Genomic DNA, 271,884 nt, shown 5'->3' with positions numbered 1-271,884 from the left:
CGTCACGCTTGTTCCCAGTCCCGCAACACTAGCAAGAACACTAATCAAAATCAAATCCTTTCTGCGCAGAAAACGAGAACGCTTTTCCATTAGAGCATCGAGATTTATTTTCCACTTATCAACGTAAAATTCCCAAATAATACATACTTTGCACTATATTTATAGAGCAGGTAAAATTATGCTTCCGTTGCAAATCATGCGCCACAGTCCTGTGATTATCGGGTCGTTCTGAGCGACAGGCTCGGCAAATTAAATTTAAGTGAGTAGCGCCGTTTCCCCGTAAGGTAAATCATACAACGGATGAGTCACCTGTGAATCTAGACTGAAGACGAGAGGAAATGTGACTAAGCTGATGAATTTGCCGTGTATAAAGCCAGAAAAAAACTGAAAGGACCCCAAGGCATTCCAGCCCAGTTCCTAGGCTGGGCAGGACATATTGCGGCATCTATCTCTGTAACTATTTAATGAAACTATTCATTGTAGACGTATGCACTGTAGGCACAAGGCCCTTAGTCACTGCCAAATGTGTCATATTAAATCATGGGGAATAAAAGAATATAAATATAGGGGATTATATTAGGAGTGAAGAAATTGGTCTACTGGTTAGGCCAGTGGCTCACGTAAAAACAAGGGTATTTCACGAGCAAACTTCAATTCGGAATGAGTCGTGAAATACAGAGGGCTGAAGATCATTTAATCACATTCAATAATAAACCGGCTGGCCATGTAATGTAAGGAAGGAGATGAGCATGAGCACGGATGAGCTCTTCGTCACTGCAAACTGTAATTCCTGTTTCGTATTCCTCCTCGGTTCTCATCATATTTACCTGTTTGCAGGACTAGGCTATGAGGGGAAATCAGGAAACACTTCCTTTCACTGTTAAAAATGTCCCGAGTCAAAAAATGGATCTTCCTCCTAAGGCTCTTCAAAAACCTTCAGTAAGACACGGTGACCTTTTATTGGACAGCATGAACACTGTGACCGTTGTACCCATTACTGAGGATAGCTGAGGCACCTGTTCCCCTCTCCTCCCCCTTTCTTTTCTCTCCTCTTCTTTTTTCCCCTCCCCTCTTCCACTTATTTACTTCCTATGTTGGGACCCTCTGGGGTTGGGGGGTGCTAAAGGTTTTGGGAACTAATTCCACCGGTTTTCTTTATTGCAAAAACATGGCTTTGTATATGGTTAAGCTAGTGTGCAAAATTCAATTAGGAATGTCCAGAATCTCCAATGTCTACAATGAAATGGTTTGACGGTCAAATAAGCAAAGTCAAACCTTTAATGTAACCCCCCTGACCATAAAAGCTATTTTTAGAAAGTCATCTGGAATCCATAAATTATCTGACTTTATCATTGATTGGTTAGGAGATGTGAAATCCTAATAACTGAAAATCGTCCGTGTCTACGGACAGAAACGCCCGTTGGGACTTTCCGACACATTCACCCTTTTGTATGATCGCTTATTATTACACACATACATATATTTAATTTTATTTTAATTTAATTAAGATATGAAGGCTTGCTCACACATTGGTTGCCAGTTTATGATGCAAGGATCACAACAACAACCATAAAGAATCAAGTTGATGTAATATACTGCATTCTCTCTATTCTCTCAATCACCTGTACATGTAAAACAGTGACGATAAAAACAGCGAACTAGGTAACTTTTCTTCACCTGCTCCTAGAAAAATGCAATTATGGATGCAACATACTGTGCAGGGAACAGAAAAGACATCCATCCCCGCTCAGTTTGTTTGGAGAAGAAGCTATATTACTTGCTGCAGTGTGGTTATCTAGACTAATGAAAAAAAAAAAAAAAGCAGTCTAACTAAAGGGTGTTTATACACCGTTCAACCGGAAACGCTGCAATGCCTAATTAGCCAATTAGTATGCTAATTAGTATTGTTCTCAAAATTCAGGAGGGTCATTTGTTCTTGGGAAGAGAGAAAAAGAGATAGGGTTGTTATTGTATTGTCGCATATTTAATACAATGTCACTGTCACTGTTGAAACTTACAGACGTTAAAAGTGACATTCTTTTTTGGTCACAGTGCTTTTTGAACGTGTAAGGCTCACCTTGAACTTAAGCTCTTGGCAGGTGACATCTTAACGTCAGCGACGGCGATACGAATCTACGAATCAACGCTAGGCGTTCCAGACAGGTCACGGTGCTGGAAGTTATCATTCTGGCTTTGCGTCCATTTGCCCTCGTAATCATAGATTATTATTCCAGGAATATACACAAACACAAAAAAACACACTGTGAGAGTACCATGCTGACAAGTGACCTCACAGACAGACGGACAGACAGACAGACAGACAGACAGACAGACAGACGGACGGACGGACAGACAAAGGCACTGACCTTTGTGACTTGTGCACAGGCAGGCACCCATGTTGAAGAGGGAGAAAAGTCCAGAGCCGGCTATCTGTTCACCATTCTGTTTCCGAGAGAGAGAGAGAGACACGGAACGAGAGATGTAGAGAGAGGGAGGGAGGGAGGGAGGAAAAGACTGAGAGGGGGGTGAGCGAGACGGAGAAAGAAGGGGGTCGGGAGGGAGTGAGAGAGAGAGAGAGAAGGTTTCAAGGAATTATCTCTGAGACCACAGCAGCTCAGCTTGTCGATTCTGGGACTGATGGGATATGTGAGAGAGAGAGAGAGAGAAAGAGGGAGAGTGACAGAAAAAACTAGCCAACACACATTTGCTGTCATTTTCCAGTCCCTCCCCCTGTTTCTCTCTTCCCCCTCCCTTCATTTTTTCTGTCCCTTCAGCAACCCACCCTTTGCTCACTGAAATTATTTTGAACCCCTTCACCGAATCCAAAAGTCTCTCTCTCTATGCACACACACTCAATCTTCAGTAAATCAGGAAGACAGTGATGTGGTTTGGTAGAGCCAGTTATAGTAACAAGGTTCAATAATTCTTTGCAGTCATATTACAAATGGCCATATTCTAGCAATATACTGTCATAATTTTTCCATCAATGAAGGTCCTTAGCTTTGACTGCGTGAATGACAGACGTAAATGCACCAGTTGATGTTTATCCAGTAAGAAGTTATTGGATGAGTCATTTGAGTCAGAAAGCTGTATTGATGTACTCTGTAGCTCAACTTCAGTCCACACTTACAGATTAAAACGTGTAAAGTAAACACAATAGTCCTACAGTGCCCTCTAGTGTTCAAATGGGGGCACTGTAGACAACAGGTGCATATCCGTTGGGGAAGTGATACTCGCTCCAGCTTAAAAGTGCCATTTTCTTTACTGAAAAGATGTGTTGTTTTCCTTGTGTTCTGGCTGCTCACCAGGAGGCTCAAACTCCAGTCCTGGAGAGCCGCGGCCTCTGCTGGTTTTAGCGATTTCCTTTCAATCAGCAGTTAATTTAGGCCTTGGAAACAAGGTGTTCAGCACTCTTCGGCCAATCAGTGATGGAAAATTAAGCACTTAAGTGCAGGAAGACATGACAACCAGCAGACGCCACAGCCCTCCAGGGATTGAATTCGATATTCTTGTTCTAAACTGTAAGGTGAAAGCAGAGAAGAAAATTATACTTGGCAGAATTTGACGGCAATAATCCAACTTTTAAACATAGATTTTGTTTGTTCTATGCCCGATTGTTGGGAAATAATTACTTAAAATTGGATAGGGTGGTCAAATCTGGCTTGAGCTGAAATAAACAAATCTATCCAAAGAATATCAACAGCAAGTAAAAAACATTGACTGACAGAGATTAAACGGATACAGTAGATAATATTTGATTTAATTGATCATTTAACCGCATTTTCACAGAGTTTGCACCTTGAGTAGTCCTGTCCTTTCTTAGGCATTGCACAATAACAATTTCAACAATATCAGAAATCATTTTTTACTTTTAGTCATTTGTATTCTCATGTGAAATGATGGACAATCAATCAATCACTGAATCACAAGTGTGAGGCGGAGAACTACCGCGTGTTCCAATCGTCCCCGGCAACAACAGGACTGCCATCTCTGGGGTATCCTGTTCCCATGGCAACTTCCCGTCTTGCATTTGCTGCTTTTCTTTTGCTAATATCATTCGTAGGATGGAATGGGGGGGGGGGGAGTTTCAAAAAGGGGGAAACAAAAGGCCCGTTAAATATGACAAAGTGCCGAACTTCGGCTTTCAAAGACAACGGGAAACGTTTCAATAAACGTAACTTATTTACAGTGCCCAGGTTAATTTTAGCACTTTGCATCAGCAAACTCAAATAGAACTCAAAAATCGAGTTTGCCCGATAAATTTCCCACATGGAGCAGCACTTATCAAAAATGCTTCTGGGAGACAGCTGGCACCCTGTGGTATTTTGATAAAACTACCAGATTGTTCGTTATCTGTTCAGCAGGCTGCTGTAGCAGTGTATGCAGGCTGCTCTTTAATGAATCCAAATAAAACTAAAATGATTTGAAATCTTGTGCTCTCTTCTTACTGGATAATATCAAACGGCCAATGGGCACATCACTTTGATGTCACCAGAAAAAACAAAAGAAAAAAAAACAGATCACTTAAGACAGAATCTGTGCTAACACTCCTCAGGCACTCTGCTTTCTATGCTGCACAGGTTTTTGTCTTTCTTACTCAAACTTTACAGTCGTTCTGTGACACAGCCATTCTCAAGTCACATTCTGGAGACAGGAAGTGGACGGACACAGAGGGAACTCCAGTCACACACTGATACTCGGGCATGAGGAACGTGCTCTCAGAAGGGAAAACATCTTTCCTTGCTAGGACATTTGCTTTTAGCTTTGTAATAAGCGTACCTACATGATTGTGTACAAGAATTTGTAGATTTGTTACCTCGTACATGGTTCAGGTATTCTCCCTCCACTGACAGGCATACCAGTCTATAGTCTTACTTAGTCTGGCTGGGTTAACGCAATGCTATAAATCAACAGACTTTTTTTTTTCTTTCTTTTTTTGTTTTTAATAAAAGGATGTTAAATTTGAATATACAATTATTCAAAATTCATTGGTAGTCAAGGATCACTTTAAAGTCTCAATTTATTCCATATCCAGGGTGTCGGCTGCCAGCCAACACAAATATAGTATGACAAAATTAACATTTTAACAAAAAAAAGTTAGAATTCAGCAGGGTGATTTAGAGGCTTACTGAGTGTACTCATGACTGGTCGTGTCAAGCGTGCCTTTGTGACAGAATCCCCCCCCCCCCCATCACACATTAATCACAAAGCACCTCCTCTGAAGCAGAGCTGTAGATCACTCATAGAGACACAGGTCTGCTGGAAACTTCTGGAAACTTGTGAAACTCACGGATGACGCAACACAGCCTCCATCTTGGTGCTCGGGCGCGTAGGCAACACACCGCCGAGTGAGAAGAGTCGGCCGTTGAAAGACCTGAAGACGTGAGTTACGACAGCTTTGACGGCAAAATTTACAATCCCAGAACAAGACGGAACAATCGGCTCTGAAATACACCCCTGACATGGCTCCCATAACTCCTCGAGCACGTTCGATGTCACTGAAGCGCTGAAGCTATAACAAGCAGCGCAAGGGGTGCAGGCGGGACAATTAAGCACAAATGAATCTGCACCGCCAGGCCCACTCCAATTAGCGGTGGACGTGTGGTGAGGCCCAATATTTTAATCACTCAAAACACATTCATTAAACTTATCCAACAGTCACGCTAAACACAGGGGGAATGAATGAATGAATGAATGAATCGTTGCATTTATACAGCACTTTTCTAAACACTCAAAGTGCTTTTACAGTGATGAGTGGGAACTCACCTCACCCACCACCAATGTGTAACACCCACCTGGGTGATGCACGGCAGCCATTTTGCGCCAGAACGCTCACCACACATTAGCTAAGGTGAAGAGGGAGAGAACATTTTTTTGGTCAATTAAATCATTAGGTCATTTATTATTAGGACTGTTTGAGATCATGTAGCGTTACAGTAAGTAGAGCCCTTTACGGAGCACAAAAAGAAATGTCTAAATCCACACATTAATCCTGAAAATAATTGGCTACCGGACCCAAAGACAATAAACCATGACTAACCAATCAGGGGTGCGCGTTTCAAAAAGACTGAATTAAGCAGCACCATTAAGGAACAAAGTGTGCTACAGAGACACAAAGGAGCAACGCAGCTATAGTCCAATCCATGATGAGCCCCCTTTCATGTTATGATACCAACCCTGACAGCCAGTACACAGCAACATAGAAAGTCACCAAAATCCTTAAAAGGCACTTTGACAAGAAAATGAACACATGAAACTGAACACAAAAAATTAATATATATGCTGTTTGGCAAATCAATAAGAAACAACAAAAAAGGGGAGGCCTGTGGAACCCAATATTTTCATTAGAACCACTTAAGTCATTTTTAACTATCTCTCCACCACCAGCAAATGGTAGTCAATTTGTAACAGACCTGGGTCAAATACGTATTTGTTTTGGATTCAAATACTTTTCTACGCTCTACTGATCTTGTCTGGTGTATTGGAACCAATGAAATACTCTCAAAAACCCCTGCCTTCTGGTCATATTAGCAGGCTCAATCACACCAGGCAAGATCAATAAGGCACAGAAAAGTATTTGAATAAAAAACAAATATGTATTTGTAAGTAATCAATACCCTCACTCTGACTTCTTTTTTAAGAGATTCCAGATGATTTGTTTGTTTGTTTGGAATGTACATGTTAGAATGCATGAATGTCATACAACTAACAACTCAAGGCTTTAAAAAAAAAATTGAACAAAGATTTGTCTTCTAAACTGAACCTATAGTAGGCTATAGGCTTGGCCACTAGTCCCCAAATTCCCATGTTGATATTGTACTACATTACAAAACAACTACATATAGTACTGTATGTGGGTTTGGATTTTCTGTCCCCACCCAAAAATGCATTTTGCATTGAATATTTTTGACTTTCTGCCCCTCCTACATTTGTATTGAATGCCAAAATACCATACTTCACATCATGCACGGGTAATATGCAAATGAACACTTTCCCGACATGAAACACTCATATCCCTAAATTTAGAAACCGGTTGACAAAAATACTAGTTAATCTAACAAAAACTAGAGATCACTCGCAGAGGAAGGAGGAATATAATCCACGCAGTTTACTTGGGAGTTTTGGGAACGAGAGTTGTCTGCAACAAGGGTGTTTTGACAGTGCTCCGAAGTGCATTACAGGCCCAGTAAAAATCTCAGACTACTGACTCGGAAGGAATTCCTCCACAGTTCAGACATGAGAATCATCTCTTCTCTCTACTCTCTCTTCCCAGCGACCCTTCGTCCTTAATCAGTGCCACAGAATGTAATGGTGGAACAAAGAATTCCAGCTTTCATAGACCGATTCCAAATTCAAGACACGCATTAAAAAACAATCAGGAGACACACAAAAACATCCGTCTCTCCGCAAAAAAAGAGGGAATTAATTATGTGTCTACAGACCTCCTAGGCAACGGCATCACATCTTCCAAGGAAAGGGCATTATTTCAGAATGAGGACGGGGAAAGTTTCCTTGTGATCAAACGATTCCAACGGCAGAAGACGAGGACGACTTCAGCTGTAACCCATATGATGATAAGTAACAGGCCACGGTAGCCTGGGGGCTCACATAAGCCCTATTTTCTCTCAGCCCCCCCTAATTAGTTTAATTACAGTCATTATCTGCTGAGGTTCACTTTCCAACATGTTAAAGTGGATTCACATGGATCCGTTCCATCTAAAGCGCACGCACGCACGCTCGGGGAATCGAAAAAAGGGCCGTTAAATTAAACTTCCGCGTGCCGCAACAGGGCAGGAAGAAACAGTTGGGAAAATTAATCAACTTTGAAAAGGTACTATGGCAGCTATATTATAAGAATGTGAAGAACATAAAATGATAAGTGACTGGAAATACAACATCCATGAGAATAGAGAGGAAGAACAGCATGCAATACTAAGACAAGAAAAAATCCCTATGAGAAGTGATACATAAATTATGAAAACACCTTAATTGTATGCGTTGTATATTTTTTTAAATAATTGACTTAATTTCAGTGAACTCATTTTAAGTTTCTTGCCTGCTTTGTCTTCCTGTTGTCACCTTGTTAAACCTTAAAGGTAAAAAAAGTTTGTTTTTCTTTCTTTTGTGGGTGTGTCTAGTTGTGTGCGGGTATTTTGTGTCGGGTACTTTGTGTTTGTGGTTTTAAGTATTGTGTATTATGTGTATTAAGTGTATTATGTACATTATGTTACATTATGTATTGGGTATTTTACATACTTGTACATGATGCACATTAGGTCTTTTGCACATTTGGTATTGTATACATTATTTATTAAAATGCTAAAACTACAAATAAAAAAAATAAAAAATAAAGAGTTGAGCACACATTGATTTGAAAACAAAGGCTGCCACCAGACCATGCATCAAAATGTCTGTCCCCGCAAACCCCTTAGACCTCCTCTTCTCGTCTCCAGTTGCAGCCCGTATCCGATTCAAAGCCCCGGTGCTCGCAAACTTGCCCGTGAACCCCGTTGCCTCCACTTAACTGTCTAGTCTTTCCTCGTAAAATAACAAATAATACAAATAAAATACACGTGTGTCTGCAGCCTCGCAAATTACCCGAAGTGCGCGCATGATTTCATGTACACGTTAGAAGTTATGATTGTGGCTTATTCTGGGGATTCTCTGGAATTGCGTTCATTGTAAAGACGGATCCGGTCGGGCAGATCCTGTTAGTATCCTGCAGCCCATGTTCCATTCGTTTATTCGTCATTTATCGCGATTGTGGACTGGTCTATTTCTAACGGTCTTTTAGGCCTTCCTGAATTTCACATGACGGCCTGAAAAAAAACCATTGTCAGATGCTGCACTTTTGTGATGTGAATTACTTTACTATATTGATGAGACATAAGAAATAATTATTAAGAATGTAATAATTTAACCTGATACCACTGTGCTTGCATTCATTCCTACATCCATCTTCAAGTCCTTGAATATGGTAAAACGACATTATTTAAAAATATATATTTTTACAAGAACACAGTAATGGGTAACATGACAACAAACATGAGATTTATTACATGTAAAGACTGTACATAGAAATGTATTGCTGTGTATGGTTTTGGTACACATTGCAAACCTAGTGCTGAAGGTGGATTATTTCACATGTAGAAGCGAGTACCATTTAAACAAAGGTGCCCTACATTCCAGGTTATTCTTTTTTTTTTTTTTTTTACGACCATCTGGATTTAATTCTAGCCGATCTACCGAATATCACTTTTCCCTTTTCTCATAAAAAAACAAATGTGATTCCATCTGACTTCTGAGTCCCAAACAACCTTATGGGTCTGCCATTCACCACAGCCATGTGACAGCTTAGTTAAACCTCACATAAATCTAATATTTCTGCAGAGGGATTAGGTAAGAGACAGACAGACAGCGCTGCAGTGGAAAATGATGGCTGAAAAAAATGAGGGTGTGATATTCACGAATAAAGGACAACAGTCAGTGAGAAAGGGAGTGGGAGCAGGCCAGAGAAAGAGAGAGAGAGACCAATATAGACCCAAATTACAGGATGTGTTTTTTGGTCAGGAATCCATCCCCAAATTTAGTATGAATGTAAATTCCAAAGGTTACTGGCTTTAAACTCCACATGCAGTGGGAAGAAGAAAAAAAAAAAGACTAAACAAAAAAATAAAAACAGAGAACTGAAAGAGGACAGAGGAGAGGTAGCACAGCTGCATTGTCATCTTCACCAATTTAGGCATTTTTCATCCAAAAAATACTTTTAAAAACCCCACAGAACAAAGGAAATTTTAAGAATGTGCCTGTGGCCCTTTCATAACAGGGTACAAAGAGAAAGCACAAGCATGAGCAGAAAAACTGTGTCTGCATGGGCTAGGCTCACAACTTCCTGGTACTGAAGTACGTAAGACACACATACTCTACCCTACACTCTTATCATACACACACACACACACACACTGTACTACACTCATCATACACAGACACACACACACACACACACACACATACTCTACCCTACACTCTTATCATACACACACACACACACACACACACACACACTGTACTACACTCATCATACACAGACACACGCACACACACTCACACACACATACTCTATCCTACACTCCTATCATACACACACACATAAACATACTCTGTCCTACTGTACGGCAAACACACAGGTAAACACATATATACTGTCCTACACTCTTATCATTGACACAAAAACACATACTCTGTCCAACTACCCCGTCATACACACAAACACATGCGCACGTGTGACGTCTCCTGTCAGACATCCACAAACACAAAATTACACACACACACAGTTTACAGTTTCACAGGTAAAGATACAGAAATAGAATCACACTGCGCTACACACCCGCACACATAAACATCTCCTTGTCTTTGGTAAAGAGAATCTGTTTGACAGTTTGTGGTTTCTTTTTCTTTTTTTTTTTAAGGGAGGGTAAAAAGAATGTTTACCAAAGCTCACGCAACACTACACGAAACCCTGAAAGAAAAGTGATTTAATCTTTCCACATAAAGCCCATTTGCCCGTTCCACTCCTCGCACAAAGCAGAGTAAAGTAAAGGCTGCATTTAGCACAGGCTGCTAACTGGCTTGACTGACTGTTAACGTAACTGGTTCCAGACTACAGGAACAAGAAACGGGCAAAGAAGCAGTGTTTGAGCCCCAGTGGGCTGCTGGGATATGAAAACATGTCAAAAGTATTTTAGTTAACACCCTCCCCCCTGCTTTACCTGTTTCTACTGCCTAGGAGCGTTATCGTCGCCTTGTTTGCTGCCTTTGATTAATTCGCTAAGTAAATATTTTCAGGCCTTTTTCATCTTATCTGAAGAATGCATTAGAGGCTTTGTTACCTATATCACTCAACATGTGCTGATATATTCAGATCAGAACAGCTGAAGTCAAACACAATACACCCACACCCCTCGGTCTAAACCACTGTATAACTCTCTCTGTCAAGGTCAGGTTGTTACCATTGCGAAGGCTGGTATTTATAATGACAGAGAAGAGTATAATGCAGGCATTGTACTGACTCTCTTCTTCCTTAGCAACTTCACATCCTGGCCCCTCTGTATATATACTAACTGCAAATAGCTGTTTTAACTGTGTGCATACACTTACATCAACAATAACCACAGTTAAATATTACCACTGCTATTACTACTGCAACTTAAGTGTTCTGGTCACCCAGAGCGATTGGCTATCAGCTTTTACATTTCTACATAAAAACACCCAGGCAGATTCTGAAACTGTGATTTATCACCCAAGTGCTCTTGTCAAGTCCTTAACTGTACATACCCATATCTCACCATTCTAGTAGCAAAGGCACACACACAAGGTCCTGAGGAAGGAAACAAAGCAAGCATTTAAAATATGAGGACTACTAAATAAAGAGTGGCAACTAGCACTGTTCATCTGGTAACATGCAACTCATATTTTCATTCTGTGTGCTTGTATTTCATTTGTCTGAAGAAAAAAAAAATAATTTGAGGGCAACCCTTCCTCTGAAAATACAGGACAAAAAGAAATCAAAATCTTTAAAGAAATATATTCTGAGCCGCAGATAGCATTTAAAAACGTATATATTTCAAAACTTTGCCTTTTTAAAAACAATCATCCTTGGTACTCCGACTACAACATTATTGCAACATTAATTGCTTCCGAAAAGATTGTTCCTGTCTCACACACTTTTTTCCAAGCATAATTAAAGCCCCAACTGGAGTTAGACATGCAAGTGTGTTCAAGTGAAAGCAGACATGACAAAAATGCTAGAAAGGTTTTTTTTATAGAACTAAAAAATAAATTTAATTACAAGCAGAATCCCAAGTCAGTGTTTTTAATACAATAAATAAAAATACATCATAAAAAATCGGCTATTAAATACCATAAAATGGGCCACATTAAGATTTCATTTATTTTCTGTAAGAAACTGCCGATCTGTATGTGTCAGAACTGAGAAAGAAAAACTTAATTTCATAAGCATGCGCTATGATACCCGTACATAACTGATAAAGGTCAGAATATAGTTTTCTTTTATCTTCTGTTCCAAAGGACAATGACAGCTCAGTGGAGTATTTATTTAAGACAACAAAAAAATCATAAACATTTCCAGAAATCTGTAGTTTGAATGAAAAAAAAATGTAAATAGCCAGGAAAAGAAGAATCCCTCCCCACCTCTCCGCAAAATATTTTTTTTTTTTCCATGACAGGATAAGTTCATAATCTCAAATGCTCATGTCAATTTATTACGGATTATCTCCCCTTTCCAAAGCTCATCAGTTAATCTCCTTCAGTATTTTTTGAGTTGAATGCTTGGAGAAGTTTGAGTCTGAGGGCAGATGGCAGTTATCCGCTGTCCGTTATCTGTGCTCTGTTACAGTTATCGCTAACTGTCAATTTAAATAATCTGAATAATCCGACTCCTTTCCTGTTACCATGGTTTCCATTCTGTTTGCACGGTCTCCTTTCAGATATTGGTTTCCTGTGGATATAAGGACGTTAAAACCCAAGTTTTCCCCCTTTGGTTATACCCCGTTGTCAGTCAACTTGTATTCCATATAATACAGACCTTTTAACTGAACTGTGCTCTGAGAATACTTTTGCCATAGGGTGCCATGCTAGATAAAATAGTCCACTGACTGACTGGCCAGTGCTAAGTGCTTCAGCAACATTTTAAGATAGTTTTTTTGTGCCCTCTAGAAAAAAAAAAAAAAATTTTTTTTGAAAAGCTATGCAGGTGTGAGCGGAGGGGGTGGGGGCTGGGGGCTGGGGGCTGGGGGCTGGGTGTGGGGGTTATGTCTCATTTTTCCTCAGTTCTGCTCCTTCACCTTCAAATCTCACCATAAATCAAAACTCAACATATCGAATATATACTTTTCCAAGTGCACACTGAAAAAAAACATCAACATCCCCTTGAAATTGTCAAGCACAACTGAAGATGAATTCACTGCGGGTAGCGCAGCAACCAATCAGATCGCAACGGAATGCAGAGGAGTGGAACCCGATAGTGGCGGTGACGGTGGAGTGGGGGGTGGGGCGAGGGGGTGAGGGCAATGGGGGGGGGGGGCATTCTGCTGTACTCTTAACCGTGACATATAACCGTGTTCATAATGTCCCACAACTTATCCGGTGACCTTTCCCCACAGTGTCAGTGTGGCAGCCCCCCCCCCGGAGCAGAAGCCTGCCTCACTGTCTCGCTGAAATGTCAAACTTCCTGTCCCTTCCTGTCCCTGGAGTACGGGAAAGCTACGTGGCGCGGACGCCGCGAGGCCCTGAGTTAGCCTAGCGTTAGCCTAGCCCTCAGCCGCTCACTGCACTCAGAGTCCACTCCCACAGACGAGCTGGAAGAAGCTCTTCTAAATGGACTGGTAAATGGACTGCATTTATATAGCGCTTTTATCCAAAGCGCTTTACAATTGATGCCTCTCATTCGCCAGAGCAGTTAGGGGTTAGGTGTCTTGCTCAAGGACACTTCGACAGGCCCAGGGCGAGGTTTGAACCGGCAACCCTCCAACTGCCAGCCACTCGGTCTTACCTCCTGAGCTATGTCGCCCCATCTTCTAAACAAAAGAGTTTTATAGCTGTTTTTTTTGTTCCTTATTCTTTGCAAAAAAGAAGCATGCACCGGACATTACACAATAACCAAAGAAAAAAATGCATGAAAATTTTTTGCTGCTACAAAAAGGCATAATAAAAATATACATATTCAATATACAGAATTTACACACATGCACACACACACACATATACACATATATACATGTGTGCGTGTGTGTGTGTGGGGGTATATATATATAAATACATATATGCCCACACATACATACATCCATACACATATATATAGATTTTTAAAACATTTTATCCTCTTAATAAGTACATAAAGTCTTTTTCAAGTGTGCAGTCACTTCAGAGTCTATGTGGGGCTGGCAGGCAGGTCATCTCCATTCAAGCTTGGCCTGATCCGGTCCTGAACAGTTCTGTTCAGCTCCTGTCCTGTCCAGCTCGTAGCTTAATCAGTCATTGGGTCCAGCTGAGCGGCGAAAGCCTGGTTCTGGTCAGTCCGGGTTTGGGCTCACACAACAAACGCTGGTTCTGGTCAGTCCGGGTTTGGGTTCACACAGCAAACACTGGTTCTGGTCAGTCCGGGTTTGGGTTCACACAGCAAACGCTGGTTCTGGTCAGTCCGGGTTTGGGTTCACACAGCAAACACTGGTTCTGGTCAGTTCAGGTCCGGGTTCACACAGCGAACACACTGAGCGTGCTCGTCTGGTCTTTCAGGCCCAGGATGCTGTACGCGATTCTCTTAAGGTGGCCAGGGAGCCGCACACCGATGTTCCGGATGTCCCTGCGAGACACAGTGAGGAGGGAGGGAGGGAGAGAGAGGGAGAGAGAGAGAGGGAGGGAGAGAGGGAGAGAGAGGGAGGGAGGGAGGGAGGGAGAGAGAGAGAGAGAGAGAGACAGAGAGAGAGAGGGTATGAGGGCTTGGAAACAGATAGTCTATAACAACAATCAAAGGCTAATCTCATGGAAACACACACACACATACACGCAGACGCACGCACACATACATACATACACACACGCACGCACGCACGCACACATCGACAGACAGACAGACGGACGCGCGCACACACGCACGCACACATACAAAACTTGCACAAGACACGCCAACTCGTGCAAAAAACCAGCCCCCTTCTCATTACATCTTTAATTAGGGCCCTAATTGCCTAAAGAGGATCCACCAGGACTGCCATGAATCAGTTGCTTGGCGTGCCCGGAGAGTTGGGAGAGACTCGTAAATAGTTTCTGGTTTTCAAACAGAGTGCTACCAGATGACAGCGGACGGTAATAAGCACGGCACAAACATACATCATAAACATTTCGATGACTCCATTTTGTCACATTGTCCGTGTCCCTTTCCGTGAGCTCATCCCGCGTCCAGTGTGGATGTAAATGTGGATTTGGCCTGCTATAAAATCTGTGTGTGCTTTTCTCCCCATAGGTGACTGCGATCCATAACTACACTCTCCTCAATTCCCCTTCACCCCAAACTCCCTCTCTCTCTCCATGACAAGCTCCAGACTGGAAGAGGACTTCCTGGTGGTCACTTCCCACTCTTCCTCCCCCTCATATTTCCCCTGATCTGTTTTCTCTCTCTCCACCTCTAACCTCTGTGTCACCTCCTCTTCACCTCCCCCTTTCTCTTTTCTTCATCCCTTCTTTCCACTCCCTTCCTCTCTCCTCCCCCAGCCCTCCTCCCTGATGTGGCGGAGTTTGGGTGGACTCCCTGGCCCAAACATGGGGACATGTGGTGGTTTGTGGCCACAGAGAAAGTGTAGCTCTGGGCTGGCACTGTGTGAGAGATGGAGGGGGTGCATGGACGAGAGGAGAGAGGAGAGGAGGGGAGAGAGGACGAGAGAGGAGGGACAGAAGAGGAGGAGGAGGAAGGAGAGAGGAGGAGCGAGAAAGAGGAGCGGGACAGACAGGAAGAAGAGAGAGAGAGAGAGAGAGAGAGATGGAGGGAGAGAGCAGAGGAGAAAGAGGGAGAAAGAAGAGGGAGGGAAGGACCGAGAGAGAGTAGCGGGGAGAGACAGAGAGAGAGAGGGAGGGACAGAGAAAGCGGGGGGGAGAGAGAGACAGAGAGAGAGAGAGGGAGGGACAGAGAAAGCAGGGGGGAGAGAGAGAGAGAGAGAGAGAGAGAGGGAGGAACAAAGAAAAAAGAGAGAGGGGGAGGGATAGAAAAAGAGGGGGAGAGAGGGGGAGAGAGAAAAAGAGGGAGGGAGGGAAGGAGGGAGGAAGGCCACGAGCCACCACAGCCAGCCACCACATGTGGCTCTATTCACTCTGTAAGTTTACTTTGCCTTCTCAATGCTGAGACTCAAGAAGGCAAGAGGCAAGAAAAATGCCCAAAATTCCCCCAGACTATGTAATAAAGCAATCACACACACATGTCCCACAACATAATTCATCCGATACAGGGAGTAAAACACATTGTTGTACAATTCAACGTTATTTATTACTATTTACCCTATTAATAATACTGATTTATTAACATATGGTGTCATTAAAGATATTTACTGTAAAACCGTCCATAGAGGTATTATCTTTGAGGTAAATTAAACTCCTTGAGGAACCGCAATCTTATCTCAGCCCAAAACTGCCATGCTCCCCCACGCATTGCACATGTGACACGTGCGTTGATTTACCACTGCAGTCATCGCCCGCATGCACACTCCCCCTCCCGGGGCGTGAAAAAACAGATCCTGGGTCATTTTCTCCACGTATTTAGGAGCGTTCAGCAGGGGGCGCTGGCTATCCTGAGTCTGTACTCACTCGTTCTTCATCTGTAGCACCTGGTCCATGGTCACAATGCCGGCACATGCAAAGTTTTCACTGTACTGGCTCATCTTGATGGACTCCAGCCATTCCGACACCGACCTGAAGGGGGAGCCGTCCGAGCCACTGGTGCTGGGCAGGCGGATGGAAACACTGCAGGAGAAGAAGAAATTACTGGTGTTTACCTCATATTTAACTCATCGAGGGCATCTCTGCCACCGGCAGTTCAATGTTTGCCTTCTGCCTCACACTCACACACACACACAAACACACACGCACAGACACACACATACACATACACAGATACACACACACACATATACATATACATACACACACACACACATTTTAATTCTTTATTTAGGTCCACATTTATAAAATGCATCATAAAGTCTGATGTCCTTCACTTAAGCAGAAAGCATGCCAGTAGGGATAGTAGATTCTACCGCTGCTCAATGCTTGTTTGTACGCAGATTTTATCGCGGAAACAGCGTGCATATTTAGAACGTCTTTTTGCAGCTGACTACATTAACGACGGCAGTTACGACGGGCGCGCGATAGTGTGGAGTTAGATGTTTAGATGTTTAGTTTAGATGTTTAGAGCAAAGGCACGCGTGCTTGCACCTGCAGCTAGGCTCCAGCCGCCATCTTGCATCAGACAGACACACAAGACACACACACACATACATATGCACACACACAAACACACACACACCCCACATTCGTAAAAGCACAAGTTCTCATGGCCTTCGCTAAAGAAATACGACCTGACTACAGGTTTACATTTTTTTAAATCGCTTTTAGTTCTATTTGTGCTCTTTCATCTTCCATAATTACTGACAAGAAGAAAAACCAGAAACCAGAAACCTGTCCGAGCAGTTAGTGAATCTGATAAAGATACGAAACGTGATTTTCACACGGTCACAAACGCATGCAGGCTCACACTCACATACAGGTTTTTGTTGATGAACACTTTCCCTCTGTACCCATCTATAGTGAAAAACACGTCAATATCATTCTCACTTTGCCGAGGGTGCCCAAACCTTTGCAGTGCTAACCCCGTTATATTTATATTCAGTCTTGTCCTTGGCCCCTTATGTTCAGTGGACATTTTCTTTTGAAACTACAGGAATGCACAACACTGAAAATGTGTGTGAAACAGACTGAGGAGCCACAGCCAGTGTTCAAACTGTCTGCTTGCCCTGGCAATGCTATACGCGCCTATTGTCACCTTGGCAAAAAATTAAATATGAGAAAAGCCCGCAGGCTGAGAAGGAGCTTACTCGCCAGCAGCACAAACAAGAAACAGTAGAGAACACAGACAATGCAAACAGAACAGCCTTGGTATCTGCAGGAATAAACAGAGTGGCCGACCATTTTAAGATTTTATCCAGCCATGTGTACATATCTGGCGCTGCCAAGTCAGCTGATAAAGCAGCGATAGAACGCTGAACTTTAACCCGTCAAGAAATTCCCAGCCATTTGCTTTTTCTGATTTTTATCAGCGTGCTGTTGTCCAGAAATCGTCTTGTGAAATCTGACACCTCCCCGCCTCTCCCAACTGGCTGTACCCACAGCAAGCTGGCGTGAGAACTCCGTCCCCATTAACCACCGTCACGTGCCCCCCCCCCCCAAAAACAAAACACCCAACTCGAGAGATTCGCTGGTGTGAGAACTCAAGCCACGGCCCACGCCAACCGTCCCCTTAAACCACCATAACGTGGATCCCAAAAAAACACCCAAACCGACAGATTCGCAGTATCCCCCATTAGCCACAATCACGTGTGACCCAGAAACAAACACCCCACCCGAGAGATTCGCAGACCCCCTCGGTTCCGGCCGGTACCGGTTCTGAGTGGTTCTGACTGGTTCTGAGCGGTTCAGAGAGGCCCCTCGCGACGCTCACCGCGGGTCGAAGTCGGCGATGGTCTTGAGCGAGTCCGGGCTCCTCAGGAACTTGTCCAGCAGGTTGACGATGTCGTTGAAGCACGGCCGCTTGGACCGGTCCTGCAGCCAGCACCGCAGCATTAGCTGGTACAGCGCCGACGGGCAGTCCATGGGCGCCGGGAGCCGGAAGGCCTCGTTGATGGCCTTCATCACCTGGCGGCGGGGAGAGAGGAAGAGCGGGGTCGAGTTTTCAGACGTTTCCATTATCTCTACGGCTTCATCGTTTTTATCGTTCACTTTCTGTAGGCCTTCATGCCATTGAACGGTCACATCTGCAGCTCACAGGAATGTAGTAAAGGAAGACTGGGCTTTCGCTGTATTCTCTAAAGCATGGAAGAGAAGACTAGTATTTAAAATTAGGGTTAATGACCGGGGCTGCTGTGACACAGTTCTTCCCAGTGACGCACCAGGTACCAACATACTACCCATTTTCATCAATGGGTGATACATACACTCCATCCACACTACCTTTCCTGTGCATCTGTAACACAGTCACTGTCTCACACACACGCACCAGAGGAGTGCCTGAACTTTAGAGCCACCGCAGGAAATCAGAACGCAAAACCCCGAGCAAATCTGAATCAGCTGAGGATCAGATCCGCACTGTTTGCCAGACATTCTCAATCGGGATTAAAAGGATTCTGACGGCTATTCACACATTTGTTCCAGGAAGGTGAGAGGAGGTACGCACGTATAACAGCACTGCTCATTTCAGACTCTCTCGTTCTCAGGATCGAGCGGAAGGGGGGGGTGGGGTGGGGTGTGGCCCCCCCCCGCCGCAGAGCAGCCTATGCAAACCAACGCAGACGGCCCCCGGGGGGGGGGGCATTTTACCTCGTGGTTGCTCATGTCCCAGTAGGGCCTCTCCCCGAACGCCATGACCTCCCACATGACGATGCCGAAGCTCCACACGTCGCTGGCCGAGGTGAACTTCCTGTACGCGATCGCCTCCGGTGCGGTCCAGCGATGGGGATCTTCCCTCCCTGGGGGGGGGCAGGAACAGGGGGTGGGTCAATCAGGAGGACAAAAACCAAAAAAAACTACATTTGAGTCGTTCCGTTTTTCGCGTATGTATTGAATAAATGTGTTTGTCGTACGTTGGGGGAAGCTTCTTTTGAACTTTGCTTCGTTATGAGCACAACAGACTTTTGTTGTTGCGTCCAAGCTCTTGTTCTTCGCGTTATATTGTATCATGGGCGAATTTTGGGACGTCATTATAATAATAATAAAGGCATACGCACATCCTGTATAAAGACATAGCAGAGGTACGTTGGCATAGTTCGTCAACCTCCCTTTTAAGTGATTCTGAAAGCACATTACACCAATCCGCATAGCTATAGTCCTGGGAATACAGCAAATTTAGGCGGATACACCGCATTTTGATCACTTCTTTCTGAAGGAAAAAAAGACGGAAGGCGCTATCGCTGGCGTCATCGCAGACTCCGCTGGTGAATACGCCCTTCTGGCGGAACCTCGCATTGTGACAGCTTCGAAAGCGGACACTTACGCAGGCCGTGTTGACCAGGATGTGTGCGCGCCCATCCTGGTGCCGTGCTCATGCTCCGACAGGTACTTGCCAGGCCGCGGCGATTGCCTCCTCAGCATGCCGCACTTCAGCCTGGTGTACTGCCAAGGTCAGTCTCTCCCGTCGTGATCCTGCCAACCGACGCAAAGGGAGAGTTTGTTCAGTCGTGTTCAGTCTCAACACTCCCTTCTCTGCTATCAGTCTTATCCTACCCTTCCCCACAAAAACAGCAGTGTGTGTAGTAGCAGCAGTGTAGTATAATGGGTAAGGAACTGGTTTTGTAACATAAAAGTTCACAGGTTCGATTCCCGGGTAGGACACTGCCGTGGTGCCCTTGAGCTAAAGGTACTAAACCTGCATTGCTTCAGTATATATCCAGCTGTGTAAATGGATGCAATGTAAAAAAAGTTGTCTAAGTATTATCCAGAGCGTCTGCTAAAAATGCTGTAGTGTAAAAACAAAAACACTCTTTGTCCGTGTGCCCATCTATTTCTACGAAACGTTACCATCCTACGCTCCCAATCCAGGTGAGGAAACAGCCACAAACGCACAGTGCACTTACCCTCAGGTACTTGTCCAAAGCCCCATTTTCCATGTACTCCGTCACAATCATGGCGTGCTTATCTGAAATGGGAGAAAAATTACAGTCACGCAAAGTGCACGCGCAAACACACACAAAAAGACATGAACAAGCAGAGGCTGATCCGCTCAGTAGAACAGGAGATGGAGAGACAGGGGCAAAATGCATATAACAAAAAAATAAGTCTGTCTTAAGTATTAAAGCCTTGCAATGAGACTTCAAATCTTTTTTTTCCTCTCAATTACAAAATATTAGCTTGTCTTAGGCTACGTTTTGCTTAACAAGTGGCCAATACTGAAATGTGTCAATCTGTCTCACCTCATTGGCAATATTTTTTGTCTTATTTAGCAAAAAATGTAATAAAAATAAGATTAAGTCTAAATCTAAGACCAAAATACTTGTTAAGGCAGACTTATTTTTTGGTCTCTGCCATGCAGTTGTTCCTCCACACAACAGACAGCAGAGACAGTGACAGTTGAAGCAGGTGGATTTTGGGGAGGGGGGGCAGCGTCAGCGGGCTTGTCACACCGGTCAAGGTGAAAGAGGCGCAAGAAGGCGGGATGAGAGCCGAGGAGGAAGGGGGGTGCGGTGGGGGGGGTAGTTACATTTGGTGACGACGCCCTCCAGGCGGATGATGTTCTGGTGGCAGAACTGGCCCATGATGCTCGCCTCGCTCAAGAAGTCCTGCCGCTGCTTCTCTGTGTAGCCCGGCTTCAGCGTCTTGATGGCCACCGCCACCTCCTTGCGCCCCGGGGCCTTCAGCACCCCGCGGAACACCTCCCCGAACTCGCCTGCGGGACGCGGGGGGGCAGAAGGACAAAGACACACACCAGAGACAATGAGATGAGGGAGGAAACTCTCCTTCCGGCAGGGCTACTTCTGGATTCCCAGAATTCCTGGGAGCTAGCCGCACCTCTCTGCGAGACCGACGAAGCGCGAAGCATCTAACAGAATGGCAACGAGCCATCGCAGTAAAAACCGCACTTCCATCCGGTTAATTAGCTACCGGTGGCGTCTGCTCACCGCAGTAACCTCGCCGCGTGTGCTTTCGGTTAATCAGAAGGGCGTGGCCGTAACAGCAAACGAGCTGGACTTCGGACACACAGGTGGCTGGTGAGCCACATGCTCGAGCACTGATTCAGTAAATGCACATCTAGCAGTATAAAGGGGTAAGACATTAACAAAAATGAAAGCAAGAGTTCAGGAAGTTACTGTGGAAAACAAAATGCCAAGCAAACGAACATGATGGAATACATCAATGGTTATGAAGGAGGTAGCAAATGCCAAAATGGCTGAGATGCAGTGTTTCAGCATGTAAGTGGAGGGACTGAAACAGCACACTGGTCTCTGTAGTTCATTAGGCGGGAGCATGGGGGGGGGGGGGGGTGGCATGACTCTGGGGGCCATGGGAACCAGGTCTCGTAAGAGTGGAAAGGAGAGTGGGCGTCAAAGGGAAAAGTTGACCCCGCTGACCCCCGTGTCTCCTTCTTTCAGTTTCTCCTTCAGATGGGAGTTGCACATCACAATCCAGTTTTTTCCTTCTTCTCCTTCCCATAACCATTGTTGGGTGGTGAGATCACAAATATGTGATTACTGTATAATGTTCTTAACGGAACGTTCTAATGCTGATGTAACGATTACTACTGGTAATGAAGTTCTCCAACTTCACTTCAAGTTCTAGAACACTGACTTAGAATTTTGACAAAAAAAAAAAAAAAACATTCCGAAGAACCTGCTCCTCAAAACGGGGAATATGGAATACCCAAAGTGTAAGTGCAGGGCTGTCTCCTTACTGCAGGATCCGGCTCGGGACAGCAGCACACACAGCCAGCCTAAAACCCTTCCCACAGCACAGATCCCTGCGCGGGCTGATCTGTGCAGTTAATCCCCTGGAGCAGGGGGTTTTCCTTTACCTTCTCTGACCCTGGGAACCCACACTGAGGCTCAAAGACATCCAGGGTACAGAAAAACCCTTCTTTGGTTTTTTTTTTTTTTTTTTGCTTTTTTTTTTTTTAAAGGCTAAATATTTTTTTCCCCCCCAAGTCTATATATAATCACTGCATATCAAGCCTGGCCAGAGACCCCCCCCCTACAGTACCTTCATGGACCCCCTGTTGAAAACCACAGCCCCAGAGGACAGTTTTCATTGACATACTAAAGCTCAGCTCCATTGCACGCATCTGACCTATCAGAATATCTGCTGGTGAGGCAGGGAACACTACACTGACCAATCCAGGGGCGATGCTGTGGCCGATAATAAGGCAACTCATTTTTCTACAATCTTGCTAAATGCATGCTAGTGCCAACTGACCTAAAACTCAAAACAGCAGGGCTTCAAAGGAAGCTTAAAAGCAAATGGAATCCGACAGCCATTTCCACCGTGGGGCTCCTGGTCCATTAACTATTGATGAGCACTGGCACTCTTGTGCTTGTCTACACACGCACACCGAGAAAAACGATCCCCAGATATCGATCTACACCACGGGTGCACAACTCCTGGGGGCGGGGGGGGGGGGCAGTCAAGGTACTTGTTCCAACCAATTACCTTTAGTTTTTAGTTTTCTGACAGCTGTATAAACTACGCTGGTTCACTCCCGCATGCTTGGGAGTTGTGCTTACAGGAGTGAACCAGCGTTTTGCAAATGTCAGATCAAGATACGGATTGAGTAATTAAATAATTAAGAGCAGAAGTAGGCACAAAATCCTGAAATGGATCAGGCCTTCTCGTGCACCCCTGATCTACACTGTCTACAACCATCCCTCCGAGCTCCACATCCGCCTGCCTATGAATAGCAGCTTTATACATTCAAGCTGACAAAATAACGTTTCTCACCTTGCCATAGCCAGGTAATAATTATTATGCTCCACCAATCACAATGGAAAAACACTAATCCGACTCACCTGCTCCGATAACCTTCTGCTTGGCGATGTGGCTGGGGTGAATCTCACTGGCAAATTTGAGGACGGCCATGTTGGGGTCCTCATACGTGTGGGGGTCCACGTAAGTCTTCAGGGGCTTCAGTTGCTCTGCAAAGGCGGCAATTAACAGATCAAAGGGGTGCTAAATCTTTCGGAGACGACGCTGCCGACGGGAAAGACGGTGCGTTCGAGCGTCCTACCCGAGCTGGAGAAGTACGTGTCCTCAGGGCCTTGCCTGGCTGTGGGATTCCTCCTCCTGTACAGAACAACCGCAGTGTTAGCGTGGTATTTGGATTAATTATCGTTACACTCCAAATGTACAATTTATCATCATTGTGATTAATATTTCTTGCATCGCTGCAGTGCATCCCAGGGTATTTCAATTAAACGGAGAAACTCAAAGAGTTCTAGGTAAAATAAAGATAATTTAAAACATCGTAACATGTATAAACAGATTCTGTGTAACCGCAACTAGATTGTGGCAGATTTTTTAAAAATATTTTTGGTTTGAAAGAGGCAGTTTGAATACTGAAGCACCTGTCCGTTCAAGAGCACTTCAGAAAATGAAGTGTGCAACCACACTGAGCATGTGCAGAGGGGGTGTTTGTCACAGGCAGGCATACAATGGGGACCAAACCTGTGAGGACATTACCAAGGGCTGGCTGTTTTCATTACTTATCAAAGCATAATGCAATTGTGATACTCCAGCTGCACTTCTTACTCAAGAATACATTTCATTGAGAACAAGGGGAGCTTATTAGGATGCCATTCCCACCACAGTCACTGGACCTGAACCCGACAGAACATCTGCGGACACACCAAGTACGAGCAATTTTTCATCTTCAATAAATACCGACACTTTTTAAAAACTTATATTATTAAAAAATAATGTATTCTTGAATAAGACGTATAAATGGAGCATCATAATTATTTATTAGCCCTTGATAAATAACAAAAACACAATCAGTTCTTAGTAGCATCCTCAGACTTTTGGTCCCCACAGTATCTTCTGAGGGCAAAGTCTCGCTGCAGTGACAGGGTTCGAATCACAGGGTTCTGTTTCCAGGGCCACCAGGGTCTGGAGACCAGAAGGAGCGGCAGGACCTCGGCTGATTCACTTCCTCTCGGGCGCGCCGAGCGTGAGAGCACAGCCTCGGAAGCAGACGCACTACGCACACGTTTCGTTCCCGCAGCACCACACGCTCGCGAATTCATGTTCACACGGAGAGAGGTGTCGGGAAGTAGGGAGGACTAGGCTGAACAGAGAGAAACTGCGTGTGCGTGTGTGTGTGTGTGTGCGTGCGCGTCTGCGTGCGCCTGTGTGTGTGTGTGTGTGTGTGCCGGTGTACATGTTTGTGTATGTGTGTATGTGTGTGTGTGCCTGTGTGCGCCCCTGTGTTTGTGTGTGTGTGTGACCACTGATTGCTTTCACCTTGGAGTGAGCCAGAACAAAGCACAAGAATGCCTAAGATGTATGTGCATGACAGAGACAGATAGACAAATAAAGAGGGAGACATAGAGAGATAATGATAGTATTTGTTCATAATTCATGCCATTGCACCGTAGTTGTGAAGTGTTTTGTAGAGCTTTGGCACCATATATATTGAAACATGCCATGCCAATAAAGCAGTTTGAATTGAATTGAATAGAGAGCAAGAGAAAGAGACAGGGAGAGCGAGAGAGAAAGAGAGAGAAAGAGAGGTAGAGAAAGAGACAGGGAGAGCGAGAGAGAGAGCGAGAGAGAGAGAGAGAGAGAGAGAGAGAGAGAGAGAGAGAGAGGTAGAGAGAGAGGGAGGAGGAGAGAGAGGTAGAGAGAGAGAGGTAGAGAGAGAGAGAGAGACAGAGAGAAAGAGAGAAAGAGAGAAAGCGAGAGAGAGAGAGAGAGAGAGAGAGATGTAGAAGAAAGGTTCAGCTGTTCTCCTGACCGTTTGCGTATCAGCAGGACCACCACAACCAGGAACAGCATGGCCCCTCCCCCTGCCGCCGCGCCCACGATCACCGCTGTGTTCCCCCGAGGCGTGTCCTCCACTGAAATAAGCACAGCAACACAGTGTCAACACAGTCATACAGCACAGTGTCAACACAGTCACACAGCACAGTGTCAACACAGTCACACAGCACAGTGTCAACACAGTCACACAGCACAGTTGTATACCACAATCACACAACACAGTCATACAGCACAGTTATACACCACAATCACACAACACAGTCATACAGCACAGTCTCACAACACAGACACACATCACAGTCATATAGCACAGTCATACAGCACAACACCAAAATATAATGCACCACAACAAAGCAACAACACAAGTGAGTGTGACTCCATTTTACCAATCTAAGAGCAAAATGTGTCTGGCTGTGAATGAAGGTGATGTCACGGCTCAGTTGGTTCTCATATATAAGGGTTAGCTTTAATAATACAGCACATTATACACCATAATACTATAAAATAACAAGCTGGGCACATCCGCTGTGCCCCTGAGCAAAGCTTTTCATTCTAATTCCTTCAGAAAACCACTGGCTGTGAACACTAAGCTATGTAAAGTCCCTCTAGGTGTAAGTACGGGAAGCTTCTAACCAAAATGTATTACAATATTATGCAGAGACAGAGAAACCTTCCAATAAAGCGAGGTTTACTCATGCAGTAGTCTGCATCACACAGATCACGGTCACAGTTTCCACATGACCGTTTCCACGCGGTCACAACGAAACGCCGTTCTTCTCGAGCGAAGACGGAGACGGCCGGCGAAGTGCCGTTTCGTTCCCCTCACCTTCCAGAGTCTCGAACCTGAACTCCTCGCTGTACGTGCCCCCCCCTCCCCCGGGGTTCAGGGCCTGAACCCGGAACAGGTAGGCGGTGGCCGGCACCAGGTCCATGATCTGGACCGAGTTCTTGTCCAGGACCAGCACCGTGTACGTGGTGATTTCCTTCTCGCTGTCCTTCTCCTGGAGGAGAAGGTCACAAGCACAACCTCGCGATCACAGAACAGCCAGAGGCAGGCCATCCGCGTTCTCAAACCGGTTTCCTCGTATAATTCCACATATGACCCTCCCTGGTTTCATCCAAAAGCCCGTACGACTCCAATAACAACAGAGACTGATATAATACTGTAATTATGACTAGGACTCCCGGGGCCTGTATCACAGCGTAGGATTATTGAGTAAGCTGGATAGCCGCGCTGAGTAAAACCACGGAGTTCTCACCTTCTTGCGATACATGAGCTCGTAGCGCGTGTTTCGTGGCAAAGCCCTCTGGGATACGGTCCAGGACAGCGCCAGGCTGGTGGATCCCCGCTTGTCCACATGCATGGACGTCACCTTGGGGGGATCTGGGGGATTTAGGAAGAACAGAGCATTGGATTTCATGAAAACACGTACGACGGAAACGTTCCTCCGAGATCAAACAAACAGGACTCAAAATGAATTCTCACCTGTGTAGTGTAATGAACTCTCACCTGTGTGGAGTAATGAACTCTCACCTGTGCAGTGTAATGGACTCACCCAAGTAGTGTAATGGACTCTCACCTGAGTAGTGTAATGGACTCTCGTCTGCATAGTGTAATTCACTCTCACCTGTTTAGTGTAACACACACTCACCTGTGTAGTGTTAATGCATCTCACCTGTGCAGTGTTAATGCATCTCACCTGTGCAGTGTTAAGGCACACTCACCTGTGCAGTGTTAAGGCACACTCACCTGTGCAGTGTTAAGGCACACTCACCTGTGCAGTGTTAAGGCACATTCACCTGTGCAGTGTTAAGGCACACTCACCTGTGTAGTGTAAGGCTGTGGTGACGCTGGTGGCGGCCCTCCGCGCGCTGAACTGAGACACCCCGTTGTGCGCCTCCACGGTGAAGGTGTAGTTGAGGAGCGGCTCCAGCTCGCTCACCCCCACCCTGGGGTGCAGCAGGCCGGACGGCCCGGGCTCGAAGCGCACCTTGTCCCCGCAGGGCAGGCAGACCGCCCACTCGCAGCGCTCGCACGCCACGCTGTACGTGATGTCGCCGCGCCCGCCCGCGTCCGAGGGCGGGCTCCACGACAGCTGCAGCCGTCCGGCAGACGCCTGGGTCGTTATGGCGACGAGGTTGAGCGGGGCCGAGGGCGGAGCTGACAGATGAAAACAAACTGGTGTTTTAGTTATATATACTGCCATCTGGGGAAAGGGGAAACCATCCCCACACCCACACAAACACACACACACACTCGCACACGCATGCACACACACGTACACACACATTCCCTCCCTACACACACACACACACACACGCACACACGCACGCACAAGCACACACGTACATACAAACACACGCACAATACACACATGCAAACACACACACACAGGCACATACACACACACACACCCTCTCCACACACACACACACACACACATACACCCTCCCCACACACATGCACACACACACACACACACACAAGCACACACACTCCTTCAATCTGAGTGAGCTGCATTTGCGGTTTGGTCATAAGAGAGTAAGAGAGAGACCACGGCTTACACACATCTTGGTCAATAAGTTAATGTACCCTACATCCCACACCCACACACACACACCCACACAGATCCCCCTCACACACACACACAACCCCAACACTTTGCAAACCTTGTCAGGGTACAACATAAGAGAGGGGGTCCTCACCCGAGCACGCTGCAGTTTGGGGGTCCTCAGGGGCCCGATAGAACCCCGTTTCGCACTGGCAGGACAGGGCCCCAGGCGCAGACTGCTCTGTGTTCTCCGGGCAAGGCTGGCACGGCTCGGTGGACACGGACTCCTTGAAGAATCCGGGCTGGCATTCTGCGGCACACAGAACAGCAGAGGATAAGCAGGGAGACAGGAATGCCATACGCAGAACACACGGAGATGTGCTATAATGCACCCACACTAAACAACCACACCAAACTCAAAACAGGCCTACATATATCTACACAATTATTTTATTTGCATTAAGTTATGTTTTATATTCAGTTACTATTCATATTTGAATATGTCCTTTACGATATTTCTGGACCGTGTGTCCACATTAATTTGCGGCTGGAACCCATTTTCTTGTTGTGCAGCTAAGCCCGAGGAAGGCATTATTATGATAATCCGCTGGCTTTTGAATTTCAAAACCGCTGATGCACACTCCTGCTTCTTGTTTTTCTACAAACAAGACCCGTCGTCCCACATTCCAGCAGAAGAGCACTACCATCAACACGTTGCAGAGCAGAGAAGGATTCGAGTCACACCAAGAAGACAAACACGCTCACGATGAGTAAAACACAAACCAAGAGGAGCACTACCCATCAACACGGTGCAGAGCAGAGAAGGATTCGAGTCACACCAAGAAGACAAACACGCTCACGACGAGTAGAACACAAACCAAGACGTGCACGAGAAAATGCAGAACGTCATCAAACATCTCGGATAAATTCAGCTGCTTCCCAGCTCCAGTTTCGACACATTACACTTTCCACACAGGCCCTCCTGGGCCTGAGAAAGGTTCAGCGCTCCTCTTTAAGAACTGTGAGAGAGGGGCTCTGTCCCGCGGCAGACGGACGGGGTTCGATCTGCCGTGAAATCTTAAGCCCGGCGTCAATAGGGGGATTAGAAGTTGGGTAAACAACGCGGGACAATGGGCCCGAAAGAGCAAAGGGAAAAGGAGAGATAAGACGCCCCCCTTCTCCGGCCTCCAAAAAAGCCCCCACGCGCACCCAGTCACCTCCTCCCACCCCTTCATCCCTTCATACCTCCATCCCTCCCCCTCCTCCTCCCCCTTTCATTGAGCCTTTTGATTCCAGACCACCAGTCTCTTCTCCCGCAGCTTGTCCTGACTTACACCCCTCTTTCGCCTCCTGGATCACACTCACCCTCTTCCCATCTTCCCCTCACCCTCTTCCCATCTTCCTCTCACCCTCTTCCCATCTTCCCCTCACCCTCATCCCTTCTTCCTCTCACCCGCTTCCCATCTTCCCCTCACCCTCTTCCCATCTTCCCCTCACCCTCTTCCCATCTTCCCCTCACCCTCTTCCCATCTTCCCCTCACCCTCTTCCCATCTTCCCCTCACCCTCATCCCTTCTTCCTCTCACCCGCTTCCCATCTTCCACTCACCCTCTTCCCATCTTCCTCTCACCCTCTTCCCATCTTCCCCTCCCTCCTCTCCCATCTTCCTCTCCTCCTCTCCTCTCCTCTTTCTCCTCACCCTCTTCCCATCTTCCTCTCACCCTCTTCCCATCTTCCACTCACCCTCTTCCCTATCTTCCTCTCACCCTCTTCCCATCTTCCTCTCACCCTCTTCCCATCTTCCTCTCACCCTCTTCCCATCTTCCACTCACCCTCTTCCCTATCTTCCACTCACCCTCTTCCCTATCTTCCTCTCACCCTCTTCCCATCTTCCTCTCACCCTCTTCCCATCTTCTGTTCACCCACTTCCTATCTTCTGTTCACCCACTTCCCATCTTCTGTTCACCCACTTCCCATCTTCCTCTCACCCTCTTCCCTTCTTCCCATCTTCCTCTCACCCTCATCCCATCTTCCTCTCACCCTCATCCCATCTTCCTCTCACCCTCTTCCCATCTTCCTCCCACCCTCTTCCCCTCAAAGCGTCTTGCTCGAGGGCCGTCAAGTTAACCAGCTCCTCGGTCTCGGCCTCCCTCTTCCCCTCTCCTCTCCTCTCCTCTCTTCCCCTCTCCTCTCCTCTCCTCTCCTCTTTTCTCCTCTCCTCTCCTCTCTTCCCCTCTCCTCTCCTCTCCTCTCTTCCCCTCTCCTCCCTCTCCTCTCTTCTCCTCCCTCCCTCTCCTCTCCCTCCTCTCCCTCCCTCCCCTCCCCTCCCCTCCTCTCCTCTCCTCTCCTCTCCCCCCCCTCCCCTCCCCTCCTCTCCTCTTTTCTCCTCTCCTCTCCTCCCCATTTTCTATTCCAGCGCTTCGCTTCGTTCCGGGAGAGAGAACAAAATCAGGCGAGTCGCACGCTGAATTGCGCAAGAGCGCAACCGCTCCGTGTGAATCAGACCCGTTGAGCCCGGGGGGCAAAATTAAAAGCGGCAGAACCGTGGGAGGACGACAATAAAAGAAAGAGATTAAGAATGCGAAGAATTTTGAAATCTAGAGGGGGGGGGGGGGGGGATTCGTGCAGGTGCGTCAAATTCACCCCCGAACTGCCGTCGGCCGCGATGAAGGGCATACTGTTCCTCCTCTGAGGAAATCCGTCTGTCTGGCGCGTACGAAACGGAGGAAGAACGGGAGCTGCTAGACATGACCGGCCATGCCCCACCGTAAAAAGGGGCGCTTTCTCAAACAAACGCGTCCGTCACTACTTTCACAACTGCATCAATACTGTTTTTGTTCATGCATCTATAGAGATTTAAAAAAAGATGAGGCTTTAATTGCTTATATTCCTGGTGTTTAGCAAGTATACTGGGTGCTTACAACCTTTTTATTTTTCTTTCTTTTTTTAATGCATACCACATATTGTGAGGATACCACAATGGCATGTAATGCACGTCTACCTATTCTTCTCCACGTTGGACCACAATGTCAGCCAAGGCCTTTGAGCCACCCTTGGTCATGCCTTTCAAGCAATATTTATCCTGTGTGTAACTATGGATGTATTAGTGTTTGTATATCGTATTGTTGAAAGACATTTTCAAATAAGAAAACAAACACAGCTCCTCCGCATTGTGCCGTGTGAATCGAGGTTAGTGTTCCATCAGCTTATGTAGGCTCAGGATGTGCAAAACAGAACCTACGCCTTGCAATTTACCCACCAGGTTCAGAAACCGCAATGAATGCAAACGTGCTAGGACCGCTCTGTCGCTAATACCGCCTATGTGCGGTTCAGACGAACCCTTCAGACGTCTTTTTGGTAGGAAGAAAATCGAGTGGGGGGTTTGGGATCATTTGACATGAAAGGGTTTCAGGTTCAAAGTCTAAGCCCCCCCCGCCCCCTCCCTCCGCAGAAAGGCTTATTTTTCTGACTGCGCCCCTGCAGAGTGCGCAGTCCCCCCCTCTCCCCACCAGCTGTTTCGGGCGCCTTTTTAAGGACGCCCCATAAACACCCCCGCGGAGGACGTGACTGAAAGGAGGGCGAGATGGTGACAGAATGTCCGAAAGGGACCGCTTGGCACCCCCCCGGGAGAGAACTGCCCCCTTCGCTGAGAAAGGGTGGACAGCTGCTGCCCCGTGCCAACCCCTCACACAACCCCACCCCCGCAACACCCCCCCCCCCCCAAATTATTATTGCGCCTGCCCTTGCCCTTCGCGTTCACCAAATTCCAAATCTCCCCGATACCCCCACCCCTCTCCCCAAGTCTCCTGCTGCTAGCACAGGTGAGGGTCTGGGCTCTTTTCATAAGCAGCTACCCACCCACCACCCCCCCCCACACACACACACACACACATGCTCACACACACACACACACAAACACAAATGTTCACACACACACGCACGCACACATGCACACAGAACAGCAGTGCGTAGAACACAGTTCCATTCAGCTTCGGGGGGGAAAAGAGGCAACAAAAAAAAAAAAAACGAAAAAACAAAACACTTGTCGCAAATAGCGGAGATGCCGCACACCACACACCACACAAACACACACGCCACACACACACACACACACACGCCACACACACGCACACACACACACACACACACACACACACACACACACACACACACACACACACACACACACACACGCCACACACACGCACACACACACACACACGCCACACAAACACACACGCACACACACACACACACACCACACAAACACACACGCCACACACACGCACACACACACACAAACACACACGCCACACAAACACACACGCCACACACACGCGCACGCACACACACACACACACCACACGAATACACACACGCGCTGGGTTGCACCAGGAGACGCAGCGGATTGCATCAGCCTGTGTATAAGGGCTACCGCGCGCGGCAGCCGTGTCCTCCAGGCAAATACAGCCCAAGTAAACACGACCGCTGAGCGTCCGCATGAGACCGCCAGGCTTACACTGCGCCCCAAATATTTAAAAACTACAGTCAGAACGCAAACATCTGACACACACATATAAAAACATAGAGCTGGCGCGTCTGAATAAAATGGAAACTGAAACCCTGAAGTGCTGAAAGTCAGACTTTGAGATTAATAAGGGTTTCGGGGATTTTCTTTGTGTGCTGAATTCCAGTCGTGATAAAATACAGAAAATCGTTTATAAAAAAAAAATCATGTGAGCCCAACAACAGACTGCTCTTTAGCAAAGAGGGGGCTGGGTCCATCTTTTCGGACACAACAGGAAGCAGGAACAGCGCGGCCGACACTTCACTTCCTTCCTCGAGCAGCCAATCAGCGCGGGCGGGCAGAAAGAACGGAACAGGAGGCCAAGACGCAGGAGGAGGAGAGGGAGAAGAGAACAGAGAATGCGACCCGAAAACAAAAAAAAACACACACACAAGTACCCAGGGAGAGCTACATAAAAAGTTTTTTTTTTTTCTTCCCTCTTTTCTTAAAGGTCATTAAATGGGTCAGGAAAATAAGTCTGTCCAGACCTTTTATTGGGGCTGAGAAACAAGGGGGAGCAATTGACCCAAACATGCGTGAGAAAAAAGGATTGTTTCTCCCAGTCCCCCCTTTCAGACCTCTCCCTTGGGGTTTGCCTTTCACCCTTTTATTAGCCAATGGCTGGAGGACCGAATGGGGGGTTTCCAGGGGGGTGGGGGGTTGGGGGCGGGGGTGCTGACGTGTGTGCTGCAGTGGGAAGGGGGGAGTGGTGGGGGCTGTTGGGAGAACATTGCTGGGATAGACTGAATGGATGGATGGATGGATGGATGGATGGATGGATGGGTGGGTGGGTGGGTGGATGATGGATGGGTGGATGAATGGATGGATGGATGGACAGATGAATGGATGAGTGGGTGGGTGGAGGAAAGACAGTAGGAATCTCTCCGTAGCTCAGGGTGGAGGTCACTGTTTACATAAGAAAAGAAACGACACAAGCCTACACACTGAGCAAAAACAGCAGGCCTGTATCCCCCACAGGGCCAGCACAGAGTTAAATCTGTCCCCGTCTGTGGGGATGCAGTGGAGTGGTGGCCAAGTAAAATAAACAGAGGAGAGGGAGAGGAAGAGAGAGAGAAAGACTGAGTGAGTGAGAGACAGAGAGAGAGAGGGAGAGAGAGAGAGAGAGAGTGAGACACAGGGAAAGACAGAGAGAGCAAGAGAGAGACAGAGAGAGAGTGAGTGAGTGAGACACAGAGAAAGAGAGAGCAAGAGAGAGAGAGAGAGAGAGAGAGAGAGAGAGGACAGCAGCCAGTGACTCATTTCCAGGGGGAGGAGGCTGAATTCAGAAGCTTGGCTCTAATAAGAAAATACTTGAGAGAGAAAAATTAAACAAGATAAAACAAAGATCTTTATGTAACAGTACAGAATCATTAATCAAGTGACTCAGAAAATCCCACAGGATAAGGGGGGGCGGGAGGTAATTAACGCACAGGGCTAAGCCTCAGCTTGACGCTGGTTTCGGTGTACTACTTCACTTGTTTCGGTTTTTGTTTTATTTTTTTGGGAAGGTGGGTGAGGGGGATATTTCCCTTTACATATAAAGGTACTTTTTTTCATAGGCAGCTGTTGGGACTGCAGAGGAAGCCAGTACATTGTTGCCCAATATGCTGTTCTGAAGTTATGGGTAAAATATAAGGTTGCCTACGTCATCCAGAAATGTATGTAGCGTAGATACAGTTATGAACAAGACACTGGCAGTCTTTTTTTAACGTTTAATTTAAATTCTTGACTGCTGTCTATCCCCCCCCCCCTCCTCGATCTCAGCATTTAATGGGATCCTTTTCATTTGTGTTTTTTTTAAATCCATTTTTTAATTGCTGATGTTTAACTGGGAATACGCCTGGTTTCATTCAGCGCTGGAGGACTTCACCATGTTTGCTTCCCCTCGCGCAACGCGAGCGGTCAGGGGAACGCTGTCAATATTGACCGAGTTCCCCCAGCCCTGCTAGCACCTGCCGCGCCGCGGTATGCGCACCACCTGCACATTCGCTGCAACACGCATCCCTCGTCCTGCGAGCGCGTTTCAATGCGACAGGATCCCGACGGACCAGCTGAGCTGGATCACACGTGTGTGTGTGTGTGTGTGTGTCTTCATTAAGCCGGGATCTAACTGGTAGATGCTTATATTTTACGATCTTAATGTTTATTTTCTCTTACGCAAGTCTCTCGTGTGCTCTTTGTGCGTTTCCTATTCTTTGTACCCTTTTGTGAATATATATATCCAGTGGTGCTGCATGGGGGGCGAGGTGGGGGGGGGGGGGTGTGTTAGGACAATTCCAGGGTTTTTGTCTGACAGGAGCCCTCAAAAAAACTGTGCAGTAATTGTGATGGGATGGGGGGGGGGGTCTGGGGTGGTAGAGCCCAGTGTGAGATCTTTTCATGGGCCCAAAATCCCAGGCAACGCCCCTGAATACACTCATGCGTACGGCTCTGTCTTAGACGGTAAAGGGGGGGGGGGGGGGCACATGTTAAACTCTGTGTGGAGGGAGTGCAGGGGCAGAGAGGGCCAGACAAGAAATCAGGGGGTCGGTATTGAGAGGGTAAAGGTGTGCGGGCAGTCAAAAGGACCATCAAATCAAAAAGGTCAAATCAAAAAGACAATTACACCCCTGCTTTGCATGTCTCCTACCAGCAGGGTGCTGGCCTCACAGGTAGCCCAAGCTACAGGTGAACTCCCCTACTGGACAACACAGTGCCACCCAGGTAGCTTGTAAAACTGCACAGCCAAGTCATCTGAAGGAATGTAGGAGAACATGTGTAGCCTTACTTTGGAATAATGGCTAGTTTTAGTTTACGTGAAAACATATCAGATGAAAACTGTATCTTAAGTATGCAGGCAGGAACTTAAATATGCAGGCAGGAAATAAAGGCATATCTCCCTCATTCTCTATCTAAAAATCAGACCGTAAGCAACTAGAACAGGTACAAAATCATTTTCGCAGGTTGACAATAAATGGCATAACACAAACTTTTATTTTCTATCGGTTAACAATTTGCGTTCAAATTCTGGGTTGAAACATTTTAAATTAAGGTAGAAGGTACACTGCTTGTGTATAATTCTGTCATTGACCCGGTTTGATTGTCCACAGCTGTTAACTGGGCGCAGTTTTGTAGATAACTGTGCCGTGCGGGTTATAGTCCGCTGACTCTGTTTGGCACACCACGGCAACAATCTCATCCGTGCCTCCACTGCACTCAAGCTGAAAAAGTAGGTTGTCACAACTGATGCATTAAATCAAGGCGGCAAGCACGCCAGGGCTGTACGCATTCAAATACTTTCCAGCGAAGAAATGTAATCTAACCTTCACCGTGTCAACGTGCTAGAAACAAACGCCCTCTTGTTCCCCATGTTACACAGTACTATGCCCTGGCTTTATGACATCACAACCAAGTTTTTCTGATATCAAGCCACCAAGAGAGTCTACTGAAGAGCAGGTTTTCTTAGAATGTTTCTTAGAATGTTTTTTTTTCTTCAACATTCCAAGTCAGTGTTCTAGAACTCCGTTGCTTTCAGTCACCAGCAGTGATTGTGACTTCAGCATCAGAATGTTCAGATAAGAACACTCTAATCGCTTGCACCAGCGCAGTACAGCGTGTATCTGATGTTTGTTCACGCTGTCGAGATTTCCTCTTTGTCAGACTCCATTTACTGCCATTGTGAAGAGAGCAAACGGGCCCCAAACCCCAAGGTATTATGGGGAAAAATACAAATGGGCGAGTTAGCGGGAGGGCGGCAGAGGAACGAAGCACAGCGACAATGGAAAAGCCCTGAGCTGGCGGGATGGACCGCAGCGGATTAGCCAGCCCGCGCTTCCGCTGGGGGCCCATCCTGTTTGGGGGGGGGGGGTGTCGCTGTGCTGACCTGTGGGGGGGGGGGGGGGGGGGGAGCTCCTGCACATCAAGGGCAACAAATTCTCTGGCTATTCAAAGCCCCTACACAACACCATCACAAGCATGCCCCATAAAGGAAGCAATATGGGCACAAAAAGTAAACATGAAAGGTGGCTGCAAGCATAAGCAACTGGGGAAGCAAGCAGCTCAAATGTAACAATGCACCACAGCACTGAAGAATACAAACCCAGCATTAAACTGGGAATATTTAATTAAACGGTCACTTGATTTTGATTTTGCACGGTAGAAACACAGCTAATATATTTTTACACTTGACTTCAGTGTGTGAAGTCAAACCACGCCAAAGTCAGACCATTTCCATGTAAATGGGAACTCTTTTTCTGTCATGCCATACTTCTATCAGGACCAAAACAACCACCAAACTACATGCCCAATGACAAATCACTGGTAGACAATACAGAATAATAAGACATTGCAGCTATTAAGCCACTACTAAACAATACCAATAACTAAAACTTTACTATTATGCCAAGACGAAATGACTGTTTTTCGTAATAATTATTATAAATTCTCAACAGCCCAGGGGAAACTTAGTATATTTCTATCGAGAATTTAGCTAAAGGTCTAGACAGTGACACTATACAAGGCTCCTCAAAACTGCCTCACATTAACAGGTTGCTGAGGGGTGCAATTCAAATCTTTTACACAACCTGCAATGAAGGCACCAGATCATGTGACTGGAAACATTTTCGACAATCACGAAATTGCTCCCAGCGGTGAACAAAATGCAAATATTTGGAATTGGGTCTACACACACGAGGACCACGAAACGCCTGAAATCATACCGGTGGTGTAGCAAAGACACGCCTAAACTGGGACAGGCATGCAAAGTTTCTTTTGATCCTTCAAAAGATTGTGCAAGTTCAAAAAACATTGTTTAAAAAAAATGTGTTGAAAGGTGAGCAGGGGGGGGGACACATCCTGAAAAGACCTGATTTGATTGGCTTTCCCCCCCACAGAAAAAAGGAATCTAAAAATGAAGTCTCCTCTAGACATTTACAGATAGTTTGTTCTGTTGTATTCTAAAAGTCATAGAGAAACGGAACGAAGATCGAAGGACTTCTGCTGGAATGTCCAAACGAAACGAAGAATCTGAGACAAATCTCCGCCACTGAAATTCATTACGAGAAAAATTCTGCAGTAAGACGCTGCGAATGAAAGTTTTAAAATATATATATATTTTTTACCCGTTTTATTTCCAATGAAGTTTTTGAAGAAAAGAAAAAAAACATTTCATTCCTTTCTGACGGACAATGGTGTCTCAGGAGGTTGCAGATTACAGCAGCATTTCTCGGGCATGACGGCAGTGGAATCTTCCGGATCCGCGAGTGCCAGGCGGCTTCCGCTTCAGGTGCAGCATTCCTTCGCGCTGCCGCGGGTCAGGGACCTCGCTCCTGCATCCTCGGCACGTCCTGCCACCGCCGCTCAGATCTAAGGCCACCTTTCCTCATTTCCTCACTGTGGCCCAGTGGCCCCGGGGGGAAAAACAAGATGGCCGACCCGAAATCACAACCCTGCAGGCTTCTCTTCTCTTTAACAAGACTATGGACAGACCTCTGGTGTTTGCCATGATTAAAAAACTAAGAATCACCCGTGATGAGAAACAAGAGCATAAGTTAACATTATTCACTGATAACAGCATACTATAGCTGATCTAGATTTGCTCCCAATTTAAGCTTTAACATTAGAGCTTTAACATTTTTTCCATGTTAAATTAGTAACTTTAATGTTATTTTTTACTACAAGGTCTTAAACGTCTCACGTTTTGAACCATGTTAAAATTCACAAAGATGCAGAATAAAACTTTTATAAGATAAGCAATGTAAACAGTGGATATATCAAAGCTACTGTATCATCCACTGAAACATTCCTTTAATTCTAATATCTCAGACCTCATTAAGTAAATGACTATTTTACTGACACTGACACTGAGGGAAAGAGTAAGTCCAGATAAACTGAGAGGTATTTGAATATGTTACAAGCCAATGCTGTATAGGTCAGCCTGAAAGCATTTATCATTTTGTTCACGGGTGTGATCTCTAATGAAAAACTGCTCAAATCAAATTTTGAAGCAAACGCAAACTTGGAGGGGCACACCCAAAAATCAGTAAATCCCCCCCCACCCCCCCGCTCATTCTCTACCTTAGTTTTTATCTCTACTCCACTTTTGCCCTTTCTGAATTACCTCCTGACACTCCCTTCTTCACCCTAGTATCCACCCACAGAATTCCTGAGCCCTGAGAAGGAATTTGGCGGTAGGTACGAAGGTGACACATTTCAGCGCCTGTGTACTTAGCCTCGCTCGCTCAAACACGACGCCGCTACACGACCCATCTTTCAAACTGCCCCCCCCCCCCTCCACCGCCCAGCCCCACCTCCCCCAAATGCACTGGAATCATTGCATTACATTTGTTTGGCAGAGGCTTTCATCCAAAGCGACGTACAATAAGTGCATAACAAAAAGGTCATTGGAACAACTACAAATCACATCCAAAATCCAGGAATCAAGGAAAATTCTTCCTGATGATCTGATGGCTAAGCCCTCCACATGTTTAAAGAATCCGTCCGTTTACACACATCATCCTCTCCTGTTCCTGTGCTCCAGAATTCATAAATACACACCTGCAAGCCCCAATTCGCCAAACGAAATTAAACAAAAGACTTGCTATGAAACTGACATTATTTCAAGTACTACTATTTAAAGTCTCGGTTTTTCCATCGAGTCAATGCCCTCCGGACAGCACAGTGGTGCGGTTCAGCCATCAAGCTAGCTAGCGGTAGTTTGTGTCATTAGTGCAGTGCAGTTTCCACTCCAGCTGCATTTAAGGCCAAAGCTCGCAGAAAACCCCGGAGGGAAGTTACGCGAAAATTAGAGTAAAAGATTTACCTTTTTAGCGCGCAAAGCTCGTTATTATTACGTCAGGCATTTTTCCAGCCTCTTAGTCAGGAATTCTCGGTAAATGAGAACCTGGAGTAAAAGGAAGAGTGAGTCACGAAACAATAAAGAAATCTGATCACTTACAAATGCCATATTCATTAATTCCTCCTACTCTACACTCCACAAGGAAAAAAAAAAATTGGTTCCAAAAGGCTCCTCCGAGACTCCATAGACTAGGAACCCTAGCTAGCTCAAGCGTTCTTTGTCGGGCAAAACGGTTGGTCTGGGAGCTCTCAAACTTTTCACACTGACCATACAGGGTTCCATAATGAACTGAACATAAAGTTTCCCTATGAAGGCAAGAACCTTGTTTTTTCTTTCTTTTTTTTTTGAGTGTACTATAAATTTTCTTGTGGCCCCCATACCTTTGACCCTCCATTCGTTCTACCGTTCCTTGCCTCATTCCCCCTGTCTGTCTCACTCAATCTCATGCCTGTAGTAACTTTATCCAGGGGCCAGCGCATACAGACATCTTACAGAGTATGGCTCAAATGCAATCTAACCACAGAGTGCCTTTCCTTCAACCTTCAGTGGCAAAGTCAAGCAAGGGGGGGGGGCCGTTCTATTCCTGTTGACTTATTAGATTGGAAGTCACGGTAACTCACGGCAAATATTTAGTAATACTTGTTTAAATACTAATAAAAGAGGCAGAACGTGTTTTTTTCTGTTCTCGTGATCTTAAGAGGACTTCGAGAAAACATACGTGAGGAAATATCTGACATCACGAAATGTTTCTAGCATACAGGCCCCTCGTTGTCCATTCCATCCTTACACTAAAACATGCCCTCACTGGTATAGTACAGTCTTCCGTAGGTCTAATCCTGTCATATTTAGGCTATGACACCTCGCTCACAGCTGACAGACGTCAGACGCGTTTAAAGGCAGTGTCTCCCTCAGATTTTCTTGTACAAGTAACAATTTCCCTTCCTTCCCACTTCCTGCAATTTCATATTTTAACCGTAACTATGACCCTCCCATTCAAGCGGAATTTAGAGTTTTTAAGTGTTCTTCTAGACCTCCCAGCATCGAGTCACCTTCCAGAGACAAACGCCGGGTTGAACGAATCCATGTTAATTTACACGGTAATGAACGCAGTTTCTATGCAGAACAGTTTCCTAAATAGTTCCACTAGGCCTGTGTGAAAAGGGACGGTTGATGTTTTACTAGAAGCGCAAAAATCCAGACCCCACCGAAGCGGCCAAAAAGCAAAATGTAGACGTCGAATAACGGTGCCAACACAGCAGCTGATTTCTGGGAGTTTGTTTTTTTTTTTTTTTTCCCCAGATGTGAGAATTGTGGTATCAGAACATAGCAGAGGATAGAGAGAGAGACTATCTCAGAGCTAAAAAGAGAGGAGCGATTGAGGGGGGGGGAGGAGAAGGAGGAGAAGAGAGAGAGAGAGAGGGGTAAATGGAGAAAAGCCAGCACTTATATGCCTCATAAACGCACGCCCAAGTCCATTACCGCCCGGCTACTCACTCACCACCCACCACACCAGCACAGCCGTCAAGTCACTGAGTCACCCATAGCACTGACCCACAGGCTCGCAACAGGCCATTAGCGCATAGCAAGACCCCTGTCTCCTAACTGAACAGAGTAACCCTTCAAAGGAAACACCAATGCCCAAATCTATCTTTAACCCCTCTCTCTCTCGCTCAATTCAATTCAATTCAAAATGCTCTCTCTCTCTCACCCTCTCTCTCCCTCTCCCTCCCTCTCCCTCTCTCTCTCTCTCACTCCTCTCTCCCAACCTATCTCTCTCCCTCCCTCCCTCAATACACATTCTCACTCTACCCACTCGCTCTAATCTCCCGGGCCTTGTGGGGCCACGTTCTCGACTTTGTCCCCCCAGTCCGGCTGTAAAACATTAAAGGAAAGCCGTCGCCTCGGCGACGGTCAGGATACGACCACACCTGTCACCCGGAGTCACACCGGGGCAGTTTGAGGACTGCACCCTCAACCGTCCCGCTGGCTCGGTTCCTCACTAACGGCGTGGTATCAGTTCTAACCCCAACCCGAACCCGAACCCAGGGGGAGGACACAGCAGACCCAGTGCTGAAGCCGTCGGGCTTAACTCACAAGCCACAGGATGTTGCCCTCACTGGTAGTCAATATGCAAAAGCACACTGGCCTGGTTACACCAAGATTAGTAATGAGTCAAACAACTATGTCCTGGGAGTGTTGTTTTTTTCGCTACAACAATTGGGCTTATTTGCACACACAGATAAGGTTTATATTGATAGATTACAGTGTTATTATATATGACATTAAATTTTGGCATTTAGCAAACAATCTTAGCCAAAGCGACTTACACAGATCACACTTCTACAAACATATAATGCATTTGTAGAGCTGGGTATTATCTCAAGCCAAGTCACAAAGCTACACACATTCATAAAAAAAATAAAAAAAACTGGAATATTCAAGTCGCCAACTGAATTTTTTTGGTATGTGCCTGTGGCTGTGGTTTCGAACCGTAGCGACGGGGCATGTGCCGCTAGCTGTGTGTGAGGGAGCGAGGCGCAGAAAATGGCCGTCGGCGCGGTCGCCCGTAAGCATAAGCGTTTCTTTGGCGCGCGTCACGTGCCGCCAGCTCCTTACGCGTAGCGTCGCGCGCGGTTGTGTAACTCCGAAAGCGCCCGCAAGGAAGGGTGTTGCACGGCAACGCTTAAATGTGTCAGCGCTGGCGGTGAGTCACCAGAAGCGGGGGCTACACATCTGTACCTGCGTTACCTCACTGCACCAAAAAAAAAGACAAAAAAAAAACCTGTCGTGACAAGTGTTTCAGTCTTGTAATGAGAACTTAAAACCGTTTTTTCTCTTAAGTCTTAAGTTTATGCTTGTCAAGTGAAACTGTCTTACCCCACTGGCAAATCTTTTAGTCTTATTTAGAAAAAAAAATGTAACAGAAATAAGATTTTAAGTTTAAATATAAGACTAAACTCCCAAGGGTTTTTTGTTTTTTTTGCAGCGCTGTGCCCGTTTATTACATTACAGGCATTTAGCAGACGCTCTTATCCAGAGCGACTTGCACAACTTTTACATAGCATTTACATTGTATATTTCCTTTTTCATATCATTCCTCCACTGACTCCAGGACTGTCTGAACTCTCTCTCTGTCTCTGTCTGTGTCTGTGTCTGTCTCTCTCTCTCTCTCTCTCCTTCCTGAGCCCCTCTGAGCTGTAGTAGTGCTGGTGTTACACTGGGCTGCTCCCTATGGAACCCCTTAGCCCTGTATAAGCTCTGAGGCTCCCCAATAAAGCCAGCTGGAATGCACAAGGGCAAAGAACACACCAGTAACCCCCGGCATAAAGCCACTGCTCCTCACTCTCTGCATAGCCCAGCTGTCTCTCACTCTCTCACTCACACTCTCTCCACTTCACTCACTCTCTCACTCTCTCACTGAAAGGTAATATTGCGCATGGCATGGTGAGGGGGGTTGGGGTGCTACTCATTCTATGAGTGTCTGAGAGGCTTTCACACGAAACTCAAGCATTAGCGTAGAGTGGATCGCTAGCATGTGTGTGTTTACATCTGCCTGTGCGTGCGTTTGTGTGTGTGGGTGTGAGAGGGGGGGAGAGTGTGCGTGTGTGTGTGTGAGAGAGGGAGAGAGTTTGCGAAAGAGAGACAGTGTGTGTGTGTGTGTGTGTGTGTGTGTGTGAGAAAGAGTGAGACAGTGTGTGTGTGTATTCGCATGAGCATGCATGCTTTCTGCTACTCGTCTCAGCAGGACAAGCCAGCTGCAGGTAAACGCTGCTGCACTCAGACGCAGCTCCAGCTGCAGCGGGAACAGCTCCTGACGGGCCTCAACACGCCCCAGCACTAGAATCACGCGCAGCGCACCGATGTCGAGCCCTGAGCTCTCATGTACCACGAGAGCGAGGCGAGGCGAGGCAGAGGACATGTCGGGGGCATGCCCAAAAAAAGCCTTAACAGTGCAAGGAAAGCTAATGAGGAACAGCACTGGGTATGGTTTCCCTCAGGGGCGGTGGCGCAGCATAATGGCTGAGGACACTGGCCTCGTAACATAAAGGTTGCAGGTTCGATTCCACTTTAACCACCTTCACAGCTTGTCGACGGCACGCGAACGCAGCACTGTCACGCTCAGAAGAACACAATGTCACATTACACATTACTCAAATGCGGCTACTTTGTCAGGAAAATAAGATCGGGTCTCCTCCATTTCCCCCCAAAACTTCGGGGAATTCTTTTAACCGTCTACAAAACGTAAGCCTTAGTCATCACCCTTTCCGAATCAATTTTCATACAGCACAATATTTTCATACGCCACTTTAAGATTTGCAGGATCAAGTCAGGCAGCCCCCCCCCCTTACAGCCTGTATCGATGACGCTAGAACAGACAGACAAGCTCACGACTGACACAGCCTGGCGGCCGACTGCAACATGGACCCAAGATTCACCAACGGCCTCGAACCCCAGTCTGCACTGGCACTGACCCACGGGCACCGCCCCAACTCCCCCATCCACCGCGCAGTAAACAAGGACCCAAGACCCTCTCCTACCTTGGCAAGCATCGCCGATGGCCTCGAACCCGGGTTTGCACTGGCACTGGCCCACGGGCACCACCCACTCGCCGTCCACGGTGCAGTAGATGCGCGGCCTGTCCTGGCTGACGGCGTTCTCCACGCACGCCCCGGCGACCTCGCGCAGGGCCTGGCTCTCCACGCCGCCCGCGCCGCCGCCGCCGCCGCCCACTCCGCCCACTCCGGCCCCGCCCCCGGCCGCGGTCTCGGGGAAGGCGGCCAGGCTCTGCACGGTGGCGGGGCACACCTTGTAGTACACGCGCACGGACAGGAGCGCCACGCAGGCGCCGATGTCCTGGAAGGCCAGGTAGAAGCCCTTCTGCGACAGCGGGCCCACCGTCCGCGTCTCGGCGTTGACCCGCAGCTCTGCGTCGGCCGTCACCTCGTCGGGCGCGATGGTGGCCACCTTGCGGAACTGCGTCTTGTGGAAGCTGGTGCCCACGTCGGCGTCGGCCTCGGCGTAGTGCAGGTTGAAGGTCTCCTTGCAGGTGAGCGAGGCGCCGTCGAAGGAGCCGCAGTCGCGCACCACGAAGCCCATCTCCACGGAGACGCGCGCCGCCGCCGCCGGCCGCTGGATGAAGGTGGTGCGCAGCCAGTTGTCCTGCTCGCCCCCCTCCACCTTGCACACCGAGTAGGTGTAGAGCTGGGAGCCGTTCACCACCCGCTGGGTGATCTCCCACTGCGGGCACAGGGAGGGAGAGAGAGTGATAGAGAGAGAGAGAGAGAGGGGGAGAGGGAGAGAGAGAGAGTGAGAGGGAGAGGGAGAGAGGGAGTGAGAGGGAGAGGGAGAGAGGGAGAGAGAGAGACCGCCATGTTACCACCTGGTCTATGGTCAGACCGTAACAGAGTGAATGAAAAGGGGTTCTAACACTCCATTAGAGAAAAGGAAGGCAAGCAAGAGCAGCCATTTTGCAGTTAAGGAAGCGGAGGGCCGAAGATGTTGCGTACGGAACGCAGACAGAGGGCTATCGTTCGTTTTTTAATGCCTCTCTGAACGCAGACATTACAGGTCTTCGTAGGCCGCAGGCATCTGCCACCTGCTGCTCTCATTGTGGTTCCAGTATTTCGCAGCCGTATGGAAACCGCGTCAGTGCCGACTGTAATTCACAGCCTTATGCAAACCGCGTCAGAGCTAGCGCTGCTGCTGCTGCTGCCGCCGCTGCTCCAGTTCCCGCTCCTACAGAAGCACGTCCGGTGAAGCCCCTAGCGCACGCGTATGTGTGTGTGTGTGTGTGTGTGTGTGTGTGCGAGCATTAGTGCGCTGAAAAAGCACTCCCGAGTTACAGTGCGGAATGGGGGTTCAGTGGGTGGGCCTCCCAACGCGCGCCGGCACACGTGGGGGGGGGGGGGGAACAGACGCTAGCCGTCGCGCGCACGCAACCAGGAGCGAATGGCGGCGTAAAACACACACACGGCGCTTAAAATCCTCACACTGGCTTTTAAAAGGGTTTAATAAGAGCACTTTAAAAGCAGGGCAGTAAAAACAGCAACAAGTAAAGCTAGCATGAAAGGAACACATGAAGACCTCCCATCCCCCGACCCCACAACCCCCCACCCAAATTTCAGCAGCAAGGAACGAGACTTGTGCGCTCAACTGTTTGCAAAATGAATCTCAATATCTGTCATAACAAATTATAAGAATGTCCCCATTCTTATTACTTTATGCACATTTAAAAAAAACTATGTGGCAAAGAGGCAAATGTGATTGTGTCAGATAGGAAGCGTGAAACATGTGTGGACATCTGTTAAGTGTAAAATGTCAAGGTGCATCAAGGTCACAGGTGTCAAACTCCAGCCCTGGGGGGGGGGGGTCACGGTCCGGGAGGGCCAGCTGGTTTTTGGGATGTTCTCAGCACAAGTGTGTCATTTAAAGTTATTGATTGGCTGAGGAGCACACCTTGTTCTCAAGGCCTTAAGTGGCAGCTGATTGAAAGGAACACACAAAAATCCGCAGACACAGCGGCCCCCTTGGGATTAAGTTTGACACCCCTGATCTGGGTGGACCAGGCATTAGGTCAATTTCACTACTGCTTAAAAGAAGAAAAAACACTGTTGTGACACTAATACTGCAGAGAAATCCTCAACTTTCAAATGAACCAATAAGTCCACATGGTTTGATTTTTTTTTTTTTTCTCAAAATTTTCCTCATACCATCACATCAGAGATAACCCCGTTTTGAGTAAAAGCAAGTCTAAAAGGTGAACAAAACAGAAACCACTGATAAAACTTGAAATTTAAGACCGATCTCTCTGCTGAGCTTCTGTACAACTCTCACAACTCTCTTCCTGGGTACTAGCACACAGCTTAAGAGCCTGTTTCCTTCTGTTCCGCAGAGCACTTCGGTACGTGCTCGCAACTCCAGTCAATATTGACAGTGCTGAGAGTTCCCAGAGGGCCGTCTTTTCAAAAAGTTTCAAGCGGGCCACTGCTCTCAACCTTCGACCAGGACAAATGGAAGCAGCCACGGAAGAACGGCAGTTAAGAATAAACAGAGATCATACTCAATAAAATTACAGTGTACTTTCACAATAATCCCAACTGGCTGCTACTTATCCAAGTTTCCAAAACCAAATGATAGAGAGGTCAGCGAGAAGAAGAAAAATTTAAATAGCGCCGCTGATTGTAATGATATGGTTCTTCTGCTAATACATAAATAAATGTGAATATCATGCATACGGCCAGAGAACAAACTAAAGGGACGTTTATTTAAATAATATGACAATAAATCTTTACGTCTTTAAATATTTACCCTTCTCTACGAAACCGGCCGTACGAGGTACATCATTAAAATAACATCTCGCAAGATGCAGCATTTACTCCTAACTTTAAATGTTAATTACACCCTTGGCTGTGCCGTTTTAAAGACAGAGCTTCAACCACATGAAACCACAAGTATTCCAAACTCAGCAAGCTGCAATTTGCCCCAGTCTTCCCATACAGCGGTCCAGTCATGCCCTGCGATGAAACCCAGCACCTGAACAACTGCCATTATTTTCCGTTAAAGTACACCCACGAGAGCCATCAGATCGCCCATTTCAAAATATGAACATCTGTATTTCTACAATGTCCACTTCACCAATGAAAAACGCATATTAATAATGTTTGGAGTAACACTTTTAGATAACAGATAACCACATTGAAGATACATGGAGCCAAGCAGAGATCGTTGTATTTATCTACAAAGCAATTACCATCAGACTGACAACAGTAAAAGCGAGAAGGGGTGTTTGATAACTGAATCCAATGGAAAGTGTGTGGTTGGACTCGTCAGGCGCTCAGCAAATATATTGGTCTCACAATAGTATGAAGTAAAAAAAATTTGCCTACACTCAGCCCAACATTTTACCCGAGTTTATGTTTTTTTTTTACAGAACTTACAGCGAGCAGCAAATACAGGACAAATAAAACATGGCAAGGTAAATGAGACCGGTCCCACGTCATCACATTTAATCAACTCAGACAACTTTTATGAGTCCAGCAGGCGCCAGATGTATACTCTATTAGAGTGAAAAGCACTGTATCGGAGTCGGATTCGCTGTGTGTGACACTTACCCCGTCGTTATAAGGGGATGTAAGCCACCCCAGCTCCCCTCGTGCGGCCCTCATGTCTAGCAGGACCTCTGTGAGCAAAAGAAAAGATAATTTTGTTTATCTGAATTCTGGACATAGAAATCCTCAGCATCAAGTTACGTCGTACCCTATCGTCCATGCTAGGTCATACAGAAACCACATCAAAACAGTCAACAAAATGTTGCAATCATCACATTTCCTCGAAAAGACACGATGATTGTAATAATACTAGTTACACGTTTAAAGCCATGGCTTTGGCGTTAAAGCCGTAGCATATGGTTTTGGCTACTTGAAAACTCAAAGTAAAAATGCAAGCTGCCAGTGTAAACCAAGTCGGTAAGCTCAACCTTTTGTGCTTTGTAAACCACCAGCAAAAAAGATCCTTTAAAAACGTAGCCTATTCATTACATGCTATGGCATAATATTGTTGTGCTGCAGACATTTATTTGGATCACGTAATACAAGATGATTAAAGGAGAGAGAACTAAATCCATTTTCACGCTAAATATATAGGGGCCCTTTCGTCCGCCTGCAAAAAATAAGGACCTCCACCAGAATTAAAGCCCTTGCTTGCTCGACTAATAAACCGCTCAGCAAGTAAAACAGATTCTCCGATTTCATCTGTAATTACTGCGTATCGCTATCATTTTAACATAAGCAACGATCGAATCCCTCTTTCCTACAATGTCGCTAATGTGTTTAATGTATTTATTACACTCCGCGAGAGACGGCGGAACGGTTCTGTGAAATGCTTTGAAAGGAGACACGCGTTGGGTGCGCGCGACAGATCAATGCAATGTAATGAACCATAGTCGGTCGTTAGCCGACTGAGCTAACACGTGAAATTGGGTTCATTTTTTATTGTGTCAAAGCTGAGACTGGTGCGGCAATGATATGGCCCATGTAAAGTTGTTGCTCTTAAAAATAGTACATTTAAATGTTTTTAAGTGTTTGCGCGCGCGTGCCTGCGCTGTGAGTGGAAATAGGCTACTGACGAAACTTGGGCATGTTTTATCATGACTCTATGAGCGTCCGTTTGTTGAAATGAAGTTTTACCACTATCCATGGCTCAAAGCTGCAATCCTGGGAGAGTAGCCCGTCTGTATGCATTTGTTACAATGTTGTCGGTACAGCAATAACCGATTCGCCTACAAATATATGTTATAATTTGCCTTTTGCCTTTTCTTTCGTATTCAGTAGTAGCCTGCTGTGGGAATTTTTGAATAGTTCAATAAGAACTACTCATTTTAAAAAGCAACACCTGCTAAACGTTAAATACCTGATTATTTTCCCGAGTAGCCATCTTTTGTGTCCATAACCAGATTATTTACGAACATTTTAACTTCTAATGTTTTTTTACCCGATCTTCAGTAATACGAGTGAAATATAGAGGGGTGCGAATTGTGTTCATCCCCGCACATGCATTCGATAATGCACTAAACTAGACGAGATTCATGTTGTCTTACAATTTGAATTTAGTAAGTAAAGAAAATAGGGAAAAATAAAGATTTTGTCATGTCTACAAAGTTCAATTTTCAGTTTTCATTTAGTAATGGATTTACATATACAGAGCATACTACGCAACCATTTTAGTCCTTCCTCCGTATATTTCTACGAACATGTGAGGTAGCAAGAACGTGGATATAAGTTCCAAAAGGCACTTTTTTGTAATTAAACAACGATTGTACTTACCCTCTTTGGTCTGTTCGCTAATAAATACACTGTTAATAAATACGAATAAAAAGAAATAGCATTTAATCCCAAGAAAATCCATTTTCGAAACTTTTGCTGGTACTTTTGGTATACCGAGAACTCCCACTGTAAAGTGCACTTGGGGCACTAAACATTGGTGCTCCTGGAGTCCCATTCAGGAATAGGCGGCGTCACCAGCCCCGCCTATTGGAATGCAATTGAAATGGGCAGTAGGCGGCGTTTTGGTGAAACAACGACTGCGCTGATCCCCCCCCCAATAACCCCTCTATTCATATGACTGACATAATCGATCGTGTCGATAACGTGAGCGCGATCACGTCCCTAAGAGACAACTATAACTATTATCAAAAGTTATACTCCGGTGCTTCTGTACAATGCTGTACAGGTTAATACAATAAGTTTATTCACACAACCTATCCATGCAACTATGCATAGAAGCTTGGTATATATTCTATGTATATATCCAATACATACCTGTATATAGCCTACACATACACCCCCCCCCCCCCAACACACACACACACACACACACACATACAGTCCACTTAAATAGATGTGTCAAAAAGAGTCACCTTCAAAATGTAGTAGAACTTACAAGTACCGATGCATGTCTCAGTGAGTCCTATAATCGAATCTTCAGCACAGTAAATAGTTCAGTGTTAAATTAACTCTTACAGAGTACATGTGGTCCCTATTGGAGTTAGAGTTCAGTTAACACTGGACATTTTACAGTGCAGATACAGGAGCTGAACATTGTGTTCAAATATAATTTCTTTTTTTATTTGCTTCCTAGTGGTCTGTGAATAAGTTTGATCCCTTTTCAGTAGAATTTAGCACCCAAACACCCTTTAAATATTTTACATCAGAAGCCCCAGACCAACAGAGGATAGCGCATCGACCAGGACCGTGATTCACACGGGGAATTGGTATAACCACTAAAATTGGGGAGGAAATGTGTGAAAAACGGCAAAAAAAAAAAAAAAAAAGTATTTCACATCAGAAGTAGCGATCGATACTGTGCTCAGTCGGGTCCTTTCAGCAGCCATCTTGTAGCTCCGGTGGAATAAGTCTGTAGAATAAGTCTTTAAACAAAGGCCTGACTCTTTCCATTACATTACATTTATTTGGCAGACGCTTTTATCCAAAGCGACTTAAAATAAGTGCGTACCAAAGGTCATTGGAACAACTAGGAAACACAGGTCCGATAGGGTACAATACTTTTTGTACCCTATTTTGTACAGTTATTCATAGCCATGAACACGTTAGGTCCAGTCCACACGGTGAACATTACTCTGATTTAAGCTATGCTAAGTAAAACTAGGGGGCATACTTTCCCACGTGTCCCTGTGTTCTCACGCCTGCATTGTGTGGCTCCCCCCATTAAAATACAGTGAGCCATTCATAGTGCGTTTGGCTTGTGTCACGGCTGAGTGACAAGCTCCTGTGACACAGAAGGTGCTGGGTCTATCGCCCCCCCCCCCTACCCCCCCACCGGTCCACTGGAGCTCCAACCAGATCAGCGTCCCTCGGGCTTGGCTCACTTCCTGTTCCCTGGGGCACCGTGTCCACAAAAGAAACTCCACTCCAGGGGGGCTGGTTCCGGAGCTTCGGGGGTCACTGAATCTGTAAAAAAAAACCACCTCGTACGGCAGTAGGCACCATTGTCTTCACTACCGTGCCCCATCACTCTGTAGAGAGAGGAAACAACAATAACAACGACAACAACGAAACTTTTCAGAAGAGAGTTTGGGTGTTAAAATAAATTAACGCCGATGATTTTTTCTAATTCATTATCCTTTTAAGGTTTTCATTCAGCATACTATTTGTGGAAATGCTTTGATGGAGCAAGTGTGTTGTGCGCCTGTCATGTCACTAGAGTAAATCCAGCTGAACTGGAGAAGAACAGTGAGACAACAACACCTCAGCTGTTAGTTAATAAGTTACACACCACACACAAGTCAGGCAACAAACACCTATTGTTATTCCAATGAAAAAAATTGGTTTGAATTTGAGAGGGGAACCGGGGGGGGGGGGGGGGGGGAGCAGTGGGGAGAAGGGGAGGCTGGGTTTGCCCGGACACAGGTGTGTGCCGTCAGCAGAAGGGGGAACAGCAGGGCCTTTGTTGCCAACCTGCTGGTCCCTCCACGCACCGAACAGGTGTCGGCTAAAGCGGGGAAAAGGGGGCGCGCGGTATCTGTGTCTCCTTTGTGAATTTATCAATTAGCATTCCTTCATTGCATTCCAGCATGCTATACATGTAGCTGCTACACGTGTGTACAATGGCTGCTATACATTGCGTGGTGAAGCGAAGACTACAACGTCCTTTTTTTTGTGTTATATTCGCAGTCCGCGCTTTTATGCACGCATGCATATGAAACGTGTAATGTTGACATACGTGCATTTTTTTTTTGTCTGTTTATATTTGTGTGTCAGATATTAATATTTATGCGTGCTATTTGTTGTTGTGTCTTGTAATGTACTGGCTTGTCTGCGGCAGGGCCCCTCGGTCTCAGTTGGGACTTTCCTGCTTAAATAAAGGTTAAATAATAATAATAAGTGAAATAAACCGTGGTCACACGCTGCATTGTAAATATTTGAATAGGTCGGGGCGGAAAGACTTGGAGCGAGAGAGAGAGAAATTCCTGCAGTCATTCTTGCGACTAGTCCAGTGGACAGGCAGAATTTCCGGCATCTCTGAAACAATTCGATATTTTCTTGGCGTGTTTTTTTTTCTTTTTTTCTCGAACCTCCACAGCACTTCCTCCCGGTGACCTCAGCTTTCCCGTTGCAGCTTCCGCAGTTCCACTTCCTCTTCCTGTCCTCCTGTTTTTCTGCTCTGCTTGTCTCGTGATTATCCGGAGGTATGACTCCGGTTTTATGTGGAGGGGAGGAAAATTAAAACTGATTAAGAGAACGCGCTCATACATACCCAGGAAGGGCCGACTCCAAACAGTTGCAGGCTTTGAACAAAGTCTTCTTTGTAGGCCCCCTTTAGAGTTACATCCTACCCACGACCAGCCCTTCTGCTAAATTGACCTTTCAGGTCAGGTTTTTGTTTCTTTTTTCCAATACCAGACAGGTAACCTGGTTCAGTGACTGGCCCCATAGTACAATCAGTGTCCAAGGCTTCACCATAAGCTCCTGAGATTCGGCAGAAAAAAAGTGAAGTATTTACTTAGTGTCTTGACATTAGATGACAAAACACGTTGCTGTGAAAATATTTTCAAAAAATATTATTCATTTAATTTTTATTGAATGTGCTATGTAGTGAAGGTTTCAGCACAGTAGAATATGTGGTTCTTGAGAATAAAGACTTACACACTCCTGCACACTACAGGGGGGACAAAACATGAATTGGTGGGTCTTTGGAGGATAAGAGAGACAGTTAAAAAACAAATGTGCTTTAAGGGGGCATCTGTTGTGGTCTACCAAATACTGTACTAGGTTACTGTATCCCTTGTGGCCTACCAAATACTGTACTAGGTTACTGTATCCCTTGTGGCCTACCAAATACTGTACTAGGTTACTGTATCCCTTGTGGCCTACTAAATACTGTACTGGGTTACAGCACTTTCATTTACTGCATGCATGATTTGTGTGTATTCATGTGTGTGTACGACAGAGCGAGAGTGAACGGCAACGTGTGTCCGTCCGCGTGCGTCCGCGTGTGTCCACGCGTGCAGAAGCTGTCGACGTCTGTCTGCCTGCGCGTCTGTCTGTCTCTCTGCGGGGTGAAGAGAAAGGAAGGAAGCGAGCTGCCAGCTTCGCCAAGGGGGTGTAGACTTTGGGACAGGAAGGACCGCTGTTCCTGCTATAGGATTACAAGCAGCGGTTGGTTTGACAGGGATCCGTTCACACCCAGGAAAGGTTTCCTTGTTTGCTTTTTTACACCTCGCAAACGAGTGGGTGTCTTGCCGTGCAAGCCACTGCCATGTGTGTGGTTATGAAGGCAAGGCAAATGGGGGGTGTGACAGTACTGATGTATTAATGTGTAATGTAGAGCTAAAAAAAATCTCACTCACTAAAAAAAAAAAAAAAAAAAAAAAAAGAATTGAGTTGCTCTGCTCTACACCAGCTGCCAGTGTATGTTTGAGAATGTGCGTGTGTCTCCAGTGTCATAAAACCAGACCAATCTCCCGGTATCTCAAATGAAAAGGAATACCTTCCACTGCACCCCAAAGGGCATTGCAAATCTCCCTGCTCCCCCTGAATGAGTATTCTTTGTTCGTTTGGTCTCTCCATCACGGCATTCCGATGTCCTGACATGGAACAGTCCGGAATTCCTCCTGTTCAGATGGAAACGCTGGAGATTCACGCAAGAGCAAGCCGCCAAGTCAGATGTTCCGCGTGCGCTTATTCAAGCAAAATGCCCTCATCCCAAATGCATACCTTTACAAAGTTCAGTCATGTACTGTACCTGTATCTCACACAGTTTGTTTAAAAAAAATTTTTAAAAAAAGGTTGTCAATCTTCATCTATGTAGTTCCATATCCTGTACATATTTTAAAAACTGGTATTTGGCCATGAAGGGAATGAAGCTGTCAGTGTTTTGGGTTTCGGTTGGATATGATTCGATGGATGGCTGCCTGTTGATACAGCTCCCACGGCCTTCTCCACATCAACTGAGCCCTAGTCATGCCTTTAACAAGATGGGCTGTGTATGTGTGTGTGTGTGTGTGTGTGTGTCTGTGAGTGTGTCTGTGTATGTGTGTGTGTGCCTGTGAGAGTGTGTGTGTATATGTGTATGTGTATGTGTCTGTGTGTGTGTGTCTGTGTCTGTGAGTGTGTGTGTGTGTGTGTGTGTGTGCCTGTGAGCGTGTGTGTCTGTGTGCCTGTGAGTGTGTGTGTCTGTGTGTGTGTGTGTGTGTGCACGTGTGGGTGTGTTCACATGAGTCTCTTCCTCTTTCTGATTTTGATATAGCAGTGGTTTTGTCATTTATAATCGTTCCATGGCACCTGGGGATCAAGGCGCAGAGTTCTTGTTTCATTGCATTACGTCACATTTGCCATTTAGCAGACACTCTTACCTAGAGTGAGTCGCAAGGACTGAAATGTATGTATTCATTTATTTATTTATTTATTTATTTATTTATTTATTTAATTAATTACATACAATCCGTTTGCACAGCTGAATATTTTCACTGAGGAAAGTCAGGTAGGCGTACTTTCGCTCGGGGGTGCGACGGCAGCAGCCCCAGCCAGTAACGCATCCCATAATACTCTGAGCTACGAGCCCAGATCCTGAACCTTCGTGCCACAACAGCACTTCGGATTACTGCTGCTGTCGGATTTTCCTCATTAATGGGGCCAAAAGAATATGCAATGCTGAGCAGCCTGGCAGAGCCGTACAGCATTGTGTGCACCCCCCTGGGGGTGGGGGCGGGGGGCCGGGGGGTTGGGAAGGTAGGGGAAGTCCGCGAGCGGTGCAGTAACTGGGAGCACGCCAGTCATGTGACACCCGCCCGTGTGGTGCCCAGGGGCTACTGCACGGCTCAGCGTTCCCTGTTTCCTGAGCCTGTCTGTTGGGGGGGGGGAACGGTCGGGACGGCGGCGGAGTCACAGCTGTGGGGGATGATGGGGGTGGGGGTGGGGGTGTGATGGGAGGCGGGGGGTAATGGGGGGGTGGGCAGGGACAGCTGACAGGCCTGGAGGAGAAAAAAAAAAAAAACTTATCAACCTCACATGTATCAAGAACGGGTGGCGGGGATGGGGGTGGGGGGGTAGAACGCGGGCCAACCAGCCGTTTGCTTAATTAACATACCTTCCGCGCCAAGGGTTGATTTTCACTGGGTTACAAAATAACTAATTTCATTCCATTCAATTCCATTTCATTCCATCCATTCCATCCATTCCATCCATTGCAATCCTGTGTGGTCACTGATGCCCACTGTGCTGCCACCACTTGTACTTTCCCCCTTGCTACGTGGTCACACAACGTTCTGTCGCATTGCTTGTTGATTTATTTCCCTGCCAGTACATTCAGCACTCACAGACCAAGCCTCTGTGCTCACTCTCGATTTCAAGTGCATGGCCCCGGTCTAAGATAACTGTTGTGCTTGGGGGACTGGGGTGGAAGCTGGTGTAAGGTGATTTAAATTAATTCCCAACATTCCTTGCTTTATATATTTATGCCGTGGAATGATGTTATGTTAAATGGTTTCTATTCTTCATAGATGTGTCCATGACTAAATATACACATGTCCCTGTTTATTTTTTTATTTCAATGAAACACCACCCGAAACTGCTATCACTGACTGTTATCTGGCAATACCATGCTCTGATTCCTGGAAACTGGGCACAGTTCCCTAATAAAGCTTTTTAACCTGTGTATTGCATTGTAGAAATCACTGTTACAGTGAGAAATTACGGATGTTAAAGATGTAAAATATCGACAAAAATGAACATCAAGATGCGAAATATAAAGGGGTAAAAGACTAAGGGAGAAACAAACATACACACACAAATACATACACACATGCAAGACATGCACACACATGCATGCACAAACAAACAAACACACACACACACACACACACTCCCCCCGCCCCTCCCACACACACACACACTCCTTCAGCCTGAGTGAGCCTTATTTGCTGTTTGGTCATAAGAGACTGAGAGAGAGAGAGAGAGAGACCAAGGCTTACATCACATCTTGGTCAGTAATTTAACGTAATTCCAAAAGTTAAAAGCACCACTTAAACTGAATAGCTTAAGTGTAAACAGATGAAGCCAATAGGACTGTACAAAATTTCACGCACAAGATGGAACCATCTTTTCCTGGGGGTACGTCTGCCTCGTTCTCCAGCTCTCAGTTAATGGAGGTTGTGCCACACTGCTGCGTATGATGTCCGCCATTTTCCTCTCCATCAAGACAAGCTGTTATAGGGATGTGAACACTGACACATAGGGAGAGGGACGAAACTGGGTTACAACCCCACCCTCATCTGTCCATGGGCACATATACACTTATGTGGTGGTACCCACGGGTGCCATCAGGGATTTTGGGCCCCATGAAAAGATCGTACATTGGGCCCATTACATTAATTTGGCAGGCGCTTTTTATCCAAAGCGACATACAATAAGTACACACCACACCAGGCGCCCTCCCCCCATCCCTGCACAATTACTGTGAGGGCCCCTGTCAATCACGGCCCTTGAAATCATCCTACCAGCATCCTACCCCCCCCACCCCCAACCACCTCCCTCACCCCTCCAAATTCGGCACCGTTGCAGTATCTCCGCTCCACTCAGTGTTTCCACATTATTTCCAGGGCTGTCTGAACTCGACTCGCTGCCATTAAAACAGCGAGAGCCGTGCAGTAGCTTCAGCGCGGGACAAAGGCCTGCTTTGTTTCACCGGCGTTCAGGTGTTCGCTCAGCAGCCTTCAAAGCAGCCTTCAACAGCCGTCCGGAGCCACCCTTCTCCCTGCTACCTGAAAACCCGTTAATTATTCATTACTGCATAATGACTAGACCCGGGGGGGGGCGGGGCGGCGGAATAAGAGGGTGAATAGAAAAATTGACACGTGAGCAAACTGTGAAACAAAAGGTGTGAGGTATAAGAATAGCCTCAGCTTGCTGTAAAAATCGATGCGCTGGAGGTTAGCTGCTGTTCAAACAGTGCGGATCAGGGCTTCACACACACACACACACACACACACACACACACACACCCTGTTCCCCTGTAACATATACAAGCTCCCTGCGTTCTGCACTCTCTGCAATATTGTCAGTTTTTATTGCAAACTATTTTTTTAAAATGTCAGTTGCGCAAGCCTTCTCGTCACACAATATTTAAAATAAATGATATACGGCAAGGAAATAATGAAATTAATTTTGGGTCGGAGTGATACAAGAAAAAACAAGTGCATTTTAAGTTAGTTGTTCTATTCATTCTGTCAGAAACGATTTGAATACTTTTTTTGAAAAACGGCATACAAATACACACACACACACACACATACATGCGTGTACACACTCACACATGCACCCACACACGCACTCACACACACACCACATACAGTGGGGGAAAGGCAGGTTTCTAGTATACTGCAACCGGAATAACGCAAATGGAGAATGATTTACGGGGATTGCCGTTCCAAAGTTTGCCATCAATAATTCATAATCGAAATTGCATAATTTGCAGACCGGTAAGGGCGGATGTCACATCGCGTTTCCGTGTCAGAGTCGCGAGGCTTTCCGGCTTGGCGCTAGGCCGGAGCCATTCTGCGAAGGGACTGGACGGTGACAGCTGCACGTTTGAGGATGCCGTCGACTAGTAAAATAGCAATACAATGCTGTTTTATAATGCTATTAAATATAATAATAACGTGAAAATGGATACAGCAGGAGGACAGTGCTGGGCACGGTGACAGGTACATCTGGTGTTGCGTCGCTGGGGTGAGTGAGGGCTGGCGGTGTACGTTCAAAGCAGGTTTACAAACCTGTCCCTTCTTGTTCCTTCTGCCTTCCACATACACAGAGCTCACATCTAACCACAGGAATACGGGTTAGGCTTCTGAGGCTTCAGACTCAACGACCCAGCATGCATCTGAAAATATAAACTTTTTAATCAGACAGACAGACAGACAGACAGACAGATAGACAGATAGATAGATAGATAGACAGACAGATAGATAGATAGATAGATAGATAGACAGACATACAGATAGATAGACAGATAGATGGATAGAGAGATAGATAGATAGAGAGATAGATGATAGAGAGATAGATAGATAGACAGACACAGACAGACAGATAGATAGACAGATAGATAGATAGATAGATAGATAGATAGATAGATAGATAGATAGATAAACACACAAAGCCACAATGTAGTCAAGCCTGTGCTGCTTTTAGGAAGGCTATGAAAAGTGTTCCTCTAAACAAAATATTTTCAAGATAAAGATCACATAAAATCGACTGCCAAAAGACAGGTAGGAAACTGCAATACCTGTCCTGATTGGCCAGGAAAAAAAAAAAAAAACTTTAATTATAACCACCAGAGGGGTTTTGACAGAGGCAAAGTCTAACACTTCACTTAAAGTGTTCATTATGGGTGTTTCTTTAAGAGGGTGTAACGCCCCCTTGTCCATCAACGCCTACTGTTTCGGGTGAGCTGTGATGTCTAACCCGGACCTCCCCCTCAAGCGCTGTACCTGTATAACAGGAAGGGCTGGTCATGTTTTCGAATTGGGTTTCCTGTTGCTTTAATTAGCCAATTAGGAATGGGGGGGGGGGGCTGAAAAAGCTTTTTATTTCACCTCAGAAATCAGAAACAGAATTAGTGGGGGGGTGTTGTGGATATAGCGTAGCCATGTGAGAAGCCACGCGGGGAGTCACTGTGTACCAAATCTGAGACCCTAACTTAGGCCGAATTTATGAAAATCAGTGTTTAATGAAACTTGACCAGTAACGTTGTCCTGTGTTTCTTGCCAAAAAAAAAAAAAAGAACTTGTAGAGAACTTGTTGTGCTCACTCTCTAGCATTCCCGTTATTGAACTATGTTTTTTGGGGATTTTCGAGTAGGGCTTGGCGTGGGGCAAACAGGGAGGAGGAGAGCCCTCGTCAGCCCTCGTACCCATATGAGTGACAGGCAAGCTCCGCCCCTGCTAAAACTAGAATGAAAGAAGAAGAAACATAACTTTACGTGATCCTCTAAAGAGTGGCTATGCAGCAATTTTACAATAATTATGACTTATTTCTGCTTATTCAGTCAAAACACATCGGCTCATATTGTTTTATTTGATTGGATTAATGGACTGTATGTTTCACAGTTGAAGCACTATTCAATGGATCGACTCAGTAGACCTGATAGATTCTGTTGACATGAACGGTCCATATGGCTTCAATTACATCTGAGCGCGGGAAGCTAATCTGATCGAACCTCAGCCTTCATAACCGCTCCGATTGCAATAGATTAGACCGTGTCACTCACAAGATTCAAGCTCAAATTCAAACAGAATTTAAATTCCAACAGAATTTAGCTGTATTGCTATGACACAAGCTTTTTTTATTCCAAATCATACTAAATAAAGGTATTATGAATCTTTCCTTTCATATTCGTTCTATATAATCCTGACAATATTTTTTTTTTATCACCCAATATATTTAACCCTATTTGACACAAATTTTATGGGTAGAAAACCAGTGACGACACAACGGAAGCCAGGAGGAAAAGAATAAAAATAAATAAAAAGCAAGTGCTGAAATTAGCGTGTGTGGTCAGGACCACACCTGTGCACATAACAAACCATTGTGAATGTGAGAGAGGGAAGGAGGTACACCCCCCACCTCCCCCCCCCCCCAATCCCACTTCCCCCCACCACCGCCCACCTGGAAAAGCAGTCAGTCACAAAACTCTGATAATTAAAGCCCTTCATAAACGCTCTCATTCGAATCCAGGGAGCTGCAGCTGAAAAAGGATATATGAGGAGAGGAGAGGGGGGTGGAATGCAGACTTGGGAGAGGGTGGAACTGGGTGACTCCTGCGAAGTATGAACAATCTTGCTTTTTTCTCTTTTTTTTCTTTCTTTCTTTTCTTTTCCTAGCTATTATTTTCCATCAGACAGACCCCATTGTGAGGTTAGTGGGGCAATTTAACAGCCTCCATTTTAAGATACATTACTGGCGAGACTGTCTCAGGGTTCCATTGAATCTCGGGAACAAACATCCATGTTAATTTGTATGTTCCAGTTGAGCAGCAGAGCATTATTTTTTTGTTATAAGGTCCTTTTTTTTACATTTCTGAACGAGACCTCTTCACTGTAGTGTTATTGTAGAACATTCATTGATTTACTGTGACATCACATGAACCCATTTTTTTTTACAAGGGGTAGTCAATCTGTATGTTATTTTTTATTTTTTTCATTTGAATGTAAATTTAGGAATGTTCGGTAATACTGAAAATCTAATAAAATTTTCCACTGAACGTCTACACCGGAGGCGGTGCAGTATATAACGGGTAAGGATACTAGCCTCGTAACCTAAAGGTCACAGGTTCGATTGTACCCTTGAGCGAGGTACTTAACCTGCACTGCTTCAGTATATATCCAGTTGTATTTAAATGGATGCAACGTAAATGCTATGCTATGTATAACGGTGTGTGTCACCCTGGGTGAGAGTGTCGGTTAAATGTCTGTGATGTAATGTAAAGTCACAAGTGCGCTCTGTTGGAAACTTGAGGCTCCTGAGTGAACAAAAGGTCATTTCCTTGGCAGTTCCCATAGTAACAGGCCTCAGCCGTATTCGGTGCCATTCACAAGCGAGTCTAGAATCTCACTTATTTGCTGAGGTCAGTCGTTTTTTTCTTTGAACGTACCTTAATTGTGATTCGGTGATAAGAAAATAAAAATGATCTTGATGATTATATGGAATCAAGTGTTCCACGTGAGAACATTTTAAGATTAAATCCAAATCGAGTAAGCATTTCTTGGCAGTTCAGAGTTACTGATGTGGAATAATTAATGCTATCAATGTAGATAGTTTATCAGAAATGCTCCTGGAATGTGTATATGTTGAAGTAAAACAAGCCTGTTTTTGATAGGGTCAAACTTTTTTGTGCTGAGGTTTTCTGCAAAAGGAAGTTTCTCTTACTTTCTGTTAAAGTTCTCTGGACATTTCCAAAAACACGGTTCTTGAAATGTTCCCTGCTGCACGTGTGAAACATAAACATTTTTAATTCTGGTGTGTCCATATTCAAAAATTCAGAAAATGACTGACAGAATTACAGGGATACCACTGTTCCAGAAAGTTCCCATAAGGATCCCTAAATTACTTTCATTACTCTTTCACCTATTACCGACTTGCTTCCCAATCATGACAGCAAACAGGCAGTGATCAAAAAATCCCCTGCAGGGTTCTGTGAATGCTCACAGATATGCTCAGCATATTCTGTTTCTGCCTTTCTTTCCATTTGCTTCTTTCTTTTAACTCTTTTATTTATGGCATAATTAATTTTGTCTATCGGGTTATTCATGTTTGCAGTCAGCATTCACTTATTTCTTAAATGGAGATTCACCAGCCTCCAGTTTAAAAAAAAAAAAGAAAACACCAAAAAAAAAAAAATCCCCATTTATAATCCCCTTTCCATGCCCAGGACAGCTCTCACACTGGCACCAGATCTCTAACAGCCTTCTGGAATGTTCCCTGCTGCACGTGCGCCACCAAGCTCGGGAGCAAAACCCAAACCCGCAGCCACATCCCTGACTTTAAACAGCTTTTAAAATGGTGTCTACAATCAGGGGGACTCCCTCACAAGAGGATTATCCACAATTATCGCTGGATCACAATTATCGCGAACGCCAACAAGCTCCTTGTGTCGAGGCCCAGACCACAGGGGTGCCCAAAATTATGATGCGAAAGAAAGAAAGAAAAAAGATTTTAAAGACTCATCTTACGTTAAAATTCTTACCAAATACACACTTTAAATAAGTATGTTTAACTCATTTTGGGAAGTTAACTACAGGGCAGCTACACCCACACACATGGTATTGGTACGTACAGTGGCGCCTTGTGGGGGAACGTCATAGGATGATTCCAGGGGCCCTGAATGGCAGGGGCCCTCATAACTTTTTATTTATCAGTTATTGAAAACTGACATTAATGGAAGATTTTTATTTACAATGTACTAATGAAACTAATTCTGTTTTTTTTGGCTGGACCGCAACAGCGGGGCCAGCCCTACAAACGCGAATGTCTGTGACTGACTGAGTGACTGAGTGACTGAATAATGAAGTTACACCATTGGTCGGCCGAGTTATGAAGTTACACCGTTGGTCGGCCGGATCATGTGTGTTAGGTCCAGCCATATACTAGGTTTCCTAGTCTTGTTGAAAGGGTGGCTTGGGGTGGTTGGGTCCCGATGTGAAATCTTTCCATGGGGCCCGAAATCTCTGGCAGAGCCCCCGGGTACATAAATAAAATATGTTTGACTGATATGTTTGACTAAAAAAGCTTTAGCTGAAAAAGTACCATCTCCCTGACTAGCTTACTAGCGTGAGAGTGTAAGCGTCCAACTTCCAGCTCAACAGCTAAATTATATTTTGCTTTTGAACTTTAAAGGGCATTTTTCTTTTTTTTTTTTTTCTTTTTTTAAACAAAAAATTTAAATTCCGTCTGCAAAGACATGGCTCGGGGGATCAGCTGGGCTTGACCCATCCAGAAATGCCAGGCATACACAGAATACATGCAGAGGCTGATCACACTGATACTGTGTATTCTTGCACGTTTCCAGGCAACCATGAATCCTTAATGTAACAAAATCTTTTTCCTTTTATTTTATTCGTTTCAAAATATGACATTTTAGCAAGATCACTGGCACACAATCCCGCCCTTGTTGTAGCTGCTGTAGACCATCTTGAAGCCACACGGGGAAGACAGATTTTTAACATTTATTAGCTACTTCAAGAGAGGCTTGTATTCTCTCTGACAGCGCCCCCCCCCTCCTCTCCCCCCCCCCCCCAATCACACCTGGATTTTTCCTGGCACAGACTGGGCTTTGACAGCACCCCCCCCCCGCCCAGACTTACACCTGGGTTTTACCTGGCACAGACTGGGCTTTGACAGAACCCCCCACCCCCCACCCCCTCTCCCTCACACACACCTGGATTTTACCTGCCACGGACTGGGCGCTTTGATGCAGTTCACACACACTGCACTGATCCCTCGTGGGCAGGGATCTGGCACCCACTGCCTGTTTCCTGTTTCCTGTTTCCTGTTTACCTACCTGTTTCCATGGTGCGTGTGTGTGTGTGTGTATGTTCGCGCACGCGTGTGCTCTCATGTTTCTGTGTGTATGTGTGTTTGTGCGCGCATGCTTGGTACCTGTTTGTGTGGTGTGTTGTGGCCTCTCTTACCTGTGTGTGTGTGTGTGTGTGTGTGTGGTGTGTGTGTACCTGTTTGGTGATGTTGGTGTGTGTCGCTTTTCTGTACCTGTGTGTGTGCTTCTGTGTGTGTGCATGTGCGCTAGATGGATTGTGAATGGCACAACAGGAAAGCTCAGGGATTAAGTGCTTTACAGAAAGTCTGCAGTCAATGTTTTCTTTTCTGTGCTGTTGCATAGGGCCCGGGGGCTTTCTTTCTCTGACACAAATCACTCTCCTTCTCTTTCTCTCCTTCTCTCTCTCTCTCTCTCTCTCTCTCTCTCTCTCTCTCTCAAAATGTTCATCTTCATTTTTCACAAAACAAAGTTTCCAGTCGCTTGACAGTTAACGCCCCACAACTCAGTCAAGTTTTGAATCCACATTCCAATTCACACAACTGAAAACAGAAGAATTCGGAATGATGCAATCCGCACATGAGCGAACAAAAGTCCAGTGTGCGAGGGTGCGCTTGTGCCAGGAACCCAAGTCAGCTTGTTTGGACACGTCGACGCAACTCCCACCTCCACCACAAGGTACATTTCAATCAAGTGCAGTCATTTGCAGTAATTTTGTTTTCCCAGGCCTTGTGTTGGAGATCCCCCCCTGCATTATCACATCTCACATTATTCATTTAACAAATTACTTCTCAAACGCTAACGCCTAAAACTAAAAAATGTACAACATCTGTGGGAACATAATGGGCATATAATGGGTAAGGAACTGGTCTTGTGAGGTCGCAGGTTCGATTCCCCGGTAGGACACCGCCGTTGTACCCTTGAGCAAGGTGCTTAACCTGCATTTCTTCAGTACATATCCAGCTGTATAAATGGATGAAATGTGAATGCTATGTAAAAAAAAGAAAAAAAAAAGAAGTTGTGTAAGTCGCTCTGGATAAGTGTGTCTGCTAAATGCCTGTAATGTAACGTAATGAAATGGAACAAAAAAAACTGAATTGAGATTTGCACAAGTAGGTATAAAACACAATTGCATCCGTCTAGATTCATCAGCTTTGCTTTGCATCCTGCAGCGTGGAGGACGATAGGATTTCACTCAGTGGACGCACTGATTGCGTGAGGCCCCGTAATGTGAAACACATGAGAACAGACACACTCCAACGATCCCAGAGATCTCCCGCTCGGCGTGGCAAATTCCAAAATCCAGTAAATCTATCATATATTTCTGACCAGGAATAACTAGCCTGTAATCTCCTCTGCCGCCCCCCCTTCCAGACAAGCAGCAGGTCCCTCAGTCATAATCTCACCCCCCCGGGGGTGCTTGTCCGCAAGGCACGCAAGACAGACCGAATCCCCTAAAATTAAGAGATTATACGCCCGGGGCGCAGTCAGCGCCCCTGATCCCCCCGGGAGAGTCCCGCTGTTCGTTTCCATAACGCGTTTGTGTTTGAGCGGCTAAATAAAGGCCCACAGGGCTGGCACAACACACACTTCCTGTACGAAAAAAAAAAAACGGCCTTCAAAAAAAGGGAGAGTGCGTCCTTAAATTAACATCCTCGACACTTTAAATACTTTAAAGGATCGATATTTAAAGACGTGGGGGTGCGTGACGAGTTCGGCTAACGCACACTACGGCATCACCATATCATACAATTTCGGGATTAGATAAATTAGTGGGTGTCGGGGTTCAGAGGAAGCAGATGACAGTTTTCATCTGGGTTGATGAGAGAAGGACCCCCCAGGTTGTACACACTGTACTCACTGTACATATTACTACCGTACTCCTCTATCACATCATCTACATCTACCCACTGTATTTACTCTTACATACCGGTATTCTACCTTTTACTTCCCACCTGTTCTATTCTACCTTCTACCTATCTACTCACCGTCTATTCTACCATTCTATTCTACCTCCACTGTTCTATTCTACCCATTCTATTCTACCTATTCTACTCCACCTGTTCTATTCTACCCATTCTATTCTACCATTTCATTTCTACGCCAATTCTATTCTACCTATTCTATTCTACCCATTCTATTCTACCTATTCTACTCTACCTGTTCTATTCTACCTATTCTATTCATAGCACAGCTTCACTGCTCATAGTTCACCCGCCCTTACCTTACTGGGTTTATTCATTCCAACAGCCTGCTATACCAATATCCAGTTAGGTAGCGAAAAATTCTTTAATCTTATTTTTATTTGTAATCTTACAGTATCTGCTTTGTAAGTGGGCTTTAAATGGTTTTTGCGAAGACTTGTGTGTACTAACTTGAGTAAAAACAAATATAATACACACAAATAATGAGACTAACTTCATAATTGCTGAATGACTCTTGTCTATCAGTGTTCAGCAAGTAATTAAAAAATTAGGTTCGCAGAATTTTAAAGCGTATAAATTTTTCGTGTATAATATCCAACGAAAACAGAAGTGGAGAAAAAAATGAACTTATTAGAGACGGAACAAATGTGTTTGCAACATTCCTCACAATTTCTGTTGTTTTAATTTGGCATTTTGCAGCTGAAAAGTACTCCTACCCAGAGATTATACACCACGAGAGGGAGATGCCAGTCCTCTAGGGATAATCTCCTGTCTCAGTGGTCTTGTATGTCATCCAACTAAAGCAGAGGAGGAGGAAAAAAATAAACTTATCAGAGATAGAGCCACTGACTTTGCAACATTCTTTGTGCTTTTTTTTTTTTTTTGTTGGTCAAAATTTGGCATTTTGCAGCTGGACAGTCCACGGACCCCAGAGGGTTATACTCTGTGTACCATGAGAAGGAGATGACAGCCCTCCAGGGAGGATCTCCAGCCCCACTGTCCGCGGTCCACATTCCTCCACACACTCTGTGGTCACACAGACAGAGAAAGGGAATAAAAGAAGAGGGAGAAAAACAGAATGTGGAAGGGAGGGCTGGGGGGGGGGCACGTTTCGGACCAGGGGAGTTTATTCGGCACATTGTCGGAGTGGCTCTGCCTTCTTGTCCAGTCCACTAAAACGGTCCCTGCTGCCCCCGATCCAGGCCTGTTTTACTGTGATTAAAGATATGGGGGAGCCCAAAATTTTTTGCCCCCCACCCCTGCCATCCCATTTCGTCAGCTTCCCTCTCCTTTCCTGGCTTTTGTCTTGTTTTTGTTTTTTTGCCATCCCCCTCTCACCTTTGTACTCTGGCTACGCAACGTTAAATTTAAATTCCAGGTCTTCAATTCAACTCACCTGATGCACCTCTCCTGCCTCTGAGTTACCTTCTTCTCTCCCCCCCCCGCGGGAAAGGGTACACACGACACTGCGTACACGCGGCTGCTGTCTGCACGGACTCGCCCACAGCTCTGCTCCTCTCGTACAACCCCGTTCCCTACATCACCCCACGCACACACACACACACCACACACACACACACACACACACACACAACAATCTTACACGCGCTCAACACCACACACACGCACACACACTGACACACCGCACACACACACACACACCACAGGCGCCACACACACACACACGCACACACACCACACACGCACACACAACACACACACACACACACGCACACTACGCACAACCCACGCCACACACACACACACACACACACACACACACACGCACACACACACGCACACACACACACACACACACACACACCACACACACACACGCACCACACCACACACACACACACACACACACACACACACACACACACACAGCACAACACAACCACACACAGCACGACAACTCACACACACAGTCCACCCCCCGTACAACACCTCCCACGCATCTCGCACACTTCCACACCTCACCCACCAACACGCCCCCACAAGCAATACAATACGCCTGCTTCAGACACGAGAGTCAACAGCTAACGGGACAGTCGCAACCACACGCCACACACACACACGACGCACACCACACGCACGCGACACACACACACATACGCACACACACACACACCACATACACAACGCACACCACACGCACACACACACACACAAACACATACGCACACACACATGACACACACTGCACACACACACACAAACACACATACGCACACACACACGCACACACATGCACACACACATACACACACACGCACGCGCACACACACACAGACACACACACACACGCACACGCACGCGCACGACTGAAGAGAGAGATACACGGTGAAGCCCTGCAAATGTGTGTTTTGTGTGTGTGTGCGTGTGGTTGTGTGTGTGTGGTGTTGTTGTGTTTGATGGTGCGTGGTTGTGTGTGTGTGCGTGTGTGCGTGATGTGTGTGTGCGTGCGTGTGCGTGTGTGTGTGCGTGGGTGTGCGTTTGTGAGTGTGTGTGTGCATGCGTCCGTGTGTGTGTGTGTATGTATGTGTGTGTTTATGCAGGAGAAAAAGACACACACCAGTTTGCCTGGAGGCCCAACATGTCACAGCACCAGTCACACTGCCACAGTAAGCATACGTGACATTTTGCCTCGTATTTGAAAATTGATACGCAAAAAAAATCTCATACCTAAAGCTTTACAAGCTGTAAAGACAAAAATGAATCAGTAGCCCACCAGGCAAATAGCAAAACCAGACACGGAGCTTTGTGTTTCAGTAAAGCTCTAGAGGGGATTTTCACCAAAATCACAGGCAAGCCCCGCCACTCGCTGTACTGCACTGCACTGCAGTGAAAACATCCACGAGAAAGCGCATTCAAAAGCATTCAGCCTGTGGGAGAGAAGCCCCCAGCCTCTCAGCCCTTCAGCCTGCAGGAGAGAAGCCCCCAGCCTCTCAGCCCTTCACCCTGCAGGAGAGAAGCCCCCAGCCTCTCAGCCCTTCACCCTGCAGGAGAGAAGCCCCCAGCTCTTCACCCTGCAGGAGAGAAGCCCCCAGCCTCTCAGCCCTTCACCCTGCAGGAGAGAAGCCCCCAGCCTCTCAGCCCTTCACCCTGCAGGAGAGAAGCCCCAGCTCTTCACCCTGCAGAGAATCCCACCCCAGCCCTTCACCCTGCAGGAGAGCAGCTCCAGCCTCTCACCTCTTCAGCCTGCAGGAGAGAAGCCCCCAGCCCCCCAGCCCTTCACCCTGCAGGAGAGACCTCCAGCCTCACAGCCTTCACCCTGCAGGAGAGAAGCCCCCAGCCTCTCAGCCCTTCACCCTGCAGGAGAGAAGCCCCAGCCTCCAGCTCTTCACCCTGCAGGAGAGAAGCCCCCAGCTCTTCACCCTGCAGGAGAGAAGCCCCCAGCCTCTCAGCCCTTCACCCTGCAGGAGAGAAGCCCCCAGCCCTTCACCCTGCAGGAGAGAAGCCCCCAGCCTCTCAGCCCTTCACCCTGCAGGAGAGAAGCCCCCAGCCTCTCAGAGCTTCAGGGACGATTCTCCTCCCGTTGTCTCCAGCACCCTGCAGATCGCTCGTTTGACGCCCAGCTCCCCCTCCCGGGATTCCTCGGATTCTTTGAGCGATCTCCGTCGAGCGTTCGCAAATTCTTTCCCACCGTTGCCTCCGACCCATTTAATCAAGCATAAGTTATTTAAAAAAAAAAAAAAAAGTTTTCTCCCACATTCCAGGATTTCAGCTGAAAAACAAAACAGACACGTTCTCCCTTTCAGCAAGGCAAGCCAGCTCGTTTTCTCAAGAGCCGCTGAGTGTTGCCAAACTTGGCCGGCATTAATGACCTGACATCCAGTTAAGACAGGTAAGCAAACTGACCTTGCAAAACATGGTTATTTGGGGAATGCAAGAACGACAAACACCTGCATACCTGGACTGGAGTACTGGTGCCTGTCTTCACAGATTTTCTAACTTGCGGCCAAGGCATGCTGAGAATTACACCCCTCCCCCCCATCACACACATTCATGGACACACACTGGCACGTTTTCCCTCAAAGGCAAGTTGAAAGGTCAGACCCTGTCATTAGCAGCGAAAACCAACAAGGAAAACAAAAAAAAGATTCCGAAAAATAGCTGAAAACACAGCGAACACCCTACACAGAGAATATTTTTTCTACACACAATTTAATCTCTGGCCTTAATCTGCAAATAGGCAGACAAGACAAGAGGCGAGTTCCCTAACAAATAAAGACGCAAACATGGTCACAGAACACCTGGTGCATCAGCATCAAGAAGGCACACAATTCAGAATCACTACAGATTCAGACAGCTTCCACTCAACACAGTGCACGCATAGACGATAGCTCAAAAAGCTTTTACTCCAAATTGTGTTTCTCGGAATCCTTGCTTGATAAAAGATTTTTTTTTTTTTGACGGTTTCGGTGCGTAGGGAGATACAGATACACAGTCAATCGCAATATGTCTGCAGGCATTCCTCTCGATATCACGCTGGGTTAGAAGGCCTTGTGAAACCTTGTTAAAAAGCACTAATTGTGCGCAAAGTCTCTCCTTTCATTCAATACACATCGACGCCTCCTGATAAGACTGGATTTATACACAGGAAGCAATCACTCCTTTTTACAGTGAAAGCATGTTTGACATACAGTGCACCATCTTATCCCTCCCTTGAGGCAGTATATTTATTATTACACGTAGCTCCAGTTGTTAATCCCCTCTCCCACCTCACTGTTTTTTCCAGTATATCCAAACAGACACGCACCACACCCCCTCTTCAAAAAAACCCCAGCCTTCATCCTTCTGTTATACAAGACCACATGTCTTTCTTCCCTTTTTCCTTTCGAAAAAAAAAAAAAAAACCACTTGAACATTCCGTGTTTAGACGACTGACACATTTGCCCTGGCAGAACAATATCCTTGACCTTAACAGTCAAGTTCCAGGCCTGAACACTCCGTGGAAAGTTCCTTCAGTGAGTCATTAAAACCGTGCCCAGACCTCTCCTACGCCGCGATCGTTCTGGAACTCTGTGAGGTCTTCCACCCAGGCTGACCGCTGTGTTCTCGCCCAGCGAGGAAAAGCCGAAATCTAGACATCTAAAGGGGTGGAAATTTAGGGCGAGAGAGAGAGAGTTTTTACATTAAAAAAACGGACTAGGATAACCCCAATATAACTCAGGTTTTACCCGGGTGCAGCCTGGCTATGTCATAGTCGGCGAGAAACCTTTCAGTTTTCAACCAAAGGTAGCCAGAGTTTCACCTGAGTGGCGTCTCACAGATTTTTCACCTCCAAAATGTTTACTGGTGGACGCAGGAGCTGGTCGTCTCCCTACTTCAGCCTGACTCAGGTACCAGAGTGGTTCTCACACCGTGCTCTCTCTCCCTCTCAGCATCATTAGACTGGGCACAGCGTTTCTCCATATTCTTCATAAAAAAATTCTCTGATGTTTTTGACTCATAAAACTCCTCGTCTTCGGCTACAACAGGGCGCACTTGTGTCAAGTCTCAAGTGGACCTCGGTCTCGAGTGGATCGCCTGCACAAATAAAGGAACGAGCAGTACTGCCTCTCAGGGCATCAAACAAGAGCCTGGGAAGATTGCAATGAGTCCCAACAGACCTATTCAACTGCTACTGCATGCGCACGCTCAGAAACACACACACACACACTCACACACACACGCACACTCATACACACACGCTCACACACACACACACACACTCACACAAACACACACACACACACACACACACTCACACAAACACACACGCGCCACACACCTCACACACACTCACACACCACACACACAACCACGCGCTCAAACACACACACACACTCACACACACACACCTCACAAACACACACACACACACCACACACACCACCTCACAAACACACACACCCACACACACACCTCACACACACACCTCCAACACACACCCACACCTACACCCACAAACACAACACACTCTAACACCACACACAACACACACACCACCACTACACACACATGCGCACACATTTACACACACACAGGCCAAACCTCCGTTAATTTCCGCACAACTGACTTGTACCAAAACAGAATGCCAGGGTGTTCCTTCCCCCGTGCGAAATACAACTGTTGCCCACTTGTTGTGTTCCCCAACTGGTCCATTCCACGCAGCAGTTGTACACCAGCAGTGCTCCCTTCTCCACAGCTGAGAGGGTGGGAGTCTTTAACCTCTATCTTCAAGCAGCGCCATTAGGACAGCAATCACTTCCACAGCTGCTGTTCATTGCTGTGGGCTTTGATGTGCATTCAGAGAATTTAAGGAACGATATAAGTTGAATAAGCCTTTGAAGAGAGATTTGTGTTCAGAGGCATTTATGTCAACACCCAATATTTTTGTGAAAACACAGATTGTTTATGCACTCTGTCAATAACAAAGAAATTTCACAAATCTTCTAGAATTACTGTACAAATGTATGATGCAATATATGATATATACACCCATATATATATATCATATATGCCTCAAGATTGCATGAAATGTTTTAGGTCAAAAAGCAAGACATCTTAAATGCTCAAGCAGCAATGGGGATATTTTACCGTGCGAATATGCTGCCACCATGTGGTTCGAGAGAGCAGTTGCACCTTAATCCACGTTTGTCCCCCCTTGTCGCCACAAAATCACTGGTTCCAGGAAATCTTCACCAAACCTTAAACATTAAACATATGTAGCGCATTCGCCATTCTTTAATGGCACATCAAAGCAAGTTATAGAAAATGTATGACTCGGTTTTGGAAGAAAACAAAATAAATCATTTAAAATGGCTGTGTCTACAATGCAGAGATGGTTGTACAGCCCCCCCCGAATGTGACTGAATGGCTTGTGAACTCAGAATCTAAGCATAAAGGGGTGTGGTCCTGTGGTCCGAGTGAACATTTCAAAAACGTGTAGGCCGAACTGATCATTATGGCTCTTTGGCGAAATGACCTGGACAACGATGGCCAGGAACCTGGTAATGGCAGGTGTGTCCTGGTCGGTATTTGTGTACACACGCTCCAACTAAACAGACTTATTACAGACAGAACCATGTCTGAATCTGCAGTCATTTTTTAATCGTGTGCTTTCTTGATGCTGCTGAACCAGGTGTTGTTCTGTGACCATGTTTGTGTCTTTATTCTATATTTAGGGAATTCATCTCTAGTCTCATCTGCCAGTTTGTAAGGCCAGAGATAAAACTGTGTGTAGAAAAAGTATTTTCTGTGTAGGTTAGATGTGTTTTCAGCTATTTTTCAGAGCCATTATAGTTTTATTTATTGGCATTCACTGCTAATGACAGGGCGTGACCTTTCCATCTATGTGAATCAATGCAGGCAGTTAAAAAAAGACTTTTCATCCAAATCTAACAGTATATTTTAGTATATTTTTACACAAAGGTCTAATCAGTCTCCTTCAATGGAAACAATATTCTGGCAACTATATCAAGGATTATGTATTAAAACTTTTTTTTTTTTTTGTTTAACTGCATATAGTAACACCAGAATGGTTTAGTTTTGTGGCTGTACCATGAACTTAAAATATACAAGGACAACTAAAAACTAAAGCACGTGCAAACACTTCTCTCCAAGGGCATCAAAGTTAACGAAGGAATGAGTTAACATGAGAAAATACTGTATTCAGGACTTAAAAAGTGTATGACTATGATTATATAACTAGACAAGTCTGATACGACCATTTGAGCGAAATGGATGCATGTGATGTTCCTTCCTTTCATTAATGGCATGTGCACTAAAATTTTACATCTGCTAATTATGAAAATTTTTATGAACGAAATACAGTATCCACAAACTGAAGCACACGGAAAACCCTTCTAAATAGAAAACATGGCGACTAATCATTTAACAAATATGTGGAAGTGTGTGTAAACCAATTTATTATACAAACATCTTAAAATGACCTCATAGAGGCACAATTAAATACACTCAAAACAATGAAATGAGATGGCTCCAAAGACAACATATAAGATTGATTTTTTTTTTGTTTGTTTGTTTGTTTGTTTTGGTATTTCTTTTTCTTTTTTTATTTGTGTATCAAAATTATAAGTGCCTTCAACATTACCACGAGAGAGAGAGAGAGCAGTCAGTCTGCAGTCGTACAAATATTTACACCACAAAACTGAGAAACATGGTTTTGCTTTCAGCTTCGGCTTTGCACCTGGTTCTGCCTTTTTTTAGACTGCTTTTGTTTTGTCTGACAAAACAATGACCCTGAAAAAAAACAAAAAAAAAACAATAATAAAAAATAAAAATGAACACAGATAATGGATGCGACTATGTACAAATGAGGTTCAGGGAGACACCAGTAGAGAAGGGAGTCCATACATCCATTCTCACGGCTCAGCTTCAGAGTTCCAATCCCGACATTCCGGACTCCGCCATTTTCCTTTTGCGTTTGCAACTGAAGGAAGTGGAGTGTCCCTCCTTTTCAAGCACGGGTACATCGGCAGCCCAACACCCCCACCCCCCAACTTCTGGGCCATGTTCAACATTAATTTCAGATGCATGTTTTTAAAAATCCAAAAACATACAGGCATGAGGGACAGGCAACATTGTGGGGAGGGAAAACACTGACCAGTTTGCAGAACAGTATCCGTGAAATTTATAGCCTATAACCATTACAGACTGGCTTTACAGCAAATTCCTCAAAAACACAGAGAGAATGGACACAGACATGGGAAGAAAGGACAGAAATTTAACCGTAAAAACAAGGCAAAGTAAAACAAAAAACAAAAAACAAAAGAAAACAGAATCAATTACGAATGAGTGACAAATACAAAGTCAAGTATGAAAATAAGATCTGATTTTTGTCAATTCCATTTAAGTTTCTGGTCGGTTTACTTATTTATTTATTTATTTACTTATTTATTCCCGCTGAAAAGACAAATTTGGCACATTTTTTCTTAAAAACAAAAACAAAACACTTTTTGAACGACACTGCCGGGAGGCGCCCGGGTGTCCTCGTCCTGGTCTGTTTCCACAGCTGACGACGGCGGCGGCAAGTTTCGCCTTTTTCACAAAGTCGTCCCACCCGGACTCCCAGCATTCTGTCTGAGTCTTTAAATATTTATAGTATTTACACAGTCCTGCGTACTCCCCCCCCCTCGAACCCTCAGCCAAAAAAGAAGAAAAAAGGAGAAGGAAGCAAAAAAAAAAAAAAAAGTATGTATATCGTCCCCCGTTGAGGCATATAGTGTAAACTGTACAACTCCGAACACCCCCACGCGTGTCCCAGGGGCGGGAACAGAGTGGAACCGGAGAGCGGTCTTTAGTAAAGTAGTAGATTAATAGTCGAATGGTCGTTAAGCAGTAGTAAGAGTAAAGACTGGTTAGGCTGCCATGATTCGCCGCAATTTTCTTACCTAGATTCACAAAAAAAAAAAGTTTTGTTTGCTTTTTCCAGAGCAGTTTTTTTTTTTTAAATACAAGCAAAGCGTGTCAATCCATCCTGTCGTATTATGCATCTTTTTTTATTTTTTTTTATTTAATCTGTACAAGGTCCAAGTTTTTTATGAAAAAGGTATTTTCCTCCAACATAGTGCAATGACTGATCCGATCCATTTTCTAGTTTTTTTTTTTGTTAAAAAATAATAAATCACAATCATCATTTGAATTAAAAAAAAAAAAAAAAAAAAAACAATCCACCTGTTGACTGTCCCCCCCCGCCTCCACGTTTGCTGTTCCAACAAATCCACCTCCGATTGCCTCGCCAACAACCTTAAAAACAGGAATGTGCAAAAAGCACTCCCAAGCACGCTGGACCAGAGCAGGGAAACGCGGCCCGCAGGATCGACTGCAAATTGAATTCCACCTTTTTTTTTCCGGTGCGCTCTCGGCGAAAGCCAGAGGTGGAACGCAGACCAGGAAGTGCAGGCAGAAGGCGGCGGCGGCGGCGGAGTAGGACGAGGAGGGACATCATCGAGAATGTTAAAAACAGAGAGCCCAGCCAGAACGGTGAGCCAGGATTCCCCTTTCTTCTTCTATTTTATTTTATTTTTTTTTGCGACTGCTGGAGTGCGGAGGTCAGGGTGGGGTGGGGTCTGCGGTCCAGCAGGTTGTAAACAGAGGCCTCACACCGAGGCGATGACGATCATGAGGTGCGGCGAGATGCTGGAGATGCTGTTCAGGAGGTCGGGGGCGAGCCGGGACAGGTGGCTCTCCGAAAACTCGCAAGGCGGGAAAATCTGTAAAACGTAGGCCGGCTTGGGGGAACGGAGAAGGAAAAAAAATAATTAACAATTAACGTACGTACACAGTAGCAACGGCTCGTTAAATCCCAAGATTCAATTCAGCTTGTTTTGTGTAGGGCTGTTTTACAGAGGTGTCACAAAGATGCTTTACAGGGTAACAGAAGGAGAACTGGGCAGAAACCCCCCCCCCAAAAAAAGCAAGAGAGGCAGAAACTCCCCAGTGGGGAGAAAAACACTCAAATGATGGCACAAAAAAGTGACTTTGCAAATTAACGTGTTCTCACTTTTACATGCGTTCCCATCACCTGCCACATTACCTTCACGTTTGTGTCTTTACACTCTTGTGGAACGCATTCTCACCGAGTCCGTCTAGGACAAGGGACACTCAAACCCGGCCCACGAGGCCAGAAGCACAGCTGGTTTCCTTTCGCACCTGATGGGTAACTGATTTACTAATGCTGCTAACTGGCCAGAAATTGAGCTCACCTGGAGTGCCAGGTTTAAATCAGTCCTGATTAGAGGGGAAGAATGAGAACCAGAAGCACTACTGTCCCCCGAGGGCCAGATTTGAATATTCCCGCTCTAGATGCAGGAACGCAGGCAGACACGCACACGCACACCACACGCGCGTGTGCGCACACACACACACACACACACACACACACAAACACACACACATACACATACACGCACATGCACATGCACATACACACACACACACACACCGACACACGCACACGCACACGCACCCACACACACACCTGATTGGAGCCGGGGTTGGGGACGTTGATGATGCCAGCTGCCTGCTTGGCCTGCAGGTAGGTGATGAACCCTCCCTTCAGGGCGTGAGTCTGGTTCAGAACGTCCTCCTGGTCGCGGCCACAGGGAAGCGCCAGCAGGAGGCAGTAATCACTCTCCACCTGGAGAACACACAGGCCACACCGTTTACCTTCTCTGGTTTCCGTGGAGACAGACAACTGTCGTCTCAATATGTCCGCAGTCCTCGATAAACAAAAGTAATATATCGTCTAAAAATACCATTGCATAGCTTAGGGAACACATCTGAATGGTTACCATGGCACTATTGCCAGATAGTTGGTAAATGGTAAATGGACTGCATTTATATAGCGCTTTTATCCAAAGCGCATTACAATTGATGCCTCTCATTCGCCAGAGCAGTTAGGGGTTAGGTGTCTTGCTCAAGGACACTTCGACACGCCCAGGGCGGGGTTAGAACCGGCAACCCTCCGACTGCCAGACAATCGCTCTTACCTCCTGAGCTATGACGCCCCACAAATTGTTCTACAAATTCCCAATTTGTTGGAACATTTCCATGGAACGGACAAGCACTGACTGATGTTAACTCTGTGAAATTCTAGTAGTCAATGTGCTTGGTGGTCATTTGGCATATTGACTTTGCAGAAACTTGACAGGCCTTTATGCTAATGTTCAATTAATGCACCTACACAGTTTGTGCGTGAGCGAGTGAGTCAGTGAGAGAGAGAGAGAGAGAGGGAATGTGAGTCATTGTGTGTGTGTGTGTGTGATATAGAGTGCAGGTGTGCGTGCGCGTGTGTGTGTGTGAGTATGTGTGTGATATAGAGTGCAGGTGTGTGTGCGTGCGTGTATGTGTGTGTGTGTGTTTGTGCGTACGTTTGTGCGTGTGCATGCACCTGGGTGCGTGTGTGTGTGATATAGAGTGCAGTGTGTGTGTGTGAGACAGAGTGCAGGTGTGCGTGCGTAATCTGGGCGCTCACCGTGATTCTGCGCGCCACGCTCTCCAGCTGCGACCCCTCCAGCCTCATCCTCTGGGCGATGCGCAGTAGGGGGCCCCCCTCTGGCGGGGGCAGGGAGCGATGCGCCAGGACGTTATTGCCCGAGACGAAGTGCAGCTGAACGGCAGCCGTGTCGTTTTTCAGCGCCAGGAGCCCCTGCCACACGATGGGGTACTTCTGCTCGAGGGGGGAGGGGGTGGGGGGGGTAGGGTGTAGAGGGGCAAGATACAGGTCACCCAAATGCAAGGCATCACGGCAGCAAGCACTGGCTAAACACTCCTTGTATGGGTTGCGACGAACCAATCAAAAAGGAGTGGAACAATCAGCCAAATATGCAGTTTGCACTCAAGAAAAAAAAAAAAAACAATCACTTAGAATTTACGCTTTTAATTTGTAAATGATAGCCAGAATAGAATACGATACTACGGCAGCTTTTCCCATGGAGTGCTGGCAGAGGGAGTTTCCCAGCTCTCCCTAAGGATAGGCTCTGGCAGGCTGGGCGTTGGGCCCTTGTGTGCGTATTCAGCAACAATAAGAGCATGAATTATAAATGACCGTACTGTTTCGCTACTAATTTTTCTGGGAGATTACAGAGGTCACAAAACGGTGATACCGGCGAAAGCAGCGACACGGGCGACGTTCTTAGCGTGCGCCACAAAACGCCGCCGCACGTCGCGTTTCCATCCTCGCCCCCGTTCGCACGGCACCCGGGGACTCCCGAGCGCTTCTAACGTCGGGATTCCGAGCGCTTGCTCACCGTCAGGAGCTGCACCATGTCGGACCGGTGGCCCGTGTGCTCCAGCTTGCCGTCGGGCCGCATCTGGGAGGAGCCGGAGGACGACGAGGACGACGACGACAGCGGCGGCAGAGGCGCGGACAGGAAGGACTGCGAGCCCTTCTGCATGGGAGGAGCCAGGTCCAGCTTGTGGGTGACCTGGTGACCGGAGGCAATGGAAGAGACGTAGGAAGGCGAGACGGTCTCCCCCAGGACCCGGGGGGCGTGGGGCAGCTTTATGGTCGCCGTGCGACGGAGGTGCAAGCTCTCGGTTTTGGGTTCGGGCCCCGCCCCCACGGCACCCGAAGACGACACCTGGGGCGTTTTGCTCCGGTGGGCGTGGTCGCGGTCACGGTCACGATCACGGTCACCCTCCTGAAGACTCTGAGTACACAACGGGGACACAACGTTTCATACAGTCGTGAGAAACACCACAGTCAAGGAACAGAACAAAAAAAAAAAAAATACTAAATACACTAAATACAAAAGAATTATGACGCAAACTTAACATTTCACAAAGGCAATGTAATCACTAGCCAAGGCAGCAATAGTTTCAGCATAAATAGTAAAAAAGAGTGATAAATTTTTACAGGCATTTAGCAGATGCTCTTATCCAGAGCGACTTACATCGTATCCAATTATACAGTTGGATATACACTGGAGCAATGCAGGTTAAGGACCTTGCTCAAGGGTACAACGGCAGTGTCCCACCGGGGAATCGAACCCGCGACCTTTAGGTCACAAGACTAACTCCTTAGCCATTATACTACACTGCCGCCATAAAGCCGTGTTCATCCTGAACTCATATTAATCGTGTTCAAGCTATAAATTTGCCACATTACAGGCGGTATCCTCTCACCTGGGAAGGGGTGATGCTGCGGGGCGCGAGGTTCATCCCCAGGGAGGAGTGACCGGAAAACTGGGAGTGGAAGCCCCGCATGTCTCTGTACACGCCTGGATATTCCGGGAAGGAGCTCCCGGCTCCCGGGTGCATGAGCTGGACCCCCTGGGGGGGCACCATGACAGGCACAGTGGGATGGACTCCCATGATCCTGCTCTCTGCGTGCGGCGAGGGCGGCATCTTCACCTCCAGCGGCTTCGGCGCGTCCTTCCCCGACTGCGTCACGCCCTTCCCAACCGGGGGCGTTTTGGAAGAAGAGGAAGACGAGGAAGAAGAGGAGATGCTGGTGGAGGAGGACGAAGAGGACTGGGCGGCCTCCGGGGTGCGCGCCTGGCGCGACTCGGGGTTGGGGTGCTCGCCGAGCTGGTGGTGCATCAGGATGCGCACGTCCCGGGACGGCAGGCCGTACTGCTCCAGGCGCAGGCCGCCGTGGGAGAGGCCGCGGTAGTCCGTCGGCATCACCATCACGTCCGGCTGCAGCTGCGGCACGGAGGGCCGCCGCAGGCTCTGGAAGTGTCGGACGTCGTCCTCGCCCGCCCCGCCGCCGCCGCCCCCGGCGGAGCCCGCGTGCGACTGCAGGACCATGTCCCGGATGCCGGCCGGCTGGGGCGTGCTCGAGCGCTGCTGGTGTCCGGACCGGGGCGAGGCCAGGGACTCCGGGTGCATTCCGTAGCCCATCCCGGAGAGCGGGGGCGTGTTCATCCGCACCTCGCCCTGGGAGAGGTGGCTCATGGGAACGGACTGGGTGACGCTGTGGGGGGGCATGATCACAGACTGCTCCTGGTGGTGCACGCCGGAGACGAACTGCGACATCGCGGGCATCCCGGGGCCCAGGACCACAGAGGTGCCGATGGGGGAGACGGAGCTGCTCGGGGGGCACACTTTCGAGAAAGGGGAGGGCGAGTGGCCCGACGTTCGAGGGGAGTGGGGCTCTTGCTTCAGGTGTGGCACTGCTCTTTCGGTTGGGGTGCTGGGACTGGAACCCATGTGGTTACCCGCCAAAGAAGGGTGGTGAGGGCTCATGACAGGGCTCAGGTTAGTGGCCTGGGGCAGCTTACCCGAATCAACCTTCAAAGGCAGACCATCAGACCCGGTCCCCTTCTTTGCATGCTGCTGCTGCTGCTGCATCATGCTCTGATTGTACATAAGAACTTGAGGGCTTCCCACAGATTGCTGGAGCATTTTCACAGCTCCCCCTTGTGGCCCAGAATGGTACGGCGAATCTGATTTATCTGAGCCAGGACTCTCCTGCTTGATGGATGAAATAACAGGCTGTGTGTTGTAAGCTTGGCCAGCTAAGACTCCCCCAGTGTGGCCATAACCAGTCGGCGTTTGGGAACCCTTAGGGGTGGGAGGCTGGGATGGGGTGAGCGGCTCCTGCTTGATCTGAGATTTAGACACAGACTGTTGGAACTCGATGTCAACCGCGCTGGCTGGTGGGATCTGGCTTATTTTGGCGCTGATTCGCTGGGGTCCCTCCGTCTTCTGCCCCGAGTAGCTCAGCAGCACGACCCCCTCCGAAGTGTTGACCCTGAGCCCCGGGCTGGAGCCCGTGCCCGTGTACGTCGTGCTCTCCACCATGGGCCGCCCGCCACTGCTCCCCTCCTCCGCCACCACAAGCCCGTGGTAGCGGTTGTTCTCGTTCACGCTGGACCGGTACTTCTGCTTGGGCAACGACATGCGGTTGCCCAGAGTGATGTGCGGCGTCTCCTCCGAGTCGAAGGGCATGTGGATGCGGCTGATGACGGAGGTGGCCGTGGAGGAGATGACCGAATTCACCATCTTCTCCCCGAAGGGCTGCTGGGTCTCAGGAGGCGGCGGCGGAGGCGGCTGCTGCAGCGTGGGGAGAGGCGTCACGGGTGAGGGTCGGTCCTCGGGAGGAGAAGGCTTCGCCGTCAGAAAATCGGACGAGTTTTCCGTCTCCGACATGCGCGAATCTCCGAGGGACGTTGTGGTTGTGAGCAGCGCCTTGGGAGCGGAGTTGCCGCACGAAGCAGACACGTATTTGGGCTCCATGAGGATTTTGCGCAGAGTGCTGGAGCTGGGGTCGATGTCTGAGGCCTTGGTGTCAGGAGGCAAAGGGGGGTTCCCCGACGGGGCCGCCACCAGAGCTGCCGCCGCCGTGGGCAGAGGGGGGGCGGCCACCGTCGCCTGAGTCGGCGGGGTTGACAGGACTCCCGCCTCTTCGGATCTGTTAAGCCAATCGGGCGGAGAGACCGGCAGTTTGGCAGGACGGGGGGCAGAGAAATTCAGCCGAGTTGGCGACGGAGTGAGGGCAGGGGCCACAGGCTCAGCCGGCGGCTGCTGCAGCTTGAAATGAGGGGGGCTCTTACTGTTTGAGTGAAAAGCAGATTCCTGGGGTTCAGGCTGCTCCGCCGCTGGCTGCTCTGCTTCTTTTGGCGTATCTACAGCCACCGACGTTGCGTGTCCCACCTCCTGCTTGCAGGAGGCAGCAGTCGTGACCACAGCTGTCGCGGCTGAGGTGGCCCCTGCTTTAGGGTTAACGGTCTGAGTGTCTTCAGGGATAGAGTCTGGCAGCTTAACTGCAGCGGGCTCAGGTTCTGTCATGCTATCCTCCACAGGGTCCCCCTTTCTGGTAGCAGGAGCCTTACGACTCCTGGACTTCTTCGGAGCTTTGGGTCTAACTTTACTCCCCCCCTTCCTCGATGTTTCTGGGGCAGGCAACTCACCTGGGACAGGTTTTTCTGCAGCGGCTGGCTCTGCATTCTTGGAATCTGCTATCAGACCTCCCACTTCTGGTTCTGCATCCATTATATTTCTAATGGCAAAGTCGGTTTCCGGTTCCATGGCCTCAGTGGCAGGGGGCAACACCAGCGGCTCGGAGGAAGGGATGAGTGTAGAGTAAGTAGGGGGAGCTGTGAAACCATCTGCATCGCCCGAGATGTCCTCTGCAGTGATCGAGTCGATAGCAGCAGCAAGTTCAGTCTCACTGGCGGGGTTAGCGGGCTTTTCCTCCTCGATCTCAGCCTCTGGCTCTTCGACAACTGGCAGCAGTAGGGCTGGCGGCTCTGCAGGAGGTTCCTTGTAGGGTGGCAGGGTGGGTACTTCTGTCATCTTGGCAATGTTTTCCACTGCCTGTTCGAGTTCCATCTGACGGGCCAGTAAGGCAGCAGCTGGGTCCATTGGGGGTTCAGGATCAGACAGCACCTCCTCTTTCTCCTCAGGGCTGGGCGCCTCTTTGAGGAAACAAGGTGCCATTGCTTCCTCCTTGACTGACACCCCAGGTTTAGGCTTTTTTGGAGAGGCCTCAAAAGACTCAGGCTCATCTTCCCCCGAGCGCAAAACACCCTTCACATCATCAACACTCAGACGAATCTCTAGGTTCTTCAGGCTTAACGACTTGTCTTCCGTCACCATCTTGGTGTTGCGAGTCAACCTTGCTGCCTTTGCCTTCCCGCTCTTCTCTGACGGCTGCCGCTTTTCCACAAGCAGGGGCTCAGATTTTTCAGCAGTCTTCTCCTCAATGGATTTCCTGTCAACCAGATCTGTTGTTTCTTTCTCTTTCTCCGCTCTCGGTACCGTCGCTTGCTGCTGCTTGGCATCATCCTCCGTAGGCTTCGCAACCGGTTCTTCCAAGGTCTCATCTTTCAACTTGGTCGGAGATTCCAGAGAACCTGCAACGTCACTCCCAGGGTGCTCCGACTGTGGAACTGCGCATTCAGGCGTTTTGTCCGTTTTGCCTGCTTTCCTGCCCTGTCCGAGCCCTCCAGGTGGCGACCCTTGATTCTGTTGCACTTTCTGCGTGCGGGGCGAACGCCACCCCTCCGCCGCCTTGGTGCATTCTCCGCTGCTTCCCAGCTCTTTGCTCTCGGCCTCTTCCCCCTCGGCCACTTTCGGTGGATCGCCCTTCACCCTCGTCTTCGGAGGGCGGCCTCGTCTAGGGGTGGTAGGGGCAGTCAGAGTTTCCTGCTGGGGCGGCTGCTGCTGCTGCTGTTGCACCTGCTCTTTGTCGGCACCCCGCTTTCGAGTGGAACGGGGGGCCTCCGTCACCTCCTTCCCAGGCTGCTGCGGGGCCTCGTCCTCAACCGGAGTGGCGTACACGGAACGGACATTCCGGCGCCGCGTCCTGCCGACGAGCAGACTAGGCTCGTAGTTCGGCTCGGTGTCGGGGGCATGGATAGGAGACTTTGATGTGGTCTTACCGTCCGAGCTAACTTTAGACACGTCTCCGCGTGGGGACGACGCCCGCTTCAGCTTCTCCCTGTCGATACGCTCGCTCTTACGAGTGGCTGGCTTCTCGGCACCAGCTGCCTGAGCCGGTGGAGGTGGTGGCGGTGCCGGGGGTGGCTTGGCCCTTTTGGTCTTCCCCAGTTTGCGGGCTGGTACCACGGGCTCCGCTTCTGCGTCGTCAGAGACTTGAGCCAGTCCCTCCTGAGGTTCTTCCAGTTTCTGGGGCATCACACCATCCAGGGGTTCAGATTTGTCAGGCGTAATCTCCTCTTCTTTCACTGTCTCTGTATTTTCGACAGGCTTGGGGGACGTAGAAGAGGGGAATTCTGGGGCGCCAGGCTCTGGCTCCAAACTGCTCAGTGTGGCCCCTGGAGTGGGAGGCTTGACATCAAAGTATGCAGAGCTCTCTGCTGTCAGTGTGTTTTCTGTTGGGAGCTTAGGTTCACACAGCTCTTCCTTTGGCTCCAATTTAATTTCTGTCTCTTGAGAAACGGGTTCTGGTGGTGTAACACTGATACTGGTGGGTGGCTGGATCTCTACCAGAGGAACCGATGTAGGTGGTGAGATTTCTGGAACAGCTTCCACCTTTTCTTCTTTCACCTGTGTGACGGAAGGCTCTTGGGGTGGAGTTTGGACAGTTGGCTTCTCCTGTGGTGGCGACATCTCTCGGGGAACCGGAAGAGATAGTGAAACAGGGAGAACTGAGACAGGGCTGATTGGTTTGATCTCTGCGTCGGGCATAGGCTCCTGTACTTTTATAATATTCTGCTGCTTCTGTTCTCCATCCTGTAGCTTCTCTTTCTCATTCACATCAACACTACTCTCTCTTTCTATCTCCCTTGGCCGCTGATCCCTCTCTTTCTGCTGCTGTAGCTCCAGGAAACGGCTGTGGAAGAGCACGATGGGTTCTTGAAGGACGTCTCCCCCAGCTGTTCCAAGCTGTGCCTCGGTTGAGCACTGTCTCCCAGCTAGTCTCCCTGCACCCAGCTCAGGGTCCTGGTCCTTGCGTTCGAGGTGCTGCAAGCGCCTTGAATCCTGCTCAAAGATTGAGCTGTGCAGAAAGCGAGAGGCAAACAGCTCCTGTCGCTCCTGCTCCTCGTGCTTCGGCTCCTCCTTTTTATCGTCCAGCTTCCCCTCCGAGTCCGTGCGGATCTTCTTCTTCTTCATGTACCAGGACGGAATCGGCCGCGGGGCGGACTCCACTTTCTCTTTGTCCTTGCTGCTGCGAAAGCTCGCGAAGCGGGAGTCGCGATCCAGGAAGGACCAGTTGTCCTCTCTGGAGGAGGACAGCGACTTCGCTCGCTCGAGCAGAGCCTTCGTGTCTGGCGTTATGGTTTGGTCCAGTGCAAAAGAATAGAACTTGTTCCTCTCCAGGGAGCCCGATAGTTTAAGGTCCGACAGCCTCTCCTCACGCTCCCTAAGAAAGTAGGAGAGAGACGTCGAGGGCTTAGGCGAGTGATGTTTGTTCTCGCCGTCCTCGTCAGAGTCCGACTGTACCTCTCCGGGCTCCAGTTCACGCACTAGGCGCTTGCGGATGCCTTCCCGTTTCACAATACTGCTGGGGAAGCTCATATCTAGTCGAAGTGGATCCTGTTTCACTCTACTCTCCCACCGGTGCTGCAGCTCATCTTCACACCCGAGAGATGAAGCCTTGATCTTAGTCAGGTCCGAGTGCGAGCCCCGAACTCTGCTAAAGTTGTACTTCAGGAGGTCTAAGTGCGAGTACACCTTTTCCTCTGCTTTTGGAGAATTCTTAGGTTCTTTCACAGTGACGAGGTGGGGCGAGTCTGCACTGCTGTCTTCCTCGTGGTAGGAGAAGTGCCGCAGTCCCGGCACGGTGGCCATGCTCCTTTCGGCTTCCTCGTTCAGCTGCCGGGAACTCCGATAGTTACGTTCCCTTTTCGAACTCATCTCAAATTCGAAAGCCTCCAGCTTCTTGCGTTTACTGGGCGGAGAATCGTCCGTGACGTCCTGAGGGGGCTTGCCCACTTCGTGCACTAAACTGCGGCGCTCAAAGTCCTCAGATTCGCCACGCGGACTGTCAGGTTTATCCGACTTGTCAGGTTCCTGCAGCTGCTGGCGGAGCCGTCGACTCTGCTCCATCTGTTTTCGGCAACTCTGGGAGTGGTCAATGTCCAGAGAGAGGCGCTCTTCACCCTCTCCAATGCCTTTTGTCTGCACTAAAGCCTGATCAGCAAGATCTAGAAAACCTTGCTGCTCCTGCTCCCTCATATCATCCTGATCGAGGCTGCCATCTTCAGAAAACATTCCAGAAAGACTTGGACGGCCTTGGGACTTTGACCCTAATACCCCAATCTTCCTGCCCGGAAAGTCCAAGGGGTCGGACGCCTCTTCTGTAGGCTCCCCTAAGCGTGCCTGCAGATCCAGACTAAGCCCCAAGCCTAGTCCAGCAGCAATGTTCTCTGGCTCAGGCCCTTCTGTGGGGCTGCACACAGTGACCAGCCTCTCTGGTTTAGCCTTGCGGTGCTCTCTCTTGGGCGCATCTTTCCTCAGGACCTTCCTGTCCCCTTCTACATCTTTGGGAATGGCACCATCAGCCAGCTTCTTCAGCCCAAGCCTTACTTCCTCTTCCTCTTGGCTGACCCTCTTCAGTCGCTCCATCTTCCCACCAGCATCTGCGAAACGCCTTTTTCGTGCCGCCAGTCGCTCAACATCCACAGATGAGCTACCGCCATCAAAGCTGGGTTCAGTTTTGTGTTTCTTGGGCTTAGTCTTCCCTTCCTTGTCCACAACCTCCACCTGGCTGGCTAAACCTTTTTCCTTGAGAACTTTTCCCTGCTTCGGCAGTTCTCCCTTTTGAAGGTCCAGGCGGGAGGACAGCGCCCTCTGTTCAGCAGGTAAAGGTGGGGGTAGTGGTGGAGACCTAACACAGTCATTCTCCGCCTTCAGCCTTTGTTTCTCCATGACAGCCTGGTCCACCAGTTTCCCTTCCTTCTCCTTGACACGCGTAAGCTGAACGACACAGGGTGGTAAGTCCAGACGGCCCTTGCCAGAAGCATCCTTCTCTTTGGCTGGCAACTTGCTTCCTTTCATCCGTGGGCCCGCTTCGGGGCTGGCTTCCCGGTCCGGTTCGGGGTCCGTCTCCGACGACGGGATGCTGGGGGACGGCACCTTCAGCTTCCTCAGTTTCAGCTTCTCTCCTTTCTCCTTGTCGGGCTTCTCCTTGCGTCCCACGCGCTTGTCCTTCTCGCCCCCGCCGCCGCCCCGCTCCGCCTCGAACGCAGGCCGCTCCTTCTCCGGCTTCTCGCCCTTGCCGTAGCGCTCCGGCCGGGCCTTGTCCGGCTTCTCGTAGCGCGGCGGCGAGAGCGAGCTGCAGCTGCCGCTGCGCTCGGAGGAGCGGCTGTAGATGCGTCGCTCGGAGTCGCTGGGGAGGCGCTCGGAGGGGGAGGGGGACGCGGCGGGGCTGGCGGGGCGCCGGGGGTGGGAGGGGCTCTGGCTGCGCTCGATCGTACGTCTCCCGTGGTCTCGCTCGCGGTCGGTCTCGAAGCGCTCCCGCTCCCGCTCGCGTTCCCGCTGCAGGTAGCTGTACTTGCGGATGTCCTGCTCGTAGGGGTCGCGATAGTCCCGGTACTCGCGCGGGTCGTCGTAGTAACGCGGGTCGTAGTAGTCGGCGCCGCCGCCGCCGTAGGGGTCCCACTCCGCGTAGAACTCGCGGTTGCGGGCCGGGTACTTCCGACGAGGGTCTTCCGTGTAGGTGCCCGGGGTGCGGACATTTTCGTAGTACGCCCGCTCAGCAGAAAACTCGTGGTACGGCGGCCTGCGCTCGTCTCTGCGAAGGAGAGAAACGGTACGACAAGTTCAAAAACGAAAATCAACTAGCTTTCGAGACAGAACACTTCCAGGTAAATCAAAAGCATCGCTGGTAATGTTTTGTGCCGATGACTACGGTCCATCAAAATCTTACAAAAAATATATAAATAATCTGGACTTGAAATACATTTTTAGTGCTTTAAACCACAAACATGCATACAGCCCTATAACAGCCACTGTAAAGCTGGTCATGTAAGATGAATCTTCCAGGCATTTCACATTTCCTGCCCCTCCATGGCAAATTAGGGAAAGACTTGTATTCTGCTGTCTCTATCACCTGGCACAGACTTCACCCAGGTAGTGTGTGTGTGTGTGTGTGTGTATATATATATGTGTTATTTTGTAAATTTAAGTGCAAATTAAATTTATGTGATGTCTTATCTTATGAAAACAATTTGACAAACTTCTTCAGCTTAAGAAATTCCCTAAAAAATGAATGAGGCTCAATGTCAAACTAATCAGAATGAATTTGAATAGGCTGTGCGTCATCTACAATTACGGCTCCAGAGAAAGACAGTAGCCACTTACACCACTCAAAATGTGTTTGAAAAAAGTAAAAATATAAAATTAAATTTAAATTTTTTTGGATTCTTTCAGTGGTGTAGGTCTGCAGGGGGATTGCCAGGAGAGGGGAAGTTAAAGCCGACAGTCTAACTACATTCATTCAAAAAACGGATTCAAACAAACCAGTTAGTATTTATAAGGACATAGAAAGCCACAGATAAGGCTGCCAATGTAATTCCAGGCGTCTTCCCTACTTGGTCACTTTAGCATTTTTTTCCCCAATTTGATAGTTATGTGAGAAACAAACCTTCGTTCTGAGAGGATTTCATAGAAATCTCGGATGTCCTGCCCAGATGTCTGCATTGAGCGATAGAAAGCCATCTGACTCTCCTGATTGGCAAAGTCCACCTAGGAGCAAACAAAATGGCGCATGCATCACTGCAAACATTGTCTTTTGAGTGTGCGCAAGAATAAAGAAAATATATATATATACACATTTTTTTAGGAATCAAATGGCGCGAATCTGCTAGCAGCAACAGTTTCCGGAATATATACTTCGGCACCTAAGTTATGAAACAGGCCATTCTTCAGCAAATCAATGCCAGAGGCCACGGTTGGCTCTCCTTCTTCAAAAGTGGGGTTCAAACACAGAACCCCCCCCCCCCCAGGGCGTACAGAAGAAACGCATTGATTCCATCCATTTTATTTCACCTTGATTTTATTGCCCCCGATTTTCCAGCCCTTGGTCTCCTTGACTGCAGCCTGTGCGTATTCAATGTTGTTGTACAGGATGAGGGCCATTCCTTTAAGTCTGTCAAACACAACCTGAGGGAGGGAGGGAGAGGGGGAGGGAGGGAGGGAGAGAGGGAGAGGGGGAGGGAAGGAGGGAGGGAAGGAGAGAGGGAGGGAAGGAGAGGGGGAGAGAGGGAGGGAAGGAGAGAAGGAGAGAGGGAGGGAAGGAGGGAGGGAGAGAGGATGGATGAAGTACATAATAATTCAGCCGAAGCAATGCTCGCCATTTTCCCACCACTGAAGTGAGCCTCGCGCTCTGCTTACCTACAGACTAGATGGTACCCATCACTGTACTAAGTCTGGTCTTAAAAACCCCCAGAATTTCTGCCTCTACTGCATGAACCTGCCAGGCTATTCCACACAGTGACTACTCTGTGTGTGTGTGTGTGTGTGTGCGTGTGTGCGTGTGCGTGTGTGCGTGTGTGCGTGTGTGCGTGTGTGAAAAAAACACATGGAAACAATAATAGTTTTACTCCATTTTTTTCCCCCCTTCTGCATTGTATTAGGTTTTAGTTTCCTGGAAAAAGCAGCTTTAATACACCCGTTTGGGGGCGACCAGTCTTTCCCACAAAAATGACCTCAGTTGTGGTAACAAACCGAGCGTGGGAGAAGAAAAGTAGTGCTTCATCGCACAGCCACGCAGTCACAAGCTTCTTATTCATTTACTTCTGGGTGTGCGGTTAAGATTTGGTCAGAGATTTTTTAAGACAGCCCCACTACCCTTCAACAGGATTCTTACAAAAAAAAAAAAAAAAAAAAATATTACCCGAGATCCGTGACACGGACAGGGAAGCGCGAATGTTTTACCTTGACCACGTGTCCGTAGCGGCAGAAGTGACGGGTGAGGTACTGCTCTGTGATGTTGGAGGCCAGGCCGTCCAGCCACACGCACGTCGTGGGCATGCTCTTCCCGAAACCCAACTGTAAAGGGGGCGGCGGGGGGGGGGGGTGTAGAGCAGTCAGCACTTTTAACCACGTTCAGCAAACCTCACAGTCGGGAGGAACGCAAATGCTACTGCTTTTCACAGAGGAGTGATAGAACCGCTCAACATGCAAGTGAATAACAAATCTTTCAAGGAAATACAACGGCAGCTTAAACAGGTTTTTAAAAAATTAAAAAAATTAAAAAAAGGAGTGAAGCGCCATACCTTTAGCCTGTTGTTGCCTAGATACTCCCCATCCATCTTTTTGATGGCCTTGCAGACGCTGGCGATGTCACAGTACTGCAGGAAGGCGTACTGCGGGGCGCCGTTCACCTTTTTAATGTCGATGTCCTGGACGAGAAAGGGGGGAGACGGGAGAATAAATCGAAAACTGAAAAAGATGAATTTTCACACTCATGTACGCATATCTCCATTCACTCATTCATAGTCGCTACACCTGCATCAAACAAATGCCGAATAAGGAAATCATTGCAAGTACAGAATGAGAATTTAGCATCTAGTGATTTACACTGGAAAAAATAAAGGCTCTTTAACGCAATTTCAATTTACTCTCGATCCAGGTGACTGCATACATTCACAATCAATACTAGCTGCAGACCACGAAAAGGGACAACAGTGTCGACACATTAACGACAGGCAAATTAAAGAGGAACAAAAATTTGGAACCACAATTTGAATACATGATTTGATAAAGCCCCATTGCAAAAAGTTACAAACTAAACAAGACCAGGTCAAAACCTAGTATATGGCTGGACACGTGATCCGGACGACCAATGGTGTAACTTCCTAACTCGGCCGACCAATGGTGTAACTTCATCACTCAGCCACTCAGTCACAGACATTCGCGTTTGTAGGGCTGGCCCCCGCTGTTGCGGTCCAGCCAAAAAATCTATCATCCTATCCCGTCCCAACACGACACTGCTGTCTTCTTATTCACCGCTGTCTGCCTATCTGTTAACGCGGACGTACCACGATCTCGCCGAAGCGCTGGAAGATGGTGAGCAGGTCGTGGTAGCTGGTGGTCTTCTCCAGGTTCCCGATGAACAGGGTGCGCGTGGCCTTGGGGTGAAACTCGTCTATCCGCTCGTCCAGCGGCCGGAACTCGTTCTCGCTTTCCGTCTCTGAAAGGGGGAAGCAGAGAGAGAGAGAGAGAGAGAGGGAAGGAGGGAGAGAGAGACAGAGAGAGAGAGAGAGAGACGGAGGGAGGGAGAGACGGAGAGAGAGAGAGAGAGAGAGAGACGGAGGGAGGGAGGGAGGGAGAGGGAGAGGAGAGAGAGAGACGGAGGTGAGGTCAGCTTCACTCAGGTGGCCAGTGAGAGACAGTGCAGGTTTCGCGCACACAAACCCCCCCTCACGTCCTCACAATGCACATCTGATACACCCACACATCCTCACCCACACAGTATTTCTTGCACGGATAAACATATGAATGTGTTATCTGAACTCACAGGGAAACATACTGTAGTCCAGGGCTGCCAAACTCTGTTCCTGGAAATTTACCATCCTGTAGACTTTCATTCCAACCCTAATTTTGACTCGACTAATAAGCAACACAACAAAATCTCTATCTGTTGAAAAAGAGGAGTGGCTTTGTTAGGGCTGGAGTGAAAACCTACAGGACGGCAGATCTTCAGGAACAGGGTTGGGCAGCCCTGCTGTCTTTTACATTACATTACATTACAGGCATTTAGCAGACGCTCTTATCCAGAGCGACTTACACAACTTTTTTTACATAGCATTTTACATTGTATCCATTTATACAGCTGGATATATATACTGAAGCAATGCAGGTTAAGTACCTTGCTCAAGGGTACAACGGCAGTGTCCTTACCCGGGATTCGAACCTGCGACCTTTCGGTTACAAGCGCAGTTCCTTACCCACTGTGCCACACTCCGTCCTCCGTCTTCAAACAGATTTAATGAATGACCCTTGATATTCAATAACTAGGATACACTAAAACCTTGCATTTGTTTGCAAATACACAGACACAGGGACACGCTCTCAGAAGCGTATGTAACAAACTCAGCAGGGAGTAAGCGGGAATCTTCTTCTCCCTAGTTTGGCTTGGCATAAGTTAGGTCAGAATAGTGTTCACTGCATGAACTGAACTGTGTTCTCGGCTAGAAATAGCTGTACGAAATGAGTATCGTACCTTGCTGAACCTGTGTTTCGTAGTTGTACAATGACCATGATATGCACTTTAGTACGTCGCTTTGGATAAAAGCGTCTCCTAAATAAATGTAACGTAATGAAATGAATCAAACCCGGGTCTTCGCGGGCGTGAACCAGGTTGACCCGACTGCCGCACTGAAGACGGATTCGCCGTTAGCGGAGCGGCTAGCCGGCGTTAGAGGAGCGGCTAGCCGGCGTTAGCGGAGCGGCTAGTTGGCGTTAGCGGAGCGGCTAGCCGGCGTTAGCGGAGCGGCTAGCCGGCGTTAGAGGAGCGGCTAGCCGGCGTTAGCGGAGCGGCTAGCCGGCGTTAGCGGAGCGGCTAGCCGGCGTTAGCGGAGCGGCTAGCCGGCGTTAGAGGAGCGGCTAGCCGGCGTTAGAGGAGCGGCTAGCCGGCGTTAGAGGAGCGGCTAGCCGGCGTTAGCGGAGCGGCTAGCCGGCGTTAGAGGAGCGGCTAGCCGGCGTTAGAGGAGCGGCTAGCCGGCGTTAGAGGAGCGGAGCGGAGCGGACCAGGAGCGGGCTGCCAGAAACACGCACCGGGGCCGTTCCAGGCGGTGACGTCGATCTGCATGCCGAAGAACAGCTTCCCCTTGGAGGCGCCGAGCGCCTTCTCCTGGTCCTCCTGCTGGCGGAAGAAGACCAGGCCGTACCGCTCCTCCGACGCCCCGTGGATCTGCACCGACGTCACCTTGCCGTACTTCTTGAACTCGTGGAACAGCCCGTCCTTCAGGCTCGTGTCTGCGGTGACGCGGACAGAGAGGTGGAAGAACCCCCGGTTAACAACCACCACCACCGCCACCGCCACCGCCATCATCATCACCACCACCACCACCACAATCATCACAACCTGGGCTGTCAATCAGGAAATATAAAAGTTTTACATTTTCGGGGAATAACTGAATAATATCCAAAACAAAATTTTAAAACTTCACTTCTATGTGGGAGCAATGCTCCCTGGGATATTCCATGCTTTTAGAAATTATATTTAGGTTAGATTCAGAAGATCCCTTTTGGATAATCCAAAACGCCACTTTTATGAGACTTAAATAGCACGCACAGATCATAACAGACAATACCCAACAGCAAGCTTTCCCTGACTGGGAATGTAGCGCAGCAGGGAGAAGCGCAGTGGGAGTGCACAGGCGTACAGGTGTGTACAGGTAGAGAGCTCACCTGTGGACCGCACGGGCAGGTTCTGGACCTTGATGCCGAAGCTCTTGCGCGGCTCGTCCTTGTCGATGGCGGGCGGGGGCGGGGCGGAGGGCGCGGGCACGGCGGCGGACTGCACGGAGCGCGCCGGCGACTCGTCGCTCGAGCTGCTGCTGGAATCGCTGCTGCCAGGAAACAAGGGCTGCGTGAGGGCGGGGCTCGCCGCTGCTGCTCTACACGCACGCACGCACACACACACGCACACACGCACACACGCACACACGCACACAAGCACGCATATACGCACAGATACACACATACACACACACGCGCGCGCGCACACACAGATACACACACACACACACACACACACACACACGCACGCGCACGCACACACACATACACACACACACAGATAAACACACACACACACACACGCACGCACACGCACGCACACACACACACACACACACACACACACGCGCATGCACACACGCACGCACGCACACACTCATACGCACGCACACATACGCACGCACACGCACGCACACACACACACACACACAGACACATACAGAAACTTGATAAAACACAACCAAGTGTAATTCCATTTCCAGCCTCAGAGTGGCACCCTCACCCCAGTTTTGTTGCATTTGTTCAAAGGGAAGAACAGTACAGTACTGTACAGCCCCGCATTAAACAAGAATTTTATTAGGTAGCGAAGAGGTGGGATGTGGGATTTTTGTGATAAATGATTACAATGATAATGACAGGAAGGGAAAGAGCCCCCAGAGTTGTCTCATTGCCAGAAAAGCTCACAAAACTAAGTTCACCAAGTTTATTAATATTTAGCGATGATTAACTTCAACAGCAAACCACGGTTTATCTGCAGCAATTTGCAAGCGAAAACCCATAAACTTTACACATTGGGCCCATTCTACACTAGTACAGATCAACGTGTAATGCTAAATAATCATTTCCTTCGCTAATGGGGTGTACAGCAGAGCACGACAGCGTACGCCGCTTTGGACAAAAGCGTCTGCCAAACAAATGAAACGCAATGTAACGACAGGCCATGGTAGGTTCACAAGGCTGCCCTATTCCTCCTGAGAGAAGAAGCTGTGCGGCAAGTGATCACGGCGTGTCGAATAAAAGGCATCGCCGAACCCAGTGAAGACCCCCCCCACTGGTGCGAGCGGCTCGCGGGTTTGTAGCGCGTAGCGCAGGCTACGGCTCCCCAGGCTGCACTCCAGCGAGGAGCGGCGGCCCCCAAATCACATTTCCACACGCCGAGCGAATCGCACACCGGCGTGACCGCCGATGACCTCGCTCACAACGTTTACAAAAACCTGCGCCATAACTCTCACTGTCCTCAGATCGGCTTTCACACCAGACCCGGCCTCGTCCTCTCTCCCCCTCCTCCTCTTTCCCTCCCTCTCTCTGCTCTTTTTCCTCTCTTTCCCTCCCTCTCTCTCCCTCCTCCCCTCTTTTTTTCCTCTCTCTCACTCTTTTCTCCCTCTCTCTCCTCTGCTCTCCTCTCCTCTCGTTCTCTCTCCCTCTCTCCACTCCCTCTCTGCTCTCCATCTCTCTCTCTCCCTCTCACTCCCTCCTCTCCTTCTTCTCCTCTCTGCTCTTCTCTCCTCCCTCTCCCCTCCCTCCTCTCTCTCTTCTCTCTCCCTCTCTCTTCCTCTCCTCTCTCTCTCCCAGTCTGCTCTCTCCCTCTGCTCTCTCTCTCTCTCTCTCCTCCCTCCCTCCCTCCCTCCCTCTCGGAAGCACTCGACTGAACAAGAATCAACCGCAGGGTCTTTTCAGTTTCCTGTTCCTCATTAGCTCTACTTTTCAAGCATTCGCTTTCTTTCTTCCGTTTATTTCTCCCTCGCTCTCTTTAAACGTGCGCTCCCTCTCCACATCAAAGCCGCGCACCAGCATTCACGGGGAGGCGCGGTGGCACAGTGGTTAGCACTGCAGCTCTGCACGGAGGAGGCTGCGGGTTCGAGTCCCGGCCAGCCCGGATACTCTGTGTGTGGAGCTTACATGTTGTTCCCTGGATTTGTCCAGGTACGGAGGGTTCCTCACAGTTAAGGACGACGCAGGCCATCATCGGAAATGAGAATTTGTTCTCAAATGACCCTCCAGGTTAAACAAAGGTCTATTATTATTATTCGCGGTACCGTCTCATATTAAAATTCACATCGGCAGACCAGTACATGGTTACAATGAAAACATTGCGACACGCCATTCACCAAAAAAAACAGAACGCAGCATTGCGAAGCCTCTCTCTGTCTCCCACCATCTCCCTTCACTTATTACTCTCCCTCTCTATCCCTCTCTTTCCCTTTCTCTCTCTCTCTCTCTCACTCTCGCTCTCTCCCCCTCTCTGCTCCTCCTCCCGGTCTGGAAGTGGAAGTGGGGCTAGCGGGAGCCTAGCCTGTGGGAGTGGGCCGGGAGCCAGCAGTGGCCAGAAATTTCCAGTTCAAACTGGATCTCACGGAGGTGGGGGAACTCACACCCATACACCCACACGCATACACCCACCCGCACACACACACACACACACACACACACACACACACGGGCGCACACTCACGCTCGCGCAAACGAACAAACGCACACACATACGCACACACAGGTGCATACTCGCGCTCGCACAGACAAAACGCACAAGCACACACACACGCACGCACACACAAACACACACACGCAAGGTAAGGAAGGCGGTGAGAAAATGCACTAGCTCCTGCTCAAAAATTCTCTGTGTAGCATCCCTCACCAACCAAAACAGAGCACTGAGACACAAGCACTCCTGACGGAAGAATAAATCAGTCCCGTCTTCAGTACTAGTGTGCTGTAAAGCCTGTAGTCACAGTGTCACGCCATTTTTAGTATGTTCATTATGAAGTTTACTAGACTTTTTAATGAGATGCAAAGATGTAAATACAACACTGAGGTGAAATGGTCGCTTTGTAGGGGCCACAGGCTGGCCTCATAGTCCTCTACAGACCAGTGAAACCATTTGGCAGTTATTTCAGTTATTTTTCAAAAGCAGAATTACAGGCAGGGAAATGGTGAAAGACAAAAAAAAACACGGTGTCTTCACATATTTACTGTACGATCTCTTACAAATATGCTTCGAACATAATTCAGACACAAAGACTGAAATGGTAAGAATTTAACCAATCTGTTGCTTACTTGACTCTTGTAAATTAAATATACATCTAAATTATTTGTCCAACTGCACCAATGCCCAAAGAAGGAATTTAAATACGAAGCAAAGTCATTTGCATGTGTCGACATGACCATGGAAAGCACATTCGTCCCATAAGCATTTCAGGTAGGAAACACTGTCATTTCAAACAACCACAGACGGAAAACTCCATGATCACAACGCTGAACACCGTAAGCAGCATTCCCATCCACCTCCACAGGACAAATACCCTCTAAAAGACCAAGAATGCAGTGACAGTCTTATTGAACAGTATACATCAGAATTTAGTGTTGTGCTACATTATGGGAAACAGCATTACTGTGGATCATTAGATTAAACAATGCCTTTCAGTCAAGAATGTTTAATTGTTCTTTGTCACTTATATACACACACAAATTAACAAACACCAAACACAACGTCTGAACTTTAAAAAAAATAAAAATATTTTAAGAACTCAATTACAGCTTCATGGAAACTGGCAAACCACAGAGGTTTGGTCTACCTTATTATAAGTCAAACTTATCTGCTGTAAAAATAACAGAACAAGCTGCCAATTTTGCTGTAAGCCATTTTAACCCACAAAAACGATAACCAGGTCATGTTTTTAAAAAAACTAACTTGAAAAAACAAAAACCAAAAAAAAAAGAAACGAATATGCCAACAAAAATATGAGATCATTATGTGGCAGTACCACCATTTGCAGGCAGGGGGAGCTGTAGCAACAGCACAGCGAATACAAGTGCACTTCCCATGGGTTGAGTAACTTAAACAATGCATACCGTGTTGCACTTTGACTCCCACTTTTTACACATTGAAAATGAAAGGGACAAAGGTAAAACTCAAACAAAGCCTTAACGCTGTGAGTGTGACCTTGCTGTCTGTCATAAAGCAACGATTAGGCTACACTAATGTTTAACTTGCATTACGCAGGCAGGAAATGCCCAGCTCAAGGTATACTTTTGTACACAGGCAGCAGTCCGCTGGGCCCCTACGCTGAGAAGCTGACCAAACCCTGGCTTCTTAATCCCAACACCGTGTTGTTTTGAGACATTCGGGCCCAACAAGCCGCACACTAATCACAGGCTTCTGCCGTCCTTAAAGGCAAGCCCGCGGTGGAAGACGCAGGACACGCTTATCATTAGCATTACGGCTACCACCGTAATTACATTAGTCATCCGGTGTCTGCGGATTTAGGAGCAAAGTCCCGGCACGTAACCTCCCTCTGTTCTCGGCTCCAAATTCAAAAACCAATGCTTGTACTACAAAAAAAAAAAAAAGCAAAAAAAAAATAAGTTCTGCACTGGAGAACCCTGTAATAAACAAATGCAACCTCAACATATATCAGAAGCACGGAAATAGAAAGAGATCTTTCCATTACATCGCATTTAATTTAACGACGCCGCGCTCGTGCAGCTGGAACCCGCCCCGTGTGCACTTTACCCTTCTTTATTTCGGCTTCGCCCTCTCACCCTCGGCCCACCTCGCCGCCGCCCCCCCCCACGCCCCATCCTGCCCGCCGCCCTGCAGCCATGTCGAAGCTGAGACCACAGGAACACACAGAGGTTTCGCAACACGCCAGCGGCTTTTTAAAAATAACTTCGGCCTCGTCGCGACAAAACGTTTTAAAAAGACTGCATTACGTTGCGTTACGGACACTTAGCGGCCTCTCCTTCTCCTCCAGAGCAAAGCCGCACGGCTTCTGCATTTTCTTACACTGCATCCACTCGTACAGCTGAATGCACGCTGAAGCGATGCAGGTCAAGTGCTTCGACTCAAGGGTATCACGGCTGTGTCCCCACCCGGGAATCGAACCTGCAACCTTCACACGGCCAGCTCCTTTAACCGTGATACTACCACCCATGTAACGGAGTGAGGTTTAATTCAAAGCCGTTTACTCTGGTCAAAGTACACCCCACGTTAGTTTTAGGGACTGAACTACTTATTGGCACTAACTATACGCTGGCATACATGGCACATGAAAAAAAAGGCCTTACTTTGGCATGGTAATGCCAGTGTCGCCACTGTTCACTGCCATATATCACATGTGAAAAGAAAGGCCTTACGTTGCCATGGTAATGCCAGTATTGCCAGAACCAATGGGGCGGGGATCTCACTGACCGCCACACTTGTAGTAGAGGAACAGTGAACTAGAGGAACACATATACAGGAAGCGATTCTCAGCCACAAACAAAAATAACAGCACAGTAGAGCCCTGCGAATTCAACTCAAAACCGTTGGTCTTATTCAGTGGCAGTTGGGAGTCGATGCGTTTCTTGCTACACTAGAAACACAGCTCATGTGACTTCACAATGAGGGTAAAGTTCACTTTTTTATTTTAAGAAAATACTTTTTAAAAAATTGCGCAACGGTACTTTCACATTCCCCAAGCCAACATTTTCACATGGTCCAAGTAATCAGGCGAGCTCTCCAATAAAAACATCCACACTGTCACAAGAAAAAAAAAAAAAAATTCAAAAAGAGAAACGCCGCTATGATTGACGCTATGATTACTCACAGACGCACAAAACAGAAACAAAAAGGTACGGTATCAGATCTGAAGTTACGATGTCAACATTTGAACCCGCTTGAGGGTGCGTCATGCTCATTCTACACTGAATCCAACGACCTGACTTCTCACGTAACCAACGTACATCTGGTCCCAACAGAGCTGGTCACGGGCCATTAAACAGCACAGTTTGCGCTTCATCATCAATTCATCATCCTCATCATCATCCATCACACGGTCGCGTGTGCCGCTGCTTCTGGGCCCTCGCTGCGGTTGACGCCGATCACACGGGCCGAGGCGACGCTCTCGAACGCTCCGACGCAGGACGGCGCTTTGGGAAGCGGTCGCTGTGTTCCCCCCCTTCGGTTTCACTAAACGAGCGCTATGAAGAAGAGCGCGCCTCAACATTTAGGGCCCGGTAAACGAGTTACACGCTCGTCACCCACGGGTGCAGGCCCGTTAGGAACCAGGACGGACAGAGAGTAGAGCCCGCGGACTGAAACTCCATTAGGCACCTTTCATTAGGGCAACGTTTCAACCTGAGTCGGATCTTCGTCAAGCCAAAGTTTTCAAGAAGATTCAACCCGAACTGAAATTATGTCAAACAAATAGAGTACAGTGTGCAGGCTTTAACTCGATTCAGGGCTACCAACACTGCATTGCATTTACATTATGTGAAGATGTATAACCCTGTAAGACCAGGGCTGCCCAGACCTGTTTCTGCAGATCTACCATCCTGTGGGTTTATACTTCAACCCTAACAAAGCCACACCTCACACAACAGCTAGAGATCTCATTGAGAAGCTAATTAGTATTAGCTTCTCAAGCAGTCAAATTATGGCGGAAGTGAAAACCTAGAGGAAGGTAGATCTCCAGGAACAGGGTTGGGCAGCCTTGCCGTAGGCTAAGAATCATAAGCGAGGCCACGCAGACACAGAGAGAGAGGGAGAGAGCCGAAGAGAAAGTCAGCCGCCGCGCGCGTCTCAGTGGCGCCCCCTACCTGCCGCTGCTGCTGCTGCTGGTGCTGCTGACGGAGTCGGAGCTGGAGGAGCGGCTTCGGGAGCCGGAGCCGCTGGGGGAGCGGGCGGGTCGCGCCGCCTGACTGGCCAGCCGCTGCGGCGAGGGGTTCCGCGAGTGCGTGGAGTGCGGCGACCTGCTGCGGCTGTGGTGGTAGGCCCGGTCGCCGCGGCGACCCCGCTCCTCGCGGTAGAGGTCGCGGTGCACGACGCTGGCCAGCGTGAAGGGCTCGCGGGCGCGCGGCTCGTACCGCGGCTCGGGCGTCTCGAAGCGGCTGGGGCTCCGGCTGCGCGACGCGTAGTAGGCCACGCCCACCGAGGCGGATGCCCCGCCCCCTCCGCCGGCCACGCCCCCTCCGCCGCCGCCGCCGGTGCCGCCGCTGCCTGGCCCGGCCCCTCCGCCGCCTCCGCTGACCCCGCCGGGGCCCCCGCCGCCTGCCCCGCTGCCGCCGCCGGAGCTGCCACCCGCCCCGCCCAGCGCGCGGTCCCGGGGGTCGCGGTAATAGTCCGTATCGTAGTGCCGCTGCCGCTCAAAGCTGCCGCCGCCGCCGCCGCCACCGCGCTCATGGTGTCCATAGGCACTGTGATCATAGGCCCGCTCCCGACCGTCCGCAGCCCTGAGAGAGAGAGAGAGAGAGAGGGGGGGAGGAGAGAGAGAAGGAGGGAGGGAGTGAGGGGGAGAGAGAGAGTGGGAGGGGGGTGAGAGAGAACGAGAGAGAGGGAGGGGGTGAGAGAGAACGAGAGAGGGGAGGGGGTAAGAGAGAACGAGAGAGGGGGAGGGGGAGAGAAAGAGGAAGGGGGAGAGAGAGAACAAGAGAGAGGGGGATGGAGAGAGAGAGAGAGAGATTCCCGTTACTCTTCAACAGCCATTTCACCCACTCAGAACACACTCTGAAATGAGCAACTGACAGACCTACATGACCCTGTAAAAAAAATAAATATTTAAATTTTTTGCCATTTCTTTCTCCATTTTGTTTTCATTTCAACACTGGATTTTCGGGGGGGAGGAACTAATAAAGTTATAGTTGCATAATTACGCAATTCAATATGAACATGCAGGAGAGGAGGGGGGAGTGCCAAAGAAGGAAAAGGAATGCTTTTTCTCCTTTCAGTAACGAAAGAAACTTGGACTGGATTAAGGCTGGGCTCCCACACAAAACTCCAAATGTATCTTTAAAAAATGTAAAAGACGAGCCAGCAATCCACATCTGGGGACAACTGTATCCGCAACTGCAACTGTACAACCAACCGTATTCATAATTGTGTATTTAAATAAACACGGGTTCATTTTATTTAGTACGATTCTCATAACTGAGAATCCCTACTGCCACAGAAGGAAGACAATGCATTATTTTATATTCTTAATTTATTAATATAATATAAAGCTTAAAATTGATATTGTTCTTTATACTAGCTTAGCTGACAAGTGTATCTGCACATGAAAGCTCAACTATTTTGGCTCGACTTGCATTTTTCTTGAAAGTTAATATCCATATTTACCGTTGATGTAATGCATTTCTTATGCGTTAGGCATGTTGTGAGCCAATTACATTCTGACATGCGAGTCGTGATTCAGTAGCTAAGCGTACTCGTTTTCTATATAACCGACGCAGACTTCAAGAGAAGCCATCCACATCAAACGTTAAGAGATGTTTCAGAGGGAAAGTGAGCTCACCCCAAGCCCAGCCTCATCGCTGGAGAAACTCCTGTGGTCGGTGCACACCTACAATTAGCCCACGCTAGTTGTGTTAGCAGCTAAGCCTCCAAGAAACGCACTCTTCAAAAGGGTTATCAGCACCACGAGAAGGATCTCCCCTCCCCCCCAGAAACTGATATTCACACTACAGCGACTTGTAAGTAAGACTACACATTCATTTGAGGCCTTTAACTCAGCCAACTCATCTCTCAAAAGACTAACGGTTCTGCTTTCTGTTAACGCAACGTGGGAACTTACTCACTTTGAAGCAGGTTACAACGTGTATCGATCGATCGACAAACCAGCAGCTGAACCAAGTGAATTCCCAGATTCTGAAAATGCGGACACTCGGTCACAACAACTAAACCAATCATGGGGGGATCTACAAGACAAACAAAATGGCGTCAAAAGCTTGAATAGTCAAAATACGTTTCGACTCAAAATGAAAGCAAAGCAAAATGGCCAAGTCAATAGTAGCCTCAGCATTGTCCCATGCACTACCTGCACTGAAAAGTTAGTTCATGCAACCTGTTTACCATTTACGGCCATTTATTTCACCCGATTCGCAAAGTGACGCGTTTTTAACGCGCATTTTAGCGAAGGCAGAAAATGGCCGCCGCTATGACCACGCTAGTAGCGTGGATCTGAACGGAAGGCCAACCGTCACCAAAAAGGGAATTGGCGGGTGGCAGAAAGAAAAGGGAAGACAATACTGTTCCTTTGGAAAGAGGAAGATGAAAAGAACTGAATGTAAACAGGAATGCAAACAAGCAGCTACTGTGTCCGCAGCCGAAGAGTAAACTGGGTGGTAGCCGAGCCCAGCGCCAACCTCGCGATCACCCCATCCGTATTCAAATCCGACGCGAAACCACCCAGAAACCAGCGCTGTGAACGAACACACGAACGGCTGCGCCTTCGCCACGGCCCGAAGAACGTGTTGTGTTCTTGCCGTTCTGAGTACATCCATCAAATATTCCGACTATTTTTTTCTTTTCTTTTTTTTTTTTTCTCTCCACTCCTACTTTCTACTTTATTGAACCTGTTCCACAGGGAGCTTAGAAGGTTCAGAGAAACCAACGTGTGCGTCAATTCAGAAATTAGGGAGGAGGTCCTTGGGTGGGGGGGTAGGGGGGGGTGGGAACAAATTAAAACACCATATTAACTGCATTTGTCCTTGAGCAGCATAACACATCTGCATAATAAATACACAACAATGAAACCTTGTTCTGGTGTCAAAGCCTGTCCTCACCCAAGTCTTTAACACTCATCACACAAAGGTAGGGGAGCACATGAGAGTCCTTGCTCTTGAGCATCTTCAGAAATTCATTAACAAAAGTCCAATTAGAAAATTTTCCTACGCAGCCAATACAGATGAACCGTGTTTATATCCACATCGGCAAAACAACAGCCCACTTATTCAAATGCTATAACTGTACTGGCCAATATTAAGAGGAGGGAAAAAAAGCACAGCAACACACTATTATTCAACAGTTTTTTTTTATTTTTATTATAGGAAATATCACACAAAACATCCGACTGCATTCCTACATGCATCCAGCAAAAATAACATCCTGCTACACAGCTGTGAAATCCCAAATAATGTAGTCCTTGTGTCTGCCAACTTGATCTGAATCAATGTGAGGTTTGGGCTCCCAAATCATTAGCTAAGTAAATAAATTTCCCACTGTGAAAATTGCTAGCTGCAAGGGAATGACAGAGCAGTTTCTATACGTAATGCAGGAAAAGTGTTGTAAGTGGCTGTTCATTAATACTGTGCACACCCACAAGGCTAGAAGAAACAAACAAAACTAAACAAAAAAATCAGAGAGAAAGAGATTTCAGGTGACTTTACTGGTGAACTCCACCAAAATCCACCAAATGTCCACCAAATTTAACAACTCAATGTTATTGCCATGATAATTCTTCAAAATCACTAAAGTTGCTGCAGCACTAAAACATAATTGTAATTCCAGACAAAATATGTGATTTCTTTAGGCTGCTGTCAATGGTGAGCTAGGTTCAAAACTACAGACCAAATTAGACCCATCTCAGCTAGGCTATATCTACACAACCAAAATTGCATACAAGACAGTCCCACCAGCTAAGAAGTGACCCAACAAGCTTGCTATGAAATGTATTTAAGAGTGTGGCAGCTAGCCAACATTACGTAGAGCGACTAGCAGTTCCTCGAAAAATTTCCCATTGTCTTTTCTGCACAAAGCAGCCAAACACGCGTGCATTAACCAAAGAAACAAGCCTGACCGGTGCGTCCAACGGGCACTTCCTTACAAGACAGTTGCCGTGTTAGAGCTTCTACAGGAGGACACTGCCAAGGAGGACGAATATATGATGGTTTTGGCTCATTTAGGACTCTCTTTAACCACCTCTTTCAGTCCAGCTTGCATGGGAACCCGACAGTAATTCAGTAAACTGTTCTAAGGTCGAGCGAGCTTGAGGAATATTTATCAAAAACAGAAAGAAAAAAAACAACTTAAACAAGAAGTTCATATTTCTGTGAAAAAGCAGAATTTGCTATTTGACTTGAGAACCGAACAGGATCTTTAAAAAAGAAAATTAAGTGGAGTGGCCAGTCTTTTTCTGCGGTAGTTCTCTCTAAACAACATCCCCAGTACAATTTAGAATTCCACTTTATGGTATAAGCTTATTTATATCAGCCACATGCGCTATTATGTGAACAGAGTATGTATACCCTATAGCCTACATAGTGTGGAGAGGGGAATATTTATGTTTTCTGTGGAACCAAAGAAGTGTGTGTGTGCGTGCACATGTGTATGTGCGCATGCTTGAGTTGGATGGAAATAGTGGGGAGGACGGGATTATCTGAATAGCCTATTATTAAAATCATAAACTATTACTTGCTACTTTTAATCTCAGTCAATCCCTGGTTATTTTAGTCATTGTGATTCGCAATGGAATAATAAAAAAATGTATAATCAATGGATCATGCTTTTTGGATAAATGGCTCAAAACAAGATTCAAATGCAGCACGCCTTAATTTCACAAACAAATGTTTTTAGGAGAACTAAAAATATCCAATAACTTAGTTGGCAGCTAAGAAGCTACCTGCAGATGTAGCTGAATGAAATGGGATTCGCTAGCGGTAGCAAGAGCTAATCGTCTAGCCATGATAACTAGGAAAAAGCATAAATAAACCTAGCAGTGTCACCAAGAAGAGGAGAGCAAGCCTTTCACTTACAACCTCAATCTCGCTAGCCTGATGAATCTGCTGACAAAGACCAAATGGTCGAAATATCTCAGCTCACAAGTGTAATTTATTTGTTATATAGCCGAGTTTGTTAAAATCTTCTTTGAGCGCATGGGTTGGTAATCCATTTTTTTTTATTGATAATATTTAGCCTACAAAGCGGATGGTAGCATCGTGAGATTCAAAGAGAAAGCACTTCATCTGAATGAAAAGTCGAAAATGAGACGTCGCACTCGCTAGCTTTTTTTATTTTTTTTATTTTTAAGTTAATGCATACGATTTGTTTAATGATTTTCCCTCGACTGTGTAGCGTAGGCTACATCTCAGCCGTCCAATTTTAATTCAGTTATTTTCTCTCATTAAGGGTTAATATATTGTGCCTGTCATGAGCAGACGCATTGCTTCATAGGAAGGGGTGCTGCATTGTTGGTTTGGCTTTATGTGGAGCCAGTGCTCCCCCCCCCCCTTGTTGCGTACTTGGTCTTACTGTAAAATAAATTTTAAAAAGAAAAGCGTACTTCCATAATTGTGTTTTTTTTTTTTGTACCACCATAAAGCGGTAGAGTTGTATTCGTTAGGACGTTGACTGCATTGTCGCTAGGAACACAGCAGTGTCCGTAGGATGCGTGCGGAAAATGTATTCCGAAATACCCTACCTAGTCAGCCGTACACACTTTTTCACAGGTTGGCCCAAAAAAGTATTTCTGCCTACACCGCTGTAGCATGGGTAACATGAGTAAATAAAACGGAAATTACACCTGGGGTTTTCTATTATCAGCAAAAAGTTGTTTTGATCAGAACGACAAAACATAATTTGTAGCTTATTACATTACAATAACATTTCATCCTGTTTCTTTCACAAGCGTCACAGTAAAATTATGAAGGACACTCACTGTGCTGTTGTTGACATTTGGCGTATTATGACAAAAAGTCATTTTTTATCAGAACGCAAGATTTTGAAACGTTCTGCGTTCCAAAGACGCATTATTCCGTGGGCTAGCGCAACCACTGAATTGCTTCAGTGTAGCCTATATCCAAGCTGTATGAACGGATACCATTTCTAAAAATGCATTTGCTGTGTAAGGCACTCTGGACGAGGGCAAATGCTAAATGCCTGTGATGTGAAAAAGAAGAACCACCCTAGCAGAACTTTCTCTCTGGAAGATGAAGCGAGAACAAATATTCGGGTTTTAAGTGGTTCCGTTGTGCCAGACTATGCCCGAAGAATTTGGAGAAATGCATGGAACAGGAATTCCATCTTGCTACACGATAGTATAAATAATTGTAATGAATCACTAGAATCACAATTTGTCCCAAAACTTGCATCAAGTTATCATTCGATCCCTGTACATCAATAACCTTTCAACGGAAGTTTTAAAATGGAAAACAAATGGTTCATCAGCTATGGCAAGAATTACATGGCAAAAACCAAGCTGTGTAACAGCACTATGATTTAATTTAAAATTTGAATTACACAGCCATAATTGACCCTACATGGAACAAACACAGGGGAGAGACAGACTGCATCAAAGTGCGCCCTATGGCTAATTTCATCTGTGACCTCATAGCACTGTTGTTATGCTCGCTACTGCATTTCCCTAAAAGCGTTTCAGCCCCGCCCACTTATCTCTCTAAAATTTCACGTAATAAGAAAATGCCTTTTATATTTTTTTCTCTCAGCAGAGTAGAGGGAGAAAAATACTACTGACTTTGGGTGGTGAAACTAGAAGCCAGGGAAGCAAGAAAGAGAAAGAAAACGTAGGAGAGAAATAAATGCAAAAGGACACAGTCTGTAAAAGCCTAGAGGCTAATAAAACAGCTTAGTTTTGGGTTTTTCTTCTATTGGCTACAGCCATTAGTGGGAAATGTGGAAAGATTGACAATGGCTCAAACTGGGAGGGGGGGGTGGGGGGGGTTAGACAATAGAGCCAAGACACACAGGGCAGAACATACCAACCTTTTCAGACAGCGGTAACCAGACCTACAATCCCAAATACAATATGGGGAGACAGACTTTGTGAGCAAAAAAAAAAATAAAGAAAAACAAAAAGTTTAAAAAAAAAAAAGTAAAATGGAGGAAAAAGTTCAAAAGCTTGTAGGAGGTTGTCAGTGTAGTAGTAATCCTCAACTGCAAGGCAGGATGCTGAAGGACTTTGGAGGGGCGGGCAGAGGCTAATCCAAACAGATTCAACTGTCACAAAATCGTTTGTGGTATACGGGGAAACAGAATGGGAAAAGGGTCCCACTAAATGTCCAAATAAAAAAAAGCAATATATTAAAACGCATGTATTTTATGATTCTGAGGAAAAAAAGGGGAAAAAACAGCCCAAGGGTAAAAGGTCATTTTCCTGCTGCTAAAAAGACACATTGCAGTTTCAACGGCGCAAACACAAAAGTCCTGCTATGCTGGATGTGGTACAGACAGCCCCCCACAGAATAAAAAGGTTCACGTCAACAGAAATCCCAGCGAGTCTCAATCTTCGCAAAAAAAAAGAAAAAGAAAAAAAAAAACATGCAGATGCATCCATTCACACAGCCCACGCAGTCCAGATCTTCAGGAGCGATCCAAACTCAGAGGTACTCCCCCTCCAATGGGAAATTCTTTTGGTAAAAACGTTTATTTTTTTTCCCCCAGAATCCACTCAAGTTGCCGATGTTTGCAGTTCCGATTTTCTTCTCTTGAAATAATCCAACTTCATCCTTCGACGGGGGGCGACGTTTCAGCTCCCTCCAAATTTTACAAATCCCACAAGGATAGCACGTCTTTGGTCAGTCCAAAATGACCAGGTACAGACGCCAAAACATCCACATTTCAGGAAGGCTGGCTACCGAACAGGCAGCTGAGACAACACATGGGGCACGGAGAGTCCTTTTCAAATTAGGATGCTGTGGATGGTTTCTCTGCTTTTCCCCTGTATGCTTCCAAGGCCCAATGTGCTGCTAGATCCAGGGGTGGTGGGGGCAGGGGGGGGGGGGTGGAGTAGAGTAATCCATCAGCAGAAGACAACTCTCAGTTTACATCCATGGGAAAATGAATGCATCTTTCTTTCATCTTCAGCCGTAGAGCAAAAATCCTACTCGCTTGCACCCGCCTCGTTTTGTAGCATCCAGAACGGTCCATCCTTAGCAGACAACTTCCCATACCCAATACTTCCACGTTCATTAGTTCTTCCAAAAAAATTAAAAATGAAAAATTAAAACAAAATGAAGAAATAAATGATTTTTTTTTTTTTTAAATGGTGGAACTAAAAGCAAGAGTAATTTGCTCACTCTGGTTTTCTGTCTGTCTTTTTGTTCTTTTTTTCTTGATCGATAGCAGACGTCTCCCCAGAACAAACCAGTAGAAACCCTGATAACCAGACATATAATCCCAAAGAAAACCGAAAAAAAAAAAAAAAAACCCACACCACCACTCTCACAAATGACTGAATATCCTTTTCTTTGGCCAAGATACATCCAACAGGGCAGTATATATCCCGGGAATATTATCCACCAGAGTCCAGACAGCCATGGAAACGCGATTCCTAAGCAACACCACCACCAGTAAGAAAGGTGGGAAAGACACATTTCTTTTTTTTTTCTTTTGGTTAAAATCCCATTTCTAATTAACGAGTCATAAAATTAACAGAATATAAAATCTTTTTTTTTTTGTGTGTGTGTTCCTCTCTGCGTTTTGTAATAAGAGATTTTTTAAAATAAAGACATTAATCCACCAAGTGCGGTACTGTACTCCAGAGCAGTACTCCAAGGTAAGGCGGCTGGAACAGAATTTCTCCTGCATCCATATATCCCTGGAAAACTGGCCCTGGGTTCTCCATAAAGGCGACATCCGACGCGCGAGCAGAATAAACCTCACATAACGCTCGGCAGGAAAAGATCCCAATCAGGCACATACGCTACACACACCTACATATAAACAAATATATACGTTTCAAAAAATACATATTTCCCGTTTCTGAAATCATTTCTGTATCTCTGAGTAAGACAGAGTTGTGGGGGGAATTGGTATCCCTAAGAGGCTACTTGTTACATCTTAAACTCCCCCACCCTCCCCTCCCCCCCACCCCACTAAAAAAAAAAAAAGAATAAATTATAAAACTTGGGAGCAAAAAAAAAAGAAATTTTTTTTAAAAAACAGAAAAGCACCCCTGGAATTTCGGGGACCACTTACCCGTCCAGTCTGCGTTCGTAGCGCCCCTCCCGGCTGTGGAGCGAAGCGGGAGGCACGTAAACGGGCCCCCCCGCCCCCCTGGTGAACCCCGAAACGTCCCGCGTGCGCGTGCCTAGCGGCAGGCTGTCGTCCAGGCCGCGCGCGGCGCTGGGGATGGTGCCCGGCTCGTTGTAGTCGGTGCGCAGGTCCCGGTCCCCCATCTTGTTGATGGAGTTGTGCGCCTTCTGGGCGCTCTTGATGTCCACGAAATCCACGAAGGCCGCCACTCCGCCTTCCGAACCGCGCTTCGGGAGGACTTTGACGCTCTCCACCCGTCCATACCTGCAAGGGGGAACAGGCGAGTGAAAGGAAAGGTTACACGGGCCCATGGGGGGGAGGGGTGGGGACAAAGGACGACGAAATTAAAAAACACTGACGTCATCGCCGACCGCGGCAAAGCAAGTTGCGTCCTCGACAAAACGGCCAAAACCATTTTTTGAGTGTTGCATGGCAACCATGATCCAATGCAGCCATCGCACTCAAATCGATCAAGCCATTCGCAGACGGGAAACCGAAAAGGTGACTGGCACAGAGAGCAACGTGCACAGCCTCCTGCGTTTGTCCACTGAATAAAATACGGACAGATAAATACAGATTTTAAGCGCTGCTAGACTAAACAGCCTATTACTGCTGCTTAGCTATGCTTATCAAAGCGCTAATTTCGGCTGTCAGGCTACTACTGCGCTGAAGTATTACATCATCAAAAATCAATTTACTCCCTTTACACAAGCGACTTCTAAAAAAAAAAAAAATCTTTATCCCAAGTAACACCGCAGTACACTGAAGTCCTAATGAAAAGTTGGTCTGATTACTTCTATAATTGCTGTGCCTTCCCCTCAAGTGGGAAATGAGTATCTTTCCCCCCTCGACAAGCATTCTGCATTCGTGTTGACTCCCAATGAAACACTGGTTGAGACTGCCGGTGCACGCCATCAACTCAAGTAGCACAGATCTTAACACACTTACAGGACACATTCTGCAATTCAGCCACGCATGTTAAACATGACCGGGCTGGCTTTCTCCACAGAATTCCTCTTCCAGGACTAATTACACAAAGTGATGAGTCTGTTGCCACAAAAACAGCCAGAGAAGAGTACTGGCAGGAAAACATCCTTAGGTAGGGCAGTATCCTCCAAACAACGCACAAACTTTTATTTAGAAAGAACATATCCCCAAACACCGTTGTAGGTACACTCAATACGAACTCTGTGTTCTTTGTTTTATGTCACCCCACCCTACTGGGGTGGGTGGGGGGGGGGGGGGATTGTTCCAAGTCACACTGTATAACTTGGGATCATTTACATCCAACTTCAAAGACACTTTGTGCCAGGATTTAAAGTATGTTTCTTTGTCTTTAAAAGTCTCTGCATGATCAATAATAAAGATGGAAATATCCTTGCAACGAGTCCCAGCATCGTTTAAGAACCACGTGTGGAGGAAAACCCCTTCTTAGGTTCGGTGGGTGAGTCGGTGATGCAAGAATAAAGACTAGAACTTATGATTTCTTCTAATAACCTTTTTATTCTCTTTAATCAATAATCCTTTTCATGTACGTAGGCCTACGGGAGGTCTCCAGTACCATAAAGATACATAGAGAGCGTCTTCGCATTATGATTTCACATCCTTTTTATACAAGCAGATCTCCTCCTAGACTGATGCATCTTCCCTTTAAAATAACCAACAGTTAACAGTTAAATGGCAAAAACGCATGAAGTCGGACTACCAAAACCGCAACTCTTTCACACAACCGAGACGAAAAAACACAGAGGATGCGGTGCGTCCTAATCGGGGAACGATCCTCTGGCGTTTTACGTTTTTCTGCGTACGCTGCTGAACGCTCCACAGAGAATAATTTAGTCATCACTTCCCAGGCAGGCAGCTTCGGCTAAGGGCAGTAAAAAGAGATTAGCTGGGAACATAAAGGAATGTAGTGCTGTCACAACGCCAAGATTTCACCTGCAATATGACACCAGTAGGGCAACGCCACACGAATAGGTCCTGATGACCCAGATCCTGCAAGGAATGGACTTTGTATCGAATCTGGTGTGAAATGGAAGCTAGTATATAGGAAGCGTATACTTTCGGAATATGAAGTCAGTTACGCCATTTACAAGGATGTCCATGTAGGCCTATAAAAATGGAGTAAGGCCAATGGATTTTGGCCCAAAAATATGAAAATGTAGAGAAACATTCCACCAAGGACATTTAATGATGGTTGAACATGCATACATCATCACACAAATCAACTTTCTTTGTAAATTGCATATCTGGGAGAAATCATAAAACACTGTTTTCAGATATAAAAAAAAGTTTGAAAAAATTGCTTAGGTTCATGTCACTCTGTAACCATGATTTTAACTAATGACCATGATTTTTTTTTTTTTTTTAATCATTTCCTTTGGTTGTTGAGGGAGGGCAATGAATGTTCTTCATATACAAAAGAAGTTTAGGTTTTGTGATCACTTTATGAAAATTGTAAAAGAGGAAAGAACATTCCAGCAAGGAAATTTAAAGATGGTTGAAAATGCGTACATCATCTTTCTCAGCCAATTTCATATCTGGAAGAATTCACAAAACACGTTTTCAGACATACAAAAAGGATGTCGCTCGTGGTTTATGCAAATATGCCATCACAATACAATGGATTGAATGAGAAATGTCCAAATAATGTGATAGTCCATTATGCTACTGTATTACCCTACACTGTTCTTGCCTATCTGCATCAGATTGAACTAAGAAATGAAATTCTGAAAAGTCTTCAATGTTGTGAAGAGTACGAAACACCGGTGACAAAAAGGATGATGAAAGTAGTGAATGTATAAAAATAATTAAAATGCAGTAAGCTGGCATTTGTGTGGATTCATGAAGTTTAAAGGTTAATTAACATTGTACCCTATTTTTTGAGTGAAAAAAAATGAAACACATTTCAAGACATTACAATTCCAAACACCCCTATTCCTGTAGAATGCTCCCCTTACAACATGTAAACCCTTCGGTATAGGCAATATTTCCCCCCAATTTTAGCACTTACAGTATGTAACCCTTCGACAAATATTCAAATTGTTCCAATTTTTTTTATTTTTCTCGACATATTTCATCCCGTTCCATTTCGTTTCATAGCCTAAATCTCAACGCACTGCGGTGGTCTCTTGAAGACCAGAACTTCATATTCTAAAAGTAGCTAAACACAGGAAGGCGACGTGTCGAGTTCACAGCGGCAGGGAAATCCAGACGGACGTCACACACAACGTCACCACCTGAAGCCCTGTTTTGAGTCGGGGAAAACTCCGGAATCCTTTTTTCTATTTTCACCACTTAACTGAGGGAAATTATAAAAATGCACTGGGGACTACTAGTAGCCTAAATTAACTTAGGGGTTGTTTTTTTTTTTTTGTTTTGTTCATATGAGAATAATGGCGTAAAAAATTATGATCATAACTTTTGTGTTCTCCGTTGATAAGATTAGATTAGATTAAGGAGGAGGAGTTCACAAGAGCACAAACCATATACGGGTATTTCGCCTGGAGAGCACAGCTTGAATTTGTACCTTTTTCTTCTATATTAGCTCACTGCATGCCAGCAACCTGTGGGCTGTGGCATGACCATCTCTCCCGTAGCGATCCTATGATGATCATCAGCAAGAAACCACAAAGAATGTATAACTACTGCACTCAGTAATGGCTGAAGAAGAGGCTGAGCACCAAAGATCTATGAGAGGTATTGGACACTACCTTTTTGGAAGAAATATGCAGTTGCTTTGGTAACGATCAAACAATACAGGACGCAGGCCAATCAAAACAGGCACGCGGAACACCTCATTTAAATGGGCGAATAGCAGCACACAACTCAGCACACACACATACGTTCTTGGGATCAGGATTTGGGGGGGGAGGTGAACTGAGAAAACTACATTAACTTCATGAAACTTTTAAAAGCTTGGTCACAAAGTCTCAACATTCCACACAAGTCATCTTAACTCCGCAAGCTAGTTTCACGCAGTCCGTGATGTACAGTAACCGACTGCAAATGTCTGATATCCTTCAGCAGCAACATCTCAGGCTGGTCCTTTCATATTGCAAAACCGCATTTATGTTTGTGCATGACAATCTCAAAGTGAGGACATTTTCTGGGCTGGCTCTAGGCCCTGTCAGCAATGGACTGAGCTAGTGCAGGATTTTGATGATGTCACACACTTTTGCAGGGTACCAGTAGACAGACAGCATTGCCTTGAGCACGATTTATCCAAGCAAGATTTATCATCTCAAAAATCTCAAAATTATAGCAAGATGCTGGATATCTTTTTTGCAGAAAAACTAGTTTTAACTTGCGTCTCTACTTTTCGCAAACAGGCCAACTGTGTGTGTGTGTGTGTGCGTGTGCGTGTGTGCATGCATGCATGTTTTTCCACAAGCTTCAGCAAAATCTTTGAATAAAAGCAAGATATACGCGCCCTGGTGTTACACGGGCTTAAGGAGGTACGTTTGATTCATGCCGATTAATAAATTTGTGACCGACATTTTGCTGAAGGCTTTTTCATGGTTCCATGTCATTTAATAAAAATAATAATAAAGGCTTCCATGGCTTTTTGGCCAGCGTGCGCTGCTGCCTTTTGTAAATCTTAAAGCTCTCTGCAGTGAGGAAGGGGGTGGGGGGGGGGGATAATCGGCTCATGCATCACCAATGAGCTGCCCCTGGGTGATGCATGGCAACCATTTGCACCAGCGTGCTCACCACGCATCAGCATAGGCCGAGATAAAGGGATTTATTTGGCCAATTAATGAGGGGTAGGGTTTAGGTGGCCAAATTTTTAAAAGCCAGGTTGGAAATATTGGCATGAGGAAACCCCCCCCCCCCCCCCCCCCCGACACTGTGCATGAAAATAAACACTGTACCAATGCCGTTCAAATTGTTTTAAATGTGGTGGTTATTGGTCAACATGCTGGTCTTCAACCTCCCCAGACACTCCCACGTCACTCCCCTGCTCACTACCATCCACTGGCTGCCTGTTATAGCTCGCATCAAATTTAAAACATTGGTCCTAGCATACCAGGCAGTCAAGGGATCAGCCCCAGTATACCTCCACAAGATATTCAAACCCTACATGCCAGCCAGACCCCTCCGTTCCGCTACCTCAGGACGCCTGGCACCTCCCCCTCTTCGCACCTGTGCTTCCCGAACACGTCTCCTGTCTGTTCTGGCCCCACGATGGTGGAATGACCTCCCCCATGGAGGTCAGAACAGCTGAGACACTGACCCACTTCAAGCGACGACTGAAGACTCACCTCTTCAGGCTGCACCTCTCCCCATCCCACCCTACCTCCCTGTAAATGACTGTAAGCTTAGAGTTGTAACTAGGTAGCTGTTTTGTAGGTGACTTAGTTAATGCACCTGTCTTAACTACTGCTTGTATTTTTTCCATAGACTGCGTTGTTGCCGTTCTCGTTGTTAGTGTTAATCAGTTTAACCTTCAGGGTCCAAGTTGAACTATGCGGTTGTTCCCTGCACTTGGACCGGTACTTCTCTCTAGGGGTTTCGAAAACACTTGTTCCTGGTTATGGTCATACACTTTGTTGTACGTCGCTCTGGATAAGAGCGTCTGCCAAATGGCTGTAATGTAATGTATCACTTTAAAAGTTTCACAGCATACTGCATGAGGTTTAACGCCTCATGCACTAGAAACCACGGCATTACTAATTCTGACACTAACGCCCTCGTACCAAGACAGCCCAGGACTGTCAGGTCTTGGGGGCTTTTTAGCATTATATTCTACACAAATTCATCCAGGGGCCTGTATCGTGAAGCAGGATGACAGAGTTAGCTGGATAACTGCACCGAGAAAAAACCTGGAAACCCCTTCAAATCTGGAACATGGACTCAAGTAAACAGAGCCCTTCTGGGTTTTACTCAGCGCAGTTATCCAGCTAACTCATCAACCCTGCTTTGTGTTACTGGCCCCAGGTCAAAAACAACAAAGTTCTCTTTTTTCCCGAATGAGCTGAGAGGCTATCCAATATTAAAAAATCCAGGATAAAGAAACAGTTTTAATCTTAATCTTGCCCATTAATCAGAGACAGAAAATTGGTGCGTCAGCCATCTATTCCAATTTCATTTCCAAATGGGGTTCACTTGATCATACACACCGAACTAAAACAACCCCCAACATTAGTCAAACCGCAGATGAAAAGGCTAATTTTCAGAAGGATCTGCTCCGTCGACAAGTGGCTTGCAGGGGATGTTTCTCAAACTCCGCCCTGGGTAATTTAAACGCTGCAGACACCGAACTTGCATTCTCCTCGCGTCAGTCCTCTGGCTCGTCTCCAAAACCATCTCTCTCTCTCTCTCTCGCTCCCTTTTCACTCCCTTTCTTCCTCTCCCTCCATCACACGGTCTCGCTGCTCAGCGGCAATTCACCACACGCACACCAGGATTTAACTATGAGGCTCACCGAAACATCGGAGGCAAAAAGACTACTTTTTTTTTTTTCCCCCCAAAAATCCACAACACTGACAACTCTATACCATATTTGCATAGAAATTGCCCTAATTGCAGCGGGACAAAGCAGGCAAGATTAATCCTTTCTGATACTGAACCTGAAAGCAGTCGATTTTACAGTGGATAATAACCCTGTAAAATCGAGACCAACCCTTTTCCTGGGAAAAACCTGCCCCTGGTCTTATGCACGCATATGCACCTACTCAGTTTTCATGAGCCATGCATGTATAGCTCACTAGGCATCGGCAAACCTGGCCAGCTCTTACCAATGTCCAACACAAAAACAATCACTGAAGTCCCACATGCCATGCAATTCCCATTCCTAAGGTTTATTCTGGCATTCTGATTCTAATTATATTCTTATCAGGCTCACTTACGGTAAACGCAATAAAGGGGAAATTTAAATGTTAAAATTTTATGCATTTTACCAAGTCGCTAAAGATCAGGAACTGTATCCAAAACCGCAACATCTGTTCGAAATGATCTGGAAGTCCGTAACACCACACCAAAAATATACCGTACACACCAAACAATATAACAATACACCAAACAATAGAAATCACTCTGTTTATAATTTGCTCTATGCATAATATACAAACCAGCCTGTTTGCCAGGTCCACTGGCTCACAGCCAAATGTGCATTTGCTGAAGAGTTTACTGGATATTGCAGGGCAGTTAGTTTCCCCCTGCACAGCAACACACACAGCAATGCATGTGCTGAAGAAGCTCAAGTAAAAGAGGCACGTTCTTCAGCAGGCTAACTCAGGCCAATTCCAAACAAAACAAAAACGGCTAAAAAGAAACCAGATCCGTGACTTTCTGTTTTCACTAAAGCTTAGACAGAAATGCTAGTTCTCAGTCTTAGAGGGCTCACGCCAGACTGGAAGAAATCCTACTTTCTCCACATACAGATGACTGAAAAAGAGCCAGAGATGTAGAACTATTCAAGGCCAACCATCACAAGGAAATGTGCAAAACGAGGGGGGGGAAATAAATCAACTATAATATGGATTTGTCCACAGTATGTGCATTTCGACACATACTCCTTACTGGGTAAACAGTGAATCAGTTTGACTTTGTGTCCTGTTTGTTGTGCAAAGACAGGCGAGAGAGAGATGGCTGCGTTTTTCTCTCTCACACATGACGCTCTTGGACAGTCGAACAGAGCGGTCCTTGTGAGACTTGTGAGAAGAAGCAGAAAAAAAATAAAAAGACTGAATCCGCAACTCACACCAGGCCCAATGAGCTTCTTCTTTTTTTTTTTTTTTTTAAATTTATTAGACACAAGGTTGTTAATAGTGTCCTTTATTGTGGGGCAAAAGGAGAGAGAGAATTTGCCGAGAGGCAAAATTCAAAGTATCCGATATGGAGGATAAGAGGGAGAAATATAGGCTGTTGGTATGCAAAAAAAAAAAAGCTTGTTGTTATACATTTTACAATGGAAAAGGCATAACTGGCATGATTTCTGAAACCATTACATGCTCATAGCATAGAACAATTCATCAATTAGAATAATCCAAAATTGTTTCAAATCACACAGAAAAAAAAGGGATTTTTAAAGCTTTTTATGGGCAATAGCCTACTCGACTGCACTTCATCCTCTGACCACTGTGCATTATGCACATCCAGTCATACGCCATATGCTCAATGACTGACAAATCAAGTGCGGTTGCATGACTTAAGTGTCGCTGCCGTCTCACACTTGCTATTGCTGCTCCTGTAAGTGCATAATATAATGCATCTTGTTAGGATGGCCCAAGACGCTCTGGGCAGGAGCAATTGCCAAATTAACGAATGAACAATCTTGCATGAGCATCCTTTTGGTGTAGAAGACATCCACGCGTTCTGGTAACAAACGGCACACCATCTTCAGGCTGATGGAAGAAAAGGTTGCGAAAAACTGAGGGATAACAAGGGCCTGGAAGCTTGAGAAAGGTAACAGCAGAACACTTGTGGAAAGGGTTAATTCAGTACCGCTGCATTTTTATGTGATCTTCCCTTCACTAAGCAACAGTAACCAAGCAACTCCAATGGAAAACCCAACACCAAAGCACTTGAAGAAAAAAAAAAAAAAAAAACAGCAACACATCGGGAAACGATGGAAATGTAACGGAATGTGCGATTTCCAATGAACAATACAGCACGTGACTTTAACACGTTCTTGTGTTTCGACATTGTTTTGCTTGTAGGAAATTATTAATCCTAAGGATGAAACCGCAGCTTCATTGCACTGTGAGAGGACGCAAAGCTGGACGACAGATCACTTTAATGTTACACTGGAAATCAGGCTTCCCAGTAGGGCATACAAATATGCATATCCGATATTAAAGACCATATTCCATCATATTCTATATGGCACTGCCCACAATTGCCGCCTCGCCTTCTACCTTTTCTAAACGGCCGTCTCCCTAAAAGGCATTTATAGAGCATGTCTTGTCAGTTCCTGATAAAATAGTGCATCCAGATGCAACACCGTTCATCCCACATCCAGGTAGCTTAAGTTATGATGCGTCCTGTTTTGGGTTTCAATATATTATTTTTAAAGTGATAACGTTTATGAGTGCGTGTATTTCTCTTAGTGTATGTGTTGCAATCAATTGTTGCATAGATATTTGTCGTATTTGCAAATACTGGAATACCAGGAACGGGACAAATGAATTGTCTTAATTTCGCATTATTTCTAATCCTTTATCAGCACACACGGAAACAGCATAATAAGTGGCAAAACTCGTAGCAACTTCGTATTTTACCCAAGCATTTTACTGCCTTCAAAAAGGGTACGTCTACAAAACAGACCTGTGCGCGTAGTCTAGTCGTTACTGTGTATCTATCTGCATGTGTGTGTGGTTTGTTTAACAGCAGAACAGTTCCCACACTGACTTCACAATCCTCGACGCCATTTTACAAACCCATTCACACTGCTTACTCACTGTCCCTTCCCCCATCTTCAATACCTTCCGCTCCCGCATTCTTCTGGCACGCTTTCGCATTTTGACTTTCTCTCGCTTGAGGGATAGAATATGCTATCCACGACCAATGCTTCGTGCAAAAAAAAAAAAAAACATTCAAGTGCTCTTCAGACTGAAACGAAGCAACCAACTGTACCATACTCGACACGTAATTAACCAATTTAGAATTTTGCATAAAAGGATATTATCAAAAATATCCCCTGATGTTTATAATATTTTTGCTAAATACAATTTGGCTATTCTATTGCTTAAATCGCCACTCATCAGTGACGATTTAAATAATCGAACGCGTTTTATCGTCGTCGGGACGAGCAAACCAAATATGAAATTGTTTACAATCAAACGGCCAAGTCATATAGCTTTACAGCGCCTAACCATACTACTAAATTTGTAATTACACCAATTCATCACTTTCGAAGTGCAACCGAAAATGATGCTCCCATTGCAAAGAGTCCAGCATTAAAAAGAGTGATTTTACTTTCGCTAAGTGACCATGGTAATTCAATAAATATGCAAATATAATCGCATTTTACCAATAATTACATAAATACAGTTTGCTATTAAGTGGGTCGATATTGATTATCCTGGTACTCGCACATTGAGAATACTTTTTCATAAATACACAGACCATTCTGTGATCGTCAGGACAATGCCCATGCCAAATGAATTAGGCTACCTAGTACGCAATGTGCAACAGCGATACGTTTTTCCCTTGAGTATAGTCTATAGCAGTGTCCAACCATATCGGGAAAAGGCCTGATGTGGGTGCAGTCTTTTTTTTTTTTAAGCCCAGCACCAAGATATCTGAATCAACTGATGAAGTAATCGGGGTCTTTAATCAAGAGGCCATGAGGAGTAGAATCAGGTGTCTTAGTGTTGGGCTAAAACAAAAACCTGCATCTACATCGGCCCTTTTCGGATAAGATTGGACAACCCTGCTCTATAGAAACCAATTGTATAGATTCACCAATGTAGTTTATTTGTGCTGACGGAGAGTATAATTATTCAATGAGTAGGTTACTACTGCTGTAGTAAATACTGTAAACCAACGTGACACACCGAGGTTAAACGGAGCTCATATCACGGAAAATGTTTCAGAAGACTAACAAAACAGTTAATCTCGTCAGGTCGCTCGGCAACATTTTCCCACCCTACGAAACCAGGCAGCTGGAGAGACAGCATTCAACAAGACTTCGGTCAGCGATCTGACGATGGAGCAAACCCAATCAAAAGGAGGGAAGAGATGTGCATACAGTACTTGGGATCGATTGTTGTCATTCTCTCCATTTCAGAGTCAGGTTAGTCTACACACAGGATTTCAGATTTTTTTAATCAATCAAAACAAATGTATCGCCTGGGCTAAGTCACAGCTCCACAGCAGTTTTTTACTTTATTTTTTACAAAAACCATAATTACAACAAAACATTTCAAGTATGCGATAAATAAGGACCATTGCCACTCAGTGAATGGGCTACCTTAATTATTGCAAACGTCAGGCATTAAGCATCAAAGTGATGTTTTTCCATTATTCAAAATGAAGCTATTCTTGCTCACTTCCTTGTGAACGACCTGCTTTGACTCCTTTCCATCGCTCTCAGCTGGATATGTACGTGTTAATCCATGGGAATTTTTTGGATCGATTTTTGGGTCGTTAATTTCTCAAAATAATGTTAGATCGGATCTGGGCCTCTAACCTATTTGTGTTTGCACAGAACTTTGCAAATAATGTTCTATTCGCACTGATGTGGCTAAAAGTAGCATATATATAACTAGCCAAGTTCATTTTACTTGTTTTACTTAACAAATCAGGTGGGAATAAGCAACCACACACCATTCAATTAATACACAAAACATACCGCGAGCTGGAACCTACGTCAGCACAACCCCATACAAGAATCACACCTGCAAATTGACCGCGAGGCTCTCAGCTTGGCAGTATTTATTTGGCGGTCTGCAAAGTTCAGCGTCGAAACTGACGTTGATGTCGCACTGATTTTGGTCTATCCATAGTGTAGAATAAATTCGCAACCAATTACGAAATTGTGTACGGTCTTGTACCTAAAAACAAACATATTTAATAGGCTATACTATGTATTAAACGTAAAATGAGGTACCTGGACATTGATGAGCATGAAGTCGGTATATCGACACTATTCCCAGTCTACCTGGGCACGGCAGAAATAATGGCTGGCTAACCGGCAAAACACGTAGCTAACTAAACTGGCCAGCAGCAAATAGGATGCACGTTTATTTTAGCAACATTTAATTCGTAATTTTGTCTAATAAAACTATTCATTTCAGCTAGCTAACTACTGTCAGCCAATGGCTCAAAAACTCTTGCCTATGCACCAGCAGTTTTAGGGTAGTTATCTGCTAGCTTGCTTCTTACCCAAGTTGTGAAAGCTCACCAACAAGCTAGCTAGTAAATTTCAACAGCAAAATGATTCGCGATCATTCATAATCACACAGCTAGTTGGACAGTAACTAAACAGCCTGCTAACATTTCAACTGAAATTACTGAAATGTGGTGTATCGCACATGTATGCAAAAACAAAGTTAGCGCTAGACTCGTATATTTGTTAGACTAGTTACTTTACGAGCTAACTAGCTAACATTAGTGCAACGAGTACAGTGAATCAACTGGTAGTACCTCAGATACAGCTTGCACATTTAACTGACCAGGTTAACTGAGCGAGAAACAGACAATGTTTCAAATGCTGCATTGCCGACTAGTTAGCAAACAAACTTAGCTAGCTACGAGTGTACAGATTGCTAGGTAGTTAGCTAACGTTACCCAACATATCTTTCGATAGAGCCCGGCGCTAGCCAGTTTGTACAGCTAATAATATTTTTGCGAACTAGCTACCAAGACAGCCAGGTAGCTAGCCACATTCTAACATTTCAGTCCCAGAACGTGCCTTGCCAAATCCTTTGCTAAATGGAGTAATTCCCATGCACAAATGTGCTTTTTACATCCACGTAGGTAAAGAACAATTTCGCTGTCTCCGTGCACCCACAGCTCATTCCTCCCAGCGAAGCGAGTAGCTGACCAGTTTGCTAGATTTCCATCCTTCTAGGCGCCGAGAGAAAGAGGCATCCGCTGGAGGTTAGCACGCTAGCTAGCTAGCCCGTTTTACAATGTGATTTTTGAAACGTTGACTCACCGTTTGAAATGTTCGATAATTTTCTCCTCTCGTACATTTTCGGGTAAATTCCCCACCCATAGGTGTCTGGTTTCCCGGACCATACTGTGCGTTCTTGTCCCCCGTTCATACACATATGTTTTATTACGTCTTAATCCTTGCCCGTTGAGTGTTCGCGTTGCAAAATGAGCGCCGAGAGATTTTGTGTACAGATCAACGCCAGCTTGCTCCGACCCGATCCCACCATTAGTTCTTGCGCTGTGTGTGATTCTCTGCTGACTAGGAGCGCGATCTCTGTTGACGGGGACGCGCTCTGTTCCAGTTCCCGTGACTGCGCGCGTCCCCGATACCACGCGACCTATGCCTTTATGAAATTATTTTCCTGCTACATAAAAGATGCTGCAATCTTGATTATTCGGACTTCAACAGCGCAGGCGTCTCCATGAAAGAAATCTCTTTTTTTCCTCGTGCGCATGCGCCGGAAAGGTGTTTGGAAACAGGTATGGTGAGGGGGAAGGGGCACAGCAAAACCCTTACTGTGCTATGGCAATACTCAGTTACCGTGAGAATGTAGTTAAAGAACAGCGTTCGGGGTGGGAGATAACCACTCAATCGCCAAATGAATATAACTATAAATTATATTAACAAAAACAGGCATTTTTCTTCCACTTTGGTCCCGGTTGTCGTGATAATCAGAAGACTATACCTTGGGCAGTGCAAAGCTGTGGCTCCTGGTGGTGCTTAACTCAGGTAAAGAGAACGGTTGTTGCAATGAGTATTATGAATGAAAGGACACACATGGACTAATGCCAACTGACATAGAGGGCCAAACCTTGGATTCTTTCAATCTCACTATCTACTCTTGTCACCAAATGGGCAAAAGGTTTCTATGAATCAGAGTTCAAATAAGACAAGAAATTCCCATCAAAAATCCCATCATAAATTTAGCAATTGTTTTACAAGCATGCATATTATTTTGTGAGCATTTCTTGAACAAGATTTTTTTTTTTAATTAAGTCTCTGTGAACTTAAGATTTTTGCTGCTGTTGTTAAAACATAATTGGAAAGAAAAATTTAAAAAAAAATTTAATTGTGTTTAGAAGCAACCAGCAATGATAAAGCCTGTTTTGATTCTTCAAAAGCAATATTTATTTATTTATATATTGCCTTAGTTTTTGGCTTATTCACCAGTGGTTCATATGCAGATTCAAGGTCATATACCTTTGTAAATTCTTTGTGCACAGTTTTGTTATAAGTGGGATAGAGGCATGCATATCTCTGTTAAAGAGAGAGTCTCATAGTGGCTAGTGTAAATGTGGTATACAACCCTGAAGCTACTGCAACGTTGGCTTGGAAATAACACATTTAGACCCCCTCTTTGAAGGATCTAAACCCTTTTTAATTGATTTATTAATTTTACAACGAAAAGGGTTAAACAGAAAACATTTTAATTGTAATCATATTTTATACATATTTAAACAAAAGAGGTGTCTGTCACCTAATGTTAATGCGAAAATGTAATCTGTACACACCATTTATGATTATTATTCAGATGAACCTAAAGAAGCATTTGTTAAAATGTTTATAGTTAAAAAAAAATAAACCTATTGTTCAAAAAAGTCCAGCCACATATATGCACTCTCTCTCTCTCTCTCTCACCCACACACACACACACACAGATTAACTGGAATTTTTTTCATTCGCTTTTTAGAGGCTGATAAACTCAACCTGAAAGAGAGAGACACCTCCAAACTTCATGCACACTATTCAACTGCAACCGTTGCTAGCTTTTCAAACTTTGATTAATTATTGATCACACAACTTCAGCATGATATGTGCACATCAAGGACAGTTCAACCAAAACAAAATGAAATACCAGATAACAGAGAAAGAACAAATAAAACTTCAATCTGAGCATGATTAAACGATGCTAGATGTCTTGCAATTTCGTTGTCACATACAGGATAACAGAAACAGGCATGAGAGCTCTACTTGCTGTACAAGTGATGATTCTCTATTTCTGCTATCTGTGCTTTGCTCAGAAGTAAATATATAAATCATGCGTGCTCTGGAAATTGGCTGAGGCTCAGACTGTTGGTTTTATAAACCATACGCTGAAACATAAAAAACGCGTTCAAAAACTGCTTGTATGTTACCTAAGACGAAATCAACATGTACACGTAACATCACATACGCACGCACGTATACATAAACTGTTCACTTGGCTGCTGTCAGTCAGCGCGCACCACATACCACGCACGCGCTACAATGCGGCAAAGCAGGGGAGCCGCAGTGGACAGAATGCGCATGCGTTTCCACGCCCTCCAATTTGCGGGTTGGTCGAGCAGGGAACGGAGCCACGGCTGGGTTCGAGTGGCAGAAATTTCTGGAAAACAGACGACGACAGGAAGGATGGAAAAGAGCAGCTTTCTGTCACTGAGGAAATTATACACAACCACCACAATGCTCTTCAGACAAAATCCAAACAGGGGAATACTTGGAGTTTATTCGCTTTCCACTCACGAATAAGATGTATACCTTGCATTCTGCAAAACTGCTGGTATCGCCATAATCATTAAAGAAACATTGAAGGGAGTAATAAAGATAGTTATAAATCTTTTCTTTTTGGAATTTATGGTGGAGATTTACTGCCTGGCTGTTACATAATATGAAATGGAACTACAACCAGACTCAGATGAGTCGCTAGCTAGCTACCTTGCTTGCTGGCTAAATCCCTCCATCCCACACACACGGGCTTGGTCTATGCGGGATTTTATTGAATTAACAACTTCGTCTTCTACCCCTCGTTACTTGTGTTGGAGCTATCACTGGAAGGACTAAAGAGTGAACAAATTGAACCAGTGGATTTACCTAACCATGTTTATCATCATCATTGTGGTTTAAACCGCCTGCAACACAGCAAAATGAAGTGACGTCCCCCATATGTAATTTAGATACACAGGATATGCAACTAGCTAACATTTTGTTGCCAAATAGTAACTAGGCTACGACCACGGCAAGCAATAGTTATGTTCCATGAAAATCGCATTAAGTTAATTTAGTAATTTAGCTCGTCAGACAAAGCTGGGTTCATTGAAAATCGCACTGGCTAAGTATAGACTATAACTTGTTTGTGGTAAAATTGCCAATGGGTTCATGGCTAGTAAGGGTAATTTACCATATTAAATTTTGTTTGTGTGCTATTTGGAATGATATTTCGAGTTCGATAACCTGTTTTCTTTTTGGGGTGTTGTAACATAAAACGCCATTTTGTATGGGCTGAAACCACAATGACTTGCTTACTTCGGCCATTTTGTATTTAGTTCAAGTACTATTACTAGTTCTCTGCGCGTACAATTGCCTATGCAATGCTGGTATGTTCGCGGATGTGTTAAATGGCTGACAAGATTTTTTTGCGACTTGTCTGGTTATCCACCAACTAAATTAGCTCGTTTTGCGTGTCTACATCTCCACATTTTCCGATTACTACGGAGTAGTAGATTATTCTATTTGTTTAAGCGTACCCTTGGGTACCCAGTAGGGCGTTTTCTGTGCAATCGAACGAGTACTTTGAGTAATTTTTGGTCGTCTTGAGCAAAACGGTTGGCAAGCTACAGTGTATTTGGTTAGGGAACCAAGCGGAGTGGAAATTAACCAGAACTATCCACTGTCACAAACTGACATGTTAAATTGGTCATGCTTGCTAGTAACATTATGTCAAATGAAAATGGTGTGCTTACCATGTTTGTAATATTGAGGTCTATGGCACAGTACTGGACCTTATCAGTAGACGTAGACTTGTAGGCTGCCTTTACATGGGCCCACACAATGTACAAATGTTGATCTATTGACACATTGACAGAATGTATACTATAGTAGCTGATTGGACTCCTGAGCAAAGTGCAAGCAAATGTATTCTTGGCAGAAAGTATAATTTTCCCGGAGTCCCTCCCATAAGCGCTCAGTGATTTCCCCCCTTGATCCCTGTGGTGTGGATTTTGCCTCCAAGATTTTCCTTTTAATATAAGAGAAAAGGTTCTGGATATTTCATGTATATTATAATTACATAATGATGTCTTGGGACATTGGCTTGTAAGGGTCAATGAAGAATATGCATTATGAACACAGTGTGTCAATAGGCTAAGTTGTCTCATTGTCTATACACCCTATAAAACTTGGGTAACATCAAAATACAGGATTGTGCATCTTTGAACTTGACAAATGGGCTACCATTTATGCTGTTTTTTCTCAATGTGTATCAAAATATTATTTTAATTTCACCATAATGAGGTGTGTTTGGCAAGTAATCAAGATAACCAGTAACTTTAGACTCTCACGTGATACGACTGTAAGATGAGCATCTGTGCAAGGCATCCCGAGTCTTTTGACAAGGTATCCTCCAGTGACAGTGTGCCTGTTTCACACGATTCCTTCATACAGCTGTTGGTAATTTGGTCTGCACTCAAAAGATTAAAGATTAAAAAGATTAAAATCCATAGCAACAGTACAGTGTTATGCCTTTGTCAGACCTTGCCTGGCCACCAGTCAAAGATTAGCCTACACTGGAATGTCTTTCGTTTGCATAGTTTCAAAAAATGCATTTGTCTGTTCTACAAAGCCTGCATGCCCCAACACCCGTACAGCAGCACACATAGCCACACTTAATAACGTCACAGAAGATCTGCAGGTTTAGATGTGTTTCAGATAATTATGAATTCACAGAACCAGCATTGCAATTAGAAGTGGATTCATTTATACGTAGTCGGCCTGCTTACAAAGGGCTGTGTTTCTACAGTGGGGGAAATACATTGTTTTAATTTGTTATGTAGGATTAAGAGGGCAAAGGGAGGTTAAGCATAACATGGCCTCAAAAGCTTGGGGAGTTTTCTTCGGTTGATCACAAGACTTTTTTTTTTTTTTGCCCGGAGGTGTGACAAGGTTCTTAGAATTTATGCTTATTATTTTCAGGCCACGTTAACTTTATTCATGCATGAATCTCAGTTAATTAAACCAGCGAGTTGTAATATAGACTTTATGTATACTCAGTGATCATATTTTGAGCAATGAAATTGGATACGAAATAACCCGAAGTCTAAATGCAAACATTTAGGCAACAAAAATGTACACTGTTTTTATTGACTTGGTCACTCCCATTGTCAATTGTGTAATGTTGGAAAAGGAGGATGGAGAGACTATATTTCTTTGTACATAGCCTTCAGACATGTTTGACTATTTGCATTTCATTATTTAGATGTGCCTCAAACACTTTAAATGCGAATTACACTTTTGAATATAATAATAATGAATAGCCTTGCGTTCATATAGCACCTTTCTCATGCTCAAGGTGCTTAACAACGATGAGGGGGAAAATCTACTCAACCACCACCAATGTGTAGCAATGTGGGTGATGCATGGCAGCCGTTTTTCACCAGAGAGCTCACCACACATCAGCGGAGGTGGAGGGGAAGAGAACAATTGTAACCAGTTAAACTGGAGAATAATTACTAGGAAACAAATTAAATTTGAAAATCTTCAACTGGTTTTTAAATTGCTTTGAGTAGTATTTTTTTTTTTACATGTGACTTTTATATAGCAGGCTAGCAGTGCATTCACCCAATTGATTTTAGCAATAGTGCCGTATCTGACTAACAACATTGTCAGCTCCCTGAATATAGATGTAACATCGCTAAAGCACCAGGGCTTTGTAACATGTACCAAACCTGATGCAAACTGTAACCGGTAGCCAGTGAAGTGGGATTTGTGCATGCTTTGTAAGTTTGTGCAATCGTGTGGCAGACTTATGTGTGTCAGCTGCAGGGGTTCAGTAGCACAAGCAGGGAGAGACTGGTGGGGGAAAAAAACTTGCAATAGGCCGGTGTGACAATACCAGGGCCTGGACTGACAGCTGTGTAGATTCATGGTCTGAGGAAAGGGTGAATTCTTCAGGTGTTGTATAGAAAGAATGCACGCTCGACTGCCTCTGAAAAGGAAAGTTAGTGATCTTGGGTTATGCCTGGGCTTCTTGCAGTAAAACGGCTTGGAACGAGCTGTTCTATATCAATATTGAAGGAGAAATCATTTAACAGGGTGAACTGGGAGGGAATGTAAAGCACCTCTGTCTTTTCATGGTTGAGGGCAAGACAGCAGTCAGCCCTCCAGTATGAGATGTCCTTCAGGTAAACCGAGACGAGAAGTGAGCCCTGAGTGTTGTGTGCAGGATAAGAAACTGAGTATTGTTCACATATAAATGGTTGGAAAAAACCACGGAAGGAGGCAACAGGCTCAAACTGAAACGAGGAGGGAACCGAGTATGGAGCCTTGGGGGATGCCTGTAGGAAGGTCATGAACATGAGAAAAGCCACCTTACCTGGAGATCCCTACAGGACCATCCAGAGATGTAGGATTCAGTCCACTTACAATGCAATGTCTGAGATACCAAGGGTGGTCAGGGTGGAGATGAGGAGCATGCAAGACTGCTGTTACTTTGAACACAAGTGGGAGTATGCAGGAAACCTGCTGTGTTGCCCTTAATGTCAGGTGCAACTATGCCGCAGACCTTCTACAGCACTGCATGGGATAGACGCAGATTTTTTCGGCACTCCTCCTCAGTCAGGTCACAGAAGGTATGTCAGCGCTTATAAATATGTGTTTTACACCTTCTGTACCTGCAGTTAGCAATTATATACTCTGTTAAGCCTACAAACTGAAATAAAGAATGGTCATCCAAATAGATATATGACCAAAGAAATCACAGAAATATAACAGCACTTTTCTGTCTTACCAAACAGGCTAATCCTTCTCCTACACAATTTGTCAAATCCTCCTCGAATTGTCTCTGCAAATAGCCCCCTTAATTCACAGAATCACGTAAGCATAGCCACTTTTATATTAGGCCTGATACTGATACATTGTGTAGGTGTAACCAGCCTAATTTGTCAATTGTTAAGCCTTTTGTGAAAATAACTTCTTCTTCTTTTAAATATTCACGTGAATGTTGTTCTTCATGCATCATGGCGCACACATTCATTTAAACTACAGCCACATAATTAAAATTAAAAAGCTTGTTCAAGTTGCGTTTATTGTCATTCTTCTCATTACAGAGGAGTGTAAGGAAAATAATGGAATACTGTACTCCTGGGACCACGGTTCAGTATAAAAACAGAAATAAATACATGAATTAAAATGATTTAAAAAAGACAATGAAAACAACTGCAAAGTGTGCATTTTTCCTGCTGTAGGATTTATGTCAAAGTCAAATTCAGTCAGCAAAATCCTTTGATTAGATTTTTAATAGCCAGTTATCATGCGTGCATTGCATGGGAAAGCCCCGAAATTAGCAATCCTCTCTACGCTGGGCTGCAATTTTATGCCGTAGACCTGGTCTGAGCAGGCTGGTGGCGAGGGAACAAATCGCAGACCTGACGGACCAGAAGACTGCATTGAGCTGCATCAGAATTCTCTTGGATTCAATTAGTTAATTAAAAATAGCCTTCAGTCAAGACCTTCATAAGCAGAATCAGGTGTCTTAGTGCTGGGCTAGAACAAAAACCTGCACCTACACTGGCCGTTTTTGGATAGGATTCAACACAATTGCTATAGGGGATATATTACGGGAAGAGTTTTGAAATAGCGTATTACATATTTCAATATTTTATGCAACATTAGTATGATATAATATAGCATTGATCATCCCACTCACTGAGTTTGTGGCCATAAAATGGAATTACATTCCGAAAACGCACAGCAGCTGGTCTTACCTTGCCTGACCTTGTGCGAAATTATGTAAGCTTGTCTGCCCTCTGGAGGCCATGTAAGGTAATACAGGCATTTAACTCACATGTGCCTGAACGTGCTGCCAGTATGTATAACATCCATATTCATATCTTAAGTTATTAAAGGTAAACAATATTTATTATGCAGAACCATAATAATCTTTTACCATACAGAGTGCATAATAATATAATAGCTCCTTAAGAACATGTGGAGTCTTGAGTGATTTTTAAACTGCTTTCTTGGTGTATATTCTATTTTGGTATCAGTCAGACAATCTGTTGTGGGACTACAAGACAATGTTAGAGGGTTTGCTAAATGTGTGGCCCCGTCATTCCCAGTAGTTGTGATGCTACATATCTAGAGCCACTATATTTATTTAGATTATTTATCACCCAACTCCCAGTCCCACCCAGTGTGAACAGCTCTGCCTTAACTGTAAAAATTAACAGTTAATCAGCAACCGAAGGCTGAAACTTTCACATCCACAATCTCTCTCTCACAAACACACATACACACACATTTACAAACACACAACACTCACATACGCGCACATGCGCACACACACATACACACACACAAACACACACATTATTTATGAAATCTTGATCAATTAGAAGAAAAAAAGCTGGATGTAGTGTTCTGCAAAATTATTCGCACCCTCAATAAAGACAAAAAAAAAAGACTGTAGTATAATGTGTACTGAACAATATTTAAATTCTCGAATGCGGGACATATTTTTCATAATTATTCAAAAGCCAAAAAGAACATTTTCTGAATTGTAAATTAATTTACCCAAAAGACATTTCCTCACAAATTGTGTGCACCTTTCTTTCACAAGGATAACTGAGTTGTCTTCTATATTGTTTTATAAGACTGATCAAAATATTGGGGAGGGGGGGGTTTGACCATTCCTTCATACGGAATCATTTGACATCCTTTGGCCAGCCCTTGTAGACTGCCCTCTTCAAACCACAATTTTTTATTAGTAAGTATTTATAAATTTGGAGACTGAGGTAGCCCTTGTAGAACATCATGCAGTCAGTTCAACATTTCTGGGTTTATTTGGGGGGTATGCTTGCTTTCATTGCCTTTGCCAAAGGATCCATTTGCAGCCAAGTTTGAGCTTCCTGGCAGAGGGAACCAAAATTTTGCCAAAATATCTTGGTACTTACTGGAGTTCATGATTGCACAAACCTTAATGAGGACCAGTAAATCCAAAAATAAATAAATACCACAGCATTTATACCGTAAATGATATTCTTTTCAACATGAGGCATCTTGCTTTGGATGCCAAACCCACTGCTTGTGTACATGGCCAGAAAGCTCAGTTCGGTCTCATCTGGTCATAACATGCAGTTCCAATAGTAGATTTGGAGATTTTATGTCTCCCAAGATGTAGCCAAGCTTTGGAGACCTCCAACTGTGGCTGTTGAATTTCTCCTTGCCTCCCAAACCATCTGTCTCAAGATGCACTTGTGTACTGTAGCAAGCAGGTTTATTGCTTTTTTTTGTGGTCTTATACATCTTAATTATTCACCAAATAGTGGAAAGTGGTGTATTTATTTCAACCCTGTCCTAACTTGTGAAAGTCAACAACCCTTTATCTTGTTTCTTCTGGGAGTTCATTGTCCTTCCTGGTGATAATGGATGACACATGGGTTTTTACATGCGTTTCACTTAATTTGTATACCCGCTGTGAAACATCATGTTATTGTAGATATATTTAGTTGGATTTTTTTCAAATAATTATTTGACGTATTTTGTAGAAAAACTGTTCAACCATTTTCTATTTAGGCTGTAACAATTGTATTACTATACAATATAGCTCATTAACTGTATTGTTTGTTCGTTTTTGTTTTATTTTTACAAACTTATTTTATCTTTATCGCTGGAGTAATAGTGGTAATTTCCTTGTGGGAAGATTTATGCAAATAAGCAAAAACGCACAAAAATGTGATACTATTTGTTTAGCACAGTGGTGTCAAACTCGTGCCATGGAGGGCCGTGTGTATGCAGGTTTTCATTCCAACCAATTAATGCTGCCTTAATTGAGTCCAATTACTCATTCAGCCATATGCGTTTAACTGCATTGAAGCACAGAATATAAGAAAATTTTTATTTAGACAATGCGGGTCACCATAGACGTCGGGTCACCATTGTGCACAAACCTGCACCCCTAATTCAGCAAATAATTTAACTAATTATATAATCAAGATCTGAGGCTGGAATGAAAACCTGCATACACACGGCCCTCCATGGCACGAGTTTGACACCACTGGTTTAGCACCTTAAAAGAGCAGCCTGTGATCTTTTCTCCAGTTTTTTCATTCTTTCTCAATCATGGCATCTATTTTCATTAGTTTTCCCCTCACTCCCTTGCTTTGCCTGTCTTGTACCACCTTACTGAATCTTTTAAACTGCGTATACTCCACTACTGCACTGACACGATGCATTTCCAAATGGCGGACCATAAAAATATCAGATTAGCAGAACCATGGAATGATAATAAATGTTAAAACATTTGTTATCTGATATAAAAACATTCCTATAATTGTGAATAATCAAATCAACATATTTGCAATTCATTATAATGAATGAATAATGTTTTTTTTGTTTTTTTTAAAGGGCGCACAGATCTCCTTTTATTTTAAGGGGGACCCAAAATGGCCGCTTTGCTCCTGTTCTTCCTGTATTCATTTCTCATGTCCATTTCTTGTTGTGATCACAAGTCAACAATGCTGCACACCTCACTGAGGGTTATACGTAATGCGGACGATCACCCAGGAGAGAGAGAGGCTCAGCTTCTTCAGATAGCTGTTCCCTTTCAGGACTCAGGTGGTGGGGATGTCCCCGTATGCCTCCTCTGGTTCCCGGGCAACTGCCCTCTGGGATTTCTGGGAATTTCTTCGCTCGCATCCTACACGGAAAAAAAAAAAAAAACAGGCAAGGAGAGGGTATCAATTACTGTGCGGGAAAATAGCGGAAATCGACACAGACGGACGAAAGCGACTCGCAGCTACCGTCCAACAGATAACGGCTCGAGAGACGGATCCCTCCCACGGTTCGACCGGACAGCGGACGCAGGGCGGACCGGGTTTTATCCGGACGGCGAACGCGCTCACCTGCAGCGCGGAGGCGTCCTCCAGCAGGTCCTGCGTAGGCACCAGGCAGCCGGCCTCGCCCAGGAAGCACACCAGGATGTGGAGCACGTCGCCCCAGCGACCCACGGTCAGCATCAGCACCATCAGGCCCCCGAGCCGCACCACCACCGTCTGGAGCGCCGCCGGGCCGCCCGGGTGCCGGTTCTGCTCGTCTGCGGGAGGCGCGCAGAAGCAGCTGTTTTTAATTCACTACCTTTCTTTTTCTGGGAGGCAAAAAGCGAGGGATGCTTTTAACCGGCACTTCTGATAATCCTGTCCAATCCCCTGTTTTTACATTGCATTACATTACAGGCATTTAGCAGACGCTCTTATCCGGAGCGACTTACACAACTTTTTTTATGTAGCATTGACATTGCAACCAATTATACAGCTGGATATGTACCTGTGACCTTTAGGTTACATTACATTACATTGCATTACATTACAGGCATTTAGCAGACGCTCTTATCCAGAGCGACTTACACAACTTTTTACATACCATTTACATTGCTCAGGGGTACCACGGCAGTGTACCTGTGACCTTTAGGTTACAAGACCAACTCCTTACCCATTATTCGCCCTGTTTACCAGAGACCCATCACTCTCCCTAACATACTGCACCCATGTGAAAAAAATTGTATACTAAGAATACTTGATATAAACGTTACTAATACACGAAGTATTCTTAAGTATAAAGTAGTGTACTTCAGGTATACTTTTGTATGCAATTTTGTTTTACACGAGCAGGCCCAAAGCCCACCCCTAATCTCTCCCCCCTGGCCTACTGCCTCCCCGTCCTCACCCTGCATGTAGACCACCAGCAGCGTGTAGCAGATAGTCAGCGGCGTCCAGAACCTGAGGGCCTCTGTGGCGGACAGGAAGTGGCGGTTGATGGTGGACACGGCGGCGACGGCGGCCACGGCGAAGGTGAGCAGCAGGGCGCGGGACAGGGCCGACGGGAGGGCGCGGCCGGAGCTCAGGAGCCCGATGCACACGCCGCAGTAGCGCTGGGAGCTGTGCAGCGGGTACAGCACCTTCACGTGCCCCCAGAGACGCGCGCTCAGGCCGGCCAGCAGCCAGCTCAGCCCCGCCGTGAGGAGGAGGGCGAGCAGGCGCTGCGGCGCCCCCTCGTGGAGGAAGTGGAGACTGCAGCTCAAAGCGCAGCCCAGGGAGAACTGGCACTGGACCATGAGCTGCTGGGTACTGGACCGGGATTCCTGGGTTTGGAGAGGTAGGAGGCGGGAGAGAGGAGGGGTGAGCTGCTGAGCGCTAGCTCTTAAAATCAAGCAAGTTTTTAAAATCACAGAACGGAGCGCGTTGATATGGGCCGAGAGAGGAACAGCGATGTGCCCGGTGAGACACAATGCGTCTCTCTCAGCAAGGCTGCCGCTAATTACAGCACCAGTGCACGAGCCGGTCGGCGCGCGCAAATATGCAGTTACACGAGTCAGTCCGATTTTTTAACGAACGAGGCGTACCAGTCCGGCAGCGAGGCGCGCCGAGATCGCTCTCAGGCAGAACTCCAGAACTACCAGGGAGGCGACTCTGGAGCCGACCAGAGAGAGGACCGCGGTCAGGAACCAGAACTGCAGCCACGTGCCGAGTCGCCCGCTGGCACCGCTCGTGCGTAACGACCTGTCCTTGCTGTTCGTTTCATCGCCATCTCTGCCAAAAAGATTTGACAGAAACAACAAACTAATTAATACCGTTGCTTTATTGATTTCAAGATAGACCAAAAATAAATACTCTCAGCTGTTAGAAACCTGAAAGCAGACCCTTTTCCAGAAAGACAGGTTTAGTTTTCTACTTTGTGTAATGTTAGATATTTTTCTAATTTTTCTAATGGGCCTTGCCCTGGTCATGGATAGGAGAAGCTGCCAGATTTTTATTTGTGGTTCATGGTTCCTGATTATATTTCCTCTGGCACTGGTTCAAACTGTCTATTAAGGGACCACCACACATCAGAAACAAACAAACACACACACACACACCCACACACACATATTCATTTCTCATGCAGACCAGTTTGCAGGCACAGACACACGAGAACAAGCACACATGCACACACTCTGTTTCTTTATGGATATCATTTCAATGCAGGTGTTTTGCACTGATCCACTAATATTCATATTTCAGATCAGTGCAATCACATGTCCACTGGGGCGACATAGCTCAGGAGGTAAGACCGATTGTCTGGCAGTCAGAGGGTTCAAACCCCGCCCTGGGCGTGTCGAAGTGTCCTTGAGCAAGACACCTAACCCCTAACCCCTAACTGTTCTGGCGAATGAGAGGCATCAATTGTAAAGCGCTTTGGATAAAAGTGCTATATAAATGCAGTCCATTCACTACCAGCCTGTCCAGATCATAGCAACATACAGGGAACATGCAGTTTATTTTTTTCTGTCAGCCTGTCCCCTGTCTCACCTAATATTTTTGATGAACAGATGAACTCTCATCAGATTATGCAGGACAGATATTCCACATGCACCCGCCAGCCCTGTGCATCACACAAACACAAGAATCACCATCAATGTTTAATAAGAGTTACATCAGGAAGCAAGTTGTTTCTGTTCCTTTTTTTTTTTTAAAGTAAAACAAATGTTGTAATGGAATTTTAGATTTCAAGACATGACTAATAATAACGACAATAAACATTATATTATATTATAGCTAATATACAACTCACCTTGTAGGAAGCTGTTCATGGGGGTAGTCTCTAACGTCAGCCAGTCCGGTATCCATGACAGCCCCGAGCCAATGAAGGATACCATGTTGCCAACGTGCCAATCAAAAGTTTAAGTTGTTTTTAACGATATATTGTTTTCTTAGGGAAGTAATCGTTCATTCCAAATGCCGGACTTGAAGACAAATCTTCAAACACACACCAGGAAAGCTTATAAATCAATCAATCAATAAATACGTGATATGAAACGGAAACGATTTTCCATACTAGCTTGCTGTCCGGACTTCGAACAGCCGGCAAAATTATTCATTCTTTCTCAATGAGTTGTGTTGTGTACCGACCCTGTTCAAAGGTCGTTGTCATATTTTGCTGCGCAGAGGTCGTACTACGGCTGTCCTCGCGAAAAAGTAGTCCATAGTAGTTTTTCTTTTTAAGTAGGCTATACTTAAACTCATCCATTTTATTTTATTTTGGTATATTTAAGTACTTTCTAGAACTAAATTGCCCAATATTAAGTATGCATAATTTCCCGGAACTATACTTCTTTAAGCAGGTTACTAATAAACCTTCTATCCTAAATTGGTGAAGTACTGTAAACCGTGATCTAAGTTTACTTCGGGAAAGTAAAGTGAAAGTGCACCGTTATCTGGGATTTAGTTCAGAAAAAGTATACTTAAGGCATACTTTTATAAACTTTTTTGTAAGGGCATGCTTTGTTGAATAATCATATCACTGGTAAAATACAAAACAAATTGAAAGATAAAGCCGTAGATAACTCAGATAGGACCGTCGGTAATGTTGTTTTAAATTATTTAGAACCACCGAGTTATTATAAAAATATGACAATTAGCCAGTGTTTTGTCTCTGAAATGTTATGCAACAAGTGCTTATTACTTTTCAGATCAACATGGAGAGCACTTTGAGACCAATATTGTCAAGGACCTTTATGCCAAGCACTTTACGCGTATCAAGGTTCGCTAGAGTAAATTTTAGAACAACGCGCATATTAATAAATGAGAAGACAGCGCCGCCTCGTGGTAGCATGCCATTCTCAATTAAATATATTTTTAAATAATCTGGATAACCTTTGTCTCACCGCAAGGTGTTCGTATTCAGGTGCGTATGCTCGCCGTTTACCGTGCCGGGGCACTGCTTGTAGACAATAGCCTACATGGAACAGAACCCAGGAATCTGATGAACAATTTCTATTATATTAATTTTATCTGGGATGGCAGGTATGCAAAGGTCGTATCTGTCTGTGAGCACGTGATATCCATTTCCACATCTGGCTACCCGCTCTAAGCTCTGGAGTATTTAAAAGAAAAGTACAGTTTAACCAAATATTCCAATCCCAGCGCAGTCCCCATAATGAAAATATGTAATGATACAGTCCTACAAATGGCAACGAGCTGTTAATTAGGATAGTACCTCGTGCAAAACGCACGTGAACGTATCTCACTCGTGTTTTGTACAGCTGATTTCAAATTTATAACGGTTGGGGGGCTCCCAGGTATTGTATTTAGTACCTGTGGAGTGACGTGCCCAAAAGCCATTATCAAAATGGGGTACCACCGGGTGATGCATCATAGTAAATCATGGGAGCAAGAGCATGATCTTTTTTCTAATGGTCCTGGGCATATTTTGGCCTGAAAATAACATTTCAGTCGGCATGCTGTCGCCTAATTGAATTATTCTGCCTTCTATTTTTGTCCCAAATATTACTGATATTAAATATTTGGGATACTCTGTTAGATTTTTAGCTGCTCTTAAGTTTGAGTTCTGTTCCCTCTCCAGTCACTGACAGAGGTGCCATTTAATTTAATGTGCAGCTGGAACATGCAGATTGGACAAAGGCATACTGTTCTTATGCAAAGGGTTGGAGACTTTTTCAAAAAACAAACCGATAATAACAATGAGCCTGGTTATTAAATATATAGCAGGTGTTATTATCTTCATTATATATTTAAATATATTAAATAAAGTTTTGTTAAATGGGTTCAAGTGGTTCTCAAGTTAATGTGTGCAATTCATACACACTGAGGATTCCAATTTAAGACCAGAAAAGTTAACTCATTTAAACCCCTTTTGAATTCTGGATAATAACCAAGCTGCTGTATGTTAAAATTCAGTTTATAGTAGTCCAGTGTATTACAACTACTATATAAATATTTAAATACTTCCAGATAGTTTTAAATAACCACTTATTTTTTGTAATTTGTACTGAAATGGTTCTGAAACTGAAACTATATGTAATGAAGCATAGTTTTATATGTATTCAAGTAAGATTCCTGTTGAGCCAAAGAAAATAATGTTTTAAATATGTTTAGCTGTTCTTTTGCCCATTACCTTGTTTCTGCTGAAACAAACGGACCGTTGGTGCCATCCATCAAGTCACTGACCCTTGCTTTGGCCCAGGGTTCAAGTGGAAACCGGAGCCTGTGTGTATGTCTGCCATTTGTTTTTTTAACTGTGACATGAGACGATAAAACTTTCCATTTCATTGTAAACATGTGTGAGAAATGCGTTTGCAGACACTTCTGTGACAGTGTGCTTATTGAAGCCTTAAGCTTTGGCCCCTCAATTGCTGCTTTCAGCTGTATTTTCCCGTTATTTTTTAAGTTCTATTTTTAGTAATGCAATGTAAACTTGTGTTCTTGCCCTTTCAGTTAAAAATAAATAAATAAATTGTACTGCCGAAGACTGTTCTTGTGTCCCGCTATGTAAAACGCTTTACAGTGAACTGACCTACGAGTGAACCAGTGCCGGTGTATTCAGCCACTTAGATCATCTGGTCAGGGTAACGGGTCGAAACGAAAACCTGGATGAACACCGGCCCTCCAGGACTGGAATGGCCTGCCCTGCCCTAACCACCGTATTTCCCAGTGAATAGTGGGAAGAAACAAAACATCATTAGACGGACATCGGCGGACATTTGAAAAATTCTTTTGCATCTTATTTTATACTTTTTCTGTAAAACTGAAATTCGATCCCATTTCGTTTCCCTATTTAAATATGTTCTGTGCAACACTACTGGTGGGCATGGAACACCTTTTGGAAAGCTACATTTTACACTGAAGGAACCTGGAATTGGACTGTGTAGAACACATATTTTAAATAGGCTGCATTTTTTTTTCACCTCACTCCATGAAGACAGGTAACTTCAGCTTTACGTCCGGTTTTATTTTTTTTTAATGATTCATTCAGTCATTCAACACATACACATTTACTCAAATATACTCCAAATGTCATGATGATTTTTGCTCTCTCTGTTTCAATTATTTTCTTTAAATGGCATCCTTTCTTTCTTTCTTTACAGTTTTCCCTTACTGCCCACCCGCCAACCCTCCCCCAGGCAAAAATGGAATATATTCAAGTCAAAACCACTTGTATGTTTAAAAGCACACACACGCACACACACACACACACACATACACGCCATTGTAAACAATGAACTTTGAAAGCGTTCCTCCATCAATGCAAAAGACAAAATAATTAAAAAACAGGCTATACACAAGAGTCCACCGATCGCTCCCCTTCCACAGGTCTGCAGCTCCCCTGGACAGCCAGAACTGCACCGTTGGATCTCCTGTCATCCAGAGACAAAAACGGATGGAAAAAAAACCCTCCATTTTTTCTCTTATCTTCCGGTGGAGACAGTGGTGGGAAGTAAAAATTTTATTTATAGCAACTTCTGATAAGTTTATTCATAGTAACTTGTTATATAACGCTGACCATAATCATAGTCAGGTGTCTCTTCTGCTTATGAAGTCAATTTTTATTGAAGAAACTTTTTTTTTGCGAGAGAAAGAAAAAATGTAGAACGAGGAAGATGACAGATGAGGGAGTTTACTGAATCTGAGGCAGCCAGTCACCGTTCTGTCTTCCCTCCATTTCCAGCTTCCAGAAAAAGCCAGAGCCAATCCAAGGAGTACAGAGTCAAGAGTGAGTCCTTCTCAGCCCTGCGTTCAGACTGGACGTCGTTAGTGTTTCTCTCGCTCTCGCTCTCTCTCTCTCTCACACTCTCTCTCTGTCTCCAACTGCCTCTCTCTCTCTCTCTCTCTCTCTCCCTTCATCTCTCTGTCCCTCGCTCCCTCTCTCAGCACTATCTCTTGGCGCGCACAAAATACAAGGCATTGGTTTTGGGGTAGTACTTCACGTTCTGCTTCTTGTCCATCAAACCCCCGAAAATGATCAGCTCCCCTCTTCCCTGGACCACGGTGTGCAGGCTGGTTTCGGGGGGTCCCACCACGGCCGCGGCCCCCGCGCCGCCACTCACCCCTCCCGCTCCGCTGCCGCTGCTGCTGCCGAACACCTTCCAGGAGACCAGTCCCGGTCCCCGGGCCTGTGAGAGGTCCAGCACGTACATCTGCATGGGCTTGCAGTTCAGCGACTGGTACAGGGGCTTCCCCACGTTCAGGCTCTGCGGGGGGTGGTGCCCCAGGCGCCTCGCAATTGGTGGAATGGAGTGTCCATCAGCCGCCACCGCTGCCTGCCCGGGAGGGGGCGGGCTGCCGGACGAAGCGGAAGGGGGCGGGGCCCCGCCCGTGGCTCCGCCTCCCTGGGAGGAAGCGGAGGAGGAAGATGGCGACGCTGAGGAGGAGAGCGCTTTGACGGCCTCCAGCCCCCTGCGCAGGGCCCCGGGGGAGACGGCCCCCGGCGGGCTCGCGGGGGACCCCGGCGGCGTGTGGACGCCGTTGGCGCTCGTCAGCTCGGGGGCGGAGCCTGAGGTGGCGACCGCGGAGGAGTCCCAGCAGCAGTCGGGCGGGACTGGGGGGTGCGGGTGGGCGGGGTGCGCTCGAGGCGGGGGGGAGGCGGCCTGGGAGGGGCTGGTGCGGGGAGAGGGGGAGGAGCCGTTGAGTAAGGGGAGGGGTAAGGGGGGGCTGTCGGGCCCCCGGCTGGGCGACTGCTGCAGGGAGGAGGAGGGGCTGGCCTCTCTGGCGCCCCCTCTGGCCGAGGGCCGGGGCCGCAGCGTCCCCCAGCGGCCGTTGACGCACGGCGCCTCCTCGTACGCGCCCGGGACCCCGCCCCCCGCCCCGCCGCGCACGGGCGAATGCGAGCGCATGGAGGGCGGGTCCGGGGCCAGGGGCGGGGACGTGGCGCTGATGGGGGACGGCCGCGAGTTCAGGCTGGGGCTCAGGGGGGCGTGGCCAGAGGGTGCCTGGGAGAAGACCACCAAACACTGGCCCACCTGCGGGACAGCAGCGAGCGCGTTACCAAACGGCGAACAAAAACGACAGAGTAAACAGAGAAAACGACAGGGACTAAATTGAGAAAACGACAGGGACGAAATGGTGGAAACGACAGGGACTAAACAAACAAAATGACAGGGACTAAATTGAGAAAACGACAGGGACTAAACAAACAAAAAACGACAGGGACTAAATTGAGAAAACGACAGGGACTAAATGGTGGAAACGACAGGGACTAAACAAACAAAATGACAGGGACTAAACAGAAAAAAACGGTAACTTAGGCGCGATTTAAGGGGTCGCCCCGCGGACGTACCTTGCAGGCGGGGTGGCACCACAGCTCCGGAGCTCCGTGCTCCTCGTTCTCCACCCGCAGCTGTTGCCATGTCCACGGGGCCACGCCCATGTGCAGGAGCCAGGCGTCCTTCAACAGCTGGGACGCACGCGAAAGGAGGAACAAACAAACATCAGGACTGAAAATACAGCGAAACGACACGACCTAGGGACAGGCGATACATTGCGACGATAATTATCCAATGCAATAATGGTTGTAGCCACCAATGTAAATGGTAAATGGACTGCATTTATATAGCGCTTTTATCCAAAGCGCTTTACAATTGATGCCTCTCATTCGCCAGAGCAGTTAGGAGTTAGGGGTTAGGTGTCTTGCTCAAAGACACTCACACGCCAGGCGGGGTTTGAACGGCAACCTCCGACTGCCAGACAATCGGTCTTACCTCCTGAGCTATGTCGCCCGATGTGGTTCATTACAGGTCACGCAGCTTCCATGTGATCATGTGATGTGCTTCTGTCAATTACATGGAGCTGCGAGGACTTGCTGCTCAAACACTTTAACACACCTATTCAGGCAAACCAGCCCGTTACACGCATGCAGACGGTACTCACAGCATTGGGTCCCCCGCAGCCACCCAAAATCAGCAGCGTCTTGTCATCAAGGACAACCTGGGAAAGATGAAAAGGAATATTTAGGGATAATACAAGAGAAAAATGTAGACGTATGAGAAGAAAACGCTATACGCGCACACACACACACACACACACACATACATACACGCAGACACGCACACACACACAGTGACACTTACCTGTGACTGACCCCCCCGAGGGTGGGGGGCGGTTCCGGTGATGGGGGGTTTGGACCAGGTCCAGTGCTCCAGATCCAGGATCCAGACCTCATTACTCCTGGGGGGGTGCAGATTCAGGAGAGTCAGTTAGGGCAGTGAACTGCTCTGCTGAGTTCACACAGGTGACAACAGGCAGCTGATCCGAAAATGCTTTAAATACCAAACTGCATTAAAGAACGTGGGCCCTCCCAGGTGGTGTGCCTTGCTAAAGCCCCCTGGCACCAAATCATCCCCCTGGCAACGAATCATGCCGATGTCAGTGCCCACTGCGGCTGGCACATCCTGTGCCCATGGAACACTGCCAAGCTAGCTTCCCACTTTGACAACTTCGCACAAATTCCAGAATCACTTCCTGCCATGATTCAGCACCACTGAGGTGCAGCTGGCCATAAACTGCCAGGCAGCAAAATCCTTTCAGCTCTTTGCCTTTGGTGTGGTTTTACATTATTTCCTGTTATCTAGGCAGGAGCAACTATAACCACGCTGCAAAATTGGAACTTACATTTGCCGCGCGCCAAGGGAACCCCCAAAAACGATCATCTTGCTGCCAATGACTGACGAGGAGTGTCCCGCCATTGGAGGGGGCCCGTGGGTGGTCACAACACAATTCCACCTGGACAGAGAGATGGAGAGAGGGATGGAGAAAGGAAAAGAGGGAGGTTGGAAGATGGGGTAAAGAAATGGTCAAAGAAGAAAATAAAGATGCGCATGTTCACAGTGCAGATAACCAGGTTATTGGTTTTACTTCCTTCTTTGTACACATCGTCTTCCCCAACAGACACGTCTCTCACTCACCAGTTCTTGGAGGGCGAGTAGGTGTGGATCTCATCGAAGAATCTCTCGGGCTGGTGCAGGGGGTAGGGGCTGGGCCGGGTCCACCCCCCAAACAGGACCAGCAGGTCCCGATACACCACCAAGGTAGCCCCAGCCTTTGGAGAGGGGTACGAACCTGACGGGTGACAATGCAGGTGGGGGGGGGGAGGGGGTTAGCCAATATTTTCAGGAGCAAACCAAGCACAGATATGTACACGTGAGACCATGGCAACGCGAGTGGGCCGGTGTTAAGTATGAGCTCGCCGGTGGGTACCTGAGGCCAGGGGCCTGATCCACTCTTTGCTGTTGAGATCGAGCCTCCACAGGTCATTGAACGCAGCATTGCAGCTGCTCTGAGTGCAGCCGCCAAACACGTACATGGACTGGTTAGAGTCATAGTAGCACGCACCTGCAAAACACAACACGCTGCATCACCATTTCCTCACCACACATTAATCATACAAATGTACTATTTCCTAGTTTAACTGGTACATATGTCATATACATTGACAGTGCAATTAAGGACATCTCATGGATATATGCCAATTACTCCAGCCATACCACGAGGAAATTTTTATTTTTATTTTCGTACATGGTTTTAAAGGATTCTTGTATCTTGAACTATATTGTCAGCATGGACGCTGGACAGTTAATTTCTCCGATCAAAGACACAAATTTTGACAGACTGTTTTTCCTCTACCCTCCCCCGCCTTGCCCAACTAATTTATTTTATAACGGCATTGATCATCTCATATTTATGACCAGTAACTGCCATTCACTGCTATTACAAAAATTTTCCATTTTACGGTCCATTTATGCTTCCTACAATTTTAACAGTAAATATCCAAGTACTGGAAATTCACTAAGACACTTCTTCCCATTTATTTCCCACTGAATTCACGGCACATCTTGGACAGCTCTTCATCTCACGCAACATCAAAAACATTCAGATACGAAGACAGGAAAGGGGACCAAAACACAAGCGCAGATGCAATCGTGACACGAATGAGCAAATCTGTTTCAAAATCACTTCAAAATTAAGAGGTGAAGAGGAAAAAGAAGAACAGATGGGTATTCGGAGATTGCGGAGGGAAGGTAGAGCGACTGACTGTGTGAGAAGCGTTGTGTGATGGGTGTCCCGGGGTAGGGGTACGTCCGACTCTCCCACTGAATATTGCCTTCCTGAACTGCCTTCAGAAACCCGTGGTAGCACTGATGGGCCACTCCTGAGGGGGGGACAGAATTTAGAATTCAGTAATCTGCTCACCAAGTTCAAATGGAACATTCCTGAAAATTCTTTTAAAAATTGTTAAGAGTTATTCTCAAAGAAACCATTTTAAAAATGCAAGGGACTTCACGCAGAAGGAAGGTACTCTTGTGTCAAAAGGTCAGATGTGTGATTGAGTCTATTTGCGATTAACCATGCCTTAGTGAATCAATACTGATTAATCGATTAGCCGGGCCTTACCTTTAATGAGGCGATACCACTGTTTGCACACCAGGGCGGCGGTCTTGTGCTCCTGGTATGGGGACAGGAAGGACAGGATGTACTCCAGCACTTCCTCGGGCAGCTCGCCCATCGTTCGCTCGCTCACTTTCGCCCCACCCCCAGCCCGGCGCTCCGCCTGTTCGTGCCCCATGGCGAACTGTCCCGGCCCGGCCCCGCCCTCTTCCGTATCCATGGCAACGAAGCTGTCATCCTCACTGTCTGAGGAGCTGGACATTCTGGCTGGCGGCAAGGGCAAGGAAAAGGGAGGAAGAAGAAGAAAAAAAAGATAGGAAAAGAAGAATTCAAGAACCATCAATAATCACTTCTTTCTCCACAGGAAGAAAAAAAAAAACTATGGAAAAATACATTCTGGTTGCTCAGATACAAACACCTAGTAAGGGGTACAGCAGCAGTTCCCAAATTCCTGGAGTCTATCGTCCTGAATGTCTTCACTCCAACCTTAACAAAGCACACCCCATTCAACAGCTAGAGATCTCATTGAGCTGCTAATCAGTAGAATCACACGTGCCGAAGTAGAGTTGCAATGAAAACCTACAGGGTAGTATATCTCCAGGAACAGGGTTGGGAACCACTGAGGTACAGCCTTAAACCTTGATAAATCAAAAAGTAAAAAGTGGTTTTATCACTGCAGAAATCATACAGAATGCTAACAATGTATATCATTAAAAATAAGTGACATAAAAATAAAATCATGTTTACCCTAGTCTTTTACACTGAAAGCACAGGCCTAATTAGCCATTTCCTCCTGCTCAACAACTGCTGGAATTGGCACGGAAAAAGCCTGTGGTGCTTTAATTGCATTAGCATAAATTCACAAGTGGTTGTGAAAGGAAAGGGAAGGAAAGCAGGTGGAGGTGAGAGCACTTTAGCATCTGACCAAAGAAGAAGCACACAGGCAACACGACATCACTGAAGATAAGAGGAAAATGAAAGAACAGGTTAGATGGGGGATGTCTTTGAAAGACAAGCACATGTCTGTTTCCAAACAAGGACAGGACCCTAGCCAAACCAATAGCGCACAATGACTAATTTTCACTTTCAACACGTTCATTTGCACACAGAGGGAAAGTTCCACAATCAGATAAAAACTGTGACCTACAGAATAAATTAAAACGCCCCCAACACACACACACACACACACATACATACACAGTTCATAATCTCAAATATCTGCAAGCAGCTTCTCAGATGTTGTGCAGACATCCGACACCAGGACGGAGCATTAAACTCAGTGCTTACTTGCACGTTCAGTTGAAGAAATGTCACATGACCTCCATGTATTGCCCTGGTAATACTTCACTGTCCAATAGCAAGGTGAAGTCAGAGCATGTGTGCCTCTCTTCGTCAGCTGCCTCTTTCTGCCTTATTTTACATGTTCCCTGTAGCCTGTTAAGGTGCCACCCACTTCTGGCTATAATAACCCCTCCACCCAACACACACACACGTGGTAAGGAACTGGTCTTGTAACCTAAAGATCCCTGGTTCGATTCCCAGGTAGGACAATGCCTTTGTAACCTTGAGCAAGGTGCTTGCTTCAGTATATATCCAGCTGTATAAATGGATGCAATGTAAATGCTATGTAAAAGTTGTGCAAGTCGCTCTGGATAAGAGCGTCTGCTCAATGCTCGTAATGTAACATGAACACACGAATGCACATGCACACACACCAAAAACTTTCCCATGCTTCTATCACTGAATCCCCCTCCCCCCTCCCAAAGTCAATCAGATATGTCATTCCTTTGTTCCTTACAGGTTAGAGACACACTGTCTGTCTGCAGCACAGAGAAATAAGTGGCCACATTAGAGCTGGCCAAGAGAAGAGCAGTGACATCACCCAGAGTGCCAGGAACACTCAATGTGACAAATGATATAATAAAGCAATGTAACACCTATGTGCTTCTTCAGTGCATCCATGTTAATTCCCTCTTTCACCTGTTTTAATACCACTTCACCACCTCTCCTCCCACACCCCCATCACACAACCTTGTTAGCCATCTGTGCCGCTACATCACTACCACCTCTAATATATTCAACGTTCTTGGAATATACGTGTGCATTTGAGGATGAAAAATGTAATAATAATTCCTGGAGGGTCCGTGTGAATGGTGCACACGGTGGTTTGGGAAGTGTGTTTTTTTTTTTTGGGGGGGGGGGGGTGTAAAGTTGATGTCATCCGTGTGTGAGTGTTTACTAGGTGTGCCAAAATTAAAATGATTCGTACGAATACACGACTACGAATTAATGTGTTAGTACGTACCAAGCTTTCTTTAATGCTATTTCAAGTTCACTTTGTAGTTCCTCTCAAGTTTAATTAATTATTAGTTTTATGAACAGCTCAATAGCGAATTAACCAAGTCAATATTAAGTGTTTTGGGGAGATGAACAACGTTCGCCAAAACGCCAGTGGAGTTAACTTACGCAATGTCAGCTATAGCTTGCGAGCTACTTCAGGAGCAACTGCAATTAGTTCAACGTATCCAAAAGTCCATCGTGCATTGACCTACCTACCGGTCTTTATATCAGTTGGCTGGAGTTTTTTTAAGTAACGTTAGTTAACGTCGTTGGTAATATTATTCGGAATCTAGGCAACACATGTAACTTGTTACACAGTGATAGCTAGCTAGCTAGTTAGCTAGACGCTAACTTGTTAGATTGCTAACAGTTAGGTAACCTACCTTCCTTGCTACCCAAATTCCGAACGTGGCCATCACGCGAACTAACCAGCTTAGCTGAATTCCATGAAGAAGGGGTACTGCCCATTATTAAGGAGAATGGGTGCAAATGTGTCCAGCTAACAGATAGCCAATGAACCAAATTCCACCCAGCTCGTACCCATACTCCCAAAAACAAATTACTCTTTCCCCTCTCACCTCGCCCCTGTCCCCGGTGGCGATGCTTTATCCCGGCCTCCCTGCGACTTCCAGCAGCACTCACTTGTATCTCCAAGATGCAGAAACACCGTCGTCTCCTTCTCACCGGCAGCAACACTACCGAACTCCCCTTGGCCCCACTACAGAGGGGCAATTTCTAACTAGGCTAGCAAGCTATGCTAGGTAGCTAGCTATCTGCCGGTGTTCAGCAGTTGCTTGGGTTTATAGGGTCCAAGTACTGATCGATCATCGAACCGTATCCTGAACGTCCCCTTCCTGTCTCCGTTCTCTATGTCCTATTTACCTGTCTATCCCCTCCTCTCGCTTATGTCTTTTCTGTGTCTTTCTTTCCTACTTATACCTTGATACCGATCATCACTATCCACACAGACGCCATCTTCCTCGCAAGCGGCATCACCATTCCCAGTAACTACGGGAGCGCGCACGCAACGTATAAAAAGAGGAGGAATAAAAGAAGTTGACGAGCCTGTGATAGGCGCGCCAGACGGGATCGATGACGTACATGTATCAGTGAACACAAGTGAACGGATATTATTACCATTAAAAGGTTTAGGTATTTCTGCTTTTCAGATATGGAAAAATGTGTTCTTTTAGGCTTAATTTAGAAAGTGATTTATGCAGTACAACGGATGTCTTTTGGATAAAAATTAAATCTATCAAGGGCCTGAAATTGCCAGCGTTAAACGAGGATACATTATTAATATTACATTATGTTGTACAATAATATTGTTTGTAGCCTTCAATGAACCCACTTGCAGTGTATAATTACTGACTACATTGCAATTAAAGGATGTTAATTTTTCATCAAATGTGATGCTCTCATATTGATAATTGCATGATCCAATCTCAAATGTCCCTTTCTTACCAGTCTTACCAGAGCTATGGGCTTTACAAGCCAAACACCACATAATGCAAATTTAACCCCCTGTACATTCAGCAACGATTTCACCCTCCAATGGCTCCACAACTGCAGAAACACCCTCTCCTCTGTTGCCTGTAAGGGGCACCCACCTCACTTATAGAGGGGTGCCAAAAAGTTGACAAATTGCCTGTTTCACTTTAACATGGATTATAAGGAGTCAGAAGATCCATGAAATAATTGGGGCTGAGTTATGTATTTTAATGCACTGCATGTACGTACAAGTATTTTAAATTTAACGGCCAAGACCAAAAAAACAATGTACGGAACCACCGTAGGTCCTTAATATTCTCAATATTTTTTCACTAGTGGTCGCATGACTTGCATCAAAATTCCAGACATCAGACGTAGCAGTTGGTGTAATGTAGACAGGATTTATATAAGCAGATAGTACCTAACAGTAAAACTTCTGAGTTATCTTTAAATTTTTATGTCAGCAAGTAGTTTTAAATTGCCAAAAGCAGACATTGGACTGACTGTAACATACTGTACGTCTGGCTAAAACGCACAAGGACCAATCAGATTTCAGGAAGCCAATCTCACAAAACTAGCCTGACAGACGACAGACAGACAGTGACGTCTGGGGCACTGAACAGAACTGCTGTTCTTCCATGAAATGGGGGCACTGGTGCAGTTAGCATCCAAAACAACAGGTGGCGGCAATGCTAATTTACTACGAATATTACTAGCCGATAGTTTATAGAAGAAGAATTTGTTCCTGGAGTGTGTGTGGGAGGCTGGAACATGGAAGATGAGGAGGTTACGGAGAATTGGGAGGAAGCAGCGGACAGCGGGGTAAGATGAGGAGTAGGTGAACTGTTTTTCCAGGGCACCCTTGATCATCTCCAGTCATCTTTATGTTAGAACAACGGATTTCGTTTAACTGTGGGATAGGGTCGAAGTCACGATGGAGTCCAGTCCATTGCTTTGCCAGGTTGAAACACGGCAAGGCGCAGTAGGCCACAACTTAAAGGGACAGAGGCCTGGGGTTGTGTTGGGGTTGGGATACGGAATGAGGGAGCGCGAGGAATGGCACGTAGCTAACTAGCTAGCATCCAGCCGACCAGAGAGCGCGTGAAAACTGTTTTACTGGTTAGCCAAACAAGTCACAACAAAATAAGAAGCAAAGTCAAAGTTTACTGTCTAAATGTCCTTACTAACGAAAGCTGCTGATTCGCCAAGTAGCTAAAGAAACTGGCTAACTAGCTATTAGCTGAGCATTTCGCTGAAACGTTTCAAGCAAATTTTAGCTCGCTAGCACGAACTAACTAGTCTAGTTACAAAGCTTGGTATACTAGCTAAACTGTGATTAAAACAAGTGCTTTGCCAATATAGTGTCTGCATACTTCCAGATCCTCACTACTTGATAGTTCATTTTATATGGCGAACTAATCTTGCCTGCTGCGATGACGTTTGTGATTTTATTTAGCTGTCGATCTGGAGAGCTAGTTTGTTAAATCGTACAACGTTAGCCAGTGCCAACTTAACTAACGTAGTACATGACCTAGCTCGATAATAAACGTTTCACTGAATGACATTGTGGGTAACGTTAATGCTGTTTGCTAAGCGCAACTAGTGCAACCGTATTTATGTAGCTAACGCTAGCTTGTAGCTAGCTGCAGGTTCATTTCGTGTTAAGCACACGAGGACGCGAGGAACGAGCTGCTAACGAGGCGACTAGCGCACTTACCAGCTTGTGAGCTGTCCCCAGTTGAATTCATAGTTAATATTGTTGGATAAATTGCTAGCTGTATATTATATTACAGTATGTGCTGTTGGTTAGCTAGCTGATTATGTCGCTAATCAGTGACCCGCCATCCATGGTTGAAGTTTGCCGCTGAATCCTCCAACATTCCTTTCTGAGAAATGCTACAGCGAGCCCTTTCAGAATTTGAGCTTTGGATAGTGAGTAAACCTTGTCCTTTTTATTTGATATAAAGAGCGGTTTAGGCAATATATTCTAAATTTGAATGGTCTGGCGTTTAACTTACTATTCAACTAACTTTCCTTAACGTCGCTTTACTCGGTAATTTAGCTGCGAAGTATAAGTTGGCTAGTTTTCTCTGAAACTTTGTTCACAAGTGTGGTTTTGGCTGTGCAGCGTGTTTTCCATTTCGGCTCTACACCTGCCGAGCCATTAGGCAATTTGAGACTTCAGGCTTAGCGTGATAATTTGCGTGATGGAAACCCGGTCGTATAACGATGGAAACGCGATATCTTCATTTGGATATTTTAAGAAATGTTTACATTTCAACTTGCTGTGATGTTTAAGAGACGCTGTACTGGTAGTTTGAGCTGTGGATTTGTCACTACTGCGGGAATTTTAAACTGGGCCAGTTCGTTAAGCAGTAATTGGCAGGTCTGAGAAAGTTGGAAGGGCGTTCTGATTGGCAAACTGATATTTTGCTTCCTCCCTCAGTGTGTCTTTCAGTCTCTCCAGGATTCTAGCTGCAAAACAAAAATAACTTTGAAACGGAATACCCTCATGCCCTGCACCCCTACAATTTCCCCTCTTCCTGTCACTCAAGCTCTCTTCGCCCCTCCCCTCTCTCTCCCTCTGTCAGTTTGGTGTTTCCCTGGGCTATACCAGTAGTCATAGCTCTCTGAGGCCCGTGAAATGCGCTACTTCATGGGGGTCGGGTGACAAGAGTAAATGTGCGCAAATAGCAACTTGTAATTTAAGCTTGTAATAAATTACCGGCCACTAAAATGATTAATTTATGAAAATAATAAACCAGTAATTCCAGTTGTGAAATGTGCACCGGAAGTCATTTACATCGTAACCTCTCTAGCAAACTAAAATCAGCATCGGGAGGATATCGCCTACGAGTTGAACTTCTTTCCCGAGTGACTTGGAAGCTGTTGCGCTCTTGCTGGAAATAGTGGCGCTCTTTTTTCCCCACTGAGGCTTCTGTTGGTGGATTTGCTGCGCGGTAATGATGATTTTATTTTCTAAACGCAGGAAATGGAGAGAAGACTGGAGGAGAAACTGAGGATCAGCCAGAAAGAGAAGTGAGTGACGTCTCTTTAGTGCCTTGTTAAAAAAGATCAGGTTTGATCCTGATCCCTCATACAGCCACAAGCCCGTAGTCAGACAGGCTGTTCACTCTTACAACTTCTGTAACTTATGCATGTTTACTCCCTGCAGGTTTAGGGGGATGCACAGTCTGTCACTCCCAAGACACAGCAGGGCAGCTGTTGAAATGAAAAAAATGTCATCATCCAGATTAACAAGGAACAATCAGAAATAAATAATCAGAAATTATGGAGGCATTCTTTGTCAGTTTAACTTGCAGAGAAAAACTGAAACTGTAATCAAAGAGTTATAGTTGTGCTAACTATAAGGTGCATGTGTTTGTATCAGTACACTGCCTGATATGATACACAAGTATTATGATTCCTGTCAGTCTAAACGGGTTCCATTTCATTCAGACCTTTAGCACCGTCCCCCATGTTTCGAAGGTGCGGCGCTGTCCTTTCGATCGCGTTTGTGGCTGATCGAAACCGAAATTTCTGTCATCCCTCAGGATGTCTAGCGCCGGTTCGGGACGCTCCCCGCTGAGGACGCCCATCGTGATCCAGGACGACTCGCTCCCCGCGGCCCCTCCCCCGCAGATCCGCATCCTGAAGCGGCCGTCCAGCAACGGCTCGCTGGGGTCCCCGGCCGCCGCCATGCGCCCCGTCCCGCAGGTGAAGTCCCTCGCCCAGCGGGAGGCCGAGTACGCCGAGGCCCGCCGGCGCATCCTGGGCAGCGCCACGCCCGACGACTCGCCGCAGGACAGGCCCAACGCGGACAGGTACGGAGCCGGCCCGCCTGCAGGGGGCGCCACATGCGCTCACGCTCGCATTAGTAACACTGACACGGAGGGGGGTGGGGGGTTCCGTGCACCCACCGAACTTCACGTGTGACCTTACGGTTGAACGCCGATGCAGACGGTGTAAGAGAGTGATGTGCCTGGTCTTCCTGTTAAACTGTCCCCATTTGTCTCCAGGTAGTGACCCAAAGTGTCATTTTATTCTGAGGAAGTGGTGAAATAAAATATGTTTGAGAGCTAAGTTAAATTATATAGTTTTTTGTTCCGACACACTTATTGTGATGGAGATATGTCCCCTTCCTTGGACGTAAATCCTGTGGATTGCACACTTCCGTTTGTACCAGTACGTTTTAATGACGGGGCCCGAACATTTTATTAAATGTTCCTAAAACAGTGTGTTTTTACCCCTGGGAGGACACTAGATGGCCAATTGTGTATTTAGTGCTCAGGTAATCATTTGACTGCAAAAAACAAAAAAAAAAAGAAAGAATGTCTGACTCATGTTTTCCATCACTTTGGGCATGCAGTATGTTGCGAAACGTATTTTGAGTTGAGTACAAATTGAATTAGTCGTTCACAGCAACCACAGATGTTGGAATCTGTAGCGTCCACAGACACAATTGGTTGCTGTCATAGTCTCAGTACCTTTACAAACTCCCATGATCTCCCCGACCAATGGACTGTCAGCATAATTACTCTTCAGCCAATCATTGCACAGTACCAGGGACTGGGATAGTACGGTGCAAATGCAATGCGACAGGCACTTTCAACTGGTTCATTAACCTGTGGAGCTATTTAGCTGGTCTGGAAGTGTGTTAACTGATACTTGGGTAGGGATATTGTTGTTCTTCTGGTGCAAAACAAGACCAGGTCAAAACCTAATATATGGCTGGACCGGCCGACCAATGGTGTAACTTCATCACTCAGTCACTCAGTCAATCACCGACATTCGCGTTTATAGGGCTGGCCCCGCTGTTGCGATCCAGCCAAAAAAAAACTGTTAAACCAGTGGGCATGCTCGTTGTGAGGCAGCGTTCACGTGAGCACGCTTGCACACGTTCCTGCTCCTGCTCATTCTTGCTCTCCTCTCGTCTTGACCACTCCAGGCCAGCGCGAGTGAGTGGTCCCCCGCCCTCGGAGGAGTCCCGATCAACCAATCACGTGGTCCGGCAGCCGGCAGGCCCCGACGGTACGCAAGGCTTCCGCCAGCGCAGATAGAGGGGGGGGCACATCCTGCCTGGGGAGGGAGGGAGGGAGGAGGAGGAGAGCAGAACAGAGAGGGGGTGGGGTGATGGGCGAATGTCAAAGGGGGGGGGAACCAATCAAAATGACGATATCGATTTTTAATCAGGGAGGGGAGACGTAGAACAGGATCATGTATGCATTTCCTCTCCTCCCCTCTCCTCTTCCCCCATCTCTCCCCCTGCCAGGAGGTGTTAGCAAGGTTAGGGCAGGATGCTAATAGCAAGGGAAAGGGAGATGAGGAGTGTGGGGCAAGGAATCCCCCCCCCCCCCCTCGGTCAACACTGTGATGAGGACATTGCTCGTTTAGGACACGGTTCACTGTGATATCCCCCTTTAAAAACTCCCTCCCTATACAAATTCCCCATTCCCCAATACCCCACCCTCCTCCTCACCTGCCTCCCCCACCCAACCCCCACCCCACTGTGACTGGCACCCTGTTGCTGGGAGACAAAAACCTTTTGCGCGGGGGGTCATGACCGACCAATCCCAGGACATTAGGCTTGGATAACTCTGCAGGAAGAAGAAGAGCGAAAGACTTTGAGTTTGTAAAGGGGCGGAGTTCGGAAGCGGTTGAAGAGTGCTCGAGTGCGGCATTGGATCAGAGAAACCAAGAGGCGACAGAAGTGCACTCGCATCGGAAGAGGGGGTCACACTGGGTGCTGGCATCTCCCAGCAATAATACGAATAACATCATTAACGATAATCACACCTTCCTGCACTCTACACCTGGCAGTGTTTTAAACCTATGTGTTTTTTTTTTTTAATTTAATTTTAATTTCATGTTTTTTGGTGACTTTGCTAATTACACTTGTAGTTTTTAAATTGGGAGAGGGAGAATTAAGATGGCGAGCTTAAGACGATTGTTGGATTTCTGTACAGTTCTATTGTTTACGGTTTTTTCTTTTTTTTAATTATTATTATTTTGCCTTCCCTGTGTCTTCCTGTCCTGGTTTCTATTTATAAACAAAATGAATTAACACAGCAAAACGGAATGACAGAATAGTGACAAACAAATCAGTTGGCGGAGTGAAGTCAGTTTTTAAAGTGGTGTTTTTTTATTTTATTTTATTTTATTTTATTTTATTTTTTGGGGGGTAGTTATTAAGGAATAGTTTTTTAAAATTGAAATCAGCCACAACAGGAAATGGATGCTTTGGAAAAACCTCATCCTGTAAATAGCAGTATGTCCACACTTTGGAGCGGTACTGGAGGGAACTGAATGGTCAGAAATGCATGGAGGAAAAAGGATTTTCTCTGAGTATTGCTTTGTTTAGCGTATTTAGACACTTAATGAAGATTTAAAGATATCCTTCGTACTACTCTTTAAAAAAAACATTTTAAAAAATCATACATCTGCAGTCAACAGCATCCTCCATTTGTTCCGATGTGCATTACAAACAGGAACTCAGGTGCATGTTATGGAGATTGAAGGAGATCTGAAGTTAAGACTTTAACTCGCATGGGGAAAAGAGGATCTTCATTCTCTGATACCAGTTTGAAAATTATGGGCAAGCTAAGGAGATTGTTGAAAATGATTATTTTTTAAATATATAAAATTTTTGTAGCGGGTCGCAAGTTTATTGGACCTAGTGGAAAGGCGAACTGTCCCACTCCTGTGGAGAGGGACAGAACTGTGTGGAAATTTATACAGCCCCCCCCCCCCCCACCAACGGTTTGTGTGTGAATCATAGTTTGTTTTGAGACAAATGTCTTGACTGTTTAATGAATTGTGCTGGAACCGACATGGATTGTACGCGTTTCACACAGATGTGTATTTTTCTTTAGAGCGTTTGACCTTCCCCCCGTTCCCCGTACGCTGGGCTGCTGTGATTTTAAAACGGCCATTTTGTTTGTTTTTTTAGACCTCCACCCCCCCCCCCCGATCTTTTTTACATCAGTGGTGGTCGACTCCTGAATAGTTCCTGGAGTTCTCCATCCTGTGGGTTTTCATTTGAACCCTAATTTTGCACACCTGACTCTGCTAATTAGCAGCTCATCAAGACCTCTAGCTGTTGAACGAGGTGTGTGTGCTTTGTTAGGGCTGGAGTGAAACCCTACAGGACGGTAGATCTCCAGGAACAGGGTCGGCTGCGACTGCTTTACATCTTGCTGACCGTTGACTCGCTTTGCGGCAGCCGGTGCGAGACCCCACGTACCTGCCTGGGGAGTGTGACAAAATGGCCGTTGGCTCGCAGCCACCCGGACACAGGTTAAAGATGGTCAGTGTTTGTTTCACCCCGAGGAAGAACAAAATCAGTCTGTAAATACTTTAAAAGATGCCCGTTTAATAAAAAAATGATTTTAAAAAAAAAGTGCCGCAAGTGGTGAAGCTTTATTTCTCTGAGATGAAATGCTGTGACGAACACGTGGCTGCTTTTGTGATTACGCACCGTGTCTGATATGAAGATGCATCGCAGTACGTTCAACCGACAATCTCTACAACTTTCAAAGGTGAACAGTTCTCATTTCAAACGTGAAAGACATTTTTCGATTGGTCAAGAGCCAAAGTGACTGTTGAAGTGAATATGTCTAGTGTAAATATCTGTAAGGAAATGTAGACAGAGGTTGAAAGGCCAGGGTTCAGATGGTGAAAGACCTGCCACGCATTTCTTCCACCCAAATCAGCCAGCTGATTTCACTAATCGGCTCTACCTCCTGGCTGAAGAATTGTGCTAATTTGCAAATCCAGGTGATTGGAACAAAGCACTGGGGAGGACTTTTAACTTTCTGAACTGGGATTTTCCACCTCTGGTTGTAGTAGTAGGTAGTGAGAGTGCTTACCTCAGAGAAGTGTCTTAACTCTGATGCTTCGTAAAACAGAATAATCCAGAATGAAGCTTATTCGCATCTCAGAAATGTGTTCAGCTTTGAAAATGCAACAGTTTGAAAGAATTCTAGTCCTTTGTTGATTGGAATCCTGCTTGCCTTTGTAGTTATTTAGCCCATTTACAAAATAAGGCTACATCTCATTTTGCGTTATCTATACATTTTAGCATAAGAGAATAACCAGTTGGGCTGTCTCACATATTTCTACATATACAAAAGCCTTATACAAAAGAATGTGAATGATTGCAAATGGCATTTTGGTGAACAAAGTTGCATGCGTTCACGGCTCTGCAGGATCACAAATGAGTGGACTGCAGCTGTAAATGAATTGGTTGAAGACGAGTCTGTGAACCTGAGTAAACCTGTGGTACTGTATGTGAAGTGCATTTCCCCCAGATGCAAAGAATAGAACAGCTCTGTGCCACTGCTTATCCGGCGATACTGTGCCAGGTGTGGAAGACCAGATGCTTTTTCTGTTTCTCTCCAGCTCGCTCTAATTTTACCTCACTTTACTGGGTCAGTCTGAAAAGTCTTGTATTTCCAGAACATTTCCACAGAGAGCACTGATTCATTCATTTTTTCCCCCACCAACCACGTCCCCCGATGTGCATTGATTCAATATGTGCATTTCTAAATAAGCCTGCACATTTTCAATCCAGACATCAGGGGGAAATTTCACAAGTAAAAAGTATTTTTTGGCGCACAGCCTTGCTGCTGGAGGGAATGTGGAGAAATCATGGTTGATCATGCTCATGTTTTCTGGTTTTGTCCCTCTAGTCAGACTTTCTGGAAGGAAGTAGGAACAATCATCTCAAAAACCATGGGTTTTAGTATCAGTACAACATTCATATCCCTCTATCTTGGACATATCCCTGACGGGCTAAGTAACGATGATACCTACCTCCTAAAGATCTTGCTGGCAGCAAGCAAAAAGGCCTCTTTAGCCAATCACAATGGTTTATATTAAGCACCTAAGTGCAGTAACACACCGGAAAGGCAGCAGGCACAGCGGTCCTCCAGGATTTCAGTTTGAGATCCCATCACCCCCCTCCCCCCGCCAGGCCTGCTCTTCACCTACGGAGTCCTCGTCACTGCTGCTGCTTCCAGGTGAGCGGATTGGTTCCGTCTGTTCTGGCTGAAGAACACAGCTTTTCCACCTGCGCTGTCTCTTCCCATCACCGTTTCTGTCTTCTCCTTCGGTTACGCTTCAGTGAAGCGGAATGATCCCGTTCCAAGTAACACAGCCTCATTCAAATGCACAAATGTTGTTGGCAAGACTTTATTTGTGGTAAAACAAAAAAAAGAATCTGACAAAACGGTTCGTGTAGATTACAGTAAGTTTGTGGTTTATCTTCATAAAGTATTTATAGCCTCTGAAATTTATTCACTGTCATTCTGTACAGAGCAAAGCACTGAGCCAGATCATCGTAAGCCTCAAAAAAGGATAAATCTGTGCAAGCCAGCACAGAAGATTCATATACTGACCACATGTCCAGGGCCTTATTCCTAGCATTGAGAGCTCAGTCTCCATCTCTGCTATTGTGATTTAAGCTCAACAGTTCTCTGCTGATAAGTTATAAAATATTTACAAAGGGATGTGTTTGTAAACATAGCATAACATGAGATAAAAGATTCTGGCTCAATAAAATATATTATCAATATTCTATTCTTTACTACATTGTGCAGTATTTTTGCAAATGTTTACACTGGCTGATGGCTGTACAGGTTTATCCAGGTCTTAACTCTTGACTGCTTGGCTATACCAGCCCCAGTGCATGTGGCTTTCCTGGCTTCAGTTTGATGGTAATCATTGATGAAGTGCAGTGGCTTTAGAGAAACCAGCATGGGACTCATTTTTCACCATTGCATTGGCTTCAGAATGACAGGTTAGTAAAAAAAAAAAAAAATACAGCATGAAGATAAATCCATTCATACAGTACATTTCCATTATCAAAACAGCTAAGATTAAATACAGCAGTTCATGTGGATCTGAACGACTGCTGCTTAATGTCAGTGACATGCTGTCACTAAAATATACATTTTTAAGGCATGAAAGTAATATATATATATATATATATTTGTATTTCTATAGATTTGTGGGTGGAAGGTGGAGAAGTGGAGAGAAACAAGATGGAGATATATGGGGGGGGGGGTCTCAGTTGAGGGGAGTAGAATTGCAGAGGTGGGGGGGTTAAGGAAGCGGGTTTTGATGCTGGAGTTTCCGGAAGTATCCAAGCTCATCTGTCTCTCTCTCTCTCTACCTCCGGCAGCCTTTTAACAGCTTCTGCAGCTCTTCAGGCAGCTCCTACCCATAATGCCGCACTGGCCAGTCAAGGCGACCACGCCACACCGGGAGAACTGGTCACGACACAGGTCAGCTGGAGAGACAACACAGCGAACAATAAATATATGTAAACATTATATTATACATTACAGGATTTTAGAAGGGTTTTGTACAGCATTGAAATCTAAACTGTACATGTGCGCACACTTGCAATATCCAGGACTGTGCGTGCTGGTAAATGCATAAAGGTGAAGGAATGGGATGAATGGTATTTGTGGTTCCCAAACTCAGTCCTGGGGAACCCCTGTGTACACTGGGTTTTCGTTCCAACCACAATTGGAATCCCAGAACTTTTTTAACAAGCTATTCATTTTTGGTTCTGGAGAGATCATTTCCCCTCTTAAGCCAAATTATGTAACAATACCACAAAAAAGTCCCATATTGTGCTATATTGCAAACGGTCACATAAAAATAGGTACTTTTTTTTTTTACTGACTTTTTAAATTTTTAACTGAAATTAAAGACCGAGGTGAATCAGCAGGTTCCTAATTGGTGAAAGCGTAGACACCTGACCATTAAAACACCATTTGGTGGATAATGAAGAATTCAAACATAAAGCCAATGATAATGAGCCAAACTTGCATAGTGGTAAGTTTATGGGGGGAACAAACTGTGAAAAAACTTCATTCTTAAGACCTTAATTGGCTGTAAGTAACAAAAACCAGCATGCACACGGTGTTCCCAGGATCGAGTCTGGAGTCCTCACCTCTAAGCAGTTCCTCGTGTGCACACACCGTTCTCACACACACCTCCTTGTTCACCACGTACACCCTGCGTAGGCTGAACAGACCGAGACATAAAGGGGTATTTGTGTGAATATTGCATAAAAGGTGAAAAATGAAAATATGACTGAAAGTATCGGTGATAGGACTAAAGAGAGGTTTACGCTGAAGCCTCCTTTTGTCCCACCATTATGAACGCTCAGGAATTATGCCAATTATTATCAGCCTCAGGCTGGTGCTCTTACGCACCACGTTGCTGTTTAGTCTTGCATGTACAACATCACTTTGAGAGGCTTGGAAGTGTTGTTGGGTGCAATGCTATACTCTTGCCAGCCGGTCATTGTTACCACATGGGTTTTTATTTGACATAGACACGCACACATCAAGCACGCACACACACAAACACACTCGCACAAATACCCATACAAGTACACAGTCACAGACACACACACAAACCAATACAAGTGCACAGTCACAGACACACACTCACACAAAAACACATACAAGTATACAGTCGCACACACACACTAACACAAAAACCCATACAAGTGCACAGTCACAGACACACACACACTCACACAAAAACACATACAAGTGCACAGACACACACACACTCACACAAAAACACATACAAGTATACAGACACACACACACACTAACACAAAAACCCATATAAGTGCACAGACACACACACACATACGTGCCCACACACAAGAAAACAGTTGTAAAATAAAAAAATGTGGTAGTCCACACAATGGTCTTGGTGCCAGGGGTTTGGAGGCCCGATTTACAGTCTTACCTGTAGAAGCAAAGACTCTTCAGGCATTGTCTGCAGGGCTTATGGACAGAGTAAAGTCTAGTACAGGGGTACTGCTCCTCTCGACAATCTGCGCAAACAACAAAAAATAAATGAATGAGGAATACTATTCAGGACCTCAGTTCATGCACAAGTCCAGCTGAATGTATCAGTGCGCACATGCAAACTTTTCCCGGCCAATCTCTTCCTTACCAAAGGGTCCGGGCTCAGTTGGTTCCGTCTGAAACTCCATCTCTGAAACCCGAAACACACAGACATGAATTAACACCCCTTTTTTTCCCCCAACTGTCTTTTTCTTGAGGTCATCTTAAAAATGAAAAATAAAAATATGTTACTGAACAGGGCACGCCCATACCCGTAGGAGAAGGGCCGACTTCGGGTTCTAAAATGACTTGCTGTTGGGAAGAAGAGTCCAGCTCAGGAATATCTGGAGAGGTCAAGAGAGAAAGTTTGAGCTTTACTGTTGCATAATTATGTTTATAAAACATTTTAAAATGAGAGTTAAGTATACCAAAAAAATTGTAACTGCAGGAAAGACTATGGCTGGTTTGAAAACAGTCTAAAACATAGCTTTTAAAAAACACACATGCATGTACATGCATATAGACACAGACACACACACACTTACCAGGAAATTGAATTTCAGAAACATAATTCTCTGTGAATTGAAAGAAGGGAAATTTTGTCTGGATTAACAGAATTGAAAAAAAGGTTTCAAATCTATTTGAGAAACTGCCTGTAAACATACAGACTAAAGGACAGATATGCACACGAACGTAGGATTAAAAGGTACGAGAACACAGCGGATGTACTTGGGAACAGCCACATTGGTCGCAGTGTTGTGACCAAATACTTGCACTCTAGAGCTTGTTTCAGTGACTGATTTTTCCAGTATGTCGTGTGTTAAGCAGACGATTCCTTTTAAGACTCACCCCAGGAAATGGGCTGTTGGGGGCCGTAATCCTCTGTAACGTCAAGCTGTTGTGCAAAGAGTAGAACTGTGGGGGACAAAGCACATCCACACAATGGCGCTACGCTGAGGGACAGTTATTGCTTCCTCTCTCTGCGTTTAGGACTTTTCCCTCTGTCTGCCGTTACATTACATTGCAGGCACTGCATCCATTCATACAGCTGGATATATACTGAAGCAATTCAGGTTAAGTGCGTTGCTCAAGGGTGCAACAGCTGTGTCCTAAGTTGGGAATCAAACCTGCAACCTTTCAAGTTGTCATTATACTATGCTGCTGCCTGCCAGCCAGTAAACATGCAGTACAAATGTTATCTCTTTCTATTTAATTACTTTTTCATTTTTATTTTCTAGGCATAAGTTTTCTGAGGACCTATCCAACTCGTCAATGTGGGAATTTCACTCTTTGTGAAAACACATCTTCTCGGTTGTATTGTGACCTTCAAGGCCAAGGCCACATGATACTGAAGGGCAACGATCAGGGGGCACCCCCATGAAAAGGCCCCCCATCACCCCTGACAATCCTGCCCTAATATTTTTTGAGGACCCTTAGTCAGTCAGGCCCCTTGGAATTGTCCTAACCCCCCCCCCCCCCCAATCCACCCATCCACCTATCCACCTTATGCTGCCCCTGGCTACAACAGAGGTCCAGTTGACAGCCAGATTCCTCACTCTTAGGGATCTTAAATGCAATTTCATTTTGGTATCACAGAAAGCAAGCACCAGGAAACAGGAACAACACGAGAACAAATGAATGACAACGAATCAATTTCCCCCAGTCCTCTCTGTGCAGTCCTCTCGCTGTTCACGCGCAGCCGTACTGACCGGGCACGGACAGCAGAAGCAGGCAGCCGGCCCTCATGGTTGCTCCTGTGGAGGCAGACGGGCCCCTGGTACCGAAGGACCTCTGGGACGGGGGCGAGAGCGGGTCAAACGAAAACAGTCCCTCCTGCGAGCACAGAAGTTAACCAAGGAGACCTTGTGAGCGAGAATTGCGAAAACAGCATTCGTTTTTTTTTTTGTTTTTGTTTGTTTTGTTTTTTTTGGGACAAGCTGTGCCGGTCCCCCTTTAACCTTAGATCTACTTCAATTTCCTTCTTTCCCCTTACTTGATCCCACTCTGTCCCCCCTCGGCCTCCCCTGACTTACAGCACTCATTTAAAAAAAGGAAACCCTAGCAGCACAAGGACAGTGGCACGTTTGTCTCCCTCAACAAACCCCTCCGTTTGTGTCCCCTCCTCCTGTTGCATACATAGGAGTCTCCTATTTGGAAATAAATGGGGAGAGGAAGGCATCAATTCCAAGAAGGAAACCATAAAGCCCGCATCCACTTACCCCACAAGTATGAGGTTTTGCTAGGCTGAGTCAGTGAGTTAATAGCAGCATTAACACACATCACAGGCAAGGGGGATGAAAAGATGAAGGGGGGTTGGGGGCGGATTGCAAAACCTTATGCGTTAGTTAGACAGATGCAAAACCTAGAAAATCTCTTGAGTTTTTAAATAATCATCTCATGTTTGAAATGGCTCAAATGAGCCACGAGATTAGAGATTTGCTCATGGAAAAAGACAGCCTGTGCACAGAACTAAATAAAGCGCTTGGTAGGAGTAATTACAAACACATGATCACAATGTTTTAGTTCATTCGCACCGTACTAAAAGCGTAAGCCTACTTAATTTCCGCAGTGCAGAAGTTTGATTCCCATGCACCACACAAAGTATCATGTAGCCTATTAATTACCGACAATTAAGATGGGGGAAATATGCAAAAATAAGAGCACCCACTAAGTTCATATCGTATATGATAAAAAGCTAACGAGTCACAGAGACGCCCCCATTTATTAAGTTTTCCCGGATTGTGGCATATTAGCTGCTATATTGACCAGGCATGCAAGTTTATTTTCTTTGAGTCATTTTCGGCGTGTTCCAGTTAAATGTGTGTCAAAGAGCGCCTCTCGATGCATATACCCAGACATTCCTCGAGTGCATCGCACGGGCTATAAGAGACCATATTTTCACAGCACACATCTGGGAACTATTAAACTCCCCCCAACCCTAAATACCCCTCCTCCACTGCTAGGGGACTGTAGAACAAAGCCCCCCCCCCCCAAAAGATGAAATAAAGTTCAAGTAATGAAAAAACGATTTTCCCATTTCAAATAGGCTACTCAGACACAATGGAACATCACGTAGCATACACGCTACGTGATGTAGCGCAAAAATATGGATCTCCGAACATTTCCCAAACCCTCTCAACTTCTTTCACTCTCTTCCAGTTGCTCGCGACATCCACTCAGTTACATCGTCATTGCTTGAGCAGTATTCCCCCCACCCCCCTCTTTTTAAATGATACTAAAACAAAAAGTCGTACTCTCATCATCTGTCTAGGCTGAATAAAGAAAGTAAAAGCAGCTCAAAGAAAAGTCCGTTACTGATAAACTTGGGAAATGTGTGATTCTTCACAACAAAAAAACGCGTTAACGCACAAATTAAAATACACCAAAAATAACGTTAATAGGGACTATAAACTTAATACCGAATATATGCTCATGAGAAGTTTTCTGTTACACAAAATATGAATCTAAAGTCAATAAGCATCTTCCTACTGGCAATCCAAATTTTGTAAGTCACTCTCACTGAAACAAATTGGCATCACTTAACTAAACATGTCGCAGTAGCCTACTCACACAACCCGGCTTTAACAAATATTCCTTGACACCTAAAAGTAATGGGAAAATTACAATACTTTTCTCAGACGACCTTCTACAATTCTCGCCGGCAAAATCAACCGACCAGTCTATAATAATTTTTCAGCGTTACCTTCTGCGCATACAAATCCTGGTTCCCTCCCGGCCGATTTTCGGAACTACAGGACCTCTGTGCGCAACACCGATTGACACACCGCGACAATGTGTCGCTCCGCCCCAGTATTCTACCCCCCGCCCGCCTTGTTCCAGTAGGTCCAAGCGTCCACCGACCGGGCATACTCAAGGGGCCGCACATCATTCGACAAAACTCGGGACAAGAGTGTATTTTAATAAGGCTTTATTACAGATGTTTGCAGAAACGCAAGGTCCTTAAAATAGCTTTCCGGTGGTCTTCCAGAAGTAGAAATCATAAATTAAAAAAACTGTCTTGTCACGTGATCCGGTACTGTGGCACAGAGGTTAGTAACAGACCGAAATTTTCGGCAATCCTATTGCCCTGGCAACGGGCTCCTCTTCACGAGAGATGTGGCACTCATAATACTCTAAAATGGAGGTCTGTGCAGGTGATGCTAGGGCCAGAGGCTGCTCTGCTCTGAGGGCAGCAGCTGGTCCAGCGGGGGCCAGTTCGGGCTCTCGCACAGTAAGGCATCCAGGCGCTTGTACTGCTTCTTCGACTCCCGCTGCCCCTTCAGATTCCGGAGGCAGTTCAACATTCCGTTGTCGATCAGCGCCTGCGGGGGGGGGGGGACCACAGTGGGAGACAGGTGAGGCAAAAATGAGATGGACGGAAACTGTGGGTGGACCTAAGATCCTTCTCCGTAACACATTTCATTCATCCGAGGGTTACGCAGCACGTAGTGGTCATTCAACAACACGCGCAATGCTTCAAATGTGAAATCTTTGTGGTTTGTTAACAAATGGAGCATACCAACACCATAAGAATCGTGCCATATTGTACATGGACAACCATCTCCTACGATATCCAATACGTGAGTATTTAAGGGTCTGGTCGAGTGGGTGCACAACTGCAATCATTTACCAGTTCAATTCAAAACAATGCACTATACATCATTGAAATCATCACTGCAATGTTGAAACAAAAAAATGTAATTTTTTGCCCTGACATGCCACAAATGTTCACGCCACCCCCCCCAGCCCCCAGCAGACACCCCCCCCACCCACCACCCCCTCCCCCAGCAGTTGTTCCCGAATCCCCCCCCCAGCAGTCGTTCCTACCTCCAGCAGGTAGCAGGTGAAGAAGTTGAGCGCCGCCAGGGCCACCAGCAGCAGCTTGAAGTTCATGTCGGCGATGTCACAGAGCTGCAGGACCCTGCGCAGGAAGGACGCGGGGTACAGCACCAGCCAGCACATGATCCCGCACAGGGCCAGCAGCACGCAGAGAAACAGCACTGCGCAACACAGGGACACACCGTCCAGCCCAGTTAGACCAGACGCGTTTACTTACGTATGGAACAAGGACACAAAGCACCGGGAGTTCTACTGGCTCCCCCTGGTGGAGAATCTTTCTGCTGCTAACATGTAGGGAGTGAGTCAAGGGGATGTGTGAGTGGTCGTGGGGTGTCCAGTGGTGAGTGATGGTGTGAATGGTTGATGTGTGTCTTGCTAAGTGTGTGTGAGTGAGTGCAGTGGGGGTGAGTGGTGTGAGTGAGTGAGTGGTGGTGCGGTGTGCTGGTGAGTGAGTGAGTGAGTGGTGAGTGAGTGGTGGTGAGTGAGGTGCTGAGTGAGTGGGTGTGTGAGTGAGGGGTGAGTGGTGCTGTGGTGGTGGTGGAGTGAGTGAGTGGTGAGTGAGTGGTGAGTGAGTGAGTGAGTGAGTGAGGTGAGTGAGTGAGTGGTGGTGGTGGTGAAGGTGAGGTGAGTGAGTGAGTGGTGAGTGAGTGAGTGAGTGAGTGTGAGTGCGTGCGTGCGTGCGTGCGTGAGTGAGTGAGTGAGTGAGTGAGTGAGTGAGTGAGTGAGTGAGTGAGTGAGTGAGTGCGTGCGTGCGTGCGTGCGTGCGTGCGTGCGTGCGTGCGAGTCAGTGAGCACGTCAAGTTTTGAAGCGTGTGCACTCAAGCACTCTCACCGTTGGCGTAGAGGGGCTTTTTGAAAGGGTGGCCTTTGGTCATCACTATGGCCATGATGATGTACTGGAAGCCCGAAACAGCGAACACCCCCGTGTCCTCCAGGTTAGGCAGGTTAGCCGGTCCCGCCACCGTCGAATTGAGAGGCACAAACCTATCAGAGGAGCATAGGATGACAGGGGGGGTTAAACCGGGACATTTTCTTCCAATAAGAAAACCTCCCTAGCCCAAGCCCCGCCCCAACGGAGCCCAAGCCCCTCCCCCACAGATCCTCCTGTTCATCGCCCCATTGGAGGAGCAAAGGATGACAGGAGGGTCAAACCGGAACATTTTCTCCCAATCAGAATCAATCAAACTGAATTAAACTTTATTTATAAACCACAATTCATGCATAAGATGCAATTCAAAGGGCTTAACATAAAATGAAGGACAAAAAACAAGTTTATATGCATCTTAGAAGGACATTACAAGGTAAGATAGACACAATAAACAAGTGAAACGCCATAAACCAGCAGCAGATAAATAAATTAAATAAGTAAAAGAACTAAGATGAATTAAATAAATAAAATGATGAGAAACCCCCCCTCCTCCTTGGCAGCAGACGGTCCCGCCCGCTCACCAGTCCTGTGATTTGGTGATCAGGAGGGCCGCCACCTGTCCCAGGACCAGCAGGGCCGTGTGGAGCAGGAGGCTGGCCAGCACGGACAGGGAGAACAGGCTGCAGGGGGGGCGCTGGGGGTGCAGCTCTTTACTGGGCCCCCCCCGCCCCATCACGATGGCCAGGGACGTCACCAGCGCCAGGTCGAAGAACAGGAACTGCAGGTCCCCCAGGTTCGTCTTTTCCTGCGACGAAAGAGCGTGAAAAGGATCTGAGAGATTGATCAATCGATCGATTGACTGATTGACTGACTGACTGATTAATTTCATTAAACCGGACAGGGAAATCTGTTTGTCACCACAAAAAAAGTACACACAGTTATTAAGACATAATTACAATAGATCAAGTAGCACACTGTGCTAGATTACACAAATTTAGATTACACAGCACTGTCAAAAAAAACAATCTTAATAAGCAGTACAAGCGAGCAGACCTGGGTCAAATACATATTTCTTTTGGATTCAAATACTTTTCTACGCCTTACTGATCTTGTCTGGCGTATTGGAACCAATGAAACACTCTCAAAAAGTGCAAACCTCACCTCCTGTTCATATTGGCAGGCTCAATTACACCAGGCAAGATCAACAGAGCACAGAAAAGTATTTCATATCCAAAACAGATAGGTATTTGCCCCAGGTCTGCAAGCGAGTTCACGTTTATTCGCCGTGCCCGTCAGCAGGCGGTGAGGGCACCGGTCCCGAGCGACGCGGGACACTCACGGTGTAGAGGATGAGCACCGAGGAGAACTGGATCAGGCTGTACAGCGCCATGTACTTGAAGAGGCTGAACGAGGTCACCAGCGAACACCGCCCCTCCCTGGGAAAGACAGACACTCTGGCTCATTCCTGTCATTGATTTGCCTTATTTTTTCGGAAATGCAACACTTGACTGCATTTCACCATCCTGCAGATGACAGTCTGCTTGATCCTAGGCAGCCATTCAGCTGCAGCCCTTATACTAAAGACATGGTTATAATAAGCCGCGTTTCCACCAAAATTACCCGGAACTTTCAGTCCCAGGAACTACTTTACCAGGAACTAAAAGGTTCCTTCAGCCAATGGTTGTCTGCGTTTCCACCGGGGTCTAAAGTACCGCGAAGATTAGGCAAATTAGCCCACTGACGTATGAAAAAGCAACGTTGTCGTCGGTCCGTCTGTCATATGATTTCTTCCGTAACCCCATACTACCACCGAAGTAGCCTACATTATTTTCTAATAACCGGGACAGCCCGGAGGGGTTTATTCCACTTATACAACGGGTTACCAACAATGACTATATATGGTTACTTTTGTATTTATTGATTTTCATATATCCTCTCAAACACATTCATTATGTTTTTATGCGAACATTCGCTTTCATGTCTTGACATCCGAAGCGACAGAATGCATTCACATTTATATGTATAACTGGCAACAACAGCAGAAAACATGCACACGTTGTAAACAATGTGCTGTTTGATTACTTTCTCGTCGTCAATTCCATATAGGCTAATGGCAAAATGACAAGAATAGAACGAAAACTCGGACTTGCGTGAAAATGTAAATTAGTAGTGGTACAGCCACCGTTTGCTTTCCTTCGAAGTTACTGCTAGCCGAGCAGCGAAGTGTGCCCTCCAGATGCGAACCATGCACCATAAATTAGTCCATAGTCTTCGTGGTCTTTTCGTGGAATTGAAAAATGGCAGTAAAATTACGGCAGTCTGAAAAAAGCTAAAGGGAAGATTACTAGAATTAACCTGTTATTTTACCCGGATAAAAAGTGCGGATGGTGATTTCCAGTTTGCTTGTACTGTATCACCAATGTTAATTATGCAGAACTACCGCATACCTCACACAACTGTATCAAACGTTTTGAGTCAATTACAACGGGCTAACAAAGAAAATCCGGAAGAAAATATTCAGCAAACGAATTAATCCGTTTGAATGTTTTGGTAGGCTACATAATATGCTTTCCCAGCACGAATGCTTAGCATTTTATAAAACGAATACTAAAGCAAGAAAAGAACAGAAGAGCACACGTTATAATTCCAAGACGTTGACAGGCTATAACCAAAACTAGGCTACTGCGCCGCATAACGTACAAGTTTGATTTGAAGTTATTATGAAAATAAATTGGTTTGCCGCTGCATATTTTCAAACATGGCGGGTAATGGCGGAAAATAAATACAACACAAATGCTGCGAGTACTCGACCAATCAGAAATGTTCAGCGCTGCAAGCTCCACCCAAAAGGTTCCTGTACTTTCGGAAAGTACTACCCCCCGAGCAGGAACGTTTTGGGGGGTAAAACAAAGCCCCCAGAACTAAATTTAGACCCTAGTTCCTGCGGTGGAAACGCACTGAGTTCCTCAAAAGGTTCCCAGTTCCGGGGTATAGTTCCTGTGGTGGAAACGCGGCTATAGCGAATGCATTTTGGACCCTGTCCTGCTGGACACAGAGCTGCTTTGCATTGATAGCCAGCACTCTGTTTGTGTGATGCCAATGAAGCTGACTGCCCCTGGGTCTGCTCTGGACAGAACATTCTGGAAAACTGAGGGACAGGCACAGGGTGAGGCGATGAGAAAAGGGGGGGGGGGTCCTTGCCGAATCAGCAGGGGCACGCAGGTGATGTTGTCGGACTTCGAGGTGAAGGGCGAAGCCACGGACGCCTCCGCCTCGGAGAGGGACACGCCCACGTCCGCCGCCCTCAGCGCCCCGCAGTCATTGGCCCCGTCGCCGCACATCCCCACGCGGTAACTGGAGAGGGGCGGGGCCAGGGGAGAATGGAGAGAGGAGAGGGGGGAGAATCGTGAGAACCGTGGCTTACCCATTTATCTCTTTTCATTCATGATTTCTTACACAGTTCTAACTGGATTTCATTAACTCTTTGAAGAGTAGGCTTTTTTCCCCCCAACATTCAGTGCTCTAGAACTTCACTGGCTTTCAGTCACCAGTAGTGATTGTGACATCAGCATTAGAATGTTCAGCTAAGAATATTCTAATCACATGTTTGTGACTTTACACCTTAAAGGGTTAATATCACTTCACAGTACATCACTGGAAATATGTATATTTTTATTATATATATTTAAGTATGAATTAAGTTTCAGCTCCAGTGTTATGTTCCATGGGTTTACGTTCCCCTTTCGCCCCTATATTTTTCCTGCATCTCGCTGTGTTTTCTCCCCTTCCACATCTCTTTACCTCCCTGCCTTTTCTCTCCATCCCATGCCCCTTCCATTTCTATACCTCCTCTCCCCCTGCCTTGTTTTCTCCCCTCCGTCTCTCTCTCACTTGAGTTTCTGCAGAGCTTTCACCAGCTGAGTCTTCTGGTCCGGAGCCATTCGAGCGTACACAGTACCTCTCATCAGCACCTGCAGTGAACAGCACATCCCATCATGCACCACTCCTTATTTCTGATTGTAAGTACAATGCAGAGGCATATGTCCCACAATGCATCGCTGCTCGTTTCTGATTATAATCACAGTCAAGAGGCCATATGTTCCACAATGCATCACACCTCATTTCTGATTATAAGCACACAGTCAAGAGGCATGTGTCCCACAATGCATCAGTGCTCGTTTCTGATTACAAGCACAGTCAAGAACCCTTGATGCTGAAACCCTTGATGTTTGTATGTCTGCTGTTTTTGGCAGCCCCACTGTCCTTTAGGCTTCAGTATGCACATTTATAACAGGGTCTGAGTTGCTTCTCTCTTTTCAGGTGGCTGAATGTGATGCAGACTGAGTAGAGCGTTGTGTCCGTGTGAAGGTTACCTTGGGCAGGTACTCTGGGAAGTGCTCACACAGTGCGGAGAAGGACTGCCCATTGATAGCCAGGTGATAGTAGACACTGCCCTGGTACAGACCCTGGGGGTCAGAATGGGCGGAATTGGGGGGGTTGGGGGTTACACCGATTTAACACTGCCGCCTACAGTAATTCAGTAATAAATACTACACGTCAACAGAAATCACATTAATAAGACTCTATTAATCCACATCAGTTCATCACAAACAGCATTACAGATGAACATGGTCTATGAGAGCAGAAACACTTTTGCTGGTGAGAACATCGGTGGTGAAGGTAATCCATGTAAGGCCATCAGTAGTACACATAAACCCATACACAGGAAATACAGCACTGAGCACAGGGACATCAGCAGCAGTACTCTACGTCCATACATCTGTGACATGCAGCTGCCTGTGTGAGAAAGTCATTCACATAGTAGTAATAGCCTGTGCCAGTGCGCAGGTAAAGCACAGCTACCTGTGTAATGGCGTCGACATCGCTGTCCACGGCTGCCCGGCGAAACTGCAGCGATGGCGGCGACTGGGCAGTAGGGGGCGACGCGTTCACGAAAAACACCTGCTCGTCCTTCCGGACCATCCCGCAGCCTCTGGCCACGTTCACAGCCGTGAGAATGTTGTCTCCTGGTGGGGGGGGCGGGCAAAGGGGAACAGAAATTTGTGTTTATTTCAGACATAAATGATTTGCTATGAGGAAGTAGGCTATGTTCTGTGGTGTGTGTGTGTGTGTGTGTGTGTGTGTGTGCTAGCACGTGTGTGTGTTTGTGTCTGTGTGCCTATGTATGCGTGTGTGTGCGTGTGTGTGTATGTGTGTGCGCCTGTGTCTGTGTGCCTATGTGTGCATGTGCATGCGCGCGTCTGTGTGTGTGTGTGTGTGTGTGTGTGTGTGTGTGTTGGTGTGCGTGACCTAAAACTCCCTCCTCCCTTCTATCCTCCTCCCCGGGCACGCTCCCCCCCTCCCCCCTCTCACCAGTGACCATGACAGTGCGCAGCTGGGCCTGTCTCAGTGTGCTGATGACATCAGCGCTCTCAGGCTTCACCAGATTCTTCATCACCAGGAGGCCTATGAACTGCAGCTGACTCTCCAGTGCCCTCCTGTGGACACCACCAAAAGTGCACATGGCATCAGAGTGACCAAAAAAAAAAAAAACACCGGTTATATCATAGCTATATGACTGTTTGACTGTTTCAACTAATGTAGAAGGATTGGAGGGGCACGGCCATTGTTTTTTGGTAAGGTGGGGGTGGCAGGGTGTCATGGAAACGGCTCTGGTGCTCTGCAGCCCTGACCCACCTCTCCACAGTGCTTATGTCCGTCTGGCCGTCGAGCGTTTTGCAGGCCAGGGCGAGCACCCTGAAGCCCTCGCTGGCAAAGTGACGCAGCGTGTCTGAGAACTGAGCAGGCACTGAGAGCGAAAGGGAGGGAGAGGGGGGAGAGAGAGAGAGAGAGAGAGAGTGAGAGAAAGAGAGTGGGGGAGAGGGAGAGAAAGAGGGGGGGAAAGGGGGAGAGAGAGAGAGGAGAGAGAGAGAGAAAAAAAGCACTCAGAGGTAGCTATTTTACTGGGGAAAAAAAACAATTCGCCCAGCAACAACAATTCCTGACCTTATCCCAAGGCAACATGCTCTCAAGCTGGCCTACCTGGTTAAATACAGGTAAAATAAAATGAAGAAATGAGAATATCAAATCTCCACAAAATTCCATCTTTCTTTTTACAAAACTGACCCTGATCCCCCCCCCCCACCCCGCCCCTTATCTCCTTCCCTCTTAATTTTCTCACCACTCTCTTTCAGGCAGAGGCTGGCCACCATCTCTGGCGCCCCCTTCAGGAAGACGCGAACGTTGCGGCCCCCGGGGTCCACGGTCACCACGCACATCCTCTGCAGGGCGGAGGAGAAGGGGAAGCGCCGCACGATGGCCACGGGCTCGCGGATGACCTGGAAGAAGAAAAAAAAACAAAAAAAACGCACAAGAGGCGCGGGGAAGGAGACAGTGAGCGTGGCAAAAAGAAAACAAGATAATGCTCTTCAAATACGACCAGCCCATGTCATTACACTTCAGCTGTCATCACGCGACACTCATTTCCACCCCGACACCCTCCCGAGATCCTCTTTCTGCCCCAGATCCACATTCCGGCCCAAGCCCGGAGTGCTACTCACGATGCCCTGGGGCTGGAGCTCAGGGGGAGGAGGCCGCATTACCGCCAGCACCTGGGCGCTCCCAAACTCCCCGTCCTTCTCCTCCTTCTCCCCGGCGCCGGGCTCCTCCAGCACCTGTGGAACAGAACAACACGAGAGACTATTCACCCTACGCTCACAATCAACCTACAAGAGACTATTCACCCTACGCTCACAATCAACCTACAAGAGACTATTCACCCTACACTCACAATCAACCTACAAGAGACTATTCACCCTACGCTCACAATCAACCTACAAGAGATTATTCACCCTAGGCTCACAATTCACCTACAAGGGACTATTTACTTAATTTAGACTCACAATTCACCTACAACAGACTATTCACTTAATCTTGGCTCACAATTCACAGACAATTCAAACAGACTATTCACCCCAGGCTCACAATTTCTCCCTACAAGAGACTATTCAGTCTACCTAGGCCTGCCATTCACTTACAAGAGATGATTCAGTCTATCCAATTCAGTCTATCCAATTGCCAATAAAAGACTATTCGGCCTATCTTGGCTCATAATTCACATACAAACTAAAAAGCTTGTTTTGTGCACCCCCCCATTTTCAAATAAAATTTCCTCTTATATCACCTTGTTCCACTGACAGAACTCAACCTGAAATATCTATCGTGGTTCACTTGTTAACCCCAAACCCCCCCCACCCCCCCACCCCCCCCTCCCCCAGGCTCTCCGGCTCCTCTCTTGCTAAGCCTGAAGAAACAGTCAGCGGAAAATAAGTCATCAGCCCAGACCACAGGACTGACACACCGCACAGCTCTGGAACATCAAAGCCAGACTAGTAAGCACAAAGCAAGTGTGAGTGTTCCTGTTTACCGACCACGTCATGCAAATGTTTAAACAAACAAAACTTCCGCCTAACCGACCTCCTGTATCCACCGGAGGGGAGGTGGATACAGGAGGGGCCAGATAAACCGGTAAAAATTAAAATAAGAGTGGCAGCTGACGGAAAATAAAAATGTGAATATGCAAGAATGAATTCATTCGCAAACCCCATCTTCAAAAAGGCTTATGACCAAATTATTAGATTCCACTGGTTACGGTATGGAATGCCATTTTCTTTTCACGATTTTATTGGCATACGCATGAACATAGCGAAAAAAAAAGGAAATTTGGAAAAAAAAGACAAATTTGTTTAATCAATGTCATTCTTTCAGAATTACACGAAAAGCACTTAACAGGCAACAGACAGCAGACCGTTACAGTATTTAAGGGGAGTCAATTCTTGTTTGGAATCAATCACACGTGGTGAGGGAGGTAGTCCGAGCTTGCACAGAGTCCAAATATGGACACCGTGTAAATGTCACTGCATCCGCTTAAAAGTTGGCACTTTGCGAGGTTGTCAATCTGGATTAGAAATCGACCTCGCTGTTTAAATGAGGGAGTCAGATATTCGGGTGCGTCGCCCACGCCAGAGGCGGTCGAGCGGGAGTTTACCGTTCTCTTAATCTGGGAGAAGTCAATATTTACCATTAAGGCCATCCCGTGAGAGAAGCTGCTGTCTTTACAGTTAAGAAACTGAGCAATTACCCATTTGCTCCCTGTAAAATTTAGACTTGCTCAATTCTGACATGCATGTGCAAGACATGGCCAGAAGTATGTGGACACCCCTTCTAAGTAGTGGGGTTGGCTACTTCAGCCACACTCACTGCTAACATGGGGCGATATAGCTCAGGCGGTAAGACCGATTGTCTGGCAGTCGGAGGGTTGCCGGTTCAAACCCCGCCCTGGGCATGTCGAAGTGTGTCCTTGAGCAAGACACCTAACCCCTAACCTCTAACTGCTCTGGCGAATGAGAGGCATCAATTGTAAAGCGCTTTGGATAAAAGCGCTATATAAATGCAGTCCATTTACCATTACTAACAGGTGCATAACATCAAGCATACAGCCGTGCAATCTCCATAAACAAATATTGACAGTAGAATGGGTCGTACTGAAGAGCTCAGTGACTTTTGACGTGGCATTGTCATAGGATGCCACCTTTCCAACAAGTCAGTTTCTCAAATTTCTGCCCTGCTACAGCTGCCCCGGTCAACTGTAAGAGCTGTTATTGTGAAGTGGAACCGTCTTGGAGCAACAACAGCTCAGCTGTGAAGTGGTAGGCCACACAAGCTCACAGAATGGGACCGCAGAGTGCTGAAGCGTGTAGCGTAGCATGAATGCGCATGGTTTTGGAATGAGATGTTCAACAGGCACATATGGGTGTGGTGTTCGGGTGTCCACATACTTTTGCCCATGTAGTGTATGTCTGATCAGGTCATTATTCTGCAATTGGTGTACATGTTTAAGTTTAATCTTTGTTCTACTAGACCACAGGTCCTCAATCTTACCCAGAAAGGGTCGGTGTGGGTGCAGGTATTTGTTCCAACCAAGCAGTAACACACCTGATTCTACTAATAAATCACTAGAGATGTTGCTAAGGACCTTGCTGGGTAACTGCTTGGTTGGAAAAAAAAAACCTGTACCCAGACTGCCCATTTGTGGATAAGACCAAGGACCTCTGTACTAGACATTCATGTGGTTTCAATGGCACTTGAATAGACCTGAACCATAAACTGTGTGATCTCATCCTTGGCAGAATTTTGGCGGGAAAACCGTGAGGGCAACTCACCCAGCCAGTGGATTCAATCATCTTGAGCTCCAGGGGGTCCCCCAGGAGCTGCTCCCCCAGCAGGGCCACGGTGTGGCAGCAGGCCAGGGCAGAGAGCACGGGCCCGGGGGGCAACAGGCGAGGGTCGGGCACCAGCTCCCCAAACCCCGCCCCGCTGCCCTCCATGACCCCCCACACGTCCAGGCCCTCCTCCGTCAGAGTGCCTGTCTGAGGGCGGAGTCAAAGGCCGACAGGGAGAGAGGGAGGGAGGGAGAGAGAGACAGAGAGAGAGAGAGAGAGAGAGAGAGAGAACAATCAGCTTACAGCAGGACTGCCCAACCCTGTTCCTGGAGATCTACAGAACTGTAGGATTACATTTCAACCCTAATTCGGCACACCTGACTCTGCTAGCAGCTCAGTGGAGATCTCCAGCTGTTCATTGAGGTGTGGCATTGTTAGGGTTGGAAGTGAAAGCCTGCAGGACGGTAGGTCTCCAGGAACAGCCCTGCCTTACAGCACATGCACTCTAAATTCAGGGTTTTTCCCGCATAGAGAAATCTCTGATGTGTACTAAAGCAAAGTTGACGAGCACTGAAGCAGAAAAATGGGAAAAAATTTAACGCGAATGACGTGGGACGACCCGACATTCGATCACGAGCACTAGCCCAAAGACAGGGAGCACCAAGGACACTGTTCATGCCAGGAAAAACCTAAAAAAAAAAAAACCTGAAAACAACCGAAATTGAGCCTGACAGCTGGAAAAACAATCATATGGCCAATAAAAACTGAAGACAAAACAGGAGAGAGTTTAAAGTACTTGAAGTAAATTAGGTTGGACAACTGGCCCTTCAAGCAGTGAAAATGCAAACATTTTCAAAGTTTTCAGCAATTTGCCCCCACCTTGGGGCCGTTTGCATTGTACATTTACGGCAGTGAAGAGATAACTCTCAATCCAGAGCAACTTACAGCGTTTACATTCTTTTTACATACAAACCCGTCGAGACAGCTAGATCCTTCCTGAGGCACCTCCAGTTCAGGTGTCTTGGACGCAATGGCAGCGCTCCACCAGTGAGCTGACTCTACAGCAGGGACCATCAACTCTGGCCCTCGAATCCAAATCCAGCCCTGGTTTTCTTTTCTCCTGGGTAATTAGTGCCACTGATGGGCCAGACTGTCTTCACACCTGACTCCCAGGCAAAGGGAGGGTGGAAAACCAGCAGTTCTCAGCCCTCGAGGACCACGAGTTGCTGATTCCTGCTCTACAGCCTTGGAGATACAGGCCCAGTGTCCTTAGCCATTAAGCTACTGTACACCGCCACCCAATACAGTCCATCCATCTGTTAGGACGGAGTGTGGCACAGTGGGTAAGGAACTGCGCTTGTAACCGAAAGGTCGCAGGTTCGATTCCCGGGTAAGGACACCGCCGTTGTACCCTTGAGCAAGGTACTTAACCTGCATTGCTTCAGTATATATCCAGCTGTATAAATGGATACAATGTAAAGTGCTATGTAAAAGTTGTGTAAGTCGCTCTGGATAAGAGTGTCTGCTAAATGCCTGTAATGTAATGTAATGTAATGTTAGCTAACCCGCTCATTCCTGGTCAGGGTCATGTGGCAGTGCTTGAGCCTATCCCAGCATGCATTGGGCAAGAGAGCAGGAATACACCCAGGACAGGTGGGCCAATCAATCGCAAGGCACACACACACACACACACCATTCACTCACACACTCATACCTACGGGCAATTCTGAGTCTCCTAACTGGCCTGACCTGCATGTCTTTGGACTGCGGGAGGAAACCGGAGTGCCCGGAGGAAACCCACACGGATGTGCGGGGAACACGCAAACTCCACACAGAAAAACCCCTCGGTCGGGGGTTCGAGCCTGCAGTACCTTGTCGAAGCAGAAGAGGGAGATCTTCCCGGCAATGTTGATGCGCGGCGGGCTGATGCAGAAGATGCCGTCCCTCTTCAGCCGGCTCTGGGCGTAGATGGTGCCCGTCGTTATGGCCGCGGGCAGAGCGGGCGGCACCACTATGGTCACGACGTCCACCGACCGGATCACCAGCTCCTTCAGGGTGGTCTGGGAAACGGCATCGACGCACATATTCCGAGAGTTCAGACCTCGTTTTCACACGAAATGCTCGCTGTGACGATCTGCTCGTGTCAGAGAGACAGGCCGTGTCCCAATCGGCACACTTGCGTACTACTGAGTGCAGTTGCTGAGTGCACTGGATAGTTGAAAGTTGTTAAGTAGGCAACATTTTCTATAAATGTAGTGTACTTAAAATCCCAGAATGATATGCTAATGTCCGAGGGTTTTGTTGACTATATTCAGGAGCATGCTTTCCAGGAAGTAAACCTTACCTTACCACCTTTGAAATGCACTACCAGTGATGCTGCCGCTGTGGGCGTGTCCGAGTGTTCAGCGTAAACAGTGTAAACTGTGCAGTTTTAAACTGTGTAAACTGTTCAGACAAGTGGAACCAAGAACACTTAACCAATGAGTTCAGCGGTATAAGACCGTATATGCAGAGAGCTGTTTAACACAGCCACAAGGGAAGTTAAGTACAAGTTAAAAGCAGGCCTTTTCACTTTCCAAAAAAACCATTTAACAGGGTAGGTTTACTTCCTATGGCAAAATCTGGCAGGTCATTGAATCAGTTCCACAACCCATGAAGTATGACCACATGCACGATGGCTTTGCATACCACCTTCAGTTTGGTGAGCTTTGCAAGGCCCTTTGCATAGACGAGCTACTCTTACGCAATTTCACTCTTACGTACTTCATGCTTGACTGAGTATGATGTGAAGAACAGTAGCGACAGTGTAGTACAATGGGTCTTGCAAACTATAGGTAACAGGTTCAATTCCCAGGTAGGACACTGCTGTTGCACCTATGTAAAAAGTTGTGTAAGTCGCTCTGGATAAGAACGCCTGCTAAATGCCTGTAATGTAATGTGATGTAACCTAAAGGTCACAGGTACACTGCCGTTGTACCCTTGAGCAAGGTACTTAACCTGCATTTCTTCAGTATATATCCAGCTGTATAAATGGATGCAATGTAAATGCTGTGTAAAAAGTTGTGTTAAGTCACTCTGGAAAAGGGCGCCTGCTAAATGCCTGGCTGTAACGTAACAGTAACAGCACGATGTGGTCATCAGTGGGATACGTCCCAAATGCAGTTACTGCAGCGCCGGCCGCATCATCAACGGTAAGACAACTCACCGCAGTCCTGCTCAGGATCACAATGCTGTACACAGTGCCAGCCAACGCTGCAAGTCAAAAGAAACAAATGAATATTCATCCATACAGACATCCAGCAGGAACACATACATGCGGGGGCGACATAGCTCAGGAGGTAAGAGTGGTTGTCTGGCAGTCAGAGGGTTGGCGGTTCGATCCACCACCCTGGGCGTGTCGAAGTGTCCCTGAGCAAGACACCTAACCCCTAATTCAGTGGTTCTTAACCTGGGTTCGGTCGAACCCTAGGGGTTCGGTGAGTCGGTCTCAGGGGTTCGGTGGAGCCTCCGCCGCAGAGGTCCACCCCTCAGTCTAGTCTGCAGTTAGTTAGTTTTTTTACTAAAGAAGGGTTCGGTGAATGAGCATATGAAACTGGTGGGGTTCGGTGCCTCCAACAAGGTTAAGAACCACTGCCCTAATTGCTCCCAATGAGCTGATTGGTACCTTGCATGGCAGCCTTTCACTGTTGGTGTCTGAGTGTGTGTGTGAATGGGTGAATGAGAGGCATCAATTGTAAAGCGCTTTGGATAAAAGCGCTATATAAATGCAGTCCATTTACCATTTACCATACAAGGAGCGTGCAGAGCATAGAAAGAGGACAGGCGGGGCATTGTGTCCTCATGCAGAAACGAGAGGCTATGTCAATGGAAAGGCCAAGCAAACATTATTTACACGCTGACAGAAGCGCAACGGGAGCCTGAAGACTAGGGGATGCCCCCGAGGCAAAGGGACGTGGCTGGAAGCTTCAGACACCTGCACCGTCCAGGTGAACACAGACTAGGGCTGGGGTTTCAGAGTGGGTCAGAACCGGACAACATGCACAGCTGGGAGCGAAACTGTGAACAAAACTGGGTGCAGTAGGACCAAGGGGGAGGGGGAAAGGGGGTGGTATTATCACCTCAGAACCAAGGACCTAATGTTGGATCAGGGAGTCACTGACGCAAATTTTTTTTTACGAACTACCTGTGGATTTCTTCCATCAGTTACACGGGCCGGACATTATATCGTCCAGTCGGGATCAGAAACCGGACATGTGCAAATAATTTGACAACCGGACATTTCGGTCGAAAACCAGACATTCCGGTCGAAAAACCGGACGTCTGGCCACCCCAACAGACACGTAGGGAGACCCAGGTGCGGCCAGGCATACCTACGATCCCCAGGATCAGCAGGAACTTTATAGCGTCTCGATAGAAGCGGAAGTCGAGGGGCGCCGGATAGAGGATGGAGCTGATTAGGTCTCCTTTGGCGGTGAAAAACCCTGGAAGACAAACACGCACGGATCACATGAACAGGGCATGACCAGGCCACAGAGTCACATGACACACGGTCACATGACACATGGTCACATGAATGAGTGCATTCATTCCTTCCAAACCGTAACGTACAAATGACATCACAATGTCACGACCTGGTTAAGGGTAGATTGTCCCTCATTTCTCAACAGAGCCCCAGTAACACGGCTGCCTTGGTCTTGCTTTTCAATTTTCGTAAAAAAAAGTACCAAACAGGCCATACTGACAAAATGAACACTCAATGCCTCCCTGGTGGCTCTGTTAAGAACGCTCATCCCTATAGGTGTAAGGTTGTTAGTTTAACCCGCTGAAGAGCAGGTTTATTTATTTATTTTTTGAGTCAGTGTTCTAGAACTCCATCACTTTCAGCAGTGGTTGGTAGTATTGTCGGTATTAGAATGTTCAGTTATGAACATTCTAATCGCACATCTGTGACCTCACACGTTAATTGGTCAGGGCTGGTCTGTTATTAGCTGACTGTGGCAAGTGGTTTGCAGCAGCAGGGTGTAACTGGCTCTGTCCCACATGGGTCTGGATGGGTTTAGGTCAGATATGGCAAAAGCAGAACCAGCATCAGTGCCAGCACCACTATCAGTGTCATTTAGCAATCCAGCTGAGCTCTGATGTAGTACACTTGTGGTGGGTACAATGGCTGCTGGCTTGTGGGTGAGTATATTGGATGACTATAGCTACTTCAGCTTTCTCTACACGTGTATAGAAAGCAAGCTGTAACAGAGCATGGCGCCGTTTGTGATTCTTTTAAAAATGTGTGACGGAAATGGAAAAGACGAACGAACTGTGTGACCACATGAAAACAGCCCTGGCCTCCATTCGTCTGTGCACCTCACCTGTTCGCGTGACAACAGCGAGCGTCCCAGTGCCTCCCTGCTGCCCCCTTTTGGCCTGAATGACCTGCGTGCCGCAGAACAGGGTGTGTCTGCGCAGAGTCTCTGCATTGTAATGCGCTTTTCCGGTCGGCAGCGGGGTTTTCATCACAGGTATGCTCTCACCTGGAAAGGCAAGGAAGGGGGGGGGGGGTGGGTGAGGGAGAAGCAACACGCTCCATTCTCTCCTTTCGCTTTTTAATCATACTCATACAGACAACAGGAACACAAACACACAGACACACACTTACACTTGTAATTAGCAAGTATGAGTCACTAACCCTTTGAAGAGTAGGTTTTTCGGAATGTTTTTTTTTCACAATTCTTAGTCAGTGTTCTAGAACTCCACTGCATCACCAGTACTGATTGTTACATCAGCATTAGAATGTTCAGTTAAGGACATTCTAATCACACATTTGTGATCTTACACTGTCAATGGCTAACACAAGCTAACAGGAATTTGTTTCTTGCGCATATCTCTCCTAGATACACGCGCGCGCGCACACACACACACACACACACATAGTCTATAGTCGCCCTACATACATGCAGTGTGTGTTCAGACAGGTCAGAGTGCAAGGGTCAGCCACAGTGCAGCAGCACCGGGGCAGTCATGGGGCTCCAAGCCAATCACAATACACCATAACAGGATCGCCACTTTCATTTTAATATATTCACTGTATCATCCTCGCATTTATATGACAATGACACATCCTCTCTCATCTCTTCCCCCCTTCATTGTTTTCCCTCTCTCATTTAGGGGCTCCATTGTGCCCAGCCTGCTTTTGTGTCCCATCTCAAACCCGACCCCCCCCCCGCACCCCCAGACCTTGCATGGGAAGAAGAGGGAGAGCAGGAGATAATGTATGCTGCTGGCCATAGAAGAAGACAAGGGCTTCTCATTCAACCCAACAAAATGTTTTAATTACAAACAAAGCACAACATATAATTGGCCAACGATCTGACAAGTAGCCAACCACTGAAATGACAGAATAACTAGAGTAATAGAATTTAAACATCAGTTTACAGACTTTCACTAAGCACCAAATATTCACCTTGTGGACACAAAACTCTTCTGGCAAATTAACTTAAGGGCAAATATCAAATTACAATTGTGATTTTTACACCAGCTGTTCTTACAAGAAACAGCAAATCCATTTGAGATCACTCAGATGAATTCCCCTTCAAAGAAAAGACTGAGAACAGGGTTTATAACAGCAAACAGAAGTAGTTGGTATCACAAGGCACAAGGTCACCTGATGAATTTGGCAAATTTGCTTAAGTGCTGTAAATGCTCTAAAAAGCTGCTGACAACAGATGGGAAAAAAGTTCATTAGAAACCATACCAGGAATGGCTTGCCAAACAAAAATACCAACCAAAGGCAACAAAAAGGCTGCAAGCAACGCACATTTATACCATTGTGTATGGACAATATATGTGTGCCATGAATGATGCTAAACTTCTGTAAAAAATAAAATTAAAAAAAACTAAAGGCTATAAAAAAGCCTGCACAGCTGCACAGACCATGCCTGCAGCATTATGCCATATTAATAAGCACGTGGTGGAAAGCAGCTGGTGTACGTGAAACAGGTCCATTTCCACCATGCAATTTATAACCGTGAACCACAGGCAAACGAAACAAGCGTTTGAGCAACGCTGGAAAGTACTGCCATCAGGGCGAAAAGGATGAGGAATTGCAAAAAGAAAGAAGAACCAGGACAGCCACAAAAAGGTTTTGAGTGAGAACGAGGGCAACAAACTCAGCCAACACGAAACATTCTCACGAAAATGTTTCCGCCATGTTGCGTTACAACAACACCGTGAGAACACTCAGGCGGCAGTGTAGTATAATGGGTGGTCTTGTAAACTAAAAGGTCACAGGTTCGATTCCCCGGTAGGACAATGCCGTTGTACCCTTGAGCAAAGGTACTCAACCTGCATTGCTTCAGTGTATATCCAGCTGTATAATTGTATGCAGTGTAAATGCTATGTAAAAGTTGTGTAAGTCGCTCTGGATAAGAGCGTCTGCTCAATGCCTGTGATGTAATGTAATGTTTTGTGTGTGCCGGGCTAAGACATTACATTACATTGCATTACAGGCATTTGGCAGACGCTCTTATCCAGAGCGACGTACAACAAAGTGTATAACCATAACCAGGAACAAGTATGACGAAACCCCTAGACAGAAGTACCGGTCCAAGTGCAGGGAACAACAGCATAGTTCAACTTGGACCCTGAAGGTTAAACTGATTAACACTAACACAAAAACGAGAACGGCAACAGCGCAGTCTATGGAAAGAAAAATACAAGCAGTAGTTAAGACCGCGTCTCACCGGTCAGCATGCTCTCGTTGACCATGCACTCCCCGGCCAGCAGGGCGGCGTCGCAGGGCAGGAGCAGCCCTTCCTCGGGGATCACGATGCAGTCCCCGGGGACCAGCTCCGTCGAGCTCACCAGGTCCTCCGCTGGCGGAGAGAAGGGCATCGTTTCAGAACGGGCCCCCGGCCCGATTCACCTCCTAATCCCTCCCCTCCCTCCCTCCCCTCCCCGTTTCCAGTCACTCCAGTGAGGGCAGACATTGTGGTGATAGGGAGCATAAATAGCAGCAGGCGCGTGGGACGCACTTTCGTTCTGCTCGGACGAATCGGAATTCACAGATGGGAATTTACGAAGAATTAATTATTATCAATAATAAATCACGACCGTTTAAAAGAAAAAAATCACTTAAGAGTTGGCCACAGTGAGCCACCTTGCACTGCCACATTTGCATTACAAATAACGATTACGGCAATTCAGATTTGTGTTATCAGTGCAAAAGAGACAAAACTGCGATGACCATGATGACTGTCTTTTGAAAGGGCACGACACAACAGTCAAATCGCATTTAAATGTGGTCAGCTCTGTCGTGCTTTAATGACCCTGGTAACGGCGTTAAGCAACGCAATGCATGCTGGGTCAGCACTCGCTTTCAAGCCAGCACTTTAAACTCCTCATTATCAAGGGAGCGTCGGAGGGCCGAACAGCCACTACCCCTCGCCGAAATTTGGCTCGCTCAGTTCTGGGACGCCCCTCGTACAAGATGGCGACTCTCGTGAACGCTCAGAACGAGTGTTAGGTGAAGCGATTAAGAGGTGAACTGGGACCGGGCCGAGGAGAGAGAATTCAAACGAATCGCCCCGGAAACGGACCCCCCCAGGAGTGGAGAAACCCCCCCCCAAGGAGTGGAGACTCACCCTCCGCGCCTCTCCTCAGCCTCACGCTCACGATCAGCTGGGCCATGTTGTGCAGGGTGACGCTTTGCTGAAAGAGACACGACAGTACAGTCACGTGACTGTCTTCCCTTGAAAATCAACATGGCTTCCGGCAAACGCGATATCAGTTATTATATGCAAATGAAGCCATTCGAATCCTGGCAACATAAAGCCAGGTTTCTTTGGTGCAGTCGGCAAGAGTTCCAATTCAATCTGAAGAGGAATATGTCTAATGTGACACATACTTTGATGCAATGCAACCAAATCATTTTATAACTACCAAAACAGGCTTAGGTCCAGTGCTGGGTTGATTAATGCATGCATTTTGTGTGTAACACCAACACGAGCATATACAAGATACAAGTATAAACATTACAATTTGCTCATTTCCATTTATGTCAGTAGATAACAGAACAGAACTCAACCTGAAGAACCTCTTGCGGTTCACTTTGTTAATCCCCTTTATGTATTTCAAAGCCTCAATCAAATCACCCCTAAGTCTCCTTTTACTTGAAGAGATAAAGCATCTTAAGTCCTCATAGCTTTTATCTTTCATACCAGGAATCAATTTTGTGGCCCGTCTTTAAACCTTTTCTAGAGCTACTATATCTTTCTTGCAGTACGGTCCCCAGAACTGCACAAAATAAGTGTGGTCTAACAAACCATATTGTATTAAATAAGTATAAACTTTGATAGACCATTATTCCCAAGTCTTTTTCAACGTGAGCACTTTCCAGTTTTGTCCATCCCACATAAAGTAATCTTGCCTTGTGTTTTTACATGTAGAACCTTGCATTTAGCTAGATTCCAGACAGTTATACCCGAGCATCTACTCACGCATAACACCGTCAACGTGATCGCAGTGAGCTCAACATCCATGACTGCATCTCACTGGCTTGTGGCCCCTTGCTGCTAATTGCCGCCAGAGAAAGTGCCCGTCAACACCAGAGCTCCATGACGAGCTCCCAGAATCCTCTCTGCTGCACTTGACAGGCGCTTTTTCTGAGTTCACACGCTCGCCACAGCTGGCGCGCTGTGCAGTTTCGAGGCGATGACAGGTGCCAGGTAACAGGAAGCGTACCGCTTTCGACCGCGCCGCGCCTATCACCACGGTAGAGAAGTGCGAGCACGCGTTCGAAGACCAAACGCGTGCTCACACTTGAAGGGTTGTGTTCTGTCATCAGAGCAGTCACAAGGGCCCCGCCACAACAGGCAGACCACGGACCGAACGCAAACGCGACGAACCGCACACGCGTCAGACCCTTCCCGCGTTAGGCAGCCGTCGCTGGCTTAAGCTGGCAGCGTACTCAGAAAGAAGAAAGAACTTCAGGATTGAGAACCACCGGCGAACATGTCCCCGAACACCGTGGTCGGTACACTCGGTGAGAACACCGCACTGCTCCGCTGGGGTGTGAATAATTACGAATAATTAGGAGGCAGCCATTAACCGGGGCTGGAATCCAGCCCAGACCTCCGTTTCGCGGCTACGCCACAGATGTATAAAGAGAAGGGCTACGCGAGATCACAACGCAAAACAAGAAGTTTAAAGTGTTTAAAGTGGCTTTGGTTTATCTAGCTATGCAAAAGAAGAAAAAAAGGCGAAGACAATGGTTACTTTCGCCCTCTAAATAAGAGTAGGACGGAGAATGGATGGTTTTGTCTGTACATTCGGCAAATGCGGAGTTTAGACGAGGGGGTCCACTTTCTCTTATTTCCGAATGTGTGCTAGGCGTTTTGATGACTTGCTGAACTGAGTAGCACCATTCATCAAACATGCGGGAACTCACAGAATTCCCATCTCTACAGAAGAGAGATTGGCGTTGATTCTCCGTACATTAGCATGTGAAGTCTACCCTCTGAACTCTCAACCGTGACGTACCCAACCATGTGATATTTGGACCAATAGCTGAGAGGGGAGGTCGGAGAACAAGAAAGAAGTTTTCGAAAAGTTCTCCCTGGAGGCTGTCACACACTGCACCGTACGAACACACAACACCGCGTCTTTTTGTTCTTCGGTTGTTCTCATTGCTCCGTTTTGCTCAAAAAGTTCTACTTCCTACGAAGCATACTGCCTACTTTACAGACGAAGGACCGCAGCACAGGAGCAGTCACCGACGCTCTCCCGCTCTCACCTTGCGGATCTCGTAGAGGGAGATGCCGATGGAGATGACGGAGATGAGGATGATGCAGCCCGCGTAGTAGTAGTAGTGATCCGTCATCCACAAGATGATGCTGAGCACCTGGAACACGTAGAACGGGTTCAGCACCTGGAGGACAGAGAGCAGACAGAGAGGGAGAGAGAGAGAAAGGATCAGTCAGTGTGCGGGATGACCATTGACCTTTACATAGTGCTCCACCGCCCAGTCCCCAGGGACCACGCCCGTGTCACACAGCATGGCAGAGAGACTCTGTCACCTCCTCAAACAGCAGCCGCATATAGGACTTCACTGGAACGTCGATCAGGTTCTCGCCATACACAGTCCGCCTGACCAGAGGGCAAAAAAGAGACGGAAGAAAAGAGATCCATTACCTTTTCTGTCACAGTAACAGGTTCTCATGGCGAAAAAATGTGTGTACATGTATGTGTGTGTGTCAGTGAGTGTGTGTGTGCACGCATTGCGTGCATGTGTGTATTGTGTGTGTGTGTGTGTATGCGTATGTGTGCATTATGTGTGTACATTATGTGTGTGTCCACATTATGTGTGTGTGTGTGTGTGTGTGTATCGTGTGTGTATGTGCGCATTATGTGTGTGTCCACATTATGTGTGTGTGCGTGTGTGTGTGTGTATCGTGTGTGTATGTGCGCATTATGTGTGTGTGTGTGCATTATCTGCGTGTGTGTGTGTATGTGCGCATTATGTGTGTGTGTGCGTGTGTGTGTGTGTGCATTATGTGTGTGTGTGTGTGTATGTGCGCATTATGTGTGTGTGTGTGTATGCGTATGTGTGCATTATGTGTGTGCATTATGTGTGCACATTGTGTGTGTATCGTGTGTGTATGTGCGCATTATGTGTGTGTGTGTGTGTGTGTGTGTGTGTGTGTGTATGTGCGCATTATGTGTGTGTGTGTATCGTGTGTGTATGTGCGCATTATGTGTGTATAGTGGGTGTGCGTTTCTATTTGGAATGACTCACCGGGCCCTTTGTTCCTGGGGACTCAGTCCCGCTTGCTGCCTGTACAGATCGTCACAGGTCCAGTGTTCATTCAGTGCGCTGAGGAGAGAGAGGGAGAGAGAGGGGGAGAGAGAGAGAGAGGGAGAGAGAGAGAGAAGAGAGAAGAAAAGAAGAGGCAGAGAGGGAGAGAGAGAGAGAGACAGAGAGAGAGAGAGAGAGAGAGACCCACTCATTCAACAGCCACTCCCCCACACTCAATTCCCCTTCCTTACACGAGGAACAGAATGAGGTTAAACGAGATCCCTCTTCCTTAAACAGGAACCAGAGCTGATGGGGTTTACATGCTTAAAGGTCTAGATCCGGGCTGCCCAACCCTGTTCCTGGAGATCTGCCGTCCTGCAGGTTGTAGATGAACAGCTGAAGACCCTTCCCTCCCTTATCTGCGGCTTTTTGGTCCCACCACGGGGGGCGCACCCCATTCCACCAAAATACCCCCCCCCCAACCCCCGCTCCCCCACAGTACCTGACCGGACAGAAGGCTCCCTTTTTCGACATCCACACGTAACGGAGCCCCTCGAACACATAGTACCGTAGCAGAGCTTTCTGAAAGACAGGCAAGTCGACTGGGTTAAAAAAAAAAAATGACAATGCCATATGACATCATCTCCCCCCGCCCCCTTTCTCCCAGAATCCCTTTCTGTACCTCATCTTTGTACAGCTGTATAGTGTCCCTCAATTCATTCTCTTCAATATCGGTCCCTGGCTGCTCCAAACTGAAGACAAAAAAAAGCACGGGGGGATTTGATTGATGCTTTTAAATTCATGAAGGGGATCAACAAAGCGAACTACAAGAGATTCTTCAGGTTGAGTTCTGTCAGTAGAACCAGGGGACGTGAATGGAAATTAGCAAAAAGGTAAATTCCGTACACACATCAGGAAGAATTTTTTCACGCAGAGTAGCCAATGCGTGGAATACCCTGTCAGGTCACATAGTAGAGGCAGAAAATCTATGGATTTGATACAGTGTTAAGATACTATCGAGTTTGCAGGTATTCAGAGCACTAGGTACAATTTAGTCAGGAAAATGGCGACCATTGCTGGGCTGAATGGCCTGTTCTCATCATTTTGTTATGTTATATGCTATGCTATGTTATATGTTATGTTGCTGTGATAACCTGCACTGTCAATGGTATTTCAAATCTAGCCAGCACAGGGCAAACACACTGTCGGTCATACAGGTGCATGTGAGTTCACAGGTCAGTGGGCAGGTAAACAGCCAGTCAGCATAGATTTTACCCACCTGCCCTCCTCAATCTCCTCTGTCAGCACTTCCACAACATAATGCTGACCACAGCTGTCCTGAGGGAGGAAGACAGACAGAGTAATGCACGGTTCCATCACAAAATTAACACAAGCTTTTTAGTGCAATTATCTGTTGTCAGTGGTTCTTAAAGATTCAGCATGGGTTAAAATTAAATTGATAGTCATTTTGTCAGAGCCATATATATATATATATATATGTACAAATGTCAAAGAGTCAAATTTCAGTTTTTATTTTTATTTGTGTGTGTGGAGGGGGCGGGGGTTAATTGTTAATTGGCTGCAACAAACCATGTTAACAGGAACTTTCGGAACTGAGTTGATGTGACAGGATACAAAAAAATGCATTTCAGAGTGGGTCAAGAAAACACATTTCTGAATGGGAAAAGAAAATGCTTCTTCACATCTGGGATGGAATGTAAGACCATGGTAACCTCGTTGGATGACGCAAGAGCTCAGCTGGAACCGAAACTGAGTGCTAACTGCGTGTAATGAACGAGCGAGAGACTTCCCCGAGTCTGAGGTTGGATTTGAACCCAGGCCTCTCACTCGTCCATTCGTTTCATAGGTAAGCGCATTACCAGTCAGCTAAAGGTAAAATCACCTCAAGCCAAGGGAAAAGGCTGTTTTTTTTATTATCATTTTCTTAATTTGAGGTTGCATCTCCAGGGAGTGTTGTCACGGTAACCTGATACGAAAACCTCAGCTTTACGACGCCTTTCCTGTGCTTCACAGGCTAACTAGCCGAGCCACGCCCGCTACAGTAGCATCTTGAGTATCTCCGTAATGAGCGGTCTTCACGCTCCCGCGCAGCCCCGCGTCGGCGTGTGTCAGCGCGGCGGCGTTACCTTCAGGAGCAGGACGTCCGCCAGGCCCAGCGAGCACGCTCGACAGCGAGCCAGGACGCGGAGACGCGGGCGCCAGTGGAACAGGAGCAGCAGCAGCCCCAGGGTGAGAACCCCGGCCGCGTAGTACAGCCACGTGCGCCAGCGCACGTACCGGTAGCCCTGAATGTCCTGCGAGAGAGAGAGGCACAGACAGGTCACAAACCCGTACCCCTGAATGTCCTGAGAGAGAGAGAGGCACAGACAGGTCACAAACCCGTACCCCTGAATGTCCTGAGAGAGAGAGGCACAGACAGGTCACAAACCCGTACCCCTGAATGTCCTGAGAGAGAGAGGCACAGACAGGTCACAAACCCGTACCCCTGAATGTCCTGAGAGAGAGAGGCACAGACAGGTCATGAACCCGTACCCCTGAATGTCCTGAGAGAGAGAGGCACAGTCAGGTCATGAACCCGCACCCCTGAATGTGCTGAGAGACAGAGGCACAGACAGGTCACAAACATGTACCCCTGAATGTGCTGAGAGAGAGGCACAGTCAAGTCACAAACCCGTACCCCTGATTGCTAGAGGACAGAGCCACGACAGGTCACAGTGTGCAGCACACAAACCTGTACCTGAACGTGCTGAGAGACAGAAGAGAGTCAGGTCATGAACCCATACCTGAATGTGCTGAGAGACAGAGGCACAGTCAAGTCACAAACCCGTACCCTAAATTCAGAGAGCAGAGGCACAGACAGGTCACGAGTGTGCAGCACACAAACCTGTACCTCTGAACATGCTAAGAGAGAGGCAGAGTCAGGTCATGAACCCGTACCCCTGAATGTGCTGAGAGACAGAGGCACAGACAGGTCACAAACATGTACCCCTGAATGTGCTGAGAGAGAGGCACAGTCAAGTCACAAACCCGTACCCCTGAATGTGCTGAGAGACAGAGCCACAGACAGGTCACGAGTGTGCAGCACACAAACCTGTACCCCTGAACGTGCTGAGAGACAGAAGCAGAGTCAGGTCATGAACCCATACCCCTGAATGTGCTGAGAGACAGAGGCACAGTCAAGTCACAAACCCGTACCCCTAAATGTCATGAGAGACAGAGGCACAGACAGGTCACGAGTGTGCAGCACACAAACCTGTACCCCTGAACATGCTAAGAGAGAGAGGCAGAGTCAGGTCATGAACCCGTACCCCTGAATGTGCTGAGAGACAGAGGCACAGACAGGTCACGAACATGTACCCCTGAATGTGCTGAGAGAGAGAGGCACAGTCAAGTCACAAACCCGTACCCCTGAATGTGCTGAGAGACAGAGCCACAGACTGGTCACGAGTGAGCACATCCTGTACGCTTGCACTTGCATTCCAGAATCACTCACCAGCACAGATTCAGCCAGAGGGGACAGATCTATTGTAAGTCAGCACCGGTTTCCAAGAAAACAGAAGAAGAAGAAAAAAAAAGTGGGTAGTGGGTGGTGTGTGGAAATGTGCGGAAAGAAGAAGATGATGAAGAACAACAAGAAGAACAAGAATAATAATAATAATAATAATAATAATAAGGCGGTAGGTTAAACCTGAGTACTTTTCCTCTCAAAAGAGCAAGGTGGCTATTAGAAAGGGTCTACTCTCTCTTTTTTATTCTCTCACAAAGGCTATGCATGTACAACTATGTCTCGGAACTTGACTCCAATTATGTATGTAAAAAAAGAAAAGAAAAAAAAACACATTACAATAGAGGATATTTTTTCATCTAATATGAACAGAATAAAACAAATGTATATTTCGAAAGGCACATTTTGATTGCCGTTGTCCTTTTTGTTGGTAAGCCTGTTACATAGGCGGGATAAATGAATTTATCCCGCCCATAGCATTAGGCAGCTATGCATAATGCCTCACACTGAGGAAGTTACAGAGGTGAATTCACTGCCTCCGTCAACTGTAATGAAACACTGCATTTCAAAATATGTGATTTCATTGCCATGGAAACTTGCGTTACGCAAGTATTCCAGTAAATATTCCATACCCTACACCGCTTAGCAACGAACGTGTCTTTAAGCAGGCCTACCTCAACTGAGTTACCTAATATTAAAATTCTGTTTTTTTTTTTTTTTTAGTTAAAATGGTCTCACAAGTTTGTCATCACCCAGCATCGACCCAGCCAATCACAACTGAGTATTCAGTCAAGCTGTTGTATATTGGTTTTGTGGGCACGCAAAAAAAAACACTGACTGTGTTTTTTGACACAATAAGTGAAGCATTAAGACTTTATTATGATGGAAACACTTGGGTACTAGTGCGTATTGTTATGCACATATGCATTTTCTATACAACCAGGGGTGCCGCCCAGCCAAGACGCATTCTAAAAATAGATTGTTCCCCATGCAAGGAATCGATTTTGGAATCAAGCACATCATGCGATAATTCAATCTGTGAAATAACTGAAAATAGTGGCTATACATGACTTAAAATGAGTATTGTTTCCTGGAGAAGATAGCCTTCCCACAGCTACCTTTACAGCTCAATAGGTAGATATTAAATCTAAATAAACTCTCACACCCCCCCCCCCACCCCAAATAAACCAAGTTAATTATTTTTGTACATCTGACATGGACAAGCAACAAATATCCTTTTATCTAGCATATTCGCCATGGACTGACCCACATTCTGGCTACTTTGTCTCAGTATTAGGCTAACCCATAACATTATTTCATGTACAAGGTAAATGTGATGTATTGTAAGTGTGACATGTGTCTTGGGTCAAACCACCATATTGGCCACTTCCTGTGACCAACTTACTGTTATTCATTTAACTTGATGATTCCATTTACCTTAACAAGATCCCCAGGAAGCACACATGCAACACAACCCCATAATTTCAAAGATCCACCACAATACATCACCACAGGCATGACGTCCTTTTCAACACAGTCATGCTTCTGCAGACGCAGATCCCACCGCTAAGAAGCTCAATTCTGGCTGGCGTCATCTCACCAAAATACCCGGTTCCAATTGGCTGTTTCAATGCTACTGGGACCACGTACTATATGGTCAGAGACCAAAAGCAAGGCTTTTTGGCCAGGTACATTTACTAGCTTTGTAAATAAGCACGTGCAACAACAAGATGAGCAAGAAACATCGCCCTGTTTACTAAGGTGGGCGAGGAAGGAGCGTACCATTTGTTAAGGTGGGGGGGGGAAGGAACGTACCATGTGTGAAACTCTGCTGCTGGGCAGGGGGCCAGAGGTGAGGGTGGAAGGCTCACCCAATGGCGGCGCTCCGTTCTCTGCAAAACAAAAGCAGCCATGCGTATTTCACACATCTGGAAAACAGAGCACATCCATCCATCCATGCATCCATCCATCCATCGGTTACCTATGGCCGCGTATTCTCGAGCAGGGTTGCGGGAGGTGCTGGAGCGAGAGGCAAAAGCAAACCCTGGAGTCCGCCAGTCCGACGCAGGGCACACACACCATTCACTCACACACTCTATGGGCAATTTAGAGTCTCCAATTAGCCTACCTGCATGTCTCTGGACTGTGGGAGGAAACCAGAGTACCCAGAGGAGACCCACGCGGACACAGGGAAAACATGTAAACTCCACACACAGAAAGGCCCCAAGCTGGGGTTTGGACCTGGGACTTCCTTGCTGTGAGGCGACAGTGCAGCCCAATGTGTATGCAACTATGTATTCGAACTCCTCCCCAGCAATGGCCTTCCGTCCGTCACCAGGTGTCTGATCGTTTGTCCAAACTGGTAGGGAATTCAGCTGAGTCGAGCTAATGTTAGAAAGACACTATTTGCAGCATTTGAGTGCTAGGAACAGGGGGTGAAGAACTCCACGAAGCTAAGTGCAATTAACCATGAGTATTTTGGAGAAAAAAGGTATGTACAAATTGCATTTGCAAGAAATCACAACTCATTGAACTAAAATACAATATAAGCTATATTGATCACCTGATTCACATTGTCCACAGCTTAAACAACACACACACACACACAACCATGCAAGATGACCATGATATTGTCACTGAGGCTTTCCACTGAAGTGAAAACTAATTTATACAGCGGGCCAATAACATGGTCTTGTCCAACAGCAAACTGAACAGTAAGTTCCTGAAGTAGTCTAGCTACACAGACACCAGTGCGTGGAAATTAAACAAGTTACAACTACACGTGTAAATTGAACATCTTAGCATTAAGTTCAGTAACAACCTGGGGTCTATGGCTGAATCAAGCTATATTCATCAGTAAAAGCGCAAAGCCGTTTCAAATGATGTAGGTCTGCCGCTCCATTAACTTCAGCTGAGTGGGCATGACTAAAAAACACGACAGGTGTCAAAGATGGAAAAACAAACTATCTATAAACAGACATATTGTAGCCTACAGTAGTCAATCGTGTACATCTGTATCATGATATTCGTTGGACACTGATAAAATGTTTAGTTCACGAAATGCTGAGAGAGAAATAAACAGGATTCCAGAGACTAGCCTACGTCTTTTTATTTTCATCAACCAGGAAACGAGTTTGTCGAAACCGACTCCATACCATAGCGACTCCAACATCCAGTCCTCGGAAACTAGGACGGGGCAATCCAATTATCATAGATTTTTATTGTAACGATGTAATTTAATGTGAATGTAGGCTATTAACCTCAACAATTCTAGAAGTTCATAAAAGTTCTCTCTTCAATTACCCAACAAATTCCATTCAATTCATACAGGTTGACAACACGTCGCCTAGCTAAAACTTGTTGGGCAAGAATGTATTTGCGAACCTCAAATGTAGGCTACTTTAAATGACAACGCTGTGAACATAATCGAATCCCGACCCATACCCGATTTACCTGGTAAAACGAGGCGATAAACTGCTCATACGTTGGCCAGTAATATGCGCCGTTGTTGCCGGTGTTGCGCGATATTGTACTCACTGCTAGATTCCACGTACGCAGGCGCTCAGCTGTTCTCTCCGTCGAGCTCCCAGTGTTTTACTTCCGATAAATATCTTAGTTATGGCAGAGGATTTATGCATCTGTCATTGCCAAAATAAAGTTACTTTTACTATTTGATCCGGAGGTTCTTTGAACGGGGCTTAAACAGGTGGACTGGTGAGGCAAGTTTTCCGTTTTTAGACTGAAATTTGCGAGGAATATATCACGTCCGGATAAACGGTTCAGGGAACACAACACACACTGCAATATCAGTCAACAATATTTTATTGTCCCCCACTCCCCTCCAACCCAAGAAACAAATAAAGCGCGTTTTCATGAGTAAAAGTATGTATTTGGTCATCTTAAAAAAATGTTTTTAAGCACATAAATGTATAAAACCACGGCAAATGTGTCGTAGCCTCCTTGCACATAACTGCGCAAACGCACGTCCAGTGAAACTATGATCAAGATTATGCAAGATAACTCAGCAATATGTGTCATCTGGGGTTACACTGGTAGGTAAGCGGGTTTGGTGAATAAAAGCCCTCCATAGTTACTGATAGGTCAGTAAAAAAAAGTATCCAAATAGTTATCCAAAAAATTATCCAAAGTCAAAGCCAACTCTATATCAGGTTCAAGTTTATTCAATCGGCAGAAAACATGGCAAATTACAATCACAAATAGAAATCATACATTCACATCCTACGCTCACTACATTCCTTTTAGGCCAAGGTGTAAATTGTCACAACAGAGCATTAATTAGCAATAATTTTTATGTCAGATAAGCACGGGCACTGTAATGCGTGAACTCGGTTTGCAGGCTACTTGAAAACAAAAAGTTGATGCGGGAACAGGACTTGGACCAGTAGGGGGAACTCTTTCCTCTGGACCCCAGAGAAATATCTTGCCCCAGCAGTGATAGGGTAGTCCTTAGCAGAGTTTTTTTTAGATGAAAAACTGAGGCAAAGAGGGTGGAATAGACTCCATGTCAAGGAACAAATGATAACTTGCATGTAAATTAAGAACAGTCCGAAGACTGACTGGCACTGCATAGCTCTGGGCATGCGTTGAGACCACCGATATTAATATTGCAACTTACATGCACATTTACACGAATACGAATACAGTTCATATATATGTGGAAAAGCAAAACAGGGATCTCGAAACAAAGCTAGTCAGACGATTTGTCAGCCCAGTAAGACAGTGCGACGACACGAGTGAATGAATTTACTCAGTCGCGTAACTTCATGAACAAATGCCTAATGTAGCCAACTTTTTAAACATGCACCACGAAGAAGTGTATAACGTTAGTACGAACAAATTACTCTCTGGTCGAGGTTCTGACTCTCTCGGGGTTAAACACCCCACAGAGCTTCAAAGGAGTAGCAAGGCATATAAAACACATTGTGTTCTAATAAAATTCCCACAAATCTAAGCTTGACTAGATAAAGTGCGAGGCAGTTCTACAACGGATTCTTGCCTAGCTCTAGCCCATATAAATTTTCTAACATGACAAAGGCGAATAAGTCACTTAACAGCTAGCATATGGATAGGAGCTAGCGGGTCAATTTACATTAAAAACCAGCTAACCAAGCTTGCTACGTTAAAGCAGGGAGCTAGCTTAGATAACGTTTGACATAGCCTATAATGTTGGTTCACTATCCCAAAGTAGTAGACAAACGTTAGCCAGCCGAGAATAGATTAGTCTACGTGAAACTGTAAACCAGACAGAATCGCTTGTTTGCAAACAGCATCACAGACCCCTCCAAATGAGTGGCAATATTGGTTTCCAGTATAGGATAATCTTCCACCAGAAAATATACAACTTAACGTTCTGTAAATGACTATGTAGACAGCTACTTACACCAGCATGAATAACAACATGCAGCAAGGTTAGTCGTGGCAGACAAACCGGAATAGGGTGGACAATTTTAGACGAAAATAAAATGCAAATAATGGTTTCTGAAAAGGCAGCCGTTTCATTCAGCCCAGAATAACTTACCTGAAGCCATATCTCATAGCCCAGCCGGTATCCGTGTGTGAATATTTGCTACAATACTTCCGCACCGCCCATTCAACATTGCTGTGTTCGCCATACTGACTCCCAGCGTGTGACGTTACTCTATCCACATACGGGCCCTACTTGCGGATTGAAAGCTCCGCCTATAAACAGAGACCATTCATTTGTCAAAACGGCAGACGACTTGCTCTTTTATCCAGTTCTGATCTAGTACCGAAACGGGTCCGCAAGTCCACTGCAATTGACCGTCGCTGTCAAACGGTCTGACCAGAACAGATAGCGAGGCACATGGTGCGAGTCATTCAGGAGAATTAAGAACAGCAGAAAAATTGAACTTGACTGTCGCAATGTGAAAACGCGTTTTAAGTTAACTGAGGTAGTGAGAGACGATCTTTGTTGAAGCAATCTTTAACTTCACCATTCAAAGCCCTGACAAAGCTTTGCATCTTTTAGTTTCAGGCTAGGTTATATTTTTGTACAGACTATGGTTATAACACTGAGAAGTCGTACCTCATGGCTTTTCATAAATGATTCTGTTCGGTGACAATGCTGTTAAATGCCTGGTCTTGAATAATGAATCAGGAAGGCAGATTCACGGCTGTCAAACATGTCACATTTGAGAAAATATTTAAATGTTTTCTATTTAATGAACAAATATAATTTTTGTCCCTTTATTTCAGAGGACTTCGTGGCATGCACTCTGACGGTGACACTAACGTTCATAATTTTGCATATCTCTTACTCCAACCGTTGTTTGCTCACCATATTAATATGGACATTTGTAAGTCGCTGAAAAGGCAACAACAAAAAATAAAATCTATTAAATGATTTGATTGTAAATTGACTAGACTCAAAGTTCACCATCACCTGTATGATCTCTCTAAGTTGTGTCTTTAAAAATAAAAGGTGACTTCTCCAGAGTATAATCCCTCCGAGTCGCGCACTCACTGTTCAACCCTTGTCCTGTCAATTCCTGTTACCTGCAATGTCCCATACATTTCATTATGGCAGTTATCCATCGTGATATAATGTGATATCCACGTGATACAACTCGCAGCTCTGTCTACAGCAGGGGTGAAACCCCAGTCATGGAGGGCTGGTCTGTGTGCTGGTTTTTGTTCCAACTAGTTACCTTAAGTTTTATATTCTTTGCTGATGTGTTGTTTTATTACTTTTTTTTTTGCATTCACAAACAGCCAAGACATATTTTTCTATTTTTAAAAGATTTGTGCCAAAAAAAAAAAAAAATGTATAAAAGCCTGTGTTGAAATTGGCTTGCTTTTCCCCCTGGTCTAAACGCCAGGGTTTCAGTGGGCGGGGTTAACTAGGTGTTACGTTATGTAACAAAACGACCTTAAGTCCAGTGAAATCCTCTCTATATGTAATACATACATGACGCTCTTGCCACATTTGTGCAGGCATGGCAAGATTAGTCGAGAAATGCCTGAGCATTGCCCCCATCTCTGGATGCAGAGAAAGCAATACGTTCTTTTTATTTTCATAAAAAGAAATAGGTTTTTATTTCTGGAGCCCATGGGCACTGCAATATTACAATAACCAGTACAGTTAGCATTTGCAGTGCATATTTTCACCCAGAAGTTGTCGCAGAACGAGGTGGATCGGTAAGTATGGCCACCGACAATAAAACAGCTTTCAAGCTCAGACACGTGGAATCAAAGACTTCCTTTATTTGGGTGTAATTTCTGGAGTTTGAGTGTTACAACGTTATTACACGCTGAATGATCTTCAGGTTTAACTATACGACGGTAGAGCCTAGTTCACATTGCTTTCTTCTGTTTTGTCTGGTAGGGTACAGTTACTGCAGGGGACAATCTGCTCCAACCGGCTCTACCCAAGCTCGCGATGAGTAATAGTTTATATATGATCAGTCTTAAGGACACGAATGCTAATGAACGCTGATCTACTGGGATTTTCACGCACAACCATCTCTAGGGTTTACAGAGAATAGTCCGAAAAAGAAAAAAATATCCAGTGAGCGGCAGTTCTCTGGGCGAAAATTCCTTGTTGATGGCAGAGGTCAGAGGAGAACTGGTTCGAGCTGATAGAAAGGCAACAGTAACTCAAATAACCACCCATTACAACCAAGGTATGCAGAAGAGCATCTCTGAACGCACACCACGTCAAACCTTGAAGCAGATGGGCTACAGCAGCAGAAGACCACAACGGATGCCACACAGTCACTTAATTAAGTGGCCGGTGACTGTATATATGCTTGCAAATACAGTATATGCATACAACACACGTGCATTGGAAAATGTTCGCAGGAACGAACATGAACTGCAATACTCCGTGGACGCAGCAGACATTGGGAACTGTAATCCGTTTTGCTCAGTTTCACACATCTCAGCTCAAAGCACACGGCTGTGTCAGTTATTGCAGTCGCACAGGATTTTTTCTTCTTCTGCCTGTTCAGCAGTTGAGTCAAATTTCATACCAGTTTTTGTCCTCCACAGACTGCAAGTACTGCTCTTGGCCCAACTGCAATTCATCCCTCCTCTTCAGATAGGGCTCGATGGATTTATACTGACCATAGAAGTTACTCATGTCCTGCACAACAACCATAGCTCCATCGCAGGCCATCCTGACAGCTGCAGACAGCTGAACTTATTTGCAGAAGGTGTTCTACCGATCAACACGCTGGCAAACACGTTCACACAGACATACAGGGATGCATCATGCTGGCATAGTTCCGATACTCGCATCCCTGCTGCGATGAAGGTACTCATGGGCACCAGGTCCTTGACGACCTACATGTGTGGTAAAGGGTAGATCCTTGCCACCTTGCTTGTGTTGGAGTTCAATCATATCCAAGGCAAATAAATGTTTTCCCTCTCATTATGTTCATGTACGAAGCCGCGCAAGATTGGACTGCCCTGCATCACTACACATTGGTGGTGGTGAGGTGAGTTCCCTTCACTGTAAAGCACTTTGAGCATATGGAAAAGTGCTATATAAATGTAATTAATAATATAATAATAATAATAATAATATGTGTTGGAGTCAATCTTGTCCAGGCAAAAGAGTGTGTTGCCCCCATTAATGTTCACTGTACACAAGCCACAAATACCTGGACAATCGCACACATGCACACACACACACACACAGACACACAGGCAACCACAAAATGACAGGACAACTCTGCATACAGCCCTGCAGATAAATGGGCAGCTGCACTAGCAGCACTGAATTTATCCAAGCCGGGAGTCTGCGATCCTGCCCCCGTGTGGCTGTTCGTTGTGCTGGCCTTTGTTGTTGCTTTGCTGTCAATCAATGAAAGCAGTCGATTACACAGCTAACTCACCGAGGCGGTATTTCACAAAGCAGGGTTACTGAGTTAGCTGGATAACTGCACCCAGAACAGCTTTTTTAACTTCAGCCTGTGTTCCAGATTTGAGAGCTGTTCTGGGTTTTACTCAGCACAGTTATCCAGCTAACTCAGTAACCCCAGCTTCATGAACCAGGACCCAGGTTATTTGAGTTTGAATGTGTTGGACATTTTAAGGTTAAAACGCAAAACAGCGAACCCTGCAGCTCACACGAAGCCCCGCTACAAACCCTGGTCAGAGCTTCACATTCATATCGGCTAAAAGGAGAGCAGACACCGCCCAGCGCCAATCTACCACAGATTATTGGCCTTAAAGGCAGATGCAGCACATTCACATGAAGAGTCTACAAACTACAGTCCTGGAGGGGCACCTGTGCGCAGGTTTTTGTGAACTCTTTTCGGTCAGCAGTCAGTTTAGGCCATGGAAATGAGGCTGTGCGGATTGTTCAGCCATATCAATGACCTAAATCAAGCAGTCACATGGAAAGACACAACAAAAACCAAAAGTAACCCAGCATTAGAGTTTGAGATCCCTGTCTACTGTGATGTCATCACTCAGCGTTCCTGTCCTCTTCGTCCACGCCATATGGCATTTCAGGACCAGGGTTGCCTACCCCTGGTATAGCCTCATTTGGCAGTTTCGCCACACTCCATTGGTAAAACTGGAACTTCTTTATCCTGGGCTGCACCAATAGGGCGGCAGCCATCTGCACACAGCACAGTGACTGCAGGAGACACATCGAGGAAAAACTGTGAGCAGTTCAAATACATTATGCATAAAGGGGTTATCAATCGATTAAAAAAAAAAAACCCCATCTCTGAGGAAACACTGGTATTTGAGGCTAACAAATGCATCTTCATTCAATGATATGGGGGGGAGGGGGGTTAGAATTAGATGCAAGCTCTTTCTGTGGAAAAATGCTGCAGAGTCATTAGTCTGAGTGACCCTCTTAGTCAGCATGTTGGAGAAAGAGAGTGAAGAAACATCACACTGCAGCGCATGCTTACACAATCTGTGTTCTCTAATATCAACCTCAGCAGCTGAGTGCCCCATATTCTAGTAGGATCAAAGGGTTCTGAAGGTTATAACCATTTCCCCTGACCTAACCGTCTAAACATTACATTACACTACATGTATTAAGCAGACGCTTTTATCCAAAGCGACGTAGAAAAGTGCATAATCATGGTCACTGGAACAACTACAAAACACAGGTTTGATAAGGTACAATACTCATTGAAAGAGGGGATTTTAAGTGAAATGATTCACAACCTGACTAGGGTGTTGGAGATTATATGTATGTAGTGTGCAGGTAGTATGTAGCCTATGGCCAAAAGTATGTGGACCCCCAAACATCACACCCATACGTGCTTGCTGAATATCTCATTCCAATACCATGGACATTAATATGGAGTTGGTCCCCACATTGCTGCTATAACAGCCTCCACTCTTCTGGGAAATGCTTTCCACTAGACTTTGGAATGTTTGTGTGTGTGCCTGTCTGTGTTCAAAATACCAAAAAAGTTCTCACAATAAAATGTGAGCCCATTCATGATCACGCACAGATATTGAGCATCATCCAGGACTTTTGCTGACTTTTACTAGTCATGTCTACGACGAGTTACTGATGACAAAACATTGTAGCCAATTGATTTAGTAGTTCAGGGTTCATACACTTTTTCACCAATGATTTTCAATGACTTTTCCATGACTTCTCCACAACCTTTAACTGAATATCCATGACCAAAACAAATGACTTTATCTCAGCGGGACAATTTAAAATTATTTATTGTAACACTAAGTAAAATTAGGTCTGCATCTGAAACATATGGTGACTCTCTAAAACAAATAAACACCAGACAGACACACTTAGATACATTCTCTCATATTTTAATTCGAATAGTTTTTGTCAGTTTTTCCAGTCGAACGTCTTTCTCTGTAGGCTACATTCGCTAGTTAGTACACTCAGTATGTGCCTTGGGAGCTGACGGTAACCCTTCTAACCAATCGTGAGCTTGACATTCTTACCTTTAATGCTGATTTTAAATTGGTTAATATTAGCCTTCAATCACTCCCTTTCGCTGCACTCCACTGTCACGCGACACAAAGAGCTAACGCGTTAACTAATGTTACCTAAAGACAAAAGTTTATGTTCAATTTATTAGCGTTATCGAAAGCTGAAAAGTTGAAGCGCACGATTACGGCATTTTTTTAAACGTTAACTTAGTGTTTTAGCGACCCGTTTGAAACAGCTCATTTCTCCGATGCAGTTTACTGGCGGTTGATTTAATTAGCGGTATTAATGTGACGAGAAGCTCTTTGTCGTTTGAATGCATAACACGCAATTCCTTGAAGAGTCGACACATTTTATGCGTGACAGTTTAACTGTTACTTGTAAACCGTACTGTTATATTGTCGTTTTTTATCAATAAAAAATCTATTGCATATATTGTTGGTGCTCCTTACATTTTGGTGGGTGCTCCTAACTTTTTGAAGTTGGGAGCACCAGTGCTACGAAGTAAAAAAGTTAATTTCGAGCCGTGATATATTATTGAAGCTGCACTTCCCTGGCATATTGTCGGCACAGTATGGCCTACGTTTACTAACTGCTACATTAGCAGAAGCGTGCCTGTTGGGCGTGCCAGTAAACATACTGAGCCAGACTGAATTAACTTCTCACACCACCAAAATACCGCGAAGGTTACGTGACAATTTACGTTTTATTACTATACATACTATTTTTACGATTAGATTAATTAGTAATTATATTTGATGCAACTTTAGCTGTGTTTCCATTACTTTTCCAAAACTTTTCAAAAAATATTATTTTCCATAACTTTTCCAGGGCCTGGAAATTGCATTTTAAATTTCAATGACTTCTCCAGGTTTTTCATGACCGTACGAACCCTGGTAGTTATATATTAAATGTATTAAACTTTGGTGTAACGTTCCACAAAAACAAATACGAGGTAGCTAGCTTATGTAAACGTTCGAAAAAGTAACGTTAAGATAACTAGCTAGCTAACATTGTCGCTAACACTCGTGAGAGTTCTGTAAATTAACCCCTTTACTATAATTTACTAATCTCGTTCTCAATATTCAATGTTCCTCTTCTCTGGTTAACTGTAACTGTTCATACTTACGAACATCCCAGTGTTGCAACGAACCGCCACGGCGCCGCTGCGACACAAGGAGAAACATACATTTGACGTGTTCACACACTATTCGGCTTGTGTCTCGCTAAACTCTAAAATGTTTGTATCCTTCGTTTGATTTACGTAACGCGGAAACCGTCATCACAGTCCGTCCGTCCAATTGACGCTCAAGTCGGAACGATACCGCCCCTTTCAACCCGGCCATGTGCTTTTCGTTGCAACAGAGACTGGTAAACCTGTCTGTGGCTACAAGTAGCCTACAACACGCCCCTCGAAAGCAGAGATGGGATTATGTAGTGTGGGGAGTTAGAACATTTTTGTTTAGCCTGGACACTGGTCCCGTGGCATTTCAAATTGTATGCGCCTTTAATTTGCATGAAATAGACTGATGTCTCTTATGGTTCAGCAGTGATTGTGCTACAGGTAAGATTACACTGCCACATTAAACTATACTGAGAGGATTGGATTACAAATGATAATATGTGTGTGTGAATTTCTTTTAGTAACATGGGCTTCAGAGGTGTTATTAAAAATCTATTAGCTCATATAAAAACATGCAAAACTGCCATCATTTTGACAAACCATGCTTTTTAACACACCATAAAATGTCCTACTGTGTTCTCAGTGAGTGCATTACATTAGATATATCCTTTTTTTTCATTTACAAAGTACTCTCTCCTCTTGTTGATCTTGTTACCCCATGTCACATGTCAATGGCTATTAGAGTGTATAGAATAGAACTATCCAACTGACAGTACAGTGGAAAAACATAAAAAGTAGATCCATATTTGCTTGGATCCTTGATCATTGACTATTCAGTGTTACTCAGATGTATCAAAAATTGTGACTACGTTCAGTTCTGCGTCTGTTTATTGTCAACAGACCTCCCAATAGAGACAGGATAAGAAGTAACAGACACTTCCAAATCTCTCCCATGTCCCATGTCATCTCCTCCTCACTGCCTGCCACTGGCAGTGTAGTATAATGGCTAAGCAGTTGGTCTTGTAACCTTGCAAAGGTTGCAGATTCGATTTCCTGGTAGGACACTGCCGTTGTACCCTTGAGCAAGATGCTTAACCTGCATTGCTCCAGTATATATTCAGCTGTATAATTGGATACAATGTAAGTCACTCTGGATAAGAGCATCTGCTAAATGCCTGTAAACTGGCTACTGGCAATCACATTGCATCACATTTAAAACATTAAGAAAAAAATGATGAATGCCAAAATGTTCTTTGGAATGCTACACACAGTTTATGATCAAATGTGATTGTACACATGTTTTGTGAATGAGGCCCATTGGTTCTAACCTGCTAGGCTAGCAAAAGGAATTTCCTTTGAAATTATTATCAGGCTGCGCATACCAGCCAGACCCCTCCGTTCCACAACCTTGGGACATGTAGTTCCTCCCACGGTCTGTGCCCGCACTTCCTGATCACGTCTTCTGCCTGTTCTGGCCCTTCCTTGATGGACCGAGCTTCGCACAGTGATCAGACCAGCGGAGGCATCAGCCATATTCCAGTGACTGAAGACACACTTCTTCAGACTGTATCAGCTCCTCCACCCTTACCCTCTCTAACAGATTTACCTGGCCCCTACACCTGTTTAGGTACAACTTATTTTTCAGTTTTCAGAGCAGTTAGTTCTTTGCTCTTGTTTGCATGATGTAGTTTAATGGCCAATTGTCCAAATTAGTTTCATGTTTAATAGTGTATTTAGTTGTACACTGTTTCTGTTTCTCTCCTGAGATGATGCTTTCCTCCCTCTAGAGAATTACAGTACCTTGATCCTTGATTTTTGTACGGTCATGTTTAGCAATGTAAGTTACTTTGAAAAACAACATCCACTAAAAGCTATACATATTTTAAGGTGTGTATAGTGTTTGCATGCATATGCAATGCATATTATTCACGTGTTTTATAAACTGTATGAGGAAAATACTGTATCTGCCCTGTAGGCACTGTTAAAAGGAACCCGGTCCAGGTGGAAAAAATATTGTTTAAGAATCCTGGTCCAGAAAGAAGGGGAAAAAATGCCTGCCTTTGTTATTTAAACACTCATCTTCATCATGCTAGGGACATAGTTAGCGCTTAAATATACTTTGATGCAGAATAGCTTTGCTTAGTTATTCGCAGTTTTAACTGAAACCGAAATTGAGCTATAAGGTCTTGGTCACAACTTAGTTTCCATGTTGTTCCTTATGACCTAGCAATACACCCCTTACCCCTCCGTCACGTATCTTTGTGACGACAGTTTTTAAAAAAAAATTATAGGCAACATGTACGGTTACATTGGCTGTGACCGAATACCCTTACTACATAAATATTGACTAGGCCGATTTCACTACGCGAGATGTATTGTATGTATACGTTAAATATGGTTTTAAGTGTGCGGGTGGTGTGGCTTTGTTCTTGGCAATTCTGTTCTGCACGTGCAGAACGTCGATGCCACAAGCACAGACTGTCACGTTACCCACTGAAAATCGACCCTCGCTCAGGAACAGGCAGTTCACTGGGTACAAGCAACAGTGTGGGCGTGGTTGACATGTGACAGTGCAACAGCAAATGACATAGGCTAGCCATGTTCTTGGTAGCCAATAAGAAGCACAGAGTGCCTATTCTATAGAAAATGTATGTATTTTGTACGCCTGCCCATCGGAGAGTGCGCTTGCGCAGTGACAGGACGCGTGTGTGGTGGGTGTGTGTAATCAAAGAAAGGATTCCAGATTGCAAAGTGCTCTGCAGGTGTGAATTAATTATTTTTGTCAAAAATGTCCTGGCTGTTCGGCTGGAGAAGGGGGCAGTCCGCTCCACCACCTGATTCTTCTGAAACACCGTCAACTCCTCAGGCAGAGGGGGGTTCGGGGGGAAATGGAGACGATAAACCCAAGGACAAATGGAGCAACTTCGACCCGACTGGACTGGAACGAGCTGCACGGGCGGCCAGAGAACTGGACAAGTCCCGTAAGTAAACTGCTATAACGGTAACTAAATAGATGTAACTATAGGCTACTGAAAAATGCTGGCAACATGAATGGCATCAGTTAAAATAAACCAACAAGTGAAACAGCCCCGCTGCTCGCGGAATTCGAAAACTTATGTAAGGATGTTGCCGGACATTTTGGCGAGAACATTAAGTACACCAGGAAACCTTTTCGAACATCAGTACTAATCGCCCGAGAGTATGGAATGTAATGGGTATGAATTCACGAATGAATGAATGCATGAATGATTAAATAAAAAAATAAAAAAATAAATAAACAAATACTCGAAAAATGATCTACAGACTCCAGTTCTTCTGTGTGCAGTATAGGTATATTTTTGTACATGGGGTAACGTAAAGAACTAGTGCATGGTGCTTGGCTGTAACTCCAACGAGTGCGTGTCACTAGATTTTTGTGTAGCTGCGAAAGAAAAATTTTCTAGTCTAACCGCATGGAGGAGTATATTTAGAAACTGTCTGCGAATGAGTGATATAGATCGTATGGCGTGTGTAATTGTGTCTGTTACGGCACTGCCAAGGTTAAAAGTTCGGATGTCGTTACCAGTTGGCCTTTCTGTGGCCTTAACATACCACTTGAAATAAAAAAATCTTTTTTTTTTTGGTCCTGGGGTTGTAACATTTCAGAACAAATTTGAAATTATTTAATCAAAATCAGAACTTTGAAGTGGCATATTTTGTTGCGTTGGTATGAGCTTCCCACCTGGGGTATGTGAGTGAATAGAAAGTAAGTGCAGCTACAAGCAGTGCGACTCACTTTCTGCCACTCTCACCTCAAGAACATGCAAAGGAGGCGCTGGATATGGCCCGACTGCAAGAGCAGACGCTGCAGATGGAGCACCAGAGCAAGCTGAAGGTTGGTTGGGACTGCTTCCTTTTTGAGTGACAGTTAATTACATTAATTACAGGCATTTAGCATTACAGGCTCTCAACCAGAGCGACGTACACAACATTTACATAGCATTTTACATTGCATCCATTTATACAGCTGGATATGTAATGAATGAAGCAAGCAATGCAGGTTAAGCTCAAGGGTACGACGGCAGTGTCTGTTCTTACCCAGCCCGGAATCGAACCCGTGACCAGTTCTTTACCCATTATAATACACTTCAGCCCAACAGTCTGCCTCACGTGCCACGCGCTCCCTCCTGCCCTGTGAACTTTGTCTGCGTGAGGAGCTCTTGCAGTACATATCATTTGAAAATGTGTTAATCTTTGTTGTGGAGCAGTAAAGTAGTGTTCCTCATGACCAGTTTCCCTGGTCCCTGGCACAGGGCAGAGCTGGTTTTGCTGTTCTTAACTCAAGTGCGGGGGCCTAACGGTTCTGTCGCTGTTCACTGGCACACACAAAAAAACTCTACGATTTTCAGTGCACATTGATATTTGTATGTTCATCCCATTTCTGTAGACTTTCCTCTCTAAAATTTGGAGAGTGTACAGTAGCAGGTAGACTGCAGGTGGTACCCAAATAACAAAGAGATGTCACTATTTCATGATGAGGCTTAGGGATACTCTTGTAAGGCTCCAAGAGTTGGTAGAAGAATTTTCGAGTCTGGAACTGTAAATAATCGGTGTTTGCTATTCTGCAGATGGGGGGTCAGTTCACACAACACGTTGCATGTTCAAAGGTCCCACAGAGAGGTGCAGTCCCACCGGGCATCAGTTACATTCATATCACATCGCACCTGTTTTAATTCCAGCATTAGCAAATCATCACCTGTTCTGTTTCTACTGTCCTGTACGTTTTCATTTCAGCCCTAAATTAGCACACCTGATTCTGCTAATTGGAAACTCAGCGATATCTCTAGCTGTTGAATGAGGTGTGGCTTTGTTTGGGAGTGTAAACCTACAGGACGGTAGATCTCCAGGAACAGGGTTCGTAGGGTCTGCCCGAGTTTAAATGAATCACTGGGGGGGTGGCTGCAGTAAAGCAGTGAAGTGATTTTTGAAATCATATTTTTGTTTATTAATTTTTTTTTGACCCGCAGGAATATGAAGCCGCTGTGGAACAGCTGAAGGGGGAACAGATCCGCTCCCAGGGGGAGGAGCGGCGAAAGACCATCGCCGAGGAGACCAAACAGCATCAGGCAGTGAGTGGGGAAGGGAAGGGAAGGGGGAGGGGGGAGTGAAAGTCTAGTCATTTTTTAAAGATCCCAGGCACAGCAGAGAAGAGACACTGTGATTGTGGATCGGGGGGCGGGGGTGGTGTTACCATGCGTGTCCGGGGTGGGGGGCAGTACGGACCCAGGTGGATGGGGGACAAAGTTCAATATGGACAGTTTGTCACTCTCTTTTGTCTCTTTACCCCTTCCAGAGGGCACAGTACCAAGACAAACTAGCCAGGCAGAGGTACGAGGATCAGTTAAGGCAACAGGTGAGACTGACGGGGACCCCTGAGGGACTGTCCTTCTTACACTTCTTTATCATTGTACTGGTTTATCTGTGTTTCTTTATAAGTCTGTATTTTCCATCTGTCTGTGCCTGTTTAATTGTCTGCTGGGCCTTTCTCATTGGTTTACATGCAGAGTATTTGGTCATTCCAGATGACTTGACTGCCTCTACATGCTAATATTCCATTATTAGTCATAACAAAGAACTTTATATACACAGCTCTGAACGAGCCCATAATTTAAAGAAAATATCAATAAGAATTGGTTTATACCTTTAATCATGAATTTGAAAAGAGAACGTTAAGCATGTAAAATTGTTCTTCAGATTGCACACTCAATCAGAATCTGTTTGCACTTCTGTTTGACTCAACAAAATTTGTGAAACCAAAGGACACAATGCAAATTAATAGGTTATTCAAATAGTTTATTCAAATTTTGTGTTTTTACATCGTAATTGGGTACCTTGAATGACTTTCCTAATATATTGGTCTTATAAACCGTTTATTTGGAATGTTGGTTCAGAATCTTTTTTGAAATGAATGACCAATCATTCCTCATGTGAACATAGGCATTGGGACCAGGAGGCTATTTCCGAAAGCAGGTTTAATGAGTTTTCTGCATAACTGCACTGCGTAAAACCCAGAACCACTCTTTTTACTTCAGTCCATATTCCAGATTTGGGAGGGTTCCGGGTTTTACTCGGTGCAGTTATCCAGCTAACTCAGTTATCCTGCTTTGTGAAACTGGGTGCTGATCCCTGGAACAAAATAAAATGAAGCACATTTTGTTCCATGATCAGATAGATCTCTAGTCTCAGACTTTTTTTCATATTGGTTTGTCACGTCTGAAAAGAGACTCCACACAAGATTTGGGTGATCAGGCTTCTGAGCAGGCTGCATTACTTTTATGAAAATGCAGTAGTCAACTTGAACCGGCATCTTGTCAGTGGCTCAGCTACTCTCCTCAATAAAAGGTATAAATACATAAAATTAAATTTGTGCTGTTGTGTGTTCTTATGACTTATAATTCTATATGTGAGGGCAGCCTGTTTTTTTAATCCTCTGGTTGCCTAATTCGGAAGATCTAGTTTGAGAACAGTCTGAGACAAAGGTCTAAAGCTCTTTCTATTGTAGACGGGAACAGAAAGCTCAAGCAACACATTTTCAGCCTCTTCCTTTCCTGTTCTCCATTAAGGCTACTTGGGTTCCTCTCTGTCCAGCACTGAGCCCTCTCACATGCATACGTCTTCATTTGTCTTTGAGTCTGACCACACTGCTCTGTTTCTGCAGCAAGCCATCAACGAGGAGAGCCTGCGCAAGCAGGAAGAATCCGTGCAGAAACAGGAAGCCATGAGGAAAGGTGCTGCGGTGTCCCGAGTTTTGCCGTGATCCATTTTGCGTTTCTGTCACGAGCACGTCTTTCAAACGCATTCGCCGTCGTTCATTTATAAATGTCGCCTCTTTGCAGTTGTATTTGCGGGAGAGTCAAGCGTTGATAATTAGCGCGGAGAGTTGCCTTCTGCCGCGTAACTGTTTAAATCCGTCTCTTAGCAACGATCGAGCACGAGATGGAGTTGCGGCACAAGAACGAACTGTTGCGCGTGGACGCGGAGTACAAAGCGCGCGCCCGCGTGGAGCGGGAGAACGCGGACATCAACCGCGAGCAGATCCGTCTGAAAGCTGCCGAACACCGTCAGACTGTCCTGGAGTCCATTCGGTGAGAGGCTGCGTTTTCGGCTTCTGGGTTATTTTATTTAGGAAAGATGATGCTGGTCATGCTCAGTTTCTGCTGCCAATAAGTTTCAACTTTTTTTTTCTTGTATAAATGTGAGTTATTCTGGGAGATGTATATGCATTGAACTGGAGTGCCACTGTGCCTGCTGGTCACTGAAATGCATAATTTAAGTCATTGATTGGCTAAAGCGTCTGCACACCTTGCTTTTGAGCCCAAAATGTATTGAAAATAAATCGCAAAAACCAGCAGACTGTGGCCCTCCAGGACTGCAGTTTGATACCCCCAGGTTAAGAGAAAGAGAAGGCCCAGAGAAGGACACGTGCATGGGTACTATTTTTGAAGGCTGGGATTGTACTGTGGACTTTGGATCAGGAGCCATTTTGGGACTTGTGTTTTGCCCCCATCAGGACCGCTGGTGCTGTGTTTGGGGAAGGTTTTCGAGCCTTCGTGTCGGACTGGGACAAAGTCACAGTGACGGTGAACATTCCCTTTTGCTACTAGATGAGAGCATTATTCTGATTGTTTGAATTATTTATTGATTACTGGAATGTTATAGCATCCTTACATCCCCCCCCCACACCTGGACCAGTGTTCACCTGGAGTCCAGGATTCCTTAACCAGGCTGACGGTTACCCTTTCTCCGCAGGCGGCTGGCCTAACCCTGCTGGCGGTGGGCGTGTACTCCGCCCGGAACGCCACCGCCGTGGCAGGGCGCTATATCGAGGCCAGGCTGGGGAAGCCCTCGCTGGTCAGAGAGACGTCCAGGATCACCGTGGGGGAGGCCATCAAACACCCCGTGAAGGTACGTCACTCCGGAGAGCATCGCTGGGGCTGTGCTTTGGAGCAGTGGCTCCCCGGTCCTGGGGACGCCTGTGCATGCCGGCTTTTGCTCCGGCCCAGTTAAGGTTGTTGAACTTGTTATTAACCATCAGGGTCCAAGTTGAACTATGCGGTTGTTCCCTGTACTTGGACCGGTACTTCTCTCTAGGGGTTTCGTCATACTTGTTCCTGGTTATGGTTATACACTTTGTTGTACGTCGCTCTGGATAAGAGCGTCTGCCAAATGCCTGTAATGTAATGTAATGTATCATTTGCTTTGTCTTAGAATTCTTCATTATCTACCTACCACTTAGTTTTTAGTGGCCATTTGAACACACTATCGCCAATTAGGAGCCTGTTGATTCATCTTAGTTTTTACTTTGATCAGTTATAAGTATTTATTTATTTATTTATTTATTTTACCTCTTGGCGATATAGCAAAATGTGAATATCGGACTTTTGTTCTTTATAATACTCTTTATAATAATAGCTATTCTGACATAATGTAACACTTAAAAACGTGAAAGGGGTGTAATTCAGAAAAATCAACAATTTGTTAAAATTCTGCGATTGCAACTGGGGTTTGAACAAAAAACCAACATACGCATGGGGATCCCCCAAGACTGCTTCAGAATATCTAAGATCGTTTGTGTCGTCATTGAAGTTGGGTAGTTGATGAAAGGTGTGACTCTCTCACTGTGCCCCCCCCCCCTTCCCTCTGCCCTCCCCCACCCCCCCACCCCCCCTCTGCAGGTGACAAAGCGGGTGATGAGTAAGCCAGAGGATGCCCTAGAGGGAGTGGTGCTCAGTGTGAGTATTGACAGAGCTCAGTGCACTATAAATAAAGAACCACCAAAACAACACACAGCAGGCCTAATTAGTGTCTTGGGCTAATATCTGGGGAGGAAAAAAGGTTCGTAATTCATATTGGAAGCCTCATATCATGTATAAATCTAGCTTTAGCACAAAAAATAATAAATGTTATATATATATATATATATATATTTTAAATATAGCTGTAAGCAGAAATGAAGGGATCTGAGCGTATAAGGCAAAGAAACAAAGAATCATTTATTTTTTCAGTTTCTGTGGTAATATGAAAGGTTTACTAGTTTAATTCCACAGTTGGGGGGTAAAAAAAACACATGAGCTCTTGTGGGCTTGAAGCCTGGGCCTCACAGGATTCGCAGGTTTGCATATTGACATCCTGCGTCACGCAGACTGTGGTAATGCTGGAACAGACAGGGGAAAAGGACTGCTGAGGAATAGATGCAAAGCTGATACACAACTGAATCAACATGAAAACCTATGACATTGCATGTCCTTGGCTGAAAGGTTCATGGTTCAATTATTATTTATTTATTTATTGCGTTTTGACGTCATTTGAGCTGCTGTCCTGCCCGAGCTCAATGAGCGGGATAACAGCCAAACCTACTGTACCATCACACAAGACAGGCTTTCTGAAGCATTCAGCGTTAAAGTGTGGAGGAATGCATTTCCAAAGCTTTAACTGCAAATAAATAATACACAGGCAAAATGGCCTCTCTGTTGTCAGTGCTAACCCCCATGTTTGGTGTGCATTATTGATGGGTTCAATTTGCAGTAACCATTGCACAAAATGTTGCTGAACTACCAGGACACCAAAAAAGTGTGCTGTGTGTATAATCCCTCCTCGCTCTCACCCATACCCCCCCCCCCCCCCCAAATCTCTCAAAGCCACCTCTGGAGGAACGGGTGCGCGACATCGCCATAGCGACCCGGAACACTCGGAAGAACCGCGGCCTCTACCGGAACATTCTCATGTACGGCCCGCCCGGCACCGGCAAGACCCTCTTTGCCAAGGTAGCGCACCGGACTGCCCGTCGCCACGCGTTACTGTTGCCACGGAGCTTGTCACTACCAGTGTTTGTCACGGGAGCGTGAACTTGCATGTGCGAGGCATGGCACGTGCCGGACCCAGACCCGTAACGCACAATAAAAAAAGTTAGATAAGCTGAGATAATGTTTTGCCTGCATGGGTTAAGGACCTTTATGTTGAGCTTGTATAACCGTCCCTTTATGTGCCGATGCACGCCTCATGTACCTGTACACTATAACTACAGGCGCAGTAATGGCGGGAGACTGTAAACATGGGGTCAGATTTCACTGTGCCTGTGTTATTCTATACGTAAGATACCGTATTGTAACCTGCACCACTGTCAGGTTAAGGGTATTATTAGGAATAGTTCTTCTCTCAACTGCTCTCTTCGCTGTTCTACAGTAAAGCTGTATCTTTGTTGCTCATCTGTTGTAAGCTATTTAAAAATCCCTGATCCATAAAAACTGAATGACTCAGTGAAAAAACGTTTTTAATTTCAAAATGTTTTTTTTTTCCCCACTCAGGTTTTTCGGTTTGTGTATTAGTAAAACATTGTAATGTGTAGTGTCTGTGTCGTGGTTGATGTGAAGGACCCGATGTGGCCTCATTGCTCCCCGGGGGCGTTGACCGTAGACGGTTGTGTGTGTGTGCCGAGCAGAAGCTGGCGTCGCACTCGGGCATGGACTACGCCATCATGACCGGGGGGGACGTGGCGCCCATGGGGCGGGACGGCGTCACCGCCATGCACAAGGTCTTCGACTGGGCCAGCACCAGCCGCCGCGGGTAGGACGGGCGACCGGGCGGGCACTGGGGGGGGGGGGGGGGTCAGAGGTGCATCTGTGTCATCAGTGCAGACGTTCCCCAAGAACGCCCTGACTGTTGAAATCTCCGAAAACCTCCGAAAAATGTTGCTCTGCCACCCTGGCCGCCCCCCTGTTTAGTCTCCGCAAGGAGCTCTCTGACAGCGGAGGACAGGAGCGTATTTTCAATGAATTTTAAACCTATAAAATATATTATGTATTTAAAATTTTGATTTAAATATTTTGGAATAATTTTCGTATCAACACTTTTCCTAGATATAACACTTAAATAGTAATATTTTTTTAAATGAGGACCCTTTTTCTTGTTTACTGTATGATTAGGATTTGCCCTTTGAACCTGTGTGGGGTTCCCCGGATCAGAAAAGGATGTAAACCCCTGATTGTTGACTGCATGTGTTTGTGTGTGTCAAATGAAAGTTTTTACACCCTATATGATCGTACTCGTACTTTTAGTAACAGCACCATATGCACACACACCTTTATGAGCGAGTGATGGGGGAGAGATTATACGGGACATAATCCCATTACGCCCCTGTCTTTGGGTTTCGGTTTCCTTCTCTGGTCCTGCTTTTGAATTTTGGCTACGTTTTTGGAAACATTGGGCTGACCTGGAATTCCTTACCCCCCTCAGCATCTGACATTGTCTTGTCTTGTCTCCCGCAGAGTCCTGCTCTTCGTAGACGAAGCCGACGCGTTCCTACGGAAACGAGCCACTGTGAGTGAGCGTGTGCGCGCGTGCTCGTGTCGGGGAAAATGGCGGTATGGCGGGGTTTTGTCTGTGTACTTGCACAGTGAGGTTTTGTGATTAAAAATTTTTTTTTTATTATTTGTTAATTTTTTCAGGAGAAGATCAGTGAAGACCTCAGGGCCACACTGAACGCGTTCCTCTACCGCACAGGAGAGCAGAGCAACAAGTGTGTTTAAAAATATTCTCTTCAGGCCACAGCTAGCCTGTCTGCCAGACAGTGCAAATAATTATTGTGTATGTTCACTCTGTTTGTGTAAAAAAAAAAAAAAAAAAAAAAGTATTTATATTTCCCTAGGTTTATGCTAGTGCTAGCTAGTAACCAGCCGGAGCAGTTTGACTGGGCGATAAACGACCGGATCGATGAGATCGTCAACTTCGCCCTGCCGGGGCCCGAGGAACGGGAGAGACTGGTGCGGCTGTACTTCGACCGTTATGTGCTGGGGCCTGCCACCGGAGGGCGCCAGTGAGTACGCGCCGCTGCAGTCTGACACATTGAAACTTGTTCTGTACAACTGGAATAGACTGGAATCGATTAGTCTTTTGCAGCTGACAGACGGACCATCCTATTGGTCCCCGGGGTCCCACAGCTGATGCAACTTTTGTTCTTCAGTATCAATTTGCGGCAGATTAGCGCATGATGTTGTGGTATTATTAAGTCGTTGTCATGGTAACGAATGTGTTTTGCATAATGCAGTACGCAAGTAGTCTTTTTGTTAAGGAACGTGACTGTTAAATTGTTAACCTCACTTTAAAGAAGACTCTCCCAACATGTGAAAATGCGTTACAATACTTTAACCTCCCACCCCAACCCCCCTCCCCTGCACTTTTTTAAAACCAATTTTATGTATGTAAATGTAAATTGTACTGGGAAAAAAAATAGACTTTAAGGTCCATTTTTTTTCCAAAAGGTGATCCTTTCAAATGTAAAACAGCTGCATTTAAAGAAGGTGTGAAGTGAAGAGGCAGTTAGATGTCACGGTGGCGCTCTTCCTCCCCGTCTGTGTTTTCTCTATAGGAGACTGAAACTGGCCAAGTTTGACTACGGGGAAAAGTGTTCGGAGATTGCCCAGCGGGTCGAAGGCATGTCCGGCCGAGAAATCTCCAAACTGGGCGTGGCCTGGCAGGTGAGCAGGGCGCACCCGTTTCACCCGCTCGGCCTGCTGGGAGCAATTTCAGCCGAGCGTGCCTTTCATTTCAGTTTAGTTCACTTGCAGTTCATTTCAATTCAGTTCAATTAAGTTCCATTCCGTGGCATAGACTTAACTGCCATGACAAGAGATTTACCCAAGAAATAGGTTTTGGGACAATGTTGTTTTAAGAGAACCCGGTTGTTTGTATTCTGAAGAACTAATAAGAGTTAAATGTGCCGTGGTTGGAGCATTAGGACTAGAGAGCTGACTCCTTCTGGAACCTTAGGGAGAAGATAAAATCGCTTTATAAATAAAAATCCTTTGTGTACGGCTGGATTAAAAACAGAAGTAATACATTCATTTCAGCTCAAAGTCTGTACACAAGACTTGCTGAAGCAGTGGAAAAAAACAGTGTTGAAATGAATCCGAAATCTAATAAGTTTAGTTCTATTTAATTCCCATATGTAATTACCAAACATTATCCTTGTTTTTTTGTGTTATTTTGTTGCCAACTTGCAATATGGCTTTTTTTCATATTGTGCAGTTATGAAACTGACGCATTACTGGTGTGAAACTTGACAAATTATTTATAACTATGTTAACAGTACACCTTCATGGTTCAGGTTATTTAGAGTGAGCATTTCGTTTTGAGTGTTTCATTTTGATTGGTCCGTATTCTCTTCAGGTAAGTGACAGGATTAGTAAATGCACAAAAAGTAACATGATTAGGGTGTTTTTTTCAGGCCAGCTGGCAGATGGGGGTTTAATTTGTCTGCTATTGCACACAGACACTTGTGCATTTTTTCGTGATGTTTAAAAAGTACTCAGAAATCGTAACAACTGAGAAATTATGTTTAAAATAGCTTTATAGGAGATTCTATCTAGACAAAGTGTAGTGATTTAAAATGAGCTGATTTGAGTGTGATTGCGGCTTGCAGATTCAGAATAAATTTTATCTGTAAAATGATATCCGTATAAGCAGATCTGCAGACGGCATATTTTTAAATATCCCGATGACGGTGGGTCAATCCAAACAGGCCAACCCGCTGAATTTTTTTTTAAAAAAAGGACATTGTGTTTACATCATCTGTCAAGACGGCTGATTTTTTTTTTTCCAAGTCCATTGATTTATGGCGACGTTACACTAGAGCTGGCAGAGAGATAGAGAGAGAGTGAGAATAACAGCGGTCTGTCGTTTCCCCTCTGCTGATTTGTAATTTCTAGCACATAATTTAACCCCCCCCCCCCCCTCCTCCCCCCCCCCCCCCCCCCCCCCCCCCAGGCGGCAGCGTACTCTTCGGAGGACGGGGTCCTGACGGAGGCCATGATTGACGCGCGGGTGGTGGACGCCGTGCAGCAGCACCTGCAGAAGATGGACTGGCTGCAGAGGGAGGGGGGCCCCGAGAGCGGGGGCAAGGTCGGCATCACGCTGCCCAGGGAGGGGGGCGCCCCGGGGGGGCAGATGGGCTTCGCGGCGGCCCCGGGAGGGGTCCCGCTGGCCCAGGAGGCGCTGGAGAGCGAGGCGGGGGTCGCGCTGCCTCAGGAGGCGGTGATCCCTCTGGTCCAGGCGGCCATTCCACTCATCAAAGAGGCTGAAGCTGAGGCAGCCCCCATTGTAGCTGAAGCTGAAGCAGTCCCCGTTGTAAAGGAGGCTGAAGCTGAGGCAGCCCCCGTTGTTGCAGAAGCTGAGGCAGCTCCTGTTGTTGCTGCAGCTGAAGCAGCCCCCGTTGTTGCAGAAGCTGAGGCAGCCCCTGTTGTTGCTGAAGCTGAAGCAGCCCCCGTTGTTACAGAAGCTGAGGCAGCCCCTGTTGTAGCTGCAGCTGAAGCAGCCCCCGTTGTTGCAGAAGCTGAAGCAGCCCCCGTTGTTGCAGAAGCTGAGGCAGCTCCTGTTGTTGCTGAAGCTGAGGCAGCCCCTGTTGTAGCTGAAGCTGAAGCAGCCCCCGTTGTTGCAGAAGCTGAAGCAGCTCCTGTTGTAGCTGAAGCTGAGGCAGCCCCTGTTGTAGCTGAAGCTGAGGCAGCCCCTGTTGTAGCTGAAGCTGAGGCAGCCCCTGTTGTTGCTGAAGCTGAGGCAGCCCCTGTTGTAGCTGCAGCTGAGGCAGCTCCCATTGTTGCAGAAGCTGAGGCAGCCCCTGTTGTAGCTGAAGCTGAGGCAGCTCCCGTTGTTGCAGAAGCAGAGGCAGCCCCTGTTGTAGCTGAAGCTGAGGCAGCTCCCATTGCAGCAGAAGCTGAGGCAGCCCCTGTTGTAGCTGAAGCTGAGGCAGCTCCCGTTGTTGCTGAAGCTGAGGCAGCCCCCATTGTAGCTGAAGCTGAGGTTGTAAGGGAAGCAGAAGCTGAGGCAGCTCCTGTTGTAGCTGAAGCTGAGACAGCCCCCATTGTAGCTGAAGCTGAGGCAGCCCCTGTTGTAAAGGAGGCAGAAGCTGAGGCAGCCCCCGTTGTAAAGGAGGCTGAAGCTGAGGCAGCCCCCGTTGTAGCTGAAGCTGAGGCAGCCCCCATTGTTGCTGAAGCTGAGGCAGCCCCCATTGTAAAGGAGGCAGAAGCTGAGGCCGCCCCTGTTGTAAAGGAGGCAGAAGCTGAGGCAGCCCCCGCAGCGAAGGAGGCCGAGGCAGAGGCTGCTCCTCCTCAGGGGGACGGCGGCGCACCAGCAGATCAGGCCGCCGCTAAAGACTCCGCCTCCTCAGAGGACACCGTCCCGCCCGCGGAGGGAGGCACAGATAGCGGAAGCAAGGCCGAGAGCCCTGCACTCAAGGACAAGGACCCGAAAAAGCAGACGGACGCAGGGAGCGGCCCTAAGGATGGGACGCCTGTGTAGCGGGTGGAGGGAAATGGCTGCTTTGGGCTAGGCGGGGGTCGGATGGGATTAGGTGGGCCTGGTAAAGGAAATGAAATCTGTAGTGCGGTGGTGGGTTTGCCTGTGGGTTCCTGTGATTAAAATACTGTTGTTATTCAGTGTCTCATCTGAATTTTTTTTTTTTTTTTTTTTTGGACCCATTGAGGGGGGAGAATGGTTCTTAATCGCTCTCTCTGTGGCGAACCGATGTGACCGATGAGACCGGTGACATTTGTGTGATGGGTTTGAAGGGAGGGTCCCTTTAAGGCTGTACATTGCAGTACTCTTGACGGTTGACCCCGGAACTGTTTCTGGATTAGAGTTCACAACCACTTTTACCTTTCCAAACACCGTGTTGCCAATCTGCTAGTCAAAAATATTCTTTGTCCGTTGCTCAAATTGACTTTAAAACCTATTTTGTGAGTAAACCCACCTGTTGGCTAAAGGAGTACAAGAAAAAAGGTTCTGCGATACTCTCCCTTGCTGTCTGAAAACAGCACTATTGTAAATGTAGCCTGGATATGAATGTTAATCTCTTGTCACCCATATACGTCGAGGGAGTGTGTGTTTGTCTTGTGTGTCGTCGTTTTTGTCTGATTTTTTTTTTTTGTCCAGGGGAAAACATGTATCCAAACACTAGGGGTCACTGTGGTGCTTCAGTGGCACTTTTATTTAAAACAGACATTTTATCTTCACAACAGCAATGTCTGGACGAGGAGGGGGGAGGGGGTTCAAACACCTCTCTACTTGGCAGGCTTGAGTGCACCTGCTGAGCAGGTTATTTCAAGCCCCTGGACACCGCAAGGTACGGCAGGCCAAACGTTCTTCCTCCTCGGCCCTCTGTGCTGTTCCTATACCGTTGTGTCACTTCCTCTACGAATACATCACGAACCCTCAGAACAGTACAACACGAGCACCGCAACCACAACTTAATTCTTACCCACCCCCTCCCCCCTCCCCTCAAGTATTTACAGGTAAAATTACTACATTCATCATCAAAGTCACTAAGAAACAAAGCTAATTTAGTCTGTACTGCGATCACGTCTACTCTCATTTCTCCTCCGATCCGTTTCGTTTCGCTAAAATGAAATTTTTTTTTGTTGAAAATTTTCCGTCTGTTCTGCTCTTCGCCTCTGCAGGCTTGTCTCTCTCCTCCGGCATCTTCCTCCTGTTAGTTCCCACGAACCCATATTTATATCTATTTACATAAGTGGCAGTCTCCCAACTGCCTAATCTCAAAACCCTGAAACCCACCCACCCCTGAACACATTTTGTGCACACAAAATAATCCTCCCCATTCGTGCCTCAAAAGCACCCAAATCCCTGTCCTCTCGGCATGGAAAGCGTTTCAACAACTTCTCTGTCCAGACGACACCCTCTTAAAAATGGATCCCACGTACAGTGGATGCTTTTGTGGGGGCGCTTAGTTAATAAAAAAATATTCTTTCTCTTGCTGGAGTTGGAATGGACAGGTCATCAGCTGTGTCTGGATGGATAATTGTAGCCAATCTCGAAGGGGGGTGGGTCTAGGGTGAGCTAGGGCGGGGCCTGTTTAGGCTGGGGCAGGGCTAGTGTGGCCTATAGTGGAGCCAGGTCGGGCCGGGGCGGGGCGGGTGGCTAGGGCGGGGCTAGGTGACCTGGGTTGGTTCGGGCCGGGGCTAGGGTGACCTGGGGCAGAGCCTGAGTGGGCTAGGGCGGGGCTAGGGTGACCTGGGGCGGAGCCTGAGAGGGCCGGGGCGGGGCTAGGGTGACCTGGGGCGGAGCCTGAGTGGGCGGGGCTATGGTGACCTGGGCGGAGCCTGAGAGGGCCGGGGCGGGCTAGGTGCCCTGGGGCGGAGCCTGAGAGGGTGGGGCGGGGCTAGGGTGACCTGGGGCGGAGCCTGAGAGGGCCAGGGCGGGGCTAGGGTGACCTGGGGCGGAGCCTGGTGGGGCCAGGGTGACCTGGGGCAGAGCCTGAGTGGGCTAGGGCGGGGCTAGGGTGACCTGGGGCGGAGCCTGAGTGGGCCGGGGCGGGGCTAGGGTGACCTGGGGCGGAGCCTGAGAGGGCCGGGGCGGGGCGGTTGGTGCTGAGGCTTTCGGCGGGAGCAGCAGAAGGCGGAGCCGGCCTGGGTTGCGGGTGACGGTCAGAGGTGGCGGGGGCTCGGGTGGCCGTTGTGGTAGAGCTTCTGCTTGATGTGCACCATGTTCCCGCCGGAGTCCTGCAGCCGTCTGCGCAGCTGCAGCCGTCTGCGCAGCTCCCGCAGGTTACAGAACCGGGGAAGCCACGCCCAGGACGGGCCGTCTGAGAGAGGGGGAAGCAGAGGCAAAAACAAAATGGGGGGGGTGGGGTGGATAGAAGGGAGGACAAGGATGACAAAAAAGGGGAAAAAAAGGTCAGACTGTTCTTTTCAGTTTTCAGTTCCTTCGTCACACTCTATGAATCAAAGACATAGCCTCCCCCCCCCCACTCAACCCCCCCCTTGCAGTATACCAAATAATCTTCCCCTTCATATTCTCTTCTCACTCCACATCTTGCCACAGCTGGTTTCACTTTCCCCAAGAGCTTTTTGTTGCTTTATATAGCTGCTGTTGCACGGCTGGCTGTGTGCTAGTGTGTGAGTGATTTGACTGTGAGTCTGAGCATCTCGCCCTATATACAGACGCCCCAGCCTATGCATCTCCTCAGCCTGCTCTCCACCTTTCTCCACCACTCATTCATAGAGTGTGATGCTAATTTACTGATGAAATTAGACTGAAACGTGTGTAGGCTGTGGTATGTGTGAACTATGAGGTCGGTAACGATGGCAGTGGTTCCCAGCCCTGTTCCTGGAGATCTGCTGTGCAGCAGGTTTTCATTGCAGCCCTACTCTGGCACACCTGATCAGAGGTGGGTAACCCGGCTTCAAAGAGTAAAAAGACTGACCGTGTATTTGCTCTACCACCATGCACTAAACCAGCTGACTCTAGCATAGCTCTTCAGCATGATAGGAGAACTAATTATTATGATCAGCTGGTTTAGTGCATGGTGGTGGAGCAAATACATGGTCAGTCTTTTTACTCTTTGAAGCCGGGTTACCCACCTCTGCACCTGATTCTACTCATTAGCAGCTCGGCGAGATCTCTAGATGTCGAACGAGGTGTGGCTTTGTAGAGTTGGGAGTGAAAACCTTACAGGACAGTAGATCTCCAGGAACGGGGCTGGGAACCACTGAGCTAATGTGAAACATAATTTCTGCTACACAAACCCTTTGGCTAACCCTAAAGATGACCCCACACACCGGACCAAATTTTGTAATTATGAATGCAACACTTACAAGGCACTGTGATTATACGCCTGTTTTTGCATACCAGCTGATCAGACCATGAAAGCAACACCCAAAAAAAAAAACAACGAATTTGACCAAACTGAATGTAAAACAGAATTCACTTCCATATATTGTAAATATGTGAACTATTAATATATTTCATCGCAATGCGCGTTTTGAAAAACACATACTGTATATATCTGTAAGTGGCCATAATGTGTATGCCCATATAAACCCAAATATTGTGAATGTTTTTTTTTTCTGATCTTCATAATATATTTTAAAATGGCAAGATTGCAGCACAGTTGCTACGGCAGCCAGCTCTTGGGAGGTTTGACCCCCCACCACGGCACCTTCTGAGCTATAACACCTCCTCCATCCGTTACCATCTCTACTCTCCACCTGTCTGAATAACAGGAATTATATATATATATATATATATATATATATATATATAAAAGGAGGAGAGAGATGGAGGAGACCGGAATGAGCATGCAGTGCATTGATAAATGGTAGATGGAGGGGCGGGGGGGGGGGGGGGGGGGGGGCGGGGTTGGGAGAGTTAGGGCTCTCTGTGTACGTGCTATAATTCCAAATTAATTGAAAGGGGCCGCTGTCCGTGAGCAGGGGAACTATCCATACCAGGTCGCTGATTACATTGGCCTTGCTCTATTTTATCTTCTTGTTGTTGCTTTGAAAATAACCGCCTCTTTTTAAACGATCGATTGATTGAGAGAAGCTCTACAAGCACGAGCAGCGTCGGTGCTGTGCGAGGAGAATTATTACTTTAAAATAATTTAAATAAATTATTTAATTTATTAATCGATGGGAGAGAAGGGTGGGGGGAATGAAAGAGGGAACCGGAACTACAGTGCGGTGCGCAAGCGTTTGGACAGGGACTGTGTCTAAAAATGGCTGTACAACACCAGGGGTGTCCAATCTCATCCGAAGAGGGCCAATTTGAATTTCAGTTTTTGTCTTGCCCAGCAATAACACCTGATTCTACTTATCGATGTCTTGATTGAAGACCACGATTAGTTAATCAGTAGAATCAGGCATCATATCAAATAGTGGGCTAAAGCAAAAACCTGGCCCCACACCAGCCCTTTTTGGATAAGATTGGACACCCGTGTGCTGCATGAATCATCCAGTACGGATGTAAATACCTGCAAATTAAAGCTGACAGTCTCCACTTTAAGCTCATATTTATTGTTTTATTTCAAATCCAATGTGCTGGAGTACAGAGCCAAAACAACAAAAATTTTGTCGATGGTCAAATACTTATGCACTGCACTGCAGATGGAAAATGAGAGAAGCAGACAGACAGTGCGTGTGTGTGTGTGTGTGTCCGTGTGTGCGTGTGTGCGTGCGCGTGTGTGTGTGTGCATGTCTGCCTGTGTGCGTGTGTGTGTGTGTGTGTGTGTGTGTGAGCGAGCGTGTGTGTGTGCATGTCTGTCTGTGTGCGTGTGTGTGCGTGTGCGTCCGTGTGTGTGTGTGTGTGCGTGTGCGTGTGTGTGTGTGTGCGTCCGTGTGTGTGTGTGCGTGTGTGTGTGCGCGTGTGCGTCCGTGTGTGTGTGTGTGCGTGTGCGTGTGTGTGTGTGTGCGTCCGTGTGTGTGTGCGAGTGTGTGAGCGGGGGGTTATGTCTCTCCAACCCCCTCTCTCCAGTTGCTCTCGCTGTGTGCTATTTTTAGCTGCTGAGGCGAGAGGGTGCAGTGTGATGGTGGAGGGGGTGGGGGAGTGACAGCGTCTCCCATCATGCTCCTGGCCTCATCAGTCTCCTCTTCGCCCCCCATCATAGCGGGGCTGACCCGCGCAGAGGACGCTGACCCCGGCAGAGGGGGCCGACCCGCCTGCCTGGCCTCGTATTCGGGGGGGGGGAGCAGGGCAGACCCTCAAGGGGTACTCCCACAGAGCTCTCAGAGCAACACGAAAAATGAGCGGGGGTGTGTGGGGGGGTAAAAAAAATAAAATAAAATAATTTAAAAAAACATTATCCTGTCAATGCTGGATCACAGAGATATCATGCAGACATTAATCGAAAGTGCGTGTTAACCGGGTGGCCTACTTGTGCAGAAGCACACGCTGACTTTTAAACACCGTCTGACCGAGCTTCAGGTGACCGGGTACTAACAGCTCTCCCCCAAGTGCGATGCTAAGTGAATCGGTCTGCTCCAAACCCACCCCCACCCCCACCCCCGCCGCTCCCCCTTCCCTGTCTCTTCCTCAGGTTAATCTCTCATCTCCATCCTACTGCTGACTGAACCCGCCCCCCCTCCCCACCTCCATCTAAATCCTGCTTTTACCATCTTCCCAGGGGGGGGGCTCTCTCCTACAGCCGTCTGCTGCTGTACTTACAGTTCATTTCCAGACGTTTTGACTTCTAAAAGCAACCCTGAGATATATTGCCAGTCCTTTATAAACAACTTTCTCCGGCATTTGTGTTCTCCCACCCCCGCGGGGGAAAGGTGTTCACTTACCCCCCCGCAGGGGCAAGGTTACTGTTACACTCTGCCCTTAATTTACCTGCCTGCCAGTCATGCTTCAGCTAAACTGTTACCCAAGCTTGCCTGACATCACCCCGGCAACTCCACCCACACTGCACATCAACAGCTGGAGAAGCAACGGCAGCCAATCGCAGAAGAGAACTCCGTAACTGACACGAAGGAACCGCGCGACTGACACTACACAAAGCCAGGTGACGCATGAAACATTGACAGAAACACCGTTTCAAAAATGTTTAATTTTTCTTTAACGACGCGAAGTGGCAAGAGGCACTGCTGCTCACACTCTCTGTGAGAAAGGCAAAGGTTGAAGAAAGCAGGTTTAAACTTGTCTAAACTGACAGCAATTAAGGAGTTTTATCGCAAGCCAGACGTTTGTGCAATGGAGAGCAGAGCGCCCCCCCCATACACCCCCATAACCCCCCCCCACCAGAACTGACAGCCCAGAGAAACTGTTCTATCCTACAGCCAAACTGAAACAATCATGGGTTCTCCACAGACGCGCTAAATTAGGATACTTCATAGCACATGCAACACCTGCGCTGAAAAAAATGTTTAATTGGACAAACCAAACACTTTTACTTCACTTTGTTACGCCTATGGGTTTTCTCAATTAACTATTTCTCTACTAAATGAACCTAAAACCTGAAAAAAATATAGGTGAAACAAACTGAAGCTAAATTTTAGGTTCATCCAACGAAGCATTGTTTTCAGTGCAGCACATGCAAGGCCTGTTCTGTATCACCTTTCTAAAATACTCTGGTGAAGTTGCGTATCATTACTTCTAGTTGAGGTGAAAGTACAGATTCATCGCCGCCATAAACAGAATAGTATTGGGTTAAAACCCAAAGCGCAATGTCACGCAAAGGATTTTTTAATCTAATCCCCCCCCCCCCTTTTTGATTTTACATCAAATTTTAGATCCAAAACTACCGTCTACTGTTCCGACTACACGAAGTCTAAGGCATTGTTCGTTTTGAGAATCCATTCTGTAAAATGTAAATATGAAACAATGATGTGAATACGTTACGTATGATCAATTTTCAGTTGACATCGTGAGATGACTGACTGACTGTTGGCCCTCTTCTGCGCGACAGAATGTTATGCACGTACAGCACGCAGCCTTGCTGGAGCTACACTTCACCTGACAAATACAATTAGGCCGGTATTACAAAACCGGGTGAATCCCCGCTTTTGTATTCCTCAGACTTAACGCCGATGTTCTCCTACTTCTGTAAGCCGCTTCTGGATGAGAGCGTCGCGTTCCGTAAGCGACAGCAACGCAATTATGCAATGAGAACAGCTGAATTACGCTCTCCGGATGGCATAACTCTCCAGCCATTGTGAGCGACTTCACTCACGCGCGGGAACAATAATGCTGCCGCACAGGATGATGTTTTATCGTTTCAAGATTCAAATCGGAGTATATTACTGTCATCTACAGTGCTTATCCTGCTACATTGTGAAGCATTCCGGTAGTATAATAATGCAAAATGGATGGAATTGTTACTTCACAAGATCCCCTTTCCAAACAATAATTTGACCATATTTTGAGATCATCTTCATTGAAAAAGTCTCATTTTAAACGTGAATGTTAACTCAGTCTACATGGTCAAACCTCCATGCCCCACCCCCCCTAATCTACATGGTTTACCCTGTGTCCCCCCCTCTCACCCCAGTCTACATGGTTTACCCCATGCCCCCCCTCCAGTCTACACGCTTCACCCTATACCCCTCTTCGGTCTACATGGTTTAACCTTTGTGCCCCCCCCCCCAATTCTACATGGTTTAACCTGTGCCCCCCCCCCCGCCCCCTTGCCCCAGCCTACTCACCATACTGGCGGGGGCTGGCCTTCCAGGCCCTCAGGGCGCACTGCAGTACCCCCTCCAGCCAGAGGAGGAGCCAGCTGATGCAGAAGCCCAGCATCAGCCCCAGCATCAGGTCCATCTCCTGCTTGGTCACGCTGTCACTCACGAAGTAGTTCTCCGAGGAGTCCATCAGGGACTGGTCCCCGTCATACGGGATGACGTAGTGCACATGGTGCCTGGGGCGGAGGATGAGAGAGAGAGGGAGAGAGAGGGGGCAAGAGGGAGGGAGGGTGAGAGAGGGAGAGGAGGGAGAGAGGGAGAGAGAAAGAGAGAGGGGAGGTTGGGGTAGGTGGAACGAGTGTGAGTGGTGGATTGAAAGCGTGTACAAATAAGGACACGAAAGAGAGACGAAGGAAAACTGAGAGGAAACACTAGATTGTGGGGAAGACAGAATAGAAACAAGGGGTTGTGGTTGAAGAGGCCTGTCATAGAATTATACACATTACACTTAAAACTTAAAAATATAAGTAATACAGTATAAGTTTTCTGTCTGGCTATGCATTTCAGCATTGATTTGTGAGGCCATGTTAAATGCAGAAACTTATTTTTGGTCACTGTTTAAAAAAATCTAGATTAATAATAATATTTACATTTATATATACATAATTTACCAACACATTTCCACTGTCACTTGGGATTGTTTTATATAAAGTGAGCATTTAATCCTTCTAAGGTGTGATATCACAAATGTGTCATGGGAATGTTAATTACTGAGCATTCTAGTGCTGATGTAACAATCACTACTGGTCACGTCGTTCTAGAACACTGACTTAGGATTTTGAAAAAATAAAAATAAAATAAAAAAAAACCCTACTTCTCAAAGGGTTAAAAGGGAGGGCAAAGGACCTGGAGCTGAAGGGCAAATGGGGCAGTGACCTCCGCTCTCCCAGCAGAGCTCACTGCCCTGGGGGAGACAGGGGAGGGTTCTTACTGAGCTACACATCTCTCTGGGCTATGTGCTCAAAAAAAAAACAAAAAAAAATAGTAAGGAGAAACAAAGATGAAGAACAGTGCACGTAGTGAGAGCGAGAGACAGAGAGAAAGAGCAGGTACAGGAGTGGGCTCTCACACAGAAACCAAAAGTGCAGGACGTGAGAGATCGTTTTCCTACCTCTCTCGCCATGGTTTCACTACCGATTCAGCATACACAGCATAACACTTTCAGTGTTTTACAGTTTAACAGCAAACAGACTTAATAAATAAAATAAAAAAACATAATATCAAAAAGCTGACATCCAGGCGTGGCAAAAAAAAAAAAGTATATTATCATATTAGCAAGTGCTAAACAGCAGTGTGCATAAACTGGGGGAGCAGAGCATATTTCCAATCTGCAGCCCACTGGAAGATATGGGTCATGAAAGCATGCACTTTCACGCATGCAAATTTATGAAATTTAATCTGCCAAAAAATGTAATCGGTTTTTGCCCTTAAATTTTTTACGTTTGTTGATATGGCAAACGTAAACGGAATACCAAACCGCCTTTAAATGGAAACCCAGGTTCCTCACAAATCCAAAAATAATTCAGCTACCACTAATGCAAAAAAGCATGATGAAGTAGTGAGCCTGTACTGTAATACATTATCTGTGCGTGTATTTCAAATGCTTAAGCAGCACGGATACATATCACACGTATATAAACACTGTGGGAATAAGTGTGACTGAATTTCAAAAAACCTTGTCAGGTTCTCAGCACTCTTGAGAAAACAACTGATATCAAATTGGATATAAAATTCTGGAGAGCAATTAAACTAACAGCATAGGCCCGGGTATGTGGGAATTCCACTTCGGGTAAAAGCGTCATTACATATTACAATAGAAACAGTTCTCGAATCATTTGCGGTCGTACCCTCCTAAGAACTGGCAATTCATTTCAGTCCCCTAGGGAACGTGAGGCTTAATCTCAAAGGGCCCGCCTATCCTACTATGCTGAAACCTGCACCACAAGAAGGCATTCACTAAAAATAAAAGAAATAATATTTTCGGAAACATTTTGCACTGCAATGTTCGTATTAGGCCCTAGGTCATAAAATGTCGATGCTTTCAGCTTTATTACAGCTGGGCCTCAGGAGGAGACTTAGTTCATATACCCACTTCCTAAAACAGACTAACACGTAGTGTGCTCTGTATCAATGCAATTCACGTGTACCTTTACAGGCAGGGAGATTTTATTTTTAATGTCAGTCTCTATACATTACATACATGCACTAGCGGGTGCATTGTGATAGATGCATATATGATTTTTAAAAATCTCATCACACACACACACACACACACACACCGATTCTCGTTCCTCACTATGAATTCAAGTAAGTCGACTGTCATCTAATATACAAGAAATCTGAGAACACATGCGTATACATCTCTGCGTGTGGACCCTGCTTCTGTTCAGCAAATACGTCAGTATACCTGCTTCCTTTTAGACTATACAAACTCCGGATTCCTGGCATCCACGCGCACACGCACACGCAAAGAATGTATTCGAGTCATGCATACAGCTCGTGGGGAATTCTGTCGCTGTTTACGCAACAAACAAAAAAAAAAGGAATGAACAAAGCGCCATCCTCAGCTCATTAGTTCCTAAATCGTCTCGACCATTCCACCGTCACTCGCAGAATATGCAGCCCTCCTCGGGGATGAAAACAAACCAACGAAATAGCTGAGCGTCGGAATCCGAAGAGAGCGCTGTTCTGATTTGGTGGCAGTGAAAATTTGCTCAGCGACAGAAATCTACCTGCGACAGGCCTATTGTAGCTACAGTTGGGATGCATTTGTAAAAAAAAATAAGAATAATAAAATAAGAATAAATTGTAAATAATAAAAAATGAACAAAAATAAAACATTCCTGACACATTTTCATTTGGGGGGTTTATATAATTTATAATTAAAAAAAAAAAAAAAAAAATTATTTTTCTGTTCATATTTGTGCCTTTTACCTTCCACAGTTGCAATGACAGACGCGATCCTCCCCTCGTAAATGCGGTAAGATATAGTTGTGAAAGCGATCCAGTAGCGCGTTCATGTCCATTAAACACGCTATCGCCTGCAAAGAATCATTCGAGTCAACTGGGACAAACGGGCAAGTGTTCCGACACCAGGAACCGCTACACGACCTGTCAAAGCGGTTCACTGGAGCCACATCACATCGAAATAAGTATTATAATCCACCAAAGGATAAAAACGAAAAAAGTGGTTCCAGGAGAAATGTCCTTCGCTTTTTATGCATGATAAATAGAACTGTTTGTACGAACACTTCTACAAGTCTGTACGTATTCTTGGAATCGTTATCCTCTTGTAGTTTTCTCTGCCAAAAATGTCCACTTATTCATTTTCTCATTTTAATATGCTATGTAAAAAATGTACGCTTATTGCTTCGCTGAAAGATGCTCTAAAGCTGCGAGGGGTGTGAGTGTAGAAAGATCCTCTTACCATAACAACAGAAGCCCCAATAATCATAAAGATCATGGTGGTTGCGATCATATGCGCCAAAACTTCCAAACTCGCGGTTCCTTCTCCTCTCTCCCCGCTTCTAGTCAACGGATCCCGTTGACTCAAGGCGAACACAGTTCCGAAAAATGCGCCTCACGGAGGCTTCCTCGCTGTGTGCGACCCTCCGTCCGTCTGTGCTCGCCAGCTCGGGGTATGATCTTACGGGGCATAAGGTGGGGTGGCCCGGTTTTTTCTCTCCGCTCACTAACGCACCTGCGGCTCTTCCCCGCCCGGCGATGCGGCGATTGGACCCAGCGAACCAAGTAGCCTACTGCTGTGTTGAGTTCAGTGCTGCGGCCAGCGGCGGTTATACGGTCGAAACTATGCAACAGAAGGTGGCCTTTTCGGCTTCAACGGCGCAACGATTAATGTTTACTCCATAGCGCTAGGGGGGAAAAAATCATAAAACCCTGGCAAGGTCGAAGGACAGCGAACTGCAGGGTGTCACGGTTCTGTCCCGGTGTGCCCCTGTAACAAGTCGTTGGAAATGGAGATACCCCCGCTTTATTAATTAAATATTCAACACATTAATTATTTAATTCGTTCATTAATTTGTAACAGACTATGTTTGTTTGGCTATTAGGCTAATTAAACAATTTTCCGCGCCGTACTCTTTTTTAAATAGGTCGGGCAGGCAGGTTGAGGGGCTGTTGTTTTTCTTTTCGGGTCTTGTGGCGAAGACGGCATCAATGCCGAGGCGGATCGAAGACGGAGCTGGCTCTCATCCCTTTTACCCAATCCAGCCGAAATCAGGCAGCAGCGGCTCTGTTGTTAACACCCCGAGGCAGACAGACGTGTCCAGTCTTCGTACAGTCGCCGCCATCCCTGGTAAAGAGCATCTTTCCCCCACTGTGTGTACGTATGCCTGTGTGCTTGTGCATCTGTGTCTGCGTGCACGCGCGTGTTTGTGTGTGCGTGAGAGTGAGAGAGAGATCAAAAGTCACATAGTCAGTGCGGTTCTATTGTTCCGAATGTGTTGAGTGAAGAGATTGGGTATGAGAACCAAATCTAAAGCGGGCTAACTTAAACCTTCCTCAGTGATTCAGTAACGGATTTCTCTCTCTCTCTCTCTCTCTCTCTCCTCCCTCCCCCTCCCTCCCTCTCCTCTCTCTTACATGTACATTGCAGATTACATTTGTATTCTATGTCCGTATGTAAACTGAGTTTTATGATGCCCACCCACAGAACTGTAGCCTCTTTTGATCAGTGGAATATTGGAGGAGACAGAATTTGGGTTGTGTTCAGAGTTGGTGGTGCGTGGTGGGAGGGAGGGAGGGAGGGAGGGGTGGGGGGGTAGACCAAAAAAAAAAAGGGGATCAGGATGTGAGCGCATATCATGCTGCCACAATGCACAGTTTAATTTAGCTATGCATGCGCTGTGAAAAGATTTGTTCCGGCAGTCTCCCACTTGGGTTTTTTTCTTTGTCTTCTTTTTTTTTTTTGTTGAAAATATTGAATATTAGGATTATGGAGCAGGGCTACAGGGGAGGGCAAAGGTGTCATCACATTCTCTGTGCTCTCTGTGGGCGTAGAAGGAGCCGGCAGTGCTTCTTGAACAATTTTAGCTTTCAAGCCTACACGCTGGTGAGCAGATCATCTTCAGTAGCACACTGAGGCTTGTGAGCTTTTAAGGATCCGGGAGATATTACATACAGTATGACACATCTTTATATCTGGCTGTTAACATGGAATACAGTGATTATTGTGTACACATCTACTCAAGCATTTCTGCTCTGGAATGTGGGGACTTGATATTTTAATATTTTCATCACTCTGACACCAAGACAGTAAGTATTTGCTATAACACAGTATGTAAATGGGCTTCTGTATTTTGCTTATGGACAGTTGTGAGATTGTAACATATGCATCGCTGTCATTTACGCACCTTTTAACTGTACATTTTCTCATCATTTCAAATAATGGTATGGCAAACATCTAGGTCAGACAATTTAAATTCTTCAAATGAAGTCATTATCTGATATGTTCTTTATTGGATGACAGGTTGACATTAGGCTGAAATGCACCTATGTAATATGGAGGCTTGTGCTTTTTCAAAAAAAAAAAAAAAAAAAGCAAGAAAGAAGACATTTTGTGCGTATTGGCCTTTATTTTCCCAATTGTATTCCCAGTCCAGCACCTTAAGAGCATCAGTTGAGTATTCCAAATATCTTAATACCTTAATACCAGTCTGATGCTCCTGTTCTTAGCAGGTTCTGATGGTTGGTTCTTCTCTTGTGGCTCAGATGGAATTTGGGTCCAGAGTTCCTCAAAAGGCAGTCGGGTATTTGTCAGTCAAATGTAATTTAGTATATAACCCTTATCATTAGTCCGGTATTGTTACAGGGTCCTTACAGAGGCAACATTACACAGTGTGATGCCATACACTGTAGCTCTGTAGCATGTTTATAAATGGGTATCCTGCTCGACTTTGGGACCGGTGCAGCCCTACCCTTGTTTCCGCACTGCAAACGGAAGTATGTTCCCAGTATGTCAGTCCCCCTCCGATACATTTACTGTATAGGAAACATTAAACCAGTGCTTTTTATTTTTGCTTATCAGACCAAAATGGTGCACCAAAGGTTCTATTCACTAAAAAAGGTGGGGCTGGGCAGCCACCCAGAACCTTCCATACATATAGCAACCTATAATGTAATAACTGCACATAATTTAATTACTGCATATATAATGCAATAAAAAGATTAATATAAAAAAACTCGTAATGCAATAATCTGCCTGTAATGTAATAGCAATGTTGAGCGCATAGCGAAAAAACCTGTTTGCGTATAATATAGAGCACGGGTGGCCTATCCTGGCTTTGGATGGCCAGGAGGTGGAATTAATTTTTTTGGCGTGTAATGTAATAAGCAAAAAGTTACTATGTTATGCATTTTTATTTTCATTACATTATAGGCAGATTACATTAGGAGTTTCTGATTAAATGTTTGATTACATCATATGCAGTTATTACATTATACGTCATTATTACGTTATGAGTTGCTACGACAGTAGCTATGTAAAGGTCACTACTCAGTCATATCCCTTAAATTCCTGTTTCTACAAGAAATGTGCCACCAATTAAGTTGCTTATCATAGACAAGGACCAACTCTGGATGTCAACATTATTCATCAACATAACATGTTTTTAATACATAAACATATAGGCAATCTGGGCCTTGATCACTGCTGCAAATGATCAAATTTATCAAAGTTAAAACTATTTTACTTTTTCCAAATAAAAGGTACGCATAAAATTCACATATTGTTTTCTCCTGTCGGTTAGTTCCCTTTCAAAATGAACCATCCGTGCTGTACCATCAGCATATCATGTGGCGGCAGTGTAGCACAGTGGGTAAGGAACTTGGCTTGTAACCGGAAGATCATATGTTCGAATCCTGGGTAGGACACTGCCGTTGTACCCTTGAGCAAGGTACTTAACCTGAATTGCTTCAGTATATATATCCAGCTGTATAAATGGATACAATGTAAAATGCTATGTAGAAAGTCATGAAAGTCGCTCTGGATAAGAGCGTCTGCTAAATGCCTGTAATGTAATGTAATACCAGGGATGACGGAAATACATTGATTGTCCTGTTCATAGGGGTCCCAAATCAACCGGTAATTGAAGGAATGTAACATGTGAGGCAGTGTTGCTACAATAAAAAAAATTAAACAAGCACGTAACCATCCAGACCCACAGCGCAACTCACTTCCGCAGACACATTTTAGCTGGCACCACCTGCGACGGCGTCCCACAAAACGTCCCTCAAAGGTCGTCCGTGAGTGAGTGAGTGAGTGAGTGAGTGACCGACCACAATTTGGCATGCATAGCAATTTGCCATGCATAAAAAAATAAAACAACATTAAGGGTTCTGAGCATACATTAGACAAAAGATTTTTTAAAGATGTAGTACCACAGCTTGGCTAAGCTTTCAGTTAGGTCACTTGCAGTTTTCAGTACTTGATCATATACTGAGAGGTGAGGTGAGTCTGGAAGGGGGGGATGAGTCTGGTGGAACCAATTGTGGAACTGGGTTGGGGGGGGGGTGGGTGGGGGGGTGGGTGTTGTCAGCCTTTGCGGACCAGAGAACACAAGAATAAAAGCATCGAAAAAACATATCCGCCAGGCTGTGAATACCGCGCAATTAAAATGCCTTTCAAAAAAATGTTTAAAAACCTGAATTTGGCGATCCAAGGATTGGGTTGTGACCCTAAACAACCGCGTAGACGGTTCATGCCAGCAGCCGGCTCTGGGCGGTGACCCGGTCAAACCGATTCCAGCGGCTCTGGAAGCGTTCAGACAGAGATATTTTTTTTTATTCACTGGTCGCAGTTAAAGCTTGAGGAGGATTCCATTCTGTCAACATCTGAAGCAAGGGGTTCAGGTCAAGGAATGCGAAAAAAAAAAGAAAAGAAAAGAAAAAAGATCTAATACAGCAGCACACGGAACACTCAGCTCAAAACCAGCTGCCAAATAAAATAGAGCATAGATGCTTCACGTTCTCCACGGAACATTCCAGAAATCAGTAGAAGCATAGCCAAGGTTTGTCACGGAAGCATACCATTGCATTAACGTACCAAAGGGTGTGTTTGTACATGCCTGCAAGCACGTCTACGCGCATAATGGTAAACACAGAGTAACAGATGGAGGTCCACGGTGGAGGCCTGTCTTAATCACACTGTTTTGGTGGTCAGCTAAAAGCATACTACAGCGCCCTCTAGTGTACAAGAAACACATGAACAATCCCTAAAATGTAAAGCTTAAAGACTATAAAATTTGTCTATTTGTCTGTACTAGCGCTGCAGTACAAACCCACTTCCATCACTGGATGAAGGAGAATGTACATAAATAATTGCAAAAGAGGGAAACATTACAGGGTGCACTGGAAAAAACAAACAGACCTAAACCAAATTTTATTTGAACATTATATTCTCCAATAATTTTAATGCAACGACCCCCGCTACCATCACCCTAACACAGTGGCAACCAACCCTCGTTCCCGGAGATCTACCGTCCTGTAGCTTTTAATTTCAACCCTAATTTGGCACACCTGATTCCACTAAGTAACAGCTGGACAAGATCTCTAGCCGCTAAATGATGTTGTACTTTGTTAGAGTTGGAGTGAAAGCCAACAGGAATAGAGCTGTTACCACTGCCCTAGCAGTTGATAGTCAACTTGTACTGAGCTCTAGGAGGGAAGTTTTAACGATTTGCAAAACCTACGCTGTCATCATGACACTGCTACCCCATTGCACACTATGATGCAAGAAGAAAGAGAGGGAAATAGCAAGAGAGTTAAAAGAGTGGTGAGAGAAAAAACTACAGCTGTGTGAAAAGAAGAAGTGAGGAAGAAGGTAGGAAGAGAGAAGCTGGTGTGGCCACATGCAACCAAACACACACACTCACACACACTCACACAAACACACACACGCACTCACACCCGCACACACACACACACTCACACAAACACACGCACGCACACACAAACACACGCATACAGGCACACGCACATACACGCAGACACACGCACACAGACAGACACGCACACACACTGTGTTCCAACTTAATCCGAGTAGCTATCCACCCACCACCTCTCTCTGAGTCAAACAAAATACACTTCAGATGGAGCTGTGTGTCCTTAAGGTTTTTTAAACTTGATGCTGTTTTTTTCTTCTGTGTTCTGTTTCATTTCAGTTAAAAGCTATATTAATGACATGTATGTACAATACTAGAACACAGATGGTAGGAATTGTTTCAAATTACAGAATAAACAGATGTAGCAAACTGTAAGTTTAATATTCATGTCATGTCAGCCATTTAAATCAATCTTGACAAATAGAATAAAATGAAAAGATAATTATGCTCTCTTTAATAGCTTCAATGGGCAGCTCTTTATACACATTCAGCAACTGGGCTTTTAAACAGTAAAACATGTTAAAACATGCCCTAGCAGATTGCAAATGCTGTATTTAAGCAGTTTTGAAAGGGCTGCATAAAATAGATTCAGCTTCAGTTGGGATCAGTATTGTTTCAAAGAAAGTATGTGGACACCAGTCATCCAAAATCTCATCCAACATTATGGGCATTAATATGGAGTTGGTCCACCCTTTGCTGCTATAGCAACCTCCGCTCTTCTGAGAAGGCTTTATACTAGCATTGCTGCAGGGTTTTGCTTCCATTCAGCCAGAAGAGCATTAGTGAGGTCGGGCACTGATTGGGCGATTAGGCCTGGCTCGCAGTTGGCCTTACATTTGATCCCAAAAGGTGTTGGAGTTCAAGGTCAGGGTTGGTCAAGGCCAATCAAGTTTTTCCAAACCGTTCTCGACAAAACCATTTTCTACACGGACCTCGCTGTGTGCCCGAAGGTATTGTCATGCTGAAACAGGTAAGGGCCTTCCCCAAACTGCTGGGGAAGCACAGAATTGTCTAGAATGTGATTTTATGCTGTAGCATTAATATTTGCCTTGGGCTTCACCACTGGAACTAACGGACCTATCCCACACCAAGGGTGTCTAGGTACTTTTGGTCATATATAGAATTTTTGCATTCATGAATTTCAGTTAATTTCTCCCAGTCCTGAGAGCATTCAGTTTTCAAATAATTTCCATATAATTATTAAGACAACCTGATGCAAGGCAATAATTAGAACCATTTAAAAATAGTATTCACTTAATATGTGTTCATTGTTTAATATACTTTTACCCCACTAATGTAGAATAGCAGACACAGTGGTGCCAAAGTATGGCTGATATTTACAAACTTGCTTTTTATTGAAAGAGTAGACAATGGTGTTTTAACATTTAAACAAATTGGTACTTATAGAGAAACAATACTATTGCTTTCATACTTCGTGCTTTCAGCCTGTTCATACACAATGGAAACTTTGTGGCAACACGTGTTCAACTGTACTGACATTTCAGTAAAAGTGAAAAGTTAACCATTAAAAAACTTGCTCCTTTATGAAGGAAAAAAGTTGTATAAAAAAGTAGAAAAAAGCATCAACTAACCACTGCTTGGATTATAATTCAGAGAAAAAAAGATTTGCTTTCAAATCACATGTACCTGTATATAACAGTCAAAGTATTAATAGCTGCAATGTAACTTGTACGCACATCGATAAACTGGTTTCATCTGATGCAAACAAGTGTGACTCCAGTCCAATAAAGCATAACTACTGGTTTCCAACTGTTCCCTGTGAGGGGAAAATGGAATGATAAGGCAACATTATTTCCTGAAATATAACTCGCAGTAAGTAGTGATGTATTAACCCGTTAAGGAATAGAGATAACTGTGATTCGAATGTTAACTGAACATTCTAATGCTGATGTAACAGTCACTGCTGGGGATTGACAGAACTGGAGTTCTAGAACACTGACTTGGAATTTAGAAGAAGAAAAAAAACATTCCAAATAAACCTACTCTTCAAAGGGTTAAGGAGAGAGGCAGAAGCAGGGAGCAGGAGTATGAAGGGGCGAGACACAGAGAACAAGAGAGAGGTAAAGGCCAACGGTGGAGAATTGAGGTAAAGTGGCATGGCTGAACCGCGACTGGGAGAAAGAAGAGGCGGTTTGTCGAAAAGGGCAAAAGGCAGCTCTGGGTGTTAATATTCTTCCTCGTTTCCGCCGTCGTCGTCTTCCTCATCCTCCTCCTCGAGCTGATCTTCCGTCTCTCCCACTCTCCCGTCCTCCTGAGAGTGAGAGGTTATGAGAGTTCAAGACATTGGTAATTCAAACTGCAAACAGTACTTACTTAAAAGTAAGAAATGGCAGTTTATGGATACATCATAATTCTGTCTTTGTGGGTGTGTTATGGGAAATACAATGGGGTGCATGAGCTTAAAAGTCAGATTGGAAAGATGCAACATTCAAGTTTTAATAGGTGGTGATACATGTCATCCCTTATAAATACCACTTTAAAATAAAGTTTATCAATTTAACAAGCGACTGGCCCAGTACAGGGAAATAGATGCACAATTCCCAGAATAACGAGCCATAAAAAGGACAAAAACATTTAAAAGGAATTACAATTCTGGATCTTTCTCTGGGGGGGTGAACAGCTTTGCTTTTGTGCTAATGGCGAGTACGAAATGTGCAGTGTACTTTTTTAATGCGCTGTATAGGGGAGTGCTTGCACCCAATCAAAAAGCCTGCGGTGCGGTTTCTGGACCCACCATTGGTTCCTGGGCGATGGCGCCCGGGCCCTGTGCCATCTCTTCCCCCTGGGAGTCTGGAGACAGGAAGAGGAGGTACACAGGAAGAGGAAAAGAGGGCGGCATTAACTAAGCTGCTGTGCTGATAACATCCATCCATCCATCATCTATACCCGCTTATTCCAGGGCAAGGTCGCAGGGGGTGCTGGAGCCTATCCCAGCATGCATTGTGCGAGAGGCAGGAATACACCCTGGACAGGCTGCCAATCTACGGCAGAGCACCCACATGATTCACTCACACACACTCATACCCATGGGCAACTTAGAGTCTCCAATTAACCAACCTGTGGGAGGAAACCAGAGTACCCGGAGGACACCCATGTGGACACGGGGGTAACATGCAAACTCCACAAACAAACCCAGGGACTCAAACCTAGGACCTTCTTGCTTGCTGTGCACCACCCTTTGCTGAAAACATGCTCACTATACAATTAACAAAGCTCAGTCTCACCAATTTCCAGATCTCCATTATCCAGCCTTTCTACAAAATCTCTGTCCTCATTAATCTCTTCTGGCACTGTGCTCTTAATCTCATTGGTTGCCACACCTCGCCAGTGCTTAGACGAAGCCCTCTGATTAGCTGAGAGGAAATTCTTGTCCGGACTCTGGTTGTAATTGTTCTTCCTGTTCAAGCTATTCCAACTGAAAGCAAAGAGAGCAGAGAGTATCACTAATTAATGAAGTAACAGGTATGCCATAACTGAACTCAAAAAAGGAGAAGTATTATATAAACTACCTACAATATACCTGTCTAATTGATGTTCCTGTCCTTCTTCACCTGGCCACTTATCCATGGTCATCACCATGGAGTCCTTATGATTGGTTGAGCGTGTGGCAACCAACCCAATGTCCAGTTGTGTCCTCTGTTTGGATTGGCTGAGAGGAGCGATTGTGACCTATGCAAAGAGCAATTAGAATGAGTTAATTCCACTGGCATGTGCTTCCCGGACCAGATCCACCCTTTCTACCGCAGAGAGACAAACTGTTTTGTGCGGTGGTAAACAAATGCTATTGTGGAGGCAATACAGCTGATGATGGTACACAGACCTATTTTCAGTCGTGCCAGTTTCTGCTACTGTGTTCATCTGATATAAATCATCAGCTTTTATAATGCAATGACATAAACACAATTAGCAATTCCTTAAAATATCATAGACTGGTATATGGTGGGTAAATAGGCATTGATTGCATGCATGAAAAGCATGAAAAGTTTTTAAACTTTAATACATTTTGTTAGAATAATGGTGTATATAAAAGACATTTTCATATTTTTAACACCACTGGATAAAAGACAGCTAACTGAGATTTCTATTTCTCCAAAATGGCCAAGCTCCAGGTCAAGTGTCGGAGTTGCACATCAAAACAATTACATAAAAAACCGTGACTCATACGTTGTGACAGGTCTCCTTTCTAACAAATAAACACTAAACAATCACACAAATACTGCCAATTTCTTGACCAGCTAAAAAAGAAATAATCAAAATACGGATGTTAATACAAAATTAAGTAACAACGTATAAAACAGACAGGGCCAACCACAGACCAAGGCTGCTGTTGATGAATACCTGTCCATGGTGTCCAGACTGTGTGGAATTAACCAATAGCAATTTCAATCCGGGGGCAGAGCTTGGTGATCCAACTGAATCCTGGGAAAATAGCCACGTGTGTTTTTTTTATAATGGATTCCCCATACTGCAGTGCACAAGCATCAAGCCAGGCCCTTTGATCCAAGAGAAGCAGCTCTAGAGTAATTCCAGATGCGCCAGATCGAGCTGATTTTATCCCCCCAGTCCTGCTTGGTGAATTCTAGCAGTTTTAACAAGCAGGGTTACTTCACTCTCAGCAGCAAGTCAAGGACTCATTGAGTCTTTTCAAGGTCCAGTTCCCCCATATAAATCTTACTGAGGAGAATATCACAGCTGCTGGAGACAACCAGTAAAATACATGCTTTATTCAGAGCCCAATCACAGTAAGTAGAATGTAGACTCTACTCTGATCCAGTATGACCTTGTAAGGGCATAATCGATCTTGAAAATGACCACAAAATATGACCCTAAGGAAAAACTGAAACTAAATTTGAAGACGTTAAATAATGATTTTCTAGGAGCATGGCTGGCAACTCTGAACAAGAGGAGAAGAGTTAGTCAAATCCTTTCAATAAAAAACCAACATAGAGCAAGGCTAAGACATACAGCAGATCCTTAACACACCCATTTCCTGCTAAAACACTGCTTTTTTTTTTTTCCCCAGAAGTGTCGGTCAGTCGACCAATCAGTGTGTCCGTATGAGGAACCTTTAGCTCTCGCAGCTGAGGACCCGTCTGTTTCCCCGTGTCGATGTGCGGCAGGATGATTGACAGCCCCTTCCCTCCAGGAGCCTTCTGCGGGGACAGCTTCCCCTGCTGGAATCCCTCCACCTGTGCCTGAAGAGCAGAGGAGGAGACAGCACACTGACATGGACGGCAGCAGTACCCCACACAGGTTGACAGGTAACAGGTACTGCAAGCGTGCATGCACGCGCGCCAAATAATATTAAATCGAGCTTAATGAAAAAGCGTACCTAAAAATAATGTCATAGAATCATTGTACATTTTCATCTTTTTTGCTGTGTATGCATACTTGCATCCGACTTGTGTCAACCCCTGGTGCCCCCCCGCCCCCCATGTTAATTAGAGCCTAACAGTGCTAATTCAACCCCTAACAAATAACATTTACTCCCACAGTCCAGAGTGGGTTGAATTAACACTGGACATTTTACTGTGCACCAGCACAGGAATACACACAGAAAAGGCGCGTTTTTATTTATTTATTTATTTGAATTTGGTGAGTACAGAGACACCTCCTACTCCCCCCACCTGGGCATTGACGAGCTGGCTGTGGACATCCTGATGAGCCTTCCTCAGCAGCCTGCTCTCCTCCTTCAGCTTCATCACCGTGTCTGAGGTGCAGAGAAAACGGAATGAGGAATCACACCAATCACCTGACTCACAGACACGTGAGGAGTCCATAACTACAGAACCACAATGTATACATGGACTCTGGAAATCACAATACACATTGGAGAAGAGATCTTCAGACGTCTTAAGGGCTTGTCTCAGTAATTTGAGACATGTCTATGGACATGTATAGGATGTCTATAGGCTTTTATAGAGAAGATCATTAATATGAATGTCTTAAGACATCTTGACAGACACACAGGAATATCTGAAGATATCTTTGTTTTGAACATAAAAGCATCTTAAAGGCGTCTCGAGGCACGGTGATGCCTGTGTGTAGCAGTGAAGCGGTGTCTGTAATCAACGGGTGTCTGTAATTAAAGGCGTGTCTGTGCTGCGGCGCTACGTGGCGCACGAACCCTGCAGCGACGCGATGCGGTCCTGCGTCTCCGTCCGCTGCAGCGCCCCCGTGAGTTTGCACTCCTCCAGGGCTTTGCGCTGACCCAGCTGCAGCTCCCCATTGGCCGTCTGCTGCGACAGGAGCTGCGTGCGCATGTCCGTTAGCTGGTTCTGCAGGGAGAAGCAAACGAGCGACTATCATAGGAGGAACATGGATATGAAACATCAGGGGGGTGAGGTGGTGGTGGTGGGGGGGGGTACTCTATGTGACAGACCTGGGTCAAATACGTATTTGTTTTGGATTCAAATACTTTTCTTCTACACTTTTTTTTACTGATCTTGACTGGTGTATTGGAACCAATGAAATACTCTCAAGAAGCGCAAACCCCCGCCTTCTGGTCATTATTGGCAGGCTCAATCACATCAGGCAAGATCAACAGAGCACAGAAAAGTATTTGAACCCAAAACAAATACGTATTTGGCCCAGGTCTGCTAATGTGATCAAAACAGAACTGGAGGAGAAATGGTGCCCATTGGTATTTTCTGACCTATGAACATTGTAGTTTAAGTTTATTGACTCCTCCTCTATGTATTTTTTTTTTTGGAAAAACCATAATAAAAATTAATGAAAGAAGAGAAATATGGATACATGTACTGTGCGAACAGAACATTGGCATACAAAGCTACAATTTTCATGTTTTTTTTGTACCCCACCTCCAAAAATGTGCTTATTGCTTAACAAAACAGAATGCGACAGTTCTAGTCTCCTGGTCAACAGATGAGTTGCAGTGTCCTTGCAGTGTTTTTCACACTCTGCAGGCACCCAATTATAAACATTAAATTTCTAGGCCCATTGCCTTCACCACAACCCACAATAGATCATATTTTTTTTTTTTTACCTTGAGGATACTGTTTTGGGAGCTGAGGGCGCTGTATCTGTTCATGGCGTCCTGCTGCTCAGACACAGAGAAGCATAATCGCTACAAAACTGCTCTGCGGACAAAACAAACTGGTGAACAGGGTGAAACCTGAAATCATCGTTTACCTTTTCCTTGTTCAAGGCTTCTTGGGCCTCCAGCTTGTACAACAAGAAATCTGCAGCGGATTCGAGAGACGAAAACACAAGCAGGGGTGAGGGGTGGCGCATGGGGCGAGAGAGCCACAGGCGTTAAGAAACACGACAAGGGGGGGGGGGGGGGGAGAGAGAGCGAATGACACGTCGTGACCTCTGACCTTCCTTGGTCTTCTTGTGCTCCAGTCTCTCCTTCTGTAAGGACCGCTCCAGGCGAGAACGGTGCTCATACACCACTGAGAGAAAAAACGAAATACAAAACTTGTTTGTATTTGCATACATGTAAATCAAATGTGTACACACATTTATATTTACATGTAAAAAAATACTCTTCGATTGGAACCGTTTCAGCGTGTGAAATTATTGCCTGGCGGCTCTCACAATTTTCAAAGATGCTTTCAAACTGTATAACTATGGTGGCCTCACTCTCCAGCTGTGTTTGTGTTACACCTGCCTCACAAGCAGCACTGTTGTAAGTGGGGAGAAATGTGGTAATTCTATGGCCCCAAAGCTCAGAGTTGGGGGGGGGGGGGGGGACAAAAATGATTTGCAATACGCTTCACACCCACTAAGAGGCCGAGAGCATTATTCTGTCGGGGGGCCCACAATTCCTCGCTGCTCCTCTGTCCACACACACGATACACTGATAACGTAACTGAGGTTACGTCTGCAACTGCATGCCCTTGCACCTCGTCTGTTCATTTGGACTTCCTACAACCAGCTAGTTAAATGCCTCGTACTATAACCTGCTAAACCCATTTGATTACTTCTGGTAATAGACGTCTCATTACATTTTCTACCATGCATTCTTCCCACAGATTTTCTTCCCTTTGGGAAGTTTTTATCTCACGCTTTTTTTTTGGGGGGGGGGGGGGGGGCCTGGTTTCTGCCAAATTTTTCCTTCTGCTCTAAAATGTTAAGGCATTTTTTGCGCCAGTTCTCTGTGTAAAAAAAAAAAAAAAAAAAAAAAAAGGTTTACACAGAAATAAGGGCGACTCACCCTGCAGCTGCGCAGACAGCGCCTCCTGCTGGTCTCTGCAGCGCTGGGCCTGCGCGGCCAGGTCCGCGGCGCTCTCGCGCAGCCGCGTGAGCAGGAGGAGCAGCACCGCGCACGCCGCGCAGGCCGCCAACGCCGACAGCGCAGTCAGCCCGCTGCACTTCTGCCTGCGCCAGCACAGCCCCAACATGGCGGCAGAGGGGAGGGGGGAGGGGGGGCGGCAGGGGGACAGGGGGCGGGGGGGCGGCAGGGGACGGGAGTGTAGGAGAGGCCAGAGAGGGAGAGGCAGGCACAGTCTTTGTGGGGGGGTGGGGGCATGGGGTGTTTAGGGCGATGGCCTGGGCTTGGGGTGCTGGCAGGTGTCCCGGTCACACTGAATCAGGCATGATGATGGCACTGACTCACTATGGAAGGAGGGGGAAAGGGGGGGGGGGGGGTGGAAAATAAGATTATAAGTACTTATGAATATGCTCATCCAGTGTACTTTCAACCCGAGTAAATGTTATTAGTGAAATTATCTAAAGTAAATGTGCCTTTCAAGCAGTACATCCCAACAGTGATTTTTTCTTCTTTTTTTTTTTTGGTAGCCCACTGTAATAACAGAAAGGTTCATAAATAAAACGGACAGCTCACTCACTTTCGATTTCTCTTGTTGGGGAACTACTCCCCACGTTTTTATTATCCAAGAGGTGGTATTCCTAAAAATTTTCACTGCCAAATAACTCCCTGGGAATTGCATATTGCAGTCAGCAGTGGGATAGTCATTGCATTTGCCATTCAAACGAAGGATACTGAAGTTGTTCACCCAGACACGCTGAAATGCACAGAAAAAAATACGCATACAGCCAGGCTACTTCAGCTGTCAGAGTTGCCACTATTAAAGATTACAAGTCACATGCAGCACAGATAACACCGTCTACTTCCATAATTACAACCTGATATACAAGCAAAATATATAATCTAACTTAGCTATGCATTAGTTACAGCAGAACCACTAGCCTCCTAGCTACAGGTGCTTACAACTGCTATTGGCAAGTTACTTAACCTGACACCTGCGGGGGCTAGCTACGCTAGTCTGGAACCTAAAACATTGTTATGCTAGTCAGGTGTAGAGACTATTAGAAAGCATACCATATAGCGGGAACCGGGCCAAATTTCCCGACATGTAGACGTGTAAGAAGATCTGTTTTCCCTCTTTCCAGCTTGTTTCTTTTCTTTATTCCGATCTCTTTCCCACCTCCGGGTTTCTGACTCTCTTTCTCTTCTTCCAAGTTCTCCTGGGATCTGGTGCGAAAAAAAAGTGTTTTTCAATTGTCTTTTGCGCGTTCAGAAAGTAGGAAGCTAGCTAGCCAGAGTTAACTAGCTAGCCATCCCCTTTGCCGTTTAATTATTTCCACACATGCTCTCCTCTGTGTATGATCACTATTTAGACCAAGTGCATTTGCAAACAAAGCGAGCAGATCGGATCAATACAAGTCCCGCCGGACACGTAAGTGTGAGTGCGCGTTTGAGTAGGAAAGCGAAACACCCATAGCGCCGTATTCGTGCGTAGTTCGACGTCTTGTTGTGTTGATGTCAAAATGTGGAGAGGAGCCTGCGAGGTTGCCAGATTGAAAGTAACTCCCCGGTTTATTTACAAAAAAATTTGACTGTGAACTTTTGACCAGTTACAGTTTGCCATTCACGATGAAACACATTGTCATATGCCAACATATAGGCCTAACTTACTTTTGTGCACTTAGTGCACGCTCTTGCTGGTCATCTCGATTTACATTCAGTCAATTAAACGTCCAGAAAAAAGAAAAGTCCAGAAAACACATTTTGTCATCACAAATCTTGGACCTGTTGCATTTTCTTTGATATTGTATTACTGGGGAAGGGTAATTTGGTTTTCTAATGTAATTTATCAGAACAAAAATAAAAATATATTTGGATAAAATGGTATTGTATATGGGAATCATCTCACGCACTTGATGCGAAATCTTTCTTTAAAATATGAATGTACAATATCCATTTACGCATAATCTGTACATTTTGATGAATGGCTTTCCACCACTGAAAATATGCATTTCAATATACCATGTCAACTGTACAGCTGTCAGTCTATATGCGATTATTAGCATGTATAATAGAAATTATAACCCTAAATAGTAAATTATACTTCCAGGATATCCACAGGAATAAATTAAGTGAAGAATGTAAAATGGGTGGTTGGTGGCATGGAATTTGCGGTTTCTCTGTCAAATGTGTATTTTAATCAGATTTGGCAACCGCAATAAAGAAAGGGAACAAGACAAAATTGATTCAATATGCCCAACTCCAAGCAATTGCATTGATTTTGGATCATTGAGCATTTTCAGACTGCATTGTCTGACTTGATTCTTTGAGTTACAAGGTCATTTAATGCCTTTCTCTTGTTTTTGTCTAGTATGTATGTTTGGATTCCAGCTGTACCAACATAAACTACCGTCGTGCTTACATTTATTTTGCCAAGAGAGTGTTATAATTGTGTTTTAACATTTATTGTAACATTATGCTATTAATTACAACATTAATATAGCTTTAAATATCTCATATCTAACAACTTGTATTTTCTAGAACTGCACAATAAAATCTTCTGGAAGATAAAAATGTTTTGTACAAAATTTGTAAAAAAATATTGGAAATATTTTTTGCGACATACTCGTGCTATTTTTCAGGTAGTTACATTACGGATTTTAAAAATAAATAAATATTTATTTAATTGCCTGTTAATTTCATAATTTATTTATGGAATATTTGACTTAAATGTCCATTAAAATGTATACTTAATTGTTGGGCACAAGCAAGGCGCAAACATAATACGGGAAATAGCTTAGAATAAGTGTTCTGTTCAGTTAGCTTTTTGGCCAGTGGACGCCACCATACAGAACTCTCGGGATCCGGAAGCAATGCCACGGGACAGGAATTAAAAGTGATATAAACAAACCAAACTCATCGTTCAGAGGCAGCAAGCTAACGTTTGGTCTGTCTGCCAATGCACTATTACCTTTGGATTTGTGACAGTTGTAAGATCGACAATTTCGAGAGGAGAAATGTGAGTATATGATGTCGATTTGTAAGCAATTTTAGCCGAACTAAATAATGTTACGTTAGTCTAGCTAGGTGGTTGTAAATTCACGAGCTAGCATAGAACCTACCCACATTAAGTTAACTAACAGTAGCTAGATGGAAATATTCGGAAGTAAAACTGTTCTGTTGAGATGGCGGCGGCTCGTTACCAGTAATGGTGACATTTTTTCAAACCAATTACCCGTTTGCGAGCCAGCTATCGCACGTTTTTCGATTGGTCTAGGTAGAATAGTCGATGTTTTACGAAACAACCTCAATCAAACTTTACTAAAGTGCGACATTAGCTAACGCTTGATATCTTCTTATTGCTGCCTGTCACTTAAAACGCTAAGCAAGCAAACAAGTTGGTGTTTTTTTTTACTCCGATAAAGACGTCTAAGCGTCAGTCCTACCCTGTTCAATAAAACAGTGTCCTTTGCCCGGAATAACGCGTGCTCCAGTGTTCGTTATTTTGGGCAATGAGTTTTTATTTTTAACAAGTTGGCTTGTTTGCTAGGAGGGAAATCTAATTGATTCAGGTAATCAGTTGCACCTCAGTTCAGTGATTAAAATATCATACTAGAGTATTACCATCATGTTTTAAATTCAACCACGAACATTAAGTCACCGAAATATTCCCTCAATCCAGGGGGAAAAAATAAGGGAGAAACTTCAGAAGGCCATAACTAGGCCGAATCAGTCACGCCAAAAATCGCATGTTAAGGGAGACGCCGGCGAGGCTGGTTTTGCTTTCACGAAGCAGGACTACTAAATCAGATGGATAACTGCGCCGAGTAAAACCCAGAACAACTGCACTCCGTGTCCCAGATGTGGGAGGGTTCCGGGTTTTACTCAGTGCAGTTGCGTAGCTAACTGCTTCGTGAAATACCATCTATTGTTACAGCAAAACCAGATCCGACGGCGTCTCTCTTATGATGCAATTGTTACAGTTTGCCAAATCAGGAGCATATGTAAGCTCGGCAGCTTGATGAATGCCATGACGCAGCAAGTCCATAAAAAAGGAAATTGTGTAACTCCAAGCAGTGTTACGCAGTACTTGTGAATAATTTGTACAATTTTGGCGCCCACGTTATGAAAATATTATGCATAGGTTTTTATTAAGTACTACAGGGACGAGTCTTGACACTATTCCTAGCTATGCATGGCATGAAGAATAAAAATCCTTTGTTCACATTGTGCCTATTGTAAAAAAAAAAATTACATAAAAAGGTAACCACATTTTTTTTTAACTGATCAAATTAGGTGAATCAATAGGCTCCTAATTAGGTTGTTCAATGTGCCTCGGTTCATTCATAATCTTTTCCTTGAACTTATTAACACTTTTGAGGCTTGAGGTTGGAAACCACTGGTAGGCTACACCATTGTAGTGATGGGAGAATTGGGCATCATGACGTTTTGCAGAGTGGAATATTCTAGACTGTCATGAATCTCATATTTCTGAAATCTTTGCATCAAGTCTGTAAAGCGTGGTACAACAGGTTAGGAACTGGTCTTGTAACTTAAATGTCACAGGTTTGATTCCCTGGTAGGACACTGCCGTTGTACCCTTGAGCAAGGCACTAAACCTGCATTGCTTCGGTATATATCCAGCTGTGTAATTGAATGCAATGTAAATGCTACATTAAAAAGTGTAAATGCCTGCTAAATGCCTGCAGTGTAATGTAATGTAAACCGTCTGCATTGCGACTCTGTTTCAGTGCGACTGCGTGTTCTGGGTCGGCTTGGCAACATAACCGGTCGGTGAGCCGGACACCCGGAGCGTCCCTCATGTCCCGGAAGCAGTCGGGAAAGCTGGTGCGGGGGAACAGGAAGTACGATGCGGAGAGGAAGCGCGACGAGAGGGCGGTGCGCCGGGCCATAGCGAAGGACCGGAAGAACCGCCCCCAGGGGGACGACGAGGGGGCGGAGTTCATCAGCTTCACCAATCAGCTGCAAGCGCTTGGGCTTAAACTTAGAGAGGTGCCTGGAGATGGGTAAGAGATGATGGATATGTGCGTCCCATAACGTGCAGCAGGGCCCTTTGGCCCTGGTCCTGGGAAGCTATGGGGTCTGTGGGAATTTGTTTTAACATCAGCAAACGGGTCATGCCCAAGAAACCTTGGTGAGGTATGCAATTAACCATTTCACTGAGCTATTCAGTACGGAGTAAAAATTGAACGTCGCAGACACAGCGGCTTTGCAGGGGCAGGGTTTGGGAACCCCCTGGTATACATTGCCTGTGAGCAACTTTACACTTTTTTTAAAGTGATGAATATGTCCTCTCTGACCTTTGACCTCTGACCCCTTCCAGGAACTGCTTGTTCCGTGCCCTGGGCGACCAGCTGGAGGGCCACTCCCGGGGACACCTGCGGTTGCGGCAGGAGACGGTGCAGTACATGCAGGCGCACCGGCACGACTTCGAGCCCTTCGTGGAGGACGATGTGCCTTTCACGCAGCACCGTGAGCACAAGGGGGCTGTGCGTGTGTGGGTGGGGGGGGAGGGAGGGAGGGAGGAGAGCGATGGAGGGGTAAAAAGGATGAAAGGATGGAGGTGGAGCGGCAGACGTTTAGGCCGTGTCCGAAAAGGCGCACTTGCCTACTACTGAGTATGCAAGAACTTACACACAAGTTGTATACAAATGTGTATACTCAGTAGCAGGAAAGTATACTTATTTGGACGTGGCCTTAGAGTGACTGAGTGATGTGGATAGAGGGAGAGGGAGAGGGAGAGGGAGATTGTTGAGGGATGAGGTCAGCAGGAAAGTAGCGTGACATTTGAGATTTTTTGCTCTGCTTGCTCAATTTCAATTTTTTTCGGTTTCTTCCTGTCAGTGGCAAACCTCTCTCAGCCGGGCACATTCGCAGGAAATGATGCAATCGTGGCGTTTGCTCGTAGCCAGCAGCTGCGCGTGGTCATCCACCAGCTCAACGCTCCTCTGTGGGAGGTGGTACCATTTTTAATAATTTTTTAGTTCATTTAAAAAATTAAAAAAATTTTTTTTTGTTTTCAGCCATATTGTCTGTCAAATCTTATTTTGGTAATTTTGTCAACGCAAATATGAAGCACCATAATTAATATTTAATATTCCTATTGTATTCCCCTTTCTTAATTCTCGTATACAAAAAATTTAGAAAACATTCTGACCTAATATCAAAGCAGTGTATTTTAATGGACAGAAAATTAATTGGCAAATCATTGATATAAATGCCCTTGGTTGTTTATATTTACATCATTGTGATTCTCTCTCATCCATTTCTTTGTCTATCTCACAGATAAATGGCTCGGAGAAGCCAGTCTGTAGAGAGCTTCACATTGCCTATCGCTATGGCGATCATTATGACAGCGTTCGGCCAATCGGAGACAACTCTGAGAGTCCCACCCAGCTGCGTATCGAGGTGTGGATCTTCTTACCAAGTGCAGCTTGGGAATATTTTTTCTTTCTAAAACCAGAAAGTTATTTCAGATTGGCTCTCCATTGCTTAAAATAAGCAATAAAGTGGTTGTGGTTTTTCCTAAGTCTTGTTTCCACCCCGTTAAATTCTGCAGGCCCTTAATCGTTCCAGAGGGCAGGGTGAGTCGGGGGGGCGTCAGGGTGACAGGAAAAATGTCCCCCCCTGCCCCCTCCCGGAGGAGGATGACCTCATCCTACACTGCCTGGAGCCCCACAGCCCTGCTGGTGAGTCTGCCTGCCGGTGTTCAGGACTTTGTGCTTCCCTGTGCACCCTGACCCAGCCAGAGGAGGAGCCCACCCCCCACCCCCAAGTCTGGTTCCTCCTAATGTTTGTTCCCATCTGACCCCCCCCCCCCCCCCCAAGGGAGTTTTTCCTTGGCATGGTCGCTCTAGGCTTGCTCTTGTGCAGGGCTGCCGAACCCTGTTTCTGGAGATCTACCATCCTGTAGGTTTTCATTTCAACCCTAATTTGGCACGCCTGATTCTATTCATTGGCAGCCCAATGAGCTCTCTAGCCGTTGAATGGGGTGTGATTTTGTTGGGGTTGCAGTGGAAACCTAAAGGACGGTAGATCTCTGGGAACAGGGTTGGGCAGCCCTGCTCTAGCTGTTGAATGAGATGTGCTTTGTTAGAGTTGGAGTGAAAACCTGCATGATTGTAGATCTCCAGGAACAGGGTAGGGAAGCCCTGCTCTAGCTGTTGAATGAGATGTGCTTTGTTGGAGTTGGAATGAAAACCTGCATGATTGTTGATCTCCAGGAACAGGGTAGGGCAGCCCTGCTCTTGTGGGGCGTTCATGCCAGGGTCCAGTGTAATGCAACATGTTTGTAAAATGCGCTTATGCAAATACGTTTGATTTGATTGGTCTCCCTCAGGCCAAGGAGGGAGCTGCTGTCAGCTCGATGGTGCCTCCCCCCATTCTGCCCCTGAGGAGCTGGATCCCGTGCTGTCAGTCACAGCGTGCCCCGCCCAGTGGGAGGAGTCTGAAACGTGCCCCTCTCTCCCTGTCACAATGACAGAGTGTAGTGACTCAAAATTGTCTGAAGAGGGCGTAGTTTCCCAAAGACCCAAGGTACATAATTCAGCCCAGTCTGTTCCAGAGGTGGAAGGTCCAGGGGTCAGAAAAGGAGTCCTGCCATGCGTTTCTTCTACCCACAAATTCAGCCAGCTGGCTGAAGAATTGTGCTAATTACTAATTCCAGGTTGTTGGAACAAAATACTGGGGAGGACTTCTACTTTCTGAACCTGGATTTTCCACCACTGTTCCATTTCATTCCTTAGTCCAGACTCCTGTCTTAAGTGGGCCTTTCTGGTTTTATTAGATACGAAGCACCTCATGGACCAGGGGTGGCCAACCCCAGGTCCTGGGGAGCCGCAGGGTCTGCTGGTTTTTGGCTTCACCTTAAATACAACAACTACTCAGACCAAAGAATCCAGGTGATGCAAGTTAACCTTGTAATCAACTGCTTTAATCGATCAATTAAGTCCAGAGTAAAAACCAAAACCAGCAGACTCTGCGGCTCTCTGGGACCAGGGTTGGCCACCCTTGTCATGGTCCTAGCTTGTAACTAAAGCCGCGTTTCCACCGCAGGAACTATACCCCGGAACTAGGAACCTTTTGAGGAACTCAGTGCGTTTCCACCGCAGGAACTAGGGTCTAAATTTAGTTCTGGGGGCTTTGTTTTACCCCCCAAAACGTTCCTGCTCGGGGGGTAGTACTTTCCGAAAGTACAGGAACCTTTTGGGTGGAGCTTGCAGCGCTGAACATTTCTGATTGGTCGAGTACTCGTAGCATTTGTGTTGTATTTATTTTCCGCCATTACCCGCCATGTTTGAAAATATGCAGCGGCAAACCAATTTATTTTCATAATAACTTCAAATCAAACTTGTATGTTATGCGGCGCAGTAGCCTACTTTTGGTTATAGCCTGTCAACGTCTTGGAATTATAACGTGTGCTCTTCTGTTCTTTTCTTGCTTTAGTATTCGTTTTATAAAATGCTAAGCATTCGTGCTGGGACAGCATATTACGTAGGCTACCAAAACATTCAAACGGATTAATTCGGTTGCTGAATATTTTCTTCCGGATTTTCTTTGTTAGCCCGTTGTAAATGACTCAAAACATTTGATACAGTTATGTGAGGTATGCGATAGTTCTGCATAATTAACATTGGTGATACAGTACAAGCAAACTGGAAATCACCTTCCGCACTTTTTATCCGGGTAAAATAACAGGTTAATTCTAGTAATCTTCCCTTTAGCTTTTTCAGACTGCCGTAATTTTACTCAATTTTACTGCCATTTTTCAATTTCACGAAAAGACCAGGAAGACTGTGGACTCATTTATGGTGCATGGTTCGCATCTGGAGAGCACACTTCGCTGCTCGGCTAGCAGTAACTTCGAAGGAAAGCAAACGGTGGCTGTACCACTACTTTTACATTTTCACGCAAGTCCGAGTTTTCGTTCTATTCTTGTCATTTTGCGATTAGCCTATATGGAATTGACGACGAGAAAGTAATAAAACAGCAAATTGTTTACAACGTGTGCATGTTTTCTGCTGTTAATGAATGTTTGAGAGGATATATGAAAATCAATAAATACAAAAGTAACCATATATAGTCATTGTTGGTAACCCGTTGTATATAAGTGGAATAAACCCCTCCGGGCTGTCCCGGTTATTAGAAAATAATGTAGGCTACTTCGGTGGTAGTATGGGGTTACAGAAGAAATCATATGACAGATGGACCGACGACAATGTCAGTGGGCTAATTTGCCTAATCTTCGCGGTACTTTAGACCCCGGTGGAAACGCAGACAACCATTGGCTGAAGGAACATTTTAGTTCCTGGTAAAGTAGTTCCTGGGACTGAAAGTTCCGGGTAATTTTGGTGGAAACGCGGCTTAACTCACTCACTCACTCACTCACTCACATTTCACAGGCTGAATATTCTCCACAAGGGGGTGCTATTGGCACTCCTGGTGCTTCGCTTCAATGACGCCATGTGTCCTTCTTGTTGGGCTTATTTTCTGTAAAAACAAGGGGGAATTTCTCTCATTCGCTGTCCCTCTCTTCTTTCTTCCCCCCCACAGATATCAAACAGACAGAGGAAGGAGCACCAGCGCCTGGAGAAGAAGAGGAGGCAGGAGGAGAGGCACAGACAGAAGGTTCTGCAGAGCCGGGCTCCGCAGGACCAGAATCAGAACCCCTCGGAACCCGTGACTCTAGTACCGGCGCTCAGCACACTGAGCATCTAGAACACGCTCCGCTGGACTCGACCGGCCTTGACCGGACTTGACCGGACTTGACCGGACTGAATCGGATGCTCAGCCCACAGTATCAGGAGTGGTTCTGCCACACTCCTTGCACCTAATCCTAAGAATATTTCCCATGTCTCATGAATCTCTTTTTTGTTTGTGTTACGGGCGCCCGTCTGTGGGCGTGGCTGCTTTGGCAGAGTGCGCATTGCAGAGGTGATGCGTGTAGAACGCGGTTTCCCTTCTACAGAGATATGGTTTTGAGTGATCAGTGCAGTCGGTTAGTTACACACACACACACACACACGCAGACACACAACACACACCCTCTACGTTTTCTCTGTGCGGATTAAGCTTTCAGTTGCTTTCAGTTGACACATACCCCGAGCGTGTAAATCAGTGTAAAAAAAAAAAAGACCACAAATGGACTATTTTGGCAGTTTAAATGACAATGACGGCACATTACTTACTCGTGTACTGTCAGTTTTCAAAGTTAAGTAGTTCCTGCTTTGGAACGGTCTGTTGCATTGCCTGTGCTTTTCGAGAGAGCACAGGCAGCTGGTTCTTCTGCCATGGTGTCCCCTGGCCGGGTTTAAAATGATCGAGGAAAGTAAAGACTCTAGTAAGATGCTGGAATGTAAAAATAAATGAATCGTCCGTTGCAGCTGTTGTCTGTTATGTCAGTGCTGTGTTTTGTGGGAGTGATTTTGTTTGCCATTTTAATTCCCCAACAGATGCCCATATCTGTATTCCAGAGCTGTTATTTACACCAGCGTGGTGTACAGTATTAACAAAACAAAACACAAATGTAGTTTTTTTTTAATGGTTTAGTTGTTTAAAGAGCTGCGTGACCTCATAAACTGGTACTGCCCATATTGATTTTCAGTTTTGCGTGCAGCGAGGCCAGTTGTGTTGATAAATAAATCTGAGCTAAGCTGGAGGGAAGCGGGAGACCGTCTGTGATCCCTTAATACCAAACAATAACAAAACAAAACCGTGTTCAGATTTACAGTAACAAAACAGTGTTCAGATTTACAGTAACAAAACAGTGTTCAGATTTAGTGCTATAGCCTCAGCCTAAACATGCATTTTCAGCAGGAGTACAGGAGCTCCAGTTAACAGGCCAAAACAGTCTGCCTTTAAAAGAGCAGGAGGATTTGAGCGATATAGCGCCTATATAGTGCCTTACAGGCTGTGGGCAAAGGAGGTTGTATAGCGGTTAACCTCAATCCTAGTCCACAGGCTTGTGTCGCAAAGGAGGTTTACTGAGTTAGCTGGCTAACTGCACTGAGCAAAACCCGGTGCATCGCCCAAATCTGGAACACAAGCTTTTCTGGGTTTTACTCAGTGCAGTTATCCAGCTAACTAAGTACTAAGGCACTGAATAAAACCTGGAGCATCGCCCAAATCTGGAAGACGGACTGAAGTAAAAAGAGTTGTTCTTTGCTGGACTCGGTGCAGTTATGCAGCTAACTCGGTAATCCTCGGGGGGTGTTTCACGAAGCAGGATTACTGAGTTAGCTGGCTAACTGCACCGAGTAAAACCCGGAACACGGACTGAAGTAGAGCCGTTTCGGGTTTTACTCACTGCCGATATCCAGCATACTCTGTAACCCTGCCTTGTGATACAGGCCCCTGATGGGCCGCGGGGTCTGTTGGCTTCTGTTTTTTTTTCCTTGTGATCGGCAACCAGCATTTAGAGGTGTGAGATGGGGAGGTGAAAGGTAGCAGAGTAGCGGTTCATTTTGGGTACTCTGCACTGCGTTGGCCGTGGTGCTGTTTGGTGATTTATTTCCCCGCAAAAGCCCTCTTAGCTGTGTGCTTTCACAGCTGTCCTCTCTCAGGGTTTCGCATGGCAAGCCGTTGCCAGCTGGAGAAGCACTACTGTGAAATCCTCGCGCAGTAATGCCAAAACCTGGGAGAGAGAGAACCTTGGAAGCTCAGGACATCCTGGCAGGAACGCTGCATTTTAAAAATTGTTCCAGAGTTTGGACAGTTCTTAGCCCAGCTACCTGAATTACCCGATGGAACGCACTGGAATGGGCTCCTCAGGTTTGATGTCAGCAGGGGGGAGGGAGGGCCAGAGAGAGCGACCCAGCCGGGACTGGGGGGTACACTGAGAACGTGACCCCAATTTCTGGGGCCCAATGGCAACAGCGTTATGGTTGGAAAGAGATGCCCTGGATCTTTGAGTCAGGCAGGCAGGTACCTGTGGAGAGCTGGCGGCAGGCGGAGCAGGAGACCCAGGTGAGTTTGCACACGGTGGCTGTTTTCTTTTTTAACATTTCACTCTGAAACTTGTGCGGATAGCGGCCAGGGAGGTGGCTGATGAAGAGGAAGAGATGGTGTGATGAAGGGATTCAGAATTCACAACAGAACTGATCATTAGCACACATAGTTAGTGGATGTATTTTTTTAATCACCCTGGCCTGCACTTTATTGTCATGTCAAAAAGTATCCAGCAGGAAAGCATTACAAGATGAGAATACTCTGCATTTAGAATGAGAAAGTAAAAACATTTTAAAACATACTTATATTATTTAGTTGTTTATGCTTGCATTTATTTCTCCTTTCTGTTAGTGTCTGCAATTCTAATCAATATTTAAATTCATTTTTGTATGGAGCAAAACCACGAATATGGTGTGGAACCTTAATTTAAAACACCACAGGGGGGCAGTAGAGTCTTTTTAAAAACTGATCTCAATCACTGAGTTTTCCATTGGAAATTCTGAAATGGATCCAGAGAAAAATAGAGGAGATTCCTTAAATTAAAGAGGGGATTTTGTGGAAACTTGAATCTTTACCTAGACCTGAATACACATCGGCAATAGTTGAACTACACCATTCTACCCTCACAAGATCATGTGTATCATTTCACGCAAACCATTGGAAGCACAGCCAACTTCACTGCAGGCGAATGGACGTGATCTCTCGTCTGATTCTTCTTCAGTTCATCTGGGCTCCCGCTGCGGCGGTCGGCCTTCTGTTACTCACCAGGAGAAAGGCTCGGCTTGACGGGAGCGCCCCGAGAGCTGATTGTTCCCTTAATATCACACGGACATATACTATATGCTGTGAAAACCTGGAAAAATAACTGAATGCTTTCTGCTTCGTCTACTCTGATGCTACTCCGTGCGCAACTCGTCTGGTGAAACTCTATTGCACATCCCCCATTGCATAAGCAGGACTAAAAATATGTTTCTCTTCTACCCCTATCCCTCGTATTCTAACACGTGACAGTACTTCTAACTTTAGGGAGCGACTGGGGCGTGTTTGTGTCTGTGCTTGTGCTTGTGCTTGTGAGTGTTTGTGTGTGAGCGTTTGTAGTTGGGTGCGTTCGAGTGTGAGTGCGTGCGTGTGCCTGTTTGTGTGTGCATGTGTTTGTAAGTGTGTTTGTGCTTGTGTGTGTGTTTGTGTGTGCGCGAGAGAGAGTGTGTGTGTGTGTGTGTGTAAGCATGCTTGGTGCAGCACCCTCCCTCGTTGGAGACAGGTAGCAGAGAGGCAGAGAGAGTGTTCTGTGGAGTGGGGGGGGGTGTGTGTGTGGGGGGGGGGGGGGGGTAAGACTCATTGTCCCATTTCAGTGTTTCCCTGAGCCATCTCTACCCCTGCCCCTCCTCTCAGGGCCAGCTGAGGCTCCCGCGTGGGTCACGCTCGTCTGAGAAATCTGTCCCCCCGAGGCTCTGCATCTACGAGGGGAGGGAGGGAGGGAGGGGGGAGGAGGGGAGATGGAGGGAGGGAGGGGGGAGGAGGGGAGAGGGGGGGGGAGGGAGGAGGAGGGGGAGAAAGAGGGAGAGAGGGAGAGAGAGGGAGAGAGGGGAGAGAGGGGGGGGGAGGGGGGGAGAGAAAGATTAGATTTTTTTATTTTTATGTCCCATTTTTTTAAACATTTGAAAAAATAGTATTCATAGAAACAAACAATAACCTCCAATCAAACCAGTGTTAACAGTGTTCCTAAAAGAAACTAAAAAGGGACAAAAGGCCAAAAAAGACTTTAAAAGCAACAAATAAAGCTGCAATAAAATCAATACAGAGCAATAAAGCCATCAGAACACAGACCTCCAGTAAAACACTAATGATAAATGAGAGAGAGAATGGGCTATGCAAATACAAACGCACATAACTGCTCTAGACTCACACATGCCGTCTAATTGCCTGCAACACGCCTTAAAGGAAGGCCAGATGCGAGTGCTTGTTTAGACATTCCCTGGGTGGATACAAATATGTTATTTATTTGCATGCCAGATTCAGTCGGCCCAGGCAACTTCGCTGGGTATTTACTGAAGTATACAGTGTACCTCATCTCAAGGGTGTCGTAGAAATAATACCCCACTCAGGAATCCGGCCTGCAGCTTTAAAGTTTGGATTCCAGTGCTGTTTTGGTGCACATCACCACCCACACACCGCTATGGGAGCCATATGTTTGGATATATGGAGTGTGAGTGCATCGTAAGCCTTATGGTGCTTCATAAGCCTTATGAGTGCATAATAAGCCTTGTAAGTGCATCAGAAGCCTTATGAGTACATTATAAGCCTTATAAGTGTATCATAAGGATTATGTGTGCATCATAAGCCTAATAGCGCACCACAAGCCTTATGAGTGCATTATAAACCTTATGAGTCCATCATAAGCCATATGAGTGCTTCATAAGCGCTAGGAGTGTATTATAAGCCTTATGAGTGCACCGTAAGCCTTATAGTGCATCATAAGCCTTATAAGTACATCGTAAACCTTACGAATGCATCGTAAGCCTTATAACTGCATTGTAAGCTTTATGAGTGCTTCATGTCCTATGGGTGAATTGCAAGCGTTATGAGTTCATTGGTAGCCTTATGTGTGCATCATAAGGCTTATGAGTGCTTTGTGAGCCTAATGGCGCATCGTAAGCCGTATGAGTGCATCGTAAGCTTTATGAGTGCATCGTAAGCCGTAGGGGGGCATCGTAAGCCTTATGAGTGCATCATAAGGCTTATGAGTGCTTTGTGAGCCTAATGGCGCATCGTAAGCCTTATGAGTTCATCGTAAGCCTTATGAGTTCATCGGTAGCCTTATGAGTGCATCATAAGGCTTATGAGTGCATCATAAGCTGTAGGGGGGCATCGTAAGGCCGAACGGGTCTCCGTTTTTTGGTGTCTCACCTGAGTGGAAGCGAGCTGTGCAGCAGAGGCCCTCGCCACGGGCGGTCCGGTAGACGGGCGAGACGCAGACGCGGGTGCTGGAGGGCAGGTCGGTCAGCAGCGTGGAGAGGGAGCCGGGGGGCAGGTAGCGGGACGAGGGGGCTCCGGACGAGCCGCCGTCCCCCTCCCAGGTGACCCAGTAGCCCTTCAGCCCGCCGGCTTTCCCCTTCCACTGCACGCGCACCGAGTCGCTGCCCACCGTGTTGAGCTGCAGGTCCGCCAGAGCAGGCAGCTCTGAGGGGGGGGAGAGAGAGAGAGAGGGAGAGGAGGGGGAGGGAGGGGGGAAGAGAGAGAGAGAGGTAGTGTGTGTGAGAGAATGTGAGGAGAGAGAGAGAGAGAGGGAGGGAAAGGAAGGAAGGGAGGGAGGGAGGGAGGGAGGGAATGTGTGTGAGAGAATGTGAGGAGAGAGAGAAGGGAGAGAGGGGGAGAGAGAGGGGGAGAGAGAGAGTATAGTGTAGTTATAGGTGGTTTCATTTGGTAACATGAGCTCCTCGTGCAACATTGCAGTTCACGGATATTCACGAGGCATACCCAAGGACATTATATAAGTGTTTAATTTTATTATGATTATTTTTTTTAAAGATTTCACACGTTACGCAGAAAGCGACGCTCACCCTCCTGCGTGCAGGCCCGGACGGACATCGCCCTCTCCTGGCCGGAGGCGTGAAAGGCGCTGACGGTGACGAGGTACTGCGTGTCGGGCTCCAGCTGGGTCAGCAGGGTGGAGTTTTGGTCCCGCCCGACGGTGGTGACGCGCACCTTCCCCGCCGGGATGGCGCCGTACTCGACCTGGTACCGCTGCACCGAGTCCGGCTGGAGCGGGCCCCAGCTGACCCGCACGCGGTCCAGGCCCGACTCGGACACGGTCACCACAGCTGGGCTCAGGACCTCTGGGGGGTTGGGGAATTGGGTGGAGCGCGTGGAAATATCGGGAGGAAATTGGGCAGTGTAGGAGGGGGGGAGGGGGGGGGTGGGGGTGGAGGGTGGAGAGGAATGGAAAATTAAGGAGGAATGGAGAAAGAGCAGATGTGATTTTAGGAATTTGGAAAGAGTGAGAAATGAACTGGCAACTCCTGTTCCTGGAGATCCACTGCCGTGTAGGTTCTTCTCTTTTGGCCCTAATTTTGCACGACTGATTATGCTAATTAGCCGCTCGACGAGATCTCTCTCCGTGGAATGACGTGAACTTTGTTAGGGTTGGACTGAAAACCTACAGGAATCTGGCAGATCTCCAGGAACGGCACTGTGCAGCCCTGCTGCTGTAAGAGAGTGTTGAATATACACTGATGTATCGCACAGTACTACTTCCACCCCCCCCGTGCTCACGCCCCCCCCGCGCCGCCCCCGCCCCCTCTCTCACCGGACAGCGTGGTGAAGGAGACGGACAGGGCTTCATACTTCCACCCCCCCGTGCCCCCTCCCCCCCGCCCCCTGCCCCCGCTCCTCCCCTCTCACCGGACAGCGTGGTGAAGGAGACAGACAGGGCTTCATACTTCCATCCCCTGTGCTCCCCCCCCCCCCCCTGCCGCCCCAGCCCCTCTCTCACCGGACAGCGTGGTGAAGGACACGGACAGGGGCTTCATACTTCCACCCCCCCGTGCTCCCGCCCCCCCCCCCCCCCCCCCGCCCCCACCCCGCTCCTCTCTCACCGGACAGCGTGGTGAAGGAGACGGACAGCGGCTTCACGTAGTCCAGGTTGGACTCGGGCGTCAGCGTGGCCCGGTACGCGGTGTCCGGCTTCAGGTCGTTGAGCGCGGCGAAGTTGGAGTCGCCGGGCCGGCTGAGCTTGCGCCACTGGCCGCCGCCGGTGCTGGTGCTGGTGCCGTCGCTGGGCCGCCCGTGATCGCCCCCCGCCCCCCCGCCGGTCCGGTCCGGCCCGAAGCGGATGTCGTAGTAGCCCGTGCCGGAGCTCAGGACCGGACGCCACTGCAGGACGGCGCTGCGGGAGGTGACGTCTCGAACCTGCAGCCGCTCCGCCCGAATTATCTCTGAGGAGAGAGGGGGAGGGAGGGGGACGGAGGGAGAGAGTGTGAGAGAGTGTGAGGGGGAGAGGGAGAGAGGGAGGGAGAGAGTGTGAGAAGAGAGGGGGAGAGAGGGGGAGAGGGAGATAGGGAGGGATAGAGGAAGGGGTAGAGTGTGAGGAGAGAGGGAAAGAGGGAGGGAGGGGGAGAGAGTGTGAGGGAGAGGATAGAAGGAGGGGGAGAGTGTTAGGAGAGAGGGAAAGAGAGAGTGAGAGAAGGAGGGAGAGGGAAAGAGAGAGAGTGAGAGAAGGAGGAAGAGAGTGTGAGGGGAGAGTGAGGGAGGGAGAAAGTGTGAGGAGAGAGAGAGAGAGGGATGGACAGAATAAGAAAAGCGGGAGAATAAGAGAGACAGATGGTGCGAGCGCGGAGCTAAGGAGAGGAGTAAGGAGTCCCCAGACAGACGCCTGGGCGGCAGCGCTACGTTAGCAACACCAGCAGTAAAAATCTCTCAGAATAGAAGCTGCCGTCAGAAGATGCTCCTTCTGACAAATGTCAGCCTCGTGAGGGATCCTCCTCTGGAGCACTCCCGCTTTCTCTTCCTGCTTTACGGAACCGATGACGCAGTCGGGAAGTCAGAAGCGAGCACGGCAGTTTTCTCCACCATTGATTTCTTTCGACTGCTTTAACACCCCCGAAAAATGTTTTTTTTTTTCTGTCCAGGCTTGATTTTTCTTTTCCCTTGCACATAAGCGTCAAATGTGTATGTGTGTGAGTGTGTGTGTGTGAGAAAGAGAGAGAGAAAGAAAAAGAGTGTGTTTGCATGTTTGTGCACACGTGTTAGTGTGTCTGCATTAATCATTTTATGTATGTAGTATATATGTCCTTATGCATATAATAACTTGTGTGTGTGTGTGTGTGTGTGTGTGTGTGTGTGTGCGCGTCACGCGTTACCCAATCCTTGGCCAGAGAAATGCCCTCTATAAATACCCATGACTGGCATCCCGGGGGCCATAGGCTGGGCGGCGGGGGGTGCGGGGGGGTGGTTTGTGGGGGTTACTGGTGGGTGGCTGGAGATAGTGGGGAGTGGCTGGGGGGTAAATTTCTTTATTAATAGACCCCCCCCCCCCTCATTTCGGCGTCTTCCCGCCTGTCTGCCCGTTTCCTCCTGAATCACCCCGTCCCGTCTGTTGCTAGCCTCCCGTGCCAGGACGGTCCCGTATAACGTATAGCTGTGCCCAGGGTTCGGGAAGTATAGCAGGAACCCCAGTGTACTGTGTCAGAAGTACACTATTAATACAGTCTGGAACTACCCTCCCCAGCTCCACCTCCACCAGACTCTTCCTCCATAAGTCTCTCTCTCCCTCTCTCTCACACACACACACACACACACACACACACGCAGCTTGTGTTCCATATGTCCGTTTATGCCCCGCATCTCAAAGATTATGGGAATTATTTAAACGGCCCATCTGCAGAGGTTCAGTCTCAGTGACTCGGTATGAGCTCAGTATGCCAGCATTGCACACAGCAGCGGCCTCTGTGTGTTCAGTGGGTGTTCAAGAGAGAGATCCGAACTCTGATCTCTCTCTCTCTCTTTCCCCCTAATATAACAAATATATATGAGACCAAGAGATATAGGCTCTGATCTATATCTCTCTGTGTCAATCTCTGTCTCTCTCTCACTTTCTTTTGCTCTCTCTCTCTCTTTGCAACTGGATAAGAGAGAGATGAGAATTTGAGTCTTTGGGGAAAGTTGAAGTTAGCCTGCCTTAGTTTAATACCTAATCCATTCACTTTATAACTACACCTTCTGAACAACAGAACTGCACGAATTATGTGATCTCTCTCCCTCCCTCCCTCTCTCTTTCTTTCTCTCCCTCTCATGAGTCTAAAAGTTATATTCCATTTTGGTTTTTTTGTACTCCTTCCTCTCCTGCTCCATTCACTCACCGATGATGGCATCCCTCAGGTCGTTGGCGATGATGTTAATATCATCGATGTCCACGAAGTACAGGTGGCTGTCGACGGGGGGGGTGACCACCTTCCGCAGCACCTGGTAGTTCCCGTGTCCCGTGGAGACCGTCAGCACGGCCACGCCCTCCTCCCGCAGCTCCGCCATTGGTCCCTCCACGGCACCAGGCTGCATGCCGTCCGTCAGCCACACCAGCACCCGGGGCAGCCCCGCCCTGGCCCCGCCCTCCCCTCCCTCCCTCAGGACCTGCTCCTGGGCCAGCTTCAGGGCCGCCTCCGTGTTGGTGTCGCCCTGGACCTGCCTGGTGCGCTGCAGCGCCTCCTGCAGGCCGCGCTGGGTACTGTGCGCCCGGAAGCCGAACTCCAGGTGGGGCCTGGTGCCCACCTGCAGCAGCGCCACGCGCACCTGGTCGGGCCCCAGGGCGAAGGGCCGCAGGAGCTCCGACAGGAAGCCGAGCGTCCGCGAGAACTCGTAGGAGGAGATGCTGCCCGACGAGTCCAGCAGGAACAGGACGTCCCCCTCGCAGCAGTTCCACGCTGAGACGGAGACAGGAAGGGACCGGGGGGGGGGGGGGGGGTGACAAGAGGAAAGGACAGAGAAAGGACACGGAGCGTATGGTAAGTAAACAGGAAAAAGGATGCGGGAACTTTTAACCCTGAGCATGAGGGATGGTGCCGGAGGAGACAGGGACACGCAGTATGTCCTGTGCCCCTTCCACACGGCATGTGCCTGCTCTAAACAGTTCATTGCTCCTGCTGCTGCTTGACCAGAACAGTGACTCTTGTGGCTAGCTGCCGCCGCTAGCGAAAGGACGGTGAGAAGTTCTGTGGGCTTTATGAGGGGACTGTTGTGATAACGGTGAGACGAGCGAACCCGCAGACGCCCACGAACACGGGCGCCATCATCCACTCAGATCTGCGGCAACAGCCCTGCCATCATACTTTCCTTTTGTATTTATCCAGCTCTTTCTCCGTTCCCCTCTCATCTTTCCAGAAATCTCTCCCTAACCCTTCCCCCCCACCCTCTCTCTTTCTCTCTCTCTGACACACACACGCAAACATAGATATTTTCTCTCTCTCTCTCCACCTCCACCTCCACCTCCACCTCCTTGGAACACTGCTGCACAGTCATTAAAGTTCAATGGGCCGGGAAGTGAGGGAGGGAGAAAGAAAGAGAGCACAGGAGAAGGAGAGGTTTTTTGAAAAAGAAGAAACGAGGGAAGGAGAAAAGAGGTGCTTGGAGGAAAAAAAAAAAAAGAGGTGCTTGGAGAAAGGCCGAGCCAGAAACGATGCAGCAGTAATAATGAAGAGAGACGAACGGGGATGAGGCAGTGGGGGGGGTTGGCGCGGGGGGGGGGGGCAGGAGCGTACGGAGCGAAGCTTCAATCATAATGTTTACGTGACCTGAGTGAAGTGTTATTAAACACGAACTCCCAAGCTATTGCAGCGCTCCCTGGCACAAAGGACCCTCAGCGGGTCTGGAAATAAACAACAGATGACGAGATGGTAGAGAGCAGGAGCTGGAGAGGACGGCGAGTGCTACTGGTCATGGGGGGGCGGGCGGGGGGGGGGGGGGTTAGAGAGGAGAGGAGAGGAGAGAGAGAAAAAAGAGTGAGGGTAGGTATGCGCCGGTGGTAGGGAAGGAATGTAAAAGTGTTCCCTCTCTGCATTCCGGACTGAGAGCATGTGTGTGTGTATGTATGTGTGCATTTCTGTGTATGTGTATGGCGTGGGTGCGGACGCATATGTGTGTGTGTGTGTGTGGGCTACAGCCTCAGGTATAATGGGGAGTAAAAACAATGGAGTGTGAAAGAGAGGAACTTGTTGTCATCACAGGACATAGGACAGGAGTGAGGGGTTCCCTGTCGGTGACATCACAGGACAGAGGGCAGGTAGCCCGCACACACACATGCACATATGCGTCCGCACCCACGCCATACACATACACAGAAATGCGCACATACATGCACACACACACACACACACACACACACACACACACACTCACTCTCTCTCTCTGTCTGCCTCTCTGGACCCTGACCTGGGGAGGGCGGGTATCCTTGCTTTAACTGTCCCTCTGCCCTGTTTGTTCCCATTTTCCACAGACTCTGCGTGTCTGTCTGCCTCCCACTAAACAAACATGTCTGGCCCTTCATGTGTCTGTTTCACTGTCTGCTGGGCTCTCTACCTCCACACACAGATTTATATACATCAGTGTCCACCTCACTGTCTGTCTATCTGAGTCTACTTTATCTCTATTTCAACCTCGGTAGCATCAAAGCACCCAGCTCAAGTGAAGCAGTAAAAAATGTTTTCTAAAGGAAAACATTTCGATCGGGGGTTGGGCGGAGCTTCAGGTTTATGTCAAGGGGCAGCGGTGTCCCTCTTGGCTCCCATCCAGGGGCGGGGCCATTGAGTTCAGAGGGAGTTTCAAAATAGGAGGGAGATAAGAGGCTCAGAGAGATCTCTCAAGATCTGCATCAGATCTGCACATGAGCTGCCCGCTTGACTCTACCATATGTGGTTGCATGGGCCTGCGCTACGCACGCACACACACACACAAACACACACACACACACACACACATACACACATATGCACGCACGCACACACACAAACACACACACACACATACACACATATGCACGCACGCACACACACAAACACACACACACACATACACACATGCGCACACGCACACACTCAAACACACACATAAACATGCGCACACACACACACACGCACATGTGCACACACACACACACACATGCGTGCACACACACACACACACACACACACACACACACACACACATCCCGCTGATGCTTTACGATGCTTCGGCTGCTGATCAGCAGGTGTGTCCCGTCACACCAGATGGGTTCCAGAACTTCAGAGACAGTGCGGCAACAAAAACAAGATGTTCGACTTTGCTCAGGTCAGCCTCAGATATGTCCAATATGCAGATGCTCTCATATCCTGGAGTTCGCTGTAGCCTCTGCTTACAGACATGTCCACCCCACCCCAAAACAGGAAATCCCACTTTAGAATTATGCTGTGCTCCACATTATTACAGTGCTCACACAATAGAAAATATGATCATATAATACTGGGCATGCTTCAGTTGACCTAAAAAACTAACCACTGCTCTCCTTCTAAATAACTTGGCTGGACACCCCGCATAATATCCCCACAAAGAGTGGATAATTCCTTACATGGCAACCACCATCCAGAGGCTTTGTGTACACATAAAACAAATTACCAAGAAAGGCATTAGGACTGTTTTTTAATTATTATATTTTTTTATATTTTTTTATGGCACAAGACAAAACCCAACCAGAGAAGCCATCAAGATGTACCACTGATGACATGATGCAGTACTTTGGAAACCACAATGGTGACAATTAAATAAGCTTTGTTGTGATATGCTAATGTGTATATTTTAGAAGATAAATATTTATATTGTTTCAAATATAACTGCCACTAATATAATGATATAAGAAAGGAGTTTGACCATGACAACAAGGACCTTGGGTTGGCACAAATTGTACAGCCAACACCAGCTTGCTGCAGGTATCTCAGAAAAAGTTTAGGACACCTGAAATCATACGAAGGTAATAATAATGATGATTTTGATCAGTTATTAATATTAGCAATATGGCATGAACATCTTTTATTTATATTTTTTAAATCCCTTTTCAAGGATCTCAATGCTGTTTATAAAGAATGGGGGGGGGGCAGGAGGGGGGCAGGAGGATCTCATGCACAACAGCCACCAATGAGCAGCACCTCTATTGGGAACCTTTACATTGGCCACAAACCTTGGAAGTCAAGTGTACTGTACGTGCCACTTTTCAATAAAACCTGAGCCTGGCTGCTTGCACACAGGATACGGCCACGGGACTCTGGTCCTGGGCTTCCCCCTCGTTTGACTCTGCGCCAGAGTTTCAGTTTCCTGTGCACTGATACTGTCCTGCTCAGGACTGTGTGCGGTCTTGCATAATGGTGTCATTTGGAACCTTCCTACTACCTTCATTGGTCTACAGCAGACCCGGCCGGGTCAACTACGTATTTGTCTTGGATTCAAATACTTTTCTGTGCTCTATTGATCTTGCCTGGTGTCAATTGAGCCTGTCAATAAGGCGGGGTTTGCACTTTTTGAGAGTATTTCATTGGTTCCACCAGACAAGATCAGTAAAGCGCAGAATCAGAATCAGCGCAGAAGTATTTGAATCCAAAACAAATACGTATTTCACCCAGGTCTGGTCTGAAGGCAGCCCTAATTCTGGAAGTGACGTGGTCATTAATATTTTCTTCGTGATTCTGTGTAATTTTACATTTCTGAGAAGGGTTGTGATTGTGGTCAACCTCAAATTAAGACCGACTTTCTTAATTTGAATTTGCCACAGCAACCGCCAACCTTGGCTCACCTAATGTTGACCTTATGCGGAACTGAACATTTCACCAGCCCTACCTATGCTTAATATAAAACCATATCCCCTAACCCTAATAATACTACATTATCTATTTCTTACACCTACTATGACAGGTAACTTGTTGTAAAGTTAATATGTAAAATTATGTATTGACTATAACCATCAATCGTGACCCTGTTGGCACTGTTCATTGCCCAAACCTTTCTGAATAGACTTATGTAAGTTGCTCTGGATAAATACCAAAAAATATCAATGTCAAAATGAACCCTTTTCATGAGCAAATCTAAATTAGTGCCACTACTGATGTTTTAAGCCTTCTTAGATATTAAAGACGCATGTAGAAGGGTTACTATTGCTTTTAAGGAGAACCTGAAAACCAGACACTTCTTGATTAAACTGGGGTCTTGATTAAACTAGTCTTGAGGTGTCTGAAGTGGTGGTATTTCCAGTTTTTACCATACAGAAGTTTCTGAACCAGTCAAACACAGTATCACCAGGTGTTTGAGAGAGTTCCATGATCCATAACGATATATTGTTGATGCATTGATCAGCAATAAAACGAGACTATCAGAGGGAAAGTGACAACTCTTATTTCAGCCAACTTCCCATCCTTACATAACAGCACCACACAGTCTCAGCCTCTTTAAAATCAACCATAGCTGCAAGCAGTATTTAAACAACAGCAAAAACAACACTAATAATAATAATAATAATATACAAACATTAATATTTATTATTATTATTATTATGGTTTATTTTAAAGAGGCTATTATTATCTGTAGCTTTAGTCTATTTTGCATTTTTCCTCTCTGAATTCTGATGGACTTCGTGAGTGTGCTGGCCTGCGCTATTTCCACCTCTGTTGAGCGGCCAGCGGACTGGAGCAATAGTGTACACTGTGTATTTTAGTCTCCCACCCCTAGACCGCCCCCCGGTCGCGGCTTACCTGTGTCAGATTCGGCGTCTTGGGTATCGGTCAGCCGTAGAAGGACAATGACCAGCGCGCAGGTGAGTGAAATTCGGCGCTCCATGTAAGTCGCGGTACTCATCCAACTACTCAGTTAAAGGAAATGCGATTTAAAAAAGCGTGACACACGAAGAGCGCCTCCTCTCATTGCCCGATACTCCGCTTCAGCGAAGTCTCCCCCTCTCACATTCCCGGGATCCTCGTCTTCGTCTCGCAGAATTATTACCGATTTTCTATTTTTTTATTTCAGTCAAAATCCAAAATGTAAATCCTCTGGAAAATACTCGTGGTTTTGCTTCGGTTTCCAGTTTCCTCCCTCGGCTACTTTCTTTTCCTCTCACCATTCAATCACGCAGTCCAAAAACACCTGTACCGTTGTGAACTCTCTCTCTCTCTCTCTTTCCAACTTAACGTCCTGTTGAACAAAAACAGTCAGATTTTTGTGAAGTTGACTATTGCCTTTATGGACAAAGTAATAAAATAATCTCAGCGCTTCTCTGACACTGCTCTCGTGCTGTTTCCACCCTTTCCAATCCGTGCTCCCTCCTCTCTTCTCCTCTCTTCTGGAGTGTCTTAGTTTTCACGGGTCTAGGCGTCACGATTTTGGAATGGTGCCCGATTTTTTTCCTTCTCCTCCAGTAGACTTAGGCTACTTCTCATGGGTTTTTTTGTCCCAGCATTCGTTTCAAACAGGTTATTTAAACACATTCCAGCCCCCACGAAATATCTTTAATCACCCCACTGCTGCTGCGCCATTTACTATTTTGAAAGGTCTCTACTTCGCGGTTAAGCCGTGAGCTAATGATAGTTAATGTCTGAACACGTCTACCGGTTTTAGAAAACGGGGGCTGAAGACAAACTGAATGACAGCACACTTCATTCCCTCAAAATAATCCCCTAATAACTGTACTTTTATGACTTCACTGGCTTCGGGGCTGCTGACAGTCAGCTAGAATTTTCTTGATCTGTGTATCTGCGGGGCCCATAAATTATCTTAAGGAGTCTTGTCGGTGCGGAGGACTAGAAATCTGAGCCTACCATTACGTGAGTGTATGTCTTGCATGTGTGCCTGTATGTATGCGAGTTTAATAGTGTAAATATAGACACTGGGTGAGTATTGGTCAGAACTCGGTGCGACTGAAGAGCGCGCGATAAATCATTCAGGGCCCACTCAAGCAGTTTTAGCGGAAGGGGGACAAACCGGATGTTTGGATCAAAGTTTGGATCAAAGTTTGAGTGCTCTCTGTCGCAGACAAACATTAACTTTCGGTAACTGTTCGTAGGGGAAAGGGTGCGTGTGCATTTGTCCCGTTGCATATGATAGTCAGCTGCTCTAATTCCTGGGGGACATTTGCGGTGGGAGATTGTCCCTGAACTTCATTATCTTGTCTCTGAACGTGATTATCTGTAATGCAACGATCCAACCATTGGAACTGGCATCTAGAAATAGTCCAGAAATAGTTAATCATGAGTTTGGATGTATGGGAGCCCTTATTGTGTGTGCGCGTGCACGTGTGTGTATGTGTGTGTGTGTGTCTTCAGAGCCAACAGATCTCTCATGAACGACCAGTACGTGCTACACACACAAAGGCAGCCCAGAGCCCTTGAGAACACACCCCTGTAATGGCTGCTTGGTAGCTACTTCTCATAATGCTTGTGCCCTGGTTCACATATGCCTCAAACGTTCTCAGTCAGTGTCTGCATATACAGAAGGATGCCTGTAACACAAACCATATTTCCCATTGCTGATGTATCGTTTCACCGAACCTTTATCTCGGTTTGGCCGGCAGTTGTTTTTTTTTTTTTTTTACTCCTCTAGTAAAAACAGAAATTCCACGGCAACATCTGCAGATCCTTTCACAAATATGAAGGTCATTTTAATAAAATGTATGCTTGTGACAGCTTCACCTTTACTGGTTCTCAAACTTGCAGGAGCATGTGTATTCTATTATCAAGTTCAGATTTTCAATAATAGAACATTCAACACGGAATAATGTTAAAAAAAAACCTCAGAGGTACAGACAGTGATTTATTTATTTACTTACTTATTTAATACAACTGATTTTCTGAAGATTATTTTAAATATGGAGCAGCTGAGATTAGAGTTTAAATCTTAAATAAAAAGTTCAGCTGTGCATTTAATGGAAACGTTCCCCTTTTTATCTGAAGATATGATCAGTGATCAGCCTTGCTCTGGTAATGAATTAAACATATTCAACACTTTCTGGAAATGATGTGAACATATGTCTAATTCAAGCGGAATTGTCCTTCGATCATGACTCCTATAGTTTTTGCATAATGTATTGATTATTGCTTTGATTGTTCTTATTTTTTTCAAACGAGTGTTTTCCTTAATGAGTTCTCCTTCAAAGGACACTTCTCATCTGGTAAGCAGGAAGGCATTGCTGTTAAAAAGGCTTTCACACAGAAATGGAACAGTTCTTTCTTTTTATGTGAGTAAGGCCCCTCACACCATCCCTCTAAACATCCCTAAATACCCCCCCCCCCCCCCCCCCCACCACTGGCTAAAACATTATCAAATCATGGAAACTGTTGCTCTCTTTTTTGAATAGTAGGTTTTGTTTTGAACGATTCTTCTAAATTCTAAAATAAAGTCAGTGTTCTAGAACTCCACTGATTCAAGTTTCACTGATTTCAGCAGTGATTGTTACATCACCATTAGAATGTTCAGTTACAGTAAGAGTATTTTGCTAACATGTTTATGACCTTAACTGCCCGTCTTAGGGCAAATGAATGGTGTCTAGTTGACATTTTGTTGCACTGGTTGTAGATTACAATGTATTACACATTACACGTGAGAATCTGTGTTCTGTAGGTAGCTGAGGTGGCTGTCTGGTTATGCGGTGTTCGAAGGTGTGCCAGACATCTTTGGCTGCTTGCGGACTGAGTCATTAGGTTGTTTTTAATTATAAAGCCATTTAAGGAGCACAGCCCTGCCTATCTGTACTGCGATAACAAATGGCAGCTTCATTCGCCAGGAATGGCTACATTTCTGTCCAAATATTTGTAACCGTTTTGAAGAAAAGGCTTTCAGCTATTTGGTGAAGTATTCATGGAATATGCACCTAGGAGACAAGAAGTGAAAGTTCTTCCATAACACAGGTGTAGTTTTTTAAATAAGTAGTATTATAGTTGTATTAATGTGTGCGTGCATGTGTTTAGTGTCTCGTGATCAACTTATTGCCCTTGTGGTGACGGTGCTCTCTACCAAAGCAAGTCCTTCTCTTCTGCATTGGCCTCATGCCTTGTTAGTTACTGCCACATTGGAGAGAAAGAGAGAGTGACAGAGAGAGTGAGGGAGACACCGTTGGCAAGAGCGGGGGTGAGAGAGAGAAAGAGAGAGTGACAGAGAGAGCGCAGGAGAGATTGTTAGCATGAGAGAGAGAGAGAGAGAGAGAGAGTGACAGAGAGAGTGCAAAAGAGATTGTTAGCACGAGAGAGAGAGAGAGAGATGGAGAGAGAAAGAGAGTGACAGAGAGAGTGCAGGAGAGATTGTTAGCATGAGAGAGAGGGAGAGAGAGATGGAGAGAGAAAGAGAGTGACAGAGAGAGTGCAGGAGAGATTGTTAGTGTGAGAGAGAGAGAGAGAGAGAGAGAAAGAGGGAGGGGGTTGGGGGGGGGGGGTCTTTGAGACACAGCCCCACTGTGTGTGGAGTGATTGAATAGAAACTTTGAAAGGGCAGGAAAGGAATAAGAGAAACAAACCTTGCCTTGCTTTGTGTGTTTGCCTTCTGGCACCACAGCCGCCTGTAAGGCCTCATTCCAGGCGCCATTTTGACGGGCCTTTAACGTACACAGCGTACACCACGGCGCATTACTGCTGCCCGCTCTGTGGTCCTGTTCGAGCTCAGTGTCACCGCACCGGTTAGTTCCCTGCAGCCTGACTCATTTTTCGGACTACAGGGGGCCCTCGACGTTCCCGTCGACTGGATGGAGAGCGCCTCGTAACGGCGAGAGCGAACCGGAGAGAGCGAACGCTTTGACTTTCACGCCCAAATCGCGGCTTTGCTTGCTCTTCTGCGCCTTGTCGTCGGCGTTCGCCGCGCCGCGAGATCGACGGAGTCGGGGGAATTAATGAGCTCGGCTGCTCTCCGAGTTTAATAAATATGCAGGGTCACACGCTGCGTCAAGATGTTGGGGGTAATGCGTGTTCGTGTGTGTGTGTGTGTGTGTGTGTGTGTGTGTACTCGCTTGGCAACTCTACGCCACTTGAGTTCTGAAGCGCTGGATACGGAAATCGAGTTCTGCTAATGAGAGATGTGGCATACGGGCCGAATTTAGTTTCATTGAGGAACGATTGCGATTGATGTGGATGGAGATTAAGACGTGTACACTGAGATCGTGGCTGTTGACGAAGGGGAGTCTCGCCACAGGAATTACTCTGCAGCCCTTCGGAGTAGCAATTATATTATATTATAAGCAATCCGAAAAGGGCACGGACACGCAGGCGGACGCAGGAAGGAATGTTTTTTGACGCCCACATCTTGGACACGGTTCCAGATGTAAATAAAGGCCGTTAAAACGAAACAACTAAACAAACCTAAAAATACTTTACCGGGAAGGGGGGGGGGGGGGGGGGGACTTGTGGGGGTGGTCGAGGGGTTTCCTTAGGCAGGGGGTCTGATTGTCCAGTGCCACAGTGTTTTTCCCGCTCCTCTGTGGTCCTCCCATACCTGCGTCACCCAAACATCCTGCTCCTCATTGTCTCTTCCAGGTGCCCAATTTCCCCTCCTTTTGTCAAAACGATCGCCAGGTTTGTCTTGCGCGTTGTTTTGGATCTGAAGAAAAGGAAAGGAACAGTCATACCCAATCAGAAGGGGGAAGTGCGTTAATTTACGGGGGGAGGGGGGGGGTTATTAAAAATACTCTGCTTTCCTCTCAACGTTATTCATCTGGAATTCAATTGTCCCCAAAAAAAATCCTAAAGACGATTTCCCATTTTTAGTGCCCCCACCCTCCCCCCTAAATTGCGATGAGGTCTACGCCCTTGGACTAGCTGCTATAGGATACTTTTAAATCGTGTCCAACAATGGAAGAATTTACCTTGAGTGACTCTGGGAAGCGGTTCAGCTCTGTCTCTCTCCCTCCAGCCGGCTCTATCGCCAGGGGATTCCAGCGAGAGCCGCGCCGGCCGGATGATGTCACAGGCTTCAGCGCCTCCACATCTCTCACAGAATCTGAAAGGGGGGGGGGTGGGGGGGGGGGGAGACCGGGTGCCAAAAGGAGTCGAATGCGCTAAAGCCCCCCCCCCCCCCCCTCCGGCTGCACGTCTTCTTCTGAGGTGTTTATGTGTGTGTGTGTGAGGCTCTGCGCTTGCCAGGATTCCTGTGAGCCTAACACACCAGAGCCCCCTTTCTTCTCCTCCCCACACACTCTCCCTCTCTCTTTTATTCTTTTCCACTCTTCCGCTCTGTTTTTTCTCTTTAGACTTTTTTTTGTGTGTCTTTTTTGTCTATTGTGCTCTATTCCCTCCGGTTTGTGGATGTGGTTTTGGGTGGGTGGGGGGGGGGGTCACCGATGTGTGCAGAGGTCCAGCTGTGACGGTGTGTGTGTGGGTGCACGCTTGTGTGTTTGTGTGTCCGTGAGTATATGTGTGTGTGCATGCCATGTGCATCTGTGTGTAATGGGTGTATGTGCATATGTGCCTGCGCGAGTGTGTTTGTGTGTGCCTGTGCATGAGTGTGTGCCTTTGAGTGTGTGCGTGTCTGTGTGTGCATGCGTTTGTGCATGTGTGTATGTGTGTGTGCCTTTTAGTGTGTGTATGTGTGTGTGTGTGTGTGTGTGTGCATGTGCGTCTGTGTGTACGTGTGTGTGTGTGTGTATATATGTGTGTGTGTGCCTTTTAGTGTGTGTATATGTGTGTGTGTGCCTTTTAGTGTGTGTGTGCATATGTATGTGTGTGTGTGCATGTGTGTCTGTGTATACATGTGTATATGTGTGTGTGTGTGTGTGCATATGTGTGTGTATGTGTGTGTGTGTGCATGTGTGTCTGTGTGTACGTGTGTGTGTGTACGTGCATATGTGCGTGTGTGTGTGCGTGTGTGTGTGTATATGTGTGTGTGTGTTTGTGTGTCTACACTGTGTTAGAGCTGTGTTAGAGGGTGGAGAGTGCAGCTGTAAGACAGTGGGGAATAGGATTGCGAGAATGTGATCATTGAGTGAAGGGAGGAATGAGATGTTAGCACAGCTGTAGCGAACCGGAGCCAAAATCAGCCTGAGAACACAGCTGAGGCAGACTGGGACGGTGCAGAGATGCAGGTCAGAAAACGCTGAGCTTCTAAGTTTATTTCACCACTACACACACGCACACACACACGCCTGCACACACACACACACACACACACACATGCACACTCACTCACACACACACACGTGTATACACATATACGCACACACACACACACTTGCCCACACACACACATGCACACACACACACTCACACACGCACACATGCACACACACACACACACACAGACACAAAATACACACACGCACACGCACATGCACTCTCTACAGTGTTCTTACTGGCAGCACAATGACATCATATATCAGCAGCAGATATGAAAAATGAAATACCTGTTTTCATGTGTCCCTCTCACTGCCATTTACTCCCTTTCTTCTCCTCCATTTTTCAGTGCCTCAGGCTCTACTGGGCTCCACACTCACATTAGTCAGGTTTCTCCCCTTTCACCCAGTCAAGAGCAAGAGAGAAAAACAGGGGAAAGATGGGGGGGGTGGGGGGGTGGGGGGGGGGGAGAGAGTGGAGGAGGTGAAATGAAGAAAATGGCTGTCAGTCAGTCAGTCAGGTCCCTGTGG

The 271,884-nt window shown here is 46.1% G+C and overlaps 12 protein-coding genes and 1 pseudogene across 57 annotated transcripts in view; 3 read left to right on the top strand and 10 right to left on the bottom strand.

Moving 5' to 3' along the window:
* fam131c (family with sequence similarity 131 member C) overlaps positions 1-7,671 on the bottom strand; it is a 15,053-nt gene extending 7,382 nt beyond the window's left edge. The window contains exons 1-5 of one of the 7 annotated variants that reach the window (XM_064300719.1): positions 7,443-7,664; positions 5,796-5,846; positions 5,214-5,374; positions 3,949-4,047; positions 2,367-2,514 (exon numbers count right to left, since the gene is read on the bottom strand). In XM_064300719.1, the coding sequence (XP_064156789.1) occupies positions 2,367-2,397 (31 nt within the window). In that variant the 5' untranslated portion in view covers positions 2,398-2,514; positions 3,949-4,047; positions 5,214-5,374; positions 5,796-5,846; positions 7,443-7,664. Of the gene's footprint in view, positions 1-2,366; positions 2,515-3,948; positions 4,048-5,213; positions 5,375-5,766; positions 5,847-7,442 lie in introns of all 7 variants that reach the window. The other 6 variants (XM_064300715.1, XM_064300716.1, XM_064300721.1 and 3 more) reach the window with 6 other exon arrangements.
* Positions 7,672-11,604: 3,933 nt separating this feature from the next.
* Positions 11,605-49,249, bottom strand: LOC135235328 (ephrin type-A receptor 2-like; annotated as a pseudogene).
* A 23,383-nt stretch (positions 49,250-72,632) lies between these two features.
* On the bottom strand, positions 72,633-120,899 carry spen (spen family transcriptional repressor). 3 transcript variants are annotated; one of them, XM_064300712.1, is made up of 15 exons: positions 120,479-120,899; positions 107,815-108,135; positions 98,706-99,338; positions 92,019-92,179; positions 91,383-91,583; positions 89,645-89,796; positions 88,880-89,005; positions 88,539-88,652; positions 87,651-87,764; positions 87,247-87,347; positions 78,372-86,394; positions 77,495-77,896; positions 76,720-76,914; positions 75,724-75,882; positions 72,633-74,974 (listed from the first exon to the last, which is right to left on the bottom strand). In XM_064300712.1, the coding sequence occupies exons 1-15, from the start codon at positions 120,559-120,561 to the stop codon at positions 74,843-74,845; spliced, it is 10,917 nt and encodes a 3,638-aa protein (XP_064156782.1). In that variant the 5' UTR covers positions 120,562-120,899; the 3' UTR covers positions 72,633-74,842. The 3 variants fall into 3 exon arrangements, with proteins under 3 accessions (XP_064156782.1, XP_064156784.1, XP_064156783.1); XM_064300714.1 differs by having other exon boundaries at positions 77,495-77,884; XM_064300713.1 differs by having other exon boundaries at positions 92,019-92,176.
* A 10,162-nt stretch (positions 120,900-131,061) lies between these two features.
* Positions 131,062-134,454, bottom strand: tmem82 (transmembrane protein 82). The gene is made up of 6 exons (XM_064300247.1): positions 134,057-134,454; positions 133,795-133,867; positions 132,849-133,035; positions 132,173-132,587; positions 131,322-131,543; positions 131,062-131,147 (listed from the first exon to the last, which is right to left on the bottom strand). Exons 1-6 carry the CDS (start codon positions 134,139-134,141, stop codon positions 131,062-131,064), a joined length of 1,068 nt encoding a protein of 355 aa, XP_064156317.1. The 5' UTR covers positions 134,142-134,454.
* Positions 134,455-137,212: 2,758 nt separating this feature from the next.
* On the bottom strand, positions 137,213-146,028 carry LOC135235326 (F-box only protein 42-like). Of its 3 annotated transcripts, none has more exons than XM_064300709.1 (10): positions 145,581-146,028; positions 142,669-142,929; positions 142,310-142,426; positions 141,475-141,609; positions 141,183-141,336; positions 140,890-141,000; positions 140,349-140,445; positions 140,149-140,205; positions 139,559-139,675; positions 137,213-139,241 (listed from the first exon to the last, which is right to left on the bottom strand). In XM_064300709.1, the coding sequence occupies exons 2-10, from the start codon at positions 142,922-142,924 to the stop codon at positions 138,156-138,158; spliced, it is 2,130 nt and encodes a 709-aa protein (XP_064156779.1). In that variant the 5' UTR covers positions 142,925-142,929; positions 145,581-146,028; the 3' UTR covers positions 137,213-138,155. The 3 variants fall into 3 exon arrangements, with proteins under 3 accessions (XP_064156779.1, XP_064156778.1, XP_064156780.1); XM_064300708.1 differs by having other exon boundaries at positions 142,669-142,925; XM_064300710.1 differs by having other exon boundaries at positions 142,669-142,925; positions 145,645-146,028.
* Positions 146,029-147,126: 1,098 nt separating this feature from the next.
* Positions 147,127-153,892, top strand: LOC135235324 (SUZ domain-containing protein 1-like). 2 transcript variants are annotated; one of them, XM_064300706.1, is made up of 4 exons: positions 147,127-147,315; positions 149,483-149,532; positions 150,048-150,317; positions 151,442-153,892. In XM_064300706.1, exons 1-4 carry the CDS (start codon positions 147,265-147,267, stop codon positions 151,551-151,553), a joined length of 483 nt encoding a protein of 160 aa, XP_064156776.1. In that variant the 5' UTR covers positions 147,127-147,264; the 3' UTR covers positions 151,554-153,892. The 2 variants fall into 2 exon arrangements, with proteins under 2 accessions (XP_064156776.1, XP_064156777.1); XM_064300707.1 differs by having other exon boundaries at positions 147,228-147,327.
* A 1,775-nt stretch (positions 153,893-155,667) lies between these two features.
* Positions 155,668-162,255, bottom strand: LOC135235323 (microfibrillar-associated protein 2-like). The gene is made up of 9 exons (XM_064300705.1): positions 162,076-162,255; positions 160,082-160,205; positions 159,222-159,287; positions 158,918-158,947; positions 158,645-158,716; positions 158,482-158,523; positions 158,272-158,359; positions 157,457-157,530; positions 155,668-156,784 (listed from the first exon to the last, which is right to left on the bottom strand). Exons 1-9 carry the CDS (start codon positions 162,238-162,240, stop codon positions 156,681-156,683), a joined length of 765 nt encoding a protein of 254 aa, XP_064156775.1. The 5' UTR covers positions 162,241-162,255; the 3' UTR covers positions 155,668-156,680.
* A 30-nt stretch (positions 162,256-162,285) lies between these two features.
* Positions 162,286-200,755, bottom strand: atp13a2 (ATPase cation transporting 13A2). 4 transcript variants are annotated; one of them, XM_064300700.1, is made up of 29 exons: positions 200,656-200,755; positions 190,427-190,503; positions 187,233-187,400; positions 186,365-186,423; positions 185,768-185,837; positions 185,588-185,667; positions 185,086-185,163; positions 184,367-184,436; positions 184,084-184,218; positions 181,934-182,000; positions 181,034-181,165; positions 178,664-178,825; positions 177,671-177,781; positions 176,506-176,552; positions 175,172-175,360; positions 173,301-173,507; positions 170,640-170,753; positions 170,261-170,417; positions 169,777-169,888; positions 169,453-169,577; positions 168,943-169,106; positions 168,453-168,545; positions 167,971-168,050; positions 167,281-167,433; positions 165,419-165,515; positions 164,661-164,884; positions 164,044-164,195; positions 163,200-163,372; positions 162,286-162,694 (listed from the first exon to the last, which is right to left on the bottom strand). In XM_064300700.1, exons 1-29 carry the CDS (start codon positions 200,711-200,713, stop codon positions 162,533-162,535), a joined length of 3,516 nt encoding a protein of 1,171 aa, XP_064156770.1. In that variant the 5' UTR covers positions 200,714-200,755; the 3' UTR covers positions 162,286-162,532. The 4 variants fall into 4 exon arrangements, with proteins under 4 accessions (XP_064156770.1, XP_064156772.1, XP_064156774.1 ...); XM_064300702.1 differs by lacking the exon at positions 200,656-200,755 and adding an exon at positions 194,151-194,298; XM_064300704.1 differs by lacking the exon at positions 200,656-200,755 and adding an exon at positions 192,149-192,325.
* Positions 200,756-203,295: 2,540 nt separating this feature from the next.
* LOC135235317 (ATPase family AAA domain-containing protein 3-like) lies at positions 203,296-216,109 on the top strand. Of its 28 annotated transcripts, none has more exons than XM_064300682.1 (18): positions 203,297-203,630; positions 204,447-204,523; positions 205,656-205,757; positions 205,982-206,041; positions 207,347-207,416; positions 207,608-207,773; positions 208,199-208,268; positions 208,438-208,593; positions 209,364-209,420; positions 210,327-210,452; positions 211,127-211,251; positions 211,953-212,004; positions 212,133-212,203; positions 212,333-212,500; positions 213,053-213,161; positions 214,450-215,478; positions 215,557-215,568; positions 215,608-216,109. In XM_064300682.1, exons 1-18 carry the CDS (start codon positions 203,438-203,440, stop codon positions 215,974-215,976), a joined length of 3,012 nt encoding a protein of 1,003 aa, XP_064156752.1. In that variant the 5' UTR covers positions 203,297-203,437; the 3' UTR covers positions 215,977-216,109. The 28 variants fall into 28 exon arrangements, with proteins under 28 accessions (XP_064156741.1, XP_064156752.1, XP_064156761.1 ...); XM_064300691.1 differs by having other exon boundaries at positions 215,557-215,601; positions 215,695-216,109; XM_064300678.1 differs by having other exon boundaries at positions 215,530-215,568.
* A 528-nt stretch (positions 216,110-216,637) lies between these two features.
* On the bottom strand, positions 216,638-228,191 carry LOC135235321 (transmembrane protein 240-like). Of its 3 annotated transcripts, none has more exons than XR_010324342.1 (5): positions 227,077-228,191; positions 226,584-226,690; positions 223,614-223,825; positions 217,863-218,275; positions 216,638-217,746 (listed from the first exon to the last, which is right to left on the bottom strand). XR_010324342.1 is itself a non-coding variant. In XM_064300699.1 (4 exons), exons 1-4 carry the CDS (start codon positions 227,125-227,127, stop codon positions 218,118-218,120), a joined length of 528 nt encoding a protein of 175 aa, XP_064156769.1. In that variant the 5' UTR covers positions 227,128-228,191; the 3' UTR covers positions 216,638-218,117. The 3 variants fall into 3 exon arrangements, 1 of the variants encoding a protein (XP_064156769.1); XR_010324343.1 differs by having other exon boundaries at positions 216,638-217,683; XM_064300699.1 differs by having other exon boundaries at positions 216,638-218,275.
* A 5,689-nt stretch (positions 228,192-233,880) lies between these two features.
* LOC135235316 (Golgi integral membrane protein 4-like) lies at positions 233,881-242,338 on the bottom strand. 3 transcript variants are annotated; one of them, XM_064300668.1, is made up of 14 exons: positions 241,878-242,338; positions 241,384-241,560; positions 240,750-241,150; positions 239,911-239,985; positions 239,723-239,772; positions 239,577-239,630; positions 238,698-238,848; positions 238,198-238,280; positions 237,637-237,765; positions 236,909-236,989; positions 236,091-236,239; positions 235,795-235,985; positions 235,305-235,360; positions 233,881-234,821 (listed from the first exon to the last, which is right to left on the bottom strand). In XM_064300668.1, exons 3-14 carry the CDS (start codon positions 240,934-240,936, stop codon positions 234,735-234,737), a joined length of 1,293 nt encoding a protein of 430 aa, XP_064156738.1. In that variant the 5' UTR covers positions 240,937-241,150; positions 241,384-241,560; positions 241,878-242,338; the 3' UTR covers positions 233,881-234,734. The 3 variants fall into 3 exon arrangements, with proteins under 3 accessions (XP_064156738.1, XP_064156737.1, XP_064156739.1); XM_064300667.1 differs by lacking the exon at positions 241,384-241,560; XM_064300669.1 differs by lacking the exons at positions 239,577-239,630; positions 241,384-241,560.
* Positions 242,339-243,663: 1,325 nt separating this feature from the next.
* otud3 (OTU deubiquitinase 3) lies at positions 243,664-251,205 on the top strand. Its single transcript, XM_064300666.1, has 8 exons — positions 243,664-243,822; positions 245,555-245,830; positions 246,148-246,296; positions 246,669-246,781; positions 247,110-247,232; positions 247,384-247,513; positions 248,164-248,360; positions 250,377-251,205. Exons 2-8 carry the CDS (start codon positions 245,625-245,627, stop codon positions 250,539-250,541), a joined length of 1,083 nt encoding a protein of 360 aa, XP_064156736.1. The 5' UTR covers positions 243,664-243,822; positions 245,555-245,624; the 3' UTR covers positions 250,542-251,205.
* A 1,311-nt stretch (positions 251,206-252,516) lies between these two features.
* On the bottom strand, positions 252,517-265,983 carry vwa1 (von Willebrand factor A domain containing 1). Its single transcript, XM_064300665.1, has 6 exons — positions 265,028-265,983; positions 259,628-260,185; positions 257,366-257,704; positions 256,331-256,606; positions 255,678-255,950; positions 252,517-254,227 (listed from the first exon to the last, which is right to left on the bottom strand). The coding sequence occupies exons 1-6, from the start codon at positions 265,128-265,130 to the stop codon at positions 254,187-254,189; spliced, it is 1,590 nt and encodes a 529-aa protein (XP_064156735.1). The 5' UTR covers positions 265,131-265,983; the 3' UTR covers positions 252,517-254,186.
* Positions 265,984-271,884: the final 5,901 nt, after the last annotated feature.

This window comes from Anguilla rostrata, chromosome 11, assembly GCF_018555375.3.
Source record: "Anguilla rostrata isolate EN2019 chromosome 11, ASM1855537v3, whole genome shotgun sequence".
NCBI classification, from domain to species: Eukaryota; Metazoa; Chordata; class Actinopteri; order Anguilliformes; family Anguillidae; genus Anguilla; species Anguilla rostrata.
The sequence above is the reverse complement of the archived record's forward strand: the minus strand, read 5'-3'. Positions and strand labels throughout refer to the sequence as shown.

What these genes read in the sequence shown, in the direction of transcription:
- otud3 (XM_064300666.1), top strand. Translation starts at nt 245,625, where the DNA reads ATGTCCCGGAAGCAGTCGGGAAAGCTGGTGCGGGGGAACAGGAAGTAC. An exon ending in TCAACGCTCCTCTGTGGGAG is followed by an intron (nt 246,782 to 247,109) that starts GTGGTACCATTT and finishes TCTATCTCACAG; the next exon opens with ATAAATGGCTCGGAGAAGCC. An exon ending in GGAGCCCCACAGCCCTGCTG is followed by an intron (nt 247,514 to 248,163) that starts GTGAGTCTGCCT and finishes GGTCTCCCTCAG; the next exon opens with GCCAAGGAGGGAGCTGCTGT.
- LOC135235316 (XM_064300668.1), bottom strand. Translation starts at nt 240,936, where the DNA reads ATGTTGGGGCTGTGCTGGCGCAGGCAGAAGTGCAGCGGGCTGACTGCG. An exon ending in CCCAAAACAGTATCCTCAAG is followed by an intron (nt 238,849 to 239,576) that starts GTAAAAAAAAAA and finishes TTCTCCCTGCAG; the next exon opens with AACCAGCTAACGGACATGCG. An exon ending in TAATGGAGATCTGGAAATTG is followed by an intron (nt 235,361 to 235,794) that starts GTGAGACTGAGC and finishes TCCTGTCTCCAG; the next exon opens with ACTCCCAGGGGGAAGAGATG.
- LOC135235317 (XM_064300670.1), top strand. Translation starts at nt 203,438, where the DNA reads ATGTCCTGGCTGTTCGGCTGGAGAAGGGGGCAGTCCGCTCCACCACCT. An exon ending in ACAGGAGAGCAGAGCAACAA is followed by an intron (nt 212,204 to 212,332) that starts GTGTGTTTAAAA and finishes ATATTTCCCTAG; the next exon opens with GTTTATGCTAGTGCTAGCTA. An exon ending in CCTGCCACCGGAGGGCGCCA is followed by an intron (nt 212,501 to 213,052) that starts GTGAGTACGCGC and finishes TTTTCTCTATAG; the next exon opens with GAGACTGAAACTGGCCAAGT.
- LOC135235324 (XM_064300706.1), top strand. Translation starts at nt 147,265, where the DNA reads ATGGAAGATGAGGAGGTTACGGAGAATTGGGAGGAAGCAGCGGACAGC. An exon ending in AGGAAGCAGCGGACAGCGGG is followed by an intron (nt 147,316 to 149,482) that starts GTAAGATGAGGA and finishes TTCTAAACGCAG; the next exon opens with GAAATGGAGAGAAGACTGGA. An exon ending in AGGATCAGCCAGAAAGAGAA is followed by an intron (nt 149,533 to 150,047) that starts GTGAGTGACGTC and finishes GTCATCCCTCAG; the next exon opens with GATGTCTAGCGCCGGTTCGG.
- LOC135235321 (XM_064300699.1), bottom strand. Translation starts at nt 227,127, where the DNA reads ATGATCGCAACCACCATGATCTTTATGATTATTGGGGCTTCTGTTGTT. An exon ending in TTGGGGCTTCTGTTGTTATG is followed by an intron (nt 226,691 to 227,076) that starts GTAAGAGGATCT and finishes GATTCTTTGCAG; the next exon opens with GCGATAGCGTGTTTAATGGA. An exon ending in TGTCATTGCAACTGTGGAAG is followed by an intron (nt 223,826 to 226,583) that starts GTAAAAGGCACA and finishes CCTCCGCCCCAG; the next exon opens with GCACCATGTGCACTACGTCA.
- vwa1 (XM_064300665.1), bottom strand. Translation starts at nt 265,130, where the DNA reads ATGAGTACCGCGACTTACATGGAGCGCCGAATTTCACTCACCTGCGCG. An exon ending in CCTGAGGGATGCCATCATCG is followed by an intron (nt 257,705 to 259,627) that starts GTGAGTGAATGG and finishes CTCTCTCCTCAG; the next exon opens with AGATAATTCGGGCGGAGCGG. An exon ending in CACAGCTCGCTTCCACTCAG is followed by an intron (nt 254,228 to 255,677) that starts GTGAGACACCAA and finishes CTCCCCTCGTAG; the next exon opens with ATGCAGAGCCTCGGGGGGAC.
- spen (XM_064300712.1), bottom strand. Translation starts at nt 120,561, where the DNA reads ATGGTCCGGGAAACCAGACACCTATGGGTGGGGAATTTACCCGAAAAT. An exon ending in CACCGCCTGGAACGGCCCCG is followed by an intron (nt 89,797 to 91,382) that starts GTGCGTGTTTCT and finishes TCCCCCTTTCAG; the next exon opens with AGACGGAAAGCGAGAACGAG. An exon ending in TAGGCAACAACAGGCTAAAG is followed by an intron (nt 88,653 to 88,879) that starts GTATGGCGCTTC and finishes CCCCCTTTACAG; the next exon opens with TTGGGTTTCGGGAAGAGCAT.
- tmem82 (XM_064300247.1), bottom strand. Translation starts at nt 134,141, where the DNA reads ATGGTATCCTTCATTGGCTCGGGGCTGTCATGGATACCGGACTGGCTG. An exon ending in CTGTTCATCAAAAATATTAG is followed by an intron (nt 133,036 to 133,794) that starts GTGAGACAGGGG and finishes TCTTTTTGGCAG; the next exon opens with AGATGGCGATGAAACGAACA. An exon ending in CGCGCCTCGCTGCCGGACTG is followed by an intron (nt 132,588 to 132,848) that starts GTACGCCTCGTT and finishes CTCCAAACCCAG; the next exon opens with GAATCCCGGTCCAGTACCCA.
- atp13a2 (XM_064300700.1), bottom strand. Translation starts at nt 200,713, where the DNA reads ATGTTTCTCCTTGTGTCGCAGCGGCGCCGTGGCGGTTCGTTGCAACAC. An exon ending in CCCTCTTCTGCTTCGACAAG is followed by an intron (nt 173,508 to 175,171) that starts GTACTGCAGGCT and finishes CTCCGCCCTCAG; the next exon opens with ACAGGCACTCTGACGGAGGA. An exon ending in GCGCACTGTCATGGTCACTG is followed by an intron (nt 169,107 to 169,452) that starts GTGAGAGGGGGG and finishes CCCCCCCACCAG; the next exon opens with GAGACAACATTCTCACGGCT.
- LOC135235323 (XM_064300705.1), bottom strand. Translation starts at nt 162,240, where the DNA reads ATGCCCGGTCGGTGGACGCTTGGACCTACTGGAACAAGGCGGGCGGGG. An exon ending in TTCTGAAATTCAATTTCCTG is followed by an intron (nt 158,717 to 158,917) that starts GTAAGTGTGTGT and finishes TGACCTCTCCAG; the next exon opens with ATATTCCTGAGCTGGACTCT. An exon ending in AACTGAGCCCGGACCCTTTG is followed by an intron (nt 158,360 to 158,481) that starts GTAAGGAAGAGA and finishes TTGTTTGCGCAG; the next exon opens with ATTGTCGAGAGGAGCAGTAC.
- LOC135235326 (XM_064300709.1), bottom strand. Translation starts at nt 142,924, where the DNA reads ATGTCCAGCTCCTCAGACAGTGAGGATGACAGCTTCGTTGCCATGGAT. An exon ending in TACTCGCCCTCCAAGAACTG is followed by an intron (nt 141,001 to 141,182) that starts GTGAGTGAGAGA and finishes CTCTCTGTCCAG; the next exon opens with GTGGAATTGTGTTGTGACCA. An exon ending in GCTGCGGGGGACCCAATGCT is followed by an intron (nt 139,676 to 140,148) that starts GTGAGTACCGTC and finishes CGTGCGTCCCAG; the next exon opens with CTGTTGAAGGACGCCTGGCT.